This window comes from Amblyomma mixtum, chromosome 1 (assembly GCF_055824585.1).
Source record: "Amblyomma mixtum isolate Tamu chromosome 1, ASM5582458v1, whole genome shotgun sequence".
Lineage (NCBI taxonomy): Eukaryota > Metazoa > Arthropoda > Arachnida > Ixodida > Ixodidae > Amblyomma > Amblyomma mixtum.
In genome coordinates, this window is record NC_143012.1 from 154845373 (window position 1) to 155102310 (window position 256938).

The 256938-nt window shown below is 49.2% G+C and overlaps 7 protein-coding genes and 3 long non-coding RNA genes across 14 annotated transcripts in view; 3 read left to right on the forward strand and 7 right to left on the reverse strand.

Annotated features, from left to right (window-relative positions):
- The window catches only part of Liprin-beta (liprin-beta 1), a 52370-nt gene extending 51313 nt beyond the window's left edge, over positions 1 to 1057 (reverse strand). The window contains exon 1 of one of the 3 annotated variants that reach the window (XM_089558369.1): positions 1 to 1057. This exon is cut by the window's left edge and continues 744 nt beyond it. The gene's annotated coding sequence lies outside the window, so the exon portion shown is untranslated. The other 2 variants (XM_089558361.1, XM_089558355.1) reach the window with 2 other exon arrangements.
- Positions 1058 to 12832: 11775 nt separating this feature from the next.
- On the reverse strand, positions 12833 to 33963 carry LOC149369422 (uncharacterized). Its single transcript, XM_089558421.1, has 4 exons — positions 33816 to 33963; positions 32741 to 32812; positions 28706 to 28902; positions 12833 to 12984 (listed from the first exon to the last, which is right to left on the reverse strand). The coding sequence occupies exons 2-4, from the start codon at positions 32808 to 32810 to the stop codon at positions 12949 to 12951; spliced, it is 303 nt and encodes a 100-aa protein (XP_089414547.1). The 5' UTR covers positions 32811 to 32812; positions 33816 to 33963; the 3' UTR covers positions 12833 to 12948.
- A 14039-nt stretch (positions 33964 to 48002) lies between these two features.
- LOC149369423 (uncharacterized) lies at positions 48003 to 67132 on the forward strand. The gene is made up of 3 exons (XR_016285265.1): positions 48003 to 54287; positions 55328 to 55428; positions 59294 to 67132. It is a non-coding gene; the product is annotated as an uncharacterized LOC149369423 (long non-coding RNA).
- On the reverse strand, positions 61244 to 80183 carry LOC149369424 (uncharacterized). 2 transcript variants are annotated; one of them, XM_089558400.1, is made up of 8 exons: positions 79824 to 80183; positions 79183 to 79281; positions 75595 to 75667; positions 70047 to 70094; positions 66808 to 66878; positions 66634 to 66713; positions 62829 to 62890; positions 61244 to 62752 (listed from the first exon to the last, which is right to left on the reverse strand). In XM_089558400.1, exons 1-8 carry the CDS (start codon positions 79858 to 79860, stop codon positions 62698 to 62700), a joined length of 525 nt encoding a protein of 174 aa, XP_089414526.1. In that variant the 5' UTR covers positions 79861 to 80183; the 3' UTR covers positions 61244 to 62697. The 2 variants fall into 2 exon arrangements, with proteins under 2 accessions (XP_089414526.1, XP_089414535.1); XM_089558409.1 differs by having other exon boundaries at positions 79183 to 79278; positions 79824 to 80180.
- A 2850-nt stretch (positions 80184 to 83033) lies between these two features.
- Positions 83034 to 87289, forward strand: LOC149369425 (uncharacterized). The gene is made up of 4 exons (XM_089575599.1): positions 83034 to 83726; positions 84408 to 84592; positions 84851 to 84878; positions 87120 to 87289. Exons 1-4 carry the CDS (start codon positions 83060 to 83062, stop codon positions 87287 to 87289), a joined length of 1050 nt encoding a protein of 349 aa, XP_089431725.1. The 5' UTR covers positions 83034 to 83059.
- Positions 87290 to 87448: 159 nt separating this feature from the next.
- On the reverse strand, positions 87449 to 89943 carry LOC149369426 (uncharacterized). Its single transcript, XM_089570459.1, has 3 exons — positions 89477 to 89943; positions 89284 to 89370; positions 87449 to 88509 (listed from the first exon to the last, which is right to left on the reverse strand). The coding sequence occupies exons 1-3, from the start codon at positions 89635 to 89637 to the stop codon at positions 88173 to 88175; spliced, it is 585 nt and encodes a 194-aa protein (XP_089426585.1). The 5' UTR covers positions 89638 to 89943; the 3' UTR covers positions 87449 to 88172.
- A 22893-nt stretch (positions 89944 to 112836) lies between these two features.
- On the reverse strand, positions 112837 to 235069 carry LOC149369427 (tetraspanin-9-like). 2 transcript variants are annotated; one of them, XM_089558388.1, is made up of 9 exons: positions 234758 to 235069; positions 142640 to 142729; positions 127940 to 128131; positions 126398 to 126472; positions 125429 to 125533; positions 122797 to 122949; positions 122544 to 122701; positions 120757 to 120840; positions 112837 to 120277 (listed from the first exon to the last, which is right to left on the reverse strand). In XM_089558388.1, exons 2-8 carry the CDS (start codon positions 142700 to 142702, stop codon positions 120813 to 120815), a joined length of 774 nt encoding a protein of 257 aa, XP_089414514.1. In that variant the 5' UTR covers positions 142703 to 142729; positions 234758 to 235069; the 3' UTR covers positions 112837 to 120277; positions 120757 to 120812. The 2 variants fall into 2 exon arrangements, with proteins under 2 accessions (XP_089414514.1, XP_089414506.1); XM_089558380.1 differs by lacking the exon at positions 234758 to 235069 and adding an exon at positions 151832 to 152364.
- Positions 187195 to 188534, reverse strand: LOC149369428 (uncharacterized). The gene is made up of 2 exons (XR_016285259.1): positions 187492 to 188534; positions 187195 to 187409 (listed from the first exon to the last, which is right to left on the reverse strand). It is a non-coding gene; the product is annotated as an uncharacterized LOC149369428 (long non-coding RNA).
- LOC149369429 (uncharacterized) lies at positions 191919 to 198771 on the reverse strand. The gene is made up of 3 exons (XR_016285256.1): positions 198202 to 198771; positions 196039 to 196365; positions 191919 to 194039 (listed from the first exon to the last, which is right to left on the reverse strand). It is a non-coding gene; the product is annotated as an uncharacterized LOC149369429 (long non-coding RNA).
- Positions 235070 to 235281: 212 nt separating the features above from the next.
- Positions 235282 to 242067, forward strand: Polr2L (DNA-directed RNA polymerases I, II, and III subunit Rpb10). The gene is made up of 3 exons (XM_089558438.1): positions 235282 to 235407; positions 235512 to 235630; positions 241905 to 242067. Exons 2-3 carry the CDS (start codon positions 235536 to 235538, stop codon positions 242011 to 242013), a joined length of 204 nt encoding a protein of 67 aa, XP_089414564.1. The 5' UTR covers positions 235282 to 235407; positions 235512 to 235535; the 3' UTR covers positions 242014 to 242067.
- The last annotated feature ends 14871 nt before the right edge of the window (positions 242068 to 256938 follow it).

Below are 256938 nucleotides of genomic sequence, written 5' to 3' on the forward strand. Positions count from 1 at the left end.
AGCGAAATTCCCCGCCGGGGCCCAGCTGCCCTCCCGAAGGCCCTGGCGTCGACGCTAACGTACCGCCGCTGCAGAGCCGCCAAAGTACAGTCCGGCAGAGAGACCACTTCGTGGCACACAGGTTCCGGCCTTCGGGCACGACGATGCGCCGTACGTTCACCTGTACCCGTGGTCAGAATCCGCAGTGCTTTGGTCGAACGAGAGCCGTTGAAAAGAGGTGCGGGTGAAGTTCGTCGGCGCATCCACGCAGTTCACAGATTTCGCCGGCTGGCGTCGCAGGCGGGTGGTCCGAGCCGGGTGCCGTCTTCTTCCGCGTCATCGGCTGCACCCGGCCCACAGTCGGCACGCGGACACGTGCCGGGCTTCCCGCCGGAGGAACTCGCGCGCGCACAGGCGCCGTCACACACCGCCGCTTCTAGGGCCACGTCACGACGGCCGACGCCGCGGCCACACGCAGAGGGTTGCCGGCCGCATGACGGTATCCAGCTTACCCCGCGCGGTGCTATCGGTGGCGCACTCGACAGACGGGCCCGCGTGGTGCTTGAGTCGGGGGTTCGCGGAGCTCGAAGAAAAAATACCCCGGGGACGGCGCGAGGGGCGGCCAGGCGCCTTCGAGTCGATATCGGTCGGTTCGTCGGGTTGTGCGCGTTTTCGAAAGTGGCTTGGCAGGCGCGTGCGCGAGCTGCTCGCCGCACGCGCTGCGTCGGCTCGTTCGCGCGCACGAGGGGGGGATTCCCCGCAGTTCGCGGCGCCTTGCGGAAGCGGCGCTAAGTTTAGACCCCGGGGTCCGCGCTCCTCAAATAGAGACGGGATCCGTGCCGGCTCTCGGCTGTAAACCACCCCCTCCCCCACGGGCGCCGGCCACGTGAGTGCGTATAGCTCCGGACAGCGGCCCGTCGAAGACGCTCGCCGGTGTCCACGGCTTGACCGGCGGGCCTGCCGAGACGGTGTCCCCCCGGACGGACCAGTCTCCCCCGACGGAAAGACGAGAGCGACGCGGGCGGGAAGGCAGCGGCGGAGGACCGAGCGTCTTTTCCGGACCCCCTCCTCCCTTCTCGAACGGCGCTCCTTAAAAGGTACCGTTATTTCAGGTCGGATGGGGAGGTCTCTCCGGGCGCTATTCGATTACCACGCTCCACTGCGGGGCGCGATTCCTCTTCCAGCAGGCGCAGCAACTGTCCGCGCCAATGCGAGAGTGGCCTCGTAGAGAGAGATGCGTCTGCCCAAAGGTCGCAGGCAATTAGAACGGCTTCCAGCAGAGCCGTCGCGGGACGCCTTTGACGGTTTCAACGACGACCGCGCGCACTTGAGAATCCGCGACAACAAAACAAAAAAAGCTCCGCGAAACAGGCACGAAGGTCCCGCGGCCAATGTTTGCAGCCCCGCTGCAGAACTTCGATACGTAATGCTCGTGGGATTCCGACCAACACTGAACCATTGGGAGCTTTATGTCTGACAGGCATCCTGACCCGCTGATGCACGCTGTGCAGAAATTTTTATGACCCCGAACGCAGCTCTTCCAGTGCTTCCGTCTTGACAATTTGCAATCCCGCGCACTTCTCGAGTGGAAACGGAAGTGCACGGCGAAGCAGGAAGCGCTTCATTCAATTGAATACGTGTCACGGTTCCACCTAGCGTCGCCTGAACACTAATAACGTAACAGTTCCGCGGCACCCACACGTCGTTCGTACCATATCACCAGCCATATTCTTGTACTGACTTTGGGAAGTCCACCGGCTTCACGAATGATACGGCCATTCGTTGCCGGCATAAAACGGCAGATAATAATAGTTTGTCGCTCCCTTGTGAAGCGATACCCCAAGGAAAAAAAAATTGTTCGACCAGGACAGCGAGTACCACAACCGGGAGATGACAAAACTTTTTGCTGTGAAGCTCCGCCCACATCAGCCTCCGCGCACAGAATTCCTCCACAACGAAAAAGTAGCCCGCTCCTTAAAGGGATACTGAGGTGGTTTTCGAATCAGCTAATTTTTTAGGGCTTTGAAGTAGTGTCATTGCTGATCACGTCTGTGAAATTATTTTTTCGATTTTGGCCAAAACAGTGGCGCAATCACCAATTAAAAACGCGATGTTTAAATCTCCCGCGCCCCGCGCGACCGCAGGAGAGGAGAACAGCGGAGAGGGAAACCTCGTCCATGTCGGCCAACGTGACGTCACGTTGAGAAGCCGGGGATACTTCGGCGCACCCGAGAGAGCTTTCAGCGCGCGTTGTTTCTCGTGCTGCATGCGTTGTTCCTCATACTGCGTGCGTTGTGACGTACAAAGCGTGTCAGCCGACCTTGAGAATCAGATTCAACACGAGGTACTACTCTGCTTTCGTGTCCACGAACAACTACGCCCGCGACTGTGTCGTCTTCCACTGTTTTCCGCAAGATCATACGCTCGCAGCGCAAGCGCTCGCTGCTTTGACGAAGAATTCAAGCCGACCAAAGCAAGCGTACTCTGCTCGAAGCCCTTTCGTGAGACCGGCTACATGCAGAGCTTGTCCCTAATGTGATCTCTGGAGATTTCGGTCGCGGCTGAACCATGACGCAGTTCCTTTCATTTCCTCGTGCATGAGAGGCGTGTCACCATATCGAAGAAGCGCCTCTTCTAAAAGCAGAAACATGCTCACTAGAAACATGCCCCTGCAGAAACCTAATAGAGGATCAAGCATGTGTTGCTCTTCTCAGCTTAGGTGCGGCCAGACCACCTGAGGCGTGCTCAGCAAGGCTCGGTTAGTGATTTTATGCTCGGTTCGACGTGTCCAAGCAAGCAAGCAAAGCAAAACACAATAAAGCAAAGCAAGCAAGCATTGAAGCTCTTCATATGCGGCATCTCGTTTAATCGTACCTAAGCGATTAAAATGAAAGCGTTCGACGTTCTGATTTCGGATGCAAATTTAACAGAGAAATGAATGCCAACCAAGTTTGTGCAAAAAAACACCATTTCTCGCAACCTTAGTCGGTTTCTTCATCAAGTTGTGGCAGCGAACGAGTTGCAGCTAGCTTGGCTTTTAAACACACATAGTTGGCCACTACTTCACTGAACCTAAACTGCAAATTTAGGAAGGGCGAACGTTTCCGAGGCAGCGATTAATATTTTGTGGCATCTGCTGAACGCGCCACGAGTGAAGCAGCAGCCTTGTGAGCGTATTTAGCTTGGTTTCCAGCGCACAATGATTCCTTCAATATCCCGTGGTCACATGCCTCGCAGTGCTTGGCCACTGCGCTTCGCTAATTTTGACATCAGCTTTGTGCTGCTTCATCGTTTCCTTGAAATACTTTTTTGCCCCAACCTACGCCGGGTAGTGAGAATAGGATTTTTTGTACACAGTGATTTGGGCATTTTCTTTAGGATGACGCTCTTTCGGGCGAGCCAGGAGGCGTCCGGTGGTGGTAATTGACTTGAGTATTGTTCGCACCCCTTCCTTTCCGAGAATACCAGCCGAGGTTGTGCTGGCACCTTTAACGCATGGTCTGCATACGTGTCTTTACGCTAGCGTACGCTTGTGCTAGGCGTACAATTTTTTGCTCGTGTCTTTTTTGCTTTCAGGTGATACGTGGAATGAACAAACTGTAGTATCCTTTTCTTTGGAGGTCAGTAAAAAAATAGTCGCCATATGCGCTTTTACAACGCCACGGAAAGCTGCTATCTTCACTCAGCGCAGCGCCGGATCCGCATCGGCAGCTTCTCCAGTCCTCAAAGTGACGTCACGACCTCTCTTGACCAATCACGAGCGGCGGCGCGCCGCGCGGCGTGCCCCGCGGCACAGGCCGCATATTTCTGCTAAAAAAGGCAATTCGCGCTTGTTTTTGCCTTATTTGGATGCGATATTCGAGCATACAGCATGATAAACTATAGGACGCCGCTGCCAGCCGGATTTTCAAAAAAAGTGCTTCAGTCTCCCTTTAAACGCTTCTTGTTACCTAAACAAGAAGCTTAGCACAAGAAAAAATCATGAGCTCTAGAGTTTTGATACGTGGATTGTTTGGCATAGTAAAACATTAAAAAGTTGATTTCGTTTTTGTTGCAATTAGCCAGCGGAGTAATACAGGACGCCGAGGGCCAGTGTTGGCAACTGCTGTTTTTTTTTTTCTAGGTTGCATCCTACTATAGCCACGTGCTCGTGCTGTTTTGTTACACCAACCGATGTACAATCAGCAAAAAATGAAACGCGAACAAGACAACTGAACCAGCGAAACGGGAAGACCCTACCAGCGGAGGGTAATTCCACTTTCAAGGCTGCCCTTTAGAAGTGGTAATCAACCTCGCTTTCATTTCCCTTCTAGGAGCGAATACCTATATTGTTTTCGAGTTGGCACTTCATTTCTCTTGTTGGTGTCTCATTCGTTGATCACTGTAGTACATGCAGTGCGTGCCACTGTTGCCTCGACGTTGCCTTGCCTTAAGTCGGAGTGAATACTCCCTCTCTGAAAGGGACAAGCACAGATTTGAACAAACACTGGAGGGGACACTTGCGATTGCGTAATTCCCATATATGCGGAATTGGTCATTCTCAACTTTAATTCAACTGATTTACTTCCATACAATACACGGAGGAGGCCGAGGGAAAAAAGCTGCACGGGAGCAGCTTGAGGAGCCCTCGACCCCCTTTACAGCAGCACAGGTGCGATGCACGTACCATACCTGCGGTGATGACGGCAGTTTTTGGTTTGTTTCCCTTTTCGCTACAAGACACACTTTTCAAACAGGTCCCTGGGGGTCCTTTTAAGGATGCACCACTGCCCTGTGGCAGGCGCTGCCATAGGATGGGGCTTGTGCGACACGGGTTGCTCCTCCCGAGCAACCGCTCGCGATCAATCATTGATTTAACGGCCGCCTGTGTTGCGGTGCGCTGTGATGACGCCACAAGGTCACGTGACCTAGGCGGCCCACCCAGGTTGCTCCTCTGGCGGGTGGCCACCCATTTTTCGCTCACAACGCCGACGCCGAATTTTCTGCGTAGCGGGGCCTTTGACGCGCTGTCGCGTTAAAGGTGCCCTGCGACGTAGATAAAGCATGGGGTCTTTATTCTTTGTATGCAGAGTAAGGGACATTGTGAGTCTTGAACACGCAATGAGATCCCCGAAATCATAATATTTGATATTTTATTTTAATCTTCGCTAGAAATGCTTGTTTCGAGCCGATGGTGTCGCAACGCGGCGGCCATTTGCGGCAGCGGAAATGAGGTGACATCCAGATAGGGCGCTGCCTTTCTCATTGGTTGGGCGTCCAGTTTGCATATCGTTCCTTTATACTTGCGAAATGGATCCAAAATATTATGTCTCTGAGTACTGAAAGCTTTTCGGATGCCACAAAAACTGGAAAGAAGCAGGGAAAGCGAACGAAAACTAACAAGAATACAGCTAGGGGCGACACTTCCCATTCCACTTCAAACCTTCGTGGCGGCCAGCGCTGTTCAAAAAACGTTGGCTCAAACCAGAAAGCGCGCGCGTCGAGACCGGCCGTGACCATACCAAGACGGCAGCGAAAAAAAAGCCAGTCGACACACCTTGCCCAAAATTGTGAACAGAAAGGCCGGACATGAGACGGGAGTCGAGTTTGGGGGGGAGAGGGGCTACCGCTGACAGCCTTCCAGTCCGACTAAAAAAGAAACTTCGGGGAGCTTCCTTTGTCGTTAGTCACCCCTGCCCTCACTACGGCGTCGCGTACACGGGGGGAAGAAGCCGTCAAAATGCGCGGCTGTTTACAGCCCCTACAAAGCAACAACTGCATGCACGCTTCCGCTGCGTGTGCGCTAGGCGCGGTTCTGATTGGTAGCGCCCAATCTCGGTACTGGGTGAGTGAAATGGGCGAGTGTAATGCGTTTTCGTCTGAGCTTTTCTTTTCGAATTTTCAGAGTGGAATAACTTTCGTTTGCATGCTCCGATTTCAATAATTCTTTTTGCTCTGGTCTCTGGAAAGCATGGTGAATCTATTTAATGATATTAACTGGTACTGAGGAAATCATCGCGGTGCCCCTTTAATACCCAACAGTCACGCAACAAATAGCCCGCACCTCCACAGTACCACGCCACGATTCACGCTGGCCACAGAAATATCGCTACTCTCTACATCGTGCGCAGCGCAAAAAAAAAAAAAAAACCTGGCAGTGGCTTAGCTCTGGTTAAGCGTGGATATACAAGCGAAAAGCTGCAGTAATGCTTTGTTTGACGTCATGGCTGTCGCAGTTCGCGCACAATGCACTGGGAGCACCACGATAACGATGTAGGCAAGCGCGTTGTATAGCCCTCCTTCCGCATGCGTAGCAACTGTGGTAAACACGCGGCTGCAAGTAGCGTCGTACGAGGGAGCCGAACGAGCGCCGATGAACACTTGGTAAACGCGCAGAGCGCGCGAACGACGGCGAAGGTCGACCGGCGAAGCCGCGCTCGGCGGCGGCTCCGCCGACCACCTGCGTCTCTCCAGTGACGTCACGCGGCGAACTCGCGCATGCGCAGCTGTGGCTAAAATTGATCACGGCACACGCCAGACCCGGTGTTGACTAGCCTAGTGAAGCTTTTCGCTTCAGAAACTGTCACGCGTTTACGCTTTTCCGCGCAATGCGGTGAACTGCGAAAGTTGTCGTCGTGTCTTTTGCTGACAGCTAAAACCAGAGCCCTTGCTCTGACCTACAGTAAAGCCTACCTACCCACAGACTTTGTGGCAACCTGATCTGCCACAAAGATCGCAACGGGCGCGCAGTCCCGAGCCCGGCGGTAGTGACGTGATGACACGTGACCGGATGTTGGCGACGTATGCGCTATGAGTACGCCAGGGAGGGCTCCGTCAGCTCTGTGCAAGAGCTTGCGCTGTAGAACAAACCGCATGCGCTCTCCAACGACGCCGCCGACTACCTCAGCCAGGGCTGGTGACGTCACAGGCGGCGTAATAAGAGTGCTGTCACTGGTCATGAGCAGGGGCGCTGGAGAGGGCTTTCGGTGTAACGAAAAGAATAAGCAAAACTGCAGCCCGTCCCATAACATGGGCAAAATTACAATCCATATCAAACGGCTGGAGACGCATCCTTTGTCATAAACCACATTCAACAGACGACTACCAAACGGGCGATGGGAGTCTTTTTTTTTACTTTCTGAGAAACACCTCGCCGTGGTGGTTCAGTGGCTACGGCGCTCGGCTGCTGATCCGAAAGACGCGGGTTCGATCCCGGCCGCAGCAGCTGAATTTCGATGCAGGCAAAATTCTAGAGGCCCATGTGCTGTGCGATGTCAGTGCACGTTAAAGGGCCACTGACCAGGGTCCGGACATTTTTTAAAAACAAGCCCACTGCATAGATGAGGCATCGAAGATCACCTCTGCAAAATACTAGAGCCATGCGCGCCCTGAAAAGCTGCGAAAATTCAAATCAAAGCCCGCTCGTTCTTTCCTTCAACAGAAATGTCCCCGCCCCACTACTCTGAACCCCTTTGACGTCATGGGAGTTACTTTCGCTAAAGGCATTCCATTGGTGCATCGTTCTGACTGACGGGAGAAGGTTGGGCGTAGCCTTAGCGTCGCGTCGTCTGCACAACGCTTTCCGCAGCGCCTTCTCTTTTGGCACATGCCTACAAACCCGCATGAAGGAGCAACAACAACAAAAACAAAACAGCGGAGGGAGCGTACGTCACGAGACGCCGTGATCACGTCACGAGACGCTCTGCGTGCGCGCTCCCTTCTCAGTTTTTTTTCTTCCATGCAAGCCCCTCAAAACAAGATTTTAATTACTTGCGCACATGGAAGAAGAAAAACTAGGAGGGACCATGACGTCACAATCTTGAAGCCTAGTCATAAAAAATATAATGGAAAGCATCATGGGAAATAGGCCCTCACGTGACAAGGCAGTGGTAGCTCTTAGCCGGATTTCGGTTTCGCTCTCTCGCAGTACGAGCAACTGTGCGACCATCTTGCGCAAACTGCTCGCTCGCCGCAGCGGCCACCGTCCCCGAGCGACACGTGCGCTGACTGCGGCGCAGTGGAGACATTGGAGCACGTTCTCCTTCGCTGTGCCGCTTCTGCAGTGCCGCGTCGCGAGATTCTCGCGGCCTGCAGGGCGCTGGGAATCATCCCGGACAGTCTCGAAGCGCTCCTGTGGCCGCGCGGCAGTGCGCGCACCCGTGACAGAACAATGGTGAGCCTCTGTGCGTTCATCGAGCAGGAGGACTTGACTTCCCGCTCGCTCTTCGCCAGGTAGTGCACGCGTGACACGAACGCTCCGTGGGTGCTACCTCGGACGGTATACGCGGCCGGGCGCCCCACCCCGGCCGCTAGTGCAGTGTGCCGCGCGCGCGATTAGTCCGAGACAGTACGCTACGAGCGAGTTACTTCTTTTTGTAAGTGATTGTGCGCAGTGGCCGGGAGACATGGAGGAAAAAAAACTAAGGAGGGAGCATGACGTCACGCAGCCAGCGTTCGCAAGCCGAGTGTTTTGAAGTCGTTTTCTCCCTCAGTTTTTCGCTCTCCGAGCCGGTCCTTTATGTTTTGATTCCGGTATGTTTTAGTGCGCGTGTATGCGCGACCCGCGGCGCAGGCGTCTACAGCAAGGAAGTTGATCTACAGTTAGTCTGCCGCGCTAATCGGCGCATGCGCGCGCGCAGCGGGACTACACTTTACCGCACGCTATCACGTGGTGCGATCACGGGGGGGACACACTCTTTTTTTTGCTATATCTTCACTTGTTAAGACGAGGCTTCAAGGTTGTCGCCGGACGCTCCCTCCTCAGTTTTTTTTCCTCCATGCCGGGAGACCCCGCGCAGGGGCAGACGTAAAGCCGCCGGCACTCTCTCTCGACAGCGAGAGAGAGAGAAAAAATTCAGGGGGCACTTTGGCTGAAGTGAGCTTTATTTTGGCTCTCTAAAGTGCTGCAAGGCGAAAGCGTTTCCTAGCGCACTGTTTGTTTTTATTTACTTTTTTATTCTTGCTCCTTTCCTTGTTTTTATTTTTATTTTCACATCCTATTTTTTGCTTATTTTCTTATTTTTATTTTCCTTTCTTGACTTTATTCCTTTTATTTTATTTATGAAACCTATACATTCACTAGATGCACCTTTATTCATGCTGGAACCTTGAGCCTTCGTGGCGGAGTGGTAGCGTCTCCTCTCCAAATGCCAAAAGGCCCTGGTTCGATTCCCACCCTCGGCGCAGTTTCAGTGACGCCGACAGGCGGACAAATCTGCCGACATTCCTGCCGACGCGTCTGCTAACGACAGTATGAGGCATTAAGGGCTTTAACCTTAATACTTCACTGCTGCATTTCACGTCGGAACCGCGTATGTGCGCGAGCGTATTCGGCACCACTTGTGCCGGGCCCATGGGCGGGCCGAAGTCCGCCTGAGAAATAGAATCTTGCGCAGCGCGCCGGAGCGCTCGTTAAACACGTCCGTCCGCCGTGAGCGCTCTGGAAGCCGCTGCGCCCTTTTTTAGAGGCTCGTTTCTTCGCCTACTCTCGAGTTTTCCGCTTATAGCATGCGCTGAAATAAACGCTCCGTATGTGTGTATAACGACGAAAGGAATTCCTCTCCATTCTCTTTATGAACCACCGTTGAACAGTGACGAGGTCGCGGCCGCACCCTTTGATGAAAAGTTTACCTGCAGTTTTCTACAGTGCACCCAAAAACTCAAGAGTGTAATCAACAGAAGTGCTGAGACGCGGAGCCTTCGGACAACCTCGAGCTCGGTACGCATTCCGCCAAAGCTGCAACACAGGCGCTGCGCTTCGGCGCTACATCGGAGCACGGACGTTCACTAAAAAGCACCGCTGGTTGGCAGTCTGGTAACTGTGGAGGGCCTATTTCCCAAGAGTCAGTGCGCAAAAGGGCCCTCGGCAGCGGCGTCAGAGGAGGATGGCTTGAAGAGGCTGAGCGCACTCTCTCCTAGTTTTTTTTTACCTCCATGCTTGCGCAGTAGAGCCTTTTCCTCGCTCGCCCACTTGACCACTCCGCACACACACCGCTTATCCTTCGTGCATCTTGCCTACGCCTTGACTCCAATGAACTACATGAGCTTAGGAGCGGAGAAAAGACACAAACACACATGGAGAAAAGCAAATGGGCGGTTGCCGGGTCCGCGCTCCGCCGCGTGTTTCGAACAAAACCGACTTCCGCCCCTCCGGTCGTGAAACGATGGGGAGGCCTAAAAAAAATGGAAAGGTAGCTCGCTAACTGGGGATGACAAACAGATGTATGAAAGGATGCACTCGCTAACAAGTTTAGATGGCCGAGCCGATCGCGCCTCTCGGTCGTTTAGTGTACGGAGAAAATGCAACGACGCTGTTTCGTCGTTGGATGCGCACGCAGCGACTGGAGTCGAACCACGATCCGGCAGATTTGCAGGAGATTATGAGCTGAGTCGTCTCTGGCTCAAACGCATCGGCCTTTCTGACACAACGGCAAAGAATGTGGTGGTTACCGGAAGGCACTTCGCGCCGGACGACTACGTCCACGACCCAAGCAACTGGGGAGAGGAAGGACAAAGAAAAAAAAAAGGCGACGAAACACCGCGAGGAGACCCAAAGAGAAAAATAGAGAGGGCTTTGGGAGATCCGCCGCTCTCGCCCCCTTCAAATTGACCGGATAGCAAGCAAAAACCAAGAAAAGAATTCTATTCAAGGTGGGGCCATGACGTAGAGTTGTGACGCACTCCTCGAGACAGCACGCCTCCGGCTAACATCGGAGGAGGAAGGGTGATTTTGCCTTGCGGAGCCTACTCGACGAGGTGCGGGAGAGAAAAATCTCGAGGAGGGAGCGGAAGGAGAGGAGGCTCGCTCCAAGAGAGGTAGAGAGTGTTTTCGACCAGAGGGTGGTCAGGGACCCTTTAAAGAACCCCTGGTGGTCTAAATTATCCGGAGCCCCTCACTACGGCGTCCCTCGTAGCCTGAGTCGCTTTGGGACGTTAAACCCCAATAAAGCCAAAGACTTTCTAGTTTAGTTTAGTTTATGGGGTTTAACGTCCCAAAGCGACTAAGGCTATGAGAGACGCTGTAGTGGAGAGCTCCGGAAATTTCGACCACCTGGGGTTCTTTACGGGCCTCTGGAATTTCTCCTCCAAAGAAATTCAACTGCCGCGGCCGGGATCGAACCCGCGTCTTTCGGGTCAGCAGCCGAGTACCATAACCACTGAGCCTCCGCGGCGGCGAAAGACTTTCTGAGAAAGAAACAAACATTCGAACTCCAAAGACTTTCTGCGAAACAAACAAATGCTTGGAGTTAGAATGTACCAACTGTTACGGAATTAACGCGCGCAGTCGAATGCTTCTCGCACCTAAACGGGTAGATTGCTCGACTTCCACCTCTGACAGGTTTCACCCCTGCTAGACCAGTGCATGGCAGGTACAACACACCTGTTACACATATCAGCCGCTACGGGAAATGATGCACAGCTGTGCCAAGCTGCTGCTCGCCACGTACACACAGGGCATAAGGCTTACAATAGAAGTCTCAACCGGTTGAATTTCTTTGGAGGAGAAATTCTAGAGGCCTGCGTACTGTGCGATGTCAGTGCACGTTAAAGAACCCCAGGTGGTGGAAATTTCCGGAGCCCTCCACTACGGCGTCTCTCATAGCCTGAGTCGCTTTGGGACGTTAAACCCCATAAACCAAACCAAACCAACCCTGCCCCCAACTTAATTCTGTCTGTAGGACAAGCCGCGTCGCCATGGCGAAGAGCTTTTTGATTCGCAGCGCAGGTTTCCGCAACCCGTGTATTCTTCGACAGCACACACCGCGCTATCAAGGACAGCAGCACTGCACACCCGGGCGAACGTTGGCGCTGATGGACTTTTTTTTTCTTTTTTTTTCCTCACTTCTCCCCACGATTAACATAGCCGCGAGGCACGTTTTTCCTCGAAAAATGCGGTCGTGCTGAGTACCGGCATCATAACGCATCCACACTCACGGCTGTCCGGCCGGGCCTCACGGCAACGGGCGGCCACCACCAGGGCGGCGGCGGCAGCCACGCGGCGTTCTCCGGGCACCGCAGGCGACGGCCGACCACTGGCCGCGGCGGCGGCGACGGGGCCAACCGGGGCCTGAGCGGCGCGGCCGACGCCACGACGCCCCAGTGCCAGGGGTTGCGGAAGGCGTCCTCCACGGCGGACAGCTGGCAGCGCGTGCCGACAGAGATCCCGCTCACGGTGCTGCCGCCGTCGCTGCTCTCACCGCCGTCGTCGGCGGCCGACGTCGACGAGGACGCGGCCGAGCTGCGCCTGTTGCGGCCGACGGAACGGTGCGGAGACGCGTCGCAGCGCCGGAGACTCGGCCGGGGAGACGGACTCCGCGGGGGCCGGTGGGCCACGAACTTGGGCGTCGGGTCGAGGAGGATCATGGCGGTGCTTCGACCACTGCCGGCTGACGCTCCGCAGAGACGCCACTTCTCACCGCAGCAAATGAGCTAGTCACTGCATTCTTGCTGCACGGTGTAGTTCCGACGACTGAACTTCGCACGGGCACAGCAGGAGGTGCATCAAGAACGAATCAGGGGTCCAAGAAGACCGTAGAAGCCGTCTGCGCTCGGGTACCGCTAATCCACAGCAGAAGCCAGCTCGACCAACGGTTGCATCCACAGCGGTCTCCGCATCCCTTTCGGCGCATCCGAGAGGGCGATGGATGGCGGTGAAACCCAAGGTCCGCGCAGAGCATTACACCCCGAGTGACCGCGGTCAAACTGCGGACGGCCGTCGGGTGAGGCGGGCTGCGCAAGGCCGAGGTCGCTCCTTGCGCGGCAGTCCGGAAGCGGCCCCGCAGTCGTCGCCGCGCCGATGCGTCTGCGTGCCACTGCTACGCGGCGTTCGCGGGGCAGCCTTCTCGGCCAAGGACAGCGCCCATGTGTCTCCTTAATGAGCGTCCATCAGGGGCCGCCGAGAGAAGGGCTAGGAAACGGGGTCACCAAAGCCTCCCCGACCTTGGCGCGTGCACGGGAAGAGGAGCGCATCCGCCGCTCGAGGGCGTCACGCTACGGGCGTCGCTCTCGGTGCTCAATGAAAGCCGACTGGCGCATGCAATGAGTGAAACGATTTGGTCCCGGTCAGAATACACGTCAACGCTTGGCAGGTAGTTTATTTGATACGTACATCGTCTTGCTGTACAGGAATGAGGAGGGCAGCGCACACAATGATTTCCAATATTGAGATTCAATTAAAGCGCGGAAAAGGGCATTCCAGTCGAGCTGCGACACTCCGCAACTATAGCGGTGAAAGTGGCAGCGTCCCTTTCGGGTTCGACGAACTGCACCTGGCAGAGACCTTTGCGCAGCCAAAACATCCGGACGCGGGCACCGTGCCAGGCGGGCGACACGTTGCAGCCGAAGAAAGAAAGGCTCCGCTCTCTTCAGCGCGTGCCTTCACTGCAGCTGGCGTCGCTTGAAAAAACCGCACAGAAACTACCCTCGCTAAGGATATATGGCGCGAAAGGCAGTTGCACGCACGGATGCAAGCGCGCTCGATTTTGACGACACCTGGCTTGCACGTTACGTCACAAAACCACTAGTCGTCGCACCACCGCTGGCTTTTTTATACAGTTCGCCGACGGGTAAGTCACGGTGGCGCCAGTGCAACGACCACCAGTAAGGCAGGCGGAAAAACGAAGCGGGCGCGGCGGTTGCCGGGCGCCGAGGCGCCGTTTATTGCAACGTTTTTAATTTAAGAACGTTGGTTTCTTGCGCCATCTCACGTCTGGCGTTTGCGCAGACACGTCCTCAGAAACGGCACCGAGACCACCAGGTGGCCGAAGCTCCCGCCTCAAGTGCGACGCAAGATCAGCCGACGTGAGCGTAGAGGTGCCGACTTCACGTCGGCAGCACGGAGGAGTGTCTCCGAGATTCTTGAGGGGCGTGGCCGAACCTCCGGCCGGGAAAACGGGCTGCTTTGATACTTTTGTACCAGCCATGAAACTTACATCACAAATGACGCTGGACATTGCAAATGCCACCAAAGCCCACTCGTGCTCTCTCTCGCTGCAGCCATCTTTGTCTACATATTCTTTTACGATACAAACGACAGACAAGCCCACTAGGCAAGACACGGACATTTTAGTACTGTGCCATCTGGACTGACAGCCGACGTGCGTACGCCACTGTCCATTCACCTGCATGCTACACCCACACTTACTGTCCTGCTCATTCCCAAATGTGAACAAACGAGCACTACACAGTCGAACCTCGCCATATATCGAACACGGATATCATGACTTGTTGGCTACACCGAACTCTTTCTAAACATTCTTAAAAGCTAAAGCAATTTTTACTTTATATACCGAACAGCGTTCGCCATAAAACTGGTATGTATACTGAACTCCTCAGCTCCAAGCCGCGCTTGCAAGGATGGCAGTCTTCGCCGCACTAAACACGTGACACAGGTTGTGTGGCAACCGTTTGCACCTTTACATCGCACTGGTGAGCTGAAAATGTAATGTCCTGACTTGTATCTCGCGCTGGCTAAAGGTCACAGAAAAGGGTTGGTACCCAGGTGGTCAGCATGCATTCGCACCTGTCATCGACAGCACCCGGGAAGCAGGACGGTTGTAGCCTTGCAGTAACCGCCCTGCGTCGGCTGATCACGGCTAGAAAATAGCTTTCGTTCTGGCGTCCTACTTTCCAAGTGACACGAACGTAATGCGGGAAAGCCACCCGCCGCTGCTTGCATGCGGTGCTATGCGGAAAAGCCAACCTAACTGGCGTTTGGCGCTCGGTTTATCGCAACTTCCGGAACTACCGCAAGCGCCTGCGGAACGGCTCTCGTTCCTCCCTGCTCTCTAGTAACGGCCGTCTTTTCACTCACCAAACTGCGCTGCTCTCGCGTGCGTTTGTGATGAAAATTTATATTACGAATTTCACGAACTATTTCAGGACCTGTTCTGCTTCACTCTCTGGTCTGTTTGTATTTCTACAAAGCCTAACTGTGGTGTCATTCTTTACCCTGGATAGATTTTTGAAGCGAAAAGCTTCACTAGGCTCGTCAACACCGCGCTTCGCGTGGGCCACCCCTGGACGCTAGGTAGGGTGTAGAGCACTGCACGGGCCTCAATCTGAGGCCCAAGCCCAGGCCCGCTAAATTATCGCTCTAGCGAGCCCGGCCCGGCCCGTGAATCCCGGAGCGAAGCCCAGCCCGGGCCCGGCCCGTTTCACAGTAACGCTTGAGGTGCACTGCTCACTCTGAGCAAGTAGACCGCTACTAGACCGATAAGAAACTGGCCGACAAACGTTCTGAAACTACAGTTTGGCTTGCAGAAAGTTGGTTCTTTTTAACCCAGAAGGAAGTGATCAAGAGCTCGCAAGCCCGTCTTTTAGACAGTGATCTCGTGTAGGTGCGCAAATATAAACTGGGCAGTCCCGAGATCCAAATAAAAAGGGCTGCATACGCGCGTAATAGACTACTTTGCATTCCCCCATGATTTTAATCAGTTATATTTTGCCGCCCGGAAGTATAAACATTAAAGCTGCCTAGCAAGCAGTGGGATGACATTTGTTTAGTGAACGCGATCTCACAGGTTGAACTCATAGCCGAACTGGTCGCATTTCAACAGAAACGAACAGCTAAAAGGCTTGAGTATTTCACGATGTGCGTTTTGAAGACTATAAGCGTCCTAAACTAATATGTTCTTTCCGAATGCGTTTCTAGTAGTGTATAGGCATGTTTTGTGATGACGAACGATCAATGGCCAATTAAGACCTGCTCAATTTTACTCTTACTGGTGGAGCAGGAGATAACGCGCGAACTACGAGATAACTTACAAGGCAAAACACTTGTCTTGACAACCAGGCTGAAGAAGCCAGGAGGGATAGATGTGGTTATGAGATGAGATTTATAAACTCTCGCGAGCTTTTGTGGCTATTTCTTTTAAGATACGTACCGGTCAGCTGATCAAAAAGAAAACCAAACGCGCTTTAGTTTGTGAATTGTCTCACATAAGAAAATTATAGCTATAAAATAAAAGCTATGTTTTTGGGGCTTAAGGGCCTAAGGGGAGTCAGGCTGTGAGAGACACCGAAGCAGAGGGCTCCGGATCATTTCGACTACCTGGGTTTCTTCACCGAGCAATGATACTACAAAATACATGGCTGTCATGTTTGCCGCCTAAATAGAAATGCGGCCGCCGAACCTGGGAACAAACCCTGGTTCCCCAGCTCTGTAATCAAGCGCCTTGACCACTAAGCCACCGCGGCGTGGAAATAAGCAAGTAAATAAGTCAATGAATAAAGCTTAGTTTTTTTTCTCAGCGCTCGCGTATAACCCATAGCTCATCTGTGTCGCTGCTCCAATGCCGCAGTTGCGTATTTCACTCTGCAATAGTGAATGAATAGTCGGACACCAGCCGTTTCTGTACGGACCCAAGCCCGACTTGGGCCCGCAGCTTTAAGCCCGAGCCCGGCCCGGGCTCGCAACTTCAGGCCTGGGCCCGGCCCGGGCCCGGCAAAACAGATCACGTCTAGGCCCGGCCCGGCCCGCGGGCCGGGTCGGGCCCGGGTTTTTGGGCCGGCCCGAGCCCGTGCAGTGCACTACTAGGGTGCATCGATGCCAGCACTGCCATTCAGGGTGGAGACAACATCGCGAGGGCCGCCATATTTTTATTTTATTTATTTGAACATACTGCAGGCCCTTTTCGGGCCCATGCAGGAGTGTTTACAATGCATCATTGATCAAACAGAGTAAAAACAAAAATTCAAAAATACAGAGATGTTCTCTGACCCAAACACAAAAAGATTAGGAGAGATTTAAACAGAAAAGTCAAATTTTGCGATATAATTAAGAAATAGTTCCACGGATGTACACTTCACCGCATCTTCAGGCAATTTATTCCAATATGATATAGCATCTGGAAACAGGGAGTACTTGTGGATATTTACACGGCTGACTAGTTGACGAAGTGTTTTACTATGGTTTGTTCTAGACGAGTGTTTGAATGGCGGGTGTAAGTATTGTGAATTGGCTATTTTGAAGTGACCGTGAAGAACTTGGAACAAAAACTTTAATCTTGAAATGATTCTTCTCTGTGACAGGCTTTGTAAATTTGACTGAACTATTAGACTGGTAGCGCTAGTTTGGCGTGAATACTTTGAATAGACAAACCTCACTGCTAGTTTTTGGATGCGCTCTAATTTGTTGATTAAACTTTTTTGATGGGGGCTCCAGACTATATCCGCGTATTCTAGGGTAGGTCTTATAAGAGTTTTATAGGCACTGAGTTTAATATGGCCGGCGTGTTACGGAGCTTTCTCCTTAAATAATGTAATTTACCTTCAGCTTTAGAACAAATGGATTTGATGTAGGGCTCCCAACGCAGGTTAGATGTTAGGATGAGCCCCAGATACTTCACCTGATCATATTTTTTAACCTGTGTGTCACCAAGTCTGTATGTAAAACTTAGAGGATGCTTCTTATTAGTGAATGTGATACTTTTGGTCTTATCTGCGTTAAGTTTCATTCCCCAGGTCATACACCAAGCGTGGATTGATTCTAGGGAATTGTTAAGGAGAATTTGATCGTCAGATTTTTTTACAGCTATATATACGACACAATCGTCTGCAAAAAGGCGAAGCTGGATCGATGAACTAACACAGGAATGAATATCATTTATATAAATGAGGAACAAAAGAGGCACAAGTACTGATCCCTGGGGTACACCCGAATACACATCCAGGTTTTGCGAAACGTATTCACCTACTTTAACACATTGTTTTCTGTTCTTCAAATAGCAGGAAATCCATGACACAATGTTGCGATCAATGCCAAAAGATAGTAATTTTGTTACAAGGTCATCGTGAGGAACAACATCAAACGCTTTAGAGAAGTCTAAGAATATAGCATCTATCTGGTAGCCTTCATTAATTGTGTTAGCGATGTCATGAGTAATTTCAGCAAGCTGCGTTACTGTTGAAAGCCCTGTTCTGAAACCATGTTGTTTTTCATAAATGAGGTTATTATTTTCTAGATATGAGATTATGGCTTTAAAAATAATGTGTTCCATTATTTTACAACTAGTGCTTGTTAACGATATCGGACGATAATTATTCAGTTCAGTTTTAGGGCCCGATTTGTGTACAGGAATTATTTTGGCACAGCGCCAGTCATCTGGAATTACGAGTGTTTGTAAAGATGTTGTGTAAATTTTATACTGGTATTTAGACACCCAGTCAGCGTATCGGACTAAAAATGTGTTTGAGATGGAATCAGGACCCGGAGATTTTTTTGTGTCAAGTGTTTGCAAAAGAGAAAGGATTCCATCTTCACTAATGATTAGTTCTGTCATGGGTTCCTTGATTGAATCACACGGGATCAGCTGCGCTAGTGTGTGTAACGGCGCCACTCTTACTCTCGGCGGGCGTGAGAGTGCTTTTGACTAGAACAGTCTTTTTCATCAACATCGCACTGCGTATCTTGTCACTCATAATAGCCATTTTAACATCCGAGGGCCGAAGACGTAATTGCATGACTTAATTTTGCAGCCCCAGGTGGTCGAGGATGAGCATTTACTGTTCCGTCTGTTGGTTTGAAAAACGAGCTAATATTTTAAAGATATGTTGCCGGGCAGGTGCTGCTGCTCCATGCAGATAGAAGAAATTGCTGCCTCTGTTTTTTCCACGATATTTTGGATTCGTAAGCCGCTCGAGCGCTGTGGCTAGTTTCGCTATCGTCGCGCAGGCTGTTTCCGCTTCTTCTGCTTACAAAAACTGGTGCCTGTCTGCTTTCTAATCTTTCAAAGGGTAACTGCGAGTTGCTCGCCCGTTTATTGCTCACAAGGGCGCAATTACATCTGCTTATGAGGCGGTCGCTGGTATATACAAATGATGCCGCCATATACCGACGTTGTCACTGCTCCTGCGTTTTCTTTCTCGAGGCCAAAGAAAACGAATCGCCCCTTGTTGGCGATTTCATTTTTATGAGGGGCGCACAACCACCGAATGTTCTTGAGGGCGCTCGCATGCACCCTTCGCTGCACCATGGACATACGCACCGGTTCCTCTCCTGCGATTCCTCAGTTTGTGAAACACAATTCTGCACAATTCTGCACATATTCAAGCCAATCGGTATTCATTAATAAACTATGCATGTAAACCTGCTCAAAAAAGGGTAGATTTTAGTCATTAAAAAACTGCAGTAATTCTGGAAATTTTAAATTCGAAATCAAATTGACATTCACAAGTCACGCTTTTCGAAAAAAATTGACCATAGAGGGTTTTGTTAAAAAAAGCGCTGTTTTTTAACGTTGGCTATCCGTGTATTTCCTATTCTGTCTACTAAAGTGTGTGCTGATGGGTTAGGCTGTTCAAAAAATAACTCCTACCTAAAAGTTGATCTTTATTACTGATGAAGTCAAATATGTAGCATAGCTTTTCAGCCTACCCTCTTACAGAGGGTACGGAGAACAAAACAAAAAGACGATGCAAATTATTCATTTAATGCCAACTGTAATTGCAGGTCATGAAAAAAACACGAACTACAATATAAGTAAGCAAGACATTGGGACAGCAAAATGGGGCATGTACCGTGGGGTGTAACCTTAAAGGAAAACATAAAAGCAAAGCATGAAAAAAGGTTCAAACCACGAAATAAGTCAACAAGACTTAGGGGAAAAATGTTTTTGTGCACAGTGTGATGTAAGCTTCGCCGCAAACATGAAAACAAAGTATGAAAAAAAAAGATGCAAACCACGAAATAGCAGAACGAGACAGAGTGGTAAAAAAGCACAGTGAGGTGTAACATTTAAAGCAATGTACTCTATGGCTGATCCCGCTTTACTTGAGCTTCCCATTTTTTCCTTCGCTCGGAGTCTCGCGGGAAGCGAAAACAGCGAAGGCGTGTACGCGTTGGCCTGGCGCACATTGGCACACAACAACCCATCATGCTGCCTCGGTGGACTTGACAAGTTCCTCAGTCATGCGGTAGAGCACTGCCAAACAAATAAAGCCGCCAGCGATCGTCCGCAGCCACTGGGCCTCGAAAAACGGAAGCTCAGCTGCCTGCACCAAGCAACTGAGACCAGCCCAACCGACCGCTGTGATTCAAAATGGCGCCGCAGGGAGAGAGAGGCGGCGTTAGAGCGGTCAAAGGATGGCACCACCCTGAACGGCGGCGCTGGCATCGGGGCACCCTACTGGGCGCCGCCGTGGCGCACCCTTTCCCTCTTTGCCGCCCCCTCCCTTCTCCTACTCGCCACCGGTTTACTGGTTTACCGTTTCTGCCGCGCTGTCTCCGCCGCAGTCCCAAGAGAAGGTTCTTTCGCAAGGCACTGCGATAACGCGTGAGCGGCGGCGGCGGCCGTAGAAGAGGCACAGACATTCGCCATGGAAGGAAGAAAAGAAGACCCAGAAGTGATAGGGAGGGCGTTGGCTCAAAATCTACACTGCTATCGTGGTGCTCCCAGTGCCTTGTGCATGAACTGCGACAGCCATGACGTCAAACAAAGCATAAATGCAGCTTTTCGCTTGTAAATCCAAGCTTAACCAGAGCTAAGCCACTGCGAATTTTTTTTTGTTTTTAGTTGCTTATCTCAAATTTAACAGATGTCAGCGAACAAAACAAAAAACTTTCAAAGAGAGAGAAAATGCTCCTTAGATTTGGAATGTTTTGTTTAAGCGGGCAACTGCGCTCAGAATCTGAAAAGTAGAGCGTGTCTAATGATTTACATATACCCCAAAGCTAAGCCTACAGTCTAGATAAACTCCTAATTTGCAAACAACATCAACTCACACTATTGGACTGCTGTAGACAAAGTAATTGTGCAAAAGTGGTCCTTTCTTTCACATGAAAAAAATGGTTAATGTTTTACCGCATTTTAATATTAGAGTGTTATGGATGTACCACTAATTCATGGCATCAATACTGTTCTGAACCCCATCACAGTGAACAAGGGAATCTACTGAATGGCATAGCTTTAGGTAATATGTTAACTGTTAAGAACTCTGTTAAGTATTTTTTGAACACCTTACATAACCTAAAACTTTGTTCACAAATACATTGTATAGTAGTGACCACAAGTTTGAGCCTTCAAACACATCACAACCAAAAAGATAACTTCAACATAAGCTGTTAACTCTTATGTAACCTGTTAAATATTTTTTTAACACTTTACATAACCTAAAACCTCGTTCACAAATACATTGGAAAGTAGTGAACGTAAGTTTGACCGTTTAAACACATCAGAACCAAAATCATAACTTCAAGATGAGCACCCACCATAAGTAATAATATTCAAACAGTTGCTGAGAAGTTTTGAACCATTCGCAAGTGATATCAACAAGGCAGCTGCGTGCTTCATAGTGACAATGGATGATGCAGTGTTTTCGTTTCCATGTGATGGTTTCCCGACGTCAACAGCTTCCATTCCTACAAAGATGACACTGCACAATGGACTTACCCGTGGGCACGGCGAGATTTGCCCACTTGTGTGTACTTCCATATGTGCGCTTATACTCTTTTGTTGTAGATGAGCTAAGGCAAGAATTTACATATTTTAGTAGCATGGCTATAAACTGCATCCTATTCGTGAGTTGTTTATATTTTCTGTTTTTACACAGTCATTACCTAGTCATATTATATGCCCTCTCCTGCTTGGGCTAGCAAATTCACCTGCAGTATCAATAAATAAATAAGAGGTGCGGGAGTAGTCCATACAGTTGAAGCTTGTCAACTAGCCAAAACCATTTCGCAAAACATAGTTCAAGAAGTCAACAAGGCTTTACGGGGTGAACTGGTAAAAATCCGTGTAGTTCATTGTTCTGTTTACTTCCTGAAGAAAAAAAAATGGCAGTGGCTTAGCTCTGCTATGCCAGGATATATGTAGCGTGAGGTATTGGTATATCTTGGTTAAGCTTGTTGTTATTTGCTTGGTTTAGCCCTGTTAAACCTTGAAATTCCGGTACGTCTAACTACGACTAAATTAAAGACGAGACAATGTGCACTATCAATTGTGAAACGTTTATTTATTTCTTATGGTTTCTCTTCTTGTTCTCCTCGTTGGTGAAGCCATTGGCGATCGGTGTCGCTGAAGCCATAGGCCGTCGGCGTTCGTTGTGTTCATTGGCATCGCGTTGACAACGTTTTACACTCCGATCATTTTAAAGGGACACTGAGGAGAAATTGAAGTTGGCTTGTATCGACAGAATACCCGCTGCTGATTACAAAAACGCCACTCATACTGACAACAAAGCTCTTGTAACGTAGAAAAGAGCAAGAACCAAATACAGGTATCACCGCCACAGGCCAAACTCGCAAGTACAAGCGTGATGACGTCATAGGACAAAACAGTGTTGCTAGAACCAATGCTTCTAGTAACACTGGGACACGAGAAGCCACGAATCACTGAGGCACAGCCAATGCATGCACAAATCTCCTTGACGTCGCCAGATGGCGCCACGTACCCGGCAGCAATGCGCGCTCCTGAAGCATCGGGACCAATTAGCGCCTGCTCACGTATGGGGGCTCCTGGTATTCCGCTAACGGTAACAAGGTACACGGTATGCTAAAGGGTATGCTTATGCGAGAACTTCGTTGATGACTTCGAGAACGGGATCCATCATAACGCTGGCAAAACGCCGGTGCAAACGTAAATGAAGTGACAGTAGCGATGGCCGCAATAACCGATAGATGCCTTCAACGTGCGGCCGGCAGTAGCTTTCTTTTCGGCTGCTGCTAGGCCGCACTGCTGGCTGCCAGAAATCACGGAGTCTGCGTTACGTCATGTTTCACGTCACTTAGTCCTGTGTCGTCATAGGAGAATCCCAAGTTTGAATCAGAGCAGCGGGAAAAACTTTTCAACTTCGAATCCAAATTTCTTAGAAATAAAGGCATCTTTCGCTGCCGGCCAAGTGGCAACAAAGCCATGAAATGCCGAACTATCGGATTTTGCTGTAAAAAAAATATTAATAGAGCTCCCCTCACTGTCCCTTTAAGAAAAGGAAGTGCGCATAATGGCTCCCTGAGTCAGTGGTCGCCTGAATCATGCTTATAGGTACATGGGGTGATGAAAGAGAGATGAGGGCTGCAGGCATTGAAAAGGTTCTGCCAGAAACGCAGCGCTGAAGCCATAGGCATTCATTCTGTTCATTGCATTGCCATCGGCATTTTTCCTCCATGGAACACGGCGCAGTAGCTGTGTATCCCTCCACATTTATACACGCGGCGCAATCTCCTCGCGCATGCGCAGGAGCCAGCAGTGGCGAGCACACGCGGCGAGGCACGCCAGCTGTGCGCAGTGACGTCCCTTGCTCCTGGCACGTGCGCAGTACGGTCGAGCAAGAGAGCACGCGAAATGCGAGCTCACACTAGAAAACAATAAACAGTTTTGCCGAACATGTTCACATGCTTTGGACAGAGATGAAAACATCGAAACTGGTCTATAATTGTACACATCGGTCAGACTTTCTTTTTGATGCACACGTACAGCCAATGATATTTTCTCACACAACGATAAGTTAAAAATATGGGTCAACATAGGCATAAGAAAACTGGTGCTTTGGCATTTCATTACAAACACTGGGATTTCGTCCACTCCTGAACATATCTTAGATGGCACTGTGCACATAGCAGCCGCTAATCTTTTGGGGCTAATGCTCACGACATGGAGGAAAGGGCTGTTTACTTCCAGCAGGGCGAGAACATTTGGTGCAAACACAAACGGAACAGATTTACAGCCAAGTATTTAGTCAGTCGCTTTCGGGCATCCCAAGAGTAACACAACAGATTTCTTAGGATCCCTCCCGCAAGGCTATTCCTTCTCTAGGGCACTTTCGACCTAGTCCCGCACGAGAGTACCTTCACAGGTCAGCAGATCACCCCCATCCCTCTTCCACAGAAAGAAAATAAGCATTCTGGTCATGATAACAAAGCCGTTTTACCTCTGAAAAATGGACGCTCTATTTTTTCTACCAGCATGGCAATGCAGTGGAACGAAAACATCTGTGGCAACACAGCTACACATGCAGCGTAGCTCCACATAAATTAATGCCGAGAACCGGTGAAAACAAGAAATGCAAAGCTGCACGTAATGGCACCTAGCAACTGCACACCAAGCAGAGTGATACAGGCTGTAAACCGAGGCCACCTTAAAGGGACCCTGAAAAGCTCTTTGCCAAGGTTAGCAAAAGCCCACGAGAGATCGGTATTCCATCACTTGTCGCCGCACCGCAAAAATTGTTAAGCGAACTCCATCAACACCGAAGATATCGCCGATTAAAAATGATGTTCCTCCTCTCCCCCACATACCACTCTCAACTCATACACGCGGGGCTCGCTCCGAAAAAAAAAAAAGAAAAGACGGGCCGATGCTCCGCCCATGCATACATCAAGCAATGGCGCTCTGCTTGTTTACTTACGGTAGTCGCAGACACATGTGCGAAAAGTGAGTGCGATTCACTGCGGTGCGCTGTTGCAAACGGCGTCGCAACATCCGATCGCAGCTCGTCACCTGCGTGCTACTTGCTGGATGTCAACGACGAGCCGCGCGCGGCAGACGCAACGACGGGAAGCGGGAGCCAAATCGAGCGCGGAGCGGCAGCATCGTGATGACGTACAGCGCGCTCCTCAGGGCGCTCGGGGCTGAGCCACGCCGGGCCGGCCCGCCAGCCTTGATGCCGGCCCGCGGCGAGTAAAAAACGCGCTAGTATTGTTTGTTCACGTTTATAGCAAGCCCTGGGATAGATGCATGTCAAAAATGCATCCCTTCTGACGGTCGTTGGCCAATACCGAGCTGATCGCAAAAGTGATGAATGCGATACTAGCAAATTTCATCCCATAGCCGCTTTGGTGCTGCTGCGGCGCTTCGCCTGCCGCCTGCTAGCTCCGTTGCTGAAGGCGTCGTGGAAATCGAATATATATTCTATTATGGGACGAGTTCGCAGTAAAGCGATGTGAAGAGTAGGCCTTTTAATATAGCGCAAGCGACTTCCGAAGCGCCGTCAGCCGTGGCTTCGATGCGAAACCATTAGGCCTAGCAACGACTAGGGCAGCCTGGGACCAGCGCGCAGTTCGTCGCCCGGCGTTGCCGCAGTCGGTGCCGAAAGTTCCACTTTTGAACAGACATGTTGTCGCTGCTCGAATCTAGGAAGCATCATCTCTGGTAGAATGGCTGTTTTGTATTTCCTTGAGCGAACGTCACGTACGCCGAGCATGCCGGCCGGCCGACCGGCCTGGATCACGTCTGCCGGCGTCATAAAAAATGAGCTAAAGAGTGTTCTTGACGTAAATAATAAGCCCTAGGCCAAGAAATGTGAAAAATGTGTCATTTTTGAGGATCGCTGACCAATACTGAGCTGCTGGTAAAGGTAACAACTGTGATACGAGTAAATTTCTGGCCACAACCGCCTTGCAGCTGCCGCTGGCCCTACGTTGGCGCCCGCTCGCTTCGCTGTTGAAGGCGTCGCGGAAAGTGAACATACTATTACTTTATTGTGAGATGATGCTGTTGACTGTAAAGCGATGTGTAGAGTAAGCCTTTTATTATAGCTCAGGCGACTTCTGAAGCGCCGGCCGCTGCGGCTTCGACGCGAAACGAGCTATAGGCCTAGCGACGACCACGGCAGCCAGGCAGCAGCAGAGCTCGTCGCTCGGAGAGCCCGCGAGCGATGCCGTTGCCGAAAGCTCCCAACATAAGCAGGCATGCTTTGTCGCTGCTCAAGTATAGCTGGCAGTCTTTCTGATGACGATCAGTGTGGCGCGCCGGCCAAGTTTTCGCACATATATGTCTCCTGCTTGCTGCTCGAACGGCATGCATCCAGAGCTCGAAGCGTGGCTGCGTGCAGCTACCGCTGAGATGGGCTTCGAGCCTTTCAGTACACACCATACCGAGACCCACAGGGCGACGACAGCAGCGATATATATAATTCTAGTACACTATAGCAGCGACTCGTCGGCGCAGCTAGGAAACTCGCAAAGGCGGGCACCAAGATTTGACGAGAACACGTGCTTTTGTGAGCAGACGGACTTCCTTCTTTACCGGAAGTACCACATTAATTTCAAGAAAGGCGCTGGATTCTTACCTCTGTATACATGTGTTTTAAAAAATAATAAGCAATCAATAAAATAGTATTTCAAGGAGCATCAGTGCTCAATTTCAAATGAAATATTGCAAAAATTGCGCATGACGTCATTTGGCAGAGCCAATGATAAGGGTAGCCCAGTCCATGGCCAAGGCTGCCCAGTTTACATCCTGTGGTAGGGGCGGGTAAAAACGCGCGGTGAGGTGTCGCCCTAATCGGCTGTGAGCGGCAAGTTTGAAAAATTGTTTGTAAATTACTGGTTCCACGCGCAGCTTTCTGAATCAGACTAGAATACTCGCACAGACCACTTCTACAGAGTTGTTGCAGTAAAATATGATTGAAGAAACCATTTCAGGGTCCCTTTAAAATAAAATGAGATATACCTTCCCTAGCTATTATCTGACCCTAAACTTCACACATCACTTTGCTTCTCAGTGGTGGTGATGATGCAAATGAACCCAACTCAACTTGAACCCAGAGCTCAAGTTCAGCTCTGCAATCTCTTTTGTTCTGATAACGCTTTGCCGTGTCAAATGCCTCAGTTTTCCTTCCAAGACAACAACACTGATGACGTTGCACATACGTCAGCTTTTCGTTCCCAATCTTCCCTTCCCTATGTGTAAGCATTCATTTCTCTTTCCACTCATTCTCAAGTACCTAAGAAACAGCATTAAGATGAACATTTACCGCACATTTGTGTCACGCCTCCGGTGCAGTTACCCGCACCCTCTTCAAAGCCCCTGCATCTCACATGTGCTGGCCCACACATCACCAGTCAGTTGGGCAACCTCCACATTGACCCAAACTCCAGCCTAAGCCCACCTCTTCAGTCCCATGACCCAAACATGGGACATGTACTGATAATATTGATAATCTTTCTCTCTAACACTCGCGCCGCATACTCTGCTCTTGACACCAGCTATTCAGGTGCCTCAGCTGCAGGCACGAACAGTGCTTACACCCAAGCGTGTGCTCACACTATTACCTCCATGCTTGGGATTTTCAAGACCTGGTGTTAAAGCCACCTCAGCAGTGCAGGTCCATTTCCTTACTACTGATGCGTGGCAGTCATCACAGAAAAGACGCACACAGCGCACTGCTACTTGAGGTTTGCGGTAAATAAAATAAATTGTTAAATTGGTTCTTGAGGAAAGGAAATGGCGCAGTATCTGTCTCGCATATCTCGGCGGACACCTGAACCGCGCCGTAAGGGAAGGGAGGAAGATGGGAGTGAAAGAAGGTTTAGGTTTATTGGGGTTTAACGTCCCAAAGCGACTGAGGCTATGAGAGACGCCGTAGTGAAGGGCTCCGGAAATTTGGACCACCTGGGGTTCTTTAACGTGCACTGTGTTATGCCGGGAAACCCGCCCGGATTCCAAATCTGCAGGCCGCAAACTTTCTGCTGCGAACGTCCCTTTGACAAGCCCTGGTGCTGCGCCGCAAGGCAACGCGCCCTAACGCTCCCTTGACAAGCCACGATGCTGCGCCGTAAGTCAGCGGGGTCTTAAGGAGAAGCATCGGCGAGCAGCGTGCCTGGACACGTTGCTGGGTGCCAGACTACGAGGCGCCGGTTTCCCTTTCCCCAGTGCGTCACCGCGCGCGGCAAAATTTGAAGCGGGTGGCCGGCGCGGTCGCTGGTTGGTCCTTTCGGACTGCCGTCGAGTGCTGCCTTTGGATTGGCCAGTTCTGAGGGGCCACCGTTCCTCAGGCTATAAAAGCCCCACCGCTGCAGCTTCGGAAGTGTGTGAGGGTGTGACCGCGTGACCAACCCACCGTGAGTCGAGTGCTGCTCACGAGTGGAGTCGGATGGTGTGACGTGCTGGTGTCTCGCTGATCGTCGCTGTGCGAGCACAGTCGCGTTGTGTAGTAGCTCTCGGCCCCCGTGCCGATGTTGAACTATATTATGCCCTGTACATAGTGTATAAATCGTTTTTCTTGATCTCACCGACGCCGGACTCGGAGTCTATGCTACCGCCAGGAGAGCTGGCAGTGCGCAGCCACAAAACGGGTGGCGAGCGCAACGGGACCACCTCTATGGCACAACAACTGACATTGCACAGCACACGGGCCTCTAGAATTTCGCCTTCAAGAAATTCAGCCGCCGCGGCCGGGATCGAACCCGCGTCTTTCGGGTCAGCAGCCGAGCGTCGTAACCACTGAGCCACCACGGCGGGGCAGGGAGTGAAAGAAGAAAGAGAGAAAGGGGGTAGTGGAGGTCTCCGGAATAATTTCAACCACCTGGGGATGTTTAACGTGCACTGACATCGCACAGAACACGGGCGCCTCTTGCGTTTCCCTCCATCGAAACGAAACACAAGAGGCGCCCGTGTGCTGTGCGATGTCAGTGCACGTTAAACATCCCCAGGTGGTTGAAATTATTCCGGAGACCTCCACTACCCCCTTTCTCTCTTTCTTCTTTCACTCCTACCTTCCTCCCTTCCCTTAGGTGCAGTTCAGGTGTCCGCCGAGATATGTGTGACAGATACTGTGCCATTTACTTTCCTCAAAAATCAATTTAACAATTTATTTTGGCCTCATGGAGAATCAGAATGAAAGCTGAAACCAATGCCTGCCTGACAAAAGAAAGCCTCTGGCCCACTGTGGCACGCCCCGATAAGAGGGAAAAGCTGAGCCAAGGAACACTCGCTATCTCTGCACAGTCAGAGACGTTCACCAAGGGAACAACACGCACTTTTCTCGAGCCAGTGAACCAAAGAGAGAAGACAACGGCCAGGCTTACCGTGCCATTTGGTGCCGACCTGACCACCTGGTCGAGCCAGGAGTGGACAAACTTGGCTGTGGCTGGGTCCAGGCAGTGGGTGCTGCCGTCACCGGCGGAGCGGCTCCACTCGACCGCATGCCGCAGCTCTGCCAGGAGGCGGTCGACCCCGCTGCGGCCATTGCAGTTCTCGTCCTCGACACAGTCTAGCGTTGCACCTGGAGGCAGGAAATACGGACGGGGCAACACCACCAAAGTTGGAGATTAAAGGGCAACTGCAGCACTTTCTTGAGAATTTCGCAATATTCAAGGATTCAAATCTTGTAGGCTGTAGGTAAAGCATGCGAAGTGTTTTTGCACTAGCATTTAGAATAGTGACATAATCAACGATTGAATTTTGCACTTCTCCTCAATGCACCGGAGGAGTGCAGGGAAACTCAGCGTGACATCACGGAAGGTATGATTTCAAATTACCGCTGTCGTCAGCCACACCCTACCCTGACACGTTAGACGCTGCCAAACAACTCTCGGCAGGGTTCGCCTTCGGTAGCGTTGTTTTTTTTCCTTCAGAGCAGGCATTTGTGCATTGGAAATGTACCAATACCTTCGATGACGTCGTCATGCGCCCCCCACTTGGCGTTGTGCGAAGCGGAGAAGCTTGAAGGGCGTCCGGATTTTAATCGCGATTACCTCACTATTTCAAGTGCTAGCCCAAAAAGACTTCGCATGCTTTACCTGCAAGTTTCACACATTCGACCCTCTTAAGCTCGTTTATTTCTAAAACCTATGCAGTTTCCCTTAGAAGCACAAGATGGTGTGAACGCTGAAGGGCAAAAAAATGACCCCTTTGTGCACAGGAGCCATGCAAAACAATACAGAGGCAGGGCAATAACAACTTGGCATCAACTACAGTATCCTTCATTTTCTTGCAGCTCTGTCCATATATTCTGCTCAGTATGACTGTCTATCCCTATGAAAATCATGCTGCACCATTTTTGCGTGTCCAGCTGACGAAGTATGCTCAACGAAATCTGCCCCAATTCTTTGCACGTGATGCCATTACGCAGAGAAAGTGTCTGCAACACGCATAAAATATTCACAGCCTTTTACCCGATTCCATCCAGCAACCAATGACTAAATATGTAAGCGCCAGATTTCAAGGAATGCCAAATTCTAGGCTGAAAGTAAAAGCACGCTTCCAACTTCAAACTATTATCCTAGATTAGTATGTTTGATTTCTTTTGTTTCTTCTTCTTTTCTCTTCATTTCACTTCTTGCGCATTCCTTAGTTTTACTTCATTTATTTCTCCTGATGTTAACTGATAGTGCCGTATGCGTGTCCCATGCTGCCGGACACTGCCCCACAACTCCTCTGTTGGCTTCGGCAGTCCTGTGTATGTGCCCCGGCATTCCACGAGTAAAGAATTTACTACTTACAAAAAGAAAAAAAAAAGAGCTCAACGCTGAGTCCACATCCCAGCAGGAAGCCTCACTGCATTCTGCACCTCATACAACCACTGAGAGCCCAAACCCCAACTGTCATATTCGACACAGCGATAAGTTCTTCACATTCTAGAATTTCTCCTACAACGAGATGTTTTTCTTGGCAAAAATAATTGTTCACCTGCATCCTATGAAAATTTCCAAAAGTAATTGTGCATAATTGTGCATCTGGAGTGATATTCTACAAGCTGCTCATTTCCCGTCATCCATTTCGTGTCCATTCGGTTCTCTCTCATTCTTCATTTCAAAAGTAGGTGAAGTGACACACTATGGGTGATAAAACTGCCAGTTTAACAAAACTAGTGTTAAGCAGCATTGACTTTCCACTTGCTTGGCAATATAGTGATACACCCCTTTCTAAAAGAGTTGCCATACACTCAGTTTTTTGTTCTAATGAGTGATACCACAATGTTAAATTTTATAATGATGAATCATTAAGCTGCCATAAAAATCACTATGCCACAAAATTAATAAGAGTATATGCAATAAAATTTCAATAAAATAGTTTGCACTGAAGAAGGTGCTTTTCAAACAGTTTTCTAACAGCTTCATCAAATAAATTACCTGACGTGCAACTTCAAGTGAAAAAGATATCACTAAAGTTTTGTCCTCAGTGCTGTCCTCTAAACAATAGCCAGCAACAACTGGTTTAGATCTGAGTGGGTGCCTAAGCAACAGGCTTGTCGTCAGGCTGTGAACGTTTTCAGCAACATGGTGGAAACAAAACACTTACTTTCGGCAAGCTCATGGTACTACTCATACTACAAAGTCCGCTCAAAACTAGGGTCACATGAAGGCACCAAGCGCTCAACATCGGTACTGAGACAAAGGTGACTATTACAGACTTCATAAGGAATTCATTCCTTCCCCTGATCTACAATATTCCGAGGCAGTTCCACTGATTCCACCTTTGCTTGAGGTCGCCATTCCAACAGCAGACCGCTCTTTCCTCAACAAGAATCCCTCATTCACTGTCTCAGCTCCAACACATCAACTGCACTATGCTGGGCATGAGTGCTCAATGGAAGCTCTAAGGAACGTTCCCACTGCCTACCCCACAGAACAGCATCACCAGCATGGGACAGCAGAACGGAGTTAGTGCTACTATCGATGCACTGGCATGAACACACGTTCCCTGTGCCTATCTTTCGTCTCCTTTTCCACACATTTGATTAAGGGATAAAGAAAGAACTGCAAGATGAAGAACTAATCTCTCTTTTTTTATCTTTTGTTCCAAAGACTAGCACGGACTGGCACCATCTTCCCGCCTCCGCCATGTCCATCACCGCACCAGACGCCTTCAAATCTGCTGTATCTGATCATCTTAACTAATCATCCCCGTAAACACGTACACTTTGTCTTTAAACCCCACTCCTTTCTCTAAAGACAACTGGCCCTGAGAGTAAATAAATAAATAAATAAATGGAAGGGCTCAGCTATGAAGCCAGCAATAGGAACACAAACACCATCCACTGGTGATTGCAACTGACGAGATGCTGCCTCGCATCAGCACATCTGCTAGTCTTGTGAGCATGTCCTGGCTACAGGTCACACACAGCTAAAATACGGTTCATGTAGGCACTGTTAATAACAACTGATATAAATGACCACTGAGGTCAACATCCACTCAGCTCAACAACAAGAAAACACTCTTACACGAAGCCAGTTAGAACAAGTGTATCAACTGTCACACTGACTTGACCCCCGTCCATGAAATGTCCTCAAAACTATTCACCACTGAGGTCAACACCCGCTCAGATCAACAGCAAGGAAACACTGTTACATTTAGAACAAGTGTTTCAACTGGCACTGACGTGACCCTAGTCCATGAAATGCTGTCAAAATTAATGACCACTGAGGTCAACACCCACTGAGATCAACAACAAGAAAACGCTGTTGCATAAAGCCAGTTGAAAAGAAGTGCTAAAACTGTCACTGACTTGACCCCCGTACATAAAATGCCATTGAAAAGACGCAACTTGACAATGAGTACCTCGCTAATTATTTCGGTTGTTGTTTGTGCAGCACTAAACCAGGCACCCACTGAACATTCTGGCATGCTAGCAAAGGCAAGGAAAAGGCCAAGGCCCCTCAAAACTCGCTGAACCTATCCAATTAATGCAAGAGTGGCACACTGCAATATACTTCAATGCAGATGACACAACTGGAGCTTTTCAGTGGTCGCTGACACTGATGACAACTGATGAAAGTGTCCAGTAAGGCTGATGTTGACTGAAGGATGTATTTGTTGGAGCAGTCCACTCTGATGTTAAACACCACGGTTACCCAACCCAGGTGAAAATCTTTCCCAGCTAAACTGGTTTATGGAACAATTCCCAGCTGGTTCCAGTTGGAACCATCTGGGTTCCAGTTGGTTCCAACTGGAACAGGCTGGGAATTGTTCCATAAACTAGTTAGCTGGGAAAGATTTTCACCTGGGAATGCGGCTACAGCCAACCTCAAGGGAGGAGAAGGTGGCTATCTCCCAAATGCAGTTCAGGTGACAGCATTGTTCCTCGAGTGTGGCGTGAAAGAAGTCTCGGGAGCACTCACCCGAGATGATGCCGTCCATCTGCTGCAGGGCTGCCGCCAACACTTGGCTGGCGTCGCACTCCCGGTCCATGCCTGCGAAGCGTGATCACGACAAACACAGGGTGGTCCCCGTCAGACCGCAATGGGACGCAGCGGGGCGCACGACCGGCGAAGGGCACGCAGCAGTGACAGTGCACCGGGTCAGGCGCGAATCAGCTACGCAGACTGTGAAGGACGGCCGCAACAACAGCGTACTCGAGTGATCGGTTCCCCGACTAACACCGGCATCTCGCATCTGAAACCACCCTTCTGGAAGCCACTGAGGTGCTCTCCAATATGGGAACATTCCTGTTTCACCTGAACGGGTGAACACCGGCCCGTTTAGTGTGTCCGCAGATCGCGTGGCTACGGTCGAGACCAAACAGTGGCTATCGCGTTCCTTCGCGTAGGTGCCATGACGATCCGCTGCATGCACAAGGTGTACCGATTTATTTGACACGTTCCGTATCAGTTCGGCACATGCCACGAGATGCATTGGCCCGACCACGCCGGTTCGCTTTTATATGCTATCTTTGGCAAAGCGTGACCCAGGGAAAACGCAGCCAAAGGCTGGTTTACGAAAGCCAAGCAACACGGAAACAGTACGGACTGCACCCACATTTCAGGCCGCACTGAAATACGTCCGAACGTCCAAGCGTTCTTCCTAGAGTGAGCTCGACAGCGAAGAAAACAGGGGACGGGTCATCTCATACGCGATTTAAGCGACCTGACCTCCACATTTTGAGCGGATGCGAGCGATAAGCTGCGCAATTCATATCACTGACACTCCCGACCACTGCGTTCGTCACTGGATGGGACCAATCAGCGATGCATGATCATCTGTCCAATCGGTGACAACCAAAAGTCACACAGGCCATGGAATCTACCAAGGCAATGCTTAAACGTCAAAACAAACAAAGCAAGCCTTGATAAGAACTGCAAAATGCTCCCAACGGCATCCGCCACTTGTCAGCACTACAACGAAATCGCGGGCTCCTCTTATGTCCAAGGTTCTCAACGCGAAGAAAAGCACCGCGTATGTTGCAACCCAGCTTACCAGTCAACGCCTTCGAGTTTCCGAGAGGCAAACTGCGCGACGAGTGCAATAAACAAAAACCCAACGTCAAGAACTTGTTGATGAGTCGTCTGCCACAAAATCAGCCATTTGTAACGCGCCCTGAAATTTATGCGCTGCCTGCGCCCCCGCGTGTTCGACGGTAGAACAAAGGTTACATTGTGACGAAACCAAAACTGCGGCTTAACTGCGGTGCGTACAAAGCAAACAAAGTGCAAAATGTTCATTTGCAATGTTAAGATTTTACCTTTAAATATCATTTAGAATACTGCGAATACAACACAGTATTTTTAAAACTTTTCATGCACTCAGAGGGCTGCTAATCATCTATTTTGATTTGTAACGAACGGAGGCAATATATGCTGTCATTCTGTGCATTCAGTGCCATTCATACGCCTCAATGGGACATCTGAAGCTTTCGGCGCATTCAGATGTTAGCCGCTTTCGCCTCCAAACATCGGGGTCTCTAAGCCTTCGTTCAGTTTGTCATGCAAGACTCACCTGAACATCGCTTGAAGAGTTGGAACAGGGGAGGACTCCTGAATTTAAAAGCGAGTCAGCTAAGTAAAAGACGTCATTCAGAGGTTAAAATAAGAGGCATTGCACCCCGCGGCACCACGCTCACAAGTGCGGCGGTCGCTCAACGGTCACTGCGCACACGCATCCTTCCTAAGGCCGACTGCTGTCTGGTGTCAACGTTGAAACTGCAGAGCACAGCTAGCGAGACCGCGCGGCGAGCGCGAACAGGGAATCGGCGCGAGGAAAACAAAAATAGGACCGCGTCCAAGGGAGCTTCGCGGGTGACATGTGTTGCACACTTGAGAGACACGCCGGAAGAAGGGTTCGCTCCCACACGTGCCTGTCGCGCTCACGTGACTCAGTGTCTGGAAACGCGCTGGGTACTACTCAGCGCTTTACGCGGTAGCGGAGAGTTGATCCTTGCGCAGTATTGACTCTCGCAGTTCAGTCGACAGCTAAAAAATAACATGGTACTTAGGTACACCAGGCGCCGCACCATATCGCACCGGGTGCCGCAGGCGAGGTTATAGAGCGCGACTGACAACAACGTGTCCATCCTGATCCCGACTGTCTGTGTCATTCTGGCCGTCGCCGACGCTCTTGATTTAATTATAACGACTCACCGGAAAGGCAGTTCCGTTTTCAGTGCATCTGTATGCCTGCCTAATTTCCTGACTGTCATCACTTGCCAAATATGTATCTGTAAAAATAGTGGCGCCTGTCGCGTTGGAAATGTTGGAGACATGCCTTGCAACTTCTTTCTGGGGAAATAATACATGGCTCCACTTAGATAATAACGACAGTATGCGCATTTTGTGGGTGAATGACTTGCTCACTGAATTTTGAATGGCAAGTATCTATGCTGTGTGTGCGCGTGCGTGCGTGCACTTTATGGATATTATTGTTTTAATGTAGAGGTTGTTCTTTGTTGAAAATTATGAGCTGAAGCCAACAGATACCAAACAGCTTGCACTGGTAGCCCGAGCTATAGTGTGCATTTCCGTAATTCTTAAAATTTTCATTGCAATAGCACATATCGCTCTTGCACTCTTTTGCATGCTTTCCCATTTTTCAGTTTTGTGTTGTTTGTATGACACGAAAACAGTAATGGGATATATGCAGCTACAAAATCCGAAAAAGAAATATAAGTCTTACAGGGCAACACCGGCGTTCTTTCTATCTCCACGGATTTTACTGAAACTTTCACGGTATAGTTCTCCGCAGTCTCTTTATCTTTTGTGCGAAGTTTCGCAGCAGTGAAATCCTCGAATTCCACGCCGACAAAGGCACTGCAATTATCGGTCATCAGGCAGTTGGACAGACCAAATCGTGCAATATGCTTCCCAAAATCTCAATGGTCCCAGCAGTGGTTCCACTATTTGTTGCCATTCCTTCCTGTCCACGACAACCAACACAATTTGGTACTCAACGTGCACATGTCTGGGTTGTTGCTGGCCATGCAGCTGGCTATTTGGACGGTGGATTTCTGGAGGCTGGCGCTCTCATGATAGTGCCCAGCTTCTTCTCCGCTGGGTGTAAGCCGTATCGGTCAATTTTGTGCCCCGGATAGGCCACTTCTTGCACTCGGAACGCACACGTATCTTCGGCAACCGGATGCAATTTTATAGTACCTTGTTCACCGTCTCCTTAGCCTCTGCGTTCAACACATCATCCCCACATTTTTCAAAAGCTCTTCCATCCTGTCTTGGAATATGGCATATGGGCTGCTGCTATGCCGTATAATAGCCGTATGGTAACCGTATGGTAAGCAAACAGGCCTTGTGGGTATTCAGTACAGAGATTTGCTATAGGCTCCACGCAGGTCCAATTTTTAAAACCATGCAGTAGCCATACTTGAGAGAGGCGAAAATGTCTTCTATTTTCGGGAGTGGGTACATGGTTAACATCACACTCGGGGTTGACAGTGACCTTAATATCCCCACAAACCCTCAAGGATACCCTTCACCACTTTGATAATTGGCGTTGCCAAACAGCTCTGGTTGACCGAAGACAGGATCCCTTGCTCGCACCTTCTGTCCAGTTTTATTCCCACTTTCTCGCGCAGGGCGGTGAACGGACTTTCAGGAATCTCTGAGATGCATTTTTCTTCATCCCAATGATGGCAGGAGTCCAGTTCCCGGCTCGAAGAGGTCTTTCAACTTCACTTTCAGTTCTTCTGTGACAGTTATCACTATTTGGAGTCAATATATTGTGCGTGTACCTCCTGGTCGTGAGCTTTTGGATCACGTCTCTGCCACATAGTGAAGGTCCTGGACACTATACAGTTCAGCAGCCGCTATGTCCGGTGCTGCGCTGTTATGTGAAGCACCCCGCTGACAGGGCTTTCTCAAGTAGCAATGGACCTCTTTATTTGTGGGCTCTAGGGCCGGTCATTGCATGACAGTGGTATGCTTGTTCAGGAATCATATGCAGACTGGCGAACCCGTATCAACTTGCATGTCAAGACCACCGTGCCTTCGCATGCTGCTGTAAAAATGTCAAGGGAAATTCAGTGCATATACAGGGTGTTTCATGTAACTTGAACCAAGGATTTAAAAAAAGCGGTAAGCCGCAGCCCTCTGAAACCAACGATACCTTGTTTGCCATCATGTGGCGCGCTCCTCAGAATATTTTTAATTACGCTTAATTAGTTAATTAACTAAGATGAATTATGCAAATTTTCAAATATTCATTTTAGTGCCAAGACCGTTACGTTAGGTTGTAGTGCAGGTTTATAAACAACCGATCCAGTTTATTGCAGCATCGTATCTCCTACGGGGTCCTTTTTCCGGCATTAAAAAGACCGCAAAATATGAAAAACTACCACGTGACTACGCTCGTGCGCTACGAAATTGCAGCGCTCTCAACGGCGTTTCGAGCAAACCGAGCATGCCCGCTGACCGTGGCGAAGTGAACGGCCGCCGCGCCGCTGCGGAAAGTGCTGACGCACTATATCAAGCCGCTGCTAAGAGCGGCGGCCATTCACTTCGCCACGGTCAGATGTAATTGCCCTGGAAGGAGGAGGAGAGTTCGGCAAAGCGTGGGAAGGCGTAACTTGAAGGTGTAACGTGACCTTAGATGGAGGGTGTGAAGAGAGCGTAAGAAGGCAAAACCTGCGTCAGCGTATCGTTTGGGCTCCTGCTCACATGGGCCTCGAGGGAAATGAGGCAGCTGACGCCGCCGCCCGCGCGCTCTCTCACCGGACAATCCCTTAATTCCGACCCCGACGATCAAAAATTCGAGGAGAGGGCTGAGTCGGGCTGGTTGGTTCATGTTGAATCCCAGCGAACAAAAAACCTCTCAGAGACGTCTAGCTAGACGTCTCTGAGAGGTTTTTTGTTTGCTGGGATGGTACGGAAAAACAGCGCTGACGGACGGGACGGAAGAATACGAGACAGCCACGTGCGTTGAACTAACAACCAAATGGTTTATTACGGAAGAGTTTTCCACAAAGGCGGAGGAGCGGCTTCTGCATGCTTCGCCTGTATACTAATTCCACTACACCATCATCTCCATCCTTGACTGACGAGAGGCGCTCCTTCGACCTCCGACTGGCAATGCTGGAACGCCAGCAGCGAGAGCAGCAACGTATTTCCCACGATCTACAGCGGGAGATCCATGCCTTGACTCAAACCCTCCAGGCAACCACCTCATCTCTTACCTCCCAACTTACCAAGCTATATTTAAATGAGCACCTTGCCACGTTCACCACTCCCTCCTCCACCGCCCAGGTCGCCCCTATGGCTTCTTGTCGAAACCACCACACTCGCTTGGTTCAGCTAGAGACTTCGGTTCTCCAGATTCTTACCACCCTCCAAGCACAATCCAAGCAATTGGAATCCTTCACTTCTATGGTCTAATCCATGCATGAGTCACTGCCCCGGCCACGCGTACCCTCACGAGACCTCTGCAATATCATAATGGCGTTTGGCGAGGACCTCAAGATTGTGCAGTGTAACTGCCGAAATCTTTGCCATAATAAGACCCCCCTCCACCAGTATCTAGTCACCCGCCCCTCCCTGCCCCATTTTCTCTCCAGGAGACTCGGACGGCCTGCATTAATTGTCCCAGGCTACCGTGCCTACCATGCCACTACGGTCACACCACTTGCGTCCATATATGTATGCAGCGATGTGCTCGTCGAGCCATTTGACATCCCCTCCACCCTCCTAAAATATTTAGTTGGTGTGGTCTATTACCACCCTTCTTCCCGCATCTCACTCGCTCTTTTGTCTTTCTACAATCCCCCTGTCACTTTCTCTTTATTCTCTGCTCTGGGCAAGTTCCTTCACTCTCTTCCTTTTACCTCCCATCTCCTCTGTGGTGGTGACTTTAATGCCCCTCACACACTCTGGGGCTACCCCCAAACCCTCAAACCAGGCCGCCTCCTCCATAGTCTGGCTCAAGAACGCCAGCTCATACTCCTGGCTCCCCTACTCGAGCGGGCACTACCTCACAGCGCCCCAAGACACCCGACCTCACTTTCTCTCGAGGTTCACTTTACTTTCACTGGCAGGTGACAGCCGAAACTCTTCTCAGTGACCACTTTCTCATCCACATTACCACCTCTCTTTCTCACATCCATCGATGTCATCCGGTTATCCACACTGACTGGCTCGCCTTTCGCACTAATCTCGCCTCCGACTCCTTTCAATCCTACGACGACTGGACATCGCGCATCTCTGCAGCGCTCACGTCCAGTAGCCGTCGCGTTCGCTCTCGTCACCCAATCCCAGACCCTACCTTCTCCGTTTACGGCGTCGCCGTAAACGTCTTCAACGCTCCTTTCGCTCCCAACTTCACAATGCCCAACTTTCCTCCCGGATTACTGCCCTGCGGGCCGAGATCGTCGCCCACTGCGCCTCCCTCGAGCACTTTCGTAGGAGTGCTCTCTGTGATGGCCTTGACTCTGCACTGCACTCGTGATCCGCATGGTCGCTCTCCAAATCCCTACTTGCAACTAACCACTCTAGCTAAAGCCCTCACTCAGGGGACTCCCTCCGATGTTTTTGAACAGCTCGCCTCTCTCTACCTCCCGCCCCCTCTGGCACCCTCCTACCTGGTGTACTCGGGCGGACCTAACACCGATCTGCACCACCCCTTCACTCTCCGGCAGCTCGAATCGGCTCTGGCTGCTAATGCTACACGCTCGGCTCCCGGTGAGGATACCATTACATACACCACACTTCGTAACCTTCATGACTGCGCTAAAGAATTTCTCCGTCAAACCTACAATAAGGCCTGGGACAGCCTGCCGAGCTCCTGGACCTCTTCCTTCATTTCTATGTTTCCAAAGCCGGGAAAACCTCCCTCTCTCTCTAACCTCCACCCAATCTCCCTGATGTCGTGCGTTGGTAAGACCTTTGAACGATTGGCTCTGACTCGCCTCTCTAATTTTATTGAGGCGAGGGAATTCTTCCCCCATTCTCTCATTGGCTTCCGACGCCGCGTCTGTACATAGGACATGTTTCTGATTCTCCAGCACACCTTCCTGTCACCCACTCCCACTTGTGACCGTTGATGTTCGCAAAGCTTTCAACGGTTTGCCACGATCACATCCTTTCTCAACTCGCCTCCTTGGACTGTGGCGCCTGCATGTACTTTTATATCCGTTCATTCCTCTCTAAAAATGTGGCTCGCTTTTGAGTTGACACCCATCTGTCCGACCCGCACCACCTCACCCGTGGCGCTTCTCAAGGTGCTGTTCTCTCTCCTACCCTTTTCAATCTCGCTATGGCCCCTCCCGCCTCACAGCTAGCTGAAATTCCCGACCTGAATCATATATTTTCCGCCGATGACATCACTCTCTAGTGTTCGTCTGGCTCTCCCGGTCGACACCCTGCAACGTGGCCTAGATCTCATCGACTCCTTTCTCACCATCGCTGCCTCTCTCCTGCTCCTGAGAAATCTGAGCTTCTCCTTCACAACCATTCCTCCTACCTGCGCTCACACAACCACTTCGTCTCTCTCCACCCTTCCGGCTCTCGTATTCCTGTCGTCACGCAGTGCAAAGTTCTTGGCTTCCCTTTGCAGGCGGCCAAGAACGTGCAAGCCCTCCACCACGCTGTCACCACCTGCTACTCGGTAACTCACCTCCTGCGGCGCGTGGTCACTCGACGCTCAGGTCTCCACGAGGCTCATGCGTGCCGAATTGCCCACGCGCTGGCCCTCAACATGGTCTTGTACTTTGCACGCTACGCTTCCTTGACTCAGACTCAACTTAACGCTCTCGAGACTGCCCTCGTGGGACTCTACAAGGCAGCTTTCAACCTCCCTATCACTACCTCTACCAGCTATTTGCCACAGACCTCTTCCATCCTCTCCGTTCTCTTCTCACTCTCCATCGTGACTCACAGCTTGCCCGGCTTTCCCTTACTTGTCAGGGTCAGTGGTTATTGACTCAAACGGGTATCTCGCCCATTCCAATCTCCCCGTTTACCTCTCCTATTCCCACCCCGGCTCCCAATCTTCATATCCTCCCCCTCCCGTCCTGCACGCCGGCCATCGTTATGCGGCCGCGCAGCCCCATTCCCCTCTCTTTGACACCCAGGGTGTAGCCTAGACGGATGCCTCCTTCGTGGCTCCTCGATGTTCATGCGGCTACACCCTGTACCATCCCCACCTCCTCGCTCCTGAAACCCACACCAGCGGGCCGTATCTACGCCCTCCTGACGCATTGTCCCTCTAGGTCCTCGCCATTGCGCATGCCCTCCAGTCATTTTCCCTCTCTCCAAGAGTACACCGTCTATTCAGACTCACAAGCCGCTATACACCACATACAGAAACACACCGTAACCCCCTCTGAAAAAGGAGATCGAACGAGCGGTCTCCACACTGCAGCTTTCCATCGTTTTCCTCCGCTGGGTCCCTGCACATTCAGGGATTGACGGCAATGAGCTGGCCCATATCAGCTCAACCGCGACGCTTTTCCGGGCACCGTTGATTCCCTGGCCCAAGCCCTCGGAGGTCGGTGGGAGACTCACCCTTCGCTGCACCATAAGAGAGGTCTACCTCGAGCTCCGCCTCGACAAACGCCTTTACCCTCTCCCTCATCTATCACTCACGGTGCCGGAGGCTCGCCTTCTTCGGCACATCCAGATGATCATCACCCCGTCCCGCCTCTTTCTCTATCGCTATCGATCGGACCCTTCCTGTCCCAACTGCTCCTGTATCTATGCGGACCTGGCCCATTGCCTCTTTTGTTGCCCGGCTGCTCAGCAGTCGATCGGGTTCCTACCCCCCCCCCCCCACTTCTCTATCCATCACTACCTGGCTTGGCGCTGAAGGGGAGGAAGAACACAAACTTCTGGTCACCCAGGCGGTCGACATGCTCAGCCTGTAAATTATGGTCGAATAAAGGTCTTCTACTACTACTACTTTGCTGTGCCCAGCAGCTGTCAAGCACTTCGACCCTTCTTTCTCGGGCAGCTGTCCGCACTGTGCGGAGGTCTTCGGACATCCACCACATGGTGTGGGCTTGCCCCTCCAACACTGCTATCCCCCCTCACCCCAACCCAACCCGGGAGGCGACCCTGCTCGCTGCTCTGGCCTGCAGGCCCACCAGGCCTTGGCCGCGCGAGGCCGGGCGGCGGGCGACGCCACTGGGGTCCCCAACTAGGGACCTCCACCTACTACTTGTAAGGGCTGGCCCCCTCTGGGTGAGCTCATGCATAACCTCCTGAAGTGTATCTGTAAATGTTTTCCACCACCACCACGGAGGGCAGCTTCCCAAATGTGGAAAATGTTTACAGTGGAAGAAGAGTCTGGCGAGAGCATAGGCAGGCGTAACCAGAGGGTGGTTACCGCAGGAACAGTCCAGAATTAGATGACTACCGCGGGAGGAGGAGGATGTGATGAGAGTGGAGGAAACGCCACTGTAGGGTGATTACTGCGGAAGGAGGGTACCGCGAAAGCACAGGAAAGCCTAAAAGGGGAGTGGTTGTGGTGGAAACCGGAATTAAGGTACCGAAACCTGCAAGGTGTTTACCACGGGAACCACTCGGAGTGTAGTTACCTTGGAAGGAAGAGGGTATGGCAAGGGCATAGAAAATTCTAAAATTGGGGTGGTTACGGCGGAATTAAGGTATCGGATCCTGCAGGCAGTGGTATCGCGAGAGCGTAAGGCGCAAGCGGTGTGTTTGCCACGGAAACCGCTCAGAGGCTAGTTACCCTGGACGGTGGAGGGTATGGCGAGAACATATACTCCGTTTCATACATCATGTGCAACGCGGTGAAGGCTACGGAAGTAGTCCGCAGAAAAAAATAAAGAGAGGTGTATCCCTCCGCGCTGTTTTGTGGCCGTGCGGTCTAACGCGTTGCTCCATCTTCCTCCCTCCCCGTTACGGCGAGGTTTAGGTGTCCACCGAGATATGACAGATACATTTCCTTTCCTCAAAAACCAATTTACCGACGAGCAAGGCGTATTTGTCCGCGTTTCAGATTGGTCCAAATTGTCGTCACGCCGCTCAGCTGGACGCCATTTTCTCAAAAGTAAAAGGGAGGCGGGCAGAAAGAGTAAACACGGCGGCCAGCGGGGACAGCGAAAACGTGAAATGGAAAAAGACGACACACGCAAAATACAAAATCACAGATCTCGACCGATTCGCTCGCAATATCATCGTTTTTTGTCACGCTGATGACAAATGTATTACCCACGAAGCCTGTCCGCAATGCATTTGTTATTTTTCGCTCACCACAAGCAACGCACTATTTTCTGTCACGGATGCAGGCTGCGCAAAAAAGAGCGCTAGCTTTGACAGCGTTGCACCTGATGTATGAAACGGAGTATAGGAAAACCTAAAAGTGGGGTGGCTACGGTGGAAGGCGGAATTAAGGTACCGAAGCCTTCAAGGAGTGTTTACCACCGGAACCACTCGGAGCGTAGTTACCTTGGAAGGAGGAGGGTATGGCAAGAGCATAGCAAAGCCTAAGTGGGGGTGGCTACGGTGGAAGGCGGAATTAAGGTACCGAAGCCTGCAAGGAGTGTTTATCACCGCAACCACTAGGAGCATAGTTACCTTGGTAGGAAGAGGGTATGGCAAGAGCATAGGAAAGCCTAAGTGGGGTGGCTACGGTGGAATTAAGGTACCGAAGCCCACAAGGAGTCTTTACCACCGGAACCACTCGGAGTGTAGTTACCTTGGAAGGAGGAGGGTATGGCACGAGCATAGAAAAGCCTAAGTGGGGGTGGCTACGGTGGAAGGCGGAATTAAGGTACCGAAGCCTGCAAGGAGTGTTTATCACCGCAACCACTAGGAGCATAGTTACCTTGGTAGGAAGAGGGTATGGCAAGAGCATAGGAAAGCCTAAAAGTGGGGTGGCTACGGTGGAAGGCGGAATTAAGGTACCGAAGCCTGCAAGGAATGTTTACCATGGGAAACACTCAGAGTGCAGTTACCTTGGAAGGAAGAGGGTATGGCAAGGGCATAGAAAAGCTTAAAATTGAGATGGTTATGGTGGAATTAAGGTATCGGAGCCTGCAACCAGTGTGTTTGCCATGGGAACCACTCGGAGCGTAGTTACCTTGGAAGGAAGAGGTTATGGCAAGAGCATAGAAAAGCCTAAAATTGGGGTGGTTACGGTGGAAGGCGGAAGTAAGGTATCACAAGAGCAGAAGGCACAAGCCGTGTGGTTGCCACAGGAACCACTCAGAGGGTAGTTACCCTGGAATGATTGAACAATGATTGAACAAGCAGCTATAAACGAAGGTTTTGCACGCCTCGTGTACACAATGGTGATGCAATTTGGGTTTTGATGTTGAAACCTAAACATGAGAAGAAATTCATGAATTATTTACCTGGCGCGGACAAATTCCCCCAGTAATTTACCCCTACAAAGAAAATCAGCCAAAATTAGTGAGTGCACTCCCTCAATGCCACAACCATCCATATCACAAAAGCAGAACAAAGACAGTAAGCACTAACACTAAACAACTGCATTTGTGCAGCCTGCCAAACATATAACAGAGAGGTTGTGTACTTTATTGTGAGCCACTTGTGTGCGACAGTGCATGCAAGCAGAGTCACAATACCAGATGTGGTCACAGGCAGGAGTGGTACTGTTCAGGAAGCAAGTAACAATAAAACGGCATATCACAGCATCTTACAACAAGACTTCCACTTGAACGGCTACCACCTTTTCTTGCCGCTACCCTTCTTCTTGACACTGCCCTCTGGGACAGGAGGCGAGATCTGCGTGTAGTACCCTTGCAGAGCTGTGGCCAGCTGAGCCAGCACATTATAGTATGCTTCCTCTTGATCACGTGGCGGTGCTTTATCCTTGGTGCTTGTACCAGCATCACGGCTGCTCACCCCACTGGCAGATGCACTGGTGGTGCTGCAAGCATGCTTGGGAGCCGTAGTCTGCGATGGGGCTCCTTTTGTCTGGGACTTACCAGTAGCAGCAACATGTCCAGAATGATAAGCATGGTTTGTCACAGGGCCTTGTGGAGTGCTTGCCCACTCAGCTGATGTGGATCGCTGCTTGGTAGTCATGCAGTGCACATAACCGCTTGTAGCGAACAGTGTGCCTTTTTGCAAAGGTGATGCACCACCGGTCTTGTCCAGCAGGACTGATGTCTTCCCTTGAGTGATGATGGCCGCCTTGGCACGCCGTGTCACACGGGGCAGGCTGCCACACGGTGAACGCGCCAGCACATTTGGTAACTCTGCTTGCGATGCCACGGCAAGCTGTGAGGCAATCTGCACCTCTTCTGGATGCAAAGTGCATTTATTCAAGAGCAATTGGGCTTGCTCCGCAGAGCGGCGTTTTTTTTTGGCGCGGCGAGACTCCAAGTCGCCGCAGGCCTCGCGCACTGCGGAGCGTGCCTTACGGCGGGAGGCCACTTTCCCCGTTGCCAGTGCCGCCTCCACTCGACGTTCCTGCTTCCAGATCCGGCAGCGGTAGTCGGTCATAGCGTGCGGGCCGTTGCAGTTACCGCACTTGGCGGCCAACTCGCACGGGCCCTGCGAGTGTCCTCCGCTCTGGCCGCAGCGCATGCAACGCGCCGGATGCTGGCATGACGCTGCGGCGTGGTTGAAGCGTCCGCAGTTGCGGCACTGGAGCGGCCGCGGCCGGTTGGGGTGCACGACCAGGAATCGCCACAAGTCCCCCACGTACCGCGGGGGCTCCGTCGCCTCGAAGCGCAGCAGCACGCTGCGGCCGTTGCGCGACTGGCGAACGCTGGCCAGGGGCACCTCACACATGACAGCCTCTTCATCATAGACACACGTTTCGCCCCGGGAGCCGGTGTAGATGACGCCGGAGCTGGTACCCGGTCGAGCGGCGAACTCACGACCTACGACGCGGAGGCCGCTCACGTTGTCCACCGCCAGCAGCGCCTCGACTGAGGAGCGTTCCACGACATCGACGGCGACTACGTTGCGCTGGTAGTTGACACGCACCGCCGCGACCCCGCGTACCTCCTCTTTCAGGGCTTCCACGATGTCCCGGCGAGGAAGGAGCCGGAATGAAGCCGTGCGGTCGGCCGGCCGGTACAGGACAGTGCCGGCGATGCTTACGGGGCTCGTCGCCGCTTGTTTTCGACTTCTGCGCGCGAGGTGGTCGCGGCGAATGGCTTCCCGCTTCTCTACGGCGCGCTGTCGGGCGGCGGAGCGATCGCTGTCCGCCACATGGTTCTGAGGACTAGCGTCGCTGGACGCCTGTTGCACAGCGTTGACAGAAGTCGGCCGCCCACCCTTGGATGACGACTCCTCGTGCTCAGCACGGCTTTCTACGTTAGCGCGGAACGATGCCCGCTTCTTCTTGCCCGCGGATGCCGCTGCTGGGGAAACAGTGGTCGTCGATTTTCCACAGTCGGGAGCAAGTTGAGGAACTGAACCTTTCCGCTCCGATTCGTTCGCGCCGGACGGCAATGCACCTTCGCTTACCGGTGTCTTGGCAGCAGTAACGGCAGCATGCTTCCCAGCGCCTTGCTGGGCTGGGCTCCGGGGCGATGGTGCACCTTTGCTCTTCGGAGCCTTCGAACCATGGCCCTTGCCGTTCGCGTCTGCCGACAATCGCTGATTCGAGTCGGCGGTCTTGCGACGTTGCTTCCTATTTGCCATAACGAAGACAACCGATCCCAAGATTGTCGGGAACGCAGAGGGCCCGACGAACTTTCCGCTGTTTCCTTGTAGCGCCGAACAAACCAACAAAGGGGCAAACCGCAGCACGACGGCAGTGACGGCTGTCAACTCGGTTAACTCGGTTCTCCCTCCACAACAAACGCAGGGAAGAAAGAACACGCACTGATGGTGATAGTGGTGATAGTGTGACACGGTTGCCGTTGTCAGAAGGGAAGGGGACTTTAGAAAATGGCACCGGCCAAGTCAAGATAGCAAACTCTGCTGAACTGCGCGTGCGCGCCCAAAGAGGAGATGGAAAGCATGGAGGAAAAAAAAAAAATCTGTGGAAAGGAGAACCATGTGGAAAGGAGAACGAGTGTTTTTGGACGGAAAAGTTTTTCGGGAAAGTTTTTCGGTTTTCTGTTTTTTTGACAAATAACTCTCAAACCCAAACGACGTATGACGAGCACGCTGAAGCTGCTGGAGCCTGGCGCGCTATTCAGAAGACGTGTGTACACTCGCCGTCAAAAGTAAATGGAAGGCGACTTTGTCAAAAAAATGGAATTTCTTTAAATCGGTCCATGCTTGTTGGTGCACAGTGCAAATCGCAAAATCACAATTAGGCTGCACATATGTATTCAAGGATGCATGAATTGGGGGGGGGGGGGGGGGGGGGGCAATGATAAAATTTTTTCGTGAATATTGCCTTCCATTTACTTTTGACGGCGCTTGTACATAGAGGACATGGAGGAAGGAAATGTGTATGCGCTGTCTGCCCTTTCGGTTCTCCCTCGTGCATCGGCCCGCTGCTGTTTGACCTGGCTCTCCTGGTAGATGCGAGCTCGGTGAATTTTGCCCTCACTTCATAGTTTAGGCAGTCCTACGTTTAGCCTTTTCCATACTGGGGCAAATGCTGTCAAAATAATTTGTTCTGCACTTCGTATTTGCCCGCCAGCTAAAGAAAATGTTCGTCGTCGCTCTGTCATCGCCTTGCACCTTGTTGAAAGAGCTGCTGCACGACAGCGCAGGTCTGGGACGGTCTCGATTATTAATGCGGCGTCTTCTGATATAAATTTCGCGACAGCCTGCTTGTGAAGGCGCGCGAGGAGACCGCGGAGTGGCGTCGATGAGGTCGTTTATTCGCGCTTGAAAGGGCTGTTGCATATTTGCTACTGTGCACCCATCGATAGCCGGTTGGCTATAACGAAGGGTTGTCTTTTTCAAGATTCATCTCCTTCGCTCATGGCCTCAATACAATTTGGCCGCAGCTGTGATTTCTGTGTGTTGCGCTGGACTGGGATTTTATTGCCTTCCTCGCAGCTTGCGTTGTTGTTGTTGTTAGCCTTTGAAAAGATGGCACATACCCACACTGGGGGATCGGCCAAGAATCGGGAGGTAAAGGTTGCTATTCACCTGTACATACTAGTGCACTGCACGGGCTCGGGCCGGGCAGGACATGATCTGTATTGCCGGGCCTGGGCCGGGCCTGAAGTTGCGGGCCCGGGCCGGGCTCGGGCTTAAAGCTGCGGACCCGAGTCGGCCTTGGGTCCGTACAGAAACGGCTGGTGTCTGACTATTCATTCACTTTTGCAGAGTGAGGTACACAACTGCGGCATTGGAGCAGCGACACGGATGAGCTATGGGTTATACTATAACCGTTATAGCGCTGAGAAAAAGAACTCAGCTTTACTCATTGACTTATTTATTTCCTTATTTCCACGCCGCGGTGGCTTAGTGGTCAAGGCGCGTGATTACTGAGCCAGGGAACCAGGGTTTGCTCCTAGCCTCGGCGGCCGCATTTCTATTTAGGCGGCAAGCATGGCAGCCATGTGCTTTGCAGTATTATTGCTTGTTGAAGAAATCCAGGCGGTCGAAATGATCCGGAGCCCTCTGCTTCGGTGTCTCTCACAGCCTGACTTTCCTTGGGCCCTTACGCCCCAATAACATAGCTTTAATTTTATAGCTATGTTTTTCTCATGTAAGTTTTTCTCATGTGTGTTTTTCTCATGTGTGTTTAGTTCTCTTTTTGATCAGCCAACCGGAACGTCTCGTAAATGAAATAGCCACAAAAGCTCGCGAGAGTTTGTAAATCTCATCTCATAACCACATCTATCCCTCCTCGCTTCTTCAGCCTGGTTGTCATGACAAGTGTTTTGCCCTGTAAGTTATCACGTGGTTCGCGCGTTATCTTCTGCTCCACCAGTGAGAGTAAAATTCAACTGCTCTTAATTGGCCATTGATTGTTCGTCATCCAAAAACGTACCTATACACTATTACTTCACTTCACTTTCACTTCACTTTATTTCCTTAAAGACCCCACTTTGGGGGTATTACATAAGGGGTGGGAGTACAAATATAGGTTGAATATGATTGCTTACATGATATTTATGAAATGCATATTTAAATTGTTCACAAAACTTGATTGGCAGGTGATGGCATCAACGTCGTGGGGAAGGCCATTCCAGTCTTTAGCAGTGCGAAGAAAAAAGGATGCGGAAAAAGTGACGGTGCGGGCGCGTTGGCATGACACTTGCAGTGGATGGCCGGTGCGATGAGATATGCGAGCGGGCGGTGTGATATAGGGTTGTTGTCCGAGGGAACTGTAAAAAAACTTATGAAACAGACTAAGAGAAGCAATGCGACGACGATGGGCAAGTAAACCTGATTGTCGTTTAAGTGACGATACACTGATGTCGTATGAATAGGCAGAATGAATGAACCTCGTGGCGCGATTTTGGACAGATTCTAGTGAACTGATGAGATATGCTTGTTGCGGGCTCCAGATAGCAGATGCGTATTCTAGTTTTGGTCGAATGAGTGATTGGTAGGCGAGAAGTTTAATACTTTGAGGGGCGTGCCGTAGATGACGTTTCAAAAAACCCAATGACCGGTTAGCTGATGCGATGATGTTCGTTACATGAGAACGCCAGGAGAGATCCTGGCACAAGGTGACACCTAGGTACTTGTATGAGTATACAGATTCTAGTGGAACGTTAGCAACTGAGTAAGGGAAAATATGGGGGTTACGCCGGCGGTGAAAAGATACGAGTAATTACATTTGTTAGGATTAAGCGACATTAGCCAGTCATCACACCAGGCATGCACTGTGTCAATGTCGTTTTGGAGCTGTGATTGGTCAAAGGTGTTAGAAATCGTGTGGTAAATAACGCAGTCGTCTGCAAACAGACGAACATTGCAAACCAGGTTTGAGGGTAAGTCGTTAATATAGATTAAGAATAGGAGGGGAGCAAGTACAGAACCTTGGGGTACGCCTGATGTTACTGGAAGAGGGTTGGAACTCTGGCTGTTAACGAGAACAAACTGGGAGCGGTTAGAAAGGAATTCTTCGATCCACAATAAGACGTTAGGATGCAGTTTTAGCATGGTTAGTTTTAGCAGTAAACGCCTATGGGGAACTTTATCAAATGCTTTAGCAAAGTCTAGAAAAATAGCGTCAGTTTGTAAATTTAGGTCGAGGTTAGAGTGAACGTCAGACATGCATTCGGGAAGAACATATGAGTTCAGGACGCTTATAGTCTTCAAAACACACACCGTGAAACACTCAAGCTTTTCGTTTCTGCTGAAAGGCGACCACTTCGGATACAGTGAAAGCTCGTTAATTCGACCCCCGTTAATTCGGCAAATCGGATAATTCGACGCGCGCGCGAGGTCCCTACAATTATACATAGGAGTCTATGGGGCGAAACTCTCGTTAATTCGACCAAATTTTGCCGTGCGTCGGTTAATTCGACTTCACTCCGCAGCCCGCCAAGCCGGTGTGCCGAGAGCAAAAAGAAAAAAACACTGCCATGAGCGGCGCTACTGTACGGCTGATAGGCCATCCCTATGGTCATATCATCCATCCATCCGTCCATCCATCCGAGGAAGCGAGTTAGCAGCGGCCGAAGCGGCTGGCGTCTTTTTTTTTTTTGTGCCTTGTTGTGTCGCAGCAGTCGCTATCACGGTTATTTACGGCGTCTTTTTTGGTAAATGCGCGCTTTGTCAGCGTGTTTACTGCGCTACTTGTTGCTGTTTTGTTGCGACTGAGAGAAGGGTGAAAGGAAATTGCCAGGGATTGCCTACTGGCTCAGCCGAGCCACCACCGCTGCCATGTGCAGATAGAGGAGAGTTAAAAGATCAGAGAAAAAGATAGAGAAAAGATAAGACACCCGTCCACAGACCCCGTGCAGATAAGAGGAGAGTTAAAAGATCAGAGGAAAGATAAGACGGGCGTCCCAGCAACAACGCCGTCCCCGCGGACGCTGGTTGAAAAAACAGATAAGCTGGGAGCGGCGCTCCCTTCACCTCCTCCCCGCGCTGCTTTCCGGTGGGTAGCGCGGCCCTGCGCGGCGCCTCGCCTCGCCTTCGTGTCCTGTCAGCTGACCGAGGATGAAATAATTGAAGTGACAGGCGCTGACAACGACGACGATTTACGATTGTGAGCAGTTGCACCAAATGACGAAGTGCACGGTGAAAGAAGCCGCAGAAGCCTTGTCCGAACAAACCCCTGACGGCGCGTGTGCCGCGGAGCACCTGGCAGCTGTTAGAGCTATCGTAGTCGCTCAAATTCGCTCGAAAAAGCGAACGGTGATTACAGATTTCCTTGCCAACTAAAGGTATACGTCCTGTTGCGGCAAACATTGTTTTTTGTTGTTCATTCGATAATTCGACATTCGGATAATTCGACAATTTTTCGCGGTCCCGTCAGTGTCGAATTAACGAGCTTTTACTGTATGAGTTCAACCTGTGAGATCGCGTTCACTAAAAAAATGTTATCCCACTGTTTGCGAGGCAGCTTTAATGTTTATACTTCCGGGCGGCAAAATATAACTGATTAAAATCATTGGGGAATGCAAAGTAGTCTATTACGCGCGTATGCTGCCCTTTTTATTTGGCTCTTGGAACTTCTGAGTTTATCTTTGTGCACCTACACGAGATCACTGTCCAGAAGACGGGCCTAGCAAGCACTACTCTTAATCACTTCACTCTGGGTTAAAAAGAACCTACTTTCTGCAAACCAAACTGTGGTTTCAGAACCTTTGCCGGCCAGTTTCTCATTGGACTAGTAGCAGTGTACTTGCTCAGAGTGAGCAGTATATCTCAAGCGTTTCCCTGAATTGGCATCATTACCACCACGATGCCGCTATGATGATGAATTCTTATTTTGTGTTATATATGTACCTAACTCGTTCCCCTGTATTGTCTCCTTTGTATCCACTCCTGCATGGGCCCGAGAAGGGCCTGCAGTATTTGTAAATAAAAAAATTAAAAAAAAAAACGGGCTGGGCCGGGCTCGGCTGGGATTCACTCCGGGATTGACGGGCCGGGCCGGTCCCGCTAGAGCGATAATTTAGCGGGCCTGGGCTGGGCCCGGGCTTCAGGGCTCGGGCCGGGCTTGGGCCTCAGATTGAGGCCCGTGCAGTGCTCTAGTACACACTAAAGGCAAAAGAAAAGCACACGGGAGAGCAACACCGGGGGGAGTCTACCACAAGGGGGGCAGGGAGTGAAAAAAAGGTATGAGTTTGGATTGAAGAAAGAGAGAGAAAAAAAAATTAAGAAGTGATTATTTCGAAGTATAATAAAGCATAGAAAAGAAAATACTGTAAGCTTTAGCAAGGCAGTCGATGAGATTCCAGCAAGAAATTTTGAACAGCGTCACAAACAGACCTGTGGCTGAACCCAAGCGTGGTGGCGCCAAATGATAGCAAGAGTGGGCTGCTCAAACTAAGGCCAAGATGCTGTAAGGGCAACTCCAGCAGTCTTCTTCTCAAAGAGGTGAAACGACGACAATGGAGCCAAAAATGGTCGACAGATTCAGGCTCACGGCAAAATGCACAGAGGGGAGGTAGTGCCAAACCAGACCTGTGCAGATAGAAATTTAGAGGGGGGATATGGCAACGCAACCTCGTCGGAAATACTTCTAGCTGCCAAGATTGACAAATTTTCCTGCTCCAGGAATATTGCAGGTGCTGATATTCCGCCGATGTTAAAAGTGCTGTGTCTTGCGCACTTAACAACACTCGTCGCCGGAACCTAGATGCTGTGATATACACTGTAGCCTGGATGATGGGCAACACGGGACCGCCTAGGGATGCGTTTGTGAGGTTATCCGCAATCTCATTTACTGTCACGCTGCTGTGACCGGGTACCCATACCAAATGAACAAGGCTCAAATGTGAAGGAAGGAGCGATAAAAAAGTGCTTAAAGAGGGACAGTCAACATGCGATGCGGGGGACGAACACAAAGATAAAGAATCGGTAATGACTGCCTCTGCAGAAATAGAAGGATCAAGCTTGCGCAGAGCAAGTACCACTGCCAGAAAATCTGCTTGGAAAATAGGGTTGAAATCCGGAAGGCGCAGTGAAAAGGACCAGTCTAAACTCGGACAGAAAATTCCCACCCCTGCCTTTTTGTTGCACTGAGAGGCGTCGGTTGCTATTGCAATTTTTCTAGGTAGGGACCTTAAATGATCTTCTAATAGTCCATTTAGAATACGGGGTGGTAAAAGTTTCGCGTTTTGAGGGAAAATGTTGTCGAAAACAATGTGGACAGAGAATCCACTGCTTAGTGCTGCAAGGATGTTGTAAATTTGCACGTTTAAAGGGTCAAGTATTCTTTGCACGAACACAACCTGTGGGGTATGAAAACGAGGCCAGTGTACACCAAACAAGGAGGTCGGCTGGCAACAGAAAATGCTTTGCGAACGGTGAAAATGGGATTCAAAAATTTTGAGGAAAGTCTACACAGTTAGAGAGTGAAATCGGGATAAGAAAGGGTGCGGGCTTCAAGGTACAGTACATTGGTAGTTTGGGGACGCCAAGGCACATCCGAAGCACCTCCCTCTCCAAAAGGATGAGAGGATGAAGTTTGTATGAAGCCGAGCCTGAAAACAACAGAGTCAAATTCTAAAATTGGCCTGACATACAATATGTAAATCATTAGGAGCGTATCCCTGCGCATACCGTACCTGTGACTGCATATCCTGCGTAACATATGCCTGTGGCACGTGCCCCTTTCACAGCAACATGGTCAATGTGAGGCTGCCAGGTGAGTTTGTCATCATAAATGACGCCCAGGTATTTTAGGGATTGAACCTTAGGTATTGGTTGAAATTTACATGTAAGAGAGACCACAACAGGATCCTGTAGAGGAAAAACAAGGACGGTGCACTTGTTAACATTTAATGTGAGGTGTAAACTGCTCAACCAGTGCTCAAGAGAACTCAAATATGATTGCAATGGATCATAGAGGGAATGTATATCAGGCACAGCTGCAAAAAATGTAATGTCGTCCGCATAGACGCTAGTATGAACATGGAGGTGTAGAGGAATGGAGCTCGGAAGAATATTAAACAGCACAGGCGAAAGGACAGCTCCTTGTGGAACACCTCTCATCTGTTTGTACCTCTCAGATTGTACACCAGTATGAACGCAGAAGAATTCCCTGTTATAGAGAAATGCAGATATCCAAGCAACTAAATATTCTGGAAACTGGAGGGACTGTAACCTGTGTATTAGGATGGAATGCTCTGCACTGTTGTAAACTTTAGAGACGTCGAGCGTAACCAGAGCAGCATACAGGCGTTGACGACGAGCAAGGAGAGTACGACTCTCAAGATCTACATGTGCATTCCATATCGAACATCGTGGCCGGAAGCCGAGTTGACACGGGCTGAGAATAATTCTGCGGTCCACGAAGGCAGAAATCCGAATAAGTAACACCCTTTCTATTAATTTTACCACGTTTGATGTTAAAGAAATAGGCCTAATATTTTCCAATTCATAGCCACCACCCTGGTTTTTTAAGTAAAGGGATCACCTTGGCCATCTTCCACTCAGAAGAGATCCAAGCGTGTTTGATTCGCGACAGGTAAGTGGCGTTTACCTGTGCGGACCAGTTGTACGTGTTCTTTTCTTTTTCACGCGGTGCTGCAGTGCTGGAGATCAGCTTCTTTGTGATAGTTCCGAAGGGCGAAAGAAGGGGTTGCTGGCCAGCGGGGAGCCTAACTTTAAATATGAGCTGGCTCAGTGTGAAATAAAACTGGCGTGCCTCGGAGTGCCACGAACCTTCTGTACAGCATGAGATTGCAGCAAAGCATGCGCACAGGACATAGCATGTAATGCATTCATTGTGCTTATCCGCTCAGACCTGTCTCTGCCAAGTAACTCATGTGTAAGGCGACGGATAGGCATACGTCTTACATATAGAGATGGCTTCATTGGCCTGCAGCTAGCATTAGATCGATGCCCATGGAAATATTTATCGTTTTACAACCGAAATAATTTGCTGCATTGGTATGATTCTTTGAGTTTGTTTAAACATTTAGGATGCCTGTCCCTACCATAGTTTCCCAACACTTGTTCTGTATGCTCCAATGCATTTGAGGAAGCTATGGCAAAGATTTCCAGAAAAAAATTAATGCATTCATAAGTAACACGCAGTGCGTGCCTTTAAGCCGCTGCCAAGGGCACTGAGAGGGTGTTCAAACAAAACAAACGTGAAGCTGAGCCAGCATGCCTTTTCGAGGAGAGCTGGCGGCCGCTGTGTGGACTTCACGTGGCTGTCAAGGGACAAGGCAGCACCTGCTATAACCACTGTCCTGCGCAGTTCCATGCAAGCAGCATATGCCGCACTTACCGTATCATTGAATCCACCACACTGCTTCGTTTGTTGTAATTAATTGTCTTGGAAATGCACATAGAGTGCATTTACAAAAATATTAATTTTATTGATGTGTGTATCAATCAGCAGCTACCAATGTCGTTACTTTGTTTTTCTGCTGCAGCAGGAGCCCTCACTTGCTTTACTCATTCCGGGAGCGAGTTTGTTGAATTCATCTATGCAAACTGGCCGTGTTTGTAGCATTACTCTGATCCGCAGCGGGTGCCTTTCTTTATCTGCATGTGCAGCGGCAGTGAGCTCCTGGGGCCAATGCGCGAATTCCTTCCACCAGCAGGATTCTACTTTGACCTCGTTACCACAGTGAGCTGAGATCGGAGTGGCATAATGGGTACGGTATGGCGCAATGCTTACTTGCATATATAGTTCAGAGCGTGCTCCTGTTTAAGTTTAAGAAGTTTGAATTTTTGAAAGCATGCCCGCATTGTGTTTAGTTTCATTGCGGAGTGTGTATTTTGGCATCTCTGCATTTTATGGTATGCTGTCGTTTGAAAAGTTGTTCTAAGCAGTTTTGGCTACATTATTTGCAGAGAGAGAAGTTGGGGAAACACCATTGCGCCTATGTAATTTGCGTACGGAATGAAATCGGCAGATTTAGATCTGCACTAGATTCATAAGCCGACAGTGTGCCATGTAGAGCAAGCTAGACACAGCCTCTTGTACACATATAACAGCTGTTGTTCTGTGAGAGCACCTTTATGTGAAGCTGCTGCAATGGCTCAGTGATTATTTTGCTCGGCTCCTGACCTAAAAGATGCGGGTTTGATCCCAGCCGCAGATGTCGAATTTCGATGGAGGCGAAATTCCTAAAAAAAAGAAGTCTTATGTGGAAACACTGTGCGACGTCAGTGCATGTGTAAGAACCCCAGGTGGTCGAAATGTCCGGAGCCCTCCACTGTGGCGTCCCTCATAGCCCGAGTTGCTTTAGGACGTTAAACCCTCATAAACCATAAACCTTTATGTGCAGTGGTGTCCAAAACATGGCTTTGTTGAAGGTAACTTAGCATGTAATAGGCAGCTTCTTGCAGTCACTTGAGAGCGTCTGTTGTAACTTGTATGAGGCAACACGCCCTCAGATCTGTCACTGTCTACAGCAGTTGCTTGGATGTACTAGAATTCAAGACCACCCCTCATCTGATTGCCTTTGGCTCAGGTGCCTAAGTGGTCCAAAGTTGAAACTCTTAGTGGACTACAGACACCTATTTTTAGTTGCATTCTTGCAAATGATGCATCGTACATTGAACACATGGATCACCACTTGCTTTTGCCTGCAACTGCTAAATAATTTATAGTTGAATTTCTTATTTCATGTTGTTCTATCAATCGAACAATGGCTGTGACATATAGTTGGCCTTTAGGTTGCATGAAGCAGGAAGACACTTCACTACAACAGCCGATACGCAGGCGTAATTCACTACAACGCTTAAACCAGCCTGCTTTTGGAAATGGAATGGCTACAAATGACGTATCAGCAGTTGTATTGCCGTTTTTATCGTGTCTCACGTTACCTACATACCAACTACACATCTCAGCCATCATTCAGTTGAAACAGAAATAACGTCAAGAAATAATACAATTACAAATTATTTAGCGGTCATAGGCGATTATCGCAGGGCGGTACATGTATATTAATGTCTAATGCATCATTTGAGAGAAAACACGCAAGAAAAAATTTGGTGTCTGTAGTATTTTAGGTACCCTGTGAAATACTCTTGTGGAAGTGCTAGAGAGAGGAAAGGAATGCCCACTGCATTGTCAGCATTTTTGCTGTTTTCCTTCATGCGTTTTCTCACCTGAACAGTTTTTCTGTAGGTAATGTGCTGACACAGAGAATTGAAACTTCTCTTTCTTCAAGTGAGGACTGAATTTATTTCAATAGGTATATTTTGTTATTATATTATAAGTGCACAATTTGTATTGATGATTCTTCTTCCAAAACTCCAAGGCATTATTTAACTTATTTAGCCCTCACAACCAGAGTCACTTTGGGATGTTACAGCCCCATAAAACCATAAAATGAATCATTACTGCCTGAAATATATAAAAAAGCTGTGGAGTAGTGCTTAAACTAGCTGTTTAAACTAGGCGTTGGTCAAGAACGTTTTATTAACAGTAACGTTTTGCCCATGTTATAAGTTACTGAAACATACTTGCAATGCTGATAAGGAGAGTTTTTTTCCTGACTTCCATTATAGCTAGTCATCGTTTTAATGGTGAGCAGAATTTCTTCGTGGTACAACGAGCTTCATGCTTCAAGTATTTGTGTGTTACACCTATGCTTCTTTCTGATTTCCAGTTATGTGTGGAGCACTACAGAAATGTTTCACACGTAAATACATTGTATGCCAAGTTGCAGTATGTTTTAATAATGTTTTATTACTAAGGTTGATATTTCATTTTATCTGAAACAATATATAAATGTTCTGAGCATAACAAAATGTTGTAACTCTCATAACAGATATATAATATTATTATAATGTTATGTGCTACTTTGGGTGGCGTTTCGACGATAAAATTCACAATGTGCCAGAAACGTCAGAAGCGCGATTTGAGCTCAATTTTCGACGACCACACATAAAAAAAAGTCATTTTCGAAATGTGCAATCCACATTTCGCTATAATTTTTTGTCACGAGCCAGATGAAGACCCGAGAGTTTTGGAAAAAATTTGAGAAATTGAAAATTTTGAACTTGGTAATTAGCCATTTTATTTGCTAATTAATTTTCTCGAGCAGCATTGATATTCTTGCTGTAAGTAATCATGTAAATTCATGAAGCAGTTTCTTAAACACCTTCCATGCATTTAAACAGAACTGGAGTTGGGCCAGAGCTGTTATAGGCAGAGTTTGGCAGCAGACAGCATTCAAAGGATGTGCTTGTTCCGAGTATCTCAAAGAAGAGGTCAATCTGGGTCATGGATTTCCTTCAACCTTGCACTATTCAAGCTAGGACAGCATCTACAGTAGTACGTAGTTCTAGTGGTATAGGAAAGCATGCTGCTTTTCCATCCTCGGCATTGCATCAGCTAAGCCCGGCTGAGTGCGTCCACTCTGCACTGATGTCGTTTCTTGCTTTGCAGTTTTTTGTGGAAGCACGCATTTCAAGCATACTGTTGTGGGCTTCAGAATAGGCTCAAAACATCCCTCTTAGTGCATTCAGGATGATTAGTGGAACTTCTGATACACCAGTTGATCATTGCCTGGTTTAAATTGTCCATTATTTGAGGCAAGTTCTAAATAATTAGTTGTCTTTTTCATTTGTTGGAGCACCAGGGGGCGGCAGAAGGTTAGGTGGGCGGATGACATTAAGAAGTTTGCGGGGATACGGTGGCAGAGGACAGGGTTAACTGAAGGGATATAGGAAAGGCCTTTGTCTTGCAGCAGATGTTGGCATTGACAATGGTGATCAGTCAGAATATCTGAGCATGGTCAAAAATACCAGTTAACCAGTGACAGAGTAACAAAAAATCAGCTGCGATATGCTGACTGGCCAGCTCCACCAGTTGTATGCTAGTGGAGATAAGCACACCTTTTGACGTCCTCGGAGTTATTTCGAGGGTCTTCAGAGGTCTTGCTGCGTTATGAAACTGCTACACGTTTTTTTTTTCTTGACCAAGCGAAATTGGGCGGGGGGGCTCAAATATAATACTTTGTAGAGGCAAGCCTATTTGTTGAAGCCTGCTATATGAATTCAGTTATGGCTATTAAGGGACTTGCATATTCAAGAAGCAATTGTTCACAAACATAGGCTGCACACAGAGGTGCAGTGGGGAGAGTGTGTTCATAAGTCCACTTTCTGAATGAAGAAGAGGTACGGATAAGCTGGCGAAGTGATTAGGTGGATTATTTCATGGATTCTTCTTTTCGGTGTATCCATGAAGCACACGCAGTGCACAGCTGAAGATGTAAAACATATCCTTGGTTGCCTTATTACTTCTGCCACGCCTTCCCTGTGGTCCCAAGTGATCTTTAGCACTGCTATAAAATGGCTCCCAACAGCACAGTTGTGGCAAAGGACCACTGGGCTATTGGTGGGTTCAAGGCTTTTTTTTTTTTATGCTTAAATAACTAAGAGCAGGGTTACTTGCTTTCATTTTCGAAAAGGGCTTATTTTTACTGAAGCCTTACTGCTTAACTGTGCTCTTTTATGTGCCATGGTGCTTTGGTGTGGGGTTCCTCGGTGAAACACAACCCGCAGAAAGTGGGAAAGGAACATGTTCTAAATGACGAAGATGCTGTTCAAGTGGTAAAAAGGTAAGGGAAGCTTGTTTTTGATTGTTCTACAAGCTGCTTGCAGATAATTTTTTTTTTGTATTTAAGAGTGCCTAAAGAACACAGTTTGGCGTCATCCTTATGAAAGTGCCTCCCCCTTGCCTGAATTGGAAATGTGCACATTATCAAGGTTGTATTTCAGTGTAGAACACTAACAAGGAAAGCAGTTAAAGAAAAAAGGCACTCTATAGAATTGCTTCTATTTGAATGCTGCAATAGATCAATTTAAAGTGCTCCTTGTATGAGCAGCACTTTCGGGGCAGAAGTGCCCACTTGGCCGCTGGCTCAAACACACCATTGCATCACCAGAGTCAGTTAGTGGTTCGGAAATGAAGGGTGCTTTGCTGTGCTTCCCTTGGTGCGATAAACAGCCCCCACAAGCCCTTCCTGGTGTATGCCGCTGCTCTGACAAGGTGTTGGTAACCTGCATTTCTTTTTGGATTTTAGTAGAAGGCTGCGGGTTGCCAGATTGTTGGTTTGTGTATCAAGCCAAAGGATTCGAACACTGTTCCAGGGACAGTTCTTGGATGGCCGCCCCTTCTAGCAGGAATGCAAAATGGTGGTACAAAAATATAGCGCTGCCAGCGATACATTTTGTGTGGGCACATGCATAAATACAAAACAGTTGTGTGCAGCTTTGGGAGTGCAGTTAATTTGTGCATTGTGCAATGGGTTTTAACTGCGTCAGCGCATACTCGTAGCACCAAATTTTTGTTAATTTGTTGACATGTTTGCACAGGTTTCAGAAGCAGTGCTGTAGCCGTTGTTGCACATAACATTTATTGGTAGCTGTGTATGCTGTACCTTTTCTCTACAGTGTGAGAAATTCTGTCAAACTGTTCTTTTTTTTTTTTTCAAAGCACAGGTTCTGTGTACTCAGCACTTGACCAAGTACAGAATTTGTCGAAAGTTTAGAGCCTAAGGGGCATCATGCTTTTAAGCTGTGTAGTGGAGCTCTAATAGCACGCATGGAAGTCCTAAGCTTTCGAAAGGTGACGAGAGTTCCTCTCACACGGAAGAAATTTGGAATGCTTGGCAACGCACGAGCTGCACAGCATGGCCCAGAATCTAACCCTCTGGGCTCTTTACTTTTTACACAAATTGTATACATATTGGGCACGTCTTCAAGCGTTGCTCATTCCATTTGTATGTGTTCTTACTTGAAGCAATATGTCTCCTGTATAGCCTCTTTGCAGAGTGTGATGATGATGATGCTGATCTCTGGAAAAACTGCTGACTTGCAACATGTGGGAACCTGCTAGGGCTCAGGCTCTGCCGTACTTGTACAGCTCAAGAGAAAAGCTGGTGATGTAAATATGACACAGCCACCATATGCCCGAATAAAAGTAATATTGGTGTATACCCCCCTTGCCATTGGCCTGGCTCACCTGGATTTCTGAAGAGGTAGCAAAGAATGCAACAGTACTAACTGAGCTTGGCAAGTTAGTCCTAAAACCTGGCCTTGGCGATGGAAACTGCTGGGTGACAAGTGCATCAACAAATCCAAGAAGTACTTTGCTAAATATTTTGCTAGAAGAAATACTTTGCTAAACCCCTGCCTCTACAAACCGCAGACATGAAGGTCACCTGAGCGCTCACCACCATGGCGCCACAGCCACGGGATCTTTGCTGCTACCATTAATCTATCTGCTCAGGTGCAATTTGCATATGGCCCGAATGTGCATGTTCGGATGGAACACGCACGTCCCCTAATACATGCAGTCATTTCAGGCAATTCACTTGAGAGACTGCGCTAAAACAGTTTCTTTTACGCAAACCAGCACCGTGGAAACTATTACTGCCCACTGTACACATAAACGTTTGTACAGGAAACTCTCAGCTACAACTAAGTCATGGCAGTGATGGGTGGCAGGTGTAGTTATTAAGGAAAGTTTATGTAGCATAGGCAATAGATACATCATTCAGCTAAAGTCGGACTATGCACAAGACAAGACTTCTGACAACATACAGCTCATAAATATTTCTGGTGTGCTGGAGTTGACATAAATTAGCAAGTGCTAGGACAGGCAGGTTATGCTGTTTCATGCAATCTGTGGCAGCTTACTGTTGTGCTATCAGCTATGCTGTACAAAAGTGGTGAAATGCTCCGACAGAAAAATGAACACGGCACACAGAAGAAAGTCATTTGTTAACTACGTGGGACGAGAACATGCTGTGGAGATCACATAGATAGGAGCAGAGTTTTACTTGCACACTTGTACACAACTGAGAAGTGCACTGCCCTCTGGCGTACTTAAGAGTGCAAAGTTTAGGCTTGTTTCTGCCTTTGATTTCACTTAAGTAAGCAGTGGGATCATTTATTAATTAAAGACCACGGAATAAAAAGCACAGAAAGTGCACAATCATCGTGCTCAAGGACACGCAGCAGACATTCCCAGCTGCGACAAACACCAATCACAAGCATATACCGTAAAAACCTGTATGTAATGCAAGGTTTTCTTCCAGATTTTAACATGGTAAATTTCCGCCTTGCAATACATGCGGATCCAAACAATTTTGAGCCAAAATCCTTAGTACGGGTTCCATTATTATCTAGCACCGTTACCACCCCGCTTTCAGCGAGAGGAGGCGCTATCTAGTGGTGGCACAGGTCAGTAGTTTCGATTTCGGTGCCAGGCCACTGCGCTGACCTGACTTTGCCATCTAGGACGATCGCAACTTCAATGGTATCAGGACCGCGAAAGCACTCCTTGGCTGCTTTTAAAAGAAAAGTAATCGTAGCTGCCGAAAGCATCTGTACAGCATCAAGCGCTGCTACATGGTCTGGATGAGGTAGGGAGAGCCTGCAGTTGCTGCCACCAGACATGGGCCTCTTCTCCAGCCACGCTGTGCAGTTGGATGGCTGACACTTGGGCCAGCATTCGCGAGGAACTCACCGGTTGCGATTTCAAGAATTGTGGGATATCAAACGAGCTCGACGGTACCGAAGAGGTTTTCAGTGGAAAGGTATCTCCGACAAGGGCTTTTCGAAAGACAGCACACCCGACGACGATCACTAAAGCATCGACAACGGACAACTTCCGAAGCCTACTGAAACTCCATGTGGCCGATAGAGCTGCCATAGTGAGGAGCTCCGGATTAATTTCGACCGGCTTAGGTTTTTTAATGCACACAGACTTCACGGAAAATGGCCGTTTTTGCATTGCACCTTCTCTGAAATTGAGACACTGTGCCAAGGTTTACTCCTCACAGTGGCAGGGTCATGCACAAATGAAGAGATGAGGCACAGGCACACAGTCGAAAAATGCAATATCAAAATCAAGGAACAAAAATTTCCAGACACATTTTGAGACACGAGCGACAGGCAGGCTAAGCGACAAAGTCCAGTGGACGATTGAAACCTCCTTTCCGGTTCATGTACTGACTGCAAGGGAAAAGAACACAGAAAAACATCAGAAATGAACCCTAACAGTCAAAAGCAAAAGTTCAGCAATACTCACCGATACTTCCGCTTGTGAATGACATGCACAGCGCCCACATTGTTGCCAGGAATATGCTTGCCCTGGAAATGCACACAACATTTAGCACTATGTTATGCATACAAAACCTCATTCCAAAAAAAATGTGCATCAAAGAAAATGTGGTAATTACAACTCGAAAATGCCAGAAATAATGAAATATACTATCCGGCTGCTTTCAACGAAAAAAAGTGGCAACATGTCTGCAGTGCCATCAAGTGCATTTATTGTGAGGCTCCACACACACTAACAAAATGCCTCGGCTGGAATAAACTGAAAGGACAATGAATTAATACAAAAGTGAAGTGAGACAGCCATCAGCAGCAGCAAATGTAGGTAACTGTTAGTGAAAATGTTTAACAAAAAGTGAGGGTGAGCTTTTCCTCTTGCAGCAGCAAAAAGTTGTACTGAATAAGTAATACTTAAGCATTCCCATTTTTGCCTTTTCAGTGCATCAGGTGAGCTCAGTTTACCCCACAGTTTAACACTGAAAGCAATGTGACAGAATGCTGTTGAAAATTTGAAAGCTGTATAGAGCCTACTGGCAGCACGCGGTTTAATATGGCATCATGCATTGATGAGTCGTACATGCCTAGCCCATCAAAGGAGCCAACATTTTTAACAACTCAAGTAAGAGGGATAAAAACAGTCATGTTACTGCTGACACTTGCTATAAATATACTTTTGTTTCAGACTTCCCCCAAAATGCCACCGTACTGTTCAACCACCATAACTGCAAGAGCACATGCTGAAATGTCAGTGATGTGCACAAGTTAATTTAGATTACTTGGAAAAAGGTAAAAATGAATTAATACTGAGCTTGGCAAAGCCACTGTGTAATTTAACCATGTGTACCTTGCCCAGAAAGCAGTTGCTTTTATCTTTCTAAAGCTTTATACGCCGTTGAAAATGGAATCGTTTCTTTAACAGGACACCTTGGTAATGCTGACCTGGACTTAACAAGGGAAGATGCCCATAAGAAAATGCAAACATCCAGCAACAATTGTACCAAGGCCTCAATATGTGCATTACTCCGCTGTGCCCAAAATGCCTCATTAGTCTCTTTCTCGAAGACTTTATATAAAAGCCCAGTGATAGGACAGAGCTACTCTGCAATCTCTTTGGCAGTGACCTCATGGTCTCTAGCATTCATGAAAGAATATTTCTTATCTATATTAAATGCGTATAGACTCAGTACACGCTACTACTTGTAAAACACATGCAAGTTATTTCTTCTCAATCATTTTGTTTACTAATGCCCAACATGAGCAAGAAAATAATAGTGAAGCTAAAAATAATGAGGCACATGAAGAGTTACTGCGATTACTGCCAAGTTAAACACTCCACTAAAGCCAAAAAGCACAGCTCTGCATTATGAGAATTTATGCTAGAATTTTCAGTAAATGTGAGTGGGCTGCACTTTGCTACCTGCATACTGAATGGTGAGGTAATCATGTTTTTAACCAGTTATTTATAAGCACGTCACGATCATCATCATCATCAGCCTGACTGTGCCCAATGCAGGGCAAAGGCCTCTCCCATGTCTCTCCAATTAACCCTGTCCTTTGCCAGCTGCGCCTACCGTATCCCAGCAAAGTTCTTAATCTCATCCGCCCAATTAAATTTCTGCCGCCCGCTGCTACGCTTGCCTTCCTTTGAAATCCAGTCCGTTAGCCTTAAAGACAGTCAGCTATCTTGCCTTCACATTACATGCTCTGCCCAAGCACATTTCTTCCTCTTGATTTCGACTGATGTCACGCACCAACTTCAAAGGTGCAACAGTGCAAGATAAAAATGAGTGTGCCGCAGGTGCCACACCTTGCACAGTAAACACCGCTTTGTTGTGTTTTTAAGCGATACAAGTTCAAAAACTGAGCACAAGGTAATAAAAGGGTAATTGCCTGCCTAGAATAGTCCATGGCCTGCACATAAAAACAGTGGCAACAGCAGTGGCTCTATGAGTCTCACGAAACATTCGATGCCACGTACCATGTTACTCGTGGCATGCACAGTCTGCACCGCGCTCATGTAGAATGCTAGATCAGAGCGCTCCAGACAACAGAAGCCAAGACCTACTGAACTACAGACCTGCACCTGTGGCGGGGTCCTATGGAGCAGCGTGCGCCAACTTTCGTTAGCTTATTGGCCGTTGAGGGTGCTCGATCTCTGCTATCTTAGCATCAGCAGTGAAAACAGCCATAATAATGACTTTTTTCGCTCTCGAAGAGCATAAGAAACGTCTTCCTTTGTGTCTGCTTTCTTTTTGTCGCCATCACCGTGGCTATAGTAGGAAACAACTTACAAAAACAGCAGTTGCTAACACTGGGTCCTGTATTACTCCACCAGCCAAATGCAACGGTAAACGAAACCGGTTTTTTAATGTTTGACTATATCAAACAATCCCCGTATCAAAATTCTAGAGCCCATTAATAAGCTTCTTGTTTACGTAACAAGAAACGTTTTAAGCAGCGTACTGCTTTTTCGTCGTGGAGGAATGCTGTGCGCGGAGGCTGAATGTGGGCGGAGCTTCACTGCAGACTTAAGTTGTATCCGTCTGTAGCATAGATGAATGGATGATAATGATTATGTGGACAAAGGACAAAACTGCCTTGTTTGAAATAAAATGACGGAGGAGGCCATTTTCTCAACAGGTATATATTAGCGCCACGCCGCCCGTAATGTTTCTACCCTAGCGGCAAAAAGCATGAACTAGAACATGCGCTCTGAAGCACGGTCATTTGTGCAGGTCTGCAGTTCAGTACGTCTTGGCCAAGGCTATGCAAGAGACCATGGCCTTTGGGTAGACAGCTTGTGCCCCCTCGTTTGCACATGGTTCTACTTCTGAGCAAGCACTGTGTTTGGAACCTAGCAGCTGCAGGGAGATGTTGGTATGTTTGCAGGGCTGCAGTGTGCCACTTGAGTTCTTTCCGAATGCAGACTGTAGACCCTTTTCAAAACATGCGGGCCATTTCAGGTTGTATTTTGATGCATTTTACATGTTGAAGAAACACTGCTGGCAATGAAGCGCGCTGTAAAAAGAGTTCCATCTGCAGCCAGGACTGATCCTGCGAACCTGGTCTTAACGGCCACACGCCACAGCCACTCCACAGGGCCATTTGCAGCAGGTCCATTTCAGGACTTGCCCAAGCAGTTCTCGCACCCAACTGACAGGTTCCTGATATGTCAGTGACACTTTGGAAAAAAAATTAGGCGTGGTTCAGCTCTGGCTAAGCCTGGTCAGTTGCGTTAGCTGCGATGCTTTTCGAGTCGTGCAGCGCGTTCTTCTGCTGTCTCTCGAGCGCGTTGCCTCTTTCTATCTTGGTCTCCTGTCGCCACTGCTTCTCTTTAGCGCTCTCCATAACAACAAGATTCCACCGAGGCGAAGCGCACATATACCTCCGCGAAGCGCCACCTCCTCACCCTGCACCTCGGCGGAGAGCACGCATCTGGCGGGAGCAAGCAACTACACGCGCGGTTGCGGCGTGGCGCCGATGACGCCACCTGGCCGAGCTCGGGTGAAACGGTTGCTAGGCAACGGCTGTTCAAGGCCATTCGTGCCTACCGGCCACCAGCTGCGCGACGAGGCGAAAACCTGGCATAGTGTTGCTAACACAACAAAAGTAGAAAGCAGCAAAATCTTCCCACAACCCAAAATTTTGGACTACCACAGAAGTCTTGAAGCATACATGGCTGCTATACTACTACTACTAAATCGCCTGCATATTTTTGCACAATGATGTACACAGTTGCGGGGCTAGATCCATTCACAAGGGTTAAACAGACACACCTTAGATGAGTCAAAGGTGGCAAAGCCCATCAGCTTCATCATCTCTTTTTCCTCTTCAGTTTTTCCCTCCAGGTCCTTGGCTAGAGAACAGTTCAACAGAAACACGGTCATGAACAGAATACACCCACATTTTAAAAATCGAACAGAGCCTGAAAAAAAAAACTCAAGTGCTACCTGTGATAGGTGGCCGTTCCAACAGGAATTTGGGAAGTGCTCCAGGAGTTTCCACCTTTTCCTTGCGTTCCCTGAGTAGACGAAAGACAAAAACCTGACACCATTCATGCTCCATAAAAACGGTGACCGCAAAAAGCAATGAACCACCTACGTGACAGTCTTAAGAAGAAATAACAGCGCACAAATGAAGACAGGACAAACGAGAAGACACAGACAAGTGCTAACTTTCAACTGGAGATTTATTGCATGATCAGGAGCATAGATATATACATGTCTGACAAATGCACAAGAAAGAGAACAAAGGCAACGTGATCAGAACACAATATCTGTGCCAGCACCAGCCGTTCATGCCAAAAATTCATGTTCCTTCGTAGATAAAGTTATCGAGGGCCCGCTGAAACACCCAGTTCCAGTTCGCACTATCTTGGAAGCTTCAATGATCTCTCTTATTAGTTGGTCACAGTGATAATACAGAACAACTGTGCCCTTAAAAAGTAGTTGGCAAGGTGGGTCAGTGTCACACGTTTTGCAATGCATCGCCAAGTCCACACCACCGTGGACTTTGTTCTTGTGCTCCTTTAGGCGTGCATTTATACATCTGCATGTTTGCCCAATGCACACCCTTAAAATTTAATTCATGCAGGATGAGTTGCCCAGTCAAGAGGAGAAACCTTGGCTTTGCTATCAGACACAGGAAGACCCATGTCCCTTGTCGGTAGGAGGTGGTATACAAGATTCCACTGTCATGTGGAAAGTTCTACATTGGTCAAAGGTGCAGATGTATAAATGTACACCTAAAAGAGCACAAGAACAAAGTCTGCAGTGGTGTGGATGGGCATTTGGTGTTGCACTGCAAAACTTGTGACAGCGACCCACCTTGCCGACCATTTTTTAAGGGTACAGTTGTTCTGTATTATCACTGCACCCAACTAACAAGAGAGATCGTTGAAGCTTCCGAGATAGTGCGAACTGAAATTGAGTGTGCTAGCGGGCCACTGGTAACTTTATCTGGGAAGGAACTTGAATTTTTTGGCCTGAACGGCTGGTGCTGGCACGGGTAATGTGTTCTGATGACGCTGTCATCGTTCTCTTTCTTTTGCATTTATTGAACATGTACAGGTGCCGTCAGAAGTAAATGGAAGGCAATAGTAATGAAAAAATTTAATCATTTGCCCCCCCCCCCCCCCCCCCCCCCCCAATTCAAGCATCCTTCAATACATATGTGCAGCCTAACTGTGACTGTGCAAACTGCACTGTGCACCAACAAGCATGGACCATTATGCTTTACATTTGAAGAAATTAAATTTTTTGACAGAGTCGCCTTCCATTTACTTTTGACGGTGAGTGTATATATATCTATGCTCCTGATCACGCAATAAATCCCCAGTGGAAAGTTCGCGCTTGTCCGTGTCTTCTCGTTCGTCCTATTTTCTTTTGTATGCCATTATTTCCACCAACATGCCAAAACTCATTCTCTACATGACATCGCTGGGCATGGGTACATCCCAGTTTAATCCTGTAATGCCCAAATTATGAAGGAATCAAAGAAAGCAAACATCACCTCAACATTACGCTAGCTAATGTACCCACATTCAAAAAACTGATATCAAAACCTTATTAGCGCCACTAAGATTTCAGAAATTTGCTCATCGCCTGTAAGCAACAATCGGCATTGGGTCCACTTTGTGTAGTTAGTCCAACTTGTGCAGAAGACCGAATCGAAGGCCTTGAGCCAATTCAAAGGCCCAAAGAGAGTAAACAATGTTTTATTCAACAAGTGTCTTCCTATTTTTCCAGCAACCTTGGACACAAACTGAGAGATGAGGAATTGCTGGACACTGGCTGGAAGCCACACATTTGCACCCCGTTTTTCTTCACACAGTTTGCTCACAGTGACGTCAAAAATTTTGAAAAGCACTGGCTACTGATGTCTCATCCTGCATGTGGAAAAGATTATATAATCAGTTCAGTTTCACAAGGACATATAGTGATACATTCACTTTCAATTCATCTGCACTACCACGAGCCATCAGATTATGGAATGACCGACCAGACCAGACAACATCGCTTCCCCGTCTAATCTCGATTCTTTCCATCCTCAACTCATCACACATTTCACTGAAACCGTCATTTAGCATGCCTCCATTCAAGTCTTTTTTTATTTCTGATTTTTTTGTTCTGTACTCTGCTGCTGCTCTCGTGCCATTTGGATGTTTTCTTACTTATGTTGTGCTTTGTTTTGTGTCCTGTATTCTTTTTTTTTTTCTTTTCCTGTTGTTATTTCCGCATAGTTTTTCTTCTTCTCTACTGATCTGTTGATATATTGTTATGATTTATTTTTTTTATCATGATCGTATGTTCCCCTTTTGTTTCTTTTGGTTATTAATGCACTGTATATTTTTTTTCCGCCCCCTTACACAATGCCCAATGGGCCTGTAAGGTATTTCAAATAAATAAACAGGTCAACATCAAACTTTGCATCCAAGCTGCATGCAGCAATGAGTACAGTGTGCATACAGCACGTCCTGAATGTACCACAACGGTCAGTAAAGAGCTCTTTAAAGGAGCGAGCGACTATTCGGAATTTTCAAATAGCGAATCAACTATCCTTGTTTTCAATTCACCAAATAAATGCGAACGTCGTATGAAACTGTGAAAGTGCAATGAGAAGTGGAAGATGAGTGCATGCTAACTTAAAGAGCTTTATAACAAGAAAGGGAACAGAACTCAACCTTGATCGATCAAAACATTAACAATATGGGGCAACTTCAAAAGTATGTATGATCAAACATTCAGGCGAAGCCTCACCTGTTTATGTGTTATTAGCACAGCAGTAAGCTGGAATACTTCAAATCAGCGCTTACAGGATATTTACTCCAGCTCCAATGATCCTGTTACCAAACCCAAGCTGCTTTTAAAGAACGGACTTGTGCGAACAGTGGTTTTTTTGGTTCTCAGTGAATTGAAGCTAAACCAAAGCCACTGAGCTACGACAGCGGGTATAGGATATATTGAATACGGAATGCAGAATTAAATGCGACAAGCAACTTACCTCACAGGGAGGAGCCTTATTCCTGCACTTAGATCCAGACTGACTGCAGTGTATATTACTTTTGCCTACCAACATGCACTGGGCAGGGACTCTAGCACGGTGAAGCAAGTAAGAGATCAGGCTGAGCCGTACATTATGACCCCTCCCCTCTCCCCCAATTCCTAGAGCAAAATTTAATACATCTCACCTGCTCCTAGACCTCCGCCTTGGGGAGCGAGATCGTCTCCTGGGAGATCTGCACAGGAAAGAAAAGAAGGCCTGCTTAGTGAAAGAAGCACACATCACTAGCTTGCTACTACAATGCCCCAAGAGTCAAGGTACATGTGCTGTGAAAAGACCAACGTCATTTAGCTACCAAAGGGTCACTAGAATTTGAAACATCTGAGTGGGTGTGGCCTGGCACATCAGTTCTGAAAATGTGTTGCTACCTGCCCAGTTTTTTTTTCTTCAGCATATGTAACCTTTACAATGTTTGAGTAACACCTTCCATGCAAAAGAGGGGCTTTCACACCAGTCATGCAAGTGCATGCCAGCAGTTGCCTGAAAGCGTTTGGCCAACAGTGCCTGCCATCTGCTTTTATCAGCACCACTGAGGTACAGAACACTTGTAGCAGTTCAATGCGATCGTGTCATTGCTGGAAAACTAGAAAACAGATATACTGTGTCCACGAGCTGTCCAACTGTTTCCGTCGAGTAGGCAAGCTTTCAAAAAGCACCTGCTACAAATGTGAGCAATACGTCCCTTCTCACCTCCCCCTTTTATCCGCCTTACAACAAAATATTTGCATTATTCGAGCAAAAGACAAGAGCAATTCCGCTCATGTCTGAAATGAAGCGCACACCACCCCTCTTCCACTGCGGCTTCAGTATACAAAACTCCCGAATTTCATTTCATTTCATTTATTTGTCCCTTAAAGGCCCGAAGGCATTACATAAGGGGGGGCGTACATATAGGTTGGAGGGTAGTGGCAGAGAACACACAAAAAAAAAGGGGAAAAATACACGGGGTACAAAAAGAGTACAATAATATACAAACAAAAAGAAATAAACATACAAAAAGAAAACAAGGAACAGTTGGCACTTCAGTGTCGCAGTATGAATGATGTTTATGAGAAGTGATTAGCCAGTTTCTCGTGGAAAAGGTGGCGATCGGAGCATGTTATTATGCTGTCGGGAAGTCCATTCCAGAGCACTATGGCGTCGGGAAAAAATGAACTGCTCATTGCGGAGGTGCAGGTTTTAATGCGTGCGATTGGGTTACTGTGGTTTAGGCGGGATGACGTACGTGGGGGTGGCGGCAGCAACAAATGTCTTGGTGCGCGATAAAAGAAAAAGTGAAAGAGGCATAGACGGGAAATAACACGGCGAGTTGCTAGCGTTTGAAGGCCGAGGGATCGTTTTAGTAATGTTACGCTGGCATTTCTTGAGTACTGCGATGTAATGAAACGGGCGGCGCGATTTTGAATGGCTTCAAGGTCTGAGATGAGATACGATTGCGATGGATGCCAGACAGATGACGCGTACTCCAATTTAGGACGTACAAATGTTATGTATGCCAACTTTTTTACTGCACGTGATGCAGATTTTAGATTGCGCCGGAGAAAACCAAGTATGCGTGGTGCTTTGGAACAGATGGTCTGAATGTGTGTTGTCCATGACAGTGATGATGTGATGTGTACTCCTAAGTATATATAAGATGATGCTCTGGTAACAGCGACCGATTTTATGTCGTAAGTGCTATCAATAACTGTGTTTTGCGGGAGAATGATATGGATTGACATTTATTTAGATTAAGAGGCATGTGCCATTTGTCACACCACGCTGAGATAGTGGTTAGATCCTGTTGAAGAGCGGCAATGGCGCTAGCGCCGTGGATGGGGCTGTAAATTACGCAGTCATCTGCGAATAAACGTAGCGTGGATTTTATGTTGATCGGTAGGTCATTGACGTAGATGAGGAATTAAAGAGGTGATAAGCCTGCACCTTGAGGTACGCCGGATGTTACGTCGGTAAAAGCTGAGCGACAGTTATTAACACAGGTGAACTGCTTGCGTCCTTTAAGGAAGTGTTCTAGCCAGGAGAGCAAAGTTTGTGGAATGCCGAGCGACGACAACGTAAAAAGAAGATGATTATGGGAAACACGATCAAATTCTTTTGAAAAGTCGAGAAAGATAGCGTCGATTTGGACAAGGTTATCTAAGTATTGTAGAATGTCGTGGGTGAATTCGGCGAGCTGGGTCTCATATGACAGCTGCTTCCGGAAGCCATGTTGATTCGGATAGAAAAAGTTCATCGATTCTATTTGGGTCATAAGATTGGAAAAAATGATGTGCTCAAGTAGTTTAGACGGTATACTAGTGAGGGAAACGGGACGATAGTTGTTAGGGCACGTGCGGTCATCCACTTTAAATATGGGTGTAATTTGTGCTTTTTCCAATCGTCAGGGACAACCCCGGTATCTAAGGATTGCGTAAAAATTAGATGCAGTACCTGGCTAGACAATGAAATGGTATTTTTTAGTAGCTTACTGTTAATTTGATCGCAGCTGGCAGATGTAGATATTTTCAGTGAGGCAATAAGCTTTGATACACCATCAGGGTTAATTTCGATTTTAGGCATTTCTGAGAGTAAGATTTCTGGAATGTGTTCATTAGCAGTAACGTTAGCAGCGGAAAAAACTGACGTAAAGTAATTGTTGAGCGTGGTCGCACAGTCATTGCTTTTGATTGGTTCTCCATCAGCATCTAGGAGTTGTACATGGTGATCTTGCGGTTTATTAGATAGCATGCGCCGGAATTTGTTGGGGTTAGAATGAAGGATTGATAGTAAATCTTGAGAGTAAAACTTATCTGTAGCACTTGTCAGTTCTGTGGTATACTGTTGGGCGCACAAGCGATATTTTTCCCATGCTAAGTGACTATTTTGAAGTTTTGCTGTTCGATACAGGCGCTTCTTTTTGCTAAGGAGAGACCTCAGGCAGTTGTTAAACCATTGATTCTTGATATCTGATTTTATAAGTAGTGTTGGAACGTGCTGCTTACTTTCCAAATGTAGTAGGGTGTCTTTGTACAAATTCCAGTTTGAGTTAGGTGTGCGATTTAGATAAGTGCAGCGAGAGTTGTCGAAAAATTTTGCAAGATCACTGTTCATAGCATCAAAATCAGCCCTTTTGTAGTCTTTTATCAGTTTGCTGATAAAATGATGATGAATGAATTCATCATCATCATCATCAGCCTGACTACGCCCACTGCAGGGCAAAGGCCTCTCCAATTACCCTGTCATTTGCCAGTTGCCGCCACCGTACCCCCGCAAGCTTCTTGATCTCATCCGCCCACCTAACTTTCTGCCGCCCCCTGCTACGCTTGCCTTCTCTAGGAATCCACTCCATTACCTTTGAGGACCAGCAGTTATCTTGCCTTTGCATTGCATGCCCTGCGAATGAAATCAGTGGGTTTGAATGGGTTGAATTGTGGCAATCAATGATGGGTAGCAAAAATGCGTTTCTCACTGAATTTGGCACGTTCTTTAAAACTGCGTGTTCGAGAAAAAAAAAAAAATCTGCATCTTGGAGGCTCTTTCTGTATGGATAGGTCTGTAACCCTTCTGAAACTTCACCACGCCTATCCCTACTTGCACTGCTGAGGCCGTTTTGGTAGTGAACCCGGGGCTAGACAATGTGTAAAGAATGTGTACACACAAGCATTTGGACAACAGTCAATTGCCCTTTTATGCTTCTGAAAGTCTTCAATGCTTGCATGACCCAAATTTTCCCGTATCATGCATAGCCAACCAATGTGGGGCACAAAAATGACATAAAAGAAAGGAGTGACCAGAAAATTACACAAAGGAAATTATTTCATAAATTAAAACTCCTGTAGTGCTATTACCTATCTAAGTGGCATTTAGTTGTTCAGTTCACAACTAGATAAATATAAATAACTGAATTGTACTAGAGAAACCAAAGAGAAACCAAAGAGAAATCATAGAGAAACCAAAGAACACAAAATATATAAAAACCTATTACAGTACAATCTCAATGATACAATCATGGCTGATATGAATTCGTTAAATTCTCAGGCCAAATAGGCCACAGTGCACTGTGTACAGGGTCTGTCCCAAGACTTCCCGGAATGATTTTTTGTAGTCTGCTGCGGCGACTGGCGGGGCGGCGCTTTGGGCGGAGAAGTTAGTGGGGGATCTAAGCTTCGAAATGAGACTGGTCTCAGTTGCCTGCGTGTAGCTGTTGAGGCACGTCGCACTCCACGCAGAGCTACCTACTGCACCCTTGGCGGGAAAAAAAATGGACCAATTTTTGGAGCAGGGTTGTTATGCAATCAAGTTTTGTGCGAAACCGGGTAAAAACGGGGTGGAGATGCTCTAAATGCTTCGGAACGCCTGCGGTGATGACGCAATGAAACAAAGCCAACCTTTCATGTCGCACAAGAGGTTTCGGGAAGGTTGGGAGTCTGTCAACGACGACTGCTCGGTACACCCGTTGACATCACAAACGAACGACTCTGAGCAAAAAGTGCGTCAAGGTTTGAACAAGGACCGGTGATTAAGTGTTCGGATGATTGCAGAGGAGTGTGGAATACCCAAAACAATCGTTCGTCTCATTTTAACGGAGGATTTTCAAATGAGGAAAGTCCACGCGAAAATGGTGCCAAAAGTCCTGACAAGTGAGATGAAGGAAGAGCGTCTGTTGAAGTGCCAGGAATTGCATGAACACTACGAAACAGACCCAGAACTTTTGTACAGAGCGATCAACAGGGGACGAGCGTGGATCTTTGAGTACGATCCCGAATCAAAGCGTTGGGGCAGCGAGGGGTACACCACGGAGTCTGCTCGCCCGAAAAAAGCAAGGATGAGCAAATCGCGAATCAAGGTAATGCTCACTGTGTGTTTTGACAGAAAAGGTGTGGTCCACAGTGAATTCATGCCACAGGGAGAAACAGTCAACAAGGAGTTTTACTGCGAAGTGCTCAAACGGTCGCGCAACAGGGTTCGACGCGTCCGAAAAGAAACTTGCGGGAACTGGATTTCGCACCACGACAACACGCCAAGCCACACTGCGTTCATTGTCTCCGAGTAGCTGGCCAAAATGGGCGTGGCAACGCTACCCCAGCCACAGTACAGCCTCAGTAAGGCACCTCCGGACTTCTTTTTGTTCCCAAGAATCAAAAGAACCCAGAAAAGAACTCGGCATGGGACGCTGGAGGCGGTAAATGCAGCTGCGACGACCTCACTGAAGGAGGTTCCCATTGACGACTTCCAGGGTGCCTTCAGTGATTGGGTGAAGCGCTGGCAACGGCCCATCAAAGCAGGATGAGAATACTTCGGAAAGTTGTGAAAAGATTGTAAACTGACACTGAATAAATGATTTATAAAAACAAAAATCCGGGAACTTTTGGGACAGACCGTGTACAATGGGTAGAACTCCAGATGTTCCAAAAGCTATCCCACGAATGCGGGAGCCACAATCGCACATGCAAGCACTAACTGTTGCCCTCACCTTCTGTCTGCAGCATTTAAACCAACTTTTGGCAATTGAAATTCGAAGGAGACTGAAAATTTGTTAAGTTGCACTAAGTTCACATTAAGGGAAGCCTTTTCAATGAAATGCGCTTGATGTTGATGGGACCAAAGCATCAGTTCAAATAAAGTAGAAGTAGTTCTAATAAAGTGATATCAATCAAGCTAATTAACAAAAACCCTTAATGGTAGAAACACAGCACCTGCTTCGCCGCCGGCGTGGTGAACGATTGCGAAGTCTCGGAGACAAGGAGCGGGATCGGCTCCTATGTCGTTCTGAAAAAGTCAATGAAGAAAAAACATTTCACAATCATCACAAGAGAATACTGGCTAGCAGTGGTGGAACTGACAACAGCTTTCCTATAGCAGCTTTTGTAGCAGAATACAGTTTCAGGTTTTGTAGCGGGCAAAATGACATTTTGTAGCAGAAGTTGCAGCTTTTCTAGAAAAAAAAACTGTGTACATAAAAAAAACATCTATGCCCAAACTCCATCATTGTGAGTGCTCTTTCTTGAAAGGAAAACCCTACAATGGGCAAATGGACAAAAGATCTTGCTGAACACAGTGTAATTTTATTCAGCGTGAAAAATAACGAGACACGATAAAAACTACACACAAAATTGAGAGAAGCCACAGAAACCAAGGGGCACAGGGGATTTTTTAATTTATTTATTTTGTGGTGTTGATCAATTTATAATATTACTGAATATGTTATCGCTTAAAGCTAATTGATTAGAAAAACAGAAGAATAGAAGAATTCGGAGGTCGTGGGTTCGGATCCCACCGGCGGCATGTGGTTGTTTTTTCTTCTGCTTTTCTAATCAATTAGCTTTAAGCGATAACATATTCAGTAATATTATAAATTGATCAACACCACAAAATAAATAAATTAAAAAATCCCCTGTGCCCCTTGGTTTCTGTGGCTGTTGGCTTCTCTCATATTTATAACGAGCCCCTCAATCCCCTTCCCTTGTTTGCTTAATTACACATAAAATTATTATTTTGTCTTTTTTCAACGATTCTTCAACAATGCCACTGGCTAAATGACATCAGAGGTCATTATCGAAGAGGAAGAAAGTTATGCATTGCTGCCGAAATCAACGAGACAGCTCGCTGAACGAATGAGAAGCGACAACTCAGGCATCAATGGGAGCAGCGCAATCCTTTCTACGTTCCCTTGCAATGCCTAGAGAGCAGTGCGGGTGGAGGAATTCTGCCCAAACGCAGCTCTCTTGACGATATGTAGCTCGCTTAGTGTTCGTGGGTCGGTTCCCATGCACTCAGCCCTGTGATGGGCTCATATACGCTGCTTTCGAACAGTAATCATCACAGTGACTACAGCAAGAATATTAAGGCGAGAGCCTTTAATGCGTCATCAATGTCGACAGAAGGTTGTCAACAGAGGTGTCATGCTTTTCGGTACGCCAAAATGGTTATGACGTCAGAGTGCGCGGATTCGAAGTAATGAGGTCGCCCACGGATGCCTGACGCCCCCTTTTGGAGCAGATGACAACTAATAAAAAATAGTTGTCTCCCGCTCCAACAGGGGGCGTAAGGCGTCCGTGGGTGACCACATTAGATACCTCATTACTGCGAACAGAGCCATGGATACAACCGAACTGATCGAAGCAGAGAGAGAGTCGTGCTAAAGAGGCAGTCAAAGTCGGCAGTCAAAGTTGGCAGTCAAAGTTGGCAGTCAAAGTGTGTAGTTGTAATGTGTAGTCGAATAAAGCACTAGCACAGCACAAACAGTGTCGCAGTCAATGCCAAACAGTGCGCCAGGAAACGCTTTCGCCTTGCAGCACTTTAGAGAGCCACAGTTCCCCCTGAATTTTTATGCGTAGCATATTGCAATCACTCAGTTCAGCCCTTGGGCACGGCCGGGCAGCCACCAAACCACGTGACGTGACGTCACCAAACCGCGTTAAAAAAAGAAAAAACAACAAAAAAACTATAAAAAGACGGCTGAGCATGGTGGCGGTTGCCACCGCCCCGTTTCAAAGGGGGCGCTCCTATCCATCCATCCATACGTCACGGAGGAAAAGCTGCTGAGAAAATCGAGTACCGCCAAGCAATACCTCGCGCAAAAAGACCGCACAATTGCAACGCATTCTTGGCTTAACCAAGCTAAGCCTGGGCATCTTTTTTTTTTCTTCTCAGCCCATAAACAATACTCAATTGAACTCAGTGCTTTGCTTTGACAGTTAGTTAAAGTTCCGCATGAAAAGTTTCATGATGCTTAAATCATTCACAACAGTGACAGTCTTTCAGGAAAGCTTCAGTGTATTTACAGCACAACTAACTCCCTAAATGGAACTTACACCATTGCATAAATAAAGAATAAAAATAAGCAGGAAGAAGCAAAAGGGAACAACCATGCCAAAAAAGTGACAACATAATGAAATAACAGCAAAAAAAGAAAGCAACAGTTACAACACTCATAACTCTCGTACAATGCCGCAACTATCGTAGCATAACCACAGAAGCACATAGCAACATATCACACCACAATCTAGGCCCAAAATTTTTCAAGTCACTCAGGGAAACAACAAATCATCAACTTGATTCCATCTACCACAGTAGGCGGAATGAATGAATATTTAAAAACATTAGTTAGGTAACTGGACAAAAACACGACATACTCGTGTGTGTTGCTCTAAGCTCCTGGCCTGAAACAGTCAACTTTCGAACTGCTGTACCAAGTTCCATAAAATTTTCAGGGATGGTTTAGCGTCTTGTCATTAGACTATATGTTATAAATTTCATAACCGTAGCACAAACAGAAAGAACTTGCAGCTGTCATACAGAGCAATTAGGTGCATCATCTTAGGAAAACTTTCATTTCATGGTTTATGGCGGTTTAACGTCCCAAAGGAACTCAGGCTATGAGGGATGCCGTAGTGAAGGGCTCGGGAAATTTTGACCACCTCGGGTTCTTTAACGTGCACTGACATCGCACAGTACACGGGCCTCTAGAATTTCGCCTCCATCGAAATTCAGCCGCCGCGGCCGGCATCGAACTCGCATCTTTCGGGTCAGCAGCCGAGTGCCATAGCCACTGAGCCACTGCAGCGGCACTTTCATTAATTATTTTTGAAACTGTCATTTCAAAAATAATGAAGATATATTAAATTTCAGTCATTAGATACCTTCTAGGTGGTTTATAGTGCAGGATAAGGTCAGTCGCATGCTTTTTATGCAATTTCTGTAAAAATCACATCACTTCTAACGAAGTTCATTTTTTTTTGTTGTCACTATATATGTCAGACATCTGATAATTTTTTTTTGTGTGTTAGAAAAATTAAAGCACGCAAGAAAAGTAGCTCATCTTGTTCCTGGCAAAATTACATACTCGAAGAACAGCTTTTCATGAAGCAGTTTGGAAAGTGTAAATCTCAAAAAGAGCAAAATGAGAGAAATAGGTTCAAAGATTCCAGTACTAGCTATTTAGTTTTATGGCTGAAAATAGTTAATCAAACTGCCCTGCTGCATAGGCTAGGTCCTTTTCTTTCAACACTACACTGTCATGTGCCAACTGCTTCAAGTTTTCTCTTTTTATCAGCTTTACAGCGCCCTGGTCTGCACCCATGAAAGGGTTTACTTGGTTGCTTGGTCAGTTCGAAAGATGAACACAGCGTCAAACACAGCTGAAAAGAGGCCCGCGTCCGTCTGAAACGAGGTCCAGTGTCAGTGTTTCGGTCATCCTGTGTTGTGAGAACGCCCTAAACCGACCCCAGCCCAACCATGTACAATTTTGACAGGCTTGTAATGTGAAGCACTACAAAACATACCTCTTGGTGGCCTGCGGTCTCGATCAAGATCACGATCGCGCTGTGGATCACGAGGGGCATCTCGCTCACGGGACCTGGACCTACCCCTGTCTCGATCTGCTGGGCACAGAGGTGGAAAGCAATTAAATTGGCCACTTCAGTCAGTAACAACACTGATCAGCTACCTGAAGACGAATTCAAGTTTGCAGGGAGAAACAAGCTCCAGATATTCTCACACGCATGACAACATTACAACCACGCTTAGCACTCCTTTGAATACAAGCTGCAAAACAGTCTTTCCCCGTTCACCTGCCGTAGTAGGTAAATTTAAAAAGGCTGATGTCACAAGGTAACGCAGGCTTCCGTTTGAAAAACAAACGGTAGCCGTCGCCGACCCCACTAAACGGCAGTAATATTCGGCTGGCGCCACAACGGATCGAGGACGCAAGAACCCACACGACAGGCATTGCGCTCAGCCTGTCCGTGTGATTTTTTGCATGTCCCTCGTTTCTATCGTTACCAGAGTACCGTATTAAGCAAGTCAAATACGAGAAAACCAACCAGATCGATGCATTCGCAGCTTTACTGAAAAGCAGGCGTTCACCGACCGCGTTAAGCTAGGCGGGCAAATTGACTGAAATTTGACCGTCATACTTGCTCACCTCTCCTCAGCGGCGAACGTGATCGACTTCGGCCCATGGTACAGCAAAATAATGTTAGCGTGAAAAACGCTTTTGCAGATTAAGCTTCAGCGAAGAGAGGGACTGTAGGCGCTGGTAGGCGCTGGAACAAGCCAGCGCCTCCTCTGAACAAGCTCACGCACAGCGGCCAAACATATTAAAGAAATAACAGGGGAAACTACAAAAATGCCCTTAATTGCTTCAAACCCTTCGACTCTTGTAGAGCACTATGATGCCATCAGAGTCCAACTACTCGTCCAGTCACCACAGCCGAACAATCGAAACGAAAACGAAATGCGTCAGCTGAAGCCACATGGGGGAAAGGAAAAAAATGGATAGATACATGGATAGATGAGTGGTACAATAGCTCTATGGATGGATGGATGGATGGAAACTGAGGAGTGGGCACGACGCCAAGCGGCCAAGATCAGTGGGCCAGCGGCTACGGGCCAGCCGGTCTCCACCAACGTTTTTAGGTCTCCACACGAAACCGGCCGAGCCTGGGCCAACGTTTCTAGATATTAGCTCTATGTTCTAGATAAAGACAGTTGGAAAACTCTCTCCGGGTATGCGGCCCCTTTCTGTCGCCGATTTCATCTCAAAGAGATGCGAGCGCCATCTCTTGGGTGGTGGGAGTACCGCGTTGTTTTCCATGGCCTCCGTGACCAGCTAAAGCATCGGTACTTTAACACAGCGCTTGATCTCAGAGGCCACGATTTCTCTTCACCGCCGCGGCGCCTATTTACTGCGCTTGGTTACTGTTTGCTGTGCGAATGATTAACGTTAGTTCGCGCCTCGCATCGTCTGCGCCGGGGGCGGCTGCTTCTAGCCGCGCTCATCTACGAATTGCGAAGTCTGCGTGCGCTCCACGTCTGGGGTACGTGAGGGCAGGATGCTCGAGGTTGAGCTTTTGGGCGGTAAATATCGGAAAAAACCGGAAACCCTTCTTTCCGCGGTTTAGAGAAACATGACGTACCGCTTGCCTCTTCGTAGTTTATGTTGATAATATTCCTCGGGCGGGTAATATTCCTTAAATACGTTGTTTTTTTTTAACGGACGCGAGCCATCCAAGGGCGTCCGCAGAATTTTTTGCAGGGGGGGGCCCCATTGGTTTTTGGCGCCGGAGGGGGGGGGGGGGGATGTTCGTAGCAAAAAGGCACTATTTGCGGACTATATTTATTTATTTATATATAAATAAAAAATAAGTTAAATACACACATGAAAGAAAAATTACAAACAGCAAATTAAAGCGTGGCTAGGAGAGATACATTGGAGTTTATCAACGAAGAAACAATCAAAATTAATAAAAATGCAAAAAGATACTGCCACTTCGTGGAGAAGAGTGCTCAGTCTTGCTGCATACGGGTTCAAGACTCACCCGGATTGATGACCAGCACACAGCACAATATGGTCACAAACACGCAACTACAGTCACTCAGTCAGTCTTCCTTGAACAGCAACTCTAGGCGCCTCGGATTTTTCTGGGCGAATTGCGTGATTACGCGGGTGATAAATTCATTTCTGTGCTTCATTACACGCTCTCGGTGCGCACTCACCATACACATTGATTGGAAAAACGGTTGAACGCGTACGTTGAAAACAAAAGATGACTATATATACAACGAAAACTTATTTACAAGATAAATGCACGCTCACAGCTTCATACACCTCGCTCCATCTTGCTCGCGCATCCGCACAGTCGAGCAACCGCACACACACTGCTCGCCGCTCGTCGTTTTCTCGTCCGCTGTCTTGGTTGTTTTCAGCTTCGTTGACAACCGGCCACTAAAAACACCGAAGCACAAACACAGCGGCGCGCACACGTGCAAGGGCTTACTTCCGCGCGACTTCCAAGGGGAAGGGATACTCGCCACTCCGGTCGGAAAATTTGTTTTGTGTGTTCTTATGGTGTTCAGAGCCCCAAAACGACTCAGGCTATGAGGGACGGAGTTGTACAGAGTTTCGTATAATGTCGACCATCTGGGTCTCTTTCCCATGCACTGACATCGCACAGTACATGAGCGCTGTTGTGATTTGAGACCCAGCCAGAGGTGACAGGCGAGCCAGGCAGGCGCCATCGGGCTGCGTTGACCAAAGGCGCTGGTTTTCGGAGAAGACGCAAGGAACGCTGGTGTGGGGGCGCCTCTAGAGACTGCGTCGCCGTGAACAAAAGCAGCTAATCCCCTTTGCCGAAGATTCTGAAAGCGGCGCTTCTACCGAACTGCGCTCTCCCGTGGATCGGAGGAGACAGCGAGCGGCGGCGCCCACTCATCGCCCGCTTGCCCCTGAACAGCCCGACAAAGCGGGGTGGACACGGCTGATTTGTCCTTCCCTCCTGAAGAATTCATCGGTGGCCGGCGTAACGAAGGCGAAAACAAGATGCCCCGTGCACTGTCTGCCTCCGTGTCGCTATCTGTCTTGAGATCAAAGAAACAGACACCCATCTCAAGGCGGCTCGAAACACATGCTCGCCGGTGCCCCTGTATGTCTGCAACAGGTCGCCCTTCAACAGAGCTAACGATGGTGTGGTTTGAAAACGGCGGATGCGGCATTTCGCAGATGTGACCCAAAGCGTGGAAGCGGGGCTGCTTTTACCCTTTGGCTGAGCGCACCACCGCCCCTGGCGTGCGGCCATCACTCACGGTTCGAGTGAGTGATTTTCCAGGGGGGTGCAGCCGCCCCCCCTTGCCCCCCCCTCCGGACGCCCATGGAGCCATCTCCTTCCGACGCTCCTCAAGCTGGCAGTAGCAGACGACGCGCTCATCCTAAAGCGACCGCAGCGCCACCGCCTAGACGGCGATCGCGTGGGGCCGCTCTGCTCTTTGGCTCGCCGGCGAAGTTTCCCAACTGTCTTTATCTAGAAACGTTGGCCTGGGCCGAGCATGGAGGAAGGAAAGAACTAAGGAGAGGCCCTGACGTCACTTTTTGTGAAGCCGCCTTGCAACCGGAAGTTGGCTCGGCTCTCCTCACTGGGCTTCTTCGATTTACCGAGCTCTGATAGTCCTCGGGCAGTTCGCGGTTTCCTGTCAGGCAGGAAGCTACGTCATGATCACGTGCGAGCGGTGCTGGCTGGCAGCCCGCGGGCAGTCAGCGCAGAGGGAAGAGGGGAGCGATGCCGCTCGAGAAATTTGGCGCGCTTTTTGTAGCAGACCAGATGTTGGAGTCTGAGCTCCGACTCTGAGGAATCCGACGACGACGATTTTGGAGACACATTTGTAATGTGCCTTCTGCTTTCACAGTTGGAACGCAAGGACCGACACAGGGTGAAGCTGTATGTGGAAGAGGTTGTGCCGCGCTACTTGGACTTCGAGTTCAGGAAGCTTTTTCGACTATCACGATCAACCGCGGCGACTCTAGTGGACGAGTTCCAGCACTCCTCTTTCTACCCCGAAGGCCTAAGAGGGAGGCCAAAAATCGCAGCCGAGAAAACTGTCCTGATCGCTCTCACTTACATCGGGACCCAATGGGCGCTCTATCAGATCGCCGACAAATTTGATGTCAGCGAATCAACCGCCCACGTCGCCATAAACAGAGTCCTGGACTTTCTATGGTCTGTAAGTGGAAGGGAGATCCGCTGGCCGGATCGTGAAGAGCAGGCTCTCAACAAGCGGGCATTTCGTGCTCTGTACACTCGCCACGGAGAGCCTGTTGGCCTGCCAGACGTCATTGGTGCCATTGATGGGTGCCATGTCCGTATTTCGAGGCCGTCGGAATCGGAGGAGAGCTATTATAATCGCAAGAAATTTCACTCAATATTACTGCAAGGCGTGTGCGATGCGGACATGATGTTCACAGACGTGTTCATCGGATTCCCTGGGAGCGTTCATGACGCCCGAGTCCTACGGCACAGCTTCCTGTTCGAAGAGGCAGCTTCAAAATGCGAAGGTAAGTTCGCACTTTGTAACCTGAAAACTTAAGGGCGCTCTGTAGAGGCATTATGACAATAAATAGAAAAAAAAGCGGGGGTTGGGGGGGTTTGCCGCGCATAATTGAGCAGAGTGCGAAAAAGGGCTTTATGCTGTTTGTCACTTTCGTGTAACTCAGTTCCTGCTCTTCAAAATGAGTCTCGGGGGTGTTCTTTCTAATGCTGAGTTGATATTGTTTCGTGACCCCTCTCCGTCACAAGCTGTGTGTCAAAGTACAGATTCAAATAATATTAAAACATCAATACCTGCAAAACAAATCTCACTCTTTGGTCAGAGTGCCTACAAAGACCTTCCACAAGGCTCAAATTTTTTTTGAGGTGGCGGGGAGCAGGTGTCAGCGTTAGTTAGTGGCATCACAGTTGGAAGCTTCTGAACTAAGGGCACAGAAATGGAAAACATAAAAAATTGATCTGCACAGGAACATGTATGCTACATGGCTGAGAAACTTTGTGGATCATCAGGACTGAGACGAAAACCTGTAGTAATATAGTTTCCTTTATCAACACGAATCTACAAAGAAAAAAAAAACACATACCTTTCTATTGATTCTCTATGAGTGAACATATGCAGTTGTGATGTATGACATATACAGTAGTGGAGAGTACTTTACAGTCATGGTAACCATTTGCTGCATTTCCAGGCGGCTACCTGCTAGGAGACGCAGCTTACCCGCTCTTGCCATGGCTTCTGCCTCCATATCGCCAGACAGGAGCTTGGAAACCATGGATGGCTGCTTTCAACAGTGCCCATACTAGGCAACGAGTCGTCATTGAAGGCACCTTTGGCCTCGTCAAAGCAAGATTTCAGCGCTTGAATTACATTGACGTGTGGGATGTATCCAAGGCTGCATATGTTGTGTGGGGACGCCTTCGTCCCCTGCGTTCACTTTCCCGCATTGCACACCCCACTGTTGTTAGCTCCTCCGAAACGCGCTCTTCTGTTTTGGTTACTTTAACTAACAGGGGAGGGCGCTCGCGTCGTAGCGACACCAGCGCCACGGATGGCGTTTGCTGCGCGCGCGCGGGGGATAGCTGGCCCTCTTCTCCCTGGGACAGGATAGCGTGTGGACGTTCACGCGTAAAGCTCCGCTCTTGGCCGCGGGCGCCTCGTAGTCGGAACTTGCTCCCGCCACCCCGTCCCGTCTGGCCTCGGAGCTTATCCCTTTGCCCTAGCGTGGGCGAACGTTCGCTCGTAGCCGTGCTGGTGAGTCGGACATCCTAGATTCCTCAGTGTATTTTGTTGCTAGCTGGCGTTATTGTTGCTATAGCAATAAATGCCTTGTTTGTGTCAGCCAGTGTGTCGTTCCTTTGTTCCCGCAGAGCAAGGCCCGCCGTGGTCGGCGTGCGCTCGGTAGCGTTCGCGACCACGGGGTGGGGTAAGCGCGGTTTTGAACTATGTCAGCCGCGCTTAAACGGGGAATACGTATTTATCTCCCCCATTTTAACCCCACATCTGGCAGCCCAACGTGGGGCCTGCTCTTGGAACATTGGACGACAGTCTGTTCGGTTCGAGGAACGCTCTTTGTCCGGACTTGACAAGTGCTAGGCCTAGAGTGAATTTTGATCGCTAGGACCTGCGGCATGCTTTCTTGGGTGCGAGGTGTATTGCGCTGCAGCATGTTTGAACTTTTCGACATGCTCAGCATGTTTTTTTTGTGAAGTTTTCTTCCTGGAGTTTCTTCAAGAACCACTTGGTCCGCATCGAGGGAGCGCGAGGCCTAGCGCCCGCGGAGTTGCCGAGCCCGAAGCGAGTGAGTACGGAAGCCGCGTGGGTGGTCCGAGTTTTCTGTATATATTTTCTCGCTGTCTCTTTTTCGACTCTGGGAGCCGGGTGGCCTGGGGCCACGGGTGCCGTAACGAGCTCGCTGGTATTGCAGCTCGGCACCGGGCGTTCCGACACCGTCCGATACGGTGGGCGCCGATCACTCAGCAGCTGCTTCGTGCAGTGAGCGGGGAGGACCACCCCACAACGCTGATGTCTCCTCGCGGCTGCGCGCACGAAACCCGTTTCGGGTCTTTCTTTTGTTGGGGGTCATCGACCGCCACTATGGTAGTGAGGCCTAAGGCTATTCATAGCTGCCTGCGCCATGTCAAAAGTGACACGACCACCGGACCGTGGTGTTGAGAGGGGGCGCACTTTGCTGGCCGCCTGTTTTTTTTAACCTCGCATGAACCGAGCATTCTCGTTCAACTCAAGAAAGGGCTTTGTTCACTCGAACTTTGCGTTGCACAGCCGCCCGACACGTTTTGCTAGCGAGTTGAGCATTGAGCCACCAGGCCTTTGTGTACGCCGTTTCCCCTCCCGTGACCTACGTTAAAGGCATGCGGAGTGTGTTTTGGCAATCTTTCAGATCCAGCGGAGCCACTGCGGCTTGCTGTCCTGTGCACATCGTCTCGCTGCCGCCTGCTGCGACGGAGCGGCCTGTATCCTGTTCGCCGCATCCATCCGGGGCAGCTGTGGCGAGACCAGACAGCAGCCACCTCTGGCTGCTGTTGCCCTGGCGACTACTGCGGAATCTTGGCCTGCGGTGGTCAACCGGCCCTCCTCTTCGCGGGCCTGCGGGCACTTAGTCCGCGGGCCATGCGAGTCGTCCCAGCGGAGACCTTCACGCCGCCTTCGGAATACCGCGGAAGACTGCGTGCACTCTGTCGGCGTGACCTCCGCTGCACGACCTGCCTCAAGTGCATGAAGACCAGGAGACTCCTCCATAGCATGTAACTTGCAGGCGCGTGGGTCTATTTAAGGTTGGGGGGATGTGGGGACGCCTTCGTCCCCTGCGTTCACTTTCCCGCACTGCACCCCACTGTTGTTAGCTGCCCCCGAAAAGCACTCCCTTTAGTTTGGTTACTCTAGCTAACAGGGGAGGGCGCTCGCGTCGCAGCGACAGCAGCGCCACGGATGGCGTGTTTGGCCGCTCGCGCGCGGGGGAAGGCTAGGTCTCTTCTGCTCGGCATCGGGAAGCGTGTTGGACGTTCACGCGCAAAGCTCCGCTCTTGGCCGCGGGCGTCTTGTGGTTGGAACTTGCTCCCGCCACCCCGTCCCGTCGGGCCTCGGATCTTCCCTTTGCCCTACCGTGGGCGGACGTTCGCTCGTAGCCGTGCTGGTGAGTCGGACATCCTAGATTCCTCAGTGTATTTTGTTGCTAGCTGGCGTTATTGTTGCTATAGCAATAAATGCCTTGTTTGTGTCAGCCAGTGTGTCGTTCCTTTGTTCCCGCAGAGCAAGGCCCGCCGTGGTCGGCGTGCGCTCGGTAGCGTTCGCGACAACGGGGTGGGGTAAGCGCGGTTTTGAACTATGTCAGCCGCGCTTAAACGGGGAATACGTATTTATCTCCCCCATTTTAACCCCACAGTTGTCATGGCAGCATGTGTGCTCCACAATATGGCAAGGCGCCGTGCTGACACACTGGATGATTTGCCAGATACCACTGACATAGAGGCCGACGATGAAACCACCCTTGAAACACATGAAGCACCTTCTTTTGCTGTTGCTTTACGGGACAGCATAGCACAAAATCTATGAAGTGGTGAAACCAAGAACCAGCGCTTGCCAATTTGTTGAGCAAAATCTGCATGAACTCTGCCAGGTGACATTTTCAGATATATTCTCAAGACTGAGCCAAAACTATTGTGTGATATTTTTATTGAAAATGTAAATAATACTGTTTGAAGTCGCATTGCAATGTAACTTGATTGCAAACAAATCAATGTAAATAAAGTTTGCACTAACATCTGTTAACCGGAACAATAAATAAAAATACACAACATCTATTATTCAGGAACAAGTTATAGAATGCTTTTAACTGAACACAGAACCGTTTAAAAGATCAACATGGGAGATGTAATGTTAGAGTACAGTGAATAAAATTAGGCATTCAATAAAAGCTAGCAAGGTAACATGTACTTATGCCCCTGGAAAAACATGAAAAGTATGGAACTAAAAGTTAAATATTGCAATTCTTAACGTATGGGAAAAATAATTTAATTTATTGTTTCTACAATCTTCTGCGAGATCTTAGCACGGTGGGCAAACAATATAAATGACAGCAAATGCTGGAAACAACAATCCAAGGATGTTTCAGTAAAAAGGAAATTAGCAAAAAGCACGGACAGGAATGCAAAAAATACAGAATTGCTTACAAAGTTGCTTCATTATGAAAACTAAACACCAAACAAATGCACAGAAATGATGTGAAGATGTTGTGAATGAGATTACTGTAAGCAATATACATCTTTGCGGGCTAGCTGCTGACGAAGCAGCATGAGGTGAGCAGAGCAATCTTAGACACTTGTACAGAGGACGAAGAATGAGAATGAACACAGCGCTGTGTTCATTCGCATTCTTTGTCCTCTGTGTGTGTCTCAGATTGCGCTGTTCACCTCATGATGCTGTAAGTAATTATAAGCTACTCAACAGGCTCAACATTTGCTGTGGAGTGCCGACACTCGAATCTTGAAGCAAATTTTTCAAGAGCAGCAAGTCGCTCAACATGGGCCTGCCTGCGAGCAGCCATGCGGTCCTCATGCCTTTTTTGTCGGTTCAGCTCAGCTTCACGAAGGTGGCTTAAGAAGCCCTGGACCACAGCACGTGTTGAGTCCAGACGTGCCCTCTTTGCAGTGGTTGTTTCAGTGCGCAGTGGCTCTTGGAATGAGTTGTCAGGCACATCCCTGCCACCGGTGCATTGGTCTCCTACGGTTGTACTCTGCTGAACGCTCACGGTAGTGGGTTGCAGACATGATGGGCTGTAAATACACAGTGGCAATGAAAAAGGACCACTTGAGTAAAGCTGGCGTTAAATGAAAGATCTTGAACAAAACTGGCATTTCTCATGATCTACCTGTATAAATGTTTTACAGCTTCATTTAAAACCCTTAGTACTTCCTTAACACAGCACTGACAACAAATTTGGTTCGTGCTTTCTTCGTTTCCACATGATATGTTCGCTTACGAGATCCAAATCAATTTTTTTTCCCATGTTGTTTCGGTACGTTTTACCAGGCTGAGATGTAAACATTCTGGGTTGGTATAATAAAACGATTCCTTCCCAATTCAGTTCCATTTTTTAATTTCATGCCCTGAAGCGGCACCATGCGATAATCGTTGATTCTGCCTAGGTTATCACTCTGGCTCTTGAGGCTAGGCTGGCGTTACCATTATACTGAATTAAAACAGATCACATCAGTTTTTCTATGCCTGACGTAGGCTATACTTAAGGTTTATGTCAAAGCCAGGTGAAACCAAACGAGCACGAGAAAATATTCAAGTCGCAAACGAGTGCCGCTATGTGACCTAAGTTCTCGAATTAATTCATGCGCATTACAAAGAAAACACGCAAGCAAAATCTGCCAAAAAACAGTGCCAGAAATTATCACTGCGAAAAGAAAAAATTGCCGGCTTACGGAACATTCGGCAGAAAAAAAAACAAAACTCCGCAGTTTCTTTCTGCTGCTCCCACAAATATATAACTTTAAATAAAACCAGTGGCGCGGGAGTAAATTAAGAGGCCATAAACTTACTCAGTGTCTTGGGTCCGCGCAACCCCGGGCCCCAGCAAACACGGCGGGTTCACGGCGTGGCTCTTGTCCAGCAGCTCACTCAACTCCCTGGGCATAACAAATAATGAACCCACCGACATATGTTAGCATGCGTGTCAGTTTGTCAGGACTTTATATGTCAACTGGGATGAGAATCATAACAGTATACACTCACTCTTCAAACTCGCATGTCCGACGGTCATTGCCAGAGCGAGAGTTGTGCTCTCGCACTCGCTTGTATGCTCTTTCAAGCGTACGCCACTTGTTTTCAACTTGGCTAGGTGCTAGGTTGCCTCCGAAAACGTCGTTCAACCTGGCCGCCAGCATCTCCCACATCTGTTTTCTCGTCTTTAGACGCCTTGCCGGGTTTTCTTTAAATTCTTTATAGAGCTGGATCAGGACCAAAGTCTTCTGTCTCGGCCAAAGTTCATCCGAGGCGCTGTCCGAGCCTACGGCGGCTGTTTCCTGGCCGCTGAAGTCGGCGCTGTCCGAGCCTACGGCGGCTGTTTCATGCCCGCGAAAGTCGGCGCTTTCTGCGCCTGTACCTGCAGAGTCGAGAAGGGCAATCCGCAGTCGAACGCCACCTGCAAAATGTGATATGCTTAGCTAGTAAATGCGACAAGAAGTATATGGCACTTGGTAATGCGGTATTGTACTTGGAACTATACTACTATGGCAGGCGCATGCAAAGTACGTAGTACGTACCGTCGGTGACATACACCAGCAATCCTTCTTCTATGACGGGCATGCCGTCCGGGCCAAGCTCCGGGTGCGCGCGCGTCTCGACTCCGTCGAGCAAAATTGTTTCGGAGGCCATGTCGCGCAGCTGTCCGCGTCAAAAGAAGGGAGCGAAAGCGCGCGTAAATTGGCGCGGATGTGCCAAATGCGCATGCGCTTCGTCTGCTAGCTTCTCAGGCAGCGTCGTCTGCTAGCTGCCGGCTCGTGTGGGTCCCAGCCAGGGTGTCGAACCGGAACCGAACCTGAACCCAAAACCGGAACCGAACCCGAATTTTTGCCCGGAACTGGAACCGAACCGAACCCAAATTTTTTTCGCCATCTTGGAACTGAACCCGAACCGGAACGATTCAAAGGAACCGTTCCGAACCGGTTCGGGGCTCGCTTCAGCCGCACATTTTGTGCAACACAACGTACTTTTTCTTCTTTTTTTTTCAGACTAAATGGTATGTGCCAGCGCGTAGATTTACCCAGCGAAAGCTGTCGGCGTTATGGATTGCGAAAATGGCATCCAGTCGAAATGGCAGCCAATTCAACAACAAAACTGAAAGTCTTGTGTCTAGGAAGAAAGCTAATTGGCGTTTACATACTGTGCTTTTCATAATTCTTAAGTATTTTACGCCAGATGGATGTGAAATGTTGGATTTTATAGTATCCCCCTTTCACATGCTTACGTACAGCTCTGCTCGAATGGTTAGCACTGCTTTAACTCGTAAAGCACTCAGTGAGAATGGTTTTCTTTTGTGTCGAGTACCGTAAATATGTGAAGCATAGGCGTAATGACCCAATCAAGTTGTGCAACAAATACTTTCTGAGGCATTCCTTGTCTCAGAAAGCAGATAATGAATAAGACCCCTCACAATGGCTCAGTGGCTGTGGTGCTCGGCTGCTAATGCCAAGGTCGCGGGTTTGATACCGGTGGCGAGGTCGCATTTTGATAGCGGCGAAATACAAAACTGCGCGTGTGCTGTGCGATGTGAGTGCACTCTGAGGAACCCCAGCTGATCTACGCTAATCTGGAGTCCTCCACTACAGCGTTCCTGATAGACTCTGCGCTGCTTTGACGCGTTAGAACACACATAATACGATTAATACAAAACAAATAAATATATATGTCTTTTCTTTTTAAAGAATCCTAACATTCTTTGTTGCACGCGATGGAAATAAGCAATGAAAGGCGGGCATGTAGCAGCGGTACGATACTTAGAAAAAATATAGTGATTACACAAAGAGGTTATGCGGAAATACATGCAGTCGCTGGGAAGTGATAAACGCCTAGAAAGGTACTACTGAAATGAAATGTAACTGCGATGAAGTGATTTTGAATTATGTCGATGCATTGAAATTGTTCTGCTTATACAAAAAAACACAAATGCCAATCGCTAGCGGGCAGCTTCGTCACGCTAGTCTCAGTCTGCTGTATCTTGAATTCTCTGACGGGCGGCTTATATCTGCCTCTCGCTGCCGCACATGACGGAAGCCAACAATAACCGAAACCAAGGAGCATAGGGGATGTACTTTTTAAAAATAATTTGGGGTGTTCATCAATAGGAGCTTAAAGATTAATTATTTTTAACGATAATTGATTACACTGAAAAAAGCACATGCCAATAGGATGCCAACCCTTGACCTCCAAATTTTGCGTCCGGTGCTCTACCAACTGAGCTACGGCGACGATTTTTTTATTTATTGCATGGAAAGTGCCGGAAAGGAAAATCGGAGTAAGCCCATACCACAAAACACCAGGCTGTGTAATACGAGCCCACCATACTCCTGCCCGCCCCCACCTCCCTAAACACCAAAAGTCTGAGAGGCACACCCATGCATCTAGGTAGGGGAACAGCAAGGCGGTCCTTCCAGGTCAACATATACTCCCCTCACCAAAGCGCACTGCTCACGCTGCGGCGACGACTGTCTAATATTTTTGGATTTCGGGGGTACTTATGTGTAGTGCAATCGAACCATGAGAGTGTTCACCGGCGCCACACTCGTCAATAGCAGCGAACGTAATGCGTCTTCTTTTTCCGAGAGTGCCACATAAAAAACGTGATCGAACGGTGAGGGCGGAAGCTGTGCGAGAACCCTCGCTTCGGGTTGTTTATGTCTGAGGCGAGAGGGTTAAAGTTGGTTCACATGCAAGCGAGTGGGCGATTTAGCGGCGCGTCCCAGCGAAAGTTTCCAACTTGTTGGAACCTCGCCGCTCACCATAGCGACGACTCAACAACAAGTTTTTGCACCATGGCGGCAGGATTCGCTAGCGTTTTCGCTTGCATATGCAACAGGCTTCATGTCTGTTTGCGTTCTTTTTTGGAACGCTCTGCGACGGCACACGTGCAGCATTCACAGCATTCTACCTCAGGTTGCAGGTAGATGGGGAATTTTAAACCGCAGCTCTTATTCGCTCGTTCCCGCGTTCCGCGTCGTAGTCGGCGTAACCGGTTGTCCAAAGACCCCAAGCGTGGCTAGCAGCATAATACGCCACATGCCAGGTGGCCTGTGCTGAGTTGCGCTTAAACTTTGCATTACCGGCAATTGCAACCGTCTGTCAATTTTTTGCCATTGAGTGCCCGGATGTGCGCCCACCGAATTGTGCACGCGTGTGCATGCAAATGCTTAAGCGCACGCATGCATGGACACACGCACGTACGCCCGTACTTGCACTGGCGCACGCGCGCACGCACGCACACACGCACACACACACACCACGGAAATTTTTGAATTTTTGAGAAAGGAGACTAAACTGCTAACGCAGTAAGAAAACAACTACAATACTCTAACCCTGGGTGGGAATCGAGCCAGTGGCGGCGAGCGCAACAAGGAAGCTTCGTTTACTGATGCCTTAGGCTACTCGGTCATCTTTGAAGATTCTTTTTATTGTTGCCGCATGGAATATCAGGAACCTCCCTCACCTCTTCTTGCCTTACTTGGCTGGGTCGAATTCCGCGACCTCGGCTTACGGCCTCATGCCACTATCACTCCCTTACTCTGCCCGCACATAAAAATTCCTGAAGGCGCATACGTCAGGAAACGGCGATCAGTCAGGAGGTTTAACTTTCGCAGCACATACGTTCTGAGCTGAAATGAACTGTTCTCAGAACAGTGACCTCGTCTAAATTGGCGATTGTGCGTGTTTATCAAGCATACAGCTTCTTCACACGCTAAGCAGTCTTATTAACAGGAAAAGTTCACCGGAATTCCGGTGTCCTTCATTACTGGCACAAAACTTATAAGGCATGACCTCAATGTCCTTTTTAAGAGACTGCTGAAGTGAGCTATGTCTCAAACGAACAAAGCGTCAAAAATAATTTCGTTGTTCAATAGTCGCTCCTTGCTTGCAGCTGTAGCAATGCACTGATCAAGGCACAAACGTCACCTTGGCTCGATGGCAAATCCTAACACGTAAGTTCGACGTTTAAAGTCTAAGAAAGGTTTTGGGGTCTGTTGAATGTACATCCACTGAACTCGCCTTAATACAAAGCCGTCAAGAAAGGCTAGGTAAGGCTGCACGTAGAGGAAGTAATGACCGATCAGAACATTTGTTAGATGGCTTTTGGAGAAGCCGTACAGGTATTCTAAGGAAAAGCGAAACTTTAGGAAATCGACTGTGTCAGCACAAAATTCGCTCATGACTATGTACATAAAAGACAGATGAGCATTTAGTCACCTAATAAGCACAGCTACCAGGAAGTGATGGTTTTCGGTTTCGAAAAATAAAAACCATGAAACAGGTTAGTGGACAAAAACTGCACGAAAGAGTCACCATACTGTATAAAGGTAGCATGAAATTCTGCCCACGCATGGGCTCCCTTGAAAGCGCCCCAGAAAAGTTAAAAAAAAAATTCTATTTAACGAATTCTCCGTCCTCCTCTCGCAATGCACCAATTGCAGCATTGTCACAACGCAACGTCGCATCAAAGACGTCGAAAGTTTGTGTCCGTACAGACATGAAGTGCCCCCAACTAATGCAAGCCTGCTTTTTTATCGTATTCTTTTCATCAGAGCAAGAGATGGCGACGACATCAGCATAGGCGAAAATCTTAATTTCACACTGCACTAGCGACAAGCCACGATTACCTGTGTTTTTGAAGAAACTGAGCTATAGGTGGTCGAGATATATAATGCGAGTTACAAAGGCGATGTAAACAGGTGATGGAAATAAAATATTTTTGGTAAACTCTCTAGATGCATGCTGCATGTGTGCCAGAGTTAGAGGGGGGGGGGGTGACTGGCAAGCCGTTTCTGGGGTGAGAGAAAGATGTCTTGGCTGTATATACCTGCAAATACAAGGCAACTTCCGCTCATAGTGGGCGCATCCAGTGGTCCTGACGGCGCCCGCTTAAACACTTTGCGCCGGAGAAATTCTCAATTGACACGAGCTTCAAGAGAGGCCTATTGCTCGCCTGACGGGGACTCCGAAAGTACTGACGCTGAAAGGTATTGTAGATTGTGGGGACGCCTTCGTCCCCTGCGTTCACTTTCCCGCATTGCACCCCCAATGTAGTTAGCTCCTCCGAAACGCGCTCTTCTCAGTATTCGTTTCTTTAACTAACAGGGGAGGGCGCTCGCGTCGTAGCGACACCAGCGCCACGGATGGCGTTTTGCTGCGCGCTCGCGGGGACCCGCGGGCTCTCTTCTCCCTGGGACAGGGAAGCGTGTTGGACGTTCACGCGCAAAGCTCCGCTCTTCGCCGCGGGCGTCCTCGTGTGGAAACGTGTTCCCCTCAGTTAAAGGGATGCTGAAAGGTTTCCCAGAAAAATTGAGTGAAGAGATGCCCTTTACAGTTTTCCACCCTCGGAATTCGAATTTCTCATCGAAATTAGGCAGAGGAAAGCGTAAACCTATTTTATTTTGGCGAAAAGTGCAGCAGCAGCCTCGGGCCAGCTCGCGCGCCTCGTTGCCGCCTGTGATTGGTTGGGCGCCTCGTGACGTGAACACTGGCGTTGGCTCGGTGAGCCCGGCTCGGTCGCCGCCGATGTAGTACATGAAGCGCGTCGCGCGGTGGTTCGGGCTGTTGGTTTGATGCTTATATCACAATGAAACACATCGAAGATTACCAGGAGGATCTTGGCGTCATCCCCTACATGTACGAACCAATCGCAAAGAGCAAACCGCTCCAAGGGAGCAACGATGCTGGCGCAAGCGGTGCTTTTGGCTTGAACGAAAGCGAAGTGTAAGCATCTCCACGTGTTGGAAATGTCCTTTCGTAAGCATACTTTTCTAGCCAAACTTCATTCAGAGATATAATAAATTAATTTTGAAGCGAGAAAATGTTGTATAGCACTGCTCCACGAAATTTTCCTAATGCAATGTAAGCGGGATGCGATCGTAGGCACTGTTGTCTTGCCGCTTGTCGGTGCTGCCGCAAATCTGCTTGTAATCCACACAGACCACTGACATGCGCAAGAAGTTATCAGGCTCTTTTTGCACGCAAATTTTATGCTGGCATCGCTTCACGGTCGCTGCGTGCCGGCTCGGTTCTTAACACACGCGAAAGAAAGAAGTTTGCGGCGCTTTACGGCAGAACTCGTCGAGGTGGCAAACGTGCGCCTTCCGTTCTACGTGCCAAGATGGTATCTGGCAGTAAATTAAAATCCTTGTTTAGGCGAGTTGCTTCATACTGCAAGCCCTTGTAGGAAGATCTCCATCCGTTTGCGGCCGCCTTTATCGTGCTGTTCTCAGATCAAGCGACAAGTGATTTTTTTCACTAACTCGATGGCCTCGGGCTGCAACCGAGCAGGCCGAATCGCAAGGCTGGCTGTAGCACACGTGGCGCTGGCACACGTGGCACACGTGGGCTGCTGAGATGCAGGGTCCTCAGCAGCATCTGCCAGTGGCATTCGACTTGTTGCACAGTCCTGATTTGTATTGCTGTTTGGTGTGCATTCTTGACTGTCTGGTGTGCAGCCTCCAGGCGTGAAGTCATTTTCCATGCACTCTTGATTTGCACTATCGTCTGGTGTGCAGTCTTGATCTTGCAGCAGTCCGGCAAGAACCTGAAAGGCATAAACCATATGATGTTATTGTTGCAAACAGAACAAAAGTGTGCTTCAGTATAAGTAAAATCTTCTGGTTTATTTCATAAACCATTTTGTTGATTGGCGAGCTCCGTGCAAAGTGAGGTCATTTATTAAATACCAGGTGTTTCTTTAGAAGGTCTAAAATTTATTTAAAAAAATGGGTAACTAACCTTGTATTAATTTTATTCCTGGTTCTATATTGGGGGATATGGAAGGCACCAGTAATAGGCAGAAGGCTTCCATTAGCTCACTAAACTGCATATCTTAATTAAATTTTTATTTTCATATTACGTTGTATTTGCAGATTTGGAGCACCTCCTGCAAATACTATAGCCAAGCAAAAAAATATCTCTTTAAAAACTTACACCCTGGTAGGCAACTTCACGCGCTAACACAGCGCCAGCGGGCGCGTCCGACGTAGATCGCAAAAAAAAAAAAGTGTACGCTTTGGGGCCGGACTGCGAGCGCCATGACTGCGCACATTGGGCGCTGACGAGGCGGCTATCAGCCAGGCCCCAGGCGAAACCAAATTGAAAACGAACCGCCGCGCGCCCATATAACAGAAACATCTGCAAAGAATTTTCTCGGCGCTCCGAGCACGAAGAAAAATGTGCCGCGTATTACTCCCTATGTTCTCGCCACTGAGGGCTACGCATGAATCCTAGAATATGTGAGCTCCAACATAATTGAGTAAAGAGGCTGCATATAACGTCTTTTCACATGCTCGCATACCGAAGGAAGTTCTCTGCTCACGCGCGGTGCGCAGTCTCCAGTTGTGAGGCGCACTTCGCGTCGCTCCAGCTCTTGCAGTATTAGTAGCAGTTTAAGATTTTTATTCAGCCAAAAAATTTAGGGCCGAGCTCTGATATGAGTAATGCTGTACGAGATGCATGATGCATGCCTGCAAGCATAAAAGCTAAGCACTTATTTTGTAAGCTGCAGTTTGCTGCCGTCCTGACGTTCTCATTCCAGCGCCGTTCATCTCACTACTACCGAAAGTCTTGCATACACGAAATAACGCGCCACACACTACACAGAACACCGGTTCGCGCAGTCAAATTCTCATAGAGTTAATACACAAATTCTTACCTCGAGCTTCCTCCTTTTCGCGAAAGCTGGCCTCGGTGGCGGTGACGAGCTCCTGTGCGCGAAGACAGACTGTATTGCGCCGGGTTTCAGTCGAGCTGGCTTTGTTGACAGGCCCAATGAACGCATTATCGACAGGCTCTGGTTATAGTCTTCATCACGAAAGTGGTCAGAGCATAGCACTGTAGTATTTGAGGGCTTGAAATCCCTTCGCTTCACAGCAGCGACCCACCTCGCGGAAAGCTTCTTATTTTGCGGGAAATAATGAAAGACCACATCGTCGCGGCCGCTGGTGTTTGTGCAGCCGAAGGCTGCGCAGAACGCCGGCATGATGGTTCACCGCTTCACAAAACGCACAAATAAAGAAACACACGGCAGCTCGAAGCAGCTTATGATGGCACGCACGCAGAAACAAGCACGGTCGCGGAGGCTGCGAGGCGACGGAACACCAACGTTTACGTCACCACCCCACGGTTTCCGGTTTCGGCTCGCATCGTCAGTGTCATCAGCAGCGCTCGGCAGACAGCGGGGGGCGGAGCTACCGCGCAATTTTAAACGGCGATTACGTTGCTCCTAAGTGATTAATCTGCAAAAAAATTTCACCCGCATGATTTTTAAGGTTCCCACATCCATACGTGAGCATCTTAATGAATTCGAAAATCTCTTCAGCTTCCCTTTAAGCGGGGAGAACGCGTTTATCTCCCCAATTTAAACCCCAACATCTGGCAGCCCAACGTGGGGCATGCTCTTGGAACATTGGACGACTGTCGGTTCGGTTCGAGGAACGCTCTTTGTCCGGATTTGACAAGTGGTAGGCCTAGTGTGAATTTTGATCGCTAGGACCTGCGGCATGCTTTCTTGAGTGCGAGGTGTATTGCGCTGCAGCATGTTTGAACTTTCCGACATGCTCAGCATGTTTTTTTGTGAAGTTTTCTTCCTGGAGTTGCTTCAAGAACCACTTGGTCCGCATCGAGGGAGCGCGAGGCCTAGCGCCCGCGGAGTTGCCGAGCCCGAAGCGAGTGAGTACGGAAGCCGCGTGGGTGGTCCGAGTTTTCTGTATGTATTTTCTCGCTGTCCCTTTTTCGACTCTGGGAGTCGCGGCTCCGGGAGCCGGGTGGCCTGAGCCACGGGTGCCGCTACGAGCTCGCTGGTATTGCAGCTCGGCACCGGGCGCTCCGACACCGTCCGATACGGTGGGCGCCGATCGCTCAGAAGCTGCTTTGTGCAGTGAGCGGGGAGGACCACCCCACAAAGCTGATGTCTCCTCACGGCTGCGCGCACGAAACCCGTTTCGGGTCTTTCTTTTGTTGGGGGTCGTCGACCATCACTATGGTATGATGCCTAAGGCTATTCATAGCTGCCTGCACCTTGTCAAAAGTGACACGACCACCGGACCGTGGTGTTGAGAGGGGCCGCACTTTGCTGCCCCACCTGTTTTTTTTAACCTCGCATGAACCGAGCATTCTCGTTTCACTCAAGAAAGGGCTTTGTTCACTCGAACTTTGCGTTGCACAGCCGCCCGACACGTTTTGCTAGCGAGTTGAGCATTTGAGCCACCAGGCCTTTGTGTACGCCGTTTCCCCTCCCGTGACCTACGTTAAAGGCGTGCGGAGTGTGTTTCGGAAATTTTGCAGATCCAGTGCAGCCACTCCGGCTTGCTGTCGTGTGCACATCGTCTCGCTGCCGCCTGCTGCGACGGAGCGGCTTGTATCCTGTTCGCCGCATCCATCCGGGGCAGCCGTGGCGAGACCAGACAGCAGCCACCACTGGCTGCTGTTACCCTGGCGACTACTGCAGAATCCTGGCCTGCAGTGGTCAACCGGCCCTACTCTTCGCGGGCCTGCGGACACGTAGTCCGTGGGCCATGCGAGCCGTCCCAGCGGAGACCTTCACGCCGCCTTCGGAATACCGCGGAAGACTGCGTGCACGCTGTCGGCGTGACCTCCGCTGCACGACCTGCCTCAAGCGCATGAAGACCAGGAGACTCCTCCATAGCATGTAACTTGCAGGCGCGTGGGTCTAATTAAGGTTGGGGGGATGTGGGGACGCCTTCGTCCCCGGCGTTCACTTTCCCGCATTGCACCACCTACTGTAGTTAGCTCCTCCGAAACGCGCTATTCTCAGTTTTGGTTACTTTAACTAACAGGGGAGGGCGCTCGCGTCGTAGCGACACCAGCGCCACGGATGGCGTTTTGCTGCGCGCTCGCGGGGACCGGCGGGCTCTCTTCTCCCTGGGACAGGGAAGCGTGTTGGACGTTCACGCGCAAAGCTCCGCTCTTCGCCGCGGGCGTCCTCGTGTGGAAACGTGTTCCCCTCAGCTCGTCCTGTCCGGCCTCGGAGATATTCCCTCTGCCCTACCGTGGGCGAACATTCGCTCGTAACCTTGCTGGTGAGTCGGACATCCTCGATTCCTCAGTGTATTTTGTTGCTAGCTGGCGTTATTGTTGTTATAGCAATAAATGCCTTGTTTGTGTCAGCCAGTGTGTCGTTCCTTTGTTCCCGCAGAGCAAGGCCCGCCGTGGTCGGCGTGCGCTCGGTAGCGCTCGCGACCACGGGGTGGGGTCCGGGCGGTTTTGAACTATGTCAGCCGCGCTTAAGCGGGGAGAACGTATTTATTTCCCCCAAATTAAACCCCACAAGATGAAAAATCCACCAGCTTTTCTCTTTATGTATCTCACCAGATAGAGTCTAGTATCTATAGCTGGTGTACACTAATTCTGAGTTCATCTGATTTCGCGGCTATTGCGTAAATTTAATTCGTTTTGCCGCAGACAGTAAAACATCTCGCACTGAGCAAATTTTGCAGTGATGTTTCGAATGCTGATATCACAAAGAAACAGCAAAACAAGGTTGAATAAAAATATATGTTCAGAATTTTTTATAGTCTGAACCGGTTTGAACCCGTTTGAACCGGTTCGGCGCGATCCGGAGCGGTTCGAACCGGAACGGAATGTCGATCCGGAGCCGAACCCGGAACTGAACCCGAAAGGCGTGAACCCGAACCTGAACCGAACCGGAAAAAATTCCGGTTCGACACCCTGGTCCCAGCAGCTCCGGCAGTCCGCGGTGAGCCAGACGGGGAAAATCGAGTGCGCTTCCGGCAGGTTGCGGACTGGTGGGCGGAGCTTCGCGCCCTGCCGGAGAAAAACGAGCTTCGGGCCGGCGTCGTGGTGAGTCCGCGGTGAGTCCGGGACTGATAATCGAAGAAGCCCACTATCTCCCTTCTCCACCGAGCTACGGGGTGGGGATCGCGCTCGGCTCGGGTAGCGACGCGTCGCTCGAGAGAAACTTCTGAATGTGTGCGTAGTTGCGTTCGCTGCGTCGTCAGAGTGTTTTTTGAGAAGGCCGTTTTTGAGACAGAAAGACGACATTGCGCGCCGCTTATAGCTCAGCTCACCATCCTCCTCGGGCTACCGTACACCCGCCGTGTGGCCTTCGAAACGCAGCTCGATCAGCATCGCCGAGAGCGGCTTCATGTTTCTGTGCTGTTTAATGAGGTGCGAAAGTTCGCTGATCAAAACAATCAACGCTTCTTCGCGTGTCGAAGCGCGGTTCCGGAGTGCCACCTTTTCGCGAGATTCATTTCAATGCATCGCGATCGCTCCGCGTAACAATATCAAGCTTGACGAACAAAATATCAAATGAGCTGTTATTTGCTGCAATTAAAAGCAATCTTAGATGCGTGCGTAACGTCACGACGCCAGACATATAGACTTTAACATGCAAGGCCGAACACACCGTGCCGAAAGCTCGTCCACCGCCACCGAGAAACACTCGGGCCCCTAGCAACAACGACGCTAACGGCGCCGTACGCCGTTGCTAGTGGCCCGAGTTTTCTTAGCAACAACGACAACGTTGCTAGTGGCCCGACTTTTTAAGCCTAAATTTTGACGTCACTTCCGCCACATTCTGGCCAATGCATTGGAAATACGAAGGGCCTCTCCTTAGTTTTCCTTCCTCCTCGGCCGGCGAGGCTCGTGAAGCCCCCCCCCCCCCCCCCTCCCCTCGTTTTTTGAAGCGAAAGCTTCACTACGCTAGGTAAACCCAAGGTCACGCGCCCCACACGAGACCGGCCGAGGCTCGTGAAGGCGCCCCCCCCCTCGTTGTTTGAAGCGAAAGCTTCACTACGCTAGGTAAACCCAAGGTCACGCGCCCCACACGAGACCGGCCGAGGCTCGTGAAGGCGCCCCCCCCTCGTTGTTTGAAGCGAAAGCTTCACTACGCTAGGTAAACCCAAGGTCACGCGCCCCACACGAGACCGGCCGAGGCTCGTGAAGGCGCCCCCCCCCCCCCCCTCGTTGTTTGAAATTAAGCGAAAGCTTCATTACGCTAGGTAAACCCAAGGTCACGCGCCCCACACGAGACCGGCCGAGGCTCGTGAAGGCGCCCCCCCCTCGTTGTTTGAAGCGAAAGCTTCACTACGCTAGGTAAACCCAAGGTCACGCGCCCCACACGAGACCGGCCGAGGCTCGTGAAGGCGCCCCCCCCCCCTCGTTGTTTGAAGCGAAAGCTTCACTACGCTAGGTAAACCCAAGGTCACGCGCCCCACACGAGACCGGCCGAGGCTCGTGAAGGCGCCCCCCCCTCGTTGTTTGAAGCGAAAGCTTCACTACGCTAGGTAAACCCAAGGTCACGCGCCCCACACGAGACCGGCCGAGGCTCGTGAAGGCGCCCCCCCCCCTCGTTGTTTGAAGCGAAAGCTTCACTACGCTAGGTAAACCCAAGGTCACGCGCCCCACACGAGACCGGCCGAGGCTCGTGAAGGCGCCCCCCCCCCTCGTTGTTTGAAGCGAAAGCTTCACTACGCTAGGTAAACCCAAGGTCACGCGCCCCACACGAGACCAGCCGAGGCTCGTGAAGGCGCCCCCCCCCCCCCCCCCCTCGTTGTTTGAAATTAAGCGAAAGCTTCATTACGCTAGGTAAACCCAAGGTCACGCGCCCCACACGAGACCGGCCGAGGCTCGTGAAGGCGCCCCCCCCACTCCTCGATCGTTGTTTGAAGCGAAAGCTTCACTACGCTAGGTAAAATGACCTTCATATGAAGCAAAGGAAAGGAAAGTGCATAAAGGAAAATGGCCCAGACGTCCTCAAAGCTTCTAAAACATCAATATGTCCTCACTGTCCTGGAAACGACCTCAGAAGATGTCCTCAGGTCATACCATTGGCTTTGTGGTCCTCAAAATGTCATTTCGAGGACATATATTTGCGAACATGCATGCATGAAAATCGTCCATAAAATAATGCGTGAGATTTGCGTTCTAACATATGTTGTTTTATGAAGTTCTAGGTTTTGACATCCAATACTGCGCGGTGCTCTCCTCGAATCTGAACTTTTAGTCTGAACTAGTCTGAATACTCCCTCTCCCTTTGACATGTATACAAGTTTTTTTTTTCTTAGAGACATCAAGCCTAGTCCACAAACTCGTGCTACTTGGGAAGATTCCCCGACTCGGGACTCTGCACTGCCTACTTGATTGGTGTTCCCCTAACAGGACCGAATGCCTGCCACTTTCAGAGGCTCCACATGAAATGACCTCGAAGAATGGCTCAATCAGTTTTATCGTACGGCATTACGTTCGACAAGTGGTGTGATACGACAAATTTGAGACAAGCATTTTTTGCTGAAGCCTCTGCATAGACACGGTACGACTGCCACTAGGCTACCCCGCCGACCTTGGAGGGAACTACTGAATGCATTCATGACTGCCTTCCAGAGGGAGAGATCAGAGCTACTGCTGCAGTCGCGAATCAAGCTCCAGCACCCGAATGATCCGTACTGTGTACAAGGGCGTCCGCAGAATTTTTTTCAGGGGGGGGCCCATTGGTTGTTGGCGCCGGAGGGGGGGGGGGGGGGGTATATTCGTAGCGAAAAGGCACTATTTGCGGAGTAAATTTATTTATTTATATATAAATAAAAAATAAGTAAAATACACACATGAAAGAAAATTACAAGCAGCAAATTAAAGCGCGGATTGTAGAGATACATTGGAGTTTATCAACAAAGAAACAATTAAAATTAATAAAAATGCAAAAAGATACTATCAATACTTGAAGTGCTCAGTCTTACTGCATACGGGTTCTCGACTCACCCGAATTGATGACCAGCACACAGCGCAATATGTTCACAAACACGCAACTACAGTCACTCAGTCAGTCTTCCTTGAACAGCAACTGTAGGCGCCTCGGATTTTTCTGGGCGAATTGCGTAGTTACACGGGTGATAAATTCATTTCTGTGCTTCATTACACGCTCTCAGTGCACAGTCATCATATATATTGATTGGAAAAATGGTTGAACGAGTACGTTGAAAACAAAAGATGACTATATACAACGAAAACTTATTTACAAGATAAATGCACGCTCGCAGCTTCATACACCTCGCTCCATCTTGCTCGCGCATCCGCACAGTCGAGCAACCGCACACACACTGCTCGCCGCTCGTCGTTTTCTCGTCCGCTGTCTTGGTTGTTCTCACCTTCGTTGACAACCCGCCACTAAAAACACCGAAGCACAAACACAGAGGCGCGCACATGTGCAAGGGCTTACTTGCCACAATATCCACGAATGCGCACTTTTGGGGTGTAAGGAACGCCGCGCGACTTCCGAGGGGAAGGGACACCCGCAACTAATTCGGTCGGAAAATTTGTTTTTGTGCTTTTATGGGGTTCAGAGCCCCAAAACGACTCAGGCTATAAGGGACGGAGTAGTACAGAGTTTCGGATAATGTCGACCACCTGGGTCTCTTTACCATGCACTGACACGCACAGTACATGGGCGCTGTTGTGATTTGAGGCCCAGCCAGAGGTGACAGGCGAGCCAGGCAGGCGCCATCGGGCTGCGTTGACCAAAGGCGCTGGTTTTCGGAGAAGACGCAAGGAACGCTGGTGTGGGGGCGCCTCTGGAGACTGCGTCGCAGTGAACAAAAGCAGCTAATCCCCTTTGCCGAAGGTTCTGAAGGCGGCGCTTCTACCGCACTGAGCTCTCCCGTGGATCGGAGGAGACAGCGAGCGGCGGCGGCGCCAACTCGTCGCCCGCTTGCCCCTGAGCAGCCCGACAAAGCGGGGGTGGACACGGCTGATTTGTCCTTCCCCCCTCAAGAATTCATCGGTGGCCGGCGTACGAACGTATCCTGATTCTAGCGAGCGACCTGTGCCCTCTTAGCGCGCGAGCGGCGCGAACTTGATTACTTTTGTATTTTGTAAATAGTGTACAAAGCTCTCCCCTGTCCTTTCTCGCTGTCGCTCCCCTCTATACTTCTCCTCACTATCCTCTCCCTTTCCCTTTCGTTTCCGCCGGCTGCAGCTCGGGTGCTTAAGATATTAGATAGCAATTGCCGCGGCCGGCAACACTCTTTTGCTTCACTTTTTATTTTTATTTTTTTTTAAATAAACCACTACCACTACCACCACCTGTGCCCTGTGCACTGTCTGCCTCCGTGTCGCTATCTCTCTAGAGATCAAAGAAACAGACACCCATCTCAAGACGGCTCGAAACACATGCTCGCCGGTGCCGCTGCATGTCTGCAACAGGTCGTCCTTCAGCAGAGCTGGCGGTGGCGTGGTTTGAAAACGGCGGAACGACGCGCACCCGGACGCGGCATTTCGCACATGTGACCAAGCGTCGAAGCGGGGCTGCTTTTACCCTTTTGGCTGAGCGCACCACCGCCCCTGGCGTGCGGCCATCACTCACGGTTCGAGTGAGTGATTTTCCAGGGGGGTGCAGCCGCCCCCCCTTGCCCCCCCCTCCGGACGCCCATGACTGTGTACGTGAAAGCCCAGCTGGTGGCAGCACCTGCCATCGCAGGACAGTGGTGAATAGCTAAACTACTGTACCACGGCGCCAGGAATGGTACAAGGACAGCCAGCAATCTGCGACTGTAAAGGAAAATGAGAATTAGTGCTGCCATTTCATAGCATTAAGGCGGTGCTTAAGTGTGCAATTGTTTTATAACTATTGAGCAAAAAAACAAATGAAATCGACAAAGTTAAAGCACAGGAATATGAACCCTACAATCGCATGAAGTAATGCAGTTGAACATCACAGTCAAATAAAGCCCATTATTGGAGGGCAGCATTTGAAGAGAGTCTCATCTCAGCACAATTTGGTATGGTATGGTAATGCTGTGTAAAAGTTGCATCATATATTTTAGCGTAATAACCTAATGTGGTCTCATTAAGGTCGAAGTCAATATAAGACAGTTGTGAAGCAAGCCATGATCTTTTACATACATATAACAAAATGAATGAAAGCATGAATACAGAACAGGTACATTTTTAGCCTAGCTTAGTGCTGTTCTGAGGACACAGAAAAAAAAAACTGACGGTCCATTCACATAATTAGGTCAATTCCAGTGTTCGGATCTGTTGTTCATGGATGGAAGTTGTTTGGATAGCAATAATGCGGTAATAGCCACATATGTGGAATTCGTCATTCTCTACATTCTAGATCCCTGGTACTCCTGGCACAATGGTGCAGGGTTTAAGCGAAGCGCTACTGCCCTGTGATGGCAGGTGCTTCCATCGGTAGGGCTTGCAAGACCCAGGTTCCTCTTTCAGTCTGAAACGACCTGGTCTTGACAACATATAATCTGCATTTCAATGATCCTCAACACCTGCAGCACTGGGGAGCTGGTCATGCTATGCCTACTGTTGTGGTTTTTCTTTTGTTCTTTCCTTGTGTTTTTATGTTTTCTTTCCTTGTATTTGAACTTCTCACTCCCACCAAAGAAAGCCTCCCCCATTACTATTTCTTGCTGGCGTTTCCTTGGAGAAAATGCCCCTCTCTCCACCTCTGCTACAATTCTTCCTTCTTTATTTTTTTCATCTGCTTGTTTTACAGCCCTCCTTTTAACCCCTTAACCAACAGGAGCCCTCTTGTCTTCTGCTCCATTTGTCGGCTTCATGATGTTCTTTGTCTCCTGAAAGAGAAGGAGTTTTCCCTCACCCTTTTTATTCAGTGCTGTGACTAGTGGATCTCTCTATTCTTATGAAAAAATCAGCGCAAACTACACAAGGGATGTAGGGAAGAAGAACATACATGATGACGACAGCTGCTACTACCAACTGTTTATGCATTGCTTACAAACTGCAGTGTATAGACAGTATAACTTGAGGAGACCAGGGTGCTGGGCAGGAGCGCCTATGAAAAAGCTCGCCTTGCAAGAAGCTTTTCATATCAAAAAGCTATCTGATCGATGTGCGAGCGACACTTCTGTCCACCTATATGATTCGGAGTGTGCATTTCTGAATTCGTGTTACTGAGATTCGCGATTGCGAGATGTGCCTCCTACTGTTCAGCTTCTCTCTGCGCATGCTTCAACGTTTCCCTCTACATTGTAGTTTGTAAGCAATGAATAAACAGTTGGTAGCAGCGCCTGTAGTCGTCCTGTATGTTCTTCTTTTCTACGTCACTTGTGTCGTTTGCACCAATTTTTTCACAAGATGCAGCACCAACTCACACAACAGCATGCTCTCCTGGTCTCTGTTCTTACCCTGATGAAGGACAATCCACTGTTCTTAATTCAGTGAGACGCTGTCATCTGGCATCTGCTTTGGCTGCTGCTGGGATTTTGGATTAGACGAGCAATGTGTGTGCAGATAGTAAATTCAAGTGGCTTTTCCCCCCTTCTTTTCGTGAACAGACTGATCACAGTGAGAGTTATCCTCGATGATGTCCCTTAAACAGGTTCTTGCCATGAAAGAAACCGGTTTAGTTTTCTTGAAAAATAAAATGTATAACTTTTATGTTCATGGCCCTTGTATAATGAGTTGTGTTGTGTTGGGTTTTACGGCACATAGGCAACAAAGGCCATCATGTGCCAAGCTCAAGGTATAGAGAAATTGTTTTTTGTTGAATTTTATAGAAATATTAAAATCATCTGTGGTTTAGAGGGACTAAAACATTGGTTTGAATTACCTAGCAATGAGAGAGTAAAGAAATTTTATAACTGGCTGAATAGTAGAAGCTTTAAAGAAGGTCGGGTAGCCTCAGCAGCCATCCTTGGCTGGGGGAGGATGTTGAGCCTCCCAACCAATCAAATAAAAACCTCCACCTTCCCACAGATGAGAAGGTGGCTGAGGTGTATCAAGAAATGAAGCAACACAGTGTGCAAAAATTTTGAGTTTCTCGAGAAAACCTGCTTCGCTTAAAAAGCTACACACACAAGACCTGTCAACAATTGCATCTTAACCTAAGAATAACATTGGGTGTAAAGGAATCTGCTCATTATAAAACTGAGTAAACTACATTTTCTTTAGTTTTTAGACTTTCGTGCATGAGTATAAAACTGAGTTCGTCTCCACATTTTTCACAAACAGGTTGGTCTTCTTTTGTCAAGAGAAAGTTGTGTGTAAGGTGTGCGTGGCCTATATATAAATGGCAGAGAATTACTTCCTTAAAACGTTCCTGGTGTACACATGACTTCCATTCATCTAAAGCTGGCTTTTCCAGGTGTAGTTTGTTAATTACTCCGTTGTTCCAAGCTGACTGTCATTATTTTCTTAATTTAAAATGCATGTGGGTTCATGCAATACTTAAAGGGCATATTCACTTTTTTTATTTCCTTGCCATGAGCTTGAGCAGTGCATAAATCTGCTCTCTCATTGCCTTTTACTCCGACATAACTAGGGACCCAGCACAGTTGTATGTTTTGTCCTTGAGCTGTTGCTGTTACTATGTTGTGTATGATGTCACTAAGTAGAGGGGTGACTGCATTTCTAGAGTGGAGAGCTGTGATTACACTTAAGGAGTCCGTGTAAAAAATACTCTGTGTGAGGTTCTCGTTCGGTATTTTTTCAATGGCCACACATACTGCGTAGCATTCGACAGTGAAAACAGATGCGCACTGTGGGAGTCGTACCGTTTCCTCCGAATTCCCTTGCACCACTGTGCTTACTATGTAAACATCCGTTTTAGAACCATCTGTGTAAAATTCCGTAAATCTACTGTATTTTTCTTCGAGTGCAAGGAATTCTTGTATCATATGTTATTGTGAAGTTTGTTTCTTTCGCCTCATTTGCAAGTTTCTGCACCTGGTGTAGCACCTGGCAAATTAAAATAAATTTTACTAAAACTGTGGTAATGTCATTTTCAAATAGTACATCTCTCTCACTGCACAATTACACTTTCAATGATTTATCCTTGCATAGGGTTTAGGAGTTCTATGAAGACGTGGAATCGGCGATGACCAAAGTAAAATCACAGTACATTGTACTCATCGGCGACTTCAATGCAAAAGTAGGCAAGAAGCAAGCTGGAGACCAGTTCGGTAGGTGACTATGGCATAGGTTCTAGGAATAGCAGGAGAAAGTTATTTATAGAGTTCACAAATAAAAATAATTTACGGATCATGAATACTTTCTTCCGCAAACAAGCCAACAGGAAGTGGACGTGGAAGAGCTCCAATGATGAGACTAAAAATAGACTTCATACTGTGCGCTCACCCTGGCATCGTAGAGGACGTGTAGGTCCTCGGAAAGGTCCGTTGTAGCGACCACTGAATGGTAAGGTCTCGTATTAGCTTAGATTTGAAAAGAGAACGGAGGAAATTAGTGAAGCAGAAGTCTACTAACGAGTTAGCATTAAGAGGGAAGGTGGAAGAATTCAGGATTTTGCTACAGAACAGATTTTCTGCTTTAACTGAAGATGAAGACCGTAATGTTGAAACAATGAACTATCGTCTCACAGATATCATTACGGAGTGCGCCGCAGAAGTAGGTGGTAGGATGGTTCGACAGGACACAAGGAAGCTATCTCAGGAGACTAAAGATCTGATTAAGAAACAGCAAAGCATGAGGACGTCTAACTCCATTGACAGAATAGAATTTGTAGAGCTGTCGAAGTTAATAATTAAGCGAAAGGTAGCCGATATTAGGAAGTTTAACATGGAGAAAATTAAGCATGCTCTAAAGAGCGGAGGTAGCCTAAAAGCAGTGAAGAGAAAACTAGGCATAGGTAAAAACCAGATGTATGCGATAAGAGACAAAGAGGGAAATGTCATTAGCAATATGGATAAGATAGTTAAAGTAGCCGAAGAGTTTTACACAAATATATACAGTAGTGACTGCAATCAGAATGTTACTGAGAGAGGCAGTAGAGCACAGCAATGGGACATCCCACCTGTAACGAAGGAGGAAGTAAAGAAAGCCTCAGGAGCAATGCAAAAGGGGAAAGCAGCTCGTGAGGATCAGATAACAACAGATTTGTTGAAGGATGGAGGAGAGATTGTGCTCGAAAAACTAGCCACCCTGTATAGGCAATGCCTTGTGACTTCGAGCGTACCTAGAGCTTAGAAAAAACGCTAACATTATCTTAAATCATAAGAAAGGAGACGTCAAGGACTTCAAGAATTACAGACCGATCAGCTTATTATCTGTTACCTGCAAGGTATTTACTAAGGTAATTGATAATAGGATCAGGACAACCTTAGACTTCAATCAACCAAATGATCGCTGCCGTATGGGTTGTCAATGACATCCCATTTAAAATCGCTAAAAACAGAGGGTGAACTGAAAGACAAACCTATGGGGCTCATTTTGTAGCGAAAGCTTCACTAGACGAGCAGAAGCACATTTCGTGGAGCCGGGCAAAGGCCACTACTGCGCATGTGCCGTCACCATGACAACCAGTTGTGCCGGAGCCCCAGGTGTGGATTGAAAGCAGTCACTCTGCCACAGCCGCTGGCGTGAAAGGCTAAGTGGGCGGCCGAGACGTCCGAAGAACGAGAGGATCATCTCACGAAGAGACGCCGCCAAGCTGCTGAACGACAGCGATGGTGCGTCGCTACCGAAGTGTCAGTAGACGAAACCGCATTCGCTACATATATCCTGGCCTAGCTGAGCTGAGCCACTGCCAAATTTTTTCCCGTGCTCGGAGAGCAGTATGTGCTTTTGCCGGCATTTAGGAGGCAGACAATATTACTTAGAATAAAATCTAAAATAAGACCTTTTGCACCAGTGTATGCACTTCCCCAAAAAGCAGAGTGGGAATCGAAATCCCCAACTACCAGGTATGGCTCTGGTAGCTATTCTAAAAGGGTTTCTATATCATGAAACCCTGTTAGGTGTGGCTCAAGATAGATAGTACATATTGTGATTGTTTTATAATGGATGAATGTGACTGCAACAGATTTTTTATTTGGTGTTAGGTTTGATTTTGCGGGTTGCAACACCAGTATGGGTGACAATAGCAACACCTCCAGAAAGTTCACTCGCTTGCTCTCAGTCACACCGAAAGACATTATACTCGTTTAAAATGTTTTTTTTGTTTGGGACTTAAAGTGTTCTCCTGTAAGCATAAAGCCATTGCGGGGACAGCGTATTCACAAGCTCTTTTATGCCACTGTAGTGTTTTATTAGTGCTCGGCAGTTCCACTGTATACGGGACGCCATGTTGGATGATTTCTGGGAGTGTAGTTTGACTCAAGATACTGGTTTTGAGGGTGCCGTTATTGAGGTCTTCTTTTTTCTTTTTCGCTCAAGGGAGCTGTGCCACCACTGCAGTGGGGGCGAGTTCTCGGTTGAGTCCATCGCCTCGCTAGAGGGTCTGGAGGCCCACGGAGATCCCGTGGGTATACGGTTTGTGGGCCTCTCCTGACAGGGTTCTCAGAAGCCTTGCGGGTGGCCGACTGAGGAGCCGGCGGGCCCTTTTTCAGAGATGGCAGGGCAGCCTTCGCTGCGCCTGCTGGGGGCGGGGATTGCCCTGCCTCAGGCTTTGCCGGGGCAGTTGCCGGAGCCGGTGTGGTGTGCCACCCCTGCGCACCACATCGGCGAAATTTGTTTTTGCTGTGCACTTGAAAGTTAAGGGGAGTCGCTTTCGTGCTTCTTGATATGTTGTGTTTTCCTTTGTCTGTATCGCAATTATTTCTTTCTCTCTCTTCCACGTCGGACATGACCTCGAGTACGCAGGGTGATCCCCTTCGCAGTTCGTGCACAGTGGTGCAGCATTGCAGTCCACAGACCATTAGATGAACATTTGGCACATGTTTGGCAGCCGCGAAAGCTCTGACAGCCATGGATGAATCTTTGACACTTGAAGCATTGTCTGGGATTTGGAATATACGGTCTTACAGTTATCCTAAGATACCCTACTTCACTGGATTTGAGGAGATTGCTGGAGGCAAAGGTCAGGACTGTGTGTTTTGTCGGTAATTCCTTGTCATCTTTTCAGATTTTGATTCGATGGACATCAGCGACATTCTGGTCTTTCACACCCTCTAGCATCTATTCTTCAGTAAGATTCACAAAATCATGTTCAGATATTACGCCTTTCACTGTGTTTAGTGATCGATGAGTAGTTAGGGACACAGGAATGTCTCCAAAAGAAACTATGGTTGGGAGTTTGGTGTACTGAACTTTGTCTCGGATTTGAATAAGTAGGTCGCCGCTGGCTAACTTCGTCACCTTGTAGCCAAGGGCCAGGGCATCAGCAAGAGATTTGGAAACTGTGAAAGGAGACATTTTCCTGGCTGGTGGTTCTGCATCTTCACTATGTATGACATGGTACTAAAAGTTCTTGTTTTTTGCACGAATTCTGCTGTTACATCACTCCGCACTCATTTCTGAAGGCAATCATTTTGTGGGAAACGGAGAGCCATGAACTATATGCTTTTTTTTGGCAGTGGTGCCAGCCACCCACCAAGGAGCACAACGAGGGGACAGGGCAGGAACTTGCACGCAAGTCCTGCCCACGCCAGCTGTACATCCGAACTATAACCCATTATAATGAAACTCGGGGTAGTTCGACACACAAGGTTAACCCTAGCTGCCTATGAAAAGTGAAAAACCGAGAAGAAAGGAGAGTTGTAAGAAAGAGAGAATAGGAAAGAGAAAGATGGAGGGGAGGACAGGAAAAGGCGACTGCCGATTTCTCCCGGTCGGGTCAAGCCGGAGGTGCCGTCTACAGGAAGCTGGGGCCAAAGTGGTGTGTTGCCACCGCCGAGGGGCCTTAAGGGTCCAAATGCTCGGCATCGGCTCAGACACCAGGATCCCCTTTTCCCTGGACACAGCGATGCCACGCACGGCTAAGCGCGGGTGCTCGACTCCGCGGTGACACACTGCTCACCATCATCCCCCCGCGGGGATGTCCCTGCGGATGCTCAGGTTAACCCCGTGGTGTCGCCATTCACCAACGTATGCATGCTGCAGACGCCTCCCTGCGGGGCGGCCCTTGTATAAGCCAATGTTGCTCTGCAATGCAAACTTTTTTGAACACATTTTTCTTTCAGGTGTTCAGATCACTGGCAACTTGGACCCCTTTTAAAACAAGCTGCCGTGCTGTTTTCTCCAACTAACATAGTACTGACATATAGTAACTCAGCTGTGCACCCAGGAGTAAATGCTGATACCCAAGAGCTATTCCTACAGCTGGACATCTTTGGCTTATCGCTTTAAAACATGCACCGCGTTGAACACACATGGAGAACACAATGCAGCTCCCACTTACAGCCCACTTGAGGTAAACTCATAAGAGGCACACCTCAGATTTCCTAAAGCGTCAGTGACTTGTGCAGGATAGCTGTGACGCTCTAAAAATAAATTGGCTTCTTGCCACCAGAACACGCATATTGTACCAGGAAAGAAAAATTCTGTAACGCCAGGGAATCTTGTTTTTTGAGAAAGCATGCAACACTCAAAGGATCATGACCGCAAGGTCTCAGGACTTTGTCTCGAGAAAAAAAAAAAACAAAAAAACACATGCGTCTACAGACAGCATTTATTTAGCCCTTTCCACTTCCTAGGATACAGCCTATGACATTCTATACCTATATATACACATAGCAATCACATGCACAGTTAGTCACATTTTCGTTTTCCTATTCACTTCAACAACCATATATTTATATATATATATTTATAATGTGTGTATATATAATCTGCATATATATATATATCTGATATACAAAGAAGGAAAGAGAGAGCAATTTGTACTTGACAACTTTGCGTGGGGTATAGTATGTCATCGGGATATGCTTGCGGTTGCTCACAAGGTGTGAACATATATATGTACGCATACGAGGCTGGTGCCTCTGCCACAATCCAGTCCCATAACGACCAGACACTCAGCTTCAATCAGATGTCACGCCCGACAAACAAATTCCCAGTGGCCTGTTGTACTTTTGATTTACACTTAGAGGGAACAACATGTCGTCCGACACATAACATCTGTCCCAGGAACAAACTCCTCTTCACGTCTGCGCACTTTGGCATGTGCTGGAAGAGGAAACGCAAAAAAAGCAAAGAAAAAGCAAACAAGCAAACTGCAACTGCAGCTGCGCAAGCAACAGCGACTCTTCTGTGAACGCCCCCGCAGTGTCCTAACGAGCCCTCGAAAAATGTATCAAAAATACGACGTTTATCTTCGCAGCAAATGTCCTGTTTGCCTCAAGCTTTCTAAAGCTGTGTGAACTATGCGTCACCCACAGCAAAACACCCCAAAACACAGGAAGGCAAAATATATCAAAAGCCAACAAGAAATCTGCTACACTAGCTCCGTTACTGTGCCCTTTGGAATGTAAGATTCGAAGCGACACCAAAAAAAAAAAATGCGAATAAAACAATGCTTTCCAAATGCACATGAAGTTTGAAACAAACAACTGAGGAACCTTCCTTGGTCCCTCTACCACGGAAATCGGACAGAGCAAGGAAACAATGAAAGTTTTTCCTTCTGCAAAGAAAAGGCTGGTCATGCTTCAATATGTGCCTTTCTGTCCTTGCCTGTACAGGTGCATATCCTTAAAAAGTCAGGAACAGAGGCTCGGTGCGCAAATTTGAGCTCCACACAATACCTACAACTAGGCTTGTACTCAATGCATAGTCAAAAAACATGCAGTCTCATGAACGCTCACTTCTAAGTGAGGTCAACGTGTCAAAAACTTTGTGCACAACATGTACAAAAAGTGCGCAAGTGGTCCATAAAGGTGCAGACACTTTGAATTGTTTGCTGTCCATCAAAAAGAACGCCACGACTTTGACAAGGGTGCACATCGATACAAGATGGTGTTGTTGTCTACCACCACTACCACTACCCAGCTAGTTCACGTGCACATGGCAAGCAAGACTTACAGACTCTTCGGAGAAGGCAATCCACAAATGGGGAAGGTTACTGAATACATCGCAGCAACTGCGGCAATAGATGCCTTCTAGCGAGCCAAGGAGAAAACGAAAACAGTACTTTCGGTTCCACAGGTAAACAAGCAATCTGCAAATTCAAGTCTGTGCTGGTGTCAAAGTGTCAATACACCACAGTACCATGGCACCAGTGGCTCTGCTGCAAGGGGCAGGACAAAGCACGAGCCTAAAGGAATACCTTCCGAGGGCAAAAGCTGACCGGAGTTTCACTTATGATCAAGAAAGAAGCCTAAATCATGCCCTCTTGTAAGGATCGCCAGTTCTACAAGGTCACGGCCTGCTCTGAACGTTGGGCTGCCCCAGCACCACTAGCTATACCTGCCAAAAGCACAGAACGCACATTTTTACGACAACAGGCAGGGCTGCCACATTACGCAGCAGAGAGCACAACAAACCACTCACGACAAACACTCTTGGGCAAGCCACAGCGGGCAAGGGCACTTCCCACCACACCAGCAAGCAGGCAGTGTGTGGCGACTCAACGGTCAGCTCTTGAACTAGGAGTCACACAAACCGCACATACCAGTGAGTGAACTCCCACTTGCAAGGAGGTCGTTGCTGTTTTTTTTTTTCCTTTCCTCCTCCCTTCTAGAAAACAAGGGAGATTGAGCCATTACTCTTTCGTGTACATTAGAGACACTACTTTGCACCACTGCTTTTAGCCAGGAGCTGCCAGATGCAGCGAAATCGTTAGTGCATAGCTCCAGACGCACCTCCAGCAATCGCTTGTAGCCAGCAGTGCTCGCAGAAGCTCATGAAAGGTACAGTGGCAAGGAAACAATGGTGGCAGTGTGTTTTCGCAAATGGAGTGGCCCTCTTCCATGCACACAAAGCAAACTTTGACAACGCGCCACATGTGCCGTGATGTCGGGCAGACTGCGAGGCCAAGACGACAGCAAAGGCAACTCCTGGCAGTGACGGGCGACCACAAGTGCACACAGAGCTTTGGTTCTGGCTTCACTGGAACTGAGCTTACTTGCACGGCAAGATCAGGGCACAGGTGATGAATGGCAAAAGAGGCACAGCTATGAAGAACTGAATCGGGCCAATCAATTCGAAAGCACTTGCTTGCCAAATCGCACCCGTGGTGCTTACAGACAAGTGGCAGTCGTGAGGGAATGTGCTGCTTTTGCCCGAATGCACCGAGTACAGGAATGTTGTACAAGGTGAAGTGACAAGTGGTAAATCTGATTACCCCCCGTGCAATCCGTATTTTTTTCACTCTGAGCTTTCTTTAGCTATTTAATGTGAAACACAGTGGCATTACAGTATGTACGCAAATTTAGGATGTTTCTTTTTTTCCAGAAATACATGCGGGTTCCTTAGAAGTACAGCCTACTTAAGTTAATGCTAATATGAATTTTTTTCTTGGGTTTGTGCAGTGTTATGTGCTCAAGGGTCTACCTGATGTCACACACACAAGAAAAGGCATTGCATACACTGCTGCACAGTCATTTTGAAAATCCACTATCTGAGCAGAAAACACAATTAAAAAATGCTGACACACATACGCATTTCAAAAACTGAAGTCGGCCATGTAGGCAGCATAATCGAGTAAATAACACGTACCAAGAATCACCACACACCACTATCCTGAAGTAAGAAAACTGTTTTCTAATTTTCTGTGAGGCCCCCAATGGACTACGAATATGTCTTAACACTTCAGATGAAATGAGATAAAGATGTGGGAAGCATCTTTTGATATGCAAAACAGTGTTTTCTAGGGAGTCTAGTACACTTGTAAAGGGACACCAGTGATGGTTTTGTACCTGGTTCATTTGCTTCCACAAACTTAAGCTCAGAGACTTTAATCCGTCCAGAAGAGCGTGCTGTCGGGCCAGTTCGCTTTGCATGATATAAATGAAGTGGTCGCAAAACTTTGGCAAGGACCGAGAAGAAACACATGCGACATAGCGCTTGTCAGTCGTTGTATCTTTTTTCTTCTCGGTCCTTGCCTAAGTTTTGTGACCACTTCATTTATATCAACTTTAATCCATGCTCACTGCTTCCCATTTACATTCAGGTGCATTTCCTTCATGATAAAAGCCCTTTTGGGTGGCTGTCCCTATTTCCCACCCTGTGACACAACTTGTGGTGTCATCGGAGCAATATTACGGAAACCCTAATCAGCAAGTTTTGGCTGGCTTATGGCGATGTACGCTGTACGCTCGGCCTGACGTGCCCACACTGGCTCGACAAACTGTACAGGCTGCTGGTTAAGCCAGTCTACTAAAACCAGTGTGACCAAAATGAAATGGAATGTACTGTTATTTAAACTGTAGAGAGAGGTAGTTGCTTAAAACACTAGCGCATCCTGGGGCAAATTTAAAGCCGAGGCTCACAAGCAAGAAATTCTCTGTGGGTAAACTGTATTAGGCCCCGCTGCTCTTGCCAAGAGCTGCCCATAAATGTGTCAATGAGTGCGTAAGGTTTTCTTTTTCCCCTGTAACAGAGAAACGGAAGATCCCCAGAGCATGGCTGAAGCTCCAACATGCGTCCCTTAAAAGTTATAGCCGACACTATGGACAGCACACGTCAACGTACGCCAAATGCCACAGTACTAATTCCATGGACTTCAACATAGGCTGCCAAAGCGACAGCATGGCCACAAGAGAGTGAACGGCGGAAAAAGAGAAGGACTGTCTTCCAAGGAACCACAGTGTGTGTGTGAAGACTCGACTCGTTGAATTCTAGCTCATGGCAGGCACAGAAGTCAAGACACAATTTCTGAGGCACATTTCACACACTGCTAATATACACTGCAGGCAAACCCATGGCAAGCTGTCCAAAGTGTGAGGGAGAAAATGACCGCATTGAGCCAGACACCTCCACCATCTGAACAACACAGAAAACGCAGCCACTACGAACGACAAACCTGCACAAGCTACCATAAATTGCAGTTCTCAAGGAAACAAAAGAAAACGACGTACTATGGTCACTTCATTGTTCTAGGAAGGTTGCAAGCGGCTAGTAATCTGTGTCTGAAGGACCCTAGCCATCAAATACATAAAATGTGATATGCTGCTTGAGTCCTGAAATCCTTGCGAGACCTGCACGCTTCACTGTTGTGCGCACACAATACAAAGTGATAAATATAGATATAGATTCATGCGCAAAATTATTTGTCCCGTAAATAAAATGCATTATCATGCTTCTTCGTTAACAGTAAATATAGTTTGCTATGTGCGTTCTATATGGAGGCAGTGTCCACAGTGACTAAAAGTGCAATGCTTACAAACAACACACATATCTTACTGGCCACGAGGCAGTATGCACAGTTATGCCAGCTTAGTCACGAGTGCTAGCATAGTGAAACACACTGAGATGCGAGGTATGGAAGGTTCCTACTACGCTCGAGTAAAGCGTCGTCAATAAAAGCTGGTAGCAATGCATTTGGCTACACTTTTTCACTTTGCCTGCAAATCTACTCTTAGCTTTCATTCTCTTGTAACGCTACAGGAGGCAACATCATCTCTGCTCCCAACATCCGTTGTGAAAGAAGAAAAAGGCCGTGCCTGCTGCTTCCTCCAAATTTAGGGCTAGTATATCTGTTCTTTGCAACAGCTACAAAGGGCCATCCAGCATGCTTACGTCATTCCGTGCAGTGAAGACATTATGCAGGCCACAACTTGACACCTGCTGAGACCAGCGTTCAGGATGCGACCCTAGTGGGGAAACTGGAGCCATTCGTTAAGGGCAGGTGGGCCACAGCAGCCTATTACAACCATGGGTTAGCGGGAAGGCAAGTCCGTGAGTAATCAAGACATACAGTCGCAGTGCCTTCAAAGACTGATAGATGGCGCCACTGTGCATTACAAATGAACTGAGAAGCGAGGGAGGAAAGTAAGTTGCAAACCCCACCCCCGAAGAAAGGAAAGAACGACTCCAGTAGAACTACGTATGAGTCCACATTTAAAAAGTCCACGTTAATTTCGTCCAACACCGCTGGTGTGGGATGTGCAGAGGAACGAAACTATATTGAGAAGAGGAGAAAAGCAGCGCACGAAAGTCCACCACAGAAACAAACTGCACAAGCCTCATGTGTCCATATGTAAGTATATATATTGTCCTAGCCCACTGCACCCTTCTTCTCTGCGCGAATGGAATGTTTCTCGCCTCTGTTCTTTCACATTAGACTAGCCTGGACAGTTGTGAGGAGCTGAAGCACGGTTGCTCCAGGTCCCCCTAAAAAAAATACAAAAAAAAGCCTTGCGCAGCAAAGCATCCAACAAGGCGGCAGTGAAATATCTCACGAGCAAAGATGAAGCAGCACACAAGAAGGCGACGCGCAAAATGACGGTGGAATGTGTGACAACAAGCTGCAAACAAGCGCCAAGCTACGAAAGACCGCACTCGGTATTGTTCCCTTCATCTGAGCCTGAAAAAAAAAAAAAAAAAACAGAAAATCAAGGCAAGTAACTTACTGCAAGCAAGTGCCTGCATGAAAAAAATGTGCGAAAACTGCATCTGTTGCGTAACTAAAAAAAAATGTGGCTGTACTGTTTTGAAGACACCTGTGGAGCCTTTTGGGAGGCTGTGAACAAGTGCAAACTCTAACAGTGTGCGCTGCAAACAAGGTGAAGCTGATGACTGCTTTTTGGTTGCTCAAGTAAGATTAAACGTGGGACTACAACCGGATGGAATGAGTGCTCCTCCCTTACCACAGGCACGAATAACAGAGCCAGCTAGAAAAAATATTTCAGCAAGAAATAAAGTGATGGACGATCCAAGCACAAAACCTCTTAGCAAGGGCTTGAACTCCTGCAAAATTATGCTCGCAAAATTAAAGGAAAGCTGCAATACCGACTGAGCTAACCCTTACTTATTAAATACTCACATCTTTCTATCTACGCTCACGCCTCCAGTTGCATATGGTGCCTCAAGCAGTAATAGACAAAACGTAGTCTTGCAAGCTCAACGTAAGGGTTAACACATATCCTTGGCCCTGAAACTCAAGGGTTGTCCGCAGCACAAAAACTACTCCATTGGGCGAAGTGTACTCTCTGCCAGGAAATGCCACCAGTCCCCATGATAAGTGTTCTGTTATCTCCAAAGCTTTGCACTGTAAAAAAGGCATAGACCGGGACACCCAGGCAGGAAAAAAAATGGCGGCTCTCCCGAGCCAATCATGGACTGGGATCCTTGAACATCGTCATCATCATCACTCCCATGGAGCAAAAGGGAGTGGGTTGGTCTCCGGTTCCTCAACACAGACACGCAGACACTGCACTGCACAATGTCTTAACACAGCAATGGACAAGCTATTTCTACTGGCGGCATCAAGGTCATGCGGAAGAAGAGTCAAACTGGTGAAGTGTCCCAAACGTTGACGCATTCAGAGCTCATGAAAGCCTATGGCCAACACAGTCCTGTATTAGCCACGCTGGTCTAGACGAAACACAGCCCGTGCAGCCTCCTCACTGGCTGATGAACCCAAAAGGCATTGAAAAAAAAAAGCAAGAATCTACACTCAAAGAAACGGATACCGCGAGTACACGCTACAGTCCCTCATGCACTTCCACAAGCGTCTTTTAGTTGCTGCTGCACCGTGACTATTGCTCTCTTCTCCGACGGAGTAAATGCGATGCGTGAACCACACGACAAAAAAAAAAAAACCCACACACTAGAGAGAGCATGAACATGGCTTCATGACGCATGCAAGTCTTCGAAAACACGCACTTGCAAACACATCACATTCAAAATGAGCAGGTGTGCATCGCTGACAGAAGGGCATCACGCCGAAACCACAGTTGAGCTACCTGGGAGAAAGCAGGACCACAAAAGCCCAAACGATGCAAGCTATGCGGCGAAATCAAAAGTGTGCGAAGTCAGGAGATGAACGGCCATTTCGACCTTGGTCATCGCGGCAGACAGTCAGCCTCGTGACATTCACACACTGACCAATCGTGAGCACGCAGCACATCCCCGCTGCGCAGTTGATGCGGACTGCTGAACACACTGGCCTCGACCATGTGCAGCTTGTTTTCGTTGAATACATACAGGCATGGTCACCTGCAAAGAGTGGCACTGTCACAAGCAATGATAATAGAAGAATCCTAGCACAGATCAGTGTGGCTTCAGATCAAGACTGAGCAGTATTTACCAACCTATTAGGCACAAGCTGTGTGCATGTCTCACATGAACAGAAATGGCAAAACCGCACTCAGAACAACTCTATACATTGAATCACATCACCTTCCAGCTATTTCAATGACTGGTTTTGTAGGAAAGAAAGGGGATACACATTTGTACTAATGACTTTGCAAAAAGACTCCAAATGTGGTGCTTATCTGTACTGCAGTCTTTGCGATGTATAAGAAAATTTTCATTAGAAGTGAAAAATGTTTTGAGAAGCACTATGAGGCTGTTGACTGATAGAAAAGGATCAAAAGCTCAACGGTTTTTCAAACGTTTTTTCTTCCTGCCAAGATGGGTCTCACTGAATTGAATAAGGCCAAGAAAACAAGGCACAGCAGCTGGGCAAGCCTTACCATTCTGCTGTGGTGCTACTCCAGTAAGCCGGTCTTCCAGAAAATGTGGGCCAAGCTCAGACCATTGCAGCATACTGGATGTACCTGCAAATCAAGCCAGGCTTAGCAGCAGTTCTGTGTGTCCAGGTGCGACACCCAAATAGACCATGGCAAAGTTAACCATCAACCCGCTCGCTGGCCCACTTCACACTGACATGAAACTTCAGCGCACAGCTTTTGGTAACAGTCCTCAAAACAGAGAAAGGTGTAATGTGATAATGATGATGAAGAATTTGAACGATTCAAGGGTGGCTTTGGCCTTGGAGCAAGGTGTTTTTACACTATTTCAAGGTGGGGTCAAAAGGAGCAATATTTATGCATTTCACTCCAGAGAAGTGGAGCATCAAGTCAGGAGAAAGCGTCTACCCATTTTAAAACCGGTGGGTACACAGCGACACTGGGGAGGTGCAGGGTAGATACCCAAACAAGGCAGATACCCAAACATCCAGGCCAGTGCTGCAGGGAAAAGGTGCATCATGGTGCTATGGCTAAATGGCAGTTTCAAAGAATAAATCAAAGTACGGAGCGGTCACTTTTTTCTACTACAAGCCAAAGGCTATTATAAAAACTTAAATGCAATGGCTAGGGCAGCAAGGTCAATGACCACCACTTGTAAGCGGCTATGGCCTTTTTGGCAATGGTGGCCTTGAGAAAAAGCTTCATATGTAAATGCCACTCACACACACAGGTTGTGCCTGCAAGTGTTTTGAAACACTGCTACAATGAAAATAAGCCACTTTCCTCAAGTGCAGAAAAACTGACAAAAATCATGGCCAGTTGTTAGACTCTGCACAAGTGAGGTTTAAGTTGAATGGATGTTAATCAGGAAGCAGTGTAAGCAGAGATGCTGGGCCAATGACAGAGGCACCCGCAATGCATTGCAAATCCCGATTTTCATTTCCTGTTTTTAGTAGCGAATCAGTAAGGACATGATGTGGCACTTTTTGCAATTTTCCACCTCACATGCACCAAAAATGTTCAGCATAGCAGCTTTTATGAAAGTTTGCAGCATCTCCTATGCCGGTGCCCACTGTTCTGGTGTTTTGGTGGTGGAAAAATTTGTGTAAAAATTCCACCGCAAGTGGCACTACGAGTCCGGCAACGATTTTTATAACTATACTGAATATCATATCTCTATATGGTACACACAATTTCCACTGCAGGAGCACTCATAGACTGGAGGAAGATTTGGTAAGGTGGTGCTTGCTACATGAAAGGGCATAGGAAGACATGGCACATATACTGCATGCAAGAAACTCGCTTTATCAAAAACAACTTGAAAGGTAAAACAGTGGCAATTGCAAAACCCTGTAACAGAATGGCAGTAATGTTCAGTTTGCTATCCTGGGCAAATTTTCACTCCTGTCATAACTCGCAGTCCCATTTTTGTGTAGAAGTCTGTATATCTGATAATGTACAGTCTTTGTCAAAAGTAACCAGGCTCCATGGTTTGCTTCTCATTCGTATAACAGAGCCCCCACGGCTTCCCTAAAGATCAAAAAGTTCTTGATGGTGAGAACAGGGGTGCTTCTTACCATACAGAGATTTAGAACTTGAGGGTTGACAAAATAGCTTTAATATACGACTGAGAAGAAAAACGTGCAGCCTGGTTACTTTTGACAAAGACTGTACAAGTGAGTACTTGCACTTGCATTTGCAAAAAAATCTACAAGTGCAGACACTAAACAATGCCCCACTTAGTGCAGGGCACTACATTATAGCATGCGTGCAAGCATGGGGGGGCTGACCTCGAGTGGTGTTTTTTCTTCTTCTTCTCAGCACTGGTGCAGAGGAGCAACATGGCTGAGATGAGGCCGAAGAGCTGGACGAAGGCGAAGCTCATGCACACAATGCCAACAATGTAGAGCCGCTTCATGATCCACAGGTGCAGCTTGTGGTAGCAGCCCTGCGCATCATCGTTGACAAGGGACAAGGCTTGGTGAGACATCCGTGCCAGTCCCCCCCCCCCCCCCCCACAAAACCAGCCGAGAGGAAACTGACCCCCTGGTGGATGAGGTTGGGGTTTCCGGAGGTGGCGCAGGCAGTGCCGTTGACAAACTCTTCCAGGCAGCACGACTGGGGCACCCGCTTCTCGTCCGGCCAGGCTGCGATGTGGTGCCAGTTGAGGTAGCTGTCCACACCGCAGCACTCAAACTGCAACAGGGCCACAGCCACACAGGCAAGCGAGTCACCGTGAAACAGGATGCAAGGGGGTAAAGTAGCCACACTTAACGCTAGCACAAAAGAAGTAAAAACGGGATTTGTCCACATCTAAACAGGACTATGTGTACCAAATATGAAAGGAATGAGTGTGACAGGGGTTAAAAGAAAGTTTTTACTTGAAAAGTTTAGAAAACATGGTAGCAATGTATAGTCGCCGTCAAAAGTAAATGGAAGGTGACTTTGTCGAAAAAATTTAATTTCTTTAAATCTAAAGCATAAAGGTCCATGTTTGTTGGCACACAGTGAAATTCCCACAATCACAATTAGTCTGCACATATGTATTCAAGGATGCATGAATTGAGCGGGCAATGATTAAATTTTTTCGTTAATATTGCCTTCCATTTACTTTTGACGGCACCTGTACAACACATTTACACGCATGACAAATCTGGTCAAGACAAAAACTTTTCGTAGATTACATTTATTGCCACGCAACTTCCTTTGATTTTCCTGTCTCTACACAACACTACTGCCCCCATTTCAGTACAGATCAAACCCACCAGGCAGCTACCAGGCAGCATTTGCTACCACCAAGACCCGGTCCACGCCTGATGTCAGTTTTTATGACAAAACCTCTAGTTATTCCGAGTTGATGACACTTCAAGAACGTAACAAGACTGGCCATGGAACAGTGCACCCACTCCTCAGCTGATCTCTCTCATCTACAAGTGAAATTTTCCACATTTACAGCCACTGCCAAAAGTAAAGAGCCCGGGAAGGGGGGCGTCAGCTTCTAAGCTGTGGAGTTCGGCTCTAAGTGCCGAGTTTTGGAATGGCAGCAAACAAAGTCTCTCTCCTTCAAAAGATTTGGAATGCTGCTAATGCACTACAAATTGTGCACCGTGATTCAGAATGAAACCGCTTGAAAAGGGCTCTCAATAAAGTTGCGGCATGCATGGGATGTTAGAGGCTTAGTCATCTGTAGTCAAAATATGAATTTCAGCGTCTTTGCGCCCTTCCCTCTCCTCTTGTCAATTTTCGTACGCTCAGAGGCCGGCACTCCTCCGCCGGCCGCACTGCCGACACTCATGGGAATTCCCCGAGGGCACGAGGCTTCCTGACCCACCAGAGTGACACTGCTGACTGGCCTCTGTCATGATAGCTGAGTGACGCCTGAAAGAATTTAACCAATAACCATCTCTGCACAGAATTACGCAGGAGCATGTGACAGACGAGGGTGCGAGCATGAAAGAGTCGCCGGATAGAACTTGCCAACTTTCGCATACGATTGTGGGTTCTCTGCTGTGTGTATTATTAAAGTGTATTATTTGGCTCAGATGTTCGCAGTGATTGATTGAACGTAGTGATTGAGCAAGTTCATGTACACTTCTCAGTAGGTGTTTCAGAGCCCCCATTAAGCTGTGTAATTTTGACAGTGGGCGCACATTAATGCTTCTCAGGCATGTGCCCTCCAGGTTCACATCTGCGCTTACCAGATATGTGGGGGTTTTGGCTGCGGGACCGAATTTATGGTGCCTCTTCATTCAGGCTAACTGAGTTATGCCGCTGTTCATTCTATCTGAGATGTAGTCCCATTGCCCTAATGCATATTTTGATAGTAGCACCGCCCTCGTTCGTAATAAGTGAGCATTCATTATAAGTGCAGCCATTATAAGTGGGCTCCACCTTATATGTTTCTCACACTGCCGAAAGTGAATTGGGCATATTGAAGAAGGACGGTTTTTCAAACGTAACAGCAGAGCCGGTTAGGTTCCACTTCTCATTAGGTTCCACTTCTCATTAGGTTCCACTTCTCATTAGGTTCCACTTCTCATTAGGTTCCACTTCTCAAAATGTCTTTTGTATTGAAACAAAACTCACATTCTGTCTTGGATGCCATGTAATGTGCACACAAAAGACAGCCCGTTTTTTTTTTTTTTTGGCTCAGCATTGAAGCACTGAGGACAGAAAGTGTTCGGAGCTGTGGCCATCAGGTTGCAACCAACACAGACGGCTGCCACTGTATCCCAGTACGAAGTGCAGTTTCTTGCTGTGCTGCAAGCGATGTACCAAGCTACCAGATCTGCAGCACCTTGGCTCACATTGAAAATGCCATGGCAATTGCGTGGCACAAATATAGTGAGGCTGCTGCAAGCAGTGCACATCTGGTTTGGTTTGGTTTATGAGGTTTAACGTCCCAAAGCGACCCAAGGCTATGAGAGACACCGTAGTGAAGGGGGTCCAGAAATTTCGACCACCTGGGGTTCTTGAACGTGCACTGACATCGCACAGTACACGGGCCTCTGGCATTTCTCCTCCAAAGAAATTCAACCGCCGCGGCCGGGATCGAACCCACGTCTTTCGGGTCAACATCTGGAGTACCCTGTCCCGTGCCTGCTGAACACACCCTGGGGGCGGCTGCAGATTAGGCGTGAAAAGTGCTGCAAAGGAAAGGACTGCAGGGCCTCACCTTTGTGTGGATGTGGTCCCACAGCTCAGCCAGCCCATTGTCACCATCTGGGTCGTACTTGAACTTGATGCTCACCTTCAATTCCTCCTCCAGAGACTCACGAATCTGCACGTGGACGCAGGGGAATATACGTTGTGCGTCTGCAACTAGATGGGGACATGCTGCTGGCAGCAGCATCATTCATGTGCACAGTGTGGAATCGGCATGCCACTGCTTTGCTGGTAGGAGAGTTTCACAAACACCCCAAACTCGTCGGTGGAAGCTAGGTCCCACAAATTATGCCAGGTAACACAGGCTGGAAGCAAAGAATGGCGTCAGGCAAACTGAATCACGAATGTTGGCAATTAAAGGAAGCTCTCACCACGAATGCGAAAGCACGTCTTTTTGCCCAAGTGCAGGCTGAGGAGTCTCGGACCATCGCTAAGCACATGGCTGCTGCTTTTGACTAGACGGTTATTTCTGGAACAATGAGCGCTCAAATAGAACTCTGTCCTTAAGTCTTGTAAACGGGATAAGATGATGTGAAGACCGCATTTTTGCAACAATGTTCATGCAGTGTTGACCACACCTGGTCAACACTCGCATGCGAAGCTAATGAAACAAACCCCTACTATCATTATACAGTCAGTGATCAGAACACACAGCACAAAGAGGTTTGAGTTACCGCCAGGAAGACACCCAAAAAGCAAATCACCATTTCAGTGGGCCATCATACCTGCTAATAACAATTACATCACAAGCAAATCTAAGAGCTCCAGACATGTCAGCCGTAATTATCAAACGTGAACATGCACTCCCAGTATTTTCTGGCTTACTGGGCGCGTGGGTAGCTACAAGGTTTCTGAACCATACTGAAAATAAGTCCATTAGAGGCCCCTTAATGCACGCACGCAGCAGCCCCTCAAGGCATGAGTGAGAGTGAACTGAGGGGAGTGTGTAATTATGGCCGTAAGCAAAAGTGCAACTCACATGGCGACGATAGATGAAGCCCAGCGTTCCAGCGGCAAACTCGAGCAGGAAGATGAGGATCACAAGCACGAAGTACTGAAAAGCAATGAAAAGCAAACAACTTCTATTGTAGACTGAAAGCTAGCTAGTTCCAATTTTCATGCAACACACTTATTTTTCCTCACACGGGGCCAAATTCACGGCCATCGTAAAACTGATGCCGCATCACCAATTACCAATATCCATAGCCACTAGTGATGTTCCAGCGCGCACTTTCAATCATGACAAAACTTGCAATTCTGTTGAGACCACCCATTTTCCAGACAAAAGTAGCAGTTTAGTATAGCAGTGAGTCCTGCTGTGTCGCAAATGTGGTTGTGGAGTTTCAATTTCGCTTGTCTTTCAATTTCGTCTCTCTCGTAGTTCATTTTTAATGTCACGCGTATGTTACATAATATGGCAGTAAAGTGGTAATGTCACGCGTATGTTACATAGTACAGCAATAAAGGCGGAGGCCGACGGCAGCATGGTGCAGCCATAGCGTCACTACAAAGGAAGGAGTCCTTCAATCCTACACCTACAACTCACGTCCCATGATGAAGCCAGACCATTCGATAAACAGTCAGCGAAACCAGCCCGAAAAGTTACAGCACTTCCTGCAAGTTTTTTTTTCATGTTGACACACCTTTTTCAAATGCTTGGAGTGTTCTTGCTTTTGTTGGCAATGCTATATTTCTCCCTTTTACAGTGTCTGGTTAATTTGGACAGCATATGCTTGCTGAAGCAAACAAATCTTTTCTGAAACATTTGCAGCATGTGCTCGCGGTTCACATCGGTTGGCCTGGCACTAACTTCAAATCTCTTGCAAAGCTCTCGACGATGCTGTGCCATCTGGTAGGCAGCCTGAAGATTACAGTTTTGGCTTCTGCGAGTTTTCTTTTTTTTTTTCTGCGTAGCAGCAATCCCACCATAAAACAATCATGAATATTCTCACAATTGCTGTGTTGTGTTTAATGGCGCATAAGCGGCTAAGGCTATCATGCTCACAATTGCATTGCATCTGTGAATCATTTTTTAGAACTCCCGTAGTAGCTGTAAAGCAGGTAATGGAATTAGATTATTGGGCTGCAGTTCTGCGATCAAAAGTAGTGCGCATCAATGGCAGCAGTTCACTTGTAGGCTTCAGTTTGTTGTAACCATCAGCCCATTCAGTTCCGCTGCTTGTTAAAGTGCTCTGCCAATGCAGACAATGCTACAGTTCTTATTTTAAGAGTGGCTACTTAATTTGGTGAATAAAAGTTTGCCGAAAGCAAACCTTTTCCGCAAATACTTGTCATGGTTCACCGACCGTGCTCAATAAAACGTTAGCCATTTGAGTTCACCTATTTCTGATAGCTAAATAGCCTTTGAAACTAAAAATATACTTTTTTACGCAATCCATACAAGCTACATGTTTTATTCAATCCGTTGTGTAATAGGCAATGACATGCCTGGCCCAACCAATATATCAGCAAGAAGACCCTTGCTCCCCCTTCAATGGTGCCTCGAGTGCCCAACACTGACCGTGGCGAGCATGCATCGGCTCTGGAACCAGGCTCCACAGCATCCCAGGAAGGCCACGAGGAAGGTGACGGCGCCCGCAGTGAGGCACAGACCGTCGGCACTGAGCACCCGGTGGGTGGGCAGCAGCGTTGAGTAGCCACCGTAGGCCACGTGCAGCCACACGCCCACACCCGTCACGCCGCAGCCCAGAACCTGCAGCACACATACATGCATCCATTCGTTACATAAGAGCCCACTTATAACAAACCTGACTGTCACACGGATTCTGTTCGTTATATCCGTAGTTCGTAATAAATTGACTTGCACTACTACAGCCAAAAAATACAGTCAGACAAAAGTGCCATTCATATCTTTAAAAATGTCGAATGTGCACGTCTGTTCCTTCAAAGTAGACTTAATCAATCCTCTTTCCAAGCTCTCCAGCGCGGTAATATGTGGTCCTAGCTGGGACCTCTGCCGCAGATCGACGAGCTTCTAGAGACGCGATAATAGGAATAGCGATTGAGGCGTTTGTGGCAGCTGGTGTTAGGTCGGCATCCTCACCTTCGATAACCGACCAAGTTGAAAGGATGACAGAGTTAAAGCTCCAGCAGCGCATGTGCGCGCAGAACGTAAGCACATTATGCGTTACCCTTGTGCAAATTGCGCTCGAGCACTGCATTGGGCTCCAAATGAAGGGTTGCTTCACCGCAGCTACTAGGTTCTTAAAGCAACCTTCGCGCAGAAGCAGAGCCTCATAGACCTAAAAATCAGGTGGGAACTAGCACTTTACTCAAAAACCATAAGCTGCAGCATGATTTCAGTTGTCACTGACTAGTGCGCACTGCCCTACCGCCATAGAGTGATGCAGACTGTCTGCCATCTTGCGCTCTGCCTGCACGTGGCAGCAGCGCCGAAGGCAGAGTTTCATTTGGGCAGGCGACGCACTCCACGTGATCCAGTGGAGCAGCAAGACATGCCTCTTGACTGGCATTCAAACTTTTCAAATCGCTGCCATCCCGCCATGTGCCGTAGTTTCGCTTTCGAAGTTGCTGCTACCACACTAACCATATGCTTCTGCTTCCATTTAAAACACTTAGCCCAGCCAGCACACACGCTCGAAGCGACGAAACTTGTAACCTGTAAGGGTGCGCGTGGTCGACCGTTAATTGCGGTTGCAATTCCGCCATTTGTAATGTTTTCTTTTTTATACTATGAAATGCATTGGTTTAGTTGGTTGATTTATGGGGTTTAACGTCCCAAAGCGACTCCGGCTATTTAAAAAAACTCTTGCTGGAGGACATTCGGCATCCTTTAACATCCCAGGAATACCACAACTTTATTCAAAGCCCCTAACTCAGTTTTTCTGGGTTCCTCTGTGTGTCATCGTTTGTCCATCGCCAGTGTGCAAGTCTGCTACGAGCAGTACGCCAAATTAATGCGCATCTCCAAGGAGCATGGTGAGAAAATTAACTGAGGTATAGCTCTGGTTAAACCGGGCAAGTTGTGTAAGCAAGCAGCAACTGTTTTGCCCGAGACGAACGCTCGTATTTATTCCCCGTTTCCCTCCAGCTTCCTCTCTCCACATTCCGACACATACGTCGAGAGCGCGCGACTAGGCGCGCGGCAGCGGCGGCGGCGCATAGGCGGCGCCGCGCCGGTCCTGCCGCCTGGTGGAGCGCGGCTGAAACGGTTGCTATGGCAACGGCGCTCCATCTGTTTGACCTCGGCCATCGCCGGGAGCTACGCGACGGCTCGAAACCTAGTGCAGTATTGCTTACGCAATAAAAGAACCTTATCTTTGCTGGCGCAGTCGGCAGGATTTGGTGACCACTAGCACTGCCCAAGAGCCAGCCCGTTACGCAAGCCGGCACAATGTCTTCCAGCGCTCATCGGGACCCAGTCGTTCAACGAGGCGGCGGAACCTTAGGCGCGTGCAGGGGACCCAGGGACCGGTGACGGCCCAAGGCACTAACTTAATTCAGGAAGTGGCCCCGCAGAGAAGAGCGACGTGACGAGAAAGGAGCAGTGGAGCGGGATTGGTTGCGCCCACTGGTATGCGTAGGTCAGACAGAGGCGCGAGGCCTATGGTTTTGACGAGTAGCACGATAGTAGAATGGATAGTAAGGTGACAGACTTTAGAACGGGCAGTAAAAGGAATAACAAATAACGGTGCCCTTACTAGAGGCATGGTGAGACTGTAATATTTACGTCAAGTAAGGAGACAAAGTATGGTGAGACTGCAAAAAATATTTAGAAAATGGCTGCGGCTTAGGTCAGCTAACCCTGGTTATGCAAGCAAAAGTCACGCTAGGGTGTCTAGTCACGCTTGCATAAATCACGGTACGGCCTATTGCTACAGAGGCTAGAAGGTTTTCCTTCTAGCCTCTGTACTATTGCTGCAGTGCCGCGAGTCTGCCACAATGTTGTCAGCGCTAACGCATGCAACCCACATCTCTCACTCACCATGGGAGACCATACTCAGAAGTGCCGACCTTAGCATACAACGATACGCTACCCGCCTGGCAGCAGAAGCTGCGCGACTATACCGTTGCTAGTCTTCCAGCTGCGACGCTGCCCCTCCCCGGACGCCTGCGTGCGGACCCAGAGGGGCACGGGTCTTCTTCTGGCGGAAATAAAGTTTCTTCACTCACTCACCGCCAAGTACCTCACAGCGCGACTGAGGCGTCCACTGACCAAGGGAGCCAGTTATGTGCACTTCCTTTCCTCAAAATCATTGGAGTCTAGAACGTTGCCAACGCCAACGCCAATAAACGCAATGAACGCCGACGGCTCCAATTAACCGACTCGCTCGGTCCATAGCGAGAAACAGGCAGGCGCGCACGCGAGAGGTGGTGGTAGTGGTTTATTTAAAAAATAAATAAATAAATAAAAAAAATTACCGACGATTACGTTACTTCCTAATGCGAAATTTGAGCGCAGCAAATAAGCTGTTTCACCTTTTCGATAGATTGAGGCAAAGAAATCGAGCAACACATGTATGCGCTATCACAGAATTTTTTTTTTTTAATTTTTCACACGTATTCGCAATTTCGGCTCGGGCGGTGCACATATACAGATCCGCCGCCACCGATCTGGCTCTCTGATTGCCACCGCACAGGGGTTGCATTGGAGGAGGAGCGAAGAAAGGAATTAAGTTCGAGCCGGCGCTTTGACAACCGGAGACTCGCAGGAAGAGGGGGGAGGGGGGCGGCGTGTACACCCAGCGGCAAACGATGGGGGCAGAAGCGCGCGCAGCAAGCGGACAACACGATAAAGGGAGGAGGGAAGAGATAGCAGCCACTGACTGATGCCGCTGACGCCGATAGCGCTGGGGGGATGAAAGGGGGGCGGAGCTGGTTACGAGGCCGACGACGACGCGAAACCCAGGAACGGACGCCAAAGAGCTGCGCTCTAAAAAGTGAAGCTTGCGTACAGCCTTGCGTACGTGAACCTATCTAGGTGGTGTTCCTTGACAGCGGTGGTTTGAGTCAGAGAATCGAGCTGAGCAAGCCCAGCCCATCTCGACGACTCTCTGTTTACATGAACTCGATACGAACGAGTCAGCTATCGCGGCGCTCATCGGCTCCGCGCTTCTGTTCTTTGCTGCGGAAAAATATATTCCAGAAGCGGGAAGAGGGTTAGGCATAAATTGCAGATGGGGCTGCGAGTCAACCCACCCCTTGCGATAGAGATGAAGACTCGAGTCCACGACCGGGTTCGGAGGTTCACGGTCGGGGCTCCCGCAGGCAGAGGTGTCGCGGTCTCTCGGCATGACTGCTACTTGCCGGGCGCGCGACGTGCCGTTGCGAGCGGCGTAACAACGACTGACAGCAGCTCGCCGCCTGCGCCCAACCGATGTCAATGACAGGCCGCACGCGGCGCGTCGCACTGACAAGGGCAGAATGCGAGCGCGCAGAGTGCCAGCGTCATAATGACGTGGGGGCGCGTTTCTCGGAGCCGGCCTGTCAGCCTGGATAGCCTGGATGCCGGCCGCCGGCGTCAGAAAAACACGCTAGTATTATTTGTTCACGCTCATATATAACAAGCACTGGAATAGATGAATGCCAAAAATGAATCATTTTTGAGGATATCGCTGGCTGATGCCGAGTTGCTGGCAGTATTTAATTCGGATTTCATCCGATGACCGCTTTATTTACTGCCTGGTCGCCGCTCGCATAGCTGGCATTTGCTAGCTCCGCTGGCGTCGCGGAAATCGAGCATATCTTTATTTTATTATGGGACAGGCTCACAGTTAAAGGGGTGACGAGAGTAGTACCTTTTACAGCGCTGACCAGTTCCGAAGCTCCCTCAGCTGCGGTATCGATAGTATCGATGCAAAACCAGGTAGGCTTAGCGACGACCAGGGCCGCCGGCAAGCCTCGATCGCAGCTTCATCGCCCGGCGCGTCCGCAGGCGGCGTCGTTGCCGAAAGCTCGGCATGCTGCCACTGCTCGAATATAACAGGCAGCCTTTCTGATAGCATGGCGCTGTTTTGTCTTTTCTGGTGCGAATGTGAAATACAGCGAGTCTGCAGGCCGGCCGGCAAACCTGGATCCCGTCCGCTGGCGTCATAAAAATGAGCTAAATATTTTTCTTCACGTAAATAATAAACTTTGGGAGCAAGAAGTGTGGAAAATAGATCATTTTTGAGGATCGTTGTACAATGCCGAGTTGCTGGTAGAAGCAGCAACTGTAATACGAGCAAATTTCTTGCCACAACCGCCGCTCAGCTGCCGCTGCCCGTTGCGGTCCGGCTTGCGCGCCTGGCGTCCGCTATATAGCTCCGCTGCCGAGCGCACCGCAACAATGACCATACGTTTTGTTGTGAGACGATGCTGTTGACAGTAAAGCGATGCCAAAAGCAGGCATTTTATTATAACCCAGGCTACTTCCGAAGCGCTGTCCACCGCGGCTTCGATGCGGAACAGGCCTAGCGACGACCAGGGCAGCCAGAGAGCAGTGCAGTTCGTCGCCCGGCGCGCCCGCGTCCAGCGCCGTTGCCGAAAGCGCGCTACGTGGGCAGGCATGCTTTGTGGCCGCCCGAGTACAGCCGGCAGTCTTTCTGATAACATCGCTATTTTGTCTTTTCTGGTGCGAACTTCAGTAGCCAAGCAGCGCGCAGGCGCTGGTGTGCGGTGGCAAAGTGTTACACCGGATGTGGGCCGGACATGAGTCTAGTGGCGCAAAGATGCTTGCCGCTCCGTGTCCCTGCTTGCTGTAGGCGACAGTTCGCAAGCGGCGACTGGTGCGGCGCGCCGTCCAAGTTTTCGCACATGTGTCAGCTTGACAGCTAGCAGACTCCATTCTGAGCAGACGACGGTGCCACATTCGAGTCAATATGCGTGTTGTAACCTCGGTCAACTATGGCTAAACAGGCCTCGCTAAGCCGCCATGTTGTGTTGACGACAGAAGCCTCTGATTGGCTTCTTAAAATGACGTTTGCTGTGAGTTGAGGGGGACGCGCGCTGGGAAACCGAAATTTAGTTTTTTTTGCTATTCAATCAACCCAGACGATGAAACGAACCAAAGTATACTATAGAATGAAGGGTCAGAATTCCAAATACACACTTCGTTCAAAATTTTCGGAAAACGTTTCACGACCCCTTTAAGTCTAACCTTACACACGCAACGTGTGCACTCAGGGCGTATGCTTCCTCGCACTCCGTTCGACAGCCGCCTCCGCCAGTCCTCCCTCCCTGGCATTTTGTGCAGCTAAGCGATAACAAACCAACTGATCTACGTCGGCCATCATCTACCCTCGCGGCGGCGTCGTTTCGCGAACGAATTACACAAGAAGACGCCCATCTGCCGCATGGCTCCATCGTTTTATACGTTGACGCAGGCATCCAGGCTTGCGAAACTACTACTGCAATGTACTGCCCTTGCAAGCCTTCCCTCAACAAAACGTCCAGGTTTCGCTTCCCAGAACCTACTTCCTCCTGTGCGGAGATGCTTGCCGTTCAAGAGGCACTATGCTCAGTGGCCGCCGTTCCCCTACTACTTACGGCTCGCATTGTCATCCGCACCGACGCTCTTCAAGTCATACGCCTACTACGACGCGTCAGTCGCACCCCAGGCATTTGCCAGGACATCCATCGTCTCGCGGCACGCATCCCGCAGCCAATCCGAATTCAGTGGGTCCCACGAGACCTCCTGAGTTCGCAAAGCCGTGCAGATTCTGCGACCCACCTTGTGACCCCAACTTCGTCTTCGCACTGGATGACACCACCCTCCTTTTAACAAAAAAGGCACACCTCCGGCGCCGCACACGTGCTCTAATCCCTCCGTGTGCGGTAACCCTCCCCCGTGGTCTTACCCGTGCAGAGGAGGTTGCGCTTCGGAGGATCCGGGTCGGGGTTGCCCTAACTCCGGCCGTTACACGAAAGTGGCCGCAATTTGAAGGTGTATTTCCCCGCCCCGGGTGTCCAGTCTGCAAGAACCGAAATCTTGAGGTCGACATTCACCACCTGTTGTGGGTTTGCCCGGCGTTGAAGCCGACAAGAATTCGGCACCTGGCGGCAGCGGGCCTTTCGCCCGATAATAGTGCTTCATACACCGCTTGCACGCAAGGACCTCATCATCGTTCACTGCTCGATTTCATTAGATCAGCGAACCTTTACTCATTTATTTAGGCATCCTCATTTATCATTACATGCCGTTTTATGCCCTGAGGCAATCAACATCGCATTAAAAAAAAATAAAAAGTAGCGCTTGCCCGTCGTCTTCCTCCCGTCCCTGTGTTTCTGAACACTTTACGCTTAGCAAGGATTACCGACTAGCCCGCACCCACACCTCACTAACCGTACCCTTGCCGCCATCCCAAATCTCGAGAGCGGCTTCTGCGCCGACGACTTTCCCTCGTGGATTTTCGGGGGCAGTGGCGGACACCTCACAGGGGGGCGTCGACGCAGTCACTTCTTATCCAGACAGATCCGACCAATCCACACCTCCTCCTCATCGCAAAAGCTCGAGCTCCAGTGAACGCCACCACAGCCGTTTCATCTCTCCGACGAGGCGGGTCGCCCATCCCTCGTCTACCCTCCTGTAGCATGCTCGCGGTGCCATTGGCTCCTGGGCCAACGCCGTCAAAAATGGCAAACAGGTGAGCGGTTCAGGCAGGGTTGCCTCCTCCTCCCACCTCCTCTCCCCTCCCCCTCGCTCGGCGGCTGACGCTGAGCTCCACAACATTGTAGCTTCTCTCCGGGCACAAAACGAGATGCTACTTGCCAAAATTGAAGCCTTAGAGGCTAAAACAACTCCCCCTCCCCCTAGTAACTCCGACACGGACGCTATGGAGAGCGAGACGGCGGCGACGCCGGCTCTGGAACCTTCCCTTGCCGAACTCGAAGCCCGTCTAAATTCCAAATTTGACTCCCTGTTGGAGACAGCGATGGAACGCCTCATCGCTAGAGTCATGGAGGCTATCCCCTCTATGATCGCTCAACACGTCGCGACTAACACCCGCCTTTCTCGCAGAGCCGGTCCTCTTAAGGACGTATCTGGTCGGCCCTCCAGATTGTCCCGCCGAGTAAATGACCTTGACGATGACGAAGACAGCTGCCCCCCTCTAGGTGCTGAGCTTCAGCCCCTGGTATCTGGCTCGGGGGCAGCCTCACTTCCACCTCTCACCTCTAAATCTGAGCATGGCGGGACACCCCCGCTGTAGGCGCTCCCCCCTTTCCAAATCGGCTTCCCCCATTACGATTACTCAGTGGAACTGTCGGGGGCTCCGGTCCCGTTCCAAGCGGGCCGACCTCCGACTTTTCCTTTCAACCTTTGAGCATTTGCCAGCCGTGGTTGCCCTCCAAGAGCCAGGGAAAGGCGCCGCACTAACAAATTATACGACGTTCCAGCAGGACCCCTCGTCTTGTCTATTAGTCCATAGAAATTATACAGCCAACCAGGTCGACTTAGACATACAACTTGAATACTCATATGTAATGGTGACCCTCCTCCCACTGCGCAAGCAGGATGCACCGCTACACATACTCAATGTATACTGCAATCCGAAATTGCCGAATGTATCATTCGCGGACCTCTTTAGCCGCGCGCTGAGAGTTGCGGGTCGGAACCCCCTCCTGATTGTGGGCGATTTCAACGCTCCCGCTCGGATGTGGGGTTACTGTCGTGAAGAGAAGCGGGGACGCAAGTTGGCGGAGCTTGCGTCAACGCTGGGCCTCACTCTTCACACTGACCCAGTCCACCCAACTCGTATCGGCAACTCCGTGACTAGGGATACCTGTCCGGACTTGACCTTCACCCGCAACATTCAGTATGCAGACTGGGTCAACACCGAGGAAACCCTCGGCAGCGACCACTGCCTCCTGAACACAATGATTAAGACCCATCCTTTCGCACGACCAACAACGCAAGCCCGACTCCCAGATTGGACCAAGTTCAGGCAAAATTATAACACTACCACACCCATACATGAGCAAGGCTACCAGTCTTGGTCACAACATTTGGTCTCTTGCCTTCGCTCCTCCGAAACTCAAATTCAACTCTCAGAGGTGGTCTCGGATGTGGACAACCACCTGCTCCACCTCTGGGAGGCCCGGCATTGCCTCGTCCGTCGGTGGCGCCGGCAAAAGCACAACCGAAAACTTAAAGCTCGCATCGCCGAGCTCACTCAACGAGCGGCTGAGTATGCGGCCCAACTCGCCGACTCCAACTGGGTGGCCCGATGCAATACGGCCGCGCGGCAAATGTCCAGCCGGAACACGTGGCGGCTCTTTCGCGCCCTAATTGACCCAAAGCAAACACGCATGGAAACTCAAAAACACCTCCAAAGAGCAATACACAGCTTTCAGGGCAACACAACTCAATTGGCGCACAAGCTCCGGGACCAGTACTTGTGCACCACACAGGACCCCCGCGGGCCGGCGTACTCTTATGTAGGTTCTGAGAACGTTGAGCTGGATCAACCGTTCCAGCTCCACGACCTGAGGGCGGCCCTGGCAAAAATGAAACGCGGCACCGCTCCGGGTCGGGACAAAATTAGTCAAATTGTTCGCCAACCTCCCCGACCTGGCATACCTGTCTTTATTGAATTACATTAACTCAATCTGGCTTGGGGAAGTGCCACTCCCCATCGAGTGGAAGACCGCCCTGGTCACCTTCATTCCTAAAGCTGGCAAGGCCATCAACACGGACAACCTCCGCCCCATCTCTCTGACTTCCTGTGTGGGCAAACTCATGGAGACGATGGTACGTGACAGGTTGTCCGAGTTCATGGAATCCAAACACCTTTTCGCAGACACCATGTTCGGGTTTCGCCCACAAAGATCTGCACAGGATGTCCTGCTACAACTAAATCGGGATGTCCTCGACCCCGTCGAATGCCCTCACAATGACAAGGTCGTACTCGCCTTGGATTTGAAGGGTGCATTCGACAACGTTACCCACGAGATCATTCTCACCCACCTCTCTCAAACTAACTGCGGCAAAAACGCCTTTCAATACATTCGGCAATTTTTAACCGACAGACAATCTTACATTCGAGTCCAGGATAAAGAACATGGCCCTTTTCATTTAGGAACCAGGGGTACACCCCAGGGCGCGGTGCTGTCTCCCCTGTTGTTCAATTTGGCTATGATGCGCCTACCGGCCCAGCTGGGCGCTGTCGCCGGTGTGCAGCATGCGCTGTACGCCGATGACATCACCCTGTGGGCTACACAGGGTTCCCTTGGAGACATTGAGGCCAACCTGCAGGAGGCGGCGACCATAGTGGACCGTTATGCTCGCCGCTGCGGCCTCCAATGCTCCACCCAAAAGTCTGAATTTGTGCACATACGCCCCTCACCAAAGTGTGCACATACGCCCCTCGCCAAAATTTCATTGTCTCTTGAGACAGGTCCAATTCCTGAAAATATCGAAGTCCGGGTACTGGGGCTCTTCATACATCAAAACAGACGGTCAGAAACAACATTGGCCAAACTCCGTCAGGTGGGGGACCAGGTGGGCCGCTTGGTCCGCCGGGTTTCTAACAAGCGCGGGGGGTTACGATGTAAGGACGCCTTGCGGCTGGCGCATGCATTTGTAACCAGCCGAATTCTATATTCGACTCCATACCTCCACCTGCGGAAGCAAGACGAGGATTCACTCGAAGTCATCCTCCGCAAAATTATTAAGCGAGCTCTGGGCCTCCCCGTGAACACCTCCAACAAGCGCCTCCTGGGGCTGGGCATGGTGAACACATTTCGGGAGCTCCGGGAAGCCCACTTGACCAACCAATACACACGTCTCTCAAAGACATCGTCGGGTCGCCGCCTGCTTGCCCGACTGCACATCCAACACACCACTCTTATGGAAGAGCGCGTACGTATTCCATCCCAGTGGAGATGCGCCCTCCACGTGCGCCCTCTTCCCGCGAACATGAACCGTGAAGACCATAATGGCCGGCGCCTGGCGCGGGCGGAAGCCCTGGCCCGCCACTATGGATCGAAACCCGGCGTATTCTACGTGGATGCCTCCGGCCCCCACCACGGGGGATGGTACACGGCCGCAGTCATCCACCAATCCAAAACAGTGAACGGCCTTACTTTCCGAGCCCGTGACATAACACACGCGGAGGAGGTCGCCATTGCGTTGGCTGCATCTGATTCCAATTCAAAAACAATTATTTCCGACTCGCGAGGGGCATGTCGGAACGTCGAGCAGGGCTGGGTGCCATATCTAGCCTACCGCATTCTCCAAAACAGCGTCTACACCGGGGACCCCGCGCACCGGCGTATCGTTTGGGCTCCTGCTCACATGGGCCTTGAGGGAAATGAGGCAGCTGACGCCGCCGCCCGCGCGCTCTCTCACCGGACATTCCCCTCCGACCCCGACGATCAGGAACTCGAATTCACTCCCGCTTACTCCTTTAAAGACATTGTTTTACATTATCGATCTGGCCATGGTCTTTATCCCCGCCCGTGTAAAGGTCTCTCAAAGGCGGAGGAGCGGCTTTTGCTTCGCCTGTATACCAATACTTTGCTGTGCTCGGCAGCTCTCAAACACTTCGACCCTTCTTTCTCGGGCAGCTGTCCGCACTGTGCGGAGAAGTCTTCGGACATTTACCACATGGTGTGGGCCTGCCCCTCCAACCCTGCTATCCCCCCTCACCCCAACCCAACCCGGGAGGACTGGGAGGCGACCCTGCTCGGCTGCTCTGACCTGCAGACCCAACGGGCCTTGGTCGCGCGAGCCCGGGCGGCGGCCGACGCCACTGGGGTCCCGAACTAGGGACCTCCACCTAGTACTTGTAAGGGCTGGCCCCCTCTGGGTCAGCTCATGCAATACCTCCAGTAGTGCATGTGTAAATAAATGTTTTCCACCACCACCGCGGTGCCGCCGTGTCCACGAATCAATTAATCACGAAAATGCCACTGACACCGCACGAATTTCAGATTCAAATTTATCTGAACAACACTTGGTTGCCGAGGAGGCGAACAAAAAGGCAAACAAAAAGTTGCCTGACGAAGCGTCCGCCCCCTTTGCTACCAGCTTCCGTATTTCGCCCACCGCGTTGTCAACAAGCCCGTCAGGCTTCGCGTGGGTCAAGCCTGAGAGATACTCTCTGTAAACTTTCTTATGTTTAACATTTGCAGGCGCCGATTGCCATTTGGTTTGGTTTGGTTTATTGGGGTTTAACGTCCCAAAGCGGCTCAGGCTATGAGGGACGCCGTAGCGAAGGGCTCCGGAAATTTTGACCACCTGGGGTTCTCTAACCTGCACTGACATCGCACAGCACACGGGCCTCTATAATTTCGCCTCCATCGAAATTCGGCCACCGCGGCCAGGATCGAACCGGCGTCTTTCGAGTCAGCAGCCGAGCGCCGCAACCACTGAGCCACCGCGGCGGGATTGCGATTTCTGGGAAAAAAAAAAAAAATCCTTAGTTATAGCCAACGGAGGCTACTTAACTTTTATGAAGTAAGAGTCTAAGAAGGCTAATTAACTTCTTTTGCAACGAAAAAGCGCATAGGCCGCATCCACCCCTATCCATAGCCACTTGCACTGCAGGGAACATGTACAGAATCAGGCGCGTTTACGTGCAGTCTTTGCCATAAGTAACCAGGCAACGGTGTTTGCTTCTCAACCGTGTAGTGGAGACCTCAAGATGCCTCTAAAATATTATGAGGTGAGGACAACGGGTTTTCCTAATCTTACACACATTACACAGAGCTTCGCGGATGCCAAAAGTGCTCCGCTGGATTCTGCCATTCTGCCACCAGGCAACGACACAGCTGAGAAGAAAATCCACGCACCCCGGTTGCTTTCAATGATTAGCAGGTGCCACCGGCGGCCATTCCATTTTGCCCAAAAACTTCCAATAAAACCTAGGCACTCCATTTCGCGCCACCTGCAGCGGGGCGACTCGAAATTCTGGATCGACCAGCGTGCCCAATTTGGAGCCGTGCGCAGTTCCGCAAGTGCCGTGACGAGGGCTCCCACGTAGTTCACCCGCACGGCTATTTCCGCGAAACCCAAAACGCAAACGGCCTTCCTCTGAGCGGAAGGCGACACGAAGGCCCAGCCTAAAAGCACTAAACGCTCAGGGTTGCAGTCCGGAGCATAACGCGGTCGATACGGGAAGCTGGCTGCTCTGCAATACCCCACGCCCGCACTCGCGGCTGAACGCGCAGTGGAGCGCACCAGTGCACTGGGACACTTTTGAAGTGCCCCCCCCCCCTATGTCGTTACGCACCCAGAATAACGAAATCAGATTAAAGACCTGCTTAGTGGAACGAACACAAGATATAGAGGTTTGCGGGCCAAAGCCACACCGCGGGGGTGGGAAGCAGGCTTTGTGGAAGGCTCTGTGCCACGAGGCAGGTCGGGGTGGCCGTTGTGGCTACTGGCTCTTTAGCACTGCGATTATTGCCGGAAATGGCTCAACCACAGGGACACTCAAATTAAGAGAAGGAAAAAGAAAGAAACGAGGCACGCCGCAGCGGAGAGGCGCAGATTAATTTCGACCACTGAGCTCGCCCCCATCAATATGCGGCCGCAGCGGCGCGGACGGCTCCCCCGAATTAATTTCAGACACCCGGGTCCTTTGGAGTGCCCCGAAGTGAGCCCAGCCCAGCCAGGCCAGCGTCGAGCCTGCGACTGCGTGCTTCGCAGTCGAACGTTGCGCAACGGCCACGGAGTCGCCTCGACTGTACGCAGATACAGACTGCCTTCGGAAGCTGCACCCCGAAGCGGCAGCTGTACAGGGTGTTTCACCCAAGACTTTACACAGTTTCTAAAACTTGACTGCTTTTTTCGGCATGGCATTGTCAGTAAATCAGAATGCAGCTGAGACGTGCTAACTAGCAGACCGGTTAACTAAGATCGAATAGTTAGCATTTGAACTAGTGCTATTTGGCTCCTTAATTATCGAGAGGCGTGTAGCCCACCGTAACATCCGTATCAGTATTAAGAATTTCGAAGATGCGGTTACCCTCGGCGCTGTGGCCCAACGAATTCTGGGTACACCGCGCCAAAATACGTGCGCTTTCGAGAGGCTCGCGGGCAAAGCAACGGCTCCAGAGCACGAAACTCTTCGAAATAACCAGAATAAGGCACAGCGCCGAGGGTAACCGCTTTTTGGAAATCCTAAAAACTGATACGATATTAATTACGCTGGGCTACATGCCCCACAATAATTATGAGCCTAAAGGTTATAGCTGACTCAATATTAGTCAACCAGCTTGCTAATCAGAATTACATAGATGCATTCTGATGTACTACACAGATGACAATGCTATGTGGAAAAAAGCGCTCTTCTAAGTCAAGGAGCCTATTTAAAAAAAAAAAAAAAACATGTAGACTTAGGTGAAAGACCCCTACAAAAAATGTCTATGGTGAGCAGCTTATTCAGTACGTTGGAGCCAGAGTTTGGAACAAAATAGCTGTTGATTAAAGGCTGGAACAGAGTTTTATAAAAAACCTGAAAACTTGTCTTAAGCAAAATGCGGAAATTTCTGCTATGCCAACGCATTGAGTACTGTTCAATATAAAACATTCTACTAGTATTCTGCACTTTCCTGCAGCGCCAGTATTCCCGACGATCGGGAATCGTGTGTCGCTACCTGGTTCCGTGCTTGCTGTTTTTTTGTTATTTGTTTTAATCCAAATCATGTTGTTAAATTCGCAGGCTCATATAATTCCAATAGTGAAGACTTCCTAATCCTATGAACTTTTATCTTGGGACCCAATACTAGCCTCTGGCTATGGGTTCAAACACTGTTTCGTAAATTGTTTTGTTTCGAAAGCAACACTACGCCAGCCAGCTCGGCTCGTCGCGTGGTCGCACTTCAGCCGTATGCCGTGGCCCACGAACGACCTTGAGCCGCCGTTGCCTGGCAACGCCGCAGCCGCGCTCCAACAGGTGGCGCCGCCGTCGTCGCCGCTCGCTCCACCAGATATGCTCCGCTGGGGTACAGGGAGAGGAGGTATCGCCTCGCAGGTGTGTGTGTGTGTGTGTGTGTGTGTGTGTGTGTGTATATATGCGCTTCGCCTCAGTGGATGCTAGTAGTAAAGGAGAGCGCGAAAGAGAGGCAATGACGAAAGAACGAAGCGAGGAAGAGAGAACGCGCTCAATTGCTTTCGCAATTCAACTAGGGTTAGCCAGAGCTAAACCACGGTCAATTTTTTGTTCATGAAGATAACAAAACATTGATTGATTGATATAGTAGTCAGAGTGGCATATGCATGCGTGGGAAAAAAGTAATAACAAGGGTGGGGTACCCAGAAGAGCAGGTTGTAGCAGCAGAGTGTGCGTCGGACGCACGTGTAGCCCGTCCGGCCCATGGCCCTGCCGCCGTCGGATCCGGGACCCTGCACAGGGGGAGGAAGACAGACGCTGAGAGGGAATAGGAGAACACGCAATCACGCGCACTGCTGCACAGCTGTACACACTACAATCAAATCCCATACCTGAACTGCAAACAAACAATATAATTCTAAAACCCGCCACAAAACAAACAAACAGAACTGAAAATCTATCACTTTCAATAGGCTGAAGGTAAATAGCACCCACAACACAAAGCATAACTGGGGGCAGTAATTATCTTCTTAGATTCTGTTCCATTAATTTTTATCCTCAATCCACACGAAAAAGGGGAACAAGGAACAATCCGCCAAGAGCAGACATTGTGAAGCGCGACGCACGCAGCATCTCTTATACAGTATATTTAACTTAAGCCAGCCTGGCGAGAAAACAGCTATCGTTCACTATACTACATAATTTTTTTTCGCTATTCGTTTTGAGTCCCATCCTCCTCAACTCTCCTTGCCTCTCATTATCCGCAATTTTTTATTTTTATGTAGTATTTTTTCCAGCTATTACCATTTTTATTCTCCCTCATACTTAAGCGACACGCGCTGTGTTCTTTAGTTCTTTTTAGTAAGCCCCACCGTAGTAAAACAACCAAACACTGCCTCGCAAGTTGTTCTCAGTGGAACTGGAAGCCACACGAGCGCGAGGCTACAGCTTCGACAACTGTGCTGTCCTCACTCGTTGGCGAGCCAACCACAGAGGACTGGAAGCTGTCGCTTCACGCTCGTGTGGCTTCCAGTTCCACTGAGAACAACTTTTGTCCGATGGGAGTTACATCGCCCAAGCACCGAGCACGATCGGCCCAGGTCCAATCTTTATTATCGACACATGCGCGGACAAAACTCGCGCGGAAAATAACAAAGAAAATTTGGGGCATCACAATTCAAACGCAGGGTGAGAAGGATCTTCAGTTCAAGTCAATCACATCAAATCTTCCTTCGGTTTCTCCCGACCTCTACTGGCTGTCAGCATTACTAGATCATATTCAGTGCCACTAGGAGGGCTTTTAAACAGGCTCAGATCGTCTGTTTCCCGACCACAAGGGCAGCGAGGAGCGCCAGGAATCCATCCAGTCTCCTTCAAAGTGAATAGCAGCTGCATTTGTTGCCTCAGCAATAGAGGGAGGCTGGCCGAATGCACTGGCAACAACACAGAACGGAGGACAAAGCAGCGGGACAGTGCCCACGCCTTTGCCGTACTCGTCCTTCAGTGGCTGCCCAGACAGGCAATTCTGTCGAAATGTTTAGTGTTCAGTCCTTCAGTGACACGAGCGCGGATTGAGAAGACGTCTGTCTGACAAGGACACTGCGTGTCTTTGCGATTAGAGACACAAGCACGCTTTGCTGAGTGGACGCCCTCCTTTACCAATTGCGTTGCCGTTCGTTTATTCTTATCCTGGCGTAACACTGGACGTTAAGGAGTTGGAGGAGTCTTGTCTTCTGTTTCTTGTAGTTCTCTGTTTCGCTGCTGTTTCCTTTCGGCAGTGCATGCCAACCACCAAACCGTTGCCCATCGCAACTTTCACGAAAGGTGGCGCCGTCACGCGGCACCCGCCGGAACCCGCGATGAGAAGATAGCGCGACGCGAAGACGAAGAGCGGTCGAGCGTTACTTCGTTCGCGTGCTGCACGTGGCAAAATTGCAGTGCGAAATGGATGCTTGTAATGTGCACTAGGGCGCTTGGAATGAACGAGTAGTACAGCAGCGACAGCAATTCTGCGTCTCCTATATTTCAAATCGTGCTCTGTAGAGCGACACGGGTCTGCACACGATTGTTTAAGGGATTAGCTGAGCTTAATCCCTTAATCGCGGTGGCAGCGCAATGTAGAAGCGAACAGGAAGTCTTCACAGCCGGGGTATCTCTGACTGGGGAAATCTCTGCAGCGCTTCGACTAACTTCTGCACCACCAAACCATTCGGGGGGCCGTGTAGAAGGGGCATTCCTGTGCAGAGACGCTGACTTCCAGATTTCTGCAGCCCGTCCATTAAGCGTGTGCACAGTTTTTGCCGCTTTTCTGTTGCCTGACTGCATAGCTCTCTATGCCCAACGATGCTGCCACCACTAACCATGTTACACGGGCAGCGTTTACAACCTCTCCGCGTTCTACAAAAGACGAATTTGTGACTCGCTCCTTCTCGCTCCCAGCCAATTGCAGGCTGGTTTTTAAACTGAGCTCATATTGCGAACATGCGGATCCAAAGCGGAGCCAAAATAGAAACTGACACCGCTGTGGCTGCCCGGTGCCCGTCAAGGGCAGCCATATTGGATTACCAGTAGCGCCCCCTACAGCCCGTGAAAGAAACCTCTGGCGCGTTTCCTACGTGAGGGCAACGGGCAAAAGGGACGCAGGGCGCAGGCGACGTCCACCCTAGCACCGCGGTCAGTGTGCGCCAAGAAAATCCACTGGAGGCGACGCTTTTAACACCGCAGAGCCACGAAGCGAGACGGCCGCAAAGCTGAAGCCGCCGACGGAACCGGGACACTGTGCAATGCCACACTAATACGAGGTCGGTGGGGTTGAACTCATCGGCGAAAGATCGCCGAAAGAACGTCTCCGCGACGAGGATAATCATTCGGTTTCGAGGAAACCGATAGGCTAACATGACATAACCAGAACAGGCTTTCATGTGTTAACTAGAAAACTCCGCACGATTGGGAAATTGGTAAAGTAATAATCCCCGTCTATAAATCTGGCGATAAAAACGCTGTTTGTAACTACCGCCCCCTATCACTAGCAAGTGTCCCATGCAAGTTGCTTGAACAAGTTGCAACTGACATCGCCTGCCATTGGAGAGCAACGTTTATCATTTTCCCCACGCCAAAACGGGTTCAGAAAAAAAGTTTTCCTGCGACACACAATCATACTCGAATTTACTAGTGTTCTATTCAAGAACATGCATGAAAACTACCAGACCGACTACACAGTGATTGATTTTTCTGCACAGTTTGATCGCCTCGTCCATTCTCGCCTTACAAATAAATTATCGCTTCATTTAAGCTCCCTAACTATCTTCGGAATCCGAAACTTTATATCCATTCGCTGTCATTTCACGATTTTCAATAACTTTTCATCGCCCGTTAGTGACGTTACATCTGGCTTCCTCACAAAGGTGTTCTCGGTGCTTTATATTATCTTTAATATACATTAATGACCTGTTATCTCAAAAATCCGTTCAACCACTAGCAGGAGCTTGAATGCTTAACTAACTGGTGCACGTCGTGCACATGTTGACACATGCAAAATCATGACAGTGAACCGAAAGCCTTAAATCTGAGGCAATAAGAATCCAAACTGAACAACATAATGCTAACCCCCCCCCCCCCCCCCCCATCATTTAAATAGCCTTCATCTGCTAGCTATCTTTCTCATCATCATAATCAGCCTGACTACGCCCACTGCAGGGCAAAGGCCTCTCCACTTAACCCTGTCCTTTGCCAGCAGCGGCCACTATCCCCACATACTTCTTAATCTCATCCACCCATCCACCTTTCTGCCGCCCCCTGCTATGCTTTTGCCTTCTCTTGGAATCCACTCCATTACCCTTAAGGACCAGCGGTTATCTTGCCTACGCATTACATGCCCTGCCCATCTTTCTCGGGCGACACACAAAGAACTTGACCGCCGAAGCATCACATACTCTTGGCTATCTGAAACGTGATTTTCGTAAGGCAACGGCCCATTTCTTCAGTCCGCCCTCAATCAGAGTGCGTTTCTGCTATCTGGTCACCACATGAGGCTTATCTAGTCCAATCCCTATAGAAGCAATTCAGAATCTTGCAGCACATCTTATTTCTCACGACAACAACCGTCATTCCAGCGTGACCAACATAAAGTTATCCTTATCACTCGAATTCGCAGTAACGTAGGGGTATCCACTTTGCCTACTGCACAAACTAATCTACAGTCATCACGCGGCGTCAATGTCACTTGCACGACCAATTCCCAATTCACATCGCCTACATAACGATCCAAGCTGCCAAGGGCCGTTCGGCCAAAAACACATATTAACTGTTTCCCATTGCTACATGTACATTTTATAAAGTGATCAAGGAGCACATTGCTAACATGCATGGCCTACTAACGTTTAAAAACGAATTAAGCCCCTTCTTGCAGTCATAATATCTCCTTCATAAGACGTTCACTATGTCCAAGTCGAAACCGTGCAATGCAGCTAATTATTGTGTAATGTCATAATTATTTCCGTGTCAAGATGAAACGTTTTCTTTGCAGGTTTTACCGATTGCTTGCAGTTCAAATTGCATATTATTTCTTACTTTCGTATTTTTAGACCTTGTACCATTTCTTGATTACAGATTACTGTAACCCCTCGCCATCACGCCATGTTCTAAGACTGGAATCTGCAAGGTACTTAAGCAAGCAAGCAGACAGATAGGTAGATAAATAAACAAACAGGAGTTTTCCTTGAAAATTGGCGCAGAATCCCGCCTTCCATTTCCCAGCAAACAGTGAGGTTGCAAAAAATAGCTCTGCGAGACGAAGAAAAGCTGATGATGATGATGATGAATTTTTATGTCGCAAGGGCATATCTGCGGCCAAAGAGCGCCATGGCACAAGGTATTTTTTCTTCTACTCAAGGTGGGGTCTAGAACGCATTTCCCAAGCATTTCTCCCTAAATAAGCCGAGCACAAAGTCAGGGAAGCTTATGTCCATTGTATCAATAGTAGGTACCCGGCGGCACTGGGGATCGAACCCCCCACCTCCGGCATGCGAGGCCGTAAAGCAAGAACTGATAGAGCCGCACTGTACACATCGCGGGGACCTGGGCCGACATCGTGACCACTGCCAATTCTTCGCTCTGAGCGAAAACGGAAGTGCTTCTCTGGAAGCGTTCGCATGGAAAGAATGCGACACGCGACAGTTTTCGGCCGCAGCACGCCTATATTTCCTGCGTTTTTGCGTATTTTTTTCAAAACAATTTGAAAGCCAGCGCTGGCCCGCCGTCTTACAGCCTGTCATTCGGTGCGGGTGGGGCATTTTATTTTTAGTTTTTATGCGAAGCATACTACTTTAGCTACCACTTCAGCCCTTCACCGTGGTTATGCGCCTCCAAATCACGTGATACATGACGTCACACCACGTGACACGATGACGGCACGACAGTGGAGAAACGGGGGCCCACCTCGCGCCGTCGCTGTGGTTGTGCGCCTCCAAATTACGCGACACGATGATTCTTCGCATTCTCCAGGCTTAACCAAGTTAAGCCTCAGCCATTTTTTTTTGCAGCCAATTCTATTCTAATAACTTTTGACATTCGGTAATGCATGACAGTCGAATACAACTCAAGGACATAACGGCAGATACCCTGTCACGGAGGCGCCCCAGCCAATGGCTACGACAGATTTTAAGGCGAAAGCCTTTAATGTCTCATCGTTGTAAGCAGCAGTTATCGACAGAGAATGTCACGCTTTTCAGTTGGTCGAAACGGTCGAAACGAAACGTCACAGTGCGCCAATTTCAAACGGGGCCAATTGTACTTTGGCTAGTAACCATGCAACCAATTGAAGGGGCCATATAGTGATGCTCCAAGTAAGTGGGACTGAGCTTAGTTAATTGCATAATTACCCAATTAACCTACTTAACTTCTCAAGTCAGGCCATATAAATAAATAAAACCTAGTAAGAAATTGGTCGAGCTCGGGAATCGAACCCCGGTCTTCGGAGTGCGAGACGAGCATGCTATCCACTCCGCCATGCCAGCTCGATGGTTTGGAATGAACAAAGGCACGTCTAGTGAATACGGTGTCTTCGCTCACTGCCATCCTCCTCCCTTCCCTTCCGGCGAGGTTTAGGTGTCCACCGAGATATGAGAGAGGAATACATTTCCTTTCCTCAAAAACCAATTTACCGACGAGCGAGGCGTAGAACCGAATGGGCGATGGCGTTCTATGGACTCCCTGGCAGCGTTGCAAGACGCTCTCGCGTTCCACTCTTAGAGGCGAAGCTTAACACCTTAACCACACATCAGTGACCACACTTTAGGTCAAAAAAGTGCACCCCCCCCCCCCCCCCCCTGAATTTTGACGGGTGTCCACCGAGGTATGTGAGACAGTTACTGCGTAATTTTCTTTCCTCAAATACAATTTTCATTTTCTTCATTACGGGCCATCTTCGTCTTTCTTCTTTCACTCCCACTTCCACCGTTCCTCTACGGTGCGGTTCAGGTGTCCACCGAGATGACTCTTTCGTACCACGTACTATAGTCGACTGGAATAATCTACCATCACTCATCGCTTCTGAAAGGGATCTTAAGTTTCACGACCTTCTAACCCAAATGTCTGTTTAGCTTTACTAATTGATTGTACCACTTGCTGCATTGAGCTGTTTTATTATATTGTTTTGTTCCTGCGATTGTTATTGCCTCTAAAACGCTATCTGTTCTTTTTTCGTGTAAATTACAATGTATACTACAGGTTTTTATTTGTTTCTTGTTTTGTTTTCTACATGTGCTTTTTGTATTTATGTTTTGCACCTTGGTGCTTGCTCATTCTTATTTTGCGTTGTGTGTCATTGCTCCCCCCTATGTAATACCTTCGATTGAGGGCCTTTAGGGGTTTATTGAATAAATAAATAAATAAATACTGCGCCATTTCCTTTCCTCAAAAACCGTTGCGTTGAAACGGCAAGGCATCGCGCCGAACGGGTGGTGGCGTTCCGTGGACTCCCTGGCAGCGCTACAACACGCTGTCGCGTTCCACTCCTAAAGGCGATGCTTAAGCTTAATTAGCAGTTAATTAGTATTCAGGCATTAATCAGTAATTAACCATTAATTAGTGATTTGTCATCACTTAGTAATTAGTACTCAATTACATGTGACGCCACCAGTGCCACAGAAGCAGCGAAAGTGGTGCGGAAAACGCTTTCGCCTCTACGCACTTTAGACAGTCAAAGTGCCCCCTGAATTTTTTCATGACCCCGCGGCTAATCCCATTTCACAGCTAGAGAGAGGTGATTAGCCTAGATGTCATGACAAACGCTAGACGCTATTGGCTGGAGGAGGACATCCTTTGAGGGGAATCTGCGGCTGCGCTTTTCAGTTGCATCCGACTGCAGACCCACTGTTTGTGGGAGTGCCAAAAAATAAAAATAGCGGTCTAATCCGTGCTACGCCTAGACTGCGCTTGCGTTTTTGAGTTGCATCCGACTGCAGACCCATTGTTTGTGGGAGAGCCAAACAAAAAAAAAAATAGCGCTTGATACGCCTATATTATTCCACTGCAGGAATGCATGCGTGCTGGCCCATGTTATGTTGCCATAAACAAAGTGGTTTCAGTGCACTTCTAGCCGCAATCATGGATTTCGCCGATGGCAGTCCGGAGCCTGGGCCGGCTCGCACTTTTCTCAGTTTTGAGAACAGGAAAGGCGCGTAGCTACTTCACTTTGTCGGTGGACACGGCAAGCGCGCCACGAACGGCGACTAAAAGCTTGGTAACTCATTCAGTCAGCCTCCGCGCTTCAGGTTAGTTGGTTGGTTGGTTTATGGGGTTTAACGTCCCAAAGCGACTTAGGCTAAGAGGGACGCCGTAGTGGAGGGCTCCGGAAATTTCGACCACCTGGGGTTCTTCAATGTGCACTGACATCGCACAGTACACGGGCCTCTAGAATTTCTCCTCCAACGAAATTCAACCGCCGCGGCCGGGATCGAACCCGCGTCTTTCGGGTCAGCAGCCGAGCACCATAACCACTGAGCCACCGCGGCGGCTCCGCGCTTGAGGCGTCCACCGCCAGAGTGAACTAGCGATGCGCCTTTCCTTTTCCGTAGCCTCTGTGGACGGAACCGAGACGCACAATGACAGTGAAAAATGTAGCCGTTAAATGCACTCCTGCATTAAAAGCCCACTGATTGAACAACTTCGATCAGAAAAGAGCCCAGCAAAAGTTTCGTAACAAGAGCGACCAGGTGGACCCCAACCGCACTCGTACTCGGGGCTCCTCAGCTCGGCTTCGGCCCTCGACCCCCATCCGGGCGGCGGTGGCCCCGCTATTCATCTATACCGAACCGCGCGCAGCGTGATCGATTGCTCGTGGACGGCACCGAGGTCAGCAGCACACGCCAGGAAAAGAAGGCGCGGCCGCTGCGGAAGCACCGCTTTCGCCGGGGTGCAGCCCCCTTGGCCACCAACCGCGGGATGCACCGAGAACGGCACGCCGCAGAAGGCGGAAGGATGCGGGGCCGGCACTAATGGCCTTCCGCCGAGTCGGGAAGGTCGCCGACCGATTTGCCAGAGGCAGCGGTGTGAGCAGCACCGCGGCACTTCCGACGCATGAAACATAATCTAAGGTGGAGCCGAGAGGACTTCAGCCAAGATAACGCACAGAATCGCACACTCAAACGGGGTTTCGTCTCAACACGGGGTTTCACCCAGTCCTCATTGAAATGCTCCATTGCAAAATACTTTCTCAACATTTTTTTTTCTTGGTGTTTACGATACTTCATTACGACTACACGTATTCACAAGTGAAAACTTACAGGCTACGAATGAAACTAAGGGATTTCTTCGTAGCCCAAGTCTGGGACATTTCATACTCCCAGACTTGCGAACTTCAAGACAACATATATCATGAAGCTATACTTCCAGGTAGAGGGGAAAAAAAGCTGGGTAAAATCTTTAACTACGGCTACTGCCCTAACCCCCAGCAAACTGCTGTAGTAAAGCTTGTGCCTCTCTACCTTTACTCGCTCTTTTTTTCTAAAATAAAAGTTAAGTATCTTTCTGCAGTGGACATAGTAAGCACGGCACCTGTACCAGTATACAGTACAGAACCCGGACGGACCAAACCAACCAGCGAAGCTGCAGTCTGCGACGACAGGCGAGCGCAGCGATGAAAGTGTCCACGTGACTCAGCAAACAAGACGCGTCACTGCGCATAAGAGCGGGAACGAACAGACAGATGCCAGCTGACCACAGCAAGGAAGCTAAATGAGCTAAGTGCGAGCCGCACACGCATACGTGCAAGCGCCGCGCACGTCACGTGTCTTCGACAGCTGCCTGCCGGCCGACTCTTCTGTCTTGGAACTAGAACCCTCGGGTGATGGGAACAGCCTACAGAGAGCGACGTACGAGCGCAGCCGATCCCCTACCTGTCCGTTGGAGGCGACGGGCACGTACGGGGTCCTTCCGGCCGCCCTGGCCGCCGCCATGCCGGCCGCGGCGGCTGCGAGCACGGCGTCCTGCTGCTGCTGCTGCTGCGACCGAGAGCGCACGACTCCGGAGGGTTCGCGCGAGCAGCGGCGGCGGGACGATGACGCGCGGCCTCCTCCGAGCGGCACCCAGGAGGGCAGAGACACGGAGCGCGGGAGGTCCTCGGCCGCCGACGCGAGCAGGTCGCCCCCACGCACCACGAGGAACGCCTCGGCGCGAGGAGCGCGGGCGTCGGTGTTGGAGGAAGACGCCCGCCGCTTGAGCAGCGACCCATCCATGCCCGCCTACCCGCTGGTCTCGACACCCGAGGCCCAACGTCGCCGCGACATCTGTGGCGCGCTGCTGCTGCACGGACGGCGACTTCCGCGGCACAATGGGCGCATCGTAAATCGCGCCGCGACGGCACACAGCTGCCGCGCGCCCGGGTTTTCGCGGAATCCAGGCCGGCCAGCGCGGGAGCGCGTGTCCCGGGCCGCAGAATCATTTCGAGACGGCGACGCGTCGTGCGGGGGCCCACATCACCGTGCGAGAAGCAGTGCGCCCTGAGCAGCTGCCGTGGCCCAACGGTGACACCGAGAGCAATCCCGACGCGCGTTGCACCACCGCGTTACGATGGAATAAGAGGACTCCTGCGTGAGCGCCGCCTGTCGCGCGTCCTCTGCGGACACTGTGTCCGGACGCGCAGCTCCAGAACCACCGGAGCAGTTCCAGGCACACGACTAGGCGGCAAACGAGCCGCGCACGACCTGTCCGCACAGACGGGGTCGGCGAGAAAGGTCCGCGTACTGCCGACGCACGCAGAGCGGCTCACAGTGTCAGGATGTCGTGGCACGAACGAGTCGACCACAGCGCCGCGTGGCGCGCAGCTGGCGAGTCTTGCTTAAGACAGGCCACTTCTGCTGCGACCCGGCCGTCGGAAATTTCTTGGTTCCAGGCGAGAACGCAGATAGGTTGGTTGGTTTATGGGGTTTAACGTCCCAAAGCAACTAAGGCTATATGAGAGACGCCGTAGTGGAGGGCTCCGGAAATTTCGACTACCTGGGGTTCTTCAACGTGCACTGACATCGCACAGTACACGGGCCTCTTGCATTTCGCCTCCATCGAAATTTGACCGCCGCGGCTGGGATCGAACCCGCATCGTTCGGGTCAGCAGCCGAGCACCATAACCGCTGAGCCACCGCGGCGGCTAGAACGCAGTTAGAGCAGTGAAATCTGCAGAACAGTAACAGGGAGGGAGGCACTAGAAAAAAAAACATGCTTCGGACTGCAGCTGCAATCACAGTGCGTCACAGTGGCTAATCCAGCACGATGTTCCTGTGGCCAAAGCGCCCGAGACAAAACTGCCCCATCGCCTATACCATGCACCGACACTCCGAAAGAAGAACGTGAGCAGCTGCAGCACCGGCAGCAGCAACTCCAACGTCGAGGCCAAACTCAACAACCTCGAGGATATGGTCAAATCGATGAAGGAATCGATGAACAGACTCAACAACCTGGAAAGAAACGCGCAACTAATACTAAGCAACCCAACGTTCGCGTCCCTACAACAGCAAGTCAACCAAGCGCAGCAACCCGGAGAACTTCGAATAGGACAATCATGGCCTCCAACTCCACAGGAATAACAATATGTGGCAGTGGAATTGCCGCGGCTTCGTCAAGAAGAGGGCAGTTGTCCAGCAGCACAACGAGCACGCCGCGCGCAGGGCCGACGCGCTCCTACTACAAGAAACGCGCGTATGCACGGGAAAGACTCATGCTAGCATCTATTTTGAAGTCTTTTTGACACCAGGCCCCTCTCGCAGGATTTGATATCCTGGGCGCTTAGCCAGATAGTTCGAGAACTCTACAGGCAACGCGAGCGCTCTCACGCTTTTTAAGCGACACGGGCCTAACTGCCTCGCGTTTGCAATGTTAGCAAGGGTGCCTCGTCTCGTCTTTTTTTTTTTCATCCGCCTCTTCCCATCATCATCATCATCCCTCATCGTGACCCTCTTTTTTCTCCTCTTCCCGTTCCCCAGTGCAGAGTAGCAGGCCAGATGTTCATTTCTCAGGCCAACCTCTCTAGGCCTTTGCTGTCAATACCCCCCCCCCCCCTCCCTCTCTCCCTCTCTGAAGAGTGTACTATACTCGAGCGGCCACAACTCGTCTACTGCATATTAGAGCGCGCAGTGAGGGAATCGGACCCTTCGCCCAAACGCATAGTTTGGAGTCCAGGCCATCAGGGCGTTAGAGGTAATGAGGCTGCAGACGCGGCTGCCCGAGCGCTTACCTACCGGGCACCTCATCCAGGCTCTTCCGGCTCAGAGATTGTGCAACCGCTTCTGCTGTTCAGGGAAATTCCGGACGACTATTGCGAACGCCATCGGCTTTTCCCGGTCCCTGCTAAGGGCCTGGGTAAAGCCGATGAGCGAACTCTGAGGCGCCTGCAGACCAACACTCTGTTGTGTCCTGCAATAGCGAACCATTTCGACCCCAAAATTGATGGGCGCTGCCCTCACTGTGGGGAAGTATCCGATACCTTCCACATGGTTTGGGCCTGTCAGAAGAATCCCCCTTCCCGAGAGGCATGGGAGGCAGCCCTAATCAACTGCTCGGGGCTGGAGTCTCAGAGGCCTCTAGGCCAACGGGCGCGAGTAGCGGCCTCGTCCAGCGGGGTCCCAGACTAAGGACTCCACCTATGTAAAAGGCCTTTTTTGACCTGCAAACTCTCCTTTGGTTCATTACAAACTTTTCACCACCACCACCAACTCGTGTTAAACAGCGAACTAATACGAGTTGCACAACTCTTAGGAGATCCTCGGTGGATTGTTTGAATGCGTCACCAATTTCTGCTGCTCCTGATTATGTAGCATACCTCCGCCCTAAGGGTATGACGCGATAGCTTTTATGGTTTGGTTTGGTTTATTGGGGTTTAACGTCCCAAAGCGACTCAGGCTATGAGGGACGCCGTAGTGAAGGGCTCCGTAAATTTCGACCACCTGGGTGGTAAAATTTCCTGGGGTTTTTTAACGTACACTGACAGCGCACAGCACACGGGAAAATGCACTGACGTCGCACAGTACACGGGCCTATAGAATTTCGCCTCCATCGAACTTCTGCCGCCGCGGCCGGGATCGAACCCTCGTATGTCGGGTCAGCAGCCGAGCGCCATAACCACTGAGCCAACGCGGCTGCCGATAGCTTTAACGAGTTAATTAATGCCCATATATGCGGAATTGGTCATTCTCAGCATTTGAGTTCGTAGATCGCTGGGAGTCTCCTAGCGCAGTATTGCGGCGGTTAAGCGATGCGCCTCTACCCTGCGACGGCTGACGCTGCCGTCGGTGGAGCTTGTCAGACCCAGGCTGCTCTTTACGAGTAATCTGTCCCGACCATGCAATTACTGATTGTACTACCACCGGCCACGGTGGGCAGGTTGTGATGACGTCACAAAAAGGTTGCACCACGTGACGCGTCAAGCGTCAGGGCGGCCGCCATTTCTGCTCGCACAGACCCTCCTCATGCCAACGCGGGCCTGTTCCACAAAAGCGAGACGGACAGAATCGACACTGTCATCAAAGTCGCCTCATCGGGACAGGCACTGCAGCGAGGAAGAATGCGACGCAACCTCCGCACAAACTACCCAAGGGTGTACAGAAGCCAGTGTCCGACTGCCTTTATTTCGTAGCAAGTGCAATAAAAAAATCATCTATAGGACGTGAAAATCGTGGCAGATTATTCTCCTTAAAGCTAAATGTTCAGGCTGAAAGCGACAGAGCGGTCTTTGCACAGCTGCCGCGTACTGGTGGTATTCCAAGCACACTGAAACAGTCACGCGTCGTCCAAAGCCACAGTGCGAGTTAAGTCTTCAAAAGCAGCATTGCGTTCGAGCGCACGTGACACGCTGATTGGCAAGGTGCGGACGCACACAGGGAACCGCACTCGGTCTGTCCGCAACGAAACTCCATCAAAGCCGACCGTCCAAAAGTTGAGCAGACGATGTATACTATCGGGGACAAAAGTTTGCGGGAGGAAAGTTCTTGGAAAAACGTTTATTGTAGCTTCACCTCGCTACCCAGTCGCCTGATAATATATGAAGGTATTAAAAGCCTAAATGCTCCTTCCTCTGGTGACAACATCAGGCGACTGGATAGCGAAGTGGAGATGTTTTTTTCGAGAACTCGCGTACCGCAAACTTTTGTCCCCGACAGTACACAGGTTCAGGGTCGCGTAGCACGTACTACACACACCCAGTGCTGCGCGATATGTCCACGCAGCATGTGACCCGTGTCGCACGCGCCGCGTCTTCGAGAGCGAGTGGGAGTGCGACTACCCGCTGCCGAAATCGCGTAAAGTGAGCAGTGGCCACACGCGCCAAGTGACCTCGCGTTCCCGAACAGCGCGTGCTCTATACCTTACAGAATGGAGCTTAACGTCAGTCCTTTAGGCGACATCCACGCGAGAAACCGGTTGCTGAAAAGTGCGTCGGGCACTTAACCCTTCGCATCCAGACAGCAGTCGCAGCTTACGCGAACGCGAGCGAAGAAAGGCGGACCCGGCAACGCGCTGTTCCGGTTCGCGCGAGTTGCCGGTGTTCCATATTCCGGGGGGCAGTCGCCCGGCGGCGGCCCACACCGAGCGCGCACCCCCGCGCAGCTCTGAAAGGCGCAGTTGCGAAGAGAGGGTGCATGACCCCTTCCCGACAGCCGCATTTGCGCGTGCAACAAAGACGAGACTATACAACAGCGCGCGCCCACCAGGCGCAATGCGGCCACGCGCGGCGGCGTTGATCACTTATGCCAAGTGGTGGACTAGGATACGGCCGCACATTATCCCCCACAGCCGACCGTATGCACTACGCACGCGTCACAGCGACGTAACTGACACGCCTGGCCAAGGGCGTATACGCAAACGGGACCACGCTGAACTAACTCCTCAGTCCTCGCGATGATGACGAGAGAAACATGAGAGGAAGTCTGCGCAAACCTGCACGTAGCTGGACCGCGGACGAAAGCAGGAAGTGTATTATTTCAGCCCATTACTTCACGACGGGCGCGTATTAAGGTGGCCCTGATAGAATGCATGACTGTAGACACTCGTATGAACCCTCACGGTCGTCATCGATGGTCGCCGTAAAAAAGGTACGGCAAAGGTAATTTCTTGGGAAGTTGCTTGCGCACCGAAGACAGGTGTGAGAACCAACGGGAAGCACTCCGTGGTTATCGCCAGAGTGCGCCAAGCACTCGGGGATGTGCAACTCGAGATCAGCGATTAGGAACCCGAGTTCTCCGAGGGGCCCTGCAAAGTCCATTTACCAGTCACGAGAAACGCAATACCCGGTAGCCGCGTACATCGCGGCCCCTCCAGCGGCAGTCAAGGGTGTCATTTCCCGGGCCTACTGGAATGAGACACCTCAACAAATCCTCAGTGACCTGCAGTACAGAAACCCCGACGCTAACATTATAGCGGCCCGACGCATGGGGGAAACAGCGTCCATCCTAATAACCTTTGCCTCAGGTCCCGTGCCTCACACAATTAAATATATGTGTGTGGTACACCCCTGCACCAAATACAAGGGTAGCCCCGACGCCTGCACAAACTGCAGGAAACCTGGACACAGGTACGACGTGTGCCCTTTCCCGAAGGCTGGACTCTGCCCGCGGTGTGGCGAGAAGCACACCCCTCAAGAGACCTCATGCACGCCAAGCTGCATTCTGTGTGGTGGTTCCCACCTTACCGGCACAGGCTCGTGCAAAGCCAGGACCCCTCCACCTCGTAGACAGACCGCGCCGAAACCCAAGCGACCAGTGCCCACGCCAAAGGACTTTCCACCGCTAGTGCCTCATCAGGATCGCCAGCGAGCCTGGACCACACCCGCCAGTACACCCCAAACCTCACAGCGGGAGGAAGAGATAGCTCTCCTGCGGGAAGAGGTAAGGCACCTTAGGGCAGCCATTAATTCTATCCCTCCTACCGTTTCTCCACCCACTCCTTCACCAACACCCCAACCCTCCACACCCCCTCCACAAAAGAAACGCAGACCAGACGACAGATAACCCCGCAAGGGGCGGTGTTATCTCCCTTCCTCTTCGATCTCACCCTCATTCCCCTGGCCAAGGCTCTCAGCCGCATCCCGCACTTAGGACACACACTTTACGCGGATGATATAACGGTTTGGACCACATACGGCTCGGATGGCGACATAGAATCGACCCTTCAGGAAGCCGCCAAATATAGCTACTCACGCGGCAAACATTGGTATTGAATGCTGCCCCACAAAGTCAGCACTCCTCATAATCCGCCCGCGGCGCGTCCCTACCTCCCCATCACATTTACCTGCATGACACTCCCATACCGCAAACACCTACCCTCCGCATTCTTGGCCTATATTTACAGGACACGGGGAAAAACAACCTTACCCTGAAAGCACTTACACCGTCATCCATCTTCTTAGAAGGGTTTCACATTCACGAGCTAGTCTAGACGAAGCAGACAATCTCAAAGTGCTGCATGCCTTTGTGCTTAGTCGCATTCTTTACGCCACTCCTTACCTGAACCTCTCCTGTGCTCTAATCCACATGGCTACCAAAGCAGCGCTAAACCTACCAAAGAGCACTAGCACGGACAGGCTCTTAAAATTAGGAATGCACAACACTATACAAGAACTTATAGATGCACATCGCTACACACAGTACCTTCGTCTGGCTGGCACGAAAACCGGACGTTATATACTGGATTCTCTGGGAATTCGCATACCCGCACACACTACAGACTTCATCTCTCTCCCTCGCGCCATACACACCGCGCTTATCCTCAAACCCCTTCCTAAGAATGTCCACCCTGAATACCATCAATCCCGCCGAGTCGCGCGAGCCAAAGCTCTCCACAAAGAATATGGCACTTCAGAGGACGTGCGCTGGGTGGACGCCGCGTGTGGTCCAGACCGTTCAGTAGCTGTGGCTTACCACCCAGCAGCCCCCCCCCCCCCCCACTTACCCATTTCATAGACCCCCCTTGTACCCTGGGAGAAGCAGAGGAAGCAGCTATAGCAATAGCCATTGCCGAAACCAATGCGGCTTATATAGTTAGCGATTCAAAAAACAGCCATTCTTAACTTCGCCCGCGGACGCGTCCATCCCCCCGCGTGGCAGATATTGAAAATGTGCACCCTAAATTCCGATAGGCGTATTGAGCTCGTGTGGGTGCCGGCTCACTCTGGCAATCCTGGAAATGAGGCCGCCGATAACATAGCCCGAGGACTTATTTGCCGGGCAAATGGCGACCCCAGCCGGGATTTCTCGAGGGAGCGCGGGCACACACGTTCTCAGAACTGACTCAACAAGCACGCCTTGCCCGTCGACTCTATCCCCCTCCCCATACCCGCCTATCCCACTCCCAACAAATCCTCTGGAGGCGACTCCAGACCCGAACTCTTCCTACCCCTCAGCTTCTATCCTACTTCCGCCATGTTTCCCCAGAGTGCACTCTCTGCGGAGAATTACACGTCACCCTGGACCACATCCTCTTCGGATGCCCTGCCGATCCTCCCCCGCAGGGACAGCCCGCCATCGGTACATGGGAGGAATGGGAGGCCCTCCTTGCGTCGCAGGACCCGGACACGCAACTTCGCTGTGTGAACCGGGGTGCCAGTGCCATGGCCCTACGTGGCCTGGACACATGCGCGTAATGTGAGGGCTGTGCGGTGGCCCTGAGACCTTCCATGCTCCAAACTCGCTTGCGTAATAAAGTTTTCCATCCATCCATCCGAGCCGTGTCATACCGAAGGATATTTTCCCTCATGTTTCATCGTATACCCCCGACTTGTTAGTTTTCTCTACGCCACCATGGCGACCTACATGGTGAACTTTCGCGTTGTTCTAGCCAAGGAATTCAGCTTAACTACGAACAGCGTTACGGTCAAGACATATACTTCCCGGTACTCCATTTTCCTGCATGGATAAAACGCCGAGAAAGCGTTGTTCGTAGCTGCACTTGGAATGCGCGGCTTGATTAGAAGTCTCTCAGATAATTCAACATCCTGTAGCTGCCACGGAGACAGCTCGCGTAGGTCGCGCAAAACTCCAGACTTCCAGTGTCTTAAGCCTCGATGGAGTTGTTGCTGCAAGAAATGAAGCAGGCCTTAATGTTTGCTAGCTGGGCTACATCCGCCTCAGGGCAAAGGCCTCTTCAGTGACCAAAAGCTACAGCCCTCCTCTGAGCCGGCCGCCCAATCCCAGAGTGATTCTTATTCCATGCCCCAAATGCTCACTGCGCTGCCCCCAGCCAGCACCTTCCTTCCTTCTGGAATCTGCCCTGATGCCGCGAAGCTTTGAGTTACGTTTCCTTTATTCCGTGTTCTTTATTTCTCACTGCGCTCTGATCATCTGGTGTGCAATAAACGAGACGCGACTAAAGCATCCTGGAACAATACAAAATCATGGTCAGATGCTCGCAACTGTCGCAGGTGTTTTAGGCGCTTTGTCTTGAATGTCATCTGCCATGTTTAAACTGATCACGGCCGAGAACGACGGGCGTAATATTAATACCTGTGCTACACGGGTACTTTCGAATGACATCTGAGTCGAATGGCATTCGAGACTTGGAATGGCATTCGAACTCGACGGACTCCCGCAGTGCTACACGGCACTTTCCAAACGCATTCGAAATTCTCGGCTCGTTTTCAGTGTACAACGACGACGACGGTCACACTAGTCCGACAACGGCACTATCACGGTGAACAGCATCATGTGATTATAGTGAACAATCCAGTTCACTTTAATATTGTAGTGGGACAAGTTTTTTGGCTAAACGACACCGACGAATCCGATCGGCGGACGGTCAGCCTCGGGAGTTCGGCGGCTGAGCGAAAACACGCTGATGAGGGGACAGTGCGAATACATGCGCGCTTATACATTATCCGTATTGGAAATAAGCGAAACGAACGGCTATATTTCACATGTGCACACTTGGACACTCGATAGCGATAACCACTTGCCAAATTAATTTCAGTCGACGACGACTCCGTTCCCTTCAGCGACGACTAGGCCTAGCGAATCCGCAGGGTTGGATCGGTGATTGCGGTGATTGTGAAGAATGAATTCACAAGTTTTAGCGAATGCAAATGGTCAACGAGTGTAGTTTTGACAACAGGGACATGAAATCAACTATTGCTTACATCGCAGGACGCGCATACGATGAACGGGAAGCGGCGGTGTGACACGAGCTGCCGAGCAGTGCTTTACGGCCAGCAGCAGTCGTCGCCGTCGCTAGCTTGTAACTAACAAGTTAGGCCATTTCAGTTAACGCGAACGGTCACCAAACATACTTCTGGATAAAGTAGCTTAAAATAAAGTACTGGGCATGTTGGAGGAAGCCGGGAAAATTAGCGAGAAGCGCCGATCATCCGATGTCAACAACCCGGCTGTCAAGTGTTTCTCAGGCGTGCGATCGTGTCGGCGCTGTGGGAATCCTTGCTTTCCGCCGTCGCCTTTGCGCGGCTGTGCCGGCCGCCCGCGTTGTTTCTCCTCTTTCCCTTGCTCCCGCCTCAGGCGGTGGAGAGGCGGCTGAGTGACTAATCACTGTCATTTAGCCACAGCTCCGCCCCGGCTCCCCAAGGGCCTTTGCCATTGGCGCCTTTTGGCGGGAATCCGGGACCGGCTCTGGGCGGCCGCGCACCGCGCGACCGTCCGAGCGGGGCCCAGAGAGATCCCTCCGAGACAGCGTAAGGTGCGTACGTTACTGTTTGTCCGTGCCGGCCTTTGCCGTTCGGACCAGTGCTTACTCGAGCTCGCCCGCACGTGTCCTCTGACCTGCAGCGGCTCGAGCCTGTCCAGCGGGTTCCAGCGACCTCTGACAGGCGTACCTTGCGTTGAATGCCCACTCTCCCTCGCAACCGGCCCAACGGTCGACACGAGAGAGAGATCACAGCACTGCCGCGGGGACATTCTCCTGCAGCGGCGTGCTAGCGGTGCGCATTACTCGAGTCGCTTCGTGCGCGCAGCGGAGCCTTGCTCCTCGCGCGCCCCCGGGACGGGGTGACTATTGAGTGTGTGTGTATCAGCTGGAGGACGACGTCAATAAACGTCTCCTTTGTGAACTTGGAGGCCTATTTCTTTGCGGCGAATCGCTCTCCTCCCAGCGGAGGCTGAGTGCACTGCATCGGTGTCCCAGTGTGTGTGTGTGGTGACGGCTGATCGGGGCCCTTGGCTCGCGCGAAGCTCGAACCCGCGGTGGGTGGTGGCCTGTGTCCACGTAGGAACCCACAACTGGCGCCCAACGTGCTAAGTCATTGGCGCTTACGCCTTTGATGGCACATTAGCCGAGCAGGTCGCCTTGACGATCACGCTTGCGCACCATGTCTACCACCCCCAGCGGGGCACTCGGCAGCTACATGTCGGCTCCCTACGGAGTTGTAGCGTCGTTTTATCCGCTGGCTGCTGTTCCTTCGAATAGCTAGACACCGTGGTTGGCCGCGGCCCCCATTGGGGTTTACGGCGACACAACCCAAAATGTCGACCACGCGGCTCCCATTGGAGCTGTACCGGGAGCACCCTGCGGTGCATCCGCTGGTCACATGCCTCAGCTGTGCATGCTTTCCGCCCAGTGCGAAAGCAGTTCGTGTCACGCTGCCGCAACCGGCAGTTTCGAACAGCAGCAGCCGTGCCCCGCGAGCAGTCAATTCTGCTCTGGGAACGGCGAGGCGCTGGCCCGGTTCCCTGTGGAAACCACGCCGCTCATTGAACTAGGAGCCTTGCCTCCCTCGTTCGTGCAGCCCGCCCAAGCCTCCACTGAGGCAGGGGTGCAGTGCGCTCAGTTGGCTGATGCGGCTCCGCGAGCCTGCGGGTCGGCTGGCGCGCTGGGCTCTCCTGATACAGCATTACGACTTTTCCGTGCAGTATCGAAAGGGGAGCACAAACGTGGTAGCTGACGCGCTATCCCGTGCCCCACTCGCCAGCGGCGCCTTGACGCCTGTAGGCGGAGGGGGCGAAACAGCGGACGAGCCGCCGGGCGGCAAGGAGGGGGAGCCCGCAAACGGGTTAACCCATTCCGCTAACCAGGCAAGCAGCGCTTCGCAAAGCGGACGAGAGGCAAAGCTCTTCGTGAGCGCCTCGGAAGTGCCGACGCGAACGGAAATTTTGGCTGCCAACCTGAGTGGGGACGAGACCATGCTCCCCTCTGGGATGACTGGAATCGTTTTCAGCCGTAAGAGCTACTGAAAGCCCAGCAAAATGACCCCTTTTGTCGCGAGGTGAGCGACGGTCTCAGGGAGACGGAGCGCCGTGACGCTACTTGTATTGTAGCGGGCGCAGGGGGGCAGAAGCCAGCGTGTGTCGCGGCGAACCCCGGGGATTCATATTTGCTGGACAATGACGGGCTCGTGCTGAAGTACATAGCCCCCGATGACGAGTCCATCGACCCGTTCTAGGTGGTTATCCCCACAAGTCTGAGAGGTGCACTGTTGAGATTCTCTCATGACGAACCACTGGCCGGTCATCTGAGTGGCTCCAAAGTTTTTGCAAAACTGAGTCATTCGGTGACGTGGCCTGGCATGAAGCGTGACATTTTCCGCTATTGCCGTTCCTGCCATGTCTGTCAAGCGGTGAAGTCACGGAGCGGCAAGCCGCCTGGAATGATGAAACCGATTGACAGTGTGCGTCCGTGGCAGATGGCCACCTGCGATTTGATGGGGCCTTTCCCCAGGAGCAAGCAGGGGTTCATAGACCTGAAGGCCTACGCGTCACGGTCTGACGAGCTTGCGCCGGTACCCATTGGTATCAAAGGCAAGCGCAAAGGCACAACTGGTGCTGCGGAACGCAAGCGTACGGAGCACCGGTACAATCTGCGGCGACGGTCACCGGCGTGATTGATGCCGGACGGCGGACTCTTCCGCAACCGAAGGCACGCAGCCTCAGCTAGCTGGCGAGCTTTCTCGTCAGGCCCTACCCAGGCGAAGCACGGTGTGTTATTTTTTTTTTGTTTTTGGCAGCATGATCAGTTCTAGCCTTGCGTGTTTACCAGTTTATTTATTTTGTAGTGTAGGACGTCTACGAAGGCGCTGCGTCGCGAACGGCTAGCGGTACGTCTCAGCTCAGTCCAAAGGCAGCGATCAGTCCCAGCGGCAGCGATCAGCGCACACGCTCGAGCATCGGCGCCGCTGTCTTCGTCCTCTTCTTCCTCACGCCAGCCGCCCAAGGTTCGGGAGCCGAAGGGCTGTCTTACAATTTGTTTTGTTTGAGTCAGTTTCTAGCCACTTTCGTTTCCCCACTTGTACGTCTGTTTTCGTTCTAACGTACCGAGATGTACATAGGCAAACTTCAGCCCGCTCGTGCTTGCTCTTATCTTCTAGAAGGAATAGATTGGATTAGGTGTCGTTTGTACAGCGCGCCTTTTCTCATTTCCGGCCCGACTGTGGGTGGTGGGCTCGTTAAGGAGCCGTGTGTCGCGGTGCGAGTTTTGTGCGGCCCGTATGGAGGGGAAGTTGGCGGGGCGTTTGGGGCGATGGGGGGCGGAAAGTGCACCCTTTGACCCTCGCCGCGGCGCCTCTGGACGCTTCTGATGGGGGGGGGGGTCGTTGTCGCCGACCAGCGTCCGCGCACGTGCCGGTGTATGCGTGTTTGTGGCTGTGGCTGTGTGCGCGCGTAACCATGAGCCAAGGCGACGCCTGTGAGTTGTGCCGTTGTGTCCTTCTGCGTGAGCGCGAGGATGAGAAGGACCCCTCGCTGTGGACAAGGTTACACATCTGGACGCCGCCGAACGTCCTCGCCCGTTTCAGCCGGCGTGAAGGGGGTGCACTAACTCTCTTGTGCCGAACGTGATGTCGTGTCCAAGGGCGCGAGGTCAGTGCTCTGCCGCGGCCCCGTCGTCATCAACGCACCCTACATCAACGGAAAGAAGACCGCCATCAGTCGTCGGCCCTCCCAACCCGTTCAACTTGAAGTCTGCGAGCGGTGAGTCGCCGACAGGCCCACTGGGCCGCGCCATCGAACTTTGAGGCTGGCATCCACCTGTAACATAGTTGTACAGTTGTATTCACATCTTCTTGTGTACCGTGTATATAATCTGCAAGCTGTTTAGTGTTCTTGAAGCGTAGGCAAGTGTTTGTTTGTTTTCCATGTTTTCCCTTTGTTTTCTTACGTCGTTCTGGCTGGAACTGAAGTGTAGCTAGTTTTTTTTTTTGTGTGTGTGTATTCATTTCTTTATTTTTGGAACTGAAGTGTAGCTAGTTTTTTTTTTGTGTATTCATTTCTTTATTTTGGAACTGAAGTGTAGCTAGTTTTTTTTGTGTATTCAGTTCTTTATTTTGGAACTGAAGTGTAGTTTTTTTTGTGTATTGATTTCCTTATTTTTGGCCGCGTGCTTTGCCGATGGGTAGGAGGGCATTTAAGGAGAGGGGGATGTGGGAATCCTTGCTTTCCGCCGTCGCCTTTGCGCGGCTGTGCCGGCCGCCCGCGTTGTTTCTCCTCTTTCCCTTGCTCCCGCCTCAGGCGGTGGAGAGGCGGCTGAGTGACTAATCACTGTCATTTAGCCACAGCTCCGCCCCGGCTCCCCAAGGGCCTTTGCCATTGGCGCCTTTTGGCGGGAATCCGGGACCGGCTCTGGGCGGCCGCGCACCGCGCGACCGTCCGAGCGGGGCCCAGAGAGATCCCTCCGAGACAGCGTAAGGTGCGTACGTTACTGTTTGTCCGTGCCGGCCTTTGCCGTTCGGACCAGTGCTTACTCGAGCTCGCCCGCACGTGTCCTCTGACCTGCAGCGGCTCGAGCCTGTCCAGCGGGGTCCAGCGACCTCTGACAGGCGTACCTTGTGTTGAATGCCCACTCTCTCTCGCAACCGGCCCAACGGTCGACACGAGAGAGAGATCACAGCACTGCCGCGGGGACATTCTCCTGCAGCGGCGTGCTAGCGGTGCGCATTACTCGAGTCGCTTCGTGCGCGCAGCGGAGCCTTGCTCCTCGCGCGCCCCCGGGACGGGGTGACTATTGAGTGTGTGTGTATCAGCTGGAGGACGACGTCAATAAACGTCTCCTTTGTGAACTTGGAGGCCTATTTCTTTGCGGCGAATCGCACTCCTCCCAGCGGAGGCTGAGTGCACTGCATCGGTGTCCCAGTGTGTGTGTGGTGACGGCTGATCGGGGCCCTTGGCTCGCGCGAAGCTCGAACCCGCGGTGGTTGGTGGCCTGTGTCCACGTAGGAACCCACAGCGCTTCCCACAGATTGTCGCACTGCGTAAACAAGCACGCGTACAACCGGTACAGAAGAGAAGAGATTATTTAATAGAACTAAAGCGCATATTTCGTTTTGTGTCTTGCAAACGAGCACAAGCTGTTCATACGAAGCGATGTAAACCAATGTAAACAGCAGTATGACTGCAGTCGTCCTCATCGGCGCACTCCTGGGGAAATTTCATGCTCACGCGGTAAATGTTCATTGGTGTACTATTATCTGCAAGCACTCACCTAGACGGAACACGAACTATTTGCTAAACAAACAGCAGAAAAAAGCGAGTAGCGGGTATCGAAATGAACAGCCACAGAGCCGAAAGCAGTCGCGCGGCGGTGGGCGGGGCGAAGAGACGGCGGCGGCGACGGCTATTGGTTGGTTCGGGCTGTGTTCGCGTTTCGAAGGCATTCCAAAATCTGGAATGTCTCCGCGGAGCTCCTTCGACTGGAAAGTCATTCCAACCGAATGCCGTTCAAAAACGTCGTGTAGCAGCGCACGTTTGGCATTCGAGTCGAATGACGTTCGGTTGGAAGGCATTCGAAACGCCCGTGTAGCAGGGGTTAAAACACCGCCGAGCGACGCGTGTACTGTGACTATCACGGATGCCGAGGTGATTTGTTTTCATAGGCACGAGTTCACCCTAAGAAATAGTTCGCTGCCACACACTCCGTCTGTCAGCCTACTGCTCCGGTCTCCACCACGTGCCACTTTTGCAGAGTTATATCGGTCGTTCCTTCCTCGCCTCAAACCTCTCCCCCAAGTCAACGCCTTCTTTTCATTTGCGGTGTACACCAACAGACACCTTTAGCATACCGCGTACAGTGTTACCGTTACTGCATACCGCGGAGTACCGGGACCCCATGCGCCGTCACTACGCATCCGCAGGTCGCTTTGAGGGCCCCATATTGCGCCGAACACCCTGCACCTGCGCGCAGACCTGCCGCATCGTGACCAATCAGCGCACGTGCATTGGTGGTGGGCAGGCTCCGGTACTCTGCTAACGGTACACGGTACGCTAAATGTGCCTTTCTTCTCTAATCGGCGTTGCTCTCTTTCTGACTCTCATAGAACCACCTCCAACATTTTTTTCCACAGCTCGCTGCGTCGCCGCTAACCTAATTTCAAGCATTTGCAAGTTTCGGGCCCATATGAGAGGATAAGTCGGTCGAATATCTTTCTTCTCAGGCGCTGGAGAGTGTTTGCCAAATACGCTCCAACTCATTCTCCTACGCGCCACGCAAAACTTGGCTGAGATGCTCAAGGCAGCGAAGCCCACACGTCGAGTACCTCGCCAAACTCAAAAGGGAGGGAAGGACCACTCGAGCGGGCCCGATGGGCTCAGCAAACACTACAGCCTCCTGCGACGCTCCCAGTGATCGAGAGCGTCCGAAAGAAGACGTCCGGTAGTACATGCACGAATCCTGTATGCATCAGTGCCAGGTTCACAAAGTCAAGGCCTCCACATAACCGGCGGACTGACCCAGCGTTGACATTCTGCGGTTCCATATTGCAGAATTTAGAAAGGGTTAAAGTAGGAAAAACGAAGTCATACCACTGGACAACGTTGCCCGAGCGAAATAATAGCGGCCGCAGGCCGGAAAACAAACGAGTGTGGTCGTTGTCTGAGGGCCATAGATGTGCATCAAACGATGGATCAGCGCTTTTGAGCAGGCGTTTAAAACAAGTGCGTCAAGAAAAAAGGCACGTCACTTTGCGGCACCATACTGAAGCAAATGACGCGCCTGACAGATAGAACCATTCGGGACAGCTCACTTCAATTTGCCCCAAAGGAGAACGGAAGCGATGTCCGAAAATGTCGCCACCCGTTACAAACCATCGCGAATTGTTTTGACTGTGGCCCCTGCTTCGCAGCAGAACACATCGGCACTTTCGACTTGTCAAGAGGTCAGCTTAGCAGACTGCGTGCAGTTTAGCAACGGGGCTAAAAAAAAAAAAAAAAAACACAGCTCGAGGAAACGACACGAAAACAGAACATCAGTTACTGATCACCGTCAGGGTACACCGATACCGGACACACAACAGATCGAACTGTTTCTGGAAAGAGAGAGACCATACCGACGCGAGCCAACAGTTCGAGGTGTGCGAAATTCGTCCGATGGAAAGTGTCTGAAAGGCTATACGTAAACGGGTAGGACTTCAGTTGCGTAAGACACCGCAGGAAACTCTGCACCATCCCTGAATGAAAGAGGAAGCTTCGACAAGCCGAAAATTGCAAGTTCGGGCGGGAAAAATGAGGGACGAAGGATAAAAACGGCCACATCCGCATCTCGCGCAGCATGCTCACAAATTACGTGTTCTCGCGCTCGCGAAACGCGAACGACGCCCACATGGAAGGGGGCGCTGCGAGCATAGGCGCTGTAAGGCGAACCCGACACTGGCGCACCAATCGAGCTCTCCACTCGATCGGCGAGGCAAAGGAAGAGGACCAGGGACGACAACGGGGCGAAAGTGAGCCGTCAGACCTCTCTACTCTCTGGTGCATCCGAATCGGCGGATGCCCGGGAAGGAGAGCTTGTGGCCCGCCGACCACTGCGCTCGACCCCGCTACAGTTCCCGAGTGCGCCCGTCCTCGAGGAGGACAGTAGCCGCTCTCCAGCGCACAACACGCACGCTTCTGCCGTGGTCCGCGCGCGGTCCGTCTCTCTTCTTTCATTCCCACCTTCCTCCCTTCCCACACGGCGCGGTTGAGGTGTCCGCCGAGAAGCGAGACTGCTGCTGCGCCTTTCATTTCCTGCAACCAATCATGTCAAGTATGCTATAGCGGCACGACGTGATCATCGGCGGGAACCAGTTACGTTTGCTTTGGTTCCACGGAAGCGTCGCCGCGAGCTAATGCGAAGGTTGGCTGGCTCGCCGATGCGAACAGCCTCCACCGGAGTTGGGTGGCGAAAGATAAAAACTCCTGTATTTACAAGTTACATAGTGACGGACTAGAATACGACGAAGTGTGCAGTGGCGCGGCCGTCAGCCATTAAGATAATGCCATCAACATTCTGCATGTCCTGCCTTCGGTTGGTTGGTTTATGGGGTTTAACGTCCCAAAGCGACTAAGGCTATGAGAGACGCCGTAGTGGAGGGCTCCGGAAATTTCGACCACCTGGGGTTCTTTAACGTGAACTGGCATCGCACAGTACACGGGCCTCTAGTATTTCTCCTCCAAAGAAATTCAGCCGCCGCAGCCGGGATCGAACCCGCGTCTTTCGGGTCAGCAGCCGAGCACCATAACCACTGAGCCACCGCGGCGGCATGTCCTGCCTTCATCGGCTTGCCGTCACGTAACAATGTAAAGCGTTCAAACCGACCCTTGGGATCCTGATTTCCGGCGCGGACCCGACGGCATACAACACGACCAGAATACACCACCTGGGCCTCGAAGGACGAGAATAAGTATAAACAGCTATCGCTCCTTACCCCGGAGTATTACTGAGAGACAAAAGATAACGCACGACACGCGGAAAAAAAAGTATCACACGCTTCTGTGTAGCGAAGAACCCGTCACGCGATTTCCGGCAGTTGCCAGAAGTGCCGTCGGCTCCGCACACACAGCTTTGGCGAGGCGCAGCGAGACAGGTTATTCCATAGCTGCGACGAGAGCGAGCGCCATCCGCTCAACGCGCGCAGCTGTGGCGAGTCACGTGGCATGACGTCAGAGCCAAGCCTCCGCTCCCCCTGGTTTGGAGGTCAAATTTCATAGCCACACGACCTTGAGCTTTGTACGGAAGAACAGCCTTCACTCTAAAGGAGCCGGTTAAATATAGCGGTAGCCATAATTCGATGGCGGCTAAATGCTAAAGACGCGTGTGCAATGCGATGTGCATGCTAAAGAACCCCGATGGTGGGAATAAATCCTGGAGCTCTGAGACGCGAAATCCTACATACCACATACCGAAAACAACAGAGGTTAGATGGCCTCGACGCATTTGCGATGGCCTCGCAATTCGCTCTGGACAGAGCGCCAAACCTACCGGACGAGCGCTGACGATGTTGCTTTGCAATAAAGGGCATAAAAGATGAGGAGAGAGAGATACTTTAATGAATAAATGTCGAAAAATGAGGAATATTTCAAATAAACTGCAGAGCAGGCAGCTCGCGTGCGCCTGCACAAAGCCTCGGAGAGTACGCCCACCCCGGATGATGTGCACGGGCCAGGTGCAAAATTGCACAGGTTCAGTAACTCAAGCTCTTCCCACCGGCAGAACTTGACTCTCTGGGACCGAACAGAAGTTGTGGATACTTTAACACCGGAGAAGCGGAAATCGCTCATTTCAGTTCGTTTGCACCAAGGGACCATGTGCCAAGGATCGTAACAAAGGGCACGGGGCCGGGACGTGCACCAGCAACTTCGGGTCCAGCCGCCGATGAAGAGCAGCGTGCAGAAGAGTGCGGGTCGATTACGCGGCAAAGCGCAAAACAGCAATCAGACTGCGGGTCGATTACGCGGTCTGATCACTCTTTTGCACGCTGTTCTTCATCGGCGACTGGTCCCGAAGCTGCTGGAGCACGTCCGGCCCCGTGCCCTTTGTTTGCAGCCAAGGGCAGCTGCGCTCCCGTTGCAGTGCCTTTTTTTATTGTTCCTCACAAGAGGCTGGTAGTTAAGAAGAACTTCTTGTTGGGCGAGTTGGTGCATACTGTTGTAGGTACGAATTGCGCACAAAAGACACACACAGGAAAAACACGAGGGAGACTGAAAGAGCGCAAACTATCAACTGGTGTTTATTCGATTCAGTGCCGCTTTATAGGCAGTGTGTACACGTGCCTACAAAGAGGGGAAGGAAAGGATAAGGAGGCAAATCAACCCTGCGCGACAATCCATCAAAACCGCTCCAAAAAATTCTTTTCCGCGTTGTACAATGAAACGGAGGTGTCACTCACACAATTATCACCTCTTGCCTTGATGTGGTATGCCTCTAGAAGTTCACGGGAAACTTTGTCATTACTCCTGCCCAGAATTCTGATATTATTCAGCAGTGGCTCACAACCTGTGCATGCAATGCAATGAGCCGGCAAATTTGCTCCTTCTCTATTCCTAATTGAACGCTGATGCTCCCCTGCGCGTTCATTCACGCAGCGTCCTGTCTGGCCCACATACACGCGACCACACTTGAGCGGGATGAGATACACAACGCCCGTGGCGCATTTTACGAATTGTGCCGCATGCTTTATCACGCATGCTCTTCGTCGAGCGCCTTCCGCGCTGATCCTTGGGCACAACCCGGCGAGCTTGCGTGGCGCCGAAAACACCACAGGGACGCCATGCCTATTTGCCACTTTTTTCATGTTGTGGGCCACCTTGTGCATATACGGGATGACCGTAGTCTTTCTTCGCGGCAATCGCTCCTCGTTGTTGGCGCGGTTTCCTTTTTTTACCTTCCGAAGAAGGTTCTCGGCCACAGCGGAGATGACCTCGCAGGGGAAACCGGCTGAAAGCAGCCTGTTTATCTGATTGTGAAAGCTGGTGCGCATTGCATGCGGGCATGATTTCGTCAAAGAAGATTCCAGGCACGAGCTAACTATGGCTCTCTTAACTATCTTCGAGTGGGCAGAATCATAGGGAAGAAGCCCTTTCTGCGCTCTCGGTGCGTAGTGCCAGCAGATGTGATGCAAACCAATCTCTAGGTTCAGATCTAAAAATTGCAACGAACCATGGTTCGGAAGTTCGTGCGTAAAATTTAAACCCTTCCCATAACGTTTAAAAAGAGTTAAAATGCTATCCACTGAATGAGTGGGGGTCAAGGTCCGGGCTTACGATAGAACTTCGTCCAAGCCTATCCAGGGAAGAGGTCTTCAAGTCCTGGGAGACGTTGCGATACCTGAAGAAGTTGCATGTATACTCAGCAAGGGTCCAAAGTACAGCTACGAGCCTACGGTCCCAGCTCACGACCTGCTAGCACTTAACCGGCGTGTTTCAAGCAAGGTTGAACAAGAAGATCGTGAAAGGTGCCTCTTGGAAGGAGTAGAAGCTCTAGCAAGAACCGTGAACACTAAACGCACCAAAGACCCGACCAGAAGTGTTGTCTCTTTCTTCAGGGAAAACAACCTGCGGTTGCTACAGGCTGATAAGACTGGAGGGTTCGTCGCTTTACGAGAAGAAGCGTTCAACGAAAAGGCTGGCCAAGCGATCGCTAAGAACTTTGTACGCGTGAAGCCTGCAGTGCAACAAGAATCAAGAGCAGGGCCGCGGCTTTGTGCAGTGATCTTGATTTAACTAAGCTGGCAAGATCGATAACTGATTGCAGGAAGAGAGCGTTATCGGTCTTCTTCACCGCAAAGACCCACAAGGACTCAGTGCCGTTCAGAGCAATTGTTAGTGAGAAGGGTTCGTGGCAGTTCCTAATAAGCCAGTATTTGCAGAAGCATCTGAGTGGGTTACAAGTTGAGGACCCATTTGCCACAAAAACCTCCGGTGATGTTGTGCGCTTTTTGAAATCCAACGCTCCTATTGGATACGCATTCTCTGTAGATGTGGAGGATTTGTTTTATTCCGTGCCTCATGATGAATTGTTTGTTGCCGTCAGAGAATGTATTGAAAGGAATGGTGAAGTAAGTTTTCGAAACTCAGCCGGTGTGCCAGCAGACAGCTTCATTTCCTTGCTAGAATTTTATTTGCAAGCCACTTTTATTTCTTTTAACGATGACTTTTACATTCAACGACAAGGCATTTGCATTGGATCCTGCGTCGCACCGACCCTTTGCAATATTTTCTTAGCCGCTATTGACCGATCCCTGAATCAGGTGTTTAGTAACCAGGGTGTACTTAAGGCATTTAGATACGTTGACGATTTTCTAATTGTTTTATCTAAACAAAAAACCTTGACCCCCACTCATTCAGTGGATAGCATTTTAACTCTTTTTAAACGTTATGGGAAGGGTTTAAATTTTACGCACGAACTTCCGAACCATGGTTCGTTGCAATTTTTAGATCTGAACCTAGAGATTGGTTTGCATCACATCTGCTGGCACTACGCACCGAGAGCGCAGAAAGGGCTTCTTCCCTATGATTCTGCCCACTCGAAGATAGTTAAGAGAGCCATAGTTAGCTCGTGCCTGGAATCTTCTTTGACGAAATCATGCCCGCATGCAATGCGCACCAGCTTTCACAATCAGATAAACAGGCTGCTTTCAGCCGGTTTCCCCTGCGAGGTCATCTCCGCTGTGGCCGAGAACCTTCTTCGGAAGGTAAAAAAAGGAAACCGCGCCAACAACGAGGAGCGATTGCCGCGAAGAAAGACTACGGTCATCCCGTATATGCACAAGGTGGCCCACAACATGAAAAAAGTGGCAAATAGGCATGGCGTCCCTGTGGTGTTTTCGGCGCCACGCAAGCTCGCCGGGTTGTGCCCAAGGATCAGCGCGGAAGGCGCTCGACGAAGAGCATGCGTGATAAAGCATGCGGCACAATTCGTAAAATGCGCCACGGGCGTTGTGTATCTCATCCCGCTCAAGTGTGGTCGCGTGTATGTGGGCCAGACAGGACGCTGCGTGAATGAACGCGCAGGGGAGCATCAGCGTTCAATTAGGAATAGAGAAGGAGCAAATTTGCCGGCTCATTGCATTGCATGCACAGGTTGTGAGCCACTGCTGAATAATATCAGAATTCTGGGCAGGAGTAATGACAAAGTTTCCCGTGAACTTCTAGAGGCATACCACATCAAGGCAAGAGGTGATAATTGTGTGAGTGACACCTCCGTTTCATTGTACAACGCGGAAAAGAATTTTTTGGAGCGGTTTTGATGGATTGTCGCGCAGGGTTGATTTGCCTCCTTATCCTTTCCTTCCCCTCTTTGTAGGCACGTGTACACACTGCCTATAAAGCGGCACTGAATCGAATAAACACCAGTTGATAGTTTGCGCTCTTTCAGTCTCCCTCGTGTTTTTCCTGTGTGTGTCTTTTGTGCGCAATTCGTACCTACATCACAAGAGGCGCTCAACAGATTTTGACCTTTCTGGCTGTAAAGGATGACATTCAAAGCGCTTATAATTCAAATCAAAGTCTTGGATTCGTTACGCAGGTGGCACCAGTGGCGTCAAACTAGTCTCATAATTGCGGACTATACAACACCGCATCGATAATGTATTTCTCACAGCTGAAGGCGTTTGCCTGTCCATATATATGTACACCGTCCAATGAGCGCCATTTACAATAAGTGGCCCTGCATTTACGTCAACACGGTCGGGAGGTACACATTGATGCGGACTACAAAAGCTGACAGGCCAGCTTCTATCCCCGCAGTGGACGCACCGTCAGTCAGGGCGCCACGAGCGCAATGACACGTAAAATGCGTGCACCTTCGCGTGGAGTTCGCATTCACAAAGGCGCAATCACTCAAGACGACAAAGCTCGGTTCTACGCAAGCCGCGACATCAAGGCCGCCCTGCACGAACTGCAGTTACGAGAAATTCTGCCTCCCCACCCACCTGACAGCCAAGAGGTCGTACCATCCGACTTGCCTCCCAAGAGCATCTGAAGGTTAGGCGCTCAGCGTCCCACGAATCGCCCCTGCAGCGCGCAGCTGGCAGCTGCTTTCACCCTTCTGCGACGACACGCCGCCGACACTGCAGGGCAGCGGTTGGGACTACAGGGCGACGTGGGTTATAGAGGACAACACTCCAAACTTTCGATTCCAATGCGCTGTCTCTCTGGTGCATCGCTCAGTAACGAGCCTGCAAGACCGGGAAGCCAATCTTATTGAACGGCTCCCGCACAACGAGGGACAGCGCCTCCGCACGGACGACGACTGACTGCATTCGATCATTCGGCATGCGTCGTCCGGTATTAATGAGCGCCGGTCGGCAACAACGCAACGCCAGTGTCCCCCCAAATCGCCTCTAAACAGACCGAGCCGGCGGCCAATCGAACTCCGCTCAGCCAGTCGATAGCTGCCGGCGCGTGCACACAATGCTCGCACCAGCGCACCCGGCGCCATTCAGCGCCGACGGGCAGCGCCACAAGTTGGAAGAAGGTGGGAGACAACAAGAAAGGATTCCCCGCCGTCACCGCTCATTCTCGGTGTCTCGACAGCCGGATAAGTTTTCAGAGTACCGCGCACCTTTTCCCCTCGTCGCCGGGCTTGGAAGATACGTACGGCCGCCGCGGACCAAAGTTGCCAAAGCAGCAAACGTCAATGTTTGCAGGAAATTTCCATAAAGCGCCAAGCTTCCAAAGCCTTTGGGCTTTCCTCTATGACCAGCACACATGCGCAAGGTTTCAATCTTAAGAAACTTATTGTTTCCCGTTCTATTCCGGTGTCCATGCATTCACAACATCTACGAAGTTGGCGGTGTCCAACTACGCTGCAGAAGCACTTATAACGACATTGATAAAGGCGGACACACAGGGAACCACGGATGAGATTGCTGTGTGAGAGAATCAGGCAGGGGCAGTCACGATCGAAGCTTCCAAATCTGGTGGAGGGGAGAAGAGGAGCACGGTGCTCACTGCGCCCGGTTGTGGAACCCTGTACATTCGCACAGTTCTCTCCGCAGCCTTTGCGTCCGCCAAAAAGGTGTGCCACGACAGAAACCTCGTGAAAATCACCGGCACGGACAACACGGCAGTCTTCGGAGAAGATATTCACAGCACGATTACGGTACTCGGTAATGCGTTATTACATGCACTGCACAGCTGTTGTGGGTGATTTCTGGGATCGGATGTTGAAGTTTTCTTCTGCAAATTTAAATAGTGAAGTCGCTTTCACGGCTGGACCTTGTCGACGTCGGTGCTGCTATTCTGTGCATGCGGAAGGCGCGTTTACGATTACGGTTGCCGAGAGTATCGTAATCGTTTGTCGTAATCGCGTCCCTTTCACCCGTTCCTTCACGGTACTGTACAGGGGCCCACTCGCTTAACGATGTCACCGTGCTTTTCCCATATATAAGAAGCTTGTAAAATTTGGTTTTGAGGATAAGATAGGATAGGATAACTTTATTTAGCTCTAGCACAAGTGCTTTTATGTGGTCAGATGAGTCCATCCGCAACGGTCGGTTGCCCCTATTCCAGGGCTCCGCTGGATGCTGCCCTCAGCTGAGCTCGCCGTATCAAACCGATCTGGTCATCGCGGCAGTCGCTGGAGAGCAGACCCTCCCATTGCTCCACACTTGGGTTTGCTATAACTGGGACGACGTCGACTTTTTGACATGCCCATGTTATGTGATACAGTGTAGGTTTTTCATGGCACCACGGACAATTGTGTGCGTAAAGTGTGGGGTGAATTTTGCGTAGTGTGTTTCGGTTTGGATATGACCCCGTTTGTAGTTGTCTCCGTGTGACAGCCTGTTTTTTGTTTAAGAATTTGTGCGTAGGTGGGTACCGCATCCTGCTGCTGCATTTGTAGTTGTTTAGTATGGCCGAGTAAAGAAAATGTCGCAGTATCTGTCTCACTTCCCGGTGGACACCGCAACCACGCAGTGGGGGAAGGGATCAAAAGAGGGAATGAAAGAACGAAGAGAGAGAGAGAGACGCCATAGAGGAGGGCTATGAATTAATTTAGTTATCTTAGGTGCTTCAAAGGACAACAGAACGAATTTTATGCCCAGTAACAAGTCATTCTAGTAGAATGTCGAGACACATAAGAGATGACGGTCGTGACAGAAGTATGCGTGTGAGGCATCGTTCGCAAGATGGTAGTTTTCTTTGGACCCAAAGCTCGAAAGAGGGTAGAAGTTACCCAGTGCCCGAAATGACGCATAACATGACTCGGTGCTGCCAGCAAAAACCGCAGCGAGCGGCCACGCAAAGCACGTAATGCGACCACATGAATTGACAATACTGCGAACGAACGCCGGTGACATTCATCACTTCCGCATAGAGGTGGTGCTGTTAGTGCAGCTTTTGCGAAATACTCTTTCGGATGGAATCGCTAGAGACGATGCATCGACTTTCGATTCATTCTGAACAAACCGTGCAGGCAGGCGAGGACCCCGCCACAACGCCACGCAAAATAGAACAGATCATTAAATGCCCCACAACGCTCCTTGTTTGCCGTACACCTTGGAAACGCACTCGACGTGTGCGTTCATGCGTGGCGTGCGCATTAGTGCCGAAGACGGCTGCACAGCATGGAGGAACAATTGTGCCAAACTAGGACTGCCCAGCTGAATCTTATAGCCTCCAGCCTTTCACTTCACGCCATCCATAATCGGCTGACCTGCAATGGACTCAAATGAGGAGAGCTCTTGGGTTCCCGCGCGTATACATCATATCCGGTTAAGTTGCCGAACTTCAGGTTAAGCTGCCAGGTGTACGCGTCGCCTGCCTACTGACCTTTTTAGACGGAGCGAGACCATTCTTCCTTCGTGCCTTTTTTTAAGAGCTTGTAACAGCAGAGCGAGTTATCTAACAAGATTGTAAATTTGTCACGGTTAGTTTGATGACATAAATTAAAAGGCGTTGCAGCAGAAGTAAAATTTCGTTGTGGCTGGCACTTAACTGACATCGCACGGCACACGGGCGTCGTATGCGTTTCGTCTCTGTCCTAACGGGGCCGGAATTGGATGCGCAAGGCACGGCCTGCGTGCACTAAGTGGTCGCCTGACCGCGACGAAAAGCGTGTTGTGTTGTGTTTTATGGCACATAGGCAGCTGGCCATCATGCGCCAAGCACAAGGTATGGAAAATGTTTTCTGCGGGATTTAATAAAAATGTGGAACGTGATCAGTGGTGTAAATGGCGTGAAAAATGTAACTACCTAGTAATAACGGAGAAGACGAGATCTAGCAATGGCTAATGGTAAAAGCTTTAAAAAGGTCAGGTAGCCTCAGCGGCCATCCTTGGCTTGCCAAGGATGTCGAGGATCCCAACCAATAAAATAAAAACCTCAGCCTTCTTCACATGAATGAGAAAGTGGCTGAGGTGTATCATGCAATAGAGTGAACCAGTGGTTCATTAATTATAGTTTTTCCAGTACGCCTGCTTCTTTTAAAAAGCTAAATATAGAAGGAATGTTAACAATGGCATTATCGTCTAAGAGCAGTGCTGGATGAAAAGGAATGCATTCTTTATAAAATTGACTAAAGTACTTTTTTCTCAGTTTTTCAAGTTTAACACAAGAGATTAAAATATGGTTAACCGTAAGTTCGTCTCCGCATTCTTCGCAAACCGGTTTGTCTTTTTTTGTAAGGAGAAAGTTGTGTGTAAGACCACCCCAAGACGGCAAAAGGGTGGTCACGTGATCCACTACACACTACACACCACCAGCACCGACGCCGCCCAACCGGCGAACGAAACACTAAGAGGTGCGCTGTAAGTGAGTCCATCGATTCAGGCTATGTCCCATTTCCTAGTGGGCAAGTTCTGAAACGCTTGCTCTTAAAGGTGCCCTGCGACGTAGATAAAGCATGGGGTCTTTATTCTTTGTATGCAGAGTAAGGGACATTGTGAGTCTTGAACGCGCAATGAGATCACCGAAATCATAATATTTGATATTTTAATCTTCGCTAGAAATGCTTGTTTCGAGCCGATGGTGTCGCAACGCGGCGGCCATTTGCGGCAGCGGAAATCAGGTGGCATCTAGATAGGGCGCTGCCTTTCTCATTGGTTGGGCGTCCAGTTTGCATATTGTTCCTTTATACTTGTGAAATGGATCCAAAATATTATGTCTCTGAGTACTGAAAGCTTTTCGAATACCACAAAAACTGGAAAAAAGCAGGAAAAGCGAACGAAAACTAACAAGAATACAGCTAGGGGCGACACTTTCCATTCCGCTTCAAACCTTCGTGGCGGCCAGCGCTGTTCAAAAAACGTTGGCTCAAACCAGAAAGCGCGCGCGTCGAGACCGGCCGTGACCTTACCAGGACGGCAGCGAAAAAAAAAGCCACTCGACACACCTTGCCCAAAATTGTGAAGAGAAAGGCCGGACAGGAGGGAGTCGAGTTTGGGCGTAAGGCTAAATGGAGGAAGACGATCCTTATGTCACGTGACTTTTAATGACGTCATAACAAAATGGCGTTTGTTTAGGTACATTTCTGGGTACTTTTTGTTGCAAAATTAGGTAAAAATGGCGTCGCAAAATTTTGAAACGTCCCTAGCCATAGTTTCTAGGTCGCTGGCGTCTCCACGGTTGCCACGGTGACCATCGCTGTCATCGCCAACGCCACGGTGGTTTGTTGACATGGCTGCGATGGCTGTTCACCGCGCGGTGCATTGACGCGTGGAGTAAGTGCTGCCGTGAAAGTCATCAAAGGTTGGTGCAATGGCGAGTAATATTGACCGCGCTAACGTCCGGACTTGTACCCCAGTGCCCTAGTGTTGTCTTTATTATGCAAGTTTGCAGTGCGACCTGTTCCAGCCGTGGTATGATATCGGAAGCCCCTAGAGACGTTTTGCAAGGCGGTGCTTGACTGAATTTGAGGTCACTTCAGTTCTCTTCGGCACCTTTCGGTATTGTATCTCGTGTTTGAACATTGCCTCCTCTAGAAGGAGGCAATGGTTTGAAGCATTGGATGAGTGTCGAAAATTATGTTTCCTTGTGTTGCGCGTAACTGATTCTGACCTGTACGTACTGATAGGATGAGCTCGTATGCATAAAAATGGTGGATACTGCGAGCCATTTGGCAGTTGCGGTACATATAAACTATGTTCCTGGAGTCCTGCATGTATGCCCACCGGCGACAAGCTATGCTAAAAAAAAAATTAAAATGCGGAAGGAAGGCGGACTGGACGTACTACACGCTAGCCTTTGAAAGGACAACACATCTTCCGTCTTAATGTTTAATATGCCTGCAGTGTCTACCCACCAACTAGCCAAGCTGTAATGGATTACTTCGCGTTGACACCCATGTTGCGCAAAGCACACGGTAGGCCACAGCTGCTTTGTACGACGCCGTAACGTTGCCCACGGAGAAACTTAACGCGACGCATCGTGCCACATGAACTATGATCCGTACGCCTCTTTCTTCGCTGATAGGCGTTTAGCGAATGTCGTAGTATGGTCACACCACCGAACCTTTGAATATGTAGAAAGCTGCTTTTCTTTTATCTATTTGGTGAAGTGTTTTTATACTCATTAAGTAGAACGTGTGGTTCTTGGTGTATTTCTTGTAACGTTCAGCATTGGAATAAAGCCAGACAAGGCCGAAGCTTGTTTTGCTTGCTCTGTCATTTCTGTAATGGTTTGTGATGAAGTGGGAGGCTTGACTTAGGCTTTCAGCATCCGCGTAGCCAGTGTGGCCCTTGGGTTTGTTTGGGAACGATGTTGGGTTATTGCGGTGTAAGTAAAACACAACACAGAGAGAAACGTAAACACTCGGGATGATCAGTTTCTTGCACTTTCTGTGTGTTACATTTTCTGAGCTTCAATTTCTAGACGCCATGAATGCATTCCAAATTTCACAGCTAGCTGTTTTTTCTGCTGCACCAGTTAGTGAAAACACAGACTGATGGGCAAGTTGGTATGACATAATAAGGCAAAAACAGCACACCTGCATAAGGAAGATGCTGCGTTTTGTCTCATCTTCCTTCATCCGTGTGCAGGTGCACTGTTTTAGCCTTATTAGTAAAAGTATGTTGTACAGGGACGTTGGATGCCATGCATGCCGTAATGCGCTGCGTTAACTTTGTGCTAGCATTTGTAGCTAGAAGGGTTTCTTTTTGACATTAGCATTGTATAAGTGAATATAATTTGTGCGCATACATGAATAGCATGCTGGCTTGGCCTTGTAGGCCACTGCATCATTATGAAGTGTATGAGGTGTCACATTAATTGCACGCCTGCTTTTACTGCACGTTGCCAGTTTTGAGGGGAAAATCTGTTTTGTGTGGAGTCAGCAGTGACTAGGCAAGCGACCTTTAAATGCAAATAAGCTTGCTCCATAGATGGTAGCTCTGTGGGGCAATGGACACACACAAAAAAAAAGAGTAGCCATGACCTTTCAATATAAAGTGAAGAAGCAGCATAAACCAAACATCAACACGCCATGCATGTGACATGCTTCTCTGCATACAGTGAAGAGCTTAAAAATGCATGAAATGTAAACATGGCTTGTCTGCTTATATTTGGTTGTTCCTTTTAGAGGGAAGCATGTTGACAAATTTTTCTCTGCTTTATGGCAAACGTCTAAAGGAGTGTGAGATTTCAGTAAGGAAACATTTACAGTTGGCCACATAAGTTTGAGGTATTCAAATTAGAAGGTCTGAAAAAGCTGTGTGCCTTTTCTTTCTAGCTGCATTCTAATTTTCATTCTTCGCTTGCCATGCTGCTGAATGGGTGGGTCTGCTGGTTCCTGAATTACTGTTTTTGTAATGTGCATAGTCAGAACATATGTATATCACGAGTATGAGGCAACATATTTAAAAGCACAATGTGAAAAGAGCTTGTGGATACATTTTTGAAGGTTGGCAGCTCAGTTCGCTGATATGTTTAGGTGCTTTTTATATTGTCAAGGCCCAGTAGGTATTAAAGGAGTAGAGACAACAAAATTTTAGTTGTTTCTTTCGGTTAGAATGATGCGCAGTACTTTAGAAAGACTAGACAGCTGCATGGATTGCGACAAGAGGCAATATATTTATAATTGCATTTTTTCTCTCGCACTGCTTTAGCTTAAACAACCGAACGACGACTGTGATGTCAGGGATGTGTTCAGGTCATGTGAGGCATACAAAGACAGCAGTATTGTTGCAGCTTTGTTCATTGTTATTTGCATCAACTCGTACACAAACCTGTCTAAGAGTTGGAGTCACATAAAGTGAACAGGCAGCGATTATATCTCTTTTTGCATGCCTCATGTGACCTGAACATGTATCTGACTTCAGAGCAGTCATTCGGCTGTTAAAAACCGAAACCAGATGACACGAGAAAAAAAATTCAATTGTAAATTATTTAGCTGACAAAGTTAAAATCCACATGGTGGCTTGTGTACAGCATTGCCTAGTGCATCAGTGTAAAGAGAAATGCGCATCCAAAAATTTGGTTTCTCTACTCCATTAAAGATGTAGCCCATGACATGCTTGTGGCAGACCTTTGAGTTCATCATTCTTTTATGAGAGTTGTGAAACTGGCTCACTAGAGTGTAGCATATCAGGAGTCAGAGTGTTACTGGAGTAACTGACCTCATGGTGATTAAAATAGAAGAAAACTAGTTGAGTCCACAAAGAATGAGGTGCTCCTTTCAGAAGCAGAGCTGCTGTGAAGAATGTTCTATGAAAAGACAACCATCAGCTCTTTGCTACATTTCAGTTTATTATTTTCTTGAAGACCTAGTAACGGGTATTACAGAAATGATAAGAGGTACGTTACAGAAATAATTGGTACCTGCATATTAGCATGACAAGGGGTGACTAATAAAATTTTTGTAGGGGTCTATAGAATTTTGCCTCCATCGAAATGCGACTGCCACAGCCTGGATCGAACCCAGGTCTTTCGGGTCAACAGCCAAGCACCATAACCTCTGAGGCACCGCGGAGGCCAGTGATTTTCTATTACTGGCCCTCGGTACGGTGGGTTCACGGTTTTGCGGTAGAAATGTTATTGGTGTATGCCTGTTGTGCATATATTGGCTGAATATTTTTGTTCAAAGTAGTGCAAAATTTGTGAGTTCTTTTTTCTCTTAGAATCCACAATTCATACTGTGGCAGCTGTTACACTTGTATGACACCTTGATAAAACTAGCCGAAAATTATAAGCTTAAGTGTGTAGCAAACCAAGAAGGGCATGGGACAATTATAGTAATTTAGATGGAGTGGGGAAGTTGTCTATTGTTAATTTTTAGATTGCAGATTTAGTAAAAGTAGACGATACCTAGGCAACATGTAAGACATAAAGCAGAGACCTGAACTTTTGGTTGCTTATAATGTGGTCAGCCGTTGCCCCTCTGCAATGGCTGAGTGGTTAGGGTGCCCGCTGCTGTTCCCAAGGACGGGTTCGATCCCAGTTGCGCCAGCTGCCTATCAGTGGAGGCGAAATGCTAGGCGCCTGTGTACTGAGTGACATCAGTGCTCGATAAAGAGCCCCATGTGGTCAAAATTAATCCGTAGCGCTGCACTATGGCGTTCCTCATAACCCATGTTGCCTTCGGACGTTAAACCCCATATTCTATACCATACCATAACTTTGACGTGTTCTGTGTGCTTGACCATTTAAGCTGCAGTAATTGCTGAGCACTTGTTGAGTTTTCATGAGTATTTTTATGTGTAAATGCACAATGTGTGACGGGGTGCATATCGACAATTACGTATGCATGGCACTCATGCTAAGACTGGCGTGCATGTGAATATTCGTGTCCATCGTGCAAATAAACGGAAGTTGCATAAATAGTGAACTAAATGTAGTGTCAAAATGTCTGTGAAAAAAAGATTGTCATGTTTGCATGTGCTGTTGAGTCATTTTGATTGTAATGGCAAGCGTGGTTACGTTCAAGATTGCAGCAATATCTCGGCACATTATGATTTTGAATGGTAAAATTTTGTCTGTCTTGCATCCGTTGCAGTTTCAAGTAAGGTGGACGCACACAGTTTCAACATTGCTGCCAACATGATTTGTGTGAATGGCTTTATTGTACACTGTTGGGAGTAAGGCTTCTAGTCCATCCGAAGTGCTCTGATGAAAAATACCATTTATAATGGTACTTGTGGTTCTTTCATGTCATTAAAACTAAACTCAAATAATAAATAATGTGAGTTTGAGCTGCATAAGTGAAAGTTATGTGACCGCTTTGTTCATGACAGTACATTTGGTTCGGTTCAATCCGCTACAATGATAGAAGACCGTTCTGCTTTGAAACAGCAAATTGACATGCATTCAAGCTTGGGATGAGCAGCAAGAGAGAAAGCGTGCATATTGTTGACGATGCAATGTTGACCCTTAAGTGCCCCTGTTACGTTTTCAGTTTTCTTGCCTTAATTTTCTTATGGTCGCACTGGGCGACCCGATTTAGAAAACTGCCAAAAAATAGTCGCACGTCCTAGCTTTAGTCAAAACCAAGAAAAAGAAAACATGCATATTTATATTTTTGTTTTATTTGTATGAATCAATTTTATTGGCGTTTCCTTTGAATGGGTGTGTTGATTTTCGTCAACTGCATAAATGACTTTCTTATTTATGTTGCAATTTTTAACGTTTAATGCTTTTTTTTTCTAGTTTATTGCTGGTGTCGGCTATTTGTATTTAATTTTCTTTGAGGGAGCGCGCGATGATGATGATGCTAGCGCTCTTACAGCGCCCCCTACAGTCAGTTAGCAAAGAAGAAAAAAAACAACATGGCGGTTGTTTACGTACGTTTGAATCGCGGTCGGCGGCTGTTGCGAGTGAAGTATTCGTCGGTGTCTCGTCTTTGTGGCGTGTGTAGTTCTTTAAATTTGCCCCTTTTTTGTTTGTGACCAGTAGACCGCCTATGGAATGCGTGTTTACCGCCCATGCGTCCCTAAAGGTGAGTGAGCAGGACGCAAGCCCGCGCCGTCCAGTACTGGCGTCCCTGATCTGGGTGTTTCCAGCTCATTCTGGAAAATATCTGTGCATATAACTCTTGTTATAATCATCACGATGCAGTGCGTGGGCTGTGATATGTCGTCGCATTGACTTTCTCATGGTGCAAGGGTTGGAGAACATTGCAGCATGTCGTTTCCAGCCCGCCTTCGATCCTTCAAGACACTGATCTGGACACCAAATGGCGACAGTACCAGTTGACGACTGTTGTGAGTGCGAGGTGGCGTAGATCTGCTAGATCACAGAGAGAATCAATTGCCGGCAGAATAATCGCAAGACCTGTGGCTTGCAACCACCTCAGTGGACTGAAAAATGCTCGGGACAGAGCGAAGCAATAAAGCTGCAATAAAGCTGCACGGTGCGAACGCTAGATACGTTGCTTACGTCTCATGTTGTACCTATCTGAATTGAGTGTTCTGGAATGCACTGGCAGTGTGTACTTCTGCTCTTGGGACCGAGTCGTCCTTCATGGCGCAGAGAGTGCACTGAACGCATGTGCATACGCTGGGCGGCGCACCTTAAAAATAAAATTGTTTCCATGTTCACTGCATGTTTTCAAAGGCACATGAGTTCTAAGGTAATCCTCCGAGTTCTCGTTCTGCTGGTATAGTCATATTTGGTCTGTGCAATCAATGACTCTGTGCCCACATACTGTCAAAAAGCAAGATTTGTCAGATCTTTTCAGCCAGAGATGATGTGCTGGCATGCATAAATTGATATATAGCATCGTAATAGTGTGACACTGAACACTTTATTAAGATGTAATAGCAAGTAATTTCGATGTTTGTGTAAGCCAGTGTATTTGCCTTCATTGAAAAAGATATTCAAGAAAGTGTTTTGGTGTTCGTATGAGGCGGGACAGAACTTGTGTACAAAGTATGTAATAGCCAAGTGCTCAGGGCGAAATGTCACCTATCACTGCCTCTCGCCGGGGCAGGTGGCTCTCTGGAATTCTTTACTTCAGCATACTGCAAAACTAAAACATGTGAAGAGCTGCGCTCAAATTTCGCTTTACCGACTGTAGTTATTGGCTGTCTTTTCTTTTTTTTTTGCACGTGGTTTACTGCTGATACAATAACACACATGGCTCAGTCTGTGCATTGTACTGTGTGCTACTTACTGCATGCAATGTGCAATGCTTCAAAAGCAAGGGTTCGGGCAAGTTGTTTGTTCTAGTTAAGGTTGGTCGCCGAACAGAAAGGGACGACACGGGAACCAGACACACAGCACCGACTATCGAGATTTCTGTCAGTGCTGCGTGTCCGGTTCTCATGTTCATGCTGTCTTTATTTCTTTGTAATGTGGCCAACCTTAGCTTCAAAAGCAGTCTTCGCACTATGCATAGGGAGAGTGCACAGAGAGGGCCTGGTAATAAGCGTGTTCATTTTGTGCTCGTGTCTGTGTACAGCACCTGGTGCTAACTGCTCGCTATACTGCACATTTAAATTTAGGTGCCAAATGTACTTCCTTGTGATGCAGTGTGTGCACACCAGGGAATGATCTCGCATTTTGCATGGTGCAGCGAGTACCCTTCTCCTTAACATGTAACAAACTGTAGCTGCCTTTCAAAAATATCATTTTAGTGCATCAGCATCAGAACCCCCTATGTTGGAATAATCCGTCGGTCTGAAGCCTCAGGTGACAGAGTGGAGGGAGTGAAATCCACCTTCACGAAATTGCAGGGAAGAGGGAAGAAGAGAGGGCGGGAGGAGGCGGTTGGCAAGCGGTTGAAAATCTGAGTCGAAGGGTGGAGAGAGTGGATGTGTCACTGATGGATGGGATTTCATCGGGTGAGTGGAGTGGAGGTGTCACGTAGTGATTGATGGTACCCATTCGTACAGTCTTACCCTGTCAGTGGCTGCTCGGTCCGGCAGGAACATAATGCTAACTTTGGCTTATGGGGTTTAACGTCCCAAAGCGACTCAGGCTATGAGGGGCGCCACAGTTGAAGGATCCAGTAATTTCGACCAACAGTGGCCCTTAACGTGCTCCGACATCGCACAGCATCTGGGCCTGTAGTGTGTCACCATCGGAATACAACTGCCGCAGCCGGGATCATACCAGCGTCTAATGGAATTTGTTTAATTTTGTCGTTACACTCACAGTAAGATTAGTCTTTCCCACGTACAAGTTGTATTTAATGTCAGAGTCCAAGGAAGGGCAGCTTTCCAAAGCCACAGCTGGGCTTGTACGGCGTAATTAAGCAGCATTAACATCCTTTAGAATCAATTAACGTGTTTGTACTATGATTACACAATGGACACGGTATTTATCAAGGCAAACAATGGCAGCGTATATATGCCTGCAAATGTTTAAATCAAGAATAGTATCTGTTAGCTTATTAAAAATATATCATTTATAAAAATGACCGTCCAACTTCTCAGAAGTACCAAATCTGTGGAGAAATACAAATTGCAGATTGCCAATATGCCTAGGAAAATACATTTTGGCTGTCAAAAAAGGATTAGGAGCACTTTATTATTAATTACGCGAGGATTGTGGAGAGATGGGTCGGGTCACACCCAATAGTGCAAAACATGAACCCTTAAAAAAGATGCGAAGTTGTGGCGCCTATGCACTCATATGCTGTGCATAATGGGCTGCCTTGCATTACCATAACCTGTCCAGGTAGACTGCCACAAGTCAGAAATCTCCGATATATACAACCGCAGTTTTCAGTTAGGTAGACATTTTATTTGCGACATTCTTAATCTAGCTGGCAGGCTATCACCAGCCCGAGGTGAATGTGACGTGCAGGATGAAATGGGTGCCATATCTGGATACTGGAGTAAATGTGATGTGATGAGCCTTGGGAGCATTCCTCTTCACATGGCGCCAGGCAGTCTTGCGGCCACATAATACGGCTGACAGTGCTTCATTCTGTAACCTGTAATACCGCAGTTGCTTGCATCATGGATGCAGTTTCTTGTGGGAAAAAATTAGAATGGTAAGTTTGGTGCATTTATTACATGGTGTAAACCATGGTGTGGTCAGTTGAACTTTCCCCAGATTTTGATGATTGATGTAGGGAAAGCATTTATTATGCAAATGCATCCATTATTTAAGTAAATATGGTGTACAGAAACCTGGAATGGAAACAGAAATCAGCATCTGCAGGATTGAAACAAATTCCTAAGAACTTTGCCACAGCACCATACCCATGACTGCCAAGCCACATTTTAGCCCCTAGCCTTTCACTCTACACTGTCCTTAATCTGTTCATTCCCAATGGGCCAGACATGAGGCCGTATGGCACTCGGGTATCCGTATCTGCCTATATGGACATGCCACGTTGTCTACACAGCTTTTTAAACACTTGTAGCAACAGAGTCAGTTTTCTGAGAAGTATGAAACTTTGTTGCAATTAGTTTTATGACACACCCAGCACATTAACAGGCATTCTAGCCAAATTATAATTTCATTGCAGTTGGGTTTTGAAGCATTTTTCATTAATGAGTAAAAAGGAAATGACATTAACTGGGCACTATATGTTTCTCTAAGCTGCCTTCTCGACAAATAGGGGCATTTTAGAATTTCTAGGCAACAAAATTGGCACAGTGTTCCCATCACACAACAGAAGGCTCATTGCTTGGAAGGCTGGTGGAGAGACACTGTGTAAGAGCCAAGCAAGTTCATTTATGAAGTGCTTTATCATGTGAGGGAAGGCTATTCACGGCTGGTTCTACCATGGCAATATAAGTTCGTGTCACAAATTGCACCAGCAATGCTCTGAAAAATGAGTAATACTGTTTTTCTGTTGCAGCAGTATTCTCTTTGCAAAATAAGATGAATAGTAGTTTGCGCTGCAGCTTTCAGTGTGCAAGATGACAGCTACGGCTTAGCCTTTTGTCAAGAATACTTTTTCTCATATGCATTGCAGAACTGTAGAACCACATATTGTCAACTGTCCTAAAAGGCAAGGTGTGTTGCTGGGCGAGTTGGTTGGGGTACATCTTGAGAAAAACAGCGCTTGCAGACAAAGGAAACAAGAAGGACACACAACTGCGCTGTTTTTTTTTGTGTGTGTCCTTCTCATAGGTCGGCACACTCACTCATGAGTGCACTCATATCGCCTCACTCACACTCACGTCTGTGAGTGTGAGTGAGTGGTCGTGAGTGTGAGTTGACGTGAGTGTGAGTGCGAGTGAGTGGATGTCAGCATGGGTGGCCATGAGTGTGAGTGTGAGTGAGTGGATGTGAGTGTAAGTGGAGATCAGTGTGAGTGCGAGTGAGTGGATGTGAGCGTAAGTAGAGGTGAGTGGTGAGTGGACATGTTTGATGAGTAGATGTGAGTGGCAGGGAGTGGTTGTGAGCGGCAATGAGTGGTTGTGAGTGGACGTGAGTAGCAATGAGTGGTTGTGAGTGGACGTGAGTGGCTATGAGTGGTTGTGAGTGGACATGAGTGGCAATGAGTGGTTGTGAGTGGACGTGAGTGGCAATGAGTGGCAATAAGTGGATGTGAGTGGTGAGTGGACGCGACAGCGAAATCGGTCGCGTATGTTTCGTGACGGCGATACCCGCTTAGCTATTTTCATGTTGTTGACAGCTGAGGGAAGCACATATTGACTACTGAGGGCGCTCGAGGCAGCATAAGGCTTCATGCTCGTGTCTTTGGACAACCGAAGCAGAGGATTCCGCGGGCACAGGAACGGCAATCTTTCGTTGCATTTGTAGTTCACCGTTGGCACGGGCGCATATCCTTCGCGGATGCAATGAGCCGCTACAAGTTTTGTGAGATCCTTTATCGAATTTCACATTGCCAGTCCTGAAAATATACACAGGTGTATCTTGCCACGCTCCCCGCACGGTTCGACCTCATATACACAAGAGTTACGGTGCTTACTGCTGAAACAACGACTGTCCGCTTCTTTGCAATAACTACCGTAAGATGGGATCTCAAGTGGTGCAGTGGACTCTTAGGTTTTTTTTTTTGTGTGTGTGCCCAGGTGTCTGCATTTCAGAGCTCTGCTCTGGCTGTAATTTGCTGATTGGGCCGGACCCACGCAAAAGCCTGACCTACTTGGCGCCTAAGCTTTGTCACTGGGGGAGTGAAATTGAAATGAGCTTGTGAAACGCGATTTTGCTTAATTTTCGTGTTTTCAGTGAAGTAAGTAGATTAGCTTCTGTTTGCACGCATCGATTTCCGCAATCCTACCCACACTGATATCTGGACAGCATGAGGTATCCTCTGAACCGTATACTACGATTTGCTCTGAGAACTTCTGGATAGCGCTTTTTCCCAGGGAAGTCATTTCGTTTCAGAAGGGCGCGCGCTACAAAATGGCTCACAAGTTACCTGCATACGCATTCTTCCGCGAATGACGTTGAAGAATAATCAGGTGAAATGTAAGCGCCCCCTATCACCACGCGGATGATCACGTGGTCTCCGTACGCACTAGCCTCAAAAACATCGCGCTGGTTTGTAAAACCTCCTTCAGACAGGGATTATGTGCAATGCAGAAAACGTTCTGTACTGCAGAAATGTCCACAGATCGGTCACACATAGTAGCTTAGTAGGTTTTGTAAATGGATTACTAATGACAACTCCCCTTAGCATCGTTATCACGCGGGGAAATCCTCTTCTTGCAGCCCATTCCAGCCATTTTCCTTTCCGTGAGGAAATCACTCGATCGTTTGAAAAACACGCTCCCTTTTCCATGCTGCGAAAAGTATTCATAGTTGCCATTCGACTCCAATGTGTTCATGCAGAGTCACAGAACGCCATTGTCAAGCAAGACCAAGTATTGGTAATTAGACATCATCCAATACTATTGCCAAGACAAATCAAATTCATTATTTTTACTTAGACACCGTCATAGGCGCACGCACAAGGGAGTGAGGTGCGCCCCCCTCCCCCCCTCTCAATCGTCTAAGCCCCCTAATCGCCAAGTCTGCCCCATACAATTACTCTGTCGGACCTGTTCCGTCACTTTTTACAGTGCAGTGCTATGCCAATCAGGTTTTTTAGTGGCCGAAGACCCATGATGTTGCGTTCAAGAACTTTTTACTGGTCGGGTCATTTTGAGGCAAGCTTTTCAGGTTCTTTTTTGCTGTGACAGAGACAAAAAACAAATCTGTCACATTTGCTGGGGTTTAGAGAGAATGGAAATTACTCTGGAAGCGGGATGTTACATTGATACTTCAGCGACGCAGTGACATGCCTTCCTCTGCCGGTACTCACGTGGTGAACAAGGGAGCCGAAAGCCTCAGTGTGCTTGCGAACGTTTCAGCGAGAGGACTGTCTTAGTCAGGATGAAGACGAGACCTCTTGTGGAAACGCTGCCAAGCACCCTGAGGCCTTCCCCTCCCTTCGTTCACATTTTGAGTGTGAAGAAACCAGCGGATTATCCTCTCTATACCATATATTCCTCTGCCGATGTTACAGATTAAGATAAAAACTACTGCTGAATAATATCTTGTATATTTCGAAATCACATCTGATGGAAATAAATGTTCTATAATCATTCCTCACCTTTGCGCTCCGTTCTGGCCGTAAGGGTCTAGGTGAGGAAAGGTTGGAGGTGGGGGTGGGGGGCACTGCACTGAAACATGGCTCATTTTCATGGAGAACCCTGTTCACGCCTATGGACACCGTTCAAAAACTTCTCTAAGCATCTTCGCTGACGCTGAACAGGCACTGATCGTCTCAGCAGCAAGCCCGGGAGCGCACGTGCGTACCATTCAGTGCATGGAATATGCGTGATCAGTGACCTCTTCCATCGAGCAGTGCAGCTGTGAAAATTGGCCAAATAGCCCGACAAAGCCTGGGCCGCTCAGCACCAGATCTTTGCGACTCAGGCTATGCTATAGGGGAACCACGAGGGCAGTCGGCTGCGGCAGTAAATCTCTCATCCCCTCCGTTGTTAGCAAACAAAGAGTGAGTGAACGTGAATGAGGGTGAGCGGACATGAGTGTGAGTGTGAGGGAGTGGTTGTGAGTGCGAGTGAGTGGTCATGAGTGCGAGTGTGAGTGAGTGGTTGTGAGTGTGAGTGGACATGAGTGCGGGTGTGAGTGAGTGGTTGTGAGTGTGATTGGACATGAGTGCGAGTATGAGTGAGTGGTTGTGGGTGCGAGTGGTCATGAGTGTGAGTGTGAGTGAGTGGTTGTGAGTGCGAGTAGTCATGAGTGTGAATGCGAGTGAGTGGTTGTGAGTGCGAGTGGTCATGAGTGGGAATGTGAGTGAGTGGTTGCGAGTTTGAGTGGACATGAGTGTGAGTGTGAATGAGTGGATGTGAGTGCGAGTGACCGTGAGTGTGAGTGTGATTGAGCCACCTCTATTGGTGCCGAGGTATGGTCCTTCTTGTTCTGGTCCTTTGTCTGCAAGCGCTGTTTTTCTCAAGATGTCCTAAAAGGGCGGTGCACTGTGACAGCACGACGCAACAAAGAGGAATGCAGCATGGAGCGACACTTCATACTAATTTTATTGAAGAGCGCATGCCTCTCTGAGTGCATCACATGCAGGCAAAATGAAATCAAGCAGGGATGACGAAATAAAATTATAGTGAATGCAAGGCAGGTATGAACAAGAAAATGAGTGCACTAATTTCCCAAAGATGAAAAATGTTTGCCAATTGTCAGAAGTTCTCTGTTGAGCAGTGCCAGAGAGGGCGTACTCACACAAGCAGATTCTGAGTAGGGAATGAGGGGCCTGAAATATCTCAATTTCTTAATTGTCGGGTTTAACATTCGGGAGCGACACATGGGCTATGAGGGACACCATAATGGAGGTCTCTGGATTAATTTACACCACCTGGGGCCCTTTAATGCACGCTGACTTTGCACAGCACATGGCCATCTTTGTATTTTGCCTCCACTGAAATGTGGCCGCCATGGCCGGATCAAACCCACAGCCTTCGGGTAAGCAGTCTAGGAATGCCAGAGCCACTGAGGCGCCATGGCGGGATGAGTTCTCCATTCCTAGGAGGAAAGTTTCGGGAAAAAGGAATGACTAGAAAAGAAATACCAGAGGCCTGTAGTGCACCCTCAATGCTGCTTGATATGGGATATGATGGCGCACCTTTCTCATGACCATGTGGGCTTCAAGAAAATTAGCAAATGGCACTCCTCTTCCCTGCTGTGTCTTGAGCTTGCTATGCTAAAGCACTTTGTCAGAATAGCCTGCCAACTAGCTCATAACATAATCCTAATCCCTCACCTGAAATCTGCCATCTTCAGCTGGCAGGGCCTACAAACGCCAGCACAGTCAGATGCTACTTTCTGGCTGCTGTGCATCTGGCACGAGTGTAACTCCATTATAGCAACAGCATGCATGTGCTTGCACATGTGCACATGCGTTGCATGGTCAACACGTACATGTGTACATGTTGTGGCAAGCCTCGCACTGCTCACTATGAAGCTCGCAGCCACTGCACGATTTGCTAGTTCTTTCCACTGTGTGCTTGAAGTTCACCAAACTTTGTGACTTTACATGCCACTGGCCATCTCCCACTCTCTCAGTACTGGACTTAGAAAGCTCAATCCCCACTTTACGCTTCCTAAATAGGGCAGATTTGCGGTGGTCTGCTCCTCCTTTGACACCTGTTGTAAAGTTTTTCGGATGTGAAATTGAAGAGTACTTTGATTAATGTATTCAATCACCCATTTACCTAGCCACCAAAGTGAGAGTACTTCAGTGCCTTGTGCATTGACTCCAAGTGATTATTTTTTGTTAATCCAATGTACTGCCTATAGCAGTAAGCCCACTGACATGCCCTCATTGCGTATGTTTTCTCAAAATTTCTGACGAAGCCAAAGGCAATTAAGCTGATGCTCTTTGGAGTGGATACCAAGAAGTGCAGGGAGCAACTGTTTAGAGTCAGTCTCATCTGTCCACTTCATCAGAGTGTGCAGCATGTCCCTTGTTGTACTCCTGCAGTCCTTGTTTGTGACTGTATTCAGGTGCGTGCTCCAGTTGTGTAGCACCTGCCAGCTGCAAAGCAGTCGACTCCTCAAGGGACCCATCACCTGCTCCCATGCACTGCCATAAACAGGGGCATCATCAGACATAAATGCCTGACATGGTATTGTGTTTTTTCTTTGATGGCCTCGAAAAACCTCACCACAGTGCCCGTGTTCACCATTTTTGAAATCAAGTAGGCACACGGGATACCAAAGGCATCTTGAGAAATTGTAAGCAGGGTTGTCAGTTGGAATTAGTACTTATTTATGCCATGGGTGGAGTCAATGCACAGTTTCGCTGCCCCCAATTCATAAAGGAGCTCTCGTTGTGGGAACGTCATTAATGCTCGCTCAAAGTCACCATCATGACTGTTGGGGTCACCCTTCTTCCTGTAATACAACAGTGGCGACTCATTTTCTTCCCTCCTTTCTTCGACCCATAATTCAACACTCTTAAAATTGTCTGCATCTCTCTGCTCTGTTTTGTCAATCCTAAACTTATCTGCAATGTTACGGAGGTCCTTAGTGGTCACAAGTTGCATCCGTGGGCTTGATCCACTTGTACCTGCTCGGATGTTGTGCACAATGGTTTTTTCTGGCACTCCTTCTGCTAACCGGCCTGAAAATGGTACAGAAAAAAACTGTTAACATCTCTGGTGGTTCATCTGCCTACAGCCATGTAATAAAGTGACAAATACTTCTGGTCGGATTCCTTCGTCTTGCACTTTGTTCCTTTTCACAGGTGACACACAGTTCATCTTACTTTCATTTCACTTTTGTGGCACTGCAAAGCACACGACAAAATGGTTGTTTCAAAGGCAGATGGACTTTATTTTTATGAGCTTGAGTGTTTAAACTTGCATACTGCAATGCAAAACAGGGAAGTTATATACAGCGTGTTATAAATGCAGAATATAACAGCACTGAAAATGTGGACAAGAAAAGAATAAGGACGTGTGCTTCTCATCCTATCCCATTTCATTCTGCATATTCAAAAAATGCACCAATTCGCCTGACAGCAACCGTTAAAGGAGTAGGGACACCAAATTTTTGAACGCGATCTTTGTTTCTTTGGACTTTTGCACAAGACAATAGTGTACACGAGTCACAATGTAGAATTCACTTACGCCAGGTGAGTAATTTCTAAGTGAATATTTTTCTCATGCTGTTTCAGTTTCAACACCTAAATGACTGCTGCTAAGTCAGAGACAATTGGAGGGCATGCCAGTCATACATAAACTGAAATATAAATGCTGCTTGTTCGTTTTTTTTTTTGCGATTTCAACTCTTGTGCAGGCTTGTGTTTTATATTAGTGGTTTTTCAGGAAAGGAAATGGTGCAGTAACTGCCTCAACCATGCCATGAAGGAAAGAAGGAGTGAAAGAAGCAAGAGAGAAAGAGGTGCTGTAGTGGAGGGCTCCGTAATAATTTCGACCGCCTGGGGATCTTTGGGCACTGACACTGCGCAGCACGTGGGCACCTCTTGCCTCCATCGAAACTCAGCTGCCGCAGCCGGGTTCTAACCCGGGTACTCCAGCTTAGTAGCTGAACACTCAAACCACAGCCGTTCCTGTGAGCATTACTGATGAAGTGCCAAAACAGCCAAATAATTCTAATTAATGAAAGTTCACTGCAGACGATCTATCTTATGAGAAAAAACATGGCCCTTATACAACCATTAGACTGGTGGCGTTGCATTGATCAGCAACAAAATGCCTACGCTTTTGACAGGCAGCCAAAAAAAAGAGGCTAGCATCAAGTGCAACTGTCAGTCATTCAAGACACGTTTCATGGAGCTCAAGCCGACTTCTTACGGATGAAGTTTCAACGTCAGCCAATTGAGCGACAGACCTAGGATAGTCAATGAAACCAGCAGAAAAACAAAAGAACAGACATTGGAGTAGTTCAGTGCTAGATGACATTCCTAATTATGTTCAGTTCGAAAGACTGGACCCCTTCCACAAAGCATTTCTAAACTAAACGGCATGAAGTTCGTACAGACTGTGCTGTGCATGCGATGTGCTGTGGATCAATTGTTTTTCACCCTTTGATGCGAACAAGTAGGCTCAAGTGAATTGCACTACAGTCAGATACAACTCGAGAACGAAGTGGCAGATGGCCCTTAAAGAAGACCCCCCAGTCAATGGCGTCAGCTGATTTTCATCAGTTAATCCAGTTAAAGCCATAACTAATCCCCTTTCACCTGCCACCCTCCTGCAATGCTACCCCCTAGGATTAACCATGACATCATGAGAATCGGTCGACGCCATTGGATGGCAGGCTTCCTTTGAGGGGCATTGGCCGCTGGGTTCTTAAGCTGTGCCTTACTATAACTTCTTCCGCCCCCTCGTTTTGTGGGACATGCCTTCTCCCACTTTACAATAGGCATTTTCGTGTTGTCCCACCTCTTTTGTACCATAGATGCATCGCAGAATAATACAAATCATTGAAATGATCACTCGAGTTAATGAGCAATATCTTCCCCCTAAAATACATTTCTATTGCACTTTCGTCTCCCATTTATGAAAGGTTGGTGGAGTGTAGCTTCTAAACGTATTCACATTCCGGTACAGTCAACACAGCATGCACAAATGCTTTGTACAAGAGGAGTGGCTAACCTGCAAGCACTCTGGCATCATCCTGGGACAGCCTTTGGTGGCAGGCCTCATTGAAGTGTCCGTAGTGTTTCTTTTGAAACACTACATATACCTTGCCCTCTTTCTCCATGACCTCTAGAGTAGCAAAGCAGTGTTTGCCGATTTTGCAGCTTCCTTGCCCCTTTTCCTGCCTTTGGCGCTGTTCTATAGGAAGCTCTTCGTACGAGCCGGAACGGTGGCAGTGCAGGTAGCGTTTAAAAACCCTTGGTGCACATTCCTTCTTTCCTGTAGAAGCTGTAAAATGGCAGCAAGTTTTGCTTTCTTCTCTGTCTTTCCAGGCGCAAAATCCTGAAATGGAAAGATTGTAAACATAACTAAGCACTCCACATAGTCTTAGTTAATTATTAGTGTGAAAGCACAATTCCGAACGGTAAACCCCGAGCAAGATCCTGCGATGTATGTGGGTTTGTGCCAAGAGCATAGCAACGGCGACATAGCAACCACAGCCTCATAGCAGAATTGTAACATAGTTACAACACGATGCCAACATATGATGTTAAGTCCATGACCACTCATGACTAAAGCTTATGCGCCAATAAATCCAACACAACAACAACTCATGACTAATATGAAATTTTTAAAAATTGAGGCGTGAACAAAGGTGGGCTCCATTTTGATAAAAACGTGTACACAATGATAGCAGATGAATAACGGCATAAGGCATCCTTAGAAAGCCAACAGTAAAGTAACAAGACAAGGCAACGTTCATGAAATTCTGCTTTTGCACGTTTATAAAATTTCGGCAAAACTTCTCTGTCAATTTTTTGTGTATCACACTACTTTCATTTTTTGAAAAGCAAGGCCAAATTAAAGTTTGTACTTTTTACATACACTAATGAAAAATGCATGTGCTATGGAGTGGGCACATATGCAGTACTCTCGCACTACTACTGGCGCTCTGCCTCTGTCAAGTGCGCATGACAATCACAGATTTAGCTTCACATTTTTAGCCTTTTAACTGCAGTGCAGAACTGCATTTCCCAGCTTTTTTATTGTTAAAAATTTATCAGTCATTCGCTTACTGTTTTTTCCTGCTATAGCGCATGGGGAACAATTTTTGGAGAAAATTATTAAGTTTAGGTTAAGTTATTACACGGACTGTTACATGGAAGTATTTCAATTTTACTACATCCTGCAAAAACTCATTCCTGCACAGCAACCTTTTACATGGCCCTGTCCTTTGACCACAAATTCAGGTCAGCGCTGTTGACTTCTAAAGGCAGAACAATGCTGGGCATTCTTCCTACACACTTCTGCGTGTTGCGATTGCCATGGCTTCAGCGCTGCTAAGCTGGTGCATGCCGCGACAATGTTGTGTGTCCTGTCGAGACATTGCAGGTGCCTGCAACAAAGCATAAGCAAGGCCTGTAGCAGCGAGTCTGCTCCAAGGACCAGTTTTTTTCCTGCAGTTTTTTTCCACTTTAAATATGAAAGAGAGTGCACTGCTTGTCACTTTGCTTATGGAGGAGCTAGGACACCAAAAAAAAAATTCTGCAGACACACATAAGACTGCTTACCAGCGAGAATGCCAAAGCATTAAAGTGCACAGTCATGCTATGTTGCAGAATGATGAGTCATGAGTGCAAGGCATGACTGCGCAACTTTGTACAAACTCTGCACACCTTATGTTACTAGTAAAGTGCTGAGTCATGCTACACTTCAGAATTACTAGGAGTCAAAACTATGACTACCTAAACTTTGTACAAACTATACCTTACATTACAAATAAGTGCAAAATGACTATGACAAGTCATGGCTTTCAAAGGTTATAGTACCTTACGTTGCACATTTCACTCGAATGCTCGCAAAGGCTACCTCTGCAGATCTGTCGCACTAGACTAAAAGCCCATTGAAATCTTCATGGTTCCTTTAAAAACGTGCATGTCATCGCTAAGTTTTCGTGCACAAAACCACGTGCAAGTTTCCCCAGGTGAGTGTAAGCCCGTAAATAAAAAAAAAAGAACGCGCTTTGTGTTTACAAACTTAAAATGCGCGCACTCGAAAAGTCAATAAACTGCAACTTTTCAATCGGTAATCTAAGCGCGCGACTGCATCCCGCTTTGGCCCTTTATTGCTTTGATCACTGCGTGCGTGCATGCAACAGTTATAGACTTCGTTTCTTACCTTTATTATTAGAGTCGAAGACTAGATTCTCCACCTCTTCCTCGAAGTTGTGGTGCCGTCGCAGGTCACGAAGGGCGACAAAATGCTTCGGACGTAAGTCGCACAAGAACGGCCGTGCCTTACTACATGTTGTTGTGACTGGGAGAAGGATGAAAAGGAAATTGCATGGGCCTGCCTACTGGCTGGAGCCGAGCCACCACCGCTGCCGCGTGCAGATAGAGGAGAGATCAGAGGAAAGAGAAAAAGAAAAGACGCGTCGCAGCAACAACTGCGTCCTTCCCCATGAATATCCTTGATGGGTGTTTTTAAATTACTAGTATTGAAGAACGCCTTGTCGCAAACCGCTGAAGCAACGCCATCGCACATGTCCGTCTCCATGCTCAAGGCAAAAAAAAATAAACAAGCGAGCAAGAAATGCACCTTGGGATACCTCGGGATAGTGAGCAAGGATTTTCACGAAGAGTTGAGATTTTCCCTGTCGGTTGAAGCGCAGTGTTCCCCAAAAGTCCCCACAGAGTGACGTAGAGTAGAGCAGTGACGTCTGTTCTCGGTTGGCCAATCGCAACGAGGATCACCTTCCTCTGAATACGCCCTCCGGAGTTTGGGGAGGACGGGGGCTACTGCCGACAGCCTTCCAGTCCGACTAAAAAAGAAACTTCGGGGAGCTTCCTTTGTTATTAGTCACCCCTGCCCTGACTACTGCGCCGCGTACACGGGGGGAAGACGCCGCCAAAATGCGCGGCTGTCTACAGCCCCGACAAAGCAACAACTGCATGCACGCTTCCGCTGCGTGTGCGCTAGGCGGGGTTCTGATTGGTAGCGCCCAATCTCAGTACTGGGTGAGTGAAATGGGCGAGTGAAATGCGTTTTCGCCTGAGCTTTTCATTTTGAATTTTCAGAGTGGAATAACTTTCGCTTGCGTGCTCCGATTTCAATAATTCTTTTTGCTCTGGTCTCTGGAAAGCATGGCGAATCTATTTAATGATATTAACTGGTACCGAGGAAATCATCGCGGTGCCCCTTTAATACAGACTCAGAATAGGGGGACCCTATTGGTCCAGGGGATAAGGAATGGCGGGGCACCAGTGCGCATGCGCAGAACAATCACTGGAGGGGGTTATTGTCCTCCGCCCCGCTTTCACCATAAGGTCCCCCCCACTGTAAATGTCTCTGTTACATGCGCGGGAGCATAATAAACCATTAGCGGCGCCATCCCAGAGCGTGGATTCCCTTTAGCCAAAGACTAACAGAAGAGATTAGCAATAGAGTCATGACACTGTATGGCGGTCCTGTGGCTGCATGGCTTCATGAATGGGCTAGGCAGACATTTTAAAAATCCTTTTTTGTCTGTCCCAACAGAAGGAAGCTCGCAGCGGCCGAAGGAGAGGTGCGCGGTCCAGTCACGCCGACCGGGAGAAAACCAAATGACCAAGCCTTCGGCGCACAGCGCTGGGGTCTACGGGCGTCGCGCAATGCAGCAAGCACCCGGTCGGGACCCGTCGGGAGCCCACGCGGGGCGCCCATGACCAAGTTTCATCTGGCGGGTCAGGCGCGCATGACGGAAAGCAGCAGCTTGGAGAGCCCCTCTGGCAACGCTGTGTTACGTTTCGCCTTCGTCGCGAGAAGAAAATCGGCGCGGTTGAAGCGGAATGCCGATGAGTCGCGAAAGGCATGCGGGGTAAACGCCTGAATTAGCCACGGAGGCAGCGTCGGTCATCCACCCCGCATTTGGCCAGCCAGCTCTGCAGTACAGAAAGAAGTTAGCTGCCACGGTTCGCATTACTGGACATTCCAAGGGGCACATCAAGTTGACAGCAGCAACCATCTTCCAGGAATAAGTGGTCAGCGACCCGCGCACGTGCGACCACCTGAAAAGCGCGGGAATGCTCTTCGAGAACCTTCCAGAATCTGCGCGACGCAGATGGCATCCGTCTCTCTCCCAACACGTGACGGGGGCGTGTTCCCTATTGAGAGTGTGTGTGTGTGGGTGCCACAGTAAACTTTCAGGACCCTCCTTTCCCGACAAGCCCGGCCCCCATCTAGGGAGCCCAGGGAAATGAAAGGATATAAAACTCGGCGCCTTGGACGGCCGAGTAGCTCCTGACCATCTGAGCTCATCGTCATGTAGCTTTGCTCCTTGTTTTGAGACTCTCTTACTGAGACGTTCTCTCAGTTGCTGTTTGTATATATGTAAATTCACTTGTATAAAGTTCTTCTTCTTGTCTTTCCCTTAAACCTCGTCTCCGACCTTCCTCAACCCCTCTCCGGCACGACCATGCTACCTGATCCTTTAATAACTGGTTGCCAGCGGTGGAATCGAGTCAACGGACGCCAGCGGAGAGACGTGGTCAACGGTTTGCTGAGCAGCAGTTCGGCGAGTCGGGAGCAGTGCAACAGCCCTGTGTGATGACTGGTTGCCTGCAGCGGAACGACTGCGCTGGGTTCTTGGCTGCGAGGTTTGGTGAGTGCGGGACTTTCCTCTACTAAGTTTTGCCAGGCTTTTGTTAAGTGTCAGAAACAGAGCTGGTAATTGGGATTGTCGTTGCTGCCGGGTTAGTGCAGCAAGACAATAGCGGGCAGTAGAGAAAGCAGCACTCGGAGCGGCCATGGATTTGAAATCGTTACGCAAACCGAAGTTACTGGAACTTGCAAGAGAGTTGGGTCTGGATGTCTCAGACAAACTCAGAAAACCAGAGCTGCTGAAGGCTATTCTTGCGTTGGAGGCTGAAGATGACGAGCTCGCGGAATGCCTTGAGACCATTGAGGAAGGGAAATGGCAAAGAAAAAGGAGGCCGAACTTGAGAGCGAAATGGCAAAGAAAAAGGAGGAGGAACTTAAGGAGGAATTTGAACGTAGGGAAAAACTAGAGAAAGAGGAGCAAGAGCGACAGCGGGAAATCAAGCATAAACTTAACGCGATCAGAAGTATAAGAACGCGATCTCGGTTAAGTATGTTCAGAAAAGGGGAAAATTTCAGTACTTTTCTGGTAAATTTTGAGAAAATTTGCAAGGAGGAACAGCTGGATCAGGGTGATTGGCCAATTGTGTTGATGGGAGTCCTTCCGTGTGAAGCCAGCAACGTATTAGCGCGGTTGTCGGACGAGGATGCCCACAACTATGCGATAGCTAAGAGTGAGCTTTTCCGGCACTTTAGACTATCCGCAGAGGTCGAATTCACGAGCCAAATTGGCAATGGTCAGCTACCTCGCGAGAGTGTCAGGGACCGAGTTGCGAGCTCAGCTCAGTCGCCGGAGGACACGGCTGCTGCTCATAAGTGGCGGTATAGGACAGGTTTGGTCCAGGAAAGGCAGGCCACTTCAGAAGCGTGGACCGAGGATCTCGGTCGAAAAACTAGCGAAAGGTGCAAATCCGCAAGCCACAAGGGCTCAAGGGAGAGTTTGGGCACCAGTGCTAGGAATAAGGAAAGGTGCAATGCGGTAGTTGCGAGCTCAGAAGCGCATGCACTTTCCGGGATGGAGGCGGATTTCTGCGGTAAAGGGGTTAGTACCCTGGAGAAAAACGCCGAAGGTCTCAGTGATCAGGGAAATGTAGTCCTTGGGTCACGTGAGGAAGGTCCTCACGGGAATTTAGTGAAGGCCGTGTCTAATAGGATTCAAGAGCAAGCTGTGAGTCGCAGCAATCCCGTCAACGACAAAGCCGAGCAATCTGCTTCGTTAGCGAGCACAGACAACGCTAATACATAGCTTGCACCGACGTCACATCCGGTGGCCGTCGGCTGCTAGTCGGCCATGCTGCCGAACCACTGCCAGGCCGCCTCTAGCTTTCCGCTGCCTGTGTTAGCTCGCAACGTGTCGGTTCTCGTCCATCCGTAGATTCGGTATGGTTTTGTGTGCCACCCTTGGCTGCTATGACTGTAGCGGCAGCTCCAGGCGAAACAAGAAGCCGATTAACACGAACTTCATCTGCATTCGCAAGATAATCGCAGGCATGCAAGTGCGAGCGCTCCATGACACAGTAGGAATCTGCGCGAGCTGTGGCTGGCTCGCATTAAGCGCGATGATTTGGGCCCCGACAACCCAAATTTAATTGTGTTCGGAGTGCACTTTGTGACAGGTAAGAGGCTTGTGTCGTCAACTTAATGTTTACGATGTAGCGAACCACGACGGGCGCGCCTGATACCGCCTAGGCCGATCGCTGCCGTAGCGCCAACGACGACGAAGCGTCGCTGAAAGACGAAGTGCCGCCGCTCTGCACGAGATCACTTGGGTTGGACTGGCCGTCTTCTGCGCTGCTCGCCGTTTTGTGTCGCCCGCTGTGAACACCACGCCTTGCACCATTTCTGCAGAAATCCCCTTTCAACGAAAACGTGGGAAGCAGTGGCTACACTCTTGAATGTTGCTGTTTTGATTGACGCCATCTAATTTGTCTGAAAACACAAACCCAGACTGGGTCCCGTGTCGCTGCATTCTAGCTACAGGAATAGGCAATCCTTTTCGGATCGCTGCGACCGCAGCGAGCGATGACGGCAGAGAAAGCGGCGTGCCGAGGCCGAGCTTTTCGTCTCGTTGCTTGCGCATCGCAGACAGGCTTCTCACCCACCTGCTGTAGAAATCATTGTGTGGTCCCATTGATTCGAAGGCTTTCATTTTTTCCAACTTCACAAAGCTGGAAGGAGTACACGATATCCCCCGTGGGCCACTTCGAGGAACACATCAACGCCCATCGTCGCGTCGACTCCCGGTCGCAGCGTGTACGGATCTGTATCGTCGATAATTTTTACTTCGTCTGCGTAGCTACACGCGCCGATCGAATAAATTCAGACCAGTAGCCTTCACTGAATGGTTCATTCCTCTGTGGAGTAGGCATCGCATTCGAAAGGTAAGAAAATAATCCAAAGCGTCCGAGGAGTGGTCCGGCATCGCAGGGCGGACGGGCGGGGACGGCCGAATGGTTCGGCAGCATGGCCGCAAGCGCTTGATGTGGGCGGAAGTGACGACACGTGCAACCTATGTATACGGGAGAAGCGACCGTCTCTAGCCCTGGGGCAAAAGCTGCTTTGACAAGTGAGGTTGATGCTTCTGATCAGGAAGAGACTAGTGAGCTTGCGGGCCAGAGCAGTCAGGGAATCAAGGGAGACCCTCCTTCGATGCGGCTGGCGAACAGTAGTAGACAAGTATTGGACACAGCGCTTTGCTGTAAGAAGAGCGACTGCGAATCACCCGAGTGCACCGCTGAAACCCAAGGGCAGATCGCAACGTTAGCCATCGAGTGTGGTTTAGATCAAGTTGCAGGCCAGGGAGTTAGGGTCGCAGGGTCAATTAGTAAGCCTCAGGAGAGCAAGTTATGCTCAGACGAAAGTAAGGTGCCGTCAGAACAGTTGGATGCTGCGATGCGCAGTGCCTCACCGAAAGCACGAGCCGATAGTTGGAATTCAAGAGAGAAATGCGGCTCGGTGCTGCGTCGAAGAGCAGAGGCGAAGGGTGAGGTCACCGCAGGAAAGGGAGGCGCGCAGGAGAAAACAGTCAGGGCAGTTTCTGGAAAGCGGCCGCGCTCAAGGAGAGCCAAGCAAAGGGGTAGACCGCAGAAAAAGGACGAAGGACGGGCCCAAAACATTGTAAGGGTTAAGGCCGGTCAAAAACGTAATCGTCGGAGACTGCCACCGCGACACTCTAGATGCGATAGGCACCGTACGAAGGCCAGGTTGCCTAGGCGAGTTAATACAAAACGAAAGCCACCTGCCCGATTGGGGAGACACTGCAGAAGTTGTTGCGGAACGAGTAAAACTTGCAGCGGGCCAGAGAGAAGCACGCATTGCTACCTCACGAGGGAACGCAGCAGGACGCGCTCCAGTGAAAAAAAGAAACGAGGGAGTTTCCGGAATCGAGACAGAACACGCAGGCATTTCTTTTATACACGACCGTCACCCCCTCGCTGCTCGGACGTTGGAGACGCGCGGGCGGGGTGCGGAACTAATCGTTGTTGCAGGGAGTGTGGAGCTCTCAGGTGTCAACGCGCAGTTAGGCCCCTCGATTTTTGTCGGTTGTCGGCAGCTAAAGCCACTGTCAGTCTGCGACCGCGCAGGGCGCGGCTGAAGAATGGGCAACCCCTTCGAGTCGCGAAGTGGGTAGTTAGCAGCATAGTCTAAGAATGAGTCGATGCTGTTTGCTTTTTCTTTTTTTTGCTGCAGAAGAAAAAGTTTCGAGCATGTATAGTTTTTAAATGCTCTTAGTTAGTTTTCGCAGCAGCGATAAAGCGTTTCTTTGATGCAATGAGTTTTGCACCAAGCGCTTGTGGTAGCGTCCGCTGACACGCGGAAGTGCTAGCAAGATGGGCCATTGTGGGTCAATAGCATAAGCGCCTGGAGTCGCTTTGTTTTTATGACATTAAGGGAATTAATGTGACTTTGGCTGCGATGTTGAGTGAATCTTTGCAGGGTTATGCAAGGTTAGGGTAATATGCTGACATGTAGAATGAAAAGGGAAACAAGCGTGTTCGTAATTGTCGTGATCATTACGAACTGACCTACGTTACAAAAAGGGGAGTCTCCAAGGTAATGCCGATGGCTTGAGTCGAGGTCCCTAACGCAAGAATAAGCATCAAAGTTGCTGCTTACTGGTGTTTTTTTTTTCCTGATATAGGCTTTTGAACATATCGTTTTTGCTTTTTTTGTTTCAAAGTGAGACGGGTTTTGCAGTGTCATGTTCGGATTTGTGGACACTGAGTGCTGCTGGACTACTCCCAGGGATTAAAGGATTAAATGACTGAATAAGAGGGAAAGAGGCTGGCATTGCTTAGTGTGGATTGTGTCGTGCTTGCTGACTGACCGGTTGGGTTTTCAGCGTAGTTCTAACGCTAGCAGGGAACCGGTCATTTTGAAGTCACGTTGCAGTGCCCTTTGTGAACCTGAACGTGCGAAGGAGGCCTTCGAGGTGCGCTGGGCTCAAGAGGCAACGAGAGATGACCGACTCCGGTTAAAAGCAGCCTCGAGCGACATCCCTCCAGACAGCGGATGCAGTCCCCTGTCCATCGGGATCTCCTTCTCCCGGCGGGGCAGTCTGTTACGTTTCGCCTTCGTCGCGAGAAGAAAATCGGCGCGGTTGAAGCGGAATGCCGATGAGTCGCGAAAGGCATGCGGGGTAAACGCCTGAATTAGCCACGGAGGCAGCGTCGGTCATCCACCCCGCATTTGGCCAGCCAGCTCTGCAGTACAGAAAGAAGTTAGCTGCCACGGTTCGCATTACTGGACATTCCAAGGGGCACATCAAGTTGACAGCAGCAACCATCTTCCAGGAATAAGTGGTCAGCGACCCGCGCACGTGCGACCACCTGAAAAGCGCGGGAATGCTCTTCGAGAACCTTCCAGAATCTGCGCGACGCAGATGGCATCCGTCTCTCTCCCAACACGTGACGGGGGCGTGTTCCCTATTGAGAGTGTGTGTGTGTGTGGGTGCCACAGTAAACTTTCAGGACCCTCCTTTCCCGACAAGCCCGGCCCCCATCTAGGGAGCCCAGGGAAATGAAAGGATATAAAACTCGGCGCCTTGGACGGCCGAGTAGCTCCTGACCATCTGAGCTCATCGTCATGTAGCTTTGCTCCTTGTTTGCGAGACTTTCTGAGAGTTCTCCCAGTTGCTGTTTGTATATATGTAAATTCCCTTGTATAAAGTTCTTCTTCTTGTCTTTCCCTTAAACCTCGTCTCCGACCTTCCTCAACCCCTCTCCGGCACGACCATGCTACCTGATCTTTAATAGCTGGAATAAGGTTGCAAAGGTATAGTGGTGCGAAGGTGCTCCTATTAGTGCTCCTCACCAGCTCTGTTTGAAATTGCATTCGAATAGAACACGCTTGCACTCAGCCCAACTACATTTTCCCCCGTGGTTCTGTCAAAGCTGCCAGACACGAGGAGCCCCACTGCCTTCCTGCGTTCGTGGACGAGACCGGGCTGCACGAGTTGTCGCTGTTCTCCCCCAACCGTTCGATGCATGTGCCGGCAAAGAGAGTTTGTTGCTTAAATCGCGTAGGACCGCGCGGTAGCGACCGCGGGGAGGGCGGGCTCTGCGGCGCCCGCGACTACTATTCCGGGCTGTGGGGCGTACGCGGCGGCGAGGAGAGGCAAGGGGTGGCCGCGCACTTTTAGGCATGTTTGTGCGGCACCCACGGCATGGGCGTCGACCAGGGGGGCTTCACCGGAACGACGCGTACACTCTCCCAAAACCTCGGTACCCACGCGGCACCCTCTTCCGCATCGCTCGGGTCAGGCGTCGTGTCTCCCTCCCCCGCGTGCCTCGCCAGTTCATCCGGGGGAGACGGCAGGAAGGCGTCAGATGGGAGCATCGCGAGGATTGCGCGAAGGCGAAAGGGCCCCGAGCGTAGCGGCAGAGATGTTGCCAAGCGTGAGACGCGCCGGCTGCCTCTGGGCAGGGAGGGAGGGAGGGGCCGCGACACCCACGCCAGACGAAACACCTCCGCCGCCACGCTGGCGCGACACCCATGGCGGAGGAGAGTAAACAAACGCGCCAGCTGCGGAGACGCATCCGTTACCGCGTACGAGAACGCTGCCACGTGCCCCGCACGCGCCGTCGACGCGCGGCCGGACGGCAATTAGGGGGACGCCACACATGGCCCCGGGAGGGTGTCTCGCCCGAGATGCGCCTCCCGCCCAGCATCCGCTCTTCAACGACGGCGCAGTTGCGGGACGGTGACGCCATTTCACTCGCGACGGACGGGGACTGCAGGCTGCCGAACGGCTGCCTCCTGGCCCGGTTCTTCCAACACGACTGCGTTATCGTCATCACTGAGACAGGTTGCGCATTAATTCGAGCGACACTCTTCAGTGCCCAGCCGAGCATGACGTCTCAGGTGCAGCAGGGTTATTGCCGCGCGGGTTTTGCGGACGTGCCGCGACCCATCCAATTCTCTCGTGGTACTGCTTCAGCGTTTAAAGGGCACATTGACGACATAATGGATGAATGGAATAACTAATCGTCCGACGAATGAAGAGGGGGCTTATAGCCCTACCGCCTTGACGATGGCTAGGAGTCCTAAATATAACATTCTGCGTTCCAATATAAAATTACGTTGGCTATGCGATATCAATAGAGGCTGTTGGTGCCTTTACCAGAAGTGACGTCATATGCTAGTATGGTGACGTCACTTTCCTCCAGCCAATGGGCGAATTTCATGACGGATGCGCATGCTGGCGCCATCAGTCTTCCAGTGCTACTGAATTAAAAGCCACCACGCGTCATATTGTGACCACATATATGACACACCATTCTGACACCGTTTTCTGATTTCATGATTCTTTTTACTAATGTTTTCCGGTTGAAATACGTTTATACGCCGACGACTGCCTGTTTGACTATAATTTCTCTTAAAATAAAAAAAAAAACTTCGAAAGCGTTCCCAATATCCTGTCATAGCACTCACACACACAAAAAAAAGCGAACGGGATCGTGCCGCAGTTTACTAATAAAAAAAGACCCATTACAATACACTTATAATAAGAAGCCCAGAAGCCCACCTAGTGTAAATGAATTTAAACACTTACTGGCATCTTCTCGGCTAAGCTGAAATGACACGGCCAAGTCAGCACAAAAGCTTATCCGGATTATCTCTAACGTCCGGCGTACCACCCGTGATACGCAGAGTATAAAAACACGAATGTTCATTTAAACTCGCCGAACTGCAAGAATCGTTAACGTAATTGCAGAAACGTCCTTTCACAACATATTCATCAAAGGAAGGTCAGAGTGCCATCTGCGAGCAATGCACACCTGCTATATAAAAAAAAATTCATGAAAAAGACTAAACTCCCTGCGGTCGCAATGCTGCACCGGGTGGCGACGAAGCAGTTTTGAATTTTAAGTTTGATTTACTCTTTAAGCGTTGGCGTGCCTGTGTAGTTTCATCGTCCTAAGACGTTTTTAGAAATCATTCTGTAATCGCCTATTTCTAAACATTCGTGATTTCCACATCCCTGCAATGACGGGACCTTATGGAGATGAAACCCTGGAACCCACAACTTTATTATCCGATGCTTTCAGTGCCTGCGCGTTACAACTTTAAAGTGAGCCTAAAAAGAACGCCTATCAGCTCGCATACATCCTGGACAATCTTCGATACGCCCGCTGTGCATGGTCGGCAGTTTCCTCGTTGGCGTTGCACAATGCCGGCGCCGCGCTACGCGCATACGTGTCGATGTGTATAACCTCGTGAAAACGCCCCTATGCGAGGCGTATTCGCGAAGCGGATTACGCAACGACGAACGGCGCGCTGCTTCAAACCGCGGCCGGGCGTTGAAATCGAAAGCAGAACGAACAGGGAACCCCCGGGCCTCGACAGCGGAAAATGATAATACAGTACATCAACGCATATTCGCGTACCACGGCGCCGGCATCATGCCAACACCAACGAGGGAAATGCCGATTATAGGAGACTGCTTGGTGCGTTGTGCAAGGAATCCTGGCGGCGGAACTCGGCGTATCTCGGGAAAGCGGTACGAACAGCCGGTGCTGTGATGGTTACAACGCAACAGGAGACAGCTATTGCACTGCTTCCCAAGATTCCGAATGTCGGTTGCATTCCCAGCGAGCCTGGAAGGAGCTGCATTCAATGTTTAGCGCCACACATCTAGCTTCCGATGGAAATTCTGAGCTTGATGGAAACAGCGGAAAACTCGGGAAACACTTTTCGCACCCAACAATGGCTAAGTTTCAACTATAGTGCCGCGCTGTGTGCATACTGAAGAAGCGCCATGGCCAGATCGTGCAGCTGAAGGACATTTACGATGAAAATGACTCTGCCGGATTGGCTTCCGAGTGTTATCTTTCTTTGGCGTTTCAGCTGTGTTTTGTGCTAAGTTGCTGCAGCGCAGGCATTAGCTGTCTACTTTTCAGGTAATCCCTGTATATAGCTCGTTCCTGCACATAAACGCGCGTAATAAATACCACAGTAAAAAAGGGGCGCCGTGGAGTATCTTGTAGGGTGTTGATATTGATGATGCATTTTTATGGCCAAAGGGCGCCATGGCATAAGGTGCTTTCGTCTACTCATGGTGGGGGTCAAAGACCCGTTTCCCAAGCAATTCACCATAAATAAGCCGAGCGCCAAGTCAGCGGAAAGCTTGTACCATTGTACAACCGCTGGGCGCCTGGCGGAAATGGGGATCGAACCCTGCACCTCCCGCATGCTGCAGCTTGTAGTGACTTGTGTTAGCGGTCAGGAGGTCGCTGGTTCAAATCCTTGACGTCGCCACTCATTTTTTTTTTCACTTCAATGAAGTTTGTTTCCATTTGGTTTCTTTAACCGAAATTTATGCTGTTTTCTTGTGAATTTATATTTTCTTTGAGCCCGATTTTTCAGGGGCCACTGAGAAGAAATTCAAGCAAACTCACAGCAAACTCGAATGAACTCAATGAAAGTTCAAAGTTCACAGAAGGACAATGGAACTGAACCGACGGCCAGTTTGCGCTTCCTGGGAAGTTCAAGGGCCCTTGCCCGCTCTTGACTCAGGGCACTGAACTCTGAATTCAAAAGACACACGCATTTTAATAAGCGTGCGCAGCGCCGTCTTTGTGTGCCCCCCTTGGTGGGTTCCGTGCACGGGGCTTTTTTTTTTTTTTTTTCATAGCGAAATCTCTACTTCGCGAGGTACAACTTCTGATTCAGCGTCGGTTCGTCGCTTTGACCTTCAGAGCCTATTCAAGGTGAAACTAGGACTTTCTGCCATAGCCACGATGTACAAAGTATAGCATGGGGATATATATCTAATGAGAAATCCGCATGAGCACTGACCTGCGGTCACGTGACCTCTGACTTTGACCTTTCATCTTTGAAATTTAGGGCTGAGATTCGCATCGCCTGATGTGACGTCATGCGATGACGTAGAAATGACGTCACATCACTCTTCGCTATAAATATCGCCGGCTTTGCTTTCGCTCGTACTACGACATATTCAGCCTGCTTGAATCTCAGCCAATCTTTCTTTTAATCAAATGCCCTGTGGCAGATGGCAGCACCGCCGCGCCCGGTTATCACGAGAGCTGCAGAATTCTTCGCCAGAGCGAACAGTCATGCAGTGTGTGAGCCAGTCACGGAAGGCATTCCCTTGCGGTTGCTCTCTCGCTCCTTTCGCGTTACGGGCGACGTTCGCCGCGGTCGGGTTTCGCGCCCAAAGCTCGCCCAAGTTGCTGACGTGCGCTGCTCGCTGTTCACCGTATACAGCGCGCAGTGCTTGTGCGAGCGTATGTATATATCACGTACCACAGAAGAGCGCTGTCCATTTTTTTTTTTCACGCGCTGCCCGATGACTGATTCGCTCAGTCACCATTATTGCGGGCCCATTGGCTCCTTATAAAGCAGTCCGTCGTTCATCTGCTGACTATTTATTCACTTGAACTGCTGACTTTGGCAGTAATGCGTTGCAGTAGTGAGACTAAAGCGAACACGGTAAACCCAACACACATGACTCAGCTTGCGATAGCTCATTCAGTAAGCTGTCAAGCGTGTCGCAAAGTTCTGTGCGTTGCATAGCGTGCTGCAAAGAGAGAGGAAGATATAAGCCGCCCGACAGAGAATTCGATATTGAGCAGTTCGAGAACTGCGTAACGAAGCCGCCCGCAAGCGATTGGCATCTATTTTCTTTTTTATAGGCATGCAAAACCATTCCCCCGTGCCGGCATAACAATCATTTCGTCACAGTTACATTTCACTGCAGAAACATAATTGTGTAATTAATCATTATGCCATGTGCCAGACAGCGCGTGCATTTCCGCAGTATACCCCTTCATGTAATCGTTATTTAATGTGTTATTTTACAGTGTCTTCACCGCTCCCACAAACACTTCTTTCTATGCTTATTTCCGTCGCGTGCAGCAGACAATGTCGAGATTCTGAGAAAGAAATACAACAATTTATGACGCAGCCTTTATTTTGCAACAACAGTAACATTAACCGGAGATCAAGGTGTCAAGGGGACACAAAGGTTATGAGGGGCTCAGTACTGGGGGCTGTAGATTAACTTAGACCATCTGGGATTCTTCAACGTGCGCCCACGCCGTCGAGCCCGCAGCACTCTTTTTTGCGCTGTGAGCAAAATGAACACGTACCAACTCGCCCAAATTTCTGCTAGACTCCGCACAGCACACACACGCTTTTAAAGCGAAAGCCTTAAGCAGCCCATGAGGCGGAAAATTCGTCGTCGTCTGCCTAGTTATTGCGCAATATATAAACATTTATAGGCACTAAACCACGCTGCATAACACTGATGGTGTCGTAGACACAACACCTCTCGTATAAAGATATTTTTTCTTTTTTGCACACACTTCTGTCACTTCTGTTTTTGACAAACTTGGTAATGCCAACTTCAGATACACTGCAAGGACATTTAGACATTTCAAATTATCGTACAGTGCACGTATTCATTCTTGTAGATTTGTACTTTTTTTCTAAAGTTTTCCAAACTTGGCGCACATCAAACTTTCCTACTACCAGAATTCTTAGAAAAAATGTATAACCACAATTTAGTTCCGCCTGCGTTCTGCGCAGACAAAAATAAGAAATAAAAATAGATAAAAATTCACAAATAAAAAATAAAATAGAAACAAACACCCAAACATGTTGGTGGTTGCCTCCGTTGTTGCCAACAGGAGGAACGGCTACCACCGCCACGATCTTCCAGGTGAAGACAAGCGATCTGTAATGATGCCTATGCTGCGTTGTAGTCTCATTTAGACCATAGACCATTTGGCCCAGCATGCAACGTCTGTGACAAACTTTAGTTCATGAAAGACATGGCAGTGTCTCGTCGATAATCAATATACCTTATATACGACAATCATCAGCAAGGACAACAGTTACGGCTCAAATCCGCAGCATCAAGTGCTGGTCGCCTACGAACTCGGGCCGATGTTTGTGTACGGATTCCAACTAAGTCCCTAAAGCAATGCACAATGAGGTCAATGTTCATGGCCGAATCGGCAACAAATTGGACGGGGCTGCTAACGTGTTGGGACCTCCATGGCTCAACTGTCTCGTTTTTTTTTTTCAAGGGGGGGGGGGGGGGGGTATTTTGTTGTCTTATGTGAAGATAGTACGCCTAAAAGTTTCTGTACAAAAAAAAAAGACAGAATTAACATAACCAGAACGTGCCGACTAAGCAGATTCAGCGCTGGCAGTTGGCGTGGGAACGGGCTGGTGATCTTCAGAGCAGCAATTTATTTCTACTTTGGTCGCGCCATTGTCGAACCGTAAAAAAAAAAATCATGCAGAAGGCTGAGACATTTATAATGATGTCACTGTTTCGAGAAAGCAGGTGATATAGTCTGCACCACTGTAAAAAGTTCCAGTAGTTTTAAGGCAGAATCATCCATTATTACTTTGTGGCATATGCAGTGAAGGAAGACGAACGATTCGTCTGCATTTTCCCCGTATTTTATCCGTAACCTGCGTGCAAGGCGTGGAACAGCGTAGCAACGTTGATGCAAGCGGTGCATTTGCTATATGGTCCCTATACACGCTTTACAGCGCGAGAACATGAGCGCCACCAAATACGGTATAGGTCACGTTCCAACTGGTCTTACCAACTGCATCTAATCGGTCCATCCAACTGCACGTACCCAATGTATCCATGTGCACATTTGCATATTGGATAAACAAGGCAAAACTATTATGGTCCCTATAATAGGGGGGGGGGGGGGGGGGTATAATAGGAACTATCAGGAGCTTAACCTACTGAAGTGTGACCATTATTAGAGCTACCACTGCGGTAAAATTAAACGAAATATCTTGGTTTGGTTTGGTTTATGTGGGTTTAGCATCCCAGAGCGACTCAGGCTACGAGGGACGCCGTAGTGGAGGGCTCCGGAAATTTCGACCACCTGGGGTTCTTTAACGTAAAACTGACACCGCACAGCACACGGGCCTCTGGAATTTCGCCTCCATCGAAATTCGACCGCCGCGGCCGGGATCGCACCCACGTCTTTCGGGTCAGTGGCCGAGCGCCACAACCACTGAGCCACCGCGGCGGCTGAAATATCTTGGATCTATGGGCAAGTGCCACTGGACACATCGAGAGAGTCCCAGACATGGTGTGTGTATAGGTGGAAGAAATCACGTGTGAATAACGTAGTCACGTGAAGGAGCCAAGGGAGTGGAAAGAAGTGCACGTTATGGCACACATGACGGAAGCGAACAGGAAACCGGAACCAGGAAGCATTGGGGATGTATTTTTTATTTCGCGTTTTCCATTACTGGGATATTAATAAAAGGAGAAGAAAAAAACAAACACACGCCGCTGGTGCGATCCGAACCCACGACCCCCGAATTTCGCGTCCGATGCTCTACCAACTGAGCTACAGCGACGGCTGTTCAATCTTCTGCCTTCGGGGATTTTTGTGTACGTATTGTAAGCGAACCTTGAGAGTGTTCACCAGCGCCACCGTCGTCCCCAGCGGCGGACGTAGTGCGTCCAGTATTTACCGCGAGTGCCACGTAAGAACGTCATCGAACGATGAGGGCGGAAAATGTGCGAGGGCCCTCTTATGCTGCCTGTTGAATCAAGACGATAAGAGAGTCACGATAAGAATTACGGAACGCTGGCAATTGTGGTACATTGTGCCCTGTATCCGTCTTAGTGCGAAGCCGTCCTCTACTGAAGCCTGCGAAAAAAAAAAAAAAAAAAGAGGTGCCATGGTGGAGGTCTCAGGAATAATGTCGACCACCTGGGGATCTCTAACGTGTACTGACAGCTGCTTTCAAAAAACAAATTCTCCGTACAACATTACGGAGTGCACATTACCTTTATGGCTTCCTCCGTATTTCCCGCAGCCGTTTCATGTACCCGTGCATATATGAAAAATAAAGATTTAATTTGGTTTGCATTTTACGTAGCTTCCATTATTCGTACAACCCATCTCCGTACACCCTTCTACGAAGACGATCACTCTTACGGCACCCACGTAGATTACGGAAAGCCTCCGGCAAATTTATCCGCAGCACTCCCGTAAACGGGGACAATTTGTTGGTTTTTTTTTTTTTTTTACAGCTGTACCTTAGTCGGCTACACTTTGGAGGGCAGAGATCACAGAATAAGTAATGCTTTAGAATGACGCTTATTTCAGGAGCCAGAGGTGAAATTTCGCAGGAGAGGACCTTTTACACTTTAGCTGATTCCAGCTGACATCACTTTCGCCACAGCCTACCCGAACGTCTCAGAGCACTTCAATAATTTCCACTGTTTACCTTTGGAAACCAGAACAACGGAAGGAAAAACCCGACTACATTGTAAACGAGCGCGATCCTGCATTAATCAATCATTGAATTGATTAACAGATATTGCACATTTGTCTCAAGCTTCTTCCACCAGTTACACTTACTCTTTTTCTTGTTGTTGTTACCGCCGAATACAGCCTTTTTGCCAATCAGCATTGACTGACGTCGTATTGTGATTGTATCGCTTTCCATTTCATTGTGTTACACTATGTTCCATTGTATTAACGTTGTATTCAATCTATATCAATTATATTTACTCCCCCCCCCTATTTAATGCCTCAATAGCCTTTAATGGTAGAATAAATTATGCTGAAAAATATACACGGACAGGAAGAGGATGCTCACATGCACGTATACGTTCAATTGCAGATTTCGTATACAGCGTTAAGCGGTTAGAAAATTCAAAGTCCGCCCACTTCTCTCCTAGCGACTAAAATACCCAGCACCGGAAACGAAGCGCTCAGACTACCCATCTTTGTTTACAGGCGCGAAACACAGTTACACAAGGGAGGCAGTAGGGACACAGCGCCACTCACAGCTGTTTTATTCGGAGGCAAAACGCACAAGTACAGTACAGCCCCGTCGTACACGCAAGGAACACCATCGTGTATGAAATATGATGTGATAGCGAACAAGTGAAATAGTTGTTCTCGGCTTTATATACAAAGACATGCGTGACGGGCAAAGAAAGAGCGTGACGGCCAGGACCTTTCCTGCCTGGGTAAATTTTGGCCTTCTTTACCTTGCTCAACGTTCCGTTGCTGCTCTCTGATTCGCTCGTTAACGCAGCGCCTAGTTTGCACTATATAGGAGCGGCCGCATATGACAGGGGGATTTCATACACCACCCTTTCGGCGCACTTCACAAATGGTCGCCCATGCCGCAACCTCTTTCATCCTTTCTTCCTCTTTCGATACGAGAGCAAAGGCTTCCGAGCTTTTGGGGGCCCATATTGTGCATGTAAAGCACAACGACAGCTCTCACCACCTCAAAAGCATTTGTTGGGCGAGTTGGTGTTTTTGATGATCCATAACTACAGCGCAAACGACAGGACAGAGATGAAGAAGGGACACCACACAGCGCTGACTCACAACTAAAGTTTATTTGGATGCCAGAAGGTATAAATACCTCCCTGGCGGCCAGAAAGAATGCAGTCCACACTTACATGCGTGACTAACATAATAGTGTACCAGTCACGTGCCACCAAGCAAATCACATGCGCGAGAAAACAATATAAGCAGTGACAGAATACAATATAATCAGTGAGCAAGCACTTGTCAATATTCGCAAACAAGGTATCTTCTTTCTTTTTCTGACAACGCGACAGATGAAGCACTGATGCATTCTTCCGAGAGCCTACCTATTAAGTGAGCTTCAATGATCTCCCTTGCTAACGAGTCACGGTTCTTTTCTAACACTGCACTTTCCTGATAGTTTGGCGCACAGACGAAGGTGTCATCGTCATCTTCATTGCCTTTGCAGTGCCTGCAATGTTTCGCCACGTGGCCAGAGATAGCGACACGGGAGACATTATACTCATGCTCTTTGAGTCTTTCGTTTAAGCATCGGCCGGTTTGGCCGATGTATCGCTCACCACCTCTTCTCGAGGGGCATCTTCGCCAGCCTTTCTCTGAATTTCCTGTAGCAGGCTTCTGGCGGCACATTCGAGTGGATGCGAGACAGTCGAAGGAAAGCAAGTTTTGTGCTTAAATCACACATTCAGTACCACGAACACACACACTGCGCCTTCGCACACTGCGACAGCTGCATGGAACAGCCCGGAAGGCGCCAAAGCATCGGCAGCCGCTGAAAGGCCGGCAATGGCGGCGGGATCACGCGACCAAATATGGCGGCACCCCCGTTCTCGCGCCGTAAAGCGTCCACAGCCTCCAATGGACACGGCACCCTGGGACCGCTGGGACCAGCAATATAGTTCACTATAACCAGCATGCACACTAAGCGCGGCGACGGACGTTTGAGAAGGTTTATGTGGCCTGCACACACGTGCCGTTGCACAGCCGCATGTCGACTACGGCAGTTGATGCATCGGTCTTGCGGCAACACGGTGCTCGAAAGTTGCTTTGAAGTGACTTCTCTCGGTGGGAATGATTCTCAGAAATGGCAAGCCGCACCCGAAAGAAATCAGATGCATACAAATACTGCGAAGCTAAAGTGTTAGGCAGGGAGGTAGCCAAACGTAGTTTTAGGAGCTTTTTTTTTTTTTCCAATCCGCCTAAGCAGCTCAGGCGGCTCAGACGAGAGAAATCGGCACGTGGCGGCTTGCATACAAGGCTCGCTGTGTCGACACGTTGGCGCGGCGCTTTAACCGCCTCTACAACTACGCCATCACGGAGCTACGCCGTGGTGGAGAGCGAGAAGTCTGCGGGTGTTGTGTAATGAAAGGTGATTGCAGTCTGACGAGCACATTCCCACTGGCGATTCATGGCGGTGTAGGTGTGTAAGTGGAGGAAATATATCCGGCCAACAGAAGCGCCGCTGGCTCCAACGGGACTGTCGGACGCGTCCACCCAGGGAGAGCATGTGTGGTGGACGTACGCGGGGGCATGCGCGTTCGCAGTGTCAGTATGCATGCTCACCTTTGTGTAACGTGCGAATTGGCATATCAGCCATTTGTTCTTTCTTTCGTCGCTGCTGTTTGGTGTTCGGCTTTCACTCCAGTATACAGGGCGGTAAGCCAACCGAGTTTCAGTTTCCGCCGGCCCTCTACAGAGGAGCATTGCTGGCTTGTGCCTGGCCAGGTCGGCCATTCATGCCGACTCTGTGCTGAGGGTGCACCTTCGGCTAGTCCTAGGTCAATCCCCAATTAAAGGTCGGGCAAAGCTGGGCAGCCGATGTTCGCCACGCATGTGAGGCAGCGCAGCACTGCATGGAGCATTCGTCCGCTTTTAACCGGTGCAAGCTATGGAGCCATCGAAAACCGGCTCGTGTGTACTCAATAAAACGGAAAGGGTACATTGTGGTTGCGAAAGCCAGCCATAGAGCTCTGTTTTTTCCTTACGCTGGTTTAACACGTACTCGTACACTCGCAGTCGCTTACCGATCTGTCACCGCGCGCTGTTTTACGCTGTTTTCTTTTTTTTTGTTCGTGAGCAGTTCTGTCCCCATCGTCGGCTCAGTAACGGCGCAGCTGCGGTCGCTCGGCCGCCCGCGCAGCTTCCCGTGACAGGACCGATGACGTCAGCGCACGCAGGCAGACGACGTCGGCCCCCGACGTCCGGGCGCTGCCTGCTCCGCGAGCAGCGTCTCGACACAGCGCAGAGCCTCGCCGTTACTAAGACAAGGAGAGCGCATTAGCATATCCCCCGCGGGAGGACGTCAACGCGGGTTCAACGCTCCGCTTATTAATTAAAGGCTCCCCCGCACGGCAGCTGCCCGCCTCTGCTCCTGCTGCCATAGAGAAAGATGCTGCTTCGGCGGCCACACAAGATGGAGGCACGAGGGAGAGGGAAACTAGCTCCACGGGGAGTGAAAAGAACAACACGCGTTCTACGCACAGACGGAGTACTGCACAGTATATATATACGGGGCTCTGGGTCACCGTTGCGTCCAGCATAAATTTCGTCCACAGCCGTTTTACCCCGATGTCGGATGTGTCGCCGCTATAGGATTGTGTAGGGCACCGGCGAATAGCGCATAAAATGTCAAAGGACACGCGTGAATGGCGGACGAGTTTCTGCGCTCAAGACAGAGACATAACGGCAGCACGAGCGATCAGCACTCTGGCCGAGCGTGACGAGCCACAAGTCACCCACTCGGCGCACAATGTGCGAAAGGGACGGCTGCACAGTTGGCACGGCACACGCGCCCATTTGTCGCCTCGCTCTGACAGCGGCAGCGACGGAGGAAGGAAGGCACGATGGATGGGCGGTGCGCGGCCGTCCCAACATCGCCCGTCGGGACGCAGGAGTCGTCGTTCACTTCGTCGCGACGGTTCGGCGGAGAAAGCGTGACGAGCGCGTAGCGCAACAAAGCGGGGACGCTGCACGCAACGAACACAGTCGCCGACTCTTCAGTATCGTCGCGACTCGTTAAGGAACAGCCGCTCATGCGACAACAGCGCTCCCGGGATAATTCCGGCGCTGGCAAGTACTAAACTTGACTGCGCATCCAGTTGCACTTATATTGTTACAAAAATGCGTAGCCGTTGATCGCTCATACGGAGGTGCACGAAGTGCCGCGCCATCGCAGTGGCAGCAAGACGCAGCAGGGGCACGTGACCTTTGCCGAGTCGGCCACTGAGCACACGCAGTGCGGGGCACTCTTGGTGTGCTCTGGGGATCACAAGGCACTGGCCACTTGGGCAGAGCAACAATTAATGCTAAAACACACGGCGAGACCATTTCAACACTCTCGATGATCCATCCTCATGAGGCACAGCCTGCTTTAGGCTGGCATACAGCACGGTGTCGGTCTGCTGAGAGACACAGCGGCTGTCGTTGTGACATAATTTGCGCGGTGGAATTTCTGCGAATTGAAGCCCGTGACACTTATGTGGCCGTACCCCTACACCCGGCGGACCCCAAGGTGAAAATCTTGTTCCTCTATTCCAATGAAAGAGCCCGGGCTAAGCGCTGCAGAACCCCAACTTGACAACGGTCCTGACTCCAAGAATGTCGAAACGATCGAAGCACGAACACTTACCGCTCGCTTGTATGCGCAGTTGGCTGCATGAGCACAGGGCTGTATAGGCAACTAGCGAACGCAAGGCTGAACCACCGATAATAAAAGCGCACTGTCCTGCCAGGACACTACAATGAAGTTTATTTCGTCGACATTCCTCTTTGGACAGGCTGCGCTGCTGAACAGCAGTGAGCGAGAACGACTGGGTGAAGACCGGCCGTCGGAATTAGCCCCCTCCCCAACCCTCTCTTACGCACACCCAACAGATCCTCTGCAGACGCCTCCAGACCAGCTCTCTGTCATTCCCTGAGCTGCTATCATTGTGGCACCTCCCCTGCATGCACCCTATTCGGCGGCCTTCACGCCACACTCTCCCACATCCTTTTCGGCTGCCCTGCTGATCCTCCACCACAGGACAGCACACCATCGCGAACTGGGAGGACTGGGAGGTCCTGCTCACGTCTGCAGACTCGACATCGCAGCTTGCTGCGGTGGCTCGGGCTGCCGACGTCATGTCCCGACATGACCAATCTGGTGCAGTGCGGCACCGCACAGTGGCCAATGTACTCAGCTGGATCTAAAACCCACTGGCGAAAAATCAAGTCCGTCCGTCCGTCTGCCTGTTTGTGAGGAACAGATGGTGCGAGACTGTTTGCTGTCATCGAAGCCCGCTCTGACAAGAAAATGGCATTCTTTCGGGCTAGTTGGTGCGAAGTGTTATGTGTGTCCCTCGTCCCAGCGTTCCCGCAGGCCATCTCAAAACGGAATCTGATACGAAACTGGGTCTTTCGAGCCCACACCACTTGCCAACATCAGACGACGAAGAGCCGGAGTGAAGAGTGCTGCCTTGTGCACTTAGGCAAGACGGTCAGCAGCACATGCATCGGCCAGAAGAGGGGCTTTTTGGCTCAGCTCCAGTAGGCGAAGCCGTGACTCGCAAGCGGAGGCGGCGCGGTGACGCCAGGACAAACCTCCGATGGCACAAACAGAAACCAGGTTTAATCGACTAAAAGCGCCGGTGTTTGTTGCAGACACCCGCAACTTCCCGGAAGGAAGGCAACGACTGCGCAGTAGTGCTGCGGAATCACTGAAATGATGGCGCAGAGAAACCCTTCAAAAGAGAACTCCGCGGACGCGAGTGTGGAGATAAGGAGACTGGTTTGAACGACGGAAAATAACTGCGCGTTGTTGAGGACGGAGGGGCCCTGGAGTTGGGTGTGTCGTTCAGCACCGCAGGTCCCGGCTGTGAAGGACGATGTCAAACTCCATTGAGGAGGAAACTGTACAGAAGGTTTATTTTTCATACTTACAGTCGAGACGGGAGTGTTCTGGTAACCAAAAAACATCCCGTTAAATAGGGTTCGTATTCCCCAGATCCCTGACTGGGGAATAAAGTTCGAAGACCGCTGTCCAATCCGATGGGCAGTTGACGCTGGTGGTAGCACCTATACGGCAGGGGCGGTGCTGGACTCTCGCTCTCTCGCAGCTCGGGGGATGGGAAGGGGTAGAGACAGAGTCATCAAACATTGATGGGTCACTTTGATCACTGCGGCAAGTCTTCTGCGCGTTGCCTCCCATCAGGTGAATGAACGTCCTCGTATTCCCCCGCCGGATGTCCGAAGCACGAGACCTCTGTCGAGGACACAGCCGTCTTTCAATCAGCAGCAACAGCTCGACCTTGCGCAGCCCCGCCCCGTCGTCCGGCGACCCGAGGGTGGACTCGGCCACTGGACGCCGTCGCGGCTGCTTCCGCCGCTGCCGTCGCCAGCCTCCGCCGCATGTTGCTTCACGATGACTCAAGTCTGGAAGTAATTCTTCCCAGGCCCGTGTTTAAAGGGGCCCAGCAACGCTTTTTTCATATGCTTTAGGTGATTTCTTCATGACACGCAGATACCGAATCAAAAAGAATTACTGGAATCGGTGCACTAGAACAGGAATTATTAAGGAATGAATTTTCAAAATACAAGCAAACAAAAAATTGCCCTCGACTCAAATTTTCCCGGTCTTCTCTTTGCCGTTTCACTCACCCAATGACGACACGCGGCGAGACCAATCGAAACAGCGTGCACGAGCACGTCACCACAACGTCCCGGAAGATAGCTTCTCATGGTTTCCTGGTCACTGTAACACATTTTCGCTGACGCTGACGGCGTCGTTTCCATGGTTACAAGCACGTGGGCGCTAGACTGAGACGGAGCGAAGGAGCCGAAAGCTCCACTCTATAGTACAGGCATGCTGTCGTTGCTCGAATCTAGAAAGCATCCTTTCAGGTAGCATGGCTGTTTTTGCATTTTCTTGTGCGAACGTGAAGTAAGCCGAGCCTGCCGGCCGGCCAGCCTGGACGCTGGCAGACGGGATCCCGTCTGCCGGCGTCATAAAAACGAGCTAAAGAGTGTTCTTGACGTAAGTAATAAAGCCTGGGATAGGAAAATGAGAAATATATCATTTTTCTGGGTCACTGGCCAATACCGAGTTCCTGGTAAAAGGGACAACTGTGGCACGACCGAATTTGTTGCGAGAACCGCCTCGCAGCTGCCTCTGACCCGACGGGGTCCGGCTCGACTGGCGCCCGCTAGCTCCGCTGCTGAGGGCGTAGCGTAAATTGACCACGCTATTATTTTATTGCGAGATAATGCTGTTGACAGAAAAGCGGTGTGAAGAGTAGGCCATTTATTATAGCGCAGGCGCCTTCCGAAGCGCCGGCCGCTGCGGCTTCGACGCGAAGCGAGCCATAGGCCTAGCGACGACCACGGCAGCCAGGCAGCAGCAGAGCTCGTCGCCCGGAGCGCCCGCGAGCGGTGCCGTTGCCGTAAGCTCGCAACATAAGCAGGCATGCTTTGTCGTTGCTCGAGTATAGCTGGCAGTCTTTCTGATAACAAGGCGATCTTGTCTTTCCTTACGATATTTGTATACCAAGCCAAGCAGCGCTCAGGCACTGCTGCACGGCGGCGAAGTGAGACACCGGTTGTGGGCGGAGCTTGGGCAGAGCGGCGCAGCAGGAGGCCACGAAGTTCTTTGATGCAAAGTTGGTTTGGTTTGGTTTATGGGGTTTAACGTCCCAAAGCGACTGAGGCTATGAGAGACGCCGTAGTGAAGGGCTCCGGAAATTTCGACCACCTGGAGTTCTTTAACGTGCACTGACATCGCACAGTACACGGGCCTCTGGAATTTCTCCTCCAAAGAAATTCCAGCCGCCGCGGCCGGGATCGAACCAGCGTCTTTCGGGTCAGCAGCCGAGCACCATAACCGCTGAGCCACCGCGGCGGCCTTGTTATTAGTTGTTCATCCAATCATAATCGCCCGTCAGCTGAAGTCATATCCGCTGCAAAAATGCAAAAGACCACCGCTGTGTGCCGACGCCGTCAGTGCCATGATTTTGATTCTCGAGAAACTTAAAATATTAAATACAGAAATATGCGTGTTATGACCGGTGGTAATAGCGTCGCCATAACTCAACAATTACAACAAGGAAGCAAAACAATGCACTCAGATTATGGTGCAGGGCCCCTTTAACAGCGTGTGAGATGGTGAGAGAGGTTGTTTGTACTGGTTTCGAGAAAATCGGAGTTCAAACAAGAACTCGCTGCAGCACTGATCACGATACAAGATACGCGATGGATAAAGCGTCCATTCTACGCAAGTGGACAGCCAATCGCAATTACTTTTACAGGTCCGCGTTCACAAACTGTCGCTTTGTCGTCCTTTGCTGTACAGCGGTCAATGAGAGTTGGCAGCTTTTACCGTGGCACGCTGCCAGCGAACGTGGGCAGCATGCACTCGACGCCGTTACGGAGCGGAAAAAGCGGCACTTCAGCTACGAAGATGCACTGCGATAGATGCAAGGCCACGCCATACACAATGAATCCATCAACAGGGGTCGATTTACGGGAAACTCACGGACTGACAGTTGCGGGGGCCCGGGTATGACTCGCAAAATGCATTTCTAGAAATTTTTTCGCCAGATTAAAAAAAAACAACGAAAAGGAGCCAATGCGGTTTTCCTAACGAAGACTTATTCGCCCTTCCCCATGAACCGGTTAAAAGGTCCGTCGACACTGAAGCCTCCACATATCAGTCGAGGTAGCAGACGAATCGCAAGGTTGCGCATCAGTGACCTCCGCCGGGCTCAGAGGGACGCGCGCTGCTTTCGTGCGTCGGAAAGGTACACACAAACCTCGGTTGGAGGCCGGTCTCGGAAAGCAGCTGCGTAACAGCTGTGCAGGGAACGTACTACGCGGCACACCGGCAATAAATGAAAAGGAACCGAGCACCGCGACAGCAGCCTGCTGCCCCACATTGCGGCGCCCTCGGCGCCTTATCTGCGTGGCGGGGGCTCAGACGCCGCCGCTATCGGATGCCACTAGCGCCCCCGGAGTGCGCATATCAGTTGCCTCGCTCTCGGCCCAAGGCCGCTACCGTCAAGAGCAACAGCAGCGCCGACCTAGACAGCAGCCGCGATGCCCGGCGTCAGCGCCGCGGGGCGAGGAAGTCCCAGCGGTCCCCTTCGAATCCGTCGCGCCAACTTCCTGTCTCTCTCTCTCCACCAACCGTTATCTAATCAACTTCCGCTTTCTCAAAATTGACTGCACCGCAATATCTTTAGGCGGGCAGCATTTCGATCTGTGGCCTGTTCGTCTGCCGTGGTTTAACAGCCCCGTGTATTAACTTTGAATTCACCGAGTTATAACGGAGTAGTGCACGGCTTCGTTCGTCAACTTCAAATAATAGCAAGTCGGCATGCTGCATTTCGTATACGCATACAGAACCGCTATTAACGATTAAACTTTCTTTTTTCAGCTGGTAAACGGGCACTGAAAAGTTAATACTTTCCAATTCTTTGCTTACTCCTCAGGTCATAACTCGAGAAAAAGGCGTGCTTTAACAATAACCACTTTGAATGCGCGGAATAACTTTTAAATATTCGTTTTTCCAGAGAACAAATACAGAGTGGAGTAACCTAACTAACGAGATTGTTAGCCAGAATTATTTAATCAAGTTTGAGAAATGCCAGCAAATGTTGTGGATCTGTGTGTGTGTTGAATGTATACCCGTCCTGCTATGATCTTGTACTAAACCGCAGTATCTATAATATATAAAAAGAAAGCACGTCTGGCCGGGTATTCAAATTGAAAAATAAAAACTAAACAAAAATCTTGCTTCGCTTTTCATGCCCCGTTATTATTTCGGAACTAGCGCACAAACAGGCAGATAAAACAACTAATCCATGCAGCGCGGAAAACACCCGGTTTTATAAAATCTCCCCCCCCCCCCCCCTTTTTTTTTTCTCGCTGGTGTCGTCTAGCCACAAACTTCAGAGGGTAATCAAGGAACCAAAGCGTTCCTTTTTCCCGCAATATTTCGGCTGATGTTTCTCAAACAAACCCGAGATGATCGAGCGTGAACGTTCGAGAAGAATGGCCCCGTGTTCAGCCCGTTGGAAGACACCAAGGGAAAGTTGATTAATGACGACCTCTCCCACGTTTCTAAATGGAGCTACTCGAGGCAACCTTCATCGAAAGGTTATCTTTTAGTTTACAACAAAGAAACACGCAAGGAGAATTTTTGCACGACAGTGACTGACACATAAACCTCACGAAATCAGCACCTGATCTCGCCAAACAGTAGAGTAATATAGATCAGTTCTCACCAAACTGTCCTCTTGTTTCAAGTTGTCTTGCTGTTAATTACTAACTGCATCAAAAATGTTTTGTGCCATACGTGGCGCGCGTTGTGCCGTCTCGTTCCGTGTTTCTGCGCTGCTTTTCCTTCGTAATAAAAATACTCTGGTGATTACGTCCTGTCCATTACTCGCGAAGTCAGATATATGGCGGAACTGGATTTTACGAACATGAGCACAGTAGGCACGTTGTGCTGCCGAGTCATAATCGTGATATAACCATTACTACCGATCGGTGCCGTACAAAGCAAGAATTCACGTTATGTTTAGATTAATGCCCCGAAGAGTTTTAACGCCAGGTTACATAGAGCTGTATCTGCGCGACCGTCTCGGAGTGCCGCCAAATACTGCAATTAGACGAGCTGCATCGTTTGCAGGCCGCGCTGTTGTGCAAATTAGGGATAATAGCAGGAATACGGTGTAGTTACACCGTTGGCTACGCAAGCATCTTTTGGAGTGCGAACATGCTTGGCCAGCGCAGCAAATGCAGCGCACTTCCGGTGTTCCCAGCTCTAATAACAGATTAGACATCGCGCAATAGGGTCCATCGATAGGCGCCTTCATTATATGTTCACGGATGTATCACATGCGCTACAGAAGCTTCTTTATACACCACACAAAAACTTTTTCTAGCCCAAGAAGCATTTACAAGTAGCAGAGGGAGGCAGACAGTGAGATGTACGGATGAGGTTAGAAAGTTTGCGGGGATTACCTGGCCACAGCTGGCAAAGGACAGGGTTTATTTATTCACGTCACCCCTAAAGGCCCTCCAGAGGAGGGTATTACATGGTTTGGGGGAGGGGAGATACGGTCATTATAATAAACGCGATACATTTTAGCAAGAAGTGAAATGCAACAAAAAAACATTAAAACATAAGGTATAACACAAAAAGGAAAAATGAACACAAACAAAAACAGCAAATTTTACACATTTCCGTCACAGCAGAGAAGCTCTTGGAATTTTTTTACGTCAGTTTCTGTGGCGATGACTGATGGCAAACTATTCCATTCAATGATAGTACGGGGAATGAATGAATTGGCGTAAAACGATGAATGACACTTTATGCATGCGTTTAATTTTGAAAGAATATATATGTCATTGTCCTACAGTGGGCGCAGTTAGGCTGATGATGATAATTTTAACACCGAGATAAATTCGTGATGAACTTTTCAATCGCGAACGCTCATAAGCACCCTCCAGACCCGCGAGCCCTGCGCTTGCCCCAACCAGCGCTGCAAGCTTTATGCCCCAGACAACATGGCCGCCACTGGCTTCATACTCCAGCAGGTCTATAGTATGACTCTTGGGCAACAAGCTGCCGAATGACGCCACGTTACCAGCGATATCCAGGGAGGAAAAACCAGGCGCTGCGACGATGTGCATGTACACGCTCATCATCCCGGACGCGGCAGCGCTGGCACCACACCAGCTGGCGGCCCACGCAACGATATAGCGCGAGGGATACATACCCGTTCGCGCTGGTTACATCACGACGGTGTTCGTGCACTGCCCACGGAACGCTATATGGCTCCGCGGCGCCTGTTTACAAAGAGCGCTTCGTGTCGCTTCTCCCGCCACCGACGCTACGCACGGCAGACGTGGTGCTTCTGCCCAATGAGGCGATCGTCAACGCAGCAGCCCAACAGAAGCTGCAGAAGCGCCCCATCTGCAGATTGTTAGCAAACGCAACATATATCGCGAATGCGCCTTGCGCGGACAAAGATATGTAAACACGATAAAACTGTATAAACACATTACACCCTACGCATATATCCGACCGCAGCTGATCAGTACGTATACCGCTCGTTTGCGGCAAGTGCTCGACTCGCACCATGGTACACCGCCAGAAAATGCGATCGGCTGCCACGGTGGTATAACGATTACCTGACCAGGGCTCGCTGCAGTGCGACACAAAAGGCTCGAGCCCTGCGGCGAGCTGTGGACCACGGTGCAAGACGCCGACGACGCAGAAGACGCGCGCGAGCGCTGCGTCTGGCAGGCAAAAATCTGGTAGGCAGGCAAAAAATATTTTTGAGCAACAGGAAGTCATCGACCGCGTTTTGCACCCTCTTCCATAGTGGGTATGTTCCATTTTGTTGCGAAAGCAACACTACTGAAGCCCAAGCCTTCGTCAAGCCTTTCACTGGCTTTTTGTCGACGCACCAAACATCGACATGATGTTAAATAAACATGATTCTGATTCAGCTCGGCTCGTCGCGTATGCTCGTTGTGGTGCAGCTATCAAACGACCTTGAGTCGCCGTTGCCTGGCAACCGCTTCAGCTGCGCTCCAACCCGAGTTATACTACCCGAGCTTACCCGGGTAAGCTCGGTTAAGTTCGGTCAAGTTCGGAGCAGCGTCGCGCCAGTTGCGCGAGAGGTTCCTAGGGGAGAGCAACATGGGTTGCACAAACCCTACCGGTGGCTGGGATAGAAACAGCCACCTGCCAGTGCAGGGGCGCATCGCTTAACCGCTGCGCCACTGCGACAGGAAAGGTACGAATACTCCCGGGGATCTATGATTGTAAAGTAGAGAATGACCTTCTGCATATTCGGGAATCAGCCCATTACGCTATGGCGTCATACGCTTACGGCGGAGCTTAAGTGCCCCCTCCAATTGAAGAATGAACACCTGCTTTCGCACGTCTACTCGGTTTAACTACGTTGACCCCACCAACTTTTCATTTCAGGGCAACAAAAGGCGTGAAGGAAGAGGACCGCCGAGGATGGAAGCCGTCAACGGGTGATAAGATCAGACGAACCATGCAGGCAGAACGGTGCAGCTCACTAGGGGCTGGTGCCAGGTTTCACCGACGTCTACCTCCAGAAAGAAGGCCAGTCCACAGCGCGTAAAATTGCAAGTGTTCGGGGATAAAAAGTTATCGGTCTGCTACGCAGTGATGCTATAGGGGTCTTGGGCCGTAGCTGTGTTTTGTGCCCAACTGCACTGCCCCTGGGGCTTTTGGCGTCGGGGTCTCAGGATTTTCCTGCATGAGGACCGGTACAACTCGGATTGTGTCGATGTTGTTCAGAGATGGAGCTTCCCTCGTAGAAGGCCTAATCCCGTGTGGAACCTCGCCAACTACATGGCCAGCGATGGCCTGCGTGCATTGCTCTCTGATAAGGAGGGTCATTTTATTGTGATACGTGAAGGCACTTTTTTTTTTTTCCCCTAAAAGCTGCGGCAGCCGTAGCGAAGGACATTCACCAAGTAGAAACGATGTGTGGGAGCTGTTAAACTCGACGAACCTTGAGTAGCTGCCCTCTGCCTGTGAGGGGGCAAAGCGCGGGCGTCTTGTTTCCTTTGCAGCCGAGGCGCATAAGGCTTTCAGAGCCACGGTGCCAGAGGAGGACACCAGGCAAACAGCAGCAAGATATATCTGTGGAATCTCCTGGCATCGCTGCAGCGGCGGAGTTATAGTCACTCTTGGAAGAGTAATCTCTTGCTCTTTTCGACGAAAAAAAAATGGTGCTCAGCATGGTTTCTGCATGCAAAATTTCTCAACGAAGGAGGGAGGAGCGACCGCTCCGCCCACTGCCCTCCACCTTTGCTTCGTTGGTGACGGATGACCTCTTTTGGCTGCCAGTTCAGGAGCGATGGTGCATTGCTATCGCGGAGACGCTCTAGCCAATGGTGTCGGCCTATTGTCATTACGCACAGTTAATTCCACAGTTAATTACATGTCACAGAAGCACTTGACTGCCACCGGCGATTTAACCTTACGGGATTAACTGCGACGCCACCACAGTCGGTTGACGTCATTGGTTGGAGGGCCTCCTGTGAGGGGCATTCGCCGCTGCATTCTTCAGTTGTATCCAAGTGCAGTGATTAAATGACGCTGGACGGTGTGGGACATTCAGTGTTGATGATTTGTTTCATTCTTTGCCGTGTGACCCCTCGGTGACTTCTTATAAAAACTTGCGTTCCAGTGAACAACGATGACACCGTTTTCGTGACCCGTCGTGGTGTATCGGTGGAAAGCTTTCTTCACTCTTGTTTTCTATTTCACTTGCGGTCAATGTTTGTTGGTTTAAATAAAGAAGTGTTCCAGCGTTCAGGCGTCTGTTTTAGTTCCGGGTTCGCCCCCACCAAAAACGATATGTTTCTCAGTTGATTTCATCGGCCACTACTTCGTAATCTGGGTGGCACTGCTGAGATAGCATTTAGATACATGGACGACTATCTGGTCCTTGTTAACGTCCTGGACTTTATACTGGAGCCCTATAAGACTCACGCCTCCTATTTAAAGCCGGTCATGTCTGCTCACCGCGGCCAGTCAGACAGCCACTGCATCACAAATCAGGCCCCTCTACGCTCACCGTAGGCGTGGTCGAAATCTTGTCCCGAGCTTTAGGTGCATCAGACTGAAAACCGCTGGCTGTTCACCTTCCCGCCATCGTGCGCATGTGTGAGAAGCTAACTAAACAGGGACAAGGCCACTGGAATGTCAAACGGTCGACAAGCGCAAAAAAGCCACAGTGATACTCAGTCGACACCACACTGCGCATAAAAAACGCGGGAAGAGGTTTTCGCAAAGAGGTCGTGTTTCCAGTTCCCGGGAAACGAACAGACAGAAAAAAAGATTGCAGCTGTTTCACATGACGCGACTGTACGTAGCCGCAGCGCTGCGCGATTTCCGATGTTTAGCGACAGAACGGCGCACCGGTGTCGCCTCAAACCCTTTGCGACAGACTTCCAACGAGTTGCTCGCACTGCCGCGCCGTGGGGGCCTTCGCCGCGAACGAACCAACCGTCAACCAATAGCATTTCAAGGGAGGCTGGCTGCTCGTAGCTGCGTATCAGTTAGAGCGCAAAAAACCCTAAACATGTCTTATTGAACAAAAAAATGCGCGACAGCTCAGTTGAATCAATCACGGCTATAAAGTAAACGCATAATAAGGTGTTCAGCATTTATATTCGCCAAAGCGTTTCTCGCCAATGAAAAGCCGCTCGCACCGCACCGATTGCAATCGTTAGCGTGTGAAACAGCTGCCACTGGCGTCGGAACGACAATGCGACTGGGGCCGTATTTTTCGCACCAGGCGAAACAGCCTTAAAAAGGTGGCAGTGTGTTTCCCTACCCAGCGATGGGGTTTACAAACGCTCAAATGGCGAGTTCCATTCGGGGGCACAAACAATATTTGAACTATATTCTCTGCACTGTTGACTGTCCACCAAGATTCAAGATCCGCGTTGAAGCATAAAGATAGGCTTACCAGAGAGCATTTCACGCAGCAAAAAAAGGAGTGTGTATACATCAGCCAGGCGTCGGCCCCACTGACACAAAAAGAAAAGGTGTTTTTTAATTTTATTAATAAGTAGCCACTAACAACAGATGAGCCCTCGCAGTTACGACATACGGTCAGAAATTCTCTGTTGCGTGTTTTTCGACTGGGTTTCCTCCGCTCTTGTCCGCCGCCGCAAGCTGAACACGTGCTTTTGGTGTTGTTCGATTTTGTTGTTTTCGTATACACTCCATGTACGTACGCATTTCATTCAATAAAACTGTCAGATATGCGACAGCTAGCAGTAGTCGCTCCTCAGTCGAGACTTTATGGGATGCGACACCGCCTCTGCTCAAAGCAGTAATAAGTTTTTTAGGCCTTACACACCACTGTTTTATTACTTCATGAAACCTCACACCCATCCCATCTTATTAGTTGACCGTTCACCTTGTGTAAAACCCACCATCATCATCGTAATCAGATATGCGGCAGCGTGTGTACCCTCTTCTCTGTCGTCAGCGTTCGTTAGCGCTGCGGTGAAAAATGCGGTCACTCCGCAAAGTGAGAAAGGCGGACTTAAAAAGGAGGAGGACGTCGCCCCCCCCCCCCCCCCCCCCCACTTCGAGAGCGAATTTTTGGAAAATGACACCGGCCCCAGTATCTTTTCGACAGCGAAAATTCAAGAAAAGCATGGTCGCCAAAGCAGGACCGCGTTTCCCCCTGTCTTCTTCCGAAGAGGAGCCAGTAAACTCGTCCCCGGCTGCAACAGGTTTCGCTTTGCTACCACCGCCGCCGCCGGTGTGAACTCCCCTTTGTCGCATTCCACAAAGGAAGGTTGCGCTGCGGGGTCTCCCTACACGTCACCGCTGTTTGCAGAGCGAGACCGGAATCCTCTTATCGGTGACCCGTATCGGCTCGCGACCGATGCGTACGTGTGGGGAGCAATTTGCATGGCTGTCTCTGCCTCCGAAAGAGATAAGATAAAGACCAAAACAATCGAGCGGGGGCTTCGCGTTTGACAGCGCGTCGCACGCAATCCCCGCAAACGTTGCCACGCGGTTATGCTGCCAAACTTAGCCCACACGTGCCCAAAAGCGTCGGAATGGACTGCCGACCTTTGCAGAATATTGTGAGTTATCCATTTCTGTTCTCTTTGCACAAAGAGAACGACAAAAAAAATCTTTCCCGTTTCCCGCTTTCCAGCGTTAAAATGCAGAACATCCGATGCGTACGTGGCACATGCTCGAACAGAAACGATAAAAAGAAAAAGGTACACCAAAAGAAACGCACCTGATGCTTACGTACCATATCCGGTTGAAACCCTGCACACTAGACAATTTGCGTTTCTTTTTTCTTCCGTTACTCAGATGACGAACAAAACTGGAATAATAGATGTGACCACGTTGGTGATAAATGGTCCACGACGGGACACACTTAGACCGACCAGTGTGGAAGCCTCAGCAGAACGCCCGAGAAACATCCGTGATGAAAAAGAGTTGTCACGATGAAAAGAGTGCGGAAGGTCTCAAGTTCCGACGAAAAAATAACGCTTTCATGGTGCATGAGTCAATGTGCTTTGACTGCCACCAATTAAAATCACAGTAAGCAGAAAATGAAATAACGCCTGTACTCTCTCGCGTAGGTACAATTGCACCTCAACGCACAGCATGAACAAGAAAAAAATTTGCGCTAAGAATAAAACCGACATAGTTTCAAGCATCATGGCACAGGCATAAAAAGGGAGAAAACCATGAGTGGGGCCGCAAAGAAGCAATGTTCTTTGGCTCATTCTGGGCTCAAACAGACGAAGGGTTAATGTCCATATATGGGGAATTACGCATTCTCGACTTTACATTCATAGATCCAGGGAGCCCTCATACCACTCCTGGAGCAGTGATGCAGCGCTTAAGCGATGTCCAGCGATGGCAGGTGCTGCCACCGGTGGGGCTTGTGAGGACCAGGTCGCTCTTCCCGAACAACCTTTCGCGACGAATCATTAGGGTCATTTCTTTAACCTACACCAGCTACACCAGCGTAGCGAAGCTTCATTGGAGGTATTGGACATTTGCTACACTGGTGTAGCTGGTGTAGGTTAAAGAAATGGCCCTATTAACTGATGGTAATGATTACGTGGACAAACGACAAAACTGCCCTGCTTGAAATAAAATGGTTGGTTGGTTTATGGGGTTTAACGTCCCAAAGCGACTAAGGCTATGAGAGACGCCGTAGTGGAGGGCTCCGGAAATTTCGACCACCTGGGGTTCTTTAACGTGCACTGACATCGCACAGTATACGGGCCTCTAGAATTTCTCCTCCAAAGAAATTCAGCCCCCGCGGCCGGAATCGAACCCGCGTCTTTCGGGCCAGCAGCCGAGCACCATAGCCACTGAGCCACCGCGGCGGCTGAAATAAAATGATGGAGGAGGCCATTTTCTCAACAGGTATATATTAGCGCCACGCCGCCCGTAATGTTTCTACCCTAGCGGCAAAAGACATTAACTAGAACATGCGTGCTAGAGAAGGGCCATTTGTGCAGGTCTGTAGTACAGTAGGTCTTGGTCATAATCCAGGCAGTAATGACGTCACAGGATCACATGACTTAGGTAGCCCACGACGCGGTGGGCACGCAGAGGGACCTCACAGACAATGGCTCAGAGGCTGAGAGCAAGTCCTAGCTCTAAAACACACAAAAAAATTCAAAGGACGCCTGATTACATTAGGCGACGGCAATGTGATAGCATTCTAAGTTGTTGATGGATGCCTTTGCCAGTCGTGACTAGTGGGGCTTGTGAGACCCAAGTTGCTCTTCCTGTGCAGTGCTCTTTCCCAGCTCATCCCGTACACCACCTGCCACGGTTGGGAGGTGGCAGGTGACGTCGCCTTTGTTCTCTGCTACCCACAAGGCATGAACAGGCGCTACCATGAGGATTGCTACCTCCTAAGAGAGAGGCATATGCATGATGCAAGTGAATATATCATTAACGCGATGGCATGAGAATCCTCATCGGTAAAAAAAAAAAGGCGGCGACACATACTTCCAGGTGGCAGGTGACGTCGCCGCCTTTTTTTTTTTTACCGATGAGGATTCTCATGCCATCGCGTTAATGATATATTCACTTGCATCATGCATATGCCTCTCTCTTAGGAGGTAGCAATCCTAATGGTAGCGCCTGTTCATGCCTTGTGGGTAGCAGAGAACAAAGGCGGACAAATATTACACCCCCTCCTCATGACTACTAGGACGGCCACTGCCCCCTTGTCCCATCCTCTGCGCACGAAGCAGGCACGAACACTCCCTAGAAAACCCCTGCCAGCTTCCTACTGATGACGTTCACACAAACAGCTTCCTACTGATGACGTTCACGCAAACACGCACAAAAAGAAACAACGTGACCTGGACGAACACAATGGATGCCGACTGGGCCGCTGAAGGGCATTTTTGGAGGGCCTGGTAAAAATGCCCTGCCCTGAAATCTCGTCGATCGACTCGGGGCATTTCCGCATCGCTCAAACTCATTCAAAAGTACACAAAAAGGCGTGATCTACGGCCGGCGTGCAATCATCAAAACCGCTGGTGGGCAAGCAAGAAACGGGCCTCTAGAACGGTCAGGTGCGCATGCGCGTTACGCAAGGACGCGTACTGCGGCGCACTGGGAGGCATGACGAGACACCTCGACCAGCTGGGCGTCCTGTCGCACGCGTCAATCAGCGGCTTCGCCCGGCCCGGAGCAAGGTCAGAGCGAACATGCCAGCGCTGCGGCGAGGGGCGGCGCCGCATCTTCCGCCTCGCTGCCAAGGCCGGACACGCAGCCACGGAACGCGGCGGCCCGCACCGCTCGGCGTCGCCAATCCCCGCTGGGCAATAAACCCGCCACAACGACGTGGACGAGTCGGCGAGCGCCAACGCGACTTCTTCAGGCGCCGCACGGGATTCGCATCTTGTGAACGCCGAGTCGATAGAAACTTTTGCTCGAAGGTGTAATCTACCGAAAGACGAGATTTATAAGGAAATAAAATTTTGGACGTACTTGCCTCTGTGTTAGCATTCGCGCCGATTAGCTGCGCGCAGTTACCATACGTAGACAGAGTAGACTTACCGCCACCAGTTGCTTCTCCGACCTAGAACCAGCGAGGGCGCACAACACGGCGGTCGAAACTGAACGAGATCCGAAGCGTATGTGCTCAGGGGCGAAAGCCACGCCGAACGAGCACACACAAACGCGTCGACGAACAGAATGCTTGCAAAGCGGATTCTCGCAGCTGACACCACAAGCGGCTGACGAGAGGCGTCGCCGGGTTTGCACGACCCGCCTACAACTCGGGCTCTATTTCAAACTACGGGATGTTTTGCACCACGGCTACATTCATGCATTTGTGCAGATGATCCCGGACGTCACAGGTGCGCTTGAATTTCAATAAAACGAGAAAACTACAAATTCCAACATCCGCTCGTCCGTTCGAGAAGTTTAATCATCCGAGAAGTAGTTCAAGTTCACGAGCTTTATCGCGAAGACAGGTATACAACTGCGCTCTTGAAACGCGATTAGATATTACGCGCACGCTCTCGTGCAGGCTCCACATTCACTTTGTCAGAAAGGTCACGCACTTCTGCCCTCCCTCCGAAACGTTACGCAACGATCGGAGAAGTTTCGCACGAAAGTAAACTCGCACACTCAGGCCGCGGTCCGAGCAGCGAGCGAAGTTCGCCACGCTTGGGAAACGAAAATGCGAGCGTCCGCAGTTCGCTCGGCGCAGGAAATCGAGGTGTCAGCGCCTTACCGAATTCGGGTCCTCAGCTAATCATGCAGCGTTGATAGGACACCGTCGGCACTCGATCCAACTCTGCTCCATCGAGGTTTTCGCTGCACTCGCACTTCCCAGGTTATGCTCCCTCGTAGACGAAAATGTGGGCAGTCACCCGCCACAACACGTAGCCAGCCAGGGAACGGAAGCGTCTCGCATATTCGTCGGTCGTGTTGTCGGTCTGTAGCGGACGGTGATGCGTGGGTATGCTCGCTGCGCTCAGCGGCTCAGCGTCACGACGTAAACGAAACACAAGTGGCTGCAAAAAAACAACACATCCTGCTTGCCAGCTAAATGCGGCTCAATATGTGTCTACAAGCTTGGACTGGCTTGGCTCGATAAACAAAACTGAACAACTTACTAAACTAAATAAAAAGTGCGTTTTTTAGCAATACTGTTACAAACTTGTGAAATATTTCTGAATAATTAAGTTAATAAACGAAGATTATTGAGCAAATTTTGGCTTGCTAATTTGGGGCTTGTTTAGGCTTCAATCGTGGCTTTGACTTCGTCGCTTGCGCACGCATTTTGCTGTTTGCGACGTTTGCGGCGATTCTGTCCGTGAACCTCGTGTGATTTCGTCTGGGTTACTATCGTCGTGCAGTGTGCCATTTGAGTAATCTGCGGTAAGCACCGTAGCAGATTTTTCGCTCTGTGTCTGCTGTCAACGGCGTGGAAGCTGTCGCTGCGCGTGTGGTGTCCGTGCGCGAAATCCGTTCGTTCTTCGCAGTCCGTCTTTCAGCGGTCCGCCACGATGATCATTCCCGTGCGCTGCTTCACGTGCGGCAAGGTGATCGGGAACAAGTGGGAAGCCTACCTGGGCCTCCTGCAAGCCGAATACACTGAAGGGTAAGCAGTGTGCTGGCCGACGTGTTGTCGCCGGCAAGCAATACGCCCTCGTTCGCCGTTGTCTTTTCGTCGTGCTCTGATCGCCTCGGTGCATAGCTGATGGGCTTGAAACGACGCCGCCTTGACTGCTACAGTTGCAGATTTGGGTGCGGGAATTATCTTCAGCTGCACTCAGCCTCGTTCCTAAAATGTGTTTATGCTTTGCAAGTGAGCACAAGCGCTTAACTGTGCCGACTTATTCTCAGCGAAGATGTAAAACGGCTGTACTTGCACGAAAAACGTACAAGCAATGTTTTGTACACAGACCAGCGTCCGCTTACGTTTATTTTACTGTTTGCATCAGTTTAATATGTTCGTGTTCAGGATGACAGGGCCTGACCGTGACAGAGCTGCTCAGCGTCGTTTTGACTCAACAATCCACTTCTGCGCATTATAAAAATGCCCACTGCAATCAGCACAGATGCATAAACTACTGTGGAGATGGTGTTGGACCACCATTATGAATAGCCGCTACCTTCCTCAGGCTCAATGCCTGCCTCCAGTGGCTGTAATAAAGACATTAACCTTAGCTGGCAGTGTCGTTGTCATCAGTGTAGTTTGTTGTAATCAGAAGAGCCGGCACATTCTGTCTGCCTCAGGGCCAAAGAGGACACTGTGGTAACTGTACACTGCTCCCCATCCCTTTGAGGGGGGCCCACTCCAGCACAACCACACAGTGTGCATTCTCAAGAGTGGCCATTCTCAGGCACACATGGGTGACATACTTTTACAGCAGACAAGGGAAGGGAAAAGAGGGGCTCCTTATGACATACATGATGCGAGCCAACATTCATGGAAACCAAGGGGCACAGGGGACTTTTTTTTCCTTTAATTTTGTGATCTATTTGATGAACACCAACGTGGGCCTCACTGCTGGCAGTCTTGATGCCATACGCAACGTAAGATGGTTCACGCGCAGCTCCCTCCCTCACCGTTTGATCACGTTCCATGGTGCTCGCGGTAATACAGGGCATACTACATTCACAGCTAAAGACGAGGGTGGCACTGGTGAACACTCCCAAGGTTCAGTTACTGTACGCATAAATACCCCCGAAAGCAGAAGCTTGGACAGTCACTGCCGTAACTCGGTAGGGCACCGGACGCGAAATTCAGAGGTCAAGGGTTTGGATCCCATCGACAGCATGTGGTTGTTTTTTCTTCTGCTTTGTAATCGAAGATCTTTAAAATAATTACCCTAGTAATCTTAGATTGATGAAAACCACAAAATTAAAAGAAAAAAACGCCTCCTATGCTCTTTGGTTTCGGCGACTGTTGGCTTCCGTCACGCATACTTTCACAGCGACAGCTGTTAAGCGCCTGTTCGTGGGTTTAGCTTCGTAGTAGTGTGACGTAGTCTCGGCATAACCGGTGGGTCTGTTGCCATGGAAACCACTCGAAGTGTGTTTACCGTGCAAGGAAGAAGGTATGACATGAGTGGAGAAATGCAAAACCGGTGGGTGGTTACCACAGGAGCCATCCGGAGGGTGGTTGCAGTGGAAGGGGGAGGGTAGTGGGAGTGTCGAGGAATCCACAACTGGAGCATGGTTACCATGGAAGGGGGAGGGTATGGCGAGAGCGTAAGGAGGCATAACCAGTCGATGGTTGCCACAGAATCCACCCGAAGGGTGGTTACCCTGGAAGGACGAGGAGGGTTACCATAGAATGAGGATTTTTTGCGAGAGCACAGGAAGGCGTAACCAGTTACAACGATAACCATCCTGGAAGTGGTTACCGTGTAAGGAGGAGGTTACGGCAAAAGTGGAGAAATACCGAACTGGAGGATGATTGCCGGGGAAGGAAAAAGGGAGGGTATAGCGAGGGTGTGAGAACATGCAACCATTACGTGACTGCTTTGGGAACCAGCCGGATGGTAGTTACCCTAGAAGGAGAAGAGTTGCCGTCAAAGGAAGGTACGCTGAGAGGAGGAGGACATGGTGATACTGCAGGAAGGCGTACCACGGTAACCATCTGAAACGTGGTTACCATTAAAGGAGGTGGAAGGGTGTGGCGAAGAAAGGGGAAGAAGTGTAGCATGGTTCATCTGCGGCAGAACACGCCACCCAAGGAGGGCATCATTGGTGACACTGTGCTTCTACAGCAGTGGACTAGAGATGAGACCTAGACGAAAAACGACCATTTGGGGAAAACCGTAAAGAGTTCCGTAGAATTATACAGAGGTGAGGTGCTCTCATATTCTCTACCACAACATATCCTAAAGTGTAAGTACCTTAACAGTTATCAATGAATCGTGTGTTAACGAGGGGTAACTGTCCTGTCAATTTTTTTTGCTTGTAGCAAAGAAAGTTTTTTGGTTACAATGTAGAGCATAGATAGTGGTGCCAGGGGTGTTTTCCCTAGGTTAGGTCTCTTATGCACAGTTTTCAAATAATGTCAAAGCACCAGCTGTTTCTGGTGCCTCACTTGATTATTGTTCGTTTACATAGTACGTGCGAAACGTTGTGCTCAGTGCGATGGCAAGAGCCATACAGCATCAATATGTCGACCGCAACTCAATACATGCTGTGGGTCTGGATACCCAGAGCACCAGACATGGACTTGCTATCTACTACAAGTCCACGACTTTTGAAGGCATGGTCAACTGCTTGGCAGTGTTGATGAACCTCTTTTCTCTTAAAGAAATGTATGCCTACGAGGCTACTGAAGCAGATAATTACTCCATCAGAGTGTAGTGAACACCATGACTGTGATGTGGTTGTGATCTTATACCACTGCCATATGAGCACTTCCAGGAGTCCAGTCCCTATTCATATTTTGAGGGTGTTCAACCTGCAACGATGCTGCATACCAGGCAGGACTGTATCCACTTGCATCTCTGCTGTTGTAGCTAAACGTTAACAAACTTCAACAGAAATATTGCCGCATTATTTCTCATTTAAGTTCGAATAAATTGTTTGCCTACTCAGTTCTATCTGTATATTTTCTGAAGCGCAAGGCTAGCAGCTGCAACCCGCAGTCTGGATTGAAAATCTTGATTATGCCTGAAGAACTGGCTCGGTGTTGGGCAGGATTTGGCTTGATTATAATGAAAACTGGCTGTGTGCCAACAGCAGATCTGCATTTTGTTGGGTCCTGATGGACTCTGTCAGAGTTGAAAGTGGTCATGCGACAACAGTGTAAGTGCATCATCGAAGAGAGCAAGGTGAGCATACCATCCGCATTTCCCTCTGCAGCAGGTGCCAGGTGTGTCACCCCTTTCTCTTGGAGTGGAAACTTTGCTGTCTCGCATGCCAGATAGTCAGGGAGGATGCGTGCAGGATCAGACCAAGAAACTGAACTTTTAACAGTACCTTTTGCTGGGCTAGTTGGTGTGACATTGTGTTCAGAAAAAGAAAAAACAGCGCTAAATTCTACACAAACCACACAGAAAGACGGACAGGACAGCGCCCGTCCTGTCCGTCTTTCTGTGTGGTTTGTGTAGAATTTAGCGCTGTTTTTTCTTTTTCTGAACACGAAACTGAACTTTCTTTCATAGTATATCATGGCATTGAGCAGCCTTGACAGGTACTAGTCTCAAGCATATTTTAATGTATTTTCCATTTAGTGCAAGGGAGAGGGTGCACGTTCATGCAAAACGTTCTGTTTGGCTCTATCTCCATGTCTTTGCTGGCGAAAAGAAAAGAAAATGTGGTGTAGTTGACCCAGGTTTGCAAGTTTGGTTTTGGCAGTGCACACAATTGGGCCATGTCATTGGGCCATGAAAGAACCCAATATGGGAACACGTTGAAGTTCATAAGGTGTCCTTTTGGCAGACATGGTACAGTGGAGTGAGTGTCCTTCACCCTTGAACTTGCGAGCTTGTGTGACAGTCCCCCCATATAAATGGGCTGTATTGCAAAGGTTGTTGCTTTCTGGCTTCTCATAGGAGGTTTGTAGACCACAGCAAAGCTTTGGATTAATGATTCTGATCTTAGGCAAGTTGCAGGCTTGGTGTTGGGGAATTGCACTGTGTGGGAAGCCACATTTAGACACACTCTTGAGCTGTTAGCATGGGTTGTTTCTCGCTGGTGAATATTGCTTCTCTTTGGAATGTCAATGCACATGCGTCTTACTTTGAGCCTTTGTGTTACGCACAATTTCATGCTATTAACACACGCTGAGCTGCACTTTGCCAGGGTGTCCAATGTAGGCTGTATTCTAAGCTGCTTGAAGCATGTCATCTCTGAGCCTTATCTTTTATGAGTCTGTATTGTACTGTACCGGCACTACACAAGAATGCATTCAGTTGAGATGGAGAAATGTTCTATTCATGTGGGTTCTGTGGGAAAAGGTATTGCTGTATTGCACAATGGCGACCATATTTAATCCTTTAAGCCCTGCACTTTTTGTACTGTCCAGGAACATTATTTACAACCCAATCAGCTTCTTTATCAGACAGGGCAACAAAATATATATGGATATTGGGTGCATGCTCAAGCACTTAAAGCGTGCCATGAATACATGAGCACCTAGTGGTTGAAACAACAATGAATTCAATGCGAAATATTTTCCCACCTTCGGTGCGAAAAAAGTGATGTCTTGTTTACCCTGAGTACAAGTGTAGCTGAAGGCAGTAATTGGTGTGCATTAAAAGCCTTGCAGGAGCTTTTGTTTTGATTATTTTTTCATTCCACAAGCTCATATCCTTATCTTGTTCCTTCCAGTAAATCCTGTGTTTCATTACTCAGCCTTCAAGCCTATAAGGTTTCTTGGGCACAAATAGCCTATTCAGTTGTAGCCAACATCCTTGTTCAGTCACCGCCCTGAAAAGCTTGGCTTTTTCCGTTAGTACAGTGGGGAATGTGGTGGTGTACAGAAAGCGGTCAGATAGTCCAAATTGTCAGAATTGCATCACTGCACCCGTGGTCTCTGCAAGCAACCGCAGTTTCCTTCTCTTCCGCGTTCTTCTACTTATACGCATCTTCGCCTTCATTTACTTCTGCTTTTGCATTTTCTACAACTCCTGCTTCCACAAGTCCACACCAGGACCTTTTCACACAGAGGAGAGTACCCAGGATGCTATCTCCATGCTATATATATGAAAAAGCAAAAACACTGTTAGGAAGAAACCTTTTCTAGCTTCACTTCTGTGACATACTAACCACTAAACTGCGACACCCTCAACTGAGGACGTGCAAACAGTAGCGCACTGTATTAATTATTATTGTCAGGGTGAAGACACTGTGCTGCACTTATTGTCTCGAGCAAAGCTGAAGAAAGGTGCAAAAATTTTTTGCGTGCTCAAGCTAGTAGTTAATAAATGACGTCAGAACATGCACACCGTGCCTTGTGCTTGATTTGTGTTGTGCGCTATCTTCTTCATCATTTTCAACCCCAACAAAAGGCAAGGGAGCCTTTCTCTAGCAATTTCAGTATTGTTGTCGGAGACTTACACGAATGTACAGCTGTAAAAAAAAAAGTATTTTTTGCCATCATTTGAAAGCACCATGACCCAAAAAGATAAGGCCATCCTGCACTGGATACAAACCGAGCTGCAGTGGTAGCGTTACGATGGAGGCGAAATGCATAAGAGCGCGTGTGCTGTACGATGTCAATGCGAGTTAAAAAGAGCCTCAGGTGATCGAAATTATTCCAGACCCCTCACTAGGTCACCTCTTTCTTCTCGCAGTCCCTCCTTCATCCCTTCTCTCACAGCACAGTTGAGGTATCCACTGAGAAGTGAGACAGTTAACAGTTACTGTGTCATTTCATTTCCTCAAAAATCAATTTACAATGGCAGACAGCTGTTGAAGCCTGGTAAGGCAACTGCACAGGCCAGTTGCCTAAGCAACATTGAGCTCAGTCACTGTCAATGCTGTGCACCTGTGTGAGGCAGAAAGCATGCAAGCGTCCCCTTGTTTCTTCTGTTGTTTCATTTTTATTTCAGCTATCTACCTCCTTATGACGTTTGCTTTCGAAATGGTGGGCTGCAGTACAGGCACAGAAGACACTGCTTGAGAATTCTCACTGCACTGTAGGGGTTCCTTATTTAGTGCCCTTCTTTTGCAAACAGTGACATTCTCTAATCCTCACTTTTAAGATTTTTATTTTATGCTGGTGTTGGGCTATAAAGGAAAGGAGTGAAAGATTGTGATTTCATTTACGTTTTTCCTATCATTCATAATCCTTAGCCATTGGCTGATTGACCATTTCTTTTGTGGTCATCAAGAAGGTCATTCACTGCACACTAGACGTAGCATGGGCAGCATGCATTGACATGGTTGTTGTGCCTCTGCAGCGATGCCTTGGATGCCCTGGGCCTGAAGCGGTACTGTTGCCGAAGGATGCTTCTGGGCCACGTGGACCTTATTGAAAAGCTGCTCAACTACGCACCCCTCGAGAAGTGACCTGGCATTTCTAATACCCCTGGCCTCCCTGTAAATAAATCTGCTCACAATGTACTAGACCTAGTGCCTGTTCCTTCACATTCCAGTGTCGAGAACTTGACCTACATAAATGGCTGAGTTGTAATAATACCTGTAACTGTGTCCTTCTATTGTTTTGTGTGTCATGAAGTTGACGCCAGATCGTCATCTTTTTGTCTACTGACTGGCCTGTGCTTGATATTTCATGTAGGCACCAAACAGCTTGCTTTAAAACAAGCACCAGGCCACTCTGTGCAGCTGTATCTCTGCCTAATCCATACTCTGCCATGATAAGGCTTCTCTTCTCTGACATCCTAGCAGGCATTGTTTTTGCAGAGAAATGAGACAGGTAGGAGTGAAATTGGGAGGTTAGAGAGTGGCCTTTTTTGCCTGCGTGCTGTACGGTTTGGTTAAGCCTTGGCAAACAGCTTGTAGCTGCTACTCTGCTCAGCCCAGCTTTGTATGTCATTACTTTAAAGCAAGGAAGGAGGCAGCTTGAGGTCATGAGTTGGGCAAACACTCGCCAGAAAGAATAAAAAACCTCTGACCATGTTTCACTCCTTGGGAAGTACAGTCCAGCTGTCATAACCGACAATTTGTCATGTTGAAAGCCAGACTGGCCTCATTCAAGGGTCATCTTCACTTCGCGCCAATGCAAAGCCCATAACCCCACCCAATGTCACTGAAGCTCCCCCTTCTGGTTCAGACATCATTCGGCATACAAGTGGTCTCGCATGAGGAAAGAGCCTCCTGCAAGTATCCATACTGCTGGCGACATGCCACTACTAAGAGTCTGGAAAATGATGTGTTCTTTGTCTCGATCGAGCAGTTTCCTTTTCAACTTTCTTCACCTGCTACTGCATGCAAACAGCCTTGCATATGTGATGCAGAGAAACAGCAAGAAAGTTGGGAGAAAGACCAAATTTTCTATGCTGCTTCAGAGGAATGGTTGCCCTTCTCGACCTAATCGCGTCTTCAAGTTTTCGTCACCAACTTGACCTAAGTGAGCTGAGCCCCCTCGGCTTCAACACTAGTCAAGCACCAAATATAGGCGTGATGGCTTGTGTTGTAGAGCAAGCAGTATGCAAAGTTGAAGCTGCAGGCCTGCAAAGTGAAGTGCACCTCTTCTACTGGAGCATTTTTAAAGCTCTAAATATCAAAAAACTCTGCCCTGCCATTAAGAGAAAAAAAGAAAAATAGAACTTAGTAATCTTCAGTTGAAGGGTAACACCACAGAACAATCGTAAGGATTACCGTATTTACTCGCGTAATCCTCGCACTTTTTTTCCCTGAAAATCAACGCGAAGTTTGGGGGTGCGATAATTATGCGGGGAAAATTTTCAAGCAAATGTTTCGGAGTGTTAAATGAAAAGATGAATGGGTGCGAGATCGGGATTGTCAGGTCCGCTATTGTAAATGTAACGAAAACATTACTTTCAAGCGGAACTTACCTTCGTTATGAAAGTACAAGGTGAACGTAAGCTCAAGCTGCTAAAGCACTTTATTTGCCGCGCGCAACCTCCGCGCGCAAAAATGTTTTTTCTCGCGCCCGTTTCATCGAGATTTCGCCGCGAAAAGAGGGGCCCGGGGGGGGGGGGGGGGAGTCAGTTTAGATTTTTCGAACCTAAGCACCCCCTCTCAGTTTGGGCATCGCGTTGGGATCGCGATCGTGAAAAAAAGGGGGTGCTTAGAATCGCCTAAATACGGTAGTTGTAGCCGCGGTCAATAGATGGCGACCGCTACGACAAGCAGACGGCTCGCGGCAGTAATTTTGGGGGTGCGATGATTATGCGGGGAAAAAATTTTTCCCAATTTTTGATAGCCAATGTGGGGGGTGCGAGCATTACGCGAGTGCGAGCATTATGCGAGTAAATACGGTATGTTGTGAAAATGTCAGTACAGCTGGTTGACGAGACTACATACAGATGTAAAGCGTGATTCAGCAAAGAAAACACCAAAGTGCAAAAACTGATGATGACATCTTCAAGTTTGTTCTGCCTCAAAATAAGAACTTGCAGTACTGGATGTTACGTCACAGTGCCTGGGCTATAAACATGCACGGTGTCCCCTAGGTACAGCCTTTGTCGCTGTATTTGGTTCTCGCCTAGTGTTAAAAGTAAACAGGCCAATGGATTTGCTTTTAAGCCTTCTAGAAGGGCTCTTGAAGCATCCATGGGATTATTACTTTTGGAGAGTTGAGGATGGTGGTTCACCTTGCCTTCATGAGTTTTGGAAAGCTGGCTATGCATAGCTAGCGACACTGCTTGGACAAGAACTTAACCACTTGGGTTCTAATCTGACAAAGGCTGTACATAAGCCAGATGCGCCTTTACAGCCAAAAGTTGACCTTACCCAATCCCCCCATATACCGTATAAACGCGTGTAAGGGCCGCACCCGTGTATGGGCCGCACCCCGTTTTCCCGAAGGCAATGTTTAAAAAAAAAATAAATCCGTGTAAGGGCCGCACCCGAACTTTCCATGACCCAGGCGGGAATAGCCTTCTAAATGCACGCGCCGTGGCCTCCGCGATCGGCTCCGGCTGCGAACAACGGTGCGCTCGATCGCGGAGCGCTTGATCGCGGAGGCCAAGCACGCGCACAAGAGCTTCCAAAAACCGTCCATGCATGGCGCCCGAGGCCGCAGCCATCATCATCGTCAATTTTTTTTCTCCCCCCCCCCCCCCCTCCCGCGACTTCCCGCTATCTAATCAGCATCAGTATCGCCAGCTCCAGCCTTTTATGGCGGATTAGCGCGTTCGCCGTAGTTGTGGCTTTCGCGTGCTGCCGACGAGTAAGCACCTTATCAGCTACACGGCTGGGAGTTAGCTCTCGAACGCGGCAAGCGTGCGGCGGGCTCGACGTGGCCGAGAAGTGCGTCCGATGACCGTGCAATCAAAAGGGTGCATTGAGAAACACAAGCTGCAAAAAACGCGCTTTCAGAGGCGAGCCGTGTGAGTTTCCCCGAACTGCTCTGCTAGTGATGGAAATGCGAACAACGGCTACGCGTTGACAGCGGACATGCTGCGCGGCTTTTTTGGGATGAGCGTGCACCAGAATAAATGCCGTTCATTCCCTGATTGCTGTGTTTTTGCTTAAAATTTTTTTTTTTTCTAAATCGCGTGTATGGGCCGCACCCCGAAAATTGGCTCCCGAATCTGGAAAAAAAAGTGCGGCCCTTACACGCGTTTATACGGTAGTTTGTCTGGGGACCTACGCAGAATACTACACCCATTGGTTGGGACAACGACTTCTGAGGAGGATTCGGGCTACTTCATCACAGTGTCGACATCTGAGAGGATGATGCAATAGTCTTTTGACGCCAAACCTATGTTTACCTGTGTGCCGGTGAAATTTGCGGTCCAGTACTTTAAGGATGTGCCCTAGGACGACGTGACGTACGCCAATTGAAGTTGTTGACCAGCAATATGAGTGCTTCAGTTTTGGTGACATACACTTCAAATTTCTTTCAGAGGCCAATGAGGCACTCGCCCCTGCTTCATTTTGTCGTCACCCTCAAATATTTCTGCGTTATGTGGATGACTGATTCTGTGCGGCGACGCACCAGTAACTTGAGCTCCTTCCTTTGAACGACTCGGTTCCATGGAAGGGATTTCCGGTCCCGTTTCTTCGGTGTTTAAGTGGACTTAGTACTCCGCCTATCATGTACGGCTGTGACTATACACTGAAGAAATGTTTTTGCCACGAGGTCTGTTCGCCGAAAGCCCACGCATACCGGAAAATACCTGGACTTGACCTCTGTGCATCCGGTCGAGCAAATACGCTCAGTGGCCTCGGCGCTCTTCACACGTGCGCACCGCCTATGCCTAACGACAAGTACGACCGGGGTGGCAGCAAAAAGTAAAACAAAGGACCTCGCCAGAAGTGGCTGCCCGAGCCAAATCCTTGAACGCTGATCTGCATGCCCTCCCGCAGCATCGAGAGAACAACAGAAGCGTGGCCTCCATTCCGTACGCAGTTGGCATCGGCGAAACGCTGGCTTGAATATTCAGCTACAACGTTCACATCTGCCGCGATCGTGCCCATACAAGAAAATTGGGACAACTTGCGCTCGTTAAAGGGTCAGTCTACTCACCGAGATGAGTGTATAAATAATAGCATATTCTGGTAGTTGGCACCCTATAACATCAATAACGAGGGAACTGCTCCCGGTTTAGGCAGGAATTTATATTTTATTCCGGCTTTAAAAGTCGCGTAAAAATGCATGGTGGCGACCCCAAACGTTCATTTTGTTCAAGAAGGTGGTAGTCTTTTTTTTGTAGAAGCATAAGTGAATATACTACGTACCATTTGTATGCCCCAATGTCAGAGAAACGCACGTTTTGTTCTAGTAAACTGTAGAAGGCGTACCGCTCGCTTTTTCTGTAAATCACATGAATATGTGATTTACGTGTGAGTTACACGTACGCAAAACGCAGGCACATTCCCACTTTTAGTTCAGCGTATGCTAGCTAAGACGCAAAAATAAACTCAGCCTATAGTGGCGTCATCTGGTTGTCAGGACGGGAACCATTGCTGTAAACAAACCGACTCTCCACTTAAGCCTAGGAGCGGCAGAATCGTCACTCTATTTATTGAAATAAAGCAAATTTATCTCCTATATGTTTTCTTATAGGCGAGATGAGACGAAGCGAAAGACCGGCGCCCCATTTATGGCCAGTGAACGCACTGAAAAAGGCAGCAACAACGAGAATTCAGTCCGAAGCGAGAGGTCCGGCTTCGACGGGCGCCGCCATATTTGTCGCCGCGCGGCTAGAGTGTACTAGAATCATGGAGGAAGAAAAACTCCATGACTAGAATTCACTAGCGCGGCGGAAATCCAGATGGTTGCCAGATGAGACTACCATCTCATAGACGTGTTCTCACATCAATAAATTCTATTTTAAAAAGTTATACCGCACTTCTTGGCACCACAGCTGGCTAAACGGTAATTTGTTTAAAGAGCTATCGGTTGCCGCAAAGAAAATATGGTCGATAAAATTCAGTAGACTGACCCTTTAAAGATCTGCTAGAACGCTGGAGATGCCTCGGGGGGGGGGTAGGGGATGTCTGGGCTTGTTGGTAGTTCATGGTCGACGAAACGGCGCAGAAAGTACACGGATGAAGAAAAGAACACGACCGTGGCACGGTGATACCCTTCGTGTCGTCGTGTTCTTTTCTTCGTGTATTACCTGCGCTGTTTTGTCGACCATTTAAAACTGTGCAACGCAGCCTACATCGGCAAATTAAGAAACTAGGCTGCTGAAGGGACATCGATGGCGCACACCGATTGAACGGCCGGGCAGATCGCCATGAAAAGACCGGACTTGGCATATCGCCTGTCATGCAGCAACAACATCACAGCCAGCGAGAAAGCATCATCGCGCCTGCTTCTGTGGTCATTTCATGTCCAATCAACTACGCACGCGCGTGCAAGGTTACTTACACGTGGGCCCATGCCAGAAATGTGTGCATGCTCACTACAGTGTTGCTCATGCATATAATCATGGCCTTTCCGCTTAAATTTTCGTTTTATGTGTGAAAAAGGACCCCCCCGCGGTCCCCAAAGCCTTATCTGTTTCAGTTATTACTCTCCCTTTTGGCGAGTGTTTGTTTTACCCCTGCCGGCATGTCTTTTCCTGGCCAGGCTAGCCTTCGTCGAATTTTGCTCTAGGGAGCAGCTAAGTTTACGTCTCATTTTCTCTTGACTGCTTCACCTGTATAAAGTCTTGTGTGCCGCGTAGCATATTGGTACACTCACCATACTGTGGAGCTGCAGTGCGCTCGACACATCGAGTTTGCCACCATACCCGAGGCTGGCAGCACAGCCTCTGCTGATCTCATTCATGCCGAGTTTTCCATTACGGCGCCTCTTTCTCTCTTTCCTCTTTCGCTTCCACCTTCCCTCACGGCGCGGTTGAGGTGTCCACCGAGGAGTGAGCAAATTACCTTTGTTTTCCTCAAAACCAATATAGTTTAATTTTTTTTTTGCCCAGCTTTCCTATTTCATCTGTTTGCTGCCAGTAGCGAACACCGCTGAACTGAATGAAGGTATTATAAATCTGTTAATTTTGAGAAAACTGGAGAGCCTCTAGAGATTCTGCGCGGACATATGGTAATTATCATGACCGACTCTCTCTTGCTGCAAAATCTGGCCTATAAGATGCTTCGTGCGCTCACACCATTTGTTTTCTGAGGGCCCTAGAAAATTACCGGGACGTACCGAACATTCAAAATTCCCGCGATTATTTTGAGTGTCTGCGCGGCACACGGTGGCAGCCGTGCAAACTAGAAGCGCTCCTCGGATTAAAATGGAGAGGCTTTGGTCCAGATTTTATCGGATTGTGTTATGGACCATCCCCGTGACCCTGGTCCTTTTGTGGCATCGTCGTTGAAGACTGGCTGAGGCTATCACCGTTATCACCCATAACAGGTGTGATCCGACCTTCACGTTCGCTAATAGTTTGGCCTCAAGGTCACAGCAAGGGTCGTCTTCAAGACACGAGGACGAACTGACGAGCTTCGACACCTGGACAAATGTATGTGCGCGTTGTTCCGCTGGCCCTTAGATCGGCAGATCGCTGAAAAAAAAAATAAAAAAGTCCGCGATATGGGTTTTTTAGGACGTATTTGCTCTCTACTTTATTAAGGCGAAAGCCTTTTATGGCTCATACTCGCGGTGTCTGTCCGTGCGCTCTGGCCTCTCCTCCGCGCAGCGGCGCAACCTCCCCCCCCCTCTCCCTTGCAACCGGCGCGCCGGTGGGGGGCGCATCTGTGCATAGCAACCGTAATCGAGACACGCCCCATGGAAAAGTGGGATTATAATCAGTTAGAACTGCTCATCGCTACAAAAATGAAACAAGTGAAAGGAGTAAACCGCTGGAGAGGAAAGAGGAAGCCACGAAGCTGGTGGAATATGGAAATTAAGGAGGCCATCGAACAACGACGGGTGGCTTCAAGGGAACACAGAGAAGCAAAGAGGGCGCAGTTATCTGTAGAGGTAAAGTGAAGTTCGCGGTGCCGTATGTTGTTTGCTGCATCCGGTCGCTTTATGGGAATGCCCATTAAGTCCTTTTTCTTAGGCCCTCCGCACAACCGCACAGAAAGGGGTCAGTGAACCCAGCGGGAGAAGGGAGGCGCCGAATGGCGGGGGATTACAGGAGACGTCAAACTCCCCTCATGGACGGAGTCGTTAGGTGGCATCCTGTGTGCACGTGTGTACGGCGAGGCAAACCCGCGTCCCAGTGCGTGGCTTTGTGCCATGTCTCCAGCGGCGTGCTTTGACCTATTGTCACGCTAGCTGCAGGCATGAGGAGCGACGATGGGAAAGAGATGAGTTGAAATGGCATTCCTCGAACTTGGCGGCAACCGGACGTTGGGAAAGCGAGTGTTCGCGAAGCTCGCAGCGGGAAAGCATAATTATCCGAAATCGTGATGGTGGAAAGTGTGCATATGTGTACAGTGTCGCGATGAGTTAGCTTCTTTCCCCAATCATTCATTGGTTGTGTTATTCTTTCCCCAACTGCTGATTTGTGGTATTTTCCTTTCCCCAATAAGTTATTGGGTGGATGTTTGTATAGTACTTGATTGGTTATTCTCCCACCGAGGGCGGGGACATTGGTTTTAAAACCAGCTGCTTCGGCAGGACCGAGGGCTGGTTTCGTCACCTAGAACTGCGAGCCAGTCAAGTGTAAATATGTTTTCTCCTTACTTGTATCCTCCTTTGTGCTTTTAATTGTTATAAAAGTTTAACCTCTCCAGAAGTGTCCTCTTGCAATGTGATTGAGCAAAACGAATCTGCAAGACGTCAAGAATCCTACAACAATCATCATTAACTAAATTTACCTCTACGAGATCAAGGGGGAAGCCAACTGGTAATAGGAAAAAAATGGGAATCTTATCGACAAAAGAAACAGCAAGTTCAGGTCCTAGTCCAGGCTAAAATGAAGCAGTCCTCTGATAAATGGCTGGCTGAAGTTCGCGAGGCAAATAAAGGAGGGCCAAGAAAATTCTGCCGCCGCGGTGGCTCAGTGGCTATGGTGCTCGGCTGCTGACCCAAAAGACGCGGGTTCGATCCCGGCCGCGGCGGCTGGAATTTCTTTGGAGGAGAAATTCTAGAGGCCCGTGTACTGTGCGATGTCAGTGCACGTTAAAGAACCCCAGGTGGTCGAAATTTCCGGAGCCCTCCACTACGGCGTCTCTCATAGCCTTAGTCGCTTTGGGACGTTAAACCCCATAAACCAAACCAACCAACCAAGAAAATTCTGGAACCATATAAGCTGGTTGGGAAAAACAAATCAAAGAACGCAGGAACAGATTATATATGCTGAGGGAAAATGTTTAGAGGGAGACGATGCTGTGAACTACATTACGTCATTTGTAGCTGCGTCTTTTAGCAACGGCAATGGGGTAATCTCCCCAAGTGAGGCGGCAACACAGGACAGCACAATAGAGAACAGCTTAGAACTGACTAGTCTTAACTGGGAAAAGGCGGAAGCGAATATTCCTAAAACCACATCCGCAGGGATAGACGAAATTTCAATTAAGCTGATTAATGAACTTGGCCCAAGAAGCAAGGAAGCGCTGATAAAAGCATTGGAGACAGTCATAAAAAATCAGCAAATTCCGTACAGATGGAGACAGAGTAAAATGAATTTGATTTATAAAGGGAAAGGAGATAAGATGAACATAAAATCCTTCCGTCCGATTACGATAACATCTGTTATGTACAGGCTGGCAATGCAGGCGGTGAAATTAAAAATGCAGTCATGGGTAGAAGGTAATCGGATACTCGGAGAATGGGTTCAGAAGGAATAGGCGCTTAGATGATAGCCTGTTCGTGCTTACCCAATGCATAAGGCGGAAAACATTTTAGCCTTTCTGGACATAAGCGGTGCATACGATAACGTGAACAGGGAACTCCTGTGGAGCATATTGAAAGATTTAGTTATCGGTCATGAGGTAATTGATTTTCTACAGGAAATCTACCGAGATAATGAAGTTAAAATTACATGGGAAGGGAAAAAAAGTACCACAACTGTGGGGGTGCACAAAGGATTAAGGCAAGGTTGTCCTCTATCACCGCTGCTGTTCATGCTTTACGTGATAAATATGGAAAGAAGGCTAGAAGAAAGTAATCTAGGTTATAATCTGTCGTACAGATTAGGCGGAAATGTAGTTGAGCAGCGACTACCGGGTTTAATGTATGGGGACGATATTGTACTGTTAGCAGATAGCCAGGAAGATTTACAAACTTTGGTTAATTGTTGTGGAGACGAAGGAGACGCTCTAGGATTCAGTTTTAGCGCAACTAAATCAAGTGATGATTTTTAACAATACAACTGATCAGGTGCTTACAATACAAGGCCACGAAATACCCAAAGTGGCCGAATACAAATACCTCGGGGTATGGCTAAACGAAGGGCAGATATACACGGAAAAGCATGAACAGGCTCTTAGGGCAAAAGGACGAAGAGACGCCGGGATAATGAAACATAGGGCATTATGGGTGTACAACAAATATGAAGTACTAAGAGGTATTTGGAAAGGAATTCGGCAATGCGGTTCTGTGCTTGAGGGCAGAAGTTCAGTCGAGATTAGACGTAAATCAGAGAGCTGTTGGAAGATTAGCACTACGTGCCCACGGCAAAACCACAAACGAGGCAGTACAAGGGGATATGAGCTGGGCATCGTTCGAAGCACGGTAAGCAAGAGTAAAATACTATATGGAGAACGCCTGAGGAAATTGGACGATAACAGGTGGGCAGCTAAGGTATTTAAATATTTATGCGGAAAGAGCGTTGACTCACAGTGGCGGAAAAGAACTAGAAAACTAACCAGTAAGTATGCCGGTCATGAGGACGGAGAAAGAAAGAGCATTAAACGACAGGTTAAAAACGCGGAAGTTAAAAATTGGATGAATTCTATGGAAAAGAAACATAGTGTAGAACTATATCGATACTGGAAAAGGCAGATCAGGAAAGAATTTTTCTATGATAACTCAAGAGGCAGTGCCCTACTTTTTGAAGCTAGACAAGGGTGTCTTAGAACGCGCAGCTACAAAAAGAAATTTAACGAAGAAGATGACACATGTGCAGTATGTGGTAGATCTGTGTAAACAATTGAACACCTCATACTAAAGTGTGATGGTATCCATCCGGATGTCGATGCAGGCACAGTCACTCTTCCTGAGGCCCTAGGGTTTAAAGATAACAATGGTCAGGTAAATAAATCTGCAGTGGAAGTTAGTAAAAAGCGATTGGAGGATTGGTGGCTGAAAAGCAGAGATGTGGCATAAGGTTAGAATTGTAGGAAACCGTAGGTAAAGGTGATGGCGAATCTTATACCCCTGTCACACGGCCAGTTTCAGTGGCCATCGAGATTTTCGATCGCCATCGAACTCGAGGGAGTTGTGGAGCTGCTACACGACAAATCTCAATGGCTATTGAAATCGTTCTCGCGTCTTACGCCAAGCTCGTGTGGCGCCACAATCGCTAGGTTCGGTTTCGCGCAAATAACAAAAATATATTGACGAAACTTAACTAAATGTAGAAATACACTTTTTTGCAGTCATAAGGCGCATTCACACTTGTTCAAAAATCCGGCAAGCGAAGCGGATTCGCTCGCCGCAAAAACTAGGACCTGTTCTCATCTGTTGACGCCCGGACGCGTGTTTCTTTTTCAGCGCAAGCCCAGCCAGGCCACTGCTCATTGGCTCGCTGTACTGTGCACGTCACTTCCGCTCTGATTAGTACGCAAGCATTAAAAGTAAATGGCTGTTCTACAAAACTATCTATACAAATGTTTCATATGCATACAAAATATAATAAATCTTTGAGAAACTAGATTTCAACGTTTAGTTTGGTCACGTGACTAGGCGCACACGAGCAGACGACGCCCGCGATCACGTGATATGACGTCACTTTTGTCAACAGTCAAAATGGAAGCCGCCTAGTTGAATCCAGGATACTTGCCTCTGAATGGTTAAAGTGCGTCGATTCCAAAGTGCTGTGTAAGCCGCGCGGTTAGATGCTAGATATGCATATTGCATTGGTCTTCAAACCGACGTAGGACCTACGCAGTGGCGATGTCACGAAGCGTTTGTGGCCGTGTTGCAAGCGTTTCTAATTCCTGTGAGGATCACCACGGACAGCGACGAGTAACAGCTGCACACCTTGGAGAAAGGAGGGTACTCATGGTGAATTTCCTGTGCGTGCATAAGCTACGCAGCACAGTGACAGTGTCCGAGAAGTGAAAGTGGTTGCGGTCGGAGCAAGTGCTTCTCCGCCGAGGCAGAGAAGTGCGCACGTGCGAAGGCTCACTACGCATGCAGTGTGTTCCGAATGCTGAAATGAACTTGGCTTTGTGCAGCTAGTCGTACTGGCTGCAGTGATCGCGACCGAAGCGAGCGTTGTTATACGCATATCTCTTTTGCAATAACTGTCAACAGGGAGGAAGCCTGTTTACATATTACAGTGACAACTACTGTGCACTGCTAGGGAAACGCTCGTCCCATCCTGTCTCTTCTCTCGTGATCGTCATTTTTTTGCGCCTTCCCTTGGCCAATTTTTTTTCTATCACAAATGTAAAACCACTGCTGTGTGCTATTTTGAATAACTCACTAATAATTTAAAATATATAACCTTAGCTATTTGAAAAATCTGATTTTGTAATTATGACGGTTGTTAGCAGCTTGTACTGCAGCCTGGCTTGTTCCACTCAGTGTGTTTGACCCGATAGAGGATTCGTGTGCAGTGTGCAAGTTAGCCTGAATGCAACTACTGTGCGCATATATTTATTTATTTGGAACACTGCCAGCCTCTGGTTACAACTTTAGCAGAGGGGCATTACATGTATCATAGTAAAGGATAACATTTCTAAAAGCAGCTGTGCAAAGGACATATTTATATCCCGTGATATTACTTGAAATAGAGGAAAGTTCTCGATGACCACATTATGCATAATAGAGCATTTTATTCATTTGCCCGAATGAACGAGTCAGTAGGCACTTTATTAGATCAATTTATTTTAATATTTATTATACCTCAACGGTCCTAAGTGGCAATACCTGAGAGGTGAACTTTGACATGGTGAGGCAAGTAGGAGCTTGATGAGTTCGCAATGTACTAATAAGGGAATAATTACTCATTAGCATCCAGGCGCAGCCATACAGCTGCAAAGAAAAGCTTTGTAGCTCTTTTTGTAGCCGTATGGCCGTGCTTGGGTGGATGCCAATGAGTAATGACTGCCTTATTAGAAATCATTTCAACCTTGAGGGATTTGTCTAAAATATTGGACCAACACCGCTCCCATTTCGAGCTCGCCCCATCATATGCTAGCCACCCCGGTTCGCGCACTTGGTAGGGCAACTGCCCCGGTGAGGCAGTAGTCCCGGGTTCGAACCCCAGACTAGGGTAACTTTTCCTCTAACTACAAAGTTTCTGTGGAACCTGAGTAGCTTTCTTTTGTAGCCGTATGGCTACGCTTGGGTGGGTGATAATGAATTACTCCCTTATTACAAACGTTCTCCACATTGGGGGATTCCTCAAAAATATTGGACTTGCATTGTCATTAACTGCATGGATTTCTACAGTGACCAGTTCGAAGGACAAGAGGTTAGCAAGCATAGCCTTGCGAGGTAGAAGACCATTCTAGCCTTTCGTGGCAAAAACAAAATTGAATCTTGAAATGCAATGGCATAAGCTAAGGAAGGGACAGTGCATGTGCAGCTAGTGCAGAAGGAACCATGAGCAGGAAAAGATTAGTTGGTTATGTGACAGTAAAAAGCAAAAAAAACCTGAAGTTTCTACATGAGACGAAGAAATTAGAAGATTCATCTTTAGTGCTGTGACGCTGGTGCTTCTACAATAGTCTGAGAGAATAAAACAAGCAGCTCAGTTCTGAATTCATCCCAGGATCTGAGAAGAATTAGATTTGTGCCATAACAATATTCTGCTGATGCCGCACAGGAGTTTTGAATGCAAGCAACATGGAAGACGGTGATAAGGACATGCTATGGTGTAAATATCCTGGGCTGTGGGTAGTTGTATAAGTTGTATAAGGTAGTTGTATCAGGAATTGCTCCAAAGCAACCTAAACAGGATTGAAAGCCGGTGTTCCACATGGCTAATGACGCTCAATGTAACAAAATGCAAATACATGCAGGTATCACGCAAGCGCACTAATATCGACTACACGTATTCACTCAGTTCAACCATCCTCACTAAAGCCGAATCATACTGGTATCTTGGAATCCATATCATGAGCAACCTCACTTGGTCCGAGCACATCACGAAGATTGCTGCTGATGCATCGAAAACACTCGGCTTTATCAGACGTCACCTCAGTTGCTCCCCTTCTTCCATTCGCAGCCTAGCCTACAAAACTTTCATCCGTAGCAAACTTGAATTTGCATCCCCAATATGGAACCCACATCAAGCCTACTTAATAGCCAGCCTAGAAGCCGTCCAAAACCGTGCAGCCCGCTTTATTTCCTCCAACTATGACACCTTCTCTAGCATTACCAAAATAAAATTATCTGCCGACATCGAGCCTCTCGCACATAGGCGTAAAATTGCCCGTTTATCATTATTGCATAAATTGTACTATTGTTTTCCCGCACTTCGAGACTCCCTTCTGCTCCCTCCCCTCCGAACATCACGCCATATTTTCAACTCCATGAGCATCCTAAGACTCCATGGCTCCTCAAACGCATTTAACAAGTCATTTCTGTCTCTTGCCATTGAAGAATGGAATTCACTACCCGAATGTATTGTCACTGAACGCGATGCTCTTAAATTCCGCCAATTGCTGTCATTTCACTTGAAATCCCAATGTGGGTAACTGTTGCCTTTGCGTTTTATTTTTATGCTATGATTGTTTGATCTACTACTCCACCTGTCTGCCTGATTTATAAACGTGTATTTCTTTTTTTCTCTTCCCCAAGCAACGAATGTTTCACTGTATACTTTTTTATCACTGTTTTTTTTTCACTGTTTCACTGTATATTTTTTTTGACCTAATACTGTCATTACTTGTTTCGATGTTTGCCCCCCCCCCCCCTCCTTATGTAATACCCCTCCAGGGGTGTTTAAGAGCCAATAAATGATGATGATGATGATGATGAAGGATTGTTAGGTGAGACCATGTTACATTGTCAGCCAGTTCGGGTATCCACCGAGATATGTGACAGTTACTACGTCATTTCCTTTCCTCAAAAACCAATTTTTTTTTTTCAGTATGCAGTGAATATGCCTTTCTCAGTAAGGCCTTAAGTAGGCAAGATGTAGTTATCCTGAAAGTAAAAAACGTTAGTGCATTCTTAACAACATTAGCAAACAGGCTAGTCGAGAGCATCCGAAATATTGTTCTGAGAACTGAAATACTGTTATTGATTGCAGAGGGCAGACTCCATAGTCGTCAATGAAGGCATGTTAGGAAACACTGAAAGGAAGCTCATATTCCATTTAATAAAACCTCGGGCCCAAGGGCAATGCCTTGGGGACGCCCGAGATTGCAGGAAAAAAGCAGGACGCGTAAGAATTAGTATGGGAATTCTGTCGACGGCTGGCCGTTAAATTTGGAATCAGTTTATAGCAACTGGATCCAAGTTATAGCATGAGAAATTACGCCTAATTTATATAAATGAGGGATTTTATCACACGCTCTTTCAAAGCCCAGAAAAAAAAGCATTAAGGGGGATGTTGCCGTTGAGGGAGAATGAGAGCAAGTTGGCTATCGCAGGAATGCTTTCTAAAGCCTTGCCAATTTGGATGAAACAACTTAATTGGCCATAACATTATAGCACCACAAGAGTATAAATTATGTTTACAATTGGGCGCACATGCCAACGGCACAAATTGGGTCATAGGTGCTGGGTCATGATTGGCAAGACACACACAGGGGCCAAGC

Coding starts and splice junctions, on each gene's coding strand:
- LOC149369425 (XM_089575599.1), top strand. CDS start 83,060: ATGTGCCTTCTGCTTTCACAGTTGGAACGCAAGGACCGACACAGGGTG. Junction 84,593..84,850: donor AGCGCTTGAATTACATTGAC/GTGTGGGATGTA, acceptor TCACGCGTAAAG/CTCCGCTCTTGGCCGCGGGC. Junction 84,879..87,119: donor TTGGCCGCGGGCGCCTCGTA/GTCGGAACTTGC, acceptor TTAACCCCACAG/TTGTCATGGCAGCATGTGTG.
- LOC149369427 (XM_089558380.1), bottom strand. CDS start 152,170: ATGGATGGGTCGCTGCTCAAGCGGCGGGCGTCTTCCTCCAACACCGAC. Junction 142,730..151,831: donor CCGTCGCCTCCAACGGACAG/GTAGGGGATCGG, acceptor CCCCCTGTGCAG/GGTCCCGGATCCGACGGCGG. Junction 126,473..127,939: donor GCCGATGCATGCTCGCCACG/GTCAGTGTTGGG, acceptor ATTGCTTTTCAG/TACTTCGTGCTTGTGATCCT.
- LOC149369424 (XM_089558400.1), bottom strand. CDS start 79,860: ATGGGCCGAAGTCGATCACGTTCGCCGCTGAGGAGAG. Junction 66,879..70,046: donor AGGCGGAGGTCTAGGAGCAG/GTGAGATGTATT, acceptor TCGTCTACTCAG/GGAACGCAAGGAAAAGGTGG. Junction 62,891..66,633: donor CCACCTTTGACTCATCTAAG/GTGTGTCTGTTT, acceptor GTGCATTTCCAG/GGCAAGCATATTCCTGGCAA.
- LOC149369422 (XM_089558421.1), bottom strand. CDS start 32,810: ATGGACCGGGAGTGCGACGCCAGCCAAGTGTTGGCGGCAGCCCTGCAG. Junction 28,903..32,740: donor GATGGACGGCATCATCTCGG/GTGAGTGCTCCC, acceptor TCCTGCCTCCAG/GTGCAACGCTAGACTGTGTC. Junction 12,985..28,705: donor GGTCGGCACCAAATGGCACG/GTAAGCCTGGCC, acceptor TGCATGCGCCAG/TCGGCTTTCATTGAGCACCG.
- Polr2L (XM_089558438.1), top strand. CDS start 235,536: ATGATCATTCCCGTGCGCTGCTTCACGTGCGGCAAGGTGATCGGGAAC. Junction 235,631..241,904: donor CAAGCCGAATACACTGAAGG/GTAAGCAGTGTG, acceptor GTGCCTCTGCAG/CGATGCCTTGGATGCCCTGG.
- LOC149369426 (XM_089570459.1), bottom strand. CDS start 89,637: ATGTGGGAGATGCTGGCGGCCAGGTTGAACGACGTTTTCGGAGGCAAC. Junction 89,371..89,476: donor CGGACATGCGAGTTTGAAGA/GTGAGTGTATAC, acceptor TGTTATGCCCAG/GGAGTTGAGTGAGCTGCTGG. Junction 88,510..89,283: donor GCGCGGACCCAAGACACTGA/GTAAGTTTATGG, acceptor GTGTATTTACAG/CCCATCATGTCTGCAACCCA.